Source organism: Amphiprion ocellaris, chromosome 16 (assembly GCF_022539595.1).
Source record: "Amphiprion ocellaris isolate individual 3 ecotype Okinawa chromosome 16, ASM2253959v1, whole genome shotgun sequence".
NCBI classification, from domain to species: domain Eukaryota; kingdom Metazoa; phylum Chordata; class Actinopteri; family Pomacentridae; genus Amphiprion; species Amphiprion ocellaris.
The window spans coordinates 21,865,803-22,096,742 of record NC_072781.1 but is presented as its reverse complement, the minus strand read 5'-3'; the positions used below and the strand labels follow the sequence as shown (position 1 = coordinate 22,096,742).

At 39.0% G+C, this 230,940-nt stretch overlaps 6 protein-coding genes across 7 annotated transcripts; 3 read left to right on the top strand and 3 right to left on the bottom strand.

The window, feature by feature from the left end:
- Positions 1 to 1,038: 1,038 nt before the first annotated feature.
- On the bottom strand, positions 1,039 to 43,960 carry slc18a2 (solute carrier family 18 member 2). The gene is made up of 15 exons (XM_023296594.3): positions 43,636 to 43,960; positions 40,506 to 40,842; positions 34,833 to 34,891; positions 34,656 to 34,739; positions 33,384 to 33,476; positions 32,618 to 32,707; positions 32,411 to 32,454; positions 30,288 to 30,348; positions 27,737 to 27,832; positions 23,377 to 23,455; positions 15,654 to 15,705; positions 14,939 to 15,002; positions 14,732 to 14,851; positions 10,630 to 10,763; positions 1,039 to 7,927 (listed from the first exon to the last, which is right to left on the bottom strand). Exons 1-15 carry the CDS (start codon positions 43,766 to 43,768, stop codon positions 7,820 to 7,822), a joined length of 1,554 nt encoding a protein of 517 aa, XP_023152362.2. The 5' UTR covers positions 43,769 to 43,960; the 3' UTR covers positions 1,039 to 7,819.
- Positions 43,961 to 53,469: 9,509 nt separating this feature from the next.
- On the bottom strand, positions 53,470 to 62,340 carry kcnk18 (potassium channel, subfamily K, member 18). The gene is made up of 3 exons (XM_023296371.3): positions 61,968 to 62,340; positions 59,996 to 60,139; positions 53,470 to 54,710 (listed from the first exon to the last, which is right to left on the bottom strand). Exons 1-3 carry the CDS (start codon positions 62,188 to 62,190, stop codon positions 53,875 to 53,877), a joined length of 1,203 nt encoding a protein of 400 aa, XP_023152139.2. The 5' UTR covers positions 62,191 to 62,340; the 3' UTR covers positions 53,470 to 53,874.
- Positions 62,341 to 81,077: 18,737 nt separating this feature from the next.
- vax1 (ventral anterior homeobox 1) lies at positions 81,078 to 90,833 on the top strand. The gene is made up of 3 exons (XM_023296754.3): positions 81,078 to 82,424; positions 84,006 to 84,193; positions 87,777 to 90,833. The coding sequence occupies exons 1-3, from the start codon at positions 82,211 to 82,213 to the stop codon at positions 88,317 to 88,319; spliced, it is 945 nt and encodes a 314-aa protein (XP_023152522.1). The 5' UTR covers positions 81,078 to 82,210; the 3' UTR covers positions 88,320 to 90,833.
- A 13,685-nt stretch (positions 90,834 to 104,518) lies between these two features.
- Positions 104,519 to 149,665, top strand: atp6v1ba (ATPase, H+ transporting, lysosomal, V1 subunit B, member a). Its single transcript, XM_023296167.3, has 14 exons — positions 104,519 to 104,728; positions 121,131 to 121,186; positions 121,816 to 121,914; positions 123,242 to 123,335; positions 123,970 to 124,047; positions 125,971 to 126,110; positions 134,405 to 134,506; positions 135,986 to 136,083; positions 136,329 to 136,452; positions 141,216 to 141,366; positions 141,996 to 142,078; positions 144,374 to 144,478; positions 144,622 to 144,751; positions 148,424 to 149,665. Exons 1-14 carry the CDS (start codon positions 104,620 to 104,622, stop codon positions 148,564 to 148,566), a joined length of 1,512 nt encoding a protein of 503 aa, XP_023151935.1. The 5' UTR covers positions 104,519 to 104,619; the 3' UTR covers positions 148,567 to 149,665.
- Positions 149,666 to 151,251: 1,586 nt separating this feature from the next.
- On the top strand, positions 151,252 to 194,661 carry shtn1 (shootin 1). The gene is made up of 16 exons (XM_023296438.3): positions 151,252 to 151,405; positions 153,884 to 153,936; positions 155,358 to 155,418; positions 163,607 to 163,701; positions 168,810 to 168,978; positions 171,827 to 171,924; positions 172,246 to 172,327; positions 172,493 to 172,587; positions 172,703 to 172,849; positions 177,525 to 177,678; positions 177,944 to 178,064; positions 178,444 to 178,526; positions 190,177 to 190,280; positions 193,160 to 193,210; positions 193,575 to 193,695; positions 194,477 to 194,661. The coding sequence occupies exons 1-16, from the start codon at positions 151,351 to 151,353 to the stop codon at positions 194,506 to 194,508; spliced, it is 1,521 nt and encodes a 506-aa protein (XP_023152206.2). The 5' UTR covers positions 151,252 to 151,350; the 3' UTR covers positions 194,509 to 194,661.
- Positions 194,662 to 196,796: 2,135 nt separating this feature from the next.
- On the bottom strand, positions 196,797 to 217,298 carry eno4 (enolase 4). Of its 2 annotated transcripts, none has more exons than XM_023296670.3 (13): positions 217,051 to 217,298; positions 214,957 to 215,085; positions 212,111 to 212,295; positions 210,428 to 210,582; positions 208,286 to 208,455; positions 208,078 to 208,206; positions 207,769 to 207,837; positions 206,914 to 207,078; positions 206,619 to 206,744; positions 205,174 to 205,348; positions 201,534 to 201,595; positions 200,064 to 200,181; positions 196,797 to 199,473 (listed from the first exon to the last, which is right to left on the bottom strand). In XM_023296670.3, the coding sequence occupies exons 1-13, from the start codon at positions 217,216 to 217,218 to the stop codon at positions 199,376 to 199,378; spliced, it is 1,749 nt and encodes a 582-aa protein (XP_023152438.2). In that variant the 5' UTR covers positions 217,219 to 217,298; the 3' UTR covers positions 196,797 to 199,375. The 2 variants fall into 2 exon arrangements, with proteins under 2 accessions (XP_023152438.2, XP_054874688.1); XM_055018713.1 differs by having other exon boundaries at positions 210,428 to 210,579.
- Between the last annotated feature and the right edge of the window lie 13,642 nt (positions 217,299 to 230,940).

The following is a 230,940-nucleotide window of genomic DNA, read 5'->3' as shown; positions in this document are numbered from 1 at the left end:
TCAGCAGCAGCGGGCCCCCATTCCTAAATCCTAGCCGCCGCTAATTCTAATTTATTGTTTTTTTTGTTATTGTCGCAAATACACCACCGCCACGTCTCCACCTTCACAGCAGAGTTTTGCACTGTGTCGGTTACTTGCAAGTAGTAAGGTAAACTACAGATAACTATCTGTCTCAGTATCTACTCTTTGATACGTCGGGCTATACGACATTGATGTCGCCAGAGCGCTGCCTTGAATGTGACGTCACATCAAGCACCTGGGCACCAGGTCAGAGAGTCAGAAGAGTGATGTCTTGGAAAATAGGGCAGCAACTTACTGGAGAAAGTTATTAGCTTAAGATAACTCATAATAGATTTTACAAGTTAAACAGACATTCACAAAATATTGATGTCCAGCTAACGTTACGTAACATATCAGTAGCTTCAGTTAATTGGGCCCGGTGCCAACTCAGTGTCGCTAACGTGAGTAAACTAATTGATAGCATTAAGCTAATATGTACACTCCATGATGTAACTGCTGACTGTGTTTTCAGATGAGCTTGTTCAATTTTTTAAAATTTTTTACATTCAGCCTTTAAAAAGCCATTTTCAACTGGACATTCAATAAATAGGTTGTACAGGTAAAATCTGCAGTCAAGTGTCATTTGTTTATGCATCACGGCTCCCCAGAGAGCCTAACACCACTACTGAAGAAAATCCTAGAGGAAACATTGTAACTGCATTTCTCAAAACAATTCGTACAAATAGCAAAACACCATGGATTACATGCAAAAGCCAGTCTCTTGTTCAAAATCCTTAGTTCATCTCTCAAAAGTAAATATCTGTGTCAATGAACATGTCAGTGTCATCAGAATGAAAAGTCCTTGTGTCATTGTGTATGGATACAGTCAAATTGCTTAGTCATGTTGTCATTATAACAGTGTACTCTGGAGTTCTGATGTAAACTGGCTAAAGTTTTGATGACAATTATTGTAAATTGTAAGTTACACCGTAGTGTATGTGAGGGATTGATTGCCAGAGACTGGACAAGATTCAAATACACTTTTACTGTTTGTATTGTAATTTGTTGACAGACCACGTCATTGTGATACAGAAAACAGCGCTGCATGGCACAAAGAAAAAAACAACAAAAAACAAAGTAGAAATGGGAACATAGGACAATCTCAGTAGGGAAAACTGTGCGTGCAGTGCTGTAGGAATTACAGTGCAGTCTTCCTGTCTGTTGGGCCACAAATTTGTGATTTTCTGTTGAGCGATTTCAGAAAACCCTAACCCTTCATACATTTCCCTTTGTTAGAGAAAGTCAAGATTCACCTGAAAGAAATTAACAAATTCAGAACAGATTCAGAAAAAAGTCTAATGGAAATGTATAAAAATATCCTTAACATAATATGACATATTATGACAACTTATGTGATGAATTAATGCCTAAATATTGTGGGGGGTGAGACTATTCAACAGAGACCCATTACAAGACATTTTGATCAGCATCACATAAGCAATTGATAATGTAGGAAACAGCAGAGAATTGTATATAATCATTTGCATGGATGTACCAAAGCATTTGCAACATGTTCAAAGAAATGAGAAACTGCTTTTTTGATGTGCACAAGAGACACAATGATGTGAAGATTGAACAAGTCTGTCTATCTATTACAGCCTGTCACGACAATGCTGGCGGGTGGCCTCCACATCTGCTTCCACGCTTGACGATCTTGTGCCACGTGTCCACACATTGCTGGCCTTCTCTTCGATGTCATCACTCCACCTCCGCTTGGGCCTTCCTTTCTTCCTGCTCCCCTCTCTTGGTCTCCATTCCGTTGTTTTCTTGGCCCATCTGTTTTTGTCCATTCTGGCAACATGTCCTGCCCACTGGCCTTTCATGTTTTGCACCATTTCGATGATGTCCTTCACTTGCGTCCTTGAACAAGTAGTTTTGAGAATTTCAATTCTGATCTGAGAAATGTACCAAAGCGACTGAGACAAACTGTAAAAAATACTCAGTGTGAAGGAAAAAGTACTCTTTCCCCTATCTAAGGTATTTCCTTGCAGCTGTTAGCAGACGTCATCCCAAATTATCCACCAACAGGCGGACGCTGCAGGAGGAAGCTTTGCAAGGACTCTCTGCTCTGGTCAAGGTTAGATATCGTCTATTCTGACGTGACTAAGCAGACTAGTTGTCTAGATACTAGTCTGTAATCTAAATCTGACCCCTCTCCCAACTGCAATATATACAATCAGAGAGAATCCTCTTTCCCCGGAAAAGTTTACTCTTGGGTGCTGGAAGGGAGGCTCCTACCGATTGTCAAACCTCGGATTCAGGAGGAGCAAGGGAGTCATGGGAGTTCGACTTGCCAGTGCACGTGTTTTGTGGATCTGGAGAAGGCCTACGACTATGTCCCCCGAGGGGCTCTGTGGGAGGCACTGGGGGAGTATGAGGCACCAGGCTCGCTGATACAAGCCATTCCATTCGGTTCGTGTACAACCAAAGTAAGAACTGTGTCTACATACTCGGCACAAAGTCAAACACGTTTCCAGTGGGTGTTGGACTCCACCAGAGCTGTCCCTTGTCTCCGATCCTGTTTGTGGTGTTCATGGACAGGATCTCAAGGCGCAGTTCGGGTGAGGAGGGTGTCTGGTTTGGGGACCTCAGGATCATATATCTACTTTTTGCAGATGATGCGGTTCTGTAGGCTTCCTCACATCATGACCTTCAGCACGCACGACAGTCATGAGCTCTGGGTAGTGACCGAAAGAACAAGATCGCGGATACAAGCGGCTGATATGAGCTTCCTCCACAGGGTGGCTGGGCTCAGCCTTAGAGATAGGGTGAGAAGCTCAGACATCCGGAGGGAGCTCGGAGTAGAACCGCTGGTCCTTTGTGTCAGAAGGAGCCAGTTGAGTTGCTTTGGCCATCTGATTCTGATGCCTTCAAGGAGACTTCCTCTGGAGGTTTTCCGAACATGTCCGCCTGGGAGGAGACCCCGGGGCAGACCCAGAACTCGCTGGAGGGATTATATATCTTGTCTGGCCTGGGAAAGCCTCGGGATCCCCCAGGAAGAGCTGGAAAGCGTCACTGGAGGGAGGGATGTCTGGAATGACTTGCTTCGCCTGCTGCCTCCACGACCCAGCCCCGGATAAGCAGAAGACAATGGATGGATGGATGGATGGACAATCCTCAGAACTGACACTGGCATTGCTTGCATGTACTGCTGCTCTGTCGGCGTCACTTCTCCTGATATCAGTCATCCGTACTCACAACTTAAGTCATCTAAGTCCAGAGTGTGTCTCTCTGTGTCTGCCCTTTTAGTTTGTACTGATGAGAAGTTTTGCAATAACTTAACGCTAAATTGTAAAAAATAAATACATAAATAAAAAATCTAGGGTTTACTGTAAACTTACTGTTTGCTGATTATCTGCAACAGAACTGAAACACACGATGGACCCTTCATGTTTTTATCTGTTTAGTTTTATCAAAGCAGCAGCACATCGAACACATTACTGTAGCTAATGGTGCTTTTAGGTGAGCAGTACAGGAAATGGCAACAACCATTTTAGACACATGCAGAGCCAGAAAATTACACAACTTTGACAAATGTACTATTACACATTTTCCACACAGTTTAATACAGGTGATAATCCAACTAAGCACATAACCTCACTTGTCCACAACTGCTGGTTTTTAATTCAGTTTATGTGCTGGGTAGCCGTTTTCTCTGCAGACTTACACCATTTTTACCACTTTAATGCTTGATAATCCTGTCATAAAGATGCTTGAGGTCTTGATAGCCTATTTTTTTGCCTTCCTTTGACAAGTGCCTAAATTTTCTTCCTCCTTAAATCTGCAGTTACTTTTATCAATAGTTTGGTTTGTAATATTATCCTGTAGCTGATGATCACAAGTTTAATCTCCAGTTTAGGGTTAGGGTAACCCTTTTTCTTCAAAAGGCAATCTTTCAGATTTGTGCTGTGGAAGATAATCCGCTCCGTTCATGGTGACCACCATTGCTTTCTTCTTTAAATTAAGATTGACCTTTTCACAGATACAAGCAAATGATGACAACAGTGTTTGCAAATAGCCAATTAAACTGGAGCGGACCAAAGTGTTCAGACCCATCTGCCATCTGCTTTCACTGCTAAAGGCTCTGAGCATGTTGGGATGTTCAGGCAGACTTCGTAAGTGTGGGACTTTTGAAGAACATTAAACACTACTTTAAAGCTACTGATCCACAAACAACAGCAGCAGTAAAGGATTTGTAAATCTTAGTTAATATTAATTTACAACACAGTACAACTAAAATACAGCAGGTGGCGCTGTGGGTCACCTCCTCTAAATGACCTGTTACCTGTAACTGCAAAGACCAATGCCTCTGTGATGATAATAATCAAGTGCAGCTCTACAGTGTATCAACTAAGACAGTGTGTATATCAGCTGGTTGCCCTCCTTCCTGTCTTATTCAGTCTAATGTTGTGAATGTAGGTGGTTCTGTCCAGGACAGGGTTAGACCACTGCTACCATTGAAAAATATGTACAGTTTTCAAGATATACCTAAAACAGGATCAAAAATAAATAGTAGCTGATTGTAAAGACACCTCAAAACAGAAGAACCAATAGCACTCAGCACCATTTTACTGTCCACTTGAGAGCCAAGTAAGCACATCACTGTCCAGTCATTCAGGAGTGTTTTAGTACTTTTGTACAAAAGCTGCAACAGCGTACACACTTAAGGCATGATGAGCTCTTTTATGCAGAAAAGATGATGATTGATATGCTGACTTTTTAAAAACTTTCCTGTGTCTACCTATCGATGGGTTTAACAGACAACCTGAGAAGATTGTTGTCATTTATTTTCCTAAATCCTGTGTAAAAACTAGACTGAATGATCTCCTCTGGCCTTTACCTCTGAAAAGCAAAAAGCAACAGGTAGTGTGGGCTGTGTTGCATTAATCTATGAGGCCGGGGAAAGAGGGTATCTCCCTGAGTCCTGATCAAGTGAAGGACCAGATTTCAGAAATTGACAATGCCATGAAGAGAGTATAAGCATTCCTTTCAGTGTTATCTGTTGAACTGATTGAACATGTTGGCTGATTAGTTTTGGTCTCAACTTTAATGAAAAATAGAGTATCGGATCAGTGCCGTCTGATAGGAAAGATCTAATGCATAAGATTAAATCATTATTGTACAAATGGTCATGATGTGGTCGTCTTTGAAACAACCCTTGTTCTCATTGATTCAGTGGGACATTTAAAATAACCACATAGAAATTAAATACTGGTTCTTAGTGTTTCATTCGAATCCCAAAAATAGCTTGAAAAGTTTTTCCACTCCTTCAATGAATATTTTTTAAATTTACGCTACCAGTCAAAAGTTTGAACACACCTTCTCATTTAATAGTTTTTATTTATTTGTATTATTTTCTACATTGTAGATTACCACTTTTTGTTTACAGCATAATTCCAAATGTATTCTTTTATAGTTATGTCTTCAGTATTAATCTACAATGTATAAAAATCATTGAATGAGAAGGTATGTCCAAACTTTTGACTGGTGGTGTATATTCCCAGTTTTTGCAAAGAATTTGTGAAAGTAATACTATAGAATATAAACACGGAGAATGCCTTAAAGGAATAGCTCAACGTTTTGGGAGACTTTGATTTGAAGATTGCTAACTCTTCTCAGCCATCATTTGTTAAAAATGTAGAACCAGCTGTTAGTTTATCAGTGAGCTTAACGTATCACATTTGTACAGAGCCAGACTAGCTGTTCAACCACTTCCAGTCTTTATGTTCAGCTACACTAACCAGCTACTCGTATGAGCTTCATATTTTACATATAGATGTGAGAAGAGTATAAATCCTATCTTCTAACATCTGGCAAAACACAAGAATAAGCGTATTTCGCAGAATGCATATTGGTGGGACTGTAAGTGGACTGTGTATATTTAATACTGTAGATACTGACCACGACACAGAAGAAGCCCAGGTGTAAGTATCAATGCTGATGATGTCTCAGGGCAGAAACACAAAGAGCGTCACCAGGAACGACTCCTCCCTCCCCCACCCAGCCGCCACCGGCTACATCCATCCAGCTGTCAATCAAAATGCTGTTGCTTCAAATGCTGTTGCTATTTTGGCTCACAACGCAAATCAGAGGAGAAGCTGCATGTGATCAGCATTCTGAAATAGTAATCGGCAAATTCAGCTTGCACAATTTTAATGCTTCTCATGGGATTTAACATTTAAAGTTATTCTTTTACTATAAGCGTGGCTGGAATTTGGATCTCTTTCCACTGAGTAGTTTACAGAAAATGAATGGAAGTCTGTAGCTTGCATGTCAAATTGAGAAACATCTTTTGTAAAGAGCTCTGTATTTTGTAAAAAAAAAAAAAAAAAAGAAAAAAATAATTTTTTGGGAACATAACAAAATCACATGGGGCTGAACTCTGTTGGTCTTTGTGTGCAGGAACTTTGAACTGTGTTCCACATAAAGATTATGAATATACAGAAAGCTATGCAGTTTTCTGGCCCATCAAAGCCCAGTCAAAACAGCATTTAAAACTGCAGCATTTTGGAGCAAAATCAGTTCATTTCAATGGCAGAAATCAATGGGGACAAATGAAATCAGTATGAAACTCTCACTTCAACTCTAATTTTGGTGAATTTTGACTCAAGTTGGCGTCATTGACCATTAGCAAACTGCTTTAGCATTTCTGAGGAAATGGAGAGTAGAAGAGTCCAACACAGAGGAAGCTATTCTATTAGCTGTGATATTTTATCTACCTGTATAAGGTCCTGCTATTACAAAACAAAAGAGACAAGGTTTGCAGACAGCATCCAAAACATAATGCTGCTTAGACATGGTGTGTTGTGATCTTAAAGCAGCGATACTTACATAAATGATAGAGACCTACAGGGAAGATGGAGGAACTGGGAATGCTTGTGGGGAAGTTTTCAGTTTATTTAGATCTGCTGCTTCCAAAACTATGCTTGATAATACTGACTCCATGCTGTTATAGTAAACTGTGTGTGTGTGTGTGTGTGTGTGTGTAAATACAGATGGATACAATTTGATACTGTTCATAGAAACAGGACATTGTTGTTGTTTTTTTAAAATCTATTTCTCAACAGCAGTATCTATGGGAAATGTTTTATATGGTCTCTCTTTTTGAAGTTGCCAAGATGCAAAAAAACTATATTTTCTATTCATGTTAGGATGACATCATGTATCTATATTCTGCTCTAGAATACTCTTCACTTTCTTCAGCAGCTCAGATATATTGATTTCCCTGTGCAGTTCAGCCACAACTATTGGACTGGGGAAGCCCCTGGTTTGGACCAATGCAAACAGAACGACAAATCTTACTGGATTTTGATAGACATCAGTTTCTAAACATGCCACACAATTACCTATTGTAATACCACCTTGCACTTCAAATTCTGCGAATAATACTCTGGACAGTATCACTGAGATACAGTAGATAACACTTAATGACCAACACATGGATTAAGACACATCTGTATTCAAAACAAACCGGCAAATTGTACTCATTGCTCAGCACTCTCCTACTCTATCTCTCTATTGAATAAGGCTGTTGGCTAAAAAAATATCTCTTACACAATGCACTTGCAACCACAGATCAAGAACAACTTTGGTTTTGCTCCAGAACAACTGCTAAGAGGACACTGAATAGTGAGGACTGAATGCAGGACATTCACATAGAAGTATCTTGGCTGTTTTGCTGTTTTCTTCTGTGCTCCTTCTTTTTTTTCTACAACAAAATAGATCCTCTGAAGGTTTAACCTGCATGGCTGGTGTCCTGTTAATCATAATCATCATACTCTGGATCCATGTTTTCACCCTGGTAGTACGTCCCCTGTGTGGAGTAGGATCTTGTCTTCATTGAACAGTTGGTGTCCATCAAAATTGCCTGAAAAGACATTTGTTGAAAAGGGTTGTTTCTGCTGCAACACGTGTCAAAGAATAAAACAGGACTTTGATTCTCTGTCTCTCAGCAGCTACATGCTATTAACAAAATTAAATTCTGCACATGGGTGGGGACCTGTTTTCAAAATCCGACCCAATGGCACAACAAAGTTCTTTGTCTAATTACATGTCCAAAGAAATGTTTCAGTTTGATGCATAACCCAGAAACATTGAAACTTCTACTGGTAAAAACAAGCAACACCCCATTCTGATTCTACTCTACAGGGTGTCCCTAAAGTCTGGACACATAGGAAATCTCATTGACTATAATTTTTTTTGCCTCCACAGATTATTAATATGGCTATTGTAATAAATATATATTTGATTAATTATTAAATATATATTAAATTCAATATATAAAAAATATATTTATTGAATGTAATGTTGTTAAAAAAAATATAATAAATTCTCTTGAATATATGTATTTTTGACTCTGTATCCAGACTTTAGGGATGCCCTGTTGTCATGCAAATTCAATTTTGGTGTCTCCTGATACTGAGAAATGATCCTAGCCTCTGTTTATTCCAAATTTAAAACTGTGTAACACTCATTGAGAACACTAAGTGTAAATTAACACAATTCTGCAGCTGAAATATCTCATTTCTTATGTAAAGCCATTCATACACCATCTTTGTTTATAAGACTGTAAATATTTTAAATATATTATTATAAGCAGCTCAGAAAGTTGAATCAGTTCTCATTTTCAAAATTTAACTTAAAATATTCAGTATTAGTCTTTTCCTCTTCATTTCAATGTATGATTATTGATACTGGACTATATAAATAAATGGACTCTACTTAAATGCTAATTATGAATGGCACTGTCAGCCTATTACTGCCTTCAGATTAAATACATTTATTGTAATCAGTAGTTACAGATTTCTCTCAAATTGTATTGAAATTTAAAAAAAGATACTTTCATGAGGATTATTATTATTACATATGTAGAAATTGACAAATTGCACACAGGGTTTTTGTATATGTAGAACAACATTAATGTTTTACAGATTCTTCTGTAAGTAGAGAATGATGATATTGCACAGAAAATATTCAAAGTATAAAGGTATGATTTTGCATGGCTTCACTAAATATAATAAAGTTAATGTACATTATAAGACAGCTGATTCTGAGGAGGCCAGGGAGGTGGCGCTGGTATATATTTAATAGTATGATCCACTTACAGTTTTAATTTCTATATTTTTCTCTTGTTTTCTTTCACTCCCATGTTTAGTATGTTTTTATTTTCTCTTTCATCTGTAAAACATTTTGTAAATTTAAGTAAAGACATACTAAGGGTTATTATTATTATAGAAATGTAAGTATCTCATGTAATGTGTTAAATCCGACCAATACCCAGTCCGCTTTATAAAGTCAAAATTGGGACGATCCCATTCTGAAAGATTAGAGCACCTGCAGTGAAAGCAAATTAAAAAGCAGGAAAAAACAAGCAAATAGTAGTGGAGGGAAATAGCACAGGAGGTGAATGGACAGAAGGCAAGTGGGATTAGAGATGCTATGAAGGACAGCAGGTGCTGCATGGAGATGGACAAAGGAACAGGGAGGCAGGACAGGTGGAGCTGCAGGATTACAGTTCACCCACAAGCATGTCCAATGAAATGTCCAAAGAAAAACAAAATCAAAGGTAATCAATGTCAAAATATGACAATTAGGCAATGGTAGTCTATGAGTTCTCTGAATGTGCTATTTATACAGACATAAACTGTTTTACTTTACTTTTGAGATTCCACTGTCATTTCCTCATGAGTTCAATTTATATTTGTGCAGTTGATATGTCAGTTTGCTTTGATTTAGCTGTGTTTCACTACAGAAAGAGAGACAAATGAATTTATCTCAACAATAAGTGCTGGCATCAGTGCAGAAACAGCAACTTTCTTAACACTAGTTATGCTTGTTTGGCCACAGTGCCAAAGGTGCAAAATAAATACTAGCTTAAAACAGCAAACTTAGATTCAATTTTACTGAGATAAGACATTCCCAAATGTTACATAAAAGATTAGACATTCTGGTCAGCCCTTCAATGTCTCATGTTTAATGTCAGTCTGTCACAGGATCTATGTTTACAAATAATATGCTAATAGTTTGTGCACAGCTTTGTCCTGTGAATGAGTACATAATGGGTGGACAGAACTGTAAAGCTTTGCCATGGATATGCTGTTTATCACACACAGTTTGAGTGTGTCACACTATATGGAACTACATGTGAAAGATACAAAAAATAATGTTGGGAGGCTTGGAGGACAGGATTTTTGTCTTGCAGCCTCAAGATCCCTGGTTTGCATCCCTGCCAGGATCTTTCTGCATGGAGTTTGCATGTTTCCAAACTCTAAATTGTCCATAGGTGTGAACGTGAGTGTGATTGTTTGTCTCTATGTGTAGTCCTGTGATAGACTGGTGACCTGTCCAGGGTGTCCCCTGCCTTCACCATAAGTCAGCTGGGATAGACTCCAGCACCCTGTGACCGTAATGAGGATTAAGTGGTGTATAGACGATGGATCAGTGGAGGACAACAATCCAAAAACTACAGCCTTGCAATGTATTTGTTGACCTTGCCTTCCAGGGCTTCCATATTTCTGTGTGTTTATGTAGGATGTGACTGACTGTATTTATGTGTGTTTTGAATCTTACAATTTTCTCTTCTTGTCCTGGTGGATTCCTGAGGAAGAGACAGAGAGGAGCAAAGAAAATATCCACTACTCCAATGATGGTCATCAGCCAGGGAAAGCCGATGCTCTCCGCTACGGAACCTCCGATAGATGGACCTGCATCAGGAGAAGACAGACCACACACTGGTTCAGGTGTCTATTTGGCTGAATGCAGCACTTTGCATTGAACTTCACTGCTGACAAGATGATACATTAATAATAATGGGGTCATATTAGGATAAGATAATGGTGATGAGACAGTAATCAAACAATACTTTGGTAACAATGACAATATAAGTTGGGGTCCAAAATTCTGAGACCACCAATGACCTCCTCTATTTTGCATTTGTTTAGAATTTACTACAAGCAGTTTAATTCCAAATGATCAAATCTGTTTAATATCTAGTGAGAAAAGTAGAATCTATGAAAAATGTCCATGATTGTCAGAATCTCTCAGTAGCTGTTTGTGTCCTGCTTTTTTGAAAGCAGCACTTGAGCTGCATGGATTCCACCAGTTTGTTCAGATCTGATAAATCAGGCTAATGTGCTCATATTCCAAAGAGCTTCTTGTCATGTCAGGAATCTTTGTCTTTCTCAGTCCTCAAGTGCTTCATAAATGTCCAATGGAGGTCATTTGACTGTGGTTGAACATCAGTGACAATCAGCACTCCTTGGTCTCCTTTGGTCTTCAAGTCAAAGCTTTGAAGTTTGGATTCATTATCCTGCTGCAGTATGAATCCTTCTCCACAAAGATGCAAACCAGACAGCAGAGCTTGTCCATGACGAATAGAGACTGAGTCTTCTTAGTCAGGGTGGAGCCAATTTGCTGCAGGTATCCAACTTGTATACGCACATCTGTTGCTGCTACAAGTCTCTAATGGGAATTCATCAATAAACAGGACTTTTTTCACCATTTACTTTGAAATGCTGCCCTATCTTTGTCCATGTCATGCGCTCCACCTCCAGCTCTGCATAGAGGCAGCCTCTCCCTTCCCCATCCTTTGCCTCCTTTCCTTTTTCCCCAGGTGGGTGTGAGCAAGGTGTGTGTGTGGAATGTGAACAGGTGCAGGCTATTGGATAACCACCTGAGTGAGCACACCTGTGGCAGGGAGTGGTCCACCTGCAACTCATCTACCTCTGGCAAAAAAGCCTGACTCAGACCACTGAACAACTCTTGCTAGTTTAACCCGGGCCTCAGTTCTGCTCTGCTTGCATGTTGTTTTGCATTCTAACTGGTTGTCTGTCTCTTGTGCCTCAGTTACAACCTGCTCTGTCTGTATCTGGTCCAATTCTTCAGTCCATCTTCCATGGCCAACCCGATCATCTCTGGAACCCTTCTGGGAAAATACCACCTGGCTCCTGCACCTGCCAAGATGCCATTCTTTCCACGCCACACGTCTCCTCTGTCCATATTCCCTCATCCTCTCTTCTCCGTTTGGCTGTCAGCTAAGTCTGGCTCGCTCTCTCTCAGGGTCATCGTAGGTCTAGTGCTTATGTACCTTATTGAGTGTGATAAGCCCATTCTGTTTATCAGCTGTGTTGGTGTTTGCAATTCACACGTTGTGTGCCTGTTTGATATCAGTCTCGTTAGCTTTCCTAGCTTGGTCGTACCAAGTTCTGATTGGTCCTGCCTCACTTAAATATCACCTGCTTTCGTAAGATTCAGTCTGTCTTGTGTATTTGTAGTGTTTGTCATTTGCTCGTGTAGTTATTCCTCCTGTCCAGTAGTTGCCTCCTTCAGTCGGAGTTAACCCTGTTACGTCAGTTCCCCTGTACTGATATACATTCTGTGTAAGTTATTGTAAATGGATTCCTTATTGTTTTGTAAGCTGGTCTGCTGTGTCTCTGTTGTTCCGTGCTTGAGTCTCTGATCCACTCCATGACAGTCCACCAAAGTGTGTGTTTGTGGTTTAGAGATGCTACTCGTCCTGAGACACTAGACAGCCTTCTGTTGACAGGACTTTAGCTCATTGGTGTCCTGTGTTGTTTATTTAGTGAACTCCGTATCTCTGGTGAAGCCGCCTTCTCTCAGTGAAAAATGCTCAATGTAATGACCTTCAGATGATGTGCTCCCTGTCTGCCTGACCCTGGTGCTTTGAATAAAACTGATCCATTATTTTGAAACGTGTTGCAAAGCTCCATTCGTTGCTCCCTTAAAATTTCAGTCTTGTCATGAGTTGATGATGGCGTGTATCCCATAGGTGTAATTGACTGCTAAACAATGGCAATGCAGAACATACTTCAATGGAAGACTCCAACTCAAGGAAATCTGACCTTTTGTATAAAAAAGTCAACATGGTCAATGCTACTGATTTGACTGCTGACCTAGAGATTGCACAGAATTTGAAATGTTAATTTTAAATGTCATGACTTCTGTTTAATGTTTATAAATCCACCTTTACTTATAAAATGACAGGTTTTTGATGCAGTTGTAGATTTTTAACTACCGTATTTTCCGCACTATAAGGCGCACTTAAAAGCCTTTAATTTTCTCAAAAACTGACGGTGCGCCTTTTAACCCGGTGCGCCTTATGTGTGCACTGAGTTCCACCTAACCCGCTCCACTTGATTGACTGTCGGACCATTTCCCACCGACATAGGGACGTAATACGTACACTACATACGCTGGCAGCGATAAACCAATTACAGAACATTACGTAAAGGTACGTACAGTACCTACGCTTACCTCCGCCACGCCTCCGGTAGGTAGGTATACTGTACTACCGGTATGCTGCAAAACATTTGTTTGGCTAAGGACCCCCGAAAATGGCATCAGCGAAGAGACATGCTTACGAGGCCCAATTCAAGCTACAGGCTATCAGTTACGCGGTTGTAAATGGGAATAGAGCAGCCGTGAGAGAATTCAAAATCAATGAATCTATGGTTCGGAAGTGGAGGAAGCAGGAGAATGAATTGTGCCAAGTTAAGAAGACAAAACAGAGTTTCTGCGACTCCATGCGTGCCCATATCACCGCTACTGTGAAAAACCAAGTGAAGCAAATGAATTCGGAGCTTGCCATCATTCCGGGAGGATTAACAAAAGAACTCCAACCGCTGGACATTGGTGTAAACAGGGCGTTCAAAGTGAAGTTGCGAGCGTCGTGGGAGCGATGGATGAGAGACGGCGAACACACCTTTACTAAGACTGGGAGGCAGCGCCGGGCGAGTTACGCCACCATATGTGAATGGATTGTGGATACCTGGGCTAAGGTATCTGCTTTGACTGTCGTCCGAGCTTTCGCAAAAGCCGGCATCGTTGCTGAACAGCCACCCGGCAACGAGACTGACTCCGACAATGACGAGAGGGAACCCGGCATGTTTGATGGCGAAATTGCCCAGCTGTTCAATTCAGATACAGAAGATGAGGACTTCAATGGATTTATGACAGAAAATTGATCAAAAAATAATGAGTGTATTTTTAAATACGTAATAGAATAAAGTTCAACCAAACTCACTGTTTTGCTTCCGTTACTTTGTTTTAGCATGTGCCTTATAATACGGTGCACCTTATGTATGGCTTAAGTACAGAAATAGACCCCGTAATTGAGACTGCGCCTTATAATCCGGTGCGCCTTATGGTGCGGAAAATACGGTATACTTCTTTTTTTAAAAAAGCAATGGCCAGACATCTATTATGCACATCAACCACATAATTGCTTAGTTTTTACTTCTTAATTAGAAGTAGATATTTAGCCTAACCACCAGCCATCATTAGGCCATTTTGCACTGTAGGAAGATGGAGGTGGTTTCAGGATGACTAAAAGCTTTGTGTGTGCTCCAACCACAAGAACTGCAACTGTGGAATGTCTTTACAGCAGGGTAGACTAACATAACAAACGGCAGTTATTCTGTTTCCTTTGTGCTTATAGGACTGGAGTTCTGTCCATTAACTACTAATTCATATATTTTCTTTGATGCATTCAGTTAATGTAACAGTCAAAGCTGCTGGATCCTGCGCCACAATAGAAAATCTGAAAAAGCAGATTTGCTCTGTCTTTGCTGGTTAACGTCACTTTAGAGGTCTTACAGCATGTAGTTGAACTCTGTAGGATTTCTAAGGTTTTGTGTATTTGGTTCCAGCTTACCTAAAGCGAACCCCATGCAGAAAGCCACATCAGCAATGGCATACACACTTCCATAAACAGACACATGCCGCAGGTCCACCAAGTAACCCATTATTGGCATCATAGAGGAATCCACCATGCCTGTAACACATCATAACCAGTGATGGTCTTCCATGTTAGCATATTGTAAATATTAAGCAGTAAAGGTGGCAAATTTGACAAACTTACCAATAGCAAACCCAACGCCAAAGTTGGGAAGAATCAGACCATAGATGTCTCTGGCAAAAGGGACCTAGAACAAAAAAATACTCATGAATTTTTGTTTTTTTCCTGAGCATTACACAGGAGTATAAACAAGCAGCACTTTTTGTGGTGTGAGATGCTGGTTGCTTTTTGAATTTAGCATGGAAATCACTGGGAAGTTTGTAATGAGATACAGAGCATTAATTCTGAGCTCTGTATGAACAAAAGAAGATCATTTGGACAATTTCTTTTTTAAACTTGGTAACACAAGAAGCAATAATACTGGTTCCAACCCTCCCAATGTTTTGTGTGCATAAATGTTAACCGCTTTTCATGCACTCATTACCTGCCTTTCATGTATTTACTGTTGTATCTGTAGATATTTTGTAAACCTACTGTTATTTTATATAATATATGAATGCATGCATCCAAAGGGAATATTCGGATCTCAAAATTAATATCGAGACCACCGTCGGGACCGAATATTCGGATATTCGGGTCCAGCCCTAATTGGTTACTGACCCTAATGAGGATTAAGGTATATAGATGATGGATGGATGGATACATCCTCTTTAGAATCTAGTGTGTTTTACACAGCAGTGCCTCTGCTCCATTTTAAACTCTATAGTGACCGGATCAGATCACTCATAAGTGACATCTAAATTTACACTAATGATGGAGTTGTCTCCCTTATACTTACACATATTACACTGATTCCAACCACCATCATTCCAATGAGAGCACAAAGCCATCTGTAACAGACAGAAGAAGTGGTCAGTTTTGCTTAATCTAAAACACTTTTACTTTAATCATGTGCAATACTTTCTGCAGAACAGTAAGGATGTGAGTCGGTTTGATGTGGATACATATACAAAAATGTATCTACATAGCGTGAATATTACATTAAATGTTGTATATGCCAATCAGCCACAACATTAAAACCACTCACAGATAAAGTAAAAAACTGTTTTTTTTTCATAAGAGCAACACTGTGATTTGTAGATGCCTCAATCAGAGCATTTCAAACAAAGCAGATCTTCTTGGGTGTTTCCAGTATGTAGGGGTTAGTACTGACCATAAGTTGTCCAAGGAAGTTTATCTGGTGAACCAGTGAGAGGATCATGGGTGCCCAAGTTTCATTGATATTGCGGGCGGAGCAAAGGCTGGCCTGTGAGGTCTGATCCCACAGAAGACCTACTGTATCACCAATTGCTGAAAACCTTAACTCAGCTATGATGGAAGGGTTTTAGAACACACAGTGCATCATCGATTGCTGTATATGGAGCCATATAGCTGCAGACTGGTCAGAGTGTCCATGCTGACCCCTGTCCACTATCAAAAGTCATGGAGCAATGGCAGAAGTCGGCCTGGTTTGATGAGACGCATTTTCTTTTACATCATGTGGATGGACAGATGAGCATGTGTCATTTACCTGGGAAGAGATGACAGCAGGATGCCCTATAGGAAGAAGGCAAGCCAGCAGAGCCAGTATGATGCTCTGGCTAATGTCCTGATGGGAAAGCTTTGGTACTGCAATCCATGTGGAGTACACCCCTTAATATTCTCTGATGTAAGTGCCCTCTTTCAACACCTTAACCCAGCCACCTGTAGACAGTTTTTCCAAGCTTTTGGTTTTGGCATTGGTAATTTCTATGTATAAATGGCCATTTTGTTTTGTGAATGAAAGTGTGAATGAAAGTTCATCTGTCAAAGCATCTTTCACGGAAATGTTAGAACACAGACTTACCAGAAAAGTCAACAATTCTGGGTGAATTCTGCTTAAGCCCCGTGGTTGTACCAGTCTGCCAAATATGACATATTTCAGTCAAGTAGAACTTGTTCCTAAGTAACAAGTAAGCACATTTCTATCATATCTGACAGTCAGTGGTAGTGCTGGGCGATATGACGATACATATCGTGAGAACGATAGAAAAGTGTCTATCATGCCATTTCTCTTCTATCGTTTCTACCCTAATTTTATCAATTATTACAGCAAATATATCATTAAATAGCCTGCGACGATTGTATTAGTGTTTTCTTGTCACTATGCATACTCTAAGTTTATATAAGTGAAAATAAAGAAGAATAAAAAAGATTTTTCACAAAGAAACTCTGTCTTGTGGTTTTTGCGACATGACATGCTTTACGTTCTTTGATTCTCACGCAGGTTTGCGACATGCTTTATGTTACTTAACTCATGAGTGCTGAGCGATGGACGCGCAACAGGTAGGGCTGGCCCGAATAGCAGTTTCTGGGCTCCGGATATTTGGTCCCCTCCTTAACGTCCGGGGGGGAAGGGGTGGAAGTTGACGGAGTTGACGGAGTTGACAGACGGACGGACGGACGGAGGAACGACCTGAATATTCGGTTCGGTCCGTGAGGTCAGAGGCCGTGAGCTAACGGAGGAAAGAGCCGAATTTTCGGCTCGGTTCGTAAAGCCCGACGAGGGGTGGGGGTGGAGGTAGGAGGAGGCGAATATTCAGATCTCAAAATTAATATCCGCATACCACCATGGGGACCGAATATTCGGGTCCAGCCCTAGCAACAGGTTGAAGTTTCATGGAGAAAAGTAAGCAATGAAATTTTTGTCAAACTTTTCAGAGAATAACTGAAAACATACTTTGTTGTGGTATATCGTCATATATATCGTTATCGTGATATAAAATAATCCATATCGTGATATATGATTTTTTCCATATCGCCCAGCACTAGTCAGAGGAATAAATACAACTAGAGTCAGACAGCCAATGTGTGCCATTTTTGAACCTTGTAACTGGTGTCTTTTTTGAAACCAAAATATGGTGACCATATATTAATATCAACATTATATGTTACTTGGGTAATGTGGTCCAATAGACTTAAAATATGTTGCTATATCAACAAACTTACACCACTCAAGTTTAGCTAGTTAAGATTGGCTGGCTAAAATCGGTCACCATAGGCTCTTTTTTTGGTCCATAACAGACACATGTTTGCTCACTAGAAAGGAGGAACCTACTGATTTTCCAGAAATGGTTCAAAATGTCTTAAAGATGCTCTATAGATCGTGTGTGAGGACATTGTTACTACAGCACCATCATCTCAGATCAAAACAAACAGCCTCAAGCAAACAGTGTCAGCCTCACCTCACCCCTCCCTGCGCCTGTCATTTGCTACTAGAAAGGTTATATACAGACCAGCCACAGCCATTAGCACACACTAGAATAGAAAATACACAATTGCAGTAATGAGTTGTGAACATGAATGTCTGTTTGACCCACACAGCAGAGGAAACGCTCAGTGAAACAGAGCGCAGAGGAGAGCAGCAAAACAGCAGTAGAGACTCTCACATTGAACTGAAAAGAAATGAGAGCCCATATATTAGGTAAAGTAGGTATTGACTGAATGCTCTGGACTATAGTTTCATTTTTAAAATGCAGTGTTGAAGATCACTCTCAGTTTCTTTTTAATGCAGCAAAGGCCGACAGTTTCAGAGGGAGGGACTCACACGCACCAACATGGCCGCCAAAACATAGAATAGAGAAGCACGAATTACAAAACACTCAAAAGGAGTGTAATTTAATTCTCTAAGGACGCCATCATATGGCTTTTAGACACAATGCAACATCTGCTGCACTCACCACTTGGTTCAGCGTGTTGTTCAGGCGAGATGCAGAGGACAAAACATAGCAAATGGCTTTCAAAAGTTGTAGCAGAACAACATCACTACATCAATAAAACATTCTGTATGAAAATGATAAATCTTTTTCTCTTTAATTCAGGTGAGAGTTAATAGGTCCGCCCTAATGAAGATGAACACATAGCAGACCCAAGCTATGTTTACACATTTAGCGTGCTTACAGTAAGTTCTCTAACCTTTAAAACACATTTAATTTGTGTGTGCTTGGATAAAAAACCTACTTCCAAGATTTCACTTTCCTTCCGAAGTATTGATACCAACATAAACTTGAGTTATATAATTCAAGAAATTCAGATACATACAATGACTGCGGCTGAAGAGCCATTTTTCTTAGGAAGGTTCCTAATGGAATGAAATGACCTGGAAGTAATTAAGTTGCAGCCATAATAGGAGCTGAGCTAATTTTCTAAATGCTAAGAAAAGAACCATTGAACGTGAGCTGGTGGTTAGAGTTGCATGCCTGTTTAGTCTATATTATTGACACACAATAGCCTATTACAACACGGTTTTTGTGCATAAGCAAACTTCATTCTGTTGCATTATCAGTGCAACATTTGTCAGTGTCAGTGATGACAGAACAATGTCTGTGCTAGATTATCTTAAAAATTTACTTTATAGTACAATTACAAAAAACATGATCAATATTATTTTGATTGTATTACACATAGAATACAATCTAATACTATTAAAAATAATTGTCTTTTTCTATTGTAGTACTTAGCATTACTTCAGAACCTTCATTGCTGTCATTTGTGGTATATCAGTCATTCATGCTTGTGCCAAATATTACAAGCATCTTCAGTACCGTGGCTAAGGAGGAGGACAGCTTTATTCGATGTCTATCTGTCTACAGTTAGTGCTTTTTACACAAATCGGATCTTATCATTTTCTTGTAATGTTCTAATGTATTGATGTTATCTTCAATTGTATTAAAACAGCATAGGGAGTCAAAAAATGTTAAAGAGATGCAGCCAGAGCAAAGCCACATTTTAAACCAAGAGCCTTTCAGTGCAAAAGAGTCAGCTTGAAATGAGAGATGATGAGAAGAAACACAGAGAGAGGAGGAGAATATTATACAAAAGAGAGACACAGAAAGAGATGAGGCAACATTAAACATTATTGAAAAGAGAATCACACAGTCTGACATAGGTATTGCTGCCCTGGTACATTTCTAAAATGAAGATAAGTGGTCCAGTTCTCTGTGAGGGGAGCATAACCTGTGACAGAACAAATATCCTAAAAAAGAATTTCAATGAAACAACTGCATTACAATTTGCAATGAAAGAGAAAGTTCCATTGGCTACTCTCCTGCAGGACATGCTCCTTATTACGCTGTGCGTCTGACTGACAAAAACATTGTTGAAAAGAGTGGAATTCTAAATATTCATGATGTGGCAACAGGACAACACAAACTTTCTGTCCATAACAATTCAGGTAAGGCAAGACTTGCTGACTTGGTGGAGGCAGTATGATGCTGGTTTGCCTTCTTCCCATAGTGCATCCTGCTGCTATGTGTTCCCTAGGTTAGCGACATATGCACCTGGCCATCCATGCGAATTTATCAGACCAGGACACCTTCTTCCATTGCTCTGTGGTCCAGTTCTGATGCTCACGTGTCCATTGTTGGTCTTTCTGTGGTGCACAGGGGTCAGCATGGTCACCCTGACTAGTCTACAGCTAAGCAGCCCCATACGCAACAAACTGTGATGCACTGTGTATTCTGACACCTTTTTTTTTATCAGAACCAGCATTAACTTCTTCAACAATCTAAGCAACAGTAGCTCGTCTGTTTGATCGACCCACAATGGCCAGCCTTCGCACCTCACACACATCAGTGAGCCTTGGCTGCCCATGACCCTGTCGCCGTTCACCACTGTTCCTTCCTTGGACCATTTTTGAGAGATATTGACCACTGCAGACCAGGAACTCCCCACAAGAGCTGCAGTTGTGGAGATACTCTGACTCACTCGTCTAACCATCACAATTTGGCTCTTGTCAAACTCGTTCAAATCCTTACGCCATTTTTCCTGCTTCTAACACATCAACTTTGAGAACAAAATGTTCACTTGCTGCCTAATATGTCCAACCCACTAACAGGTGCCATGATGAAGAGATAATCAGTGTTATTCACTTGACCTGTCAGTGGTCATAATGTTATGCCTGAACGGTGTATAAACAGGGAAAAATGCTCAATCCAATCATCAAATAATTCCCTCAGTTCTTGATGTAAAATGAATTTTAGGGAGGAGGAAATTTGCCATTGGGAAAAAAACCAAAAACAAACTACAAACGTACAGTTCTAAAATACATTTGTTCTGGTTCTGGACTGAAGTTAAAATTTTACTCTGGCTATAGTCCTGCAACCACTGCTAATACTGTGCAAAGACAGTCTGAAGAAGAGTTCCAGGCATTGATGAGCCACCAAATTCTCCAAAGCTCAGTCTGATTGAGCATCTATAGAATCTGCTGTAAAAACACGTTCAATACGTAGATGCTCCATCTAGCAACTTCTAGCACCAGGATCTGCTGCTAAAATCTATGGAGTCCTTGCCTTTGGATGCAGGACCTACACAATAATAGACATGTGGTTTTAATGTTGTGACTAATTGTTGTATAATCAGTACTGAATGTATCCCAATATGACATTTTCTTGGTTAAAAAGACTCCTGTAAACACTTCTTAAACAATATCAAAGAATATGCATTACAATGCCGGACTGTAACTGCTGAAAATGGAACAGTGAAGGTAATACAGTATATTATTATAGGCAATGTGTGCTGTATTTTTACTTTCCACTTTGAACAGTCTATGGCAAGTAACCTTCAACTGGTTTTACCTGTTCTTTAATACCCTGCTCTGCCTTGTGTGTTTGGTTTTTGTTCTGCCCTCAACATATCTGGCTGTCTGTCTGTAAACCTTGTGTATTCTTTCTCTTTTCTCTTTTCTCTCTCTATTCTTCTCTTTTCGTGACCCTGTTGGATTTTCTCTGTCAGTGTTGGGATTTCTTTGTTGTTTGAACTCAGTTTCAGTTGTTCAGTTTTACACCTGGAACCTCCAGACACTTTTTGTTTGTTTCCCTTCTGCTGCTGTCAACTTTTTCAGCAAATCTTCTACAAAAAGTAGCTGTTGTTGTGACTATGCATAGTATCCTCCATTTGGGTCCTCCCTTTTTTTGAATAGCAAAACATAATTGACAAATATAATAGTAATAGTAATAGTTAATCATTGCAAAAACATAATGTCCTTAGCCCTCTAAAAATGCTACAAAATTTCTGTCAAGTGCTGGAATCTTTTATTCAGCTCCACAATGATAATGCCAAAGTGAACAGATTTGGGCTCTGTGGGTAGGAGACACTTATGAGAATTTTAAATCCAATGTGTCTTGTTCAGACCAGAAGGAGATTTGAAAAACTCCCTAAATTGACCATTTAAATTCTGCCTAATTAGAACTAGCAGTTTGAGAGTAAATAAAACCCTGATAACTATGCCTGTGTGGCTCTGATGATTTTGAACCTGTTTTAAAAATCCCCCAACTGCAACTCTGCTACCAAATTTGATGCAACAGAAATGAAGCACAACAACACTGCTTCTCGTTTACTAGCAGGTGCCATCTTCAATGTTCGTGCCACTTGCAAAGATCTTAAAAACATGGCAGCAGACTGTATCTTAATAACAGCCTCGTAGAGGAGAGGTCACGTGTTTTTTTCCCAAAACACGTGAAAAAATCTAACTTTACAATTTCCTACATTTTGAGAATGTTGCTGTTATGTGATTGTGAAAAATAAACGTAGGCGCCTTTACTGCTAAACTGTGGGTTTCTGTTAAGTGGTCAGTTGTAAATAAGAAGACAACAACTCAGAGAGGAGGTAACTGGCAATGATACAGAAATCTTTTTTTTTTTAAAGTTCTTTTTTTGACCTTTTGTAGGCTTTATTTGATAGGCACAGTCGAGGGGTTGACAGGAAAGCAGGGAGGAGACATACAGTAAAAGGCCACGAGCTGGAATCGAACCCGGACCAATGCATACAGGGGTTGCTTGCTCCACCAGCTGAGCTATCTGGGTGCCCAATACAGAAATCTTTAACAAATCCATGGATCCAGACTATGAGTCACGTCACTCCCAAGATCTAATCATTTGGTCTATATGTCATTTCTGACCTTCCCTGAAAATTTCATCCAAATCTGTTAGTCCGTTTTTGAGTAATGTTGCTAACAGACAGACAAACGTACGCCGATCGTCGCAGGACTCTGCCGCATTCCTTGGCGGAGTGAAAATGCTCAAAAACTGCTTGTAGTTCAGAGGAATAAAAAGTGTAAGCATGTAGCAGTCTGAAATGCTGTTTCTGACATCCATTTAATTCATTTATACAGTAAGCAATAGCACTAGCTGTAGTGCTAAACAGTAGCAGCAAAAGACTACTACAGAGAGTAGAGGCAGGAATAATAGTGACTGATGGTAGCAGTAGGGATAGTGGAAGTAGTACCATAATAGATTATGATGGTGAAGTTGGAGGACAAAAATATACCATTTTAAGGGAACACACACACACACACACACACACACACACACACACACACACACACACACACACACACACAAATTATGCATGGCCCAAGGTTTCAACAAAGGCTGCCTCACAAACACACTAAAAACACTGAAAACTCATTTAGAGGAACGGAAAAAGATATCACATCCACAGAGGGAGAGAGAAAGAGAATAGATAAGGGTAATTTCCCTTCCTACCTCCCCATCTTGTGTGCCAACGTGCCGAAGATGTTGGTTCCAATAAGGTAGGAGATGGATGCTGGCAAGAAAGCGACGCCTGGTTCCACAGACAGACAGACAGACACACAGACACACAGAGATATGAGAGACAGAAGGTGTGGGCAGGATTTCCAAGATAAGCAGATCTCTATCAGTGCCTCATCACTGGGCTGCTGTACATCTTCCATTGTCTGTAATGAAGACTTGTGCTTTCCACCTGCCAGCATGTGACACTCTAATATCCTGTTCCCCTCTCATCCTTTTTATCTGACCTAGACTTCATATACAACTGATTACAGCTACAAACTAATATCGCCAGACTGCTGGATGCCTCTCTATAGCATCTATGTGGTATGATGACGTTTTTCCACAATGTTGCTAAGTTTAAAATCTATATATTATGTAGTTAATTTTTTTTTAAAATGTGGTTTAATAACTGATGCTATTTGTTAATGTGCTGAATTACACTACCAGTCAAAAGTTTGGACGCATCTTCTCATTCAGTGCTTTATGCTTTATGTTTATTTGTATTATTTTCTACATTGTAGATTAATACTGAAGACATCAAAACTATAAAAGAATACATATGGATTTATGTTATAAACAAAAATGTTAATCTTCAGTATTAATCTACAATGTAGAAAATAATACAAATAAACATAAAGCATTGAATGAGAAGATGCGTCCAAACTTTTGACTTGTAGTGTAGATCATCTGTATGCAAAATGTTTTTGGCACCCTTAGTAAATTGTAAATTTTGTTGATTTTTTTAAGTGAAAAGAAGTACGGTGGCAAGTGCAAATGTTTTGGCATCTTACTATGTCAAAACCTAGAGACTTTCTTTTGGCAAAAATCACAGACAACACACCACTGTTCCAATATTCACCCATTTTTTTGGATCACTTCAAGTTGTGAAATAATTTTGTCTGCTTTGTATCGATGTGCTTTTGAAGCCAACCTCTTTAAAGTGCGCTTTTTTGACTGCTCGATTTGTACAGAAACGCATTACATTCACAAAAGAACAATGAATTGGCAACATCATCTCGTAAATCTTAAAAACTCAGGCATGTTTTGGAATCTATTCTACAATGAGTATGTATAGCAAATATGTATATTAAGTTACAAACTGTTGTTTTGTGCATACAAACAGAAACAAAATTCTGCATTTGGAGTCCTGTCTCAGAAGCTACTGTCCCATATCAATGAGAATTATCAACGATGATATGACCATTTGATCGTTTGATAAGGTCTGAATCAGGTCACTATGAAAATATACTAAATGTCAAACTTGAGCTGATATGAAGCCTTCGTGTTAATATGTTTATATTTTAGGCACTATTGCATCATTAAACCTCAAGCTGGTTATACTGGAGAAAACTTGTAATTGCAACTTGGATGTTGATGTGAATGCTACTTTACAAGTCAAATCTGTATTAACAATAACTCTGATGTGTTTTTAATATGGCATTAGTCACGTTGTTTTTCAGATTTGAATGACTCTTTTTCATAGAGGCACCTATAGAAAAATTTTTACATTTTAAATATATGTATGTATATGTAAATTATTAGAAATAATCTGAGTCTATTGGTCTGTTTGTCTCAATTCATTATTACAATGAGTAAAATATCTTCACACAGTAAAATAAGCTATACAGATACATCTCAAATAATTAGAATATGATGAGAAAGGTAACTTCTTTCATAATTTAATCCAAAAAGGTGAACTTTCATATCTTCTATATTCATTACGTGTAAAGTGAAATATTTCAAAAAGTATTTTAAAAAATATTTGCTAAGGTCAATCAAAAAAGTAATTCACAATACAGAAATGTCCAACTCCACTCAATACTTGGTCAGGGCACCTTACCTACAAATTACTGCATCAACGCGGTGTGGCATGGAGACCATCAGCCTGTGGCACTGCTGAGGTGTTGTTGAAGCCCAAGTTACTGTGATAGCAGCCTACAGCTCATTTGTGATTTTGGGTCAGATGTTTCTCCTCTTTCTCTTGACAATAAACCATATGGGGTTCAGGTCAAGTGAGTTAGCTGACGATCCATCCATCCATCCATCCATCCATCCATCCATCCATCCATCCATCCATACACCGCTGTATCATCTGTAGGGTCGCGAGGGCTGCTGGAGCCCATCCCAGCTGACTTGGGGTGACGGACAATCTAGACTCACCCATTCCCCTCAGCATGTCTTTGGACTGTGTGAGGAAGCCAGAGCAGCCAGTAAAACCCTCACAGGCACAGGGAGAAATTCCGCACAGACAGGCTGGGAAGCGAAACCCAAGACATTTCACCTGTGAGGCGACAGTGCTATCCACCGCACCACTGTGCTGTCTCACTTGCCAATCCATTACAGTATTATCATGGTCAGCAAACCATTTGGTAGTAGTTTTGTCACTGTGGCCAGGTGCTAAGTCCTGATAGAAATTGACGTCTCCATAAAGCCTGTCAGCAGATGGAAGCATGAAGTTCTCTAAAATCTCCTGGTTAGATGACTTTGTTGACTTTGGACTTAATAAAACACAGTGTACCAATGCCAACATGGCACCATTACACAACGTAAACTTCACACTGGACTTCAAACACCTTGGATTCTGAGCCTCTCCACTCTTCCTCCAGATTCTAGATAATTAAGTTCCAAGTGAAATGCAAAATTGACTTTCAACTAAAAAAAAGAGGACTTTGGACCAGTGATCAATAGTCCAGTTGTTTTTCTCTGTAGCCCAGGTAAGATCTTCTGATGTTTTCTCTGGTTCAGGAGTAGCTTGATACTAGGAATCCAACAGTTGAAGCTTCTTTCTTGAAGACGTCTTTGCTTGGTGGCTCTTGATGCACTGACACCAGCTTCAGTCCTAGTGAAGCTCTACCAAGTTCTTAAATAGACTTTTCTTGACAATCCTCTCCAGACTGAAATCATCCCTGTTGCTTTTGCACCTTTTCCTACTACACTTTTCCCTTCCAGTCAACTTTCCATTAATGTGCTTTGATACAGCACTCTGCCAACAGCCAGTCTTTTTAGACTGGCTGTTGGCTGTAGTCTGTAGACTGTCCTCCTTGTGGAAGGTGTCAATGATCGTCTTCTGGACAACTTTGATGTCAGCAGTCTCTTCCATGATTGTGGTTGCATATAGTGGACTAGATACAACGTGTTTACACTGTTTGAACAGTAGTTTACATAGCTTAATCAAACTTGAAATTAAATATTTTAATATTTGGATACTCTGGATTTCTTATTTTCACAAGCTATAAGCCATAATCATTAAAATGAAAACAAAGCAAAACATATCCCTTTACGTGTGAAGAATATGTGAAAGTTTATCTTTTTGAAATATATCATAAAAAAAATTATAATTATTTGAGATTCTCTTGTACATCAAATAAAATTACTGAAAAAAAAACAACAAAGCTAATTCCTTTTGTGTTTAGAATTTCATGGGTATGGATGGCATCCAAGAAAAAAAACTTTGCTTAAGCCTCAGCACAAAATTTTACCATAAAACTTTGAATGAATTTGTTCGGCTCAGATGGGATCCAGAATATTTGGTGGAAGCCTAGCCAGGGCTACCACAGTGAGTGCATAGTCCTGACAGTAAAGCATGAAGGTGGGTGTGTGATGATACGGGACTTCATGAGTGCAAACTGTGTTGGAGGGATAACATTTTATAGATGAATGCCTTTGGCTATACCAAAATACTGTCTGAAAAGATGACTCCCAGTCTGCAGAAGCTTGATATACCATCGAAAAGCACATCGTCAAAATCACACGAGTTTCGAAAGAAGGAACAAGCATGTAGTGACAAGTATGTCATCTGACTTGAATCCAGTAGAACAGCTCATTTTAAAGACAAAGGTATGCACACAACTCCAAGAAAGGCAGAACATCTCTGTAGAAATGTGTGCAACCCTGGTATCCTCCAAGCTGAGGAGGTCTGAGTGTGTCATCAACAATAAAGGTGGACATATGAAGTATTGAAAAAATGGAAGATTTGAATCTCAGTATTAGGATAAAGTGTACTAACTTTTGTTGCATTGAGTTCCTACTGTGGGGAATGCATTTTTACTATAGTAAATATAAACTTTTAGTTTTTAATTTCTCATAAAAATAAATACCGAACCATTCAATTTAGAAGTAAAGCAGTTACTATAAAGTGAAACAAATCTAAATCATTTAAGTGATTTTGCACAGGGGTGTACTCACTTCTGGTGGATACTGTATCTGTGAAAGTCATGTTTACTTGGCGCTGTGTATGTTTTTTTTCAGGTGCTGTAACAACATATGCTGTCTGTGCAATATGTATTTTCTGTGTATACTAAACAGCGCATACCTAGCTGCCATTTCCTGGCACACATGGTCTCCATCATCCAGATTGGCAGCGTTGGCTCCATCATGGCAATAGCCATGTTTCCAAAACAAATGGCACCTGGGGATGAAGATTGACGATAAGTGGATGCAGCGTCAGTTATGGTCTGTCTTTCTTCTTTATTGCTTATGTGTTATATTTCCAGTACCCAACCACCTACACTTACGAACATATACACACATGCAAACATTGTTACTCTTGTAACAGTAATTGATGCGATGGGAAAAGCTCACTTACATACAGATCGATTCCACAGCCACAAACATTTGCATTACTCATCTTGTGAGAATCATATAGTGGACTTAGCCTCAAAAACACTTCTGAAATTAGAAATTTTAATGTAGTTTTGTTGCAAGTCATTGTTAGTAAAGAGGAGTGTGTCATCTCAATGTAAAAAGCAGCAGGATGTCCCTCCACTATTTTGCACTTTGTTCATAATAACTGCTGCTAACTCCTGGCTGTCACTGCAGAGAATCACCAGCTTATAACAGTGAGGAGCTTTGTTTTTCCCTGTAAGCCTGGGAGCAGTGTTGTAGTACCTGCATGCTCTTCCAAGGTAAATTGGTCCCTGGTAAGATCCCTAGAAAGAGGACTCGTAGGAGAACGGCTGGACTTGAGGACCCAGACAGACTTAGCCAAAAAAAATAAATTAAAAAAATTATGTCCCCACCTAAAAGCAAGGTGGGTCAAGGATTCCTTGTGTTGCCATGAGTGGTAGGTAACAGCAGAGCCTTGGTGTATTTTTAGTTAAAATAGGATTTACAGACATTCATGGCTTTCCTGTTGTTTAGTAGTTTTCAAAAATATACCAACACTGCCATGTCACAAACAGGAAGTGACCATCTGAACAGCTGATCACACTGAATGAAACACAAGTCTTAATTCACTTCTTTTTGAAGAGTGATGTGTTGTTTCCAAACGGTGTGTGCTGTCACAATATTATATCCCATTCCTCCTTTTATACTATTTCTGATCTCATGAACTCCTACACGGAAAGGTCATGTGACTGATGTATTTTTATCAGTGCAATCTATACTTTCATTTGAAAGATGAACTTCTTGCCCAACATTAAGTATTCAGAACCAATAATAAATCTCAAACAAGTCATAATATCTTATTAAGATACTAAGGACAAAAGATTTGAAACAAGGAAAAGGCTCTGACATACAAACTGCCTGGTAAGAAGACATACCTCATCTGACCAAAAACAAGCACACACACGTAGAAAAAAATGTTGGTACACCTCGGTTCATGAAAGAAAAACCCACAATGGTCACAGAAATAATTTGAATCTGACAAAAGTAATAATAAATAAAAATTCTATGAAAATTAACCAATGAAAATCAGACATTGCTTTTGAACTGTGGTTTAACAGAATTATTTAAAAAAATAAACTCATGCTCCACTTGGGATCTCAGTAATTCTGCTGAGGGGCTGACATATACTAGAACAATAACAAGAACCTGGAGGTGTGAGAATAGTACGAAAGCCCTGTCTGATCTCCACCCAATTAGTACAACGTTAAATATCATATCTGAGTAATATATAGTTCTTTAGCATATGTAGGATCGTCAGACCTGCAGCCATGTCTTGAGGTTTGGCTAGCACAGGAAACTCCTTAATCAGCAAACAGGTATCAAGAAGTAAGGAGGACAGCAGCTTCTGTGCCAAGCCAAGCTCTGACAAACACTGTGGAATAATTGGGAATAGGAGCTAGGCCATTTTCAGCAGGGAGCAGAACTGCTAACTTCAACTTGTGATAATCATGGACATAATATCTAGGAAACCGACCCAAGTGCACGGCCACGGTTCCTCTTCTAGAAAACAAATTGTCACTTCAAGTTTGTGTATTTTGGGGTCTTATTCAAAAAGCTAAGATGGAGCATCAGATCATCAAGTGGAACTGGTCAGATTGTGAACATTACACCAGACTGTCATCATGAAGAGGCAACTAATTAAAGAACATAGCTTTTAGTTTAACAGGTAATACTAAGTTCTATCCAGTGCTCATGAACTTCAGGTGGCGACTGAATGGAGAGGATGAGCAGGAAAGCAAATGAAATGAGTTAACCTAAGGGACTGTTTGGGTTCACCTAGGAACAGGGACAGGAGTCTGAGCAGACTGAGATGATGTGGGCATCTGAATAAGGTGCATCCTGTGGTACCTGCAGAAGCATTCTAGACATGTCCAAATGACATGCATGGCAAAGAAAAAAACTACAAACTAACTAACAAAAAAAACCCAAAACTAAAGTGACACACAGCACTGGTCAAGCATTTTTTTTTTTTTTTGATGGATAGATGACCTTCTTTAACATGCAGCGCTCACTTCACAATACAATTTCAATATTCCTGCTCTGTAACCAGCAAATCAATTGCCACCCCTCTGGCTGACAAAAGTCCAAAGACAAGATCTGAGTCTGTTTCTCTCCCTGCTCATTCCCCACCACTATTACTAAAGGCAATATCTCACAGATGCTTCCTCGCATGTAGTGTGCTGGTATTATTTTCTTACCAGCTGCGATTAGAATGTATGGATCCTTCATTAGTGTCAGCAGTGGGGTCCCCTTCTGACTCTGTGAAGGATAAAGACACAATGGCAACAATCAATGTAACATACAAAAAGCTTGTGCTGTAGCTCTCAACTCAAATTTTAACAGGATCTGAAAGGTTTACACTTAACAGTGGAATCTGCTATAGCATACCTCTTTTTGTTTGCAGACACTGACAGTATTACCCAAGATATCAAGATAAGCACCGAGTGAAAAATAACCACAGTTACAGTGTACACTGACTGAATTCACTGGTATACTGATAACATTTGCTACATTATGTAATATGATAAGTAAGATAAATGAGTGCACAAAATCTCTAGTAGGGCTGAACAATTGCTCTATTTCAAATTTAAATCACAATTTGAAAAAATGCAATTAGCAAATTGCAATTTAGGACATACAAGGTTAGGCTAGTAGATAATGAGACAAATACTGTAGTTTTATGTTAAATTATTTAAGCAAACAGAAACTTTTAGTTTGATCCAGGCTGCACACATCAACCATGTCTCATTATTGAATAACCACACATTATACATTTTATAGTACATCTGACAGAGTTTAAACTGTCATGACAATGGATTTGAAAGTTCCTGCCATCCTCTTTGTGTCTCACATCGTAATGCTCTATCACATGTTTTAAATCTATTCCACAGTGAACACTGAACTAAAGCAAGACTTAAAAAAACAGGTTACAATTCAAATTGTATTATCTGTCAGAAAATAATCCAATGAGATATTTTCCCCAAATCGTTCAGCTCCAGTGTACAAAAAACTACCAACAGTACCTATTAAAATGGGATGCCATGGAATCTGGTTGACAGTACTGCCTTTAAAAAACTACGGATAAAATAATAATAATAATAATAATAATAATAATAATAATAATAATAATAATAATAATAATAATAATAATAATAATAATAATAATAATAATAATAATAATAATAATAATAATCAAATGTAAGAAGAACACACTATTTTTGTCAGTGTCCATAAAGAGCTGGCAAGACACTTGGAATAAATATTGTCAAACACATTACACATGAGATTTCCTTCTTAATACAAGCAGAACACTGTATGATCCCAATGCATCTTGCTCATTATTGAAAGTAACTATTGTACCTTGCTGCATGAAACCTCATTAAAATCTCTAAGCAGGTGCCTGGACATTTTCTAAAATACCTGACATGAAGGAAAGTGAAAGGGTGAAAGAATCTACTAATGAACATTATTGCACATACTGTTCTATTGTTGGCTTTGCCTCCATTAGCAGCTCTATTTGGTTTCTCTGTCTACTAATATATTAGTTAATGTTTCTTCCTGAAAAGAAGCAACAGAGTATTATTTTCTCCTTTTCTGAAGGAGTCACTAATTAGTGGTCAAAAACGGTTTCTGAAGAGTTCATTGAAGCATCTGTTAAGCCCTTTTCACTGGCTTCAAGCCAACAGACTTATTCATGTTAACATTACAATTTTTGATTATCAAAGTTCTTACGATAGAATAAATTAAACATAAAAAATAAGGTAGCTGTAAAGATTGTACAGGTTCTGGGAATGAAAGCTACAATCAGAGGAATCTGGGTAATTTAAATTGTGCTATGAGTCAAAAAATAAAACTATGGAAAAATGTGCAAAGGTCAGGACAGTTTTGTTGCTAATTATATATTTTTTCTTACACTAACTTTAAATAATAACCTTCTATTTGACCATTTGACTAATTAGTCTAATATGTCTTGGTAGTTTTTGCTAATTATATCCATCAGCTCCACGGATCAAAGAAAAGTCACTGCTTCAGAACTACTTAGTAATTACAGATTCTGGAGTTCTGTGCAAATATTGTTTCAAGTTTGTAAGTTTAACTTTTACTTAATTTGAGTTGCAGGAGTAAGTGTTGGATTCGGACGGCTATACTACCAAGTGTTTTGTTGCATGCCACTCACCTGTTGCCCACAGTTCCTGTATTTACTATCTAATTAAGAAAAATGCCATGAAAACAGTCTTTAAGATGTTCTGCGGCTCTAAAGGTCATTTTAATGAAGTGAGACAATCTTCAGGAAATGAATCATCGAGGCAGGCATACTCACCTCTGGTTCCACCTTGGTGGGCTGAAGAACAAAGAGTTGTAGAGCTGCAAAGACACAGTGAATCAATTTAATGTAAGCCTTTGGTATCCAAATGAACAGGTATTATGGCAGGATGACATTTTGCAGGATAATGTTAACTGTTATTCTTACCGTTCTTTCTACACTGACTACTTGGTTTAGGTGCAAGAAAAAAAAATGCAACTGTACCTCCGTCAAACACAGCCAGGAAAGCCAAAATAAGGAAAGGAGCCGTCTTCCCAACAAACTCATACATCACGCTGCCAAATGGGGGTCCAACTGTGGAGGACATGCCTGTGGTCAGTGATGGATAAATTGACTTTACAGTCATTGCAGCTACTGCATCCTTTCCTTCATGACAGTTACGTGTATCAGTTCATTTTTGGGAAAAGCTGCCTAACGCAGCTTGTAGACATAAATACACACTGAGCATGTACCTGTGTGATTTGCTTACACTGCTTAAATAAGCTAAAGCATAAATGTGATTATATGCAATGACACAAGAAGGGCATAAACATTACCATTCAAAAGTTTGGGGTCACCCAGACAATTTCATGTTTTCCATGAAAACTTACACTTTTATTCATGTGCTAATAATTGCACAAGGGTTTTCAAATCATCAATTAGCCTTTCAACACCATTAGCTAACACAATTAGAACACAGAATTAGAACACAGGAGTGATGGTTGCTGGAAATGTTCCTCTGTACCCCTATGGAGATATTCCATTATAAATCAGCCATTTCCACATTATTACACATAATTTACCACATTAACAAGGTCTAGACTGTATTTCAAATTAATTTAATGTTATCTTCAATGAAAAAAACTGCTTTTCTTTCAAAAGTACGGATATTTCTAAGTGAACCCAAACTTTGAACGATCATGTATATTTAAATTAGTGTCACTTTTCTAGAATCATCTAAACAAAAGCTGTAATATAAATGTATACATACCTAACACTCCTAATGCCAGACCTCCCAAGGCGATCCCGATGGCGTGACCTCTCTCTTCATCATCTGTGTACACACTAGCAAGCATTCCCATCCCTGAAACAACACAGCTGTATAGATCAGTCAATACAAGCTACAACAACTTTACTAGCACAGCAGTTGCTGATAGTGGGCATCAAAATTACACAACAAATACTCTTTGTTATTGACATTACCTTTATAAACACTGAGTGTAGAGGTAAGATCATGTTAAAATAAATCAACTGTAGACACACTGAAAAACTGTATTAAAATTTATTGTGTGGTACAATGAGTCACATCCATATGCACATACAACCTACACACAAGTGGGAACATGTTAAAATATGTGTTGGACCACAGTCTTTGTTGTTGAAGTCATATTCTGATCAGATAAAGCCTGCAGCAGGATGTTCTATTTGTGGTATCTCAACTGACAACAGCAGTCGCTTTAGCTAATGAGGATGTCTCACAATGTTCCTGAACATCCAGATGTGGCCATTTGAGTTGACTGAGGCTGCATACTGCTACTTCATACTGCTCTGTCAGAACTAAGCAGGAGCAATATATATATCCTACGCATGCAGTTTATCTATTCCAGATGTTTAGAGCTATGGAGAGACATGTGGCCAGTAGGTGACAACCTGCTACAATGAATGACTGACAATGAACAAACTAAGAAAAAGCACTAAATAGACCACTGTAAATAATGGACCTGGTGCACTGCCACCGTTAGATTGCAACATCACTGCAAGACCTCAAAAGACATGGTCAACTGGCAGCCTTGACTGTTTAGTGGTGGTTGGAATGCTGACAATAAGAGCCATAAGAAGAAAAGCAACAACAAATTGTGTGCTGTATAAATATATACTGATAGCTGTTTCTATTATAACTGGATATGCCAACATACAAACTGTTCATATAGATCAGGAATTAGTAAAGCATATTGTAAAGGAACTCAACTTTATTATGTAGGGCCAGAAAGGAGTTCAAACGCAATCTATTTAATTGTACTTTAAAGTGACAAGTTTGATATGGGCATGTACCTGTATTTGACCTTTACTGTTATCATGCAAACAATGACATGCAAACAACAACGTCCTGTATGACAAAACCATAAATGTTTTTGTCGCAGTGAAGAAAGAGATGTGCCTCCCTGCTGGAAAGCATTTCTGTGTCTTCAGAAACACTGAATAGTGAGTAGCAGAATAGACTAATTAGTCATAAACATTAAATTAAAACGGAAAGAGAACGTACCTGCCACAGATGAGCAGGAGGAGCCCACACCTTGAAGCGATCTGGCCAGAAACAGCAGAGCGTAGCTTGATGAGAAGGCGAACACTGTACAACAGAACAACAGAAGTATAGACAAAGAACCAACAGACATGATAAAAACAATCTGAAATTCTGATAATAATATTTGCTGGAACTTACTGATAGTTGATAAGAACATGATACAGAAGCCGATGAATATGGGAAGTTGGTATCCTATTCTAAAGGAAAACAGAGAATAAACGGTAGATATTATATTTGTATAGTAAGCAGTGAGCTCTAAATAACTATTCTGACATCATTTAAATGGAGATTTCAGTCCTTTTTGCTGTTTGTGTCTGTGTTAATTCCTTCTGACAATGGGTGAGGCTTAGCGTGAGCCTTATTCAAAGTCAGTGTGCCGTTGCCAACACACGATTGGGGTGATTGGTCCCTCGACCCATGGGCAAGGCTCCGTAAGAAGCAAGATGGTGCTGCCATGCTGCAGTATGGATACGACTGCTGTCCTCCTCACCCGACCAGCCATACTGCTGCCATCCACATGCTCTAATTAGTGACTAAGTCCTTTGTCTTTAGGGTTTTTGTAAGAGCAGGTAGGGGTTAGACTGCCACTTTTGGTTTAACATTTTCTCCTGTCTGTGGTTAGATATCTTATTGATTGCATTTCCTTTTGATTATTTCCTTTGTTAGGATATATTTCAGTGTTTTTATTTTGTAGAATAGGTCTTTTTGTCTGCTGTTCTTTGGCCTACGTCCACTCTCAGTGTTTGTACAGCCATACATTCGGCTGTAGAGTACCTGTAAATAGTGTAAATAAATAAGAATTGTGCTTCTGAGTTCTTGTGGCTGCTTGGGACCTGGGGAAGATCCATCCATCCATTATCTATACACCACTAAATCCTCATTAGGGTAGCGGGGGTGCTGGAGTCTAACCAAGCTGATCTAGGGCGAAGGCAAGGGACACCCTGGACAGGTCACCAGTCCATAACAGGGCGACATATACAGACAAACAATAAAACCACTTAGAGTTACCAATTAACAGCATGCTTTTGGACTGTGGGAGGAAAACCCACACCTGCACAGGGAGAACATGGAAACTCCTTGCAGAAAGATCCCGGGAAGGCAGGGACATGAACTGGGGATCTTCAAACTGCAAGGGGAAAGCGCTAACCACCAAGCCACTGTGCAGCCCTGGGGAAGATGGCACACCTATATTATGTCTCGGCGACCCCTAGATGGAGCGTCTCGGATCATGAATGAAAGCTGTCATCAATTTGAATACATCATTATTATAGCCACCTAGCATAGATATTAGCAGGAGACATACAATACTGAGATTCGTCCATATCTGTGTATGAAGTGTCAAAACAGCAAATAGCACAACTATGTAATAACATGAAATAATCATTTGAAAGACAACATTGATTTTAAAAAAAGTAACTGAAAAAAAGTGTCTTGAAACACCATGAACATAGAAAATTTGTAGAACATTAGTATTTGCATGACTCATTCATGTGTTAACCAAAACACAGTAGCAGTAGGATAAAAAAAAAGCTTCAGCTGCCATACACGTCAGAGCTGTTGTACTCCCCCGTAGATACCTGATATGCTTGACTTGCCTTGTATTGTCCTCTGTCAGCAGGGAAGGTGACTAAGAACCAGTAATAGGACTGTGTTCTTTTCTTCAGTTACAGTAGATGTAAGTGTGCGCCTGAGACACTAAATGCTGGCTTTGAGGTGAATGCAAGTATTGTTGGAGTAGTCTCCCCTCTCCTTCTCCCTTTCACATGTATTGCACGTTGTTAGGAAAATGCTCAGACTGCTGCTTTTATTTTCAATAGGGTTTTTAGGCATCATAAAAATAAAATAAAATATAAAAAAATGTAACCTTCAAGGTGTCATTTTTAATATTTGGTATGATCATCCTTTGAAACCCTTTTTTGGGCCTTTATTATATAGGACAGTGGAGAGAGACAGGAAACGTGGAGAGAAGAGTGGGGGAAAGACAAGCCATGTAAATGAAAAATGACCATGGGTCAGACTCAAACCCATGGCTGCTGCACTGGGACTATAACCTTTTTAAACTTAACCTGTTCTGCTTGGTACACTTGTGCACTCTGTAGCAAGACACTCAGCAGGAAGGTGTCTTCCTGCTGAGTGTCTTGAAGAACTTGTCACAGCATCTCAAAGAACTTGTTACAGTCCTTCTGTGGACATCGATGTCTACCTATCTATCCCCTCCTCCACCTTCTTATTCTCATCAGGCCATGGCTCGGCTCCCTGCAGCTGAATGGGTAGACACACCTGCAAATCATCTCACTTCATCAACAGCTCCATATAACCCTGGGTTTCCTGCTCTCCAGTACCAGATTAGTTCTGCTACCTCAGTACTGCCACAGTGCCTAAGATGTAGTACTAGCAACTGCTGCTAAATGCTGGCTTTAAAACTTACTCTCTAACTAGTAAAAGTAAATAAATACAATTTTCACGATAATACAAATTCACTATTATTTCTCCCCACACTGTCTTCCTTTACCAGAGTGTCACAGCTTATCACACTCATATATGTTAATGGAAATTCGAGGGACTCATCCACTGTGCAGCTATTCATGCACAAATAGGCAAATGCACACGCACACACATGCAAAGAGGCACAATCAGGAATTCTGCTCTATTTAATTCAGTTGGATTACATCTTGTAGCCTACATGATATTACACCCTCAAAACTGCCTCAACATGAACCATGTGCAGCATTTTACAGTATCTTTCTGCCAAGAACTTAAAAATGGAGCTCATACTGCCCTGTCTCTTCAATTTGTGTTGGATGCTGCCAAGATAAGACTAGAAATGTTGTTTGCTTTGACCTCTCTAGACACAAGGGGGAATTAGAACCACAATTTTGGCCTTGGGCTCAAAGGCTATCTCTCCAGCCTGAGAAGAAGCCGATCATACTGTTGTTCTGCTCTTTGTCATTCTGCTGTATGTAATCATTTCTTCTGGTAAATGTTTTTTTTTTGTCTTTTCTCTTTAACATTTGTCACAACATGTCATAAAATGCATATATCAGGTATCAGATAAGACCAGTGATGTTCCATGCTGTTCTTTAAAGCAGGTTTCTTATACACACAGAACTGAGCTAAACATCAAAGTTGCATACAGTTGTGAACAAAAGTTTACATACAGTTGTAAAGACCATGTATATCATGGCAGTCCTGAGTTACCAATGACTTAATTTTAGCTTAATTCTGATATTTCAGATCTTTGCTGAGCTCCTCCCTCAAACTTTCCCTCTGAAGTCTTTATGGCTGATTCTAATGAGTATATCAAATGGACCCTATTTAAATAGGCTCAGAGGAGTCACCAGCTGTAGTCAAATGTAATTTACTCACAAGACATTAAGAGGTCATGTCACAAAGAATATTTGATTAACACAGCTTTCTACATCACCAGAACTGATCTTTTAGGTTGCTGCATGTATACTTTTGACCCAGCAGATGTTGTCATAATTCCAGAAAATGTATAATAAATCTATTTTTAAAAAATAATTGCATGTTTTTCTAGTGCTTTGGTAAAGCACATGAGAAAGCTCATACATCAGATTCTTTACATGGAAAATGAGACCGGCTATAAATGTCATTATTCCACGGCAAGGATTGACTTTCATATCCATTAGTTATATGTGTTTACAAGCACCATTATTTAAGCTTAGCAATAATTTCACGTCTTAATTACATAAATGTTCACCTCTCTTAAATCTTCTCGAAAACAATCAACAAATGACTGCCAAATATAAAAGCTGCACTGACATCCAAGCTACAAAGTCCAAGGAACTCTGCCTAAAAAACAGTGGTGAGACGTAGATCAGTGCAAGAATATAAGATCATTTCTAAAGCTTTGACTATTCCTAGAAACACAGTGACCTTATAATGGAGGAGGTCTGGAACCACCAGGACTCTTGTTAGAGCCAGGGCCACCCAGACAATTGGAGTAACTGCACAAGAAAGACTTTATTCACAACAATTACCTAAGGCTTATTTTTACAGAGTGAAGAAACTACTAGAAGGATGACATTGACAGCACTTCATCAGTCAGACCTTTACAGTAGGAAGCCACTTGTAGTAAAAATTATAAGACAACTTGCTTGGAGTTGAGGTGCAAGGGGTTGTGCATGGGATTTAAAAGACTCTAAGAGCACAAGGTTAGACTCACTGGTCTGATGAAACAAAACCTGAAGTCTTTTTACACAACTCAGAGCACTACTCTGCAGGGAAGCATGGTGGTGGTAACATCACGCTATAGGGGTATTTCTCAGCAGGGAGACTGGTCAAGCTGGGGAACAGTGAATGAACCCAAATACAAAGAGTTCCTTGAAGAAAATCTGCTCTACAGTGCAGTAACCTGAGACTGTGGCAAAGATTCATCCCACTGGAACAGTGAACCAAACCATACAGCCAAGTAGGGTTGGGCAATATGGTCCAAAAGGTCAGCTGAAGATTTTTTGGGGTAGAATTATGATCCATGATATGAATCACAAATCTAGATTTAGCTGAACTCATGTGATCACACGAGTATTTGTGCATATTTCTGACTGGATAGAAAACCTGTCACTTCAACACAAGATTGAAGGTCCAAACCTGCAGATAGTAACGCTTCTTCTCATACTAAGCAGAATTACTATTGCAGCAACAGTTGTCAGTAGGATAAACTAACCCATCTCATGACAGTCTAACTCCATATTACATTTCCTATTTGTGGGTGAACAATTCAACACTTGGTGAATATTTGGGAGTTAGGAAGAGGTCAAAATGAACCCCTGTAAAGGATGAGAGTGTGATGAATTTTATGAGAGAGGATGAAATGACAGCATCATTCTGAAACACAATGTGGCATAATGATTATCTTATCTTCAATATCTTGTTTCAATAATTGTAGGATGCCAAATTTATTATCTAAAATAGCATTTGACTACCTAGCCCTACTGTGAAGAGACCAAAGGATGGCAGTTCACAAATGCTTCCATCCAGTGTGACAGAACTTGAGAGAAGAATGGAATAAACTGTTCAAATCCTGATGTCCAAAGCATATACAGACTTATTTCAAAAAGATTGGAAGCTGAGACTGCTGCCAAAAGGGCTTCTCCAAATCACTGAACAATGGTTCTGAGTGCTTTTGTAAATGAGAGACTTAAATTTTTCGGTTTTAACAAATTTGCAAAAATTTCTAAAAACTTGACTTCCATCCATTATCTATACACCCCTCATTAGGGTTGTAGGGGGCTGGAGTCTTTCCCAGTTGACTTAGGGTGAAGGCAGGGGATATGCTGGACAGGTCACCAGTCTATCACAGGGCTACACACACAGACAAACAATCACACTCACATTCACACCTGCGGACAGTTTAGAATCACCAATTAACCTCAGCATGTTTTTGGAGTGTGAGAGGAAGCCAGACAACCCAGAGAAAACCCTTGCATGCACAGGGAGAACATGCAAACTCCATGCAGAAAGATCCCAGGCCCAGGCCGGAACTCAAAACAGGGATCTTCTAGCTGCAAGGCAACGGTTCTAACCACCGATCCACTATGCAGGCCAAAATCTGACTTGACTATATCCTAAAAAACATTAACATGCATAACTAGACATGAAAGTTCAATGTGTGGCAGTTCCATGAGGTATCGTCTTTCCTATAGAGTTTCTGTGACATTAAAGTTCAGGCTGCTACTACAAAGACAACAACAAGCTTAGTCAAAGTTGCGTGTGAAGATCCTAAACCAGCTAAATCCATCAGTTGTAAATGCCAGCACAGAGAAACACAAAAAATGGTATTGAACCTACCTGTTAGTGAGTGGCCCTATGAAGGGGTTGGTAAGCAGCTGCACAGTGGCCTTGGAAGCAAACAGCATTCCCACTTTGACATTTTCATTGAGCAGCTTGCTGGTGGACTGAGGACAGTCGGAGGAGTTCTGTGGTTGCTGTGCAGTAGCAGGGGTTGGAGGGACCAGCTCAGTGCTCCTGGCTGTGGTGTTGGAGCCTGACAACCTGACGGTGTTGTCATATAAGGACACAATGCTGTGGAAGGATCCAGGAGCATCCTGCTGTGACAGGGTGTTGTTCCTCAGCGCTACATCTGCTGACTCATCCAGGTTGTACAGGTAGCTGGGAATTATGGGAACTGGTGGGCACACAGGCAGGAGAAGAATGATGCAATGAAATATGACATGACCACTGACTGATGTTCATTGGCATGATGCTAATCCAGATGTCAGTGCAACATATGTCAGCTGAGAATAAGGGTGATTCACAAGCATACCCTGAAGAAAGAAAGAAACCTTCACTAAGTCAAGGTTTCTTTAAACATTTTGTGGTTTGGTGATGCAAGTCTGTCAAACACGAAACAGAAAAATAATTATGCCACATTTCTCACTCTGCCCTCGTAGTATCTACCCATGCAGAAACCTTCAGGTATCTCTTAAACATTTGCCAGTGCTCAGTACAATGGCCCTCCCATTGACAATCACTGATGTCTGTGGATTATCCAAAATAACTTGGTCACTATTTATGGACAGTTTAAATTACATTTTCCAAAGCTTTAATAACCACAAAAGATATCCTGTGTAATTCCTGTGTGAGGCTGCTGAAGCAGTGTCAAAGGTTCAGGCTAAATTTTGTAGTAATGTGAATAACAAAAAGGAGCTCCTTGCATGTGGGATATTTTTATTCCCACTGGAGTAGCCATTAAAAAATGTCTGTTACAGCCGTTATTCAGGCTGCTCAATCACTGCTTCAGCTCAGAACGTCTTGACTGGTCGGACACACTGCTTTCAGGATTTTGGGGCATTTTTTGCCTTTTCAAGTGAGTTTTAAAGAGAGAGCAATGTTGGTGGAAAGAATCCATGCATTAAATGTCTCTGGCCAGACTGAACCAGACAGGCAGGGGTTCATTTTTAGAGCTAAAACAGCTCAAGGTATTCTAATAGATTAATGGAACTTTATTTAGAGAGTCAGGAGGATGACAGAGTAATATAATGCAGCACTTAAAGCAGACAGACAGTTGCCCAAATTTTGTAAAACATATGAACAGATAAATAAATAAATAAATAAATACATAAATACATACATAAATAAGGCTATTTTCTTTTCAAATTTGATGTTCTCTGGTAATAATTAATTAAGGATTATAAACAAACACAACAAAGTAGTGATGCAACATCCTCTAAATTTAATATTGTAGTCTTCTATTGTACTGTAAAATCTATTGATCATCACTATTTTAGATTTTTTTTTTCCTCTGTGCAGTCTGTTGTAAAACACTCTACAGCTACCAGCTCTTTGACATATAGGCCTGGGTGCTTTTTTTATACCGTGTAGTAAAGCTTGAGATTAAATGATGAAACTGCTGGCTTTGACAGAAAAATAAAATCTATAAAAAAATAAATAAATCAACACAGTAAAGAAAAGTAGATACTTCGTTATAATATTTTGTGTTTGGCATCTAATATGGTCCTTTGGATATTGACTTTTTATGATGCCAGATCAAAAGCTAAATCTAATCATATTAAATCTAATTAGTCCATAAGCATGTATGGCATCATTATCCATCTAATGTCCCAATGATGAGTGATCACAATATCTAATTTTCTCTTAATTTTGTTTTAATTTAACAATCGTGTTACTATAAAATTCATAAAATGAGTTTTCAGTGGCTGAGATTTAGAATCTATTATTCCAGGCACTTGCAATAAACTGCAGGTCTGGGCATAGAAAGATGTGTGTTGAATGGTGATCTGTTATATGGATCATATAATATAGCAAAGGCTGATGTCCCGACTGAGTAGCAGGCGTAACATATTTAGATGTAGCATTATTTGTGTGAGGTTGTAAGAAAACAACTGTGAACTGTTGATACTGTACTCAGTTCCTGAATTCTTCTTACAGCTGTTTGAATATACACATCACTAATTATGCAACATGTTTATGAATGGGAAAACTGGTCAATAATTTATGGATTTTTAATATATTAGGGAATTGCAATGTTTTTTAAAACAGTGGAATCTTCTTGAAATGGAACATGATAACAACAGAAGAGCCATCCGCCTAAATTTCTCAAACCATAAAGATAATCTACTGAAATCCCTTAACTTATTACAATCGACTGATTTATTAGCTATCAATTGACTTCCCACAAATTTGAGGGAACCATGAATATCTGATAGCTGACATTTAATGTCAGTTCTTTCAAATGGCCACACCTCAAAATCTCTGGTAACCTCAGGGTGAGATTTCGATGAGGATGTATTCAGAATGAGCTAAATGTGCTGAGAGGGTGTTTAGGTTAATACACATTGCTGTAAGAATGTGGTGATTAATAATAGTTTACACATGAGAATGAGTGAAGGAAAATGTGAGAATACCTATCGATATGAAGCACATTTAACTGAAATCATGTAAAATAACCTATTCTTACTGCCTCAGCTGGACTACGGGCAGGTTTACATACACGTGATAAAAGAAATGATCTGACAGGTGAGAGGAGCAATGTTCTTAGAAGGAATAGGTCATATAGTAGCTTATTAAAGGATTTTTATTTTTTATTTAAACCTCCTTCAAGCATCAGATGGACAGCTGAGCACTGAGGTTAAATCTGCTCTGGTAGTTTTCAGTCACTGAAATACAGAGCAGGTGTCACTGTGTCGGATATTATTACATTTGAAGTCTAAATAAATTCGAAATAAAAAAAAAATCCTCCTCAGTGTTCCACTTGGATGACCTGACAGATGCACCGTATTTTACATGTATGGGCGACAACGTTATAGTGTCAACTGACTACTGACTATGTGCCACACACGGGTTTTAAACATAATAAGTGGGTTTTGGCACACTTTGGATCGACTTGACTACCTGTTGCGCAAAGAGGGAAAGACAGAAAAAAAACTTTACAGGGATTGCATGAGGTGAGCCAACCTACCGACCACCGTCAGCAGCATGTTATCCAGCAGCAGAGCGACGAAAACGATGAAGAGAATCAGCTTCCTCGACTGTCTCTCCTCTCTGAGCCATTTAAGCAAATTAAACTGCCGGAGCGCATCTAATCTTCCCATGGTGTTAGTCCCGAAAAGAGCCACACAACAGAAGAGGTAAGTCCTCCTGGAGAGAGACAAGTGGCAGTGACGAGTCAGTAACTTTGAAAAATCCTGCAAAAATGTTACGAATCAGTTGATAGGTGAGGAATAAAACAGTGCTCGGTGCGTGGGGCAGTGAGCGCTGTGACTGAGAGGGAGTCTCACCTTGGAGGGAGCAGAAGCAGCAGAGCTGGAGGAGGTGGAGAGCTCTTCTACAGGACCCGCTGCTGACGTCATCCACCCTGGATGAGTGGATTCCCGTCAGACCTGTGGTCAGACAGACACCCAGACCCGAGCCCATCCCAGCTTCGTGATCCAGTTTAAACCCAGACCTGAGCCCATCACAACACCACGATCCAATTTAAACCCAGACCTGAGTCCATCATAGCACCACAATCTAGTTTAAACCCAGACCTGAGCCCATCCCAGTTCCATGATTCAGTTTAAACCCAGACCTGAGCCCATCCCAGCACCATGATCCAGTTTAAACCCAGACCTGAGCCTATCCCAACACCACGATCCAGTTTAAACCCAGACCTGAGCCTATCCCTGTACCACGATCCAGTTTAAACCCAGACCTGAGCCCATCCCAGCACCATGATCCAGTTTAAACCCAGACCTGAGCCCATCCCAGTTCCACGATCCAGTTTAAACCCAGACCTGAGCCCATCCCAGCTTCGTGATCCAGTTTAAACCCAGACCTGAGCCCATCCCAGTTCCACGATCCAGTTTAAACCCAGACCTGAGCCTATCCCTGTACCACGATCCAGTTTAAACCCAGACCTGAGCCCATCCCAGCACCATGATCTAGTTTAAACCCAGACCTGAGCCCATCCCAGCACCATGATCTAGTTTAAACCCAGACCTGAGCCCATCCCAGCACCATGATCTAGTTTAAACCCAGACCTGAGCCCATCCCAGCACCATGATCTAGTTTAAACCCAGACCTGAGCCCATCCCAGCACCATGATCTAGTTTAAACCCAGACCTGAGCCTATCCCTGTACCACGATCCAGTTTAAACCCAGACCTGAGTCCATCATAGCACCACAATCTAGTTTAAACCCAGACCTGAGCCCATCATAGCACCACGATCCAGTTTAAACCCAGACCTGAGCCCATCCCAGCACCATGATCCCGTTTAAACCCAAACATGAGTCCATCCCTGTACCATGATCAACCCAGACTTGGTTTCAGGTCAGTTTAAACACAGATCTGAAACCATCTCAACACCACAATCCAATTTAAACCCAGACCTGGGCACATCACAGCAACGCAATCCAGTTTAAACCCAGACCTGAGTCCATCTGTGTACCACGATCCAGTTTAAACCACAGACCTGAACCAATTCCAGCACCACAATCCAATTTAAACCCAGACATGAGCCCATCCCAGCACCACAATCCAGTTTTAGCCCAAACCTGAGCCCATCCCTGTACCACGACCCAGTTTAAACCCAGACCTGAGCCCATCCCTGTACCACGACCCAGTTGAAACCTAAACCTGAGCCCATCCCAGCACAGTAATTCCTGAGAAAGCAAACAGGGCAACAGACAACGCTGACACAAGCTGCAAGTGGGCTACAATGATGACGTAAAGGTCAGTACTGACTGTTGGCTGTACATCCAACCAGGAGCAGAGCCAAGAGGTGGCCCCCACAGATCTAAGTCTGAACCCATACAACTAACAGTAAAGCCTGTTAAGAGCTTATGAGAGAAATTCTGTTTCAACATTTATTCATGCCGTTCTGCCGTTTAGCTATGCAATCATTCACTCATGTAATCTGTTTCCTTATTATTACCTGTGCAATAAGGACCTCCACTGCTCATGTGATGTTGGACATGTTTGGGTTTTTCCCTGATCCTCATGTGCAGGTGTCTTGATGATGCACATGCACAAGTAATGTCTTTATGTGACTGGTGTGTGTAGTAATTGCTCGCCTGTTCTGATCCTCTGAAGACAGGAAACTGCACAAAGTCATGAATTATATATGCATAAGCAATTTAGACCAATGAGAAGAACTCATGTCTGCAACAGAGGACATAGTTTATTGGGTGAAGAACAGCATAAACCTGACGATAAAATGACCGATACATGACTCAGATATGACCAGGGGAAAAGTATTAAGTACATCAGAAGTACATAAAGCTAGTGTTCTTTGGAGAATCAAGAACTGACTGATCGGGCCCACTTGCGCAGGTGCATCCAATGAAAGGACACTCTTCTGTTTGCAAGTATTTGTTCAACTTTGAAAATTTCCTTAACTGAGAGTGAAACATATACTCATAGAACTGGAGCCTGGTAATTGCTATTTTTCTGACAGAACTTTTTTGTAGAACCATTTCTCTTCTTGTTTCCCCTCACAGATGCATTTTAACAGCACAACCACATACAACTAAGTAGTTCTGACCAAACTGAAAATGTTTATACTGTCTCTGTAGCAATTCAACGACTCTGTATTATTTACTGTTGATAGAAAGTATACCGACAATACAAAAATACATCTGTTTAAATATGTAAATAAAACATATCTTCATGTTTTTATTAGTTCACGTGTGTATGATATAGCTGTGGATTTAGTTGAAGTTCTTGTACAGACTCTTAAAGGTCCCAAGTTATAGGCTCTTGCAACTAGTTAGTGCAAGTTTGACAGGTCCATGGTATGTATATTTTAAGTTTCACCTCAAAATATTTCATAAATTAGTCGTTCTACTGTGCCAAGAAGACCTCCGGTTTATCCTTGTTCCAAACGGACTGTTTCAGTGTCTGTAGCTTTAAATCAAATCGAGCCAGCGTTGCCCACACACCTTTCAGGACAACAGACAGGCAATCTGTTCTGTTCAGTGAGTGGCAGAGGAGCCCAGAAGAGGAGGAGCCAACGATTACAACGTTATCCTGGCTTGTTCAAAGACACCCTTTCTGATCTATAAAGGAAAGAAAAGAATCAAGAGGATGGTTTTCTTTCATATTTTGTGGGTCTCTAGACACACTAGGGAGTCAATTATGCTAAAAACCAATTAAAAACGGATCTTTACATAATATTACCCCTTTAAAGACTGTAGGAATAAAATCTACTTTGAAGAGTTCTGGAAACAAGTGGTACACACTGCTGAACAATGTAAGTCTGATCCAGAACCAAAACCAAATGAAAAAAAATAAATGGTGGATGGATGTCCTGAGCAGAACAAGGACATTTTTTTTGGCCTTATTGCATAGGACAGTAGAGACAGAGACCGAGGGTTGAAGACTGCGGGAAGGACATGCAGCAAAGGGCCATGGGCTGGATTCGAACTCATGTCCACTGCATCTGGGACTATAGTCCTTGTTTTTGGGTTGCCCATTCAACCAGTTGAGTTACCAGGACACCCCAGAACAGGGACACCTTTGACATAAGATGTGTATTTGTCTTCTGTAATTTAAACTGTATTGATCTTATGAACATTTCAACAACTGGAAAAACAGAACCTTACCAACTATTCCAGATTTGTAGTTTCAAAAACAAATAAAAGAACAATAAAGGAGACATTGCGACACCACAAATGGTCCTAGCCCAGTCACCTTTCTAAAAATGGTCTGGCTCCACCACTAGATCCAACTAGTCCTGTTTATGCAGCACTTACTTGATTGAGAAGAACCTAAACAGAAACCAGAGATATTCATTCTTGTCTGATCGCCTGTCTGACCTTGGCACTAACAAACGGCTCGAGCTTCATTTTTCTTGCTCCTATGCCGATTTTCACAACCACAGATAACTAGATGATTCACTTTATAATTTTTAAAACTAGGAAAAATATCAAAACCAATGAAGAGCATTTGTGTGTTCTTCAGCTGAAGAGAAAAAGAAGAAATTAAAGCCCAATTTACGGCATCTGATATGAATGAATTCTGTACCGAAGTCTGAAGCCCTTTGTGTCTATTGATGACAGCTACAGCTAAAGCTGCAGTCATGTCTTTGTATGTTTGTTTTTGTTTTTTCGTTAATCATTGTGGCTCTATGAAGGTCATGTAGATAATGTGCTGGCAAGCAATTGTCATCAGACACGGATGTAAAGCTGCACAAACTGCAGATTCAAAATCAATAAAGCAATTGTTGTAATGTACTTGTGGTTTTCCAGTACAAGTCAGGAGTGAGTGCAACTATGACAAGTAAGGTGGGTCAAACCTGCACCAGGGGGTTGGCCTGTAAACTGTGATTTTGGATCAGTTGACTGATCAGGGCTCTCTCCCCATCCAACCCAGTTTTATTGATATAGACATGGAACAGAAAAAGTTGTGTCTATCAATTCCACAATGCACTGTTGTGAATTTTGCGGATACCAAAGAGGCTGTGGCATAACTCAGCAGATGACGATAATGACCCAAAGTGACGATGATTAGTAAGTGTCCAAAATCTCTATTCGACTGACGATCATGAATATGTTAGTGAATGATGAATGAGTGAAACTGGGTGATTTTGGACACAGCTACTGACTCACTGTACGTTTATGCAATAGATGGAGACACTGGTAAGAACCAAGTCATAATCTAATTTGGATTGTTCAATATGAATTTGCTTTTGTATGATAAAACCCAACGTCTTTCTCTCAGGCAGTCATCTCAGTTTATGGTTTGGACCAGTCATGTCATAGCAGGATACAGAAAAATCAGTGATGGGTCAGACAAAGATATCTGAAAACACTGCAACTACGAAGCTGGTGTGTTGCAGTATTGGTTAGAATTTTTGATACCACCGTCGAAATGACGACATTTGCTGGGCAATCAGTGGTATAGCATTGGTATGAATTGCAAGACCACGAAAAAACAGTGAGTCGGAATATACCCCAAAAAGCCAAAATATCATACCCACCCCTGTCTATTATACTGATGATTCTTTCACTATACAACTCCTCTCAGACCTCTACCAGACCTCTAATGATTAGGGTTAAGGTTAACCCTAAGTAAAATCCATAGTTGAGGTCAACTCTACTCTTTGTTCTTAATACTGAGGTAATGAAAGTAGTGAATCAAAAAAGTGCAGTTGGGCACCCCTGTAGCTCAACATGTTGAGCAGGTGACTCATAAACAGGGGCTATAGTCCCAGATGCAGCGGTCATGAGTTTGAATCCAGCTCACAGCCCTTTGTTGCAGGTCCTTCCCCAACTCTTCTCCCCACTCTCCTGTCTCTCCCTCACTGCTGCCCTATCAACAAAGCCAAAAAGTATCTTTAAAAAAATTTAAAAAAGAAAAAAAAAAGCACAGTTGTGGTCTGGAAACTCAAGGAACTAGAACACTACAGTGCATTCATGTTCTTATTTGATAGTTTGCCAAAAAAAACAAACAAACAAAAAAAATCCCATTGCACTGATTAGTGAAACTGTAGTTGTTCCCCTAAGTTTTAAGAGTAAAGGAAACTTGAATTACTTTCTGGACACCAGTAGAGGTGTGTGAGATGACTGAGAAGGTTTTGAATCTGCAAACGAAAAGAGCAACAAAAACTTCCCAAATTTTGGCAGAAATCCTTCCTGTTCAAATAAACCTGATGTGAATTTGAATTTGAAAGCAACACAGATACACTGGTGCTATGATGCCTTTTACTTTTCAACAAAAGATGAAAAGTGGGCCAGTTCTGCAACCTCAGAAGCAGAAAAGTCTGCCAGTGACTCTTGATTGCTTTCGTTTCTGCTGCTCAATTATTTGTGGTTTTATGGTAGCACCATCTGGTGCTCAGTAAAAACTACTGCAGTGCATCTGCTGATTGGTCATGTAATGTAGCAACTGACACTCCAAACCGAGTTGTACACTACTCCACTATCTAGGCCAAAAATGAGACACGATGGTTCTGTGGTAGAGCTGTGTCAGACTGTAACACATTTTATTAAAAGAGTCGACCTACACACGTGGAAAAACTTGTTGGTACCCCTCGGTTCATGAAAGGAAAACCCACAATGGTCACAGAAATAATTGGAATCTGACAAAAATAATAAGAAATAAAAATTCTATGAAAATTAACCAATGAAAATCAGACATTGCTTTTGAACCGTGGTTTGACAGAATTATTTTAAAAAATAAACTCATGAAACAGGCCTGGACAAAAATGATGGTACCCTTAACTTAATATTTTGTTGCACAACCTTTTGAGGCAATCACTGCAATCAAACCATTTCTGTAACTATCAATGAGACTTCTGCACCTCTCAGCAGGTATTCTGGTTCACTCCTCATGAGCAGACTGCTCCAGTTGTCTCAGGTTTGAAGGGTTCCTTCTCCAGACAGCATGTTTCAGCTCCTTCCACAGATGTTCAATAGGATTTAAATCAGGGCTCATAGAAGGCCACTTCAGAATAGTCCAATGTTTTCCTCTTAGCCATTCTTGGCTGTTTTTAGCTGTGTGTTTTGGGTCATTATCCTGTTGCAAGACCCATGACCTGCGACTGAGACCAAGCTTTGTGACACTGGACAGCACATTTCTCTCTAGAATACCTTGATAGTCATGAGATTTCATTGTACCCTGCACAGATTCAAGACACCCTGTGCCAGATACAGCAAAGCAGCCCCAGAACATAACAGAGCCTCCTCCATGTTTCACAGTAGGGACAGTGTTCTTTTCTTCATATGCTTCATTTTTGCATCTGTGAACATAGAGCTGATGTGCCTTGCCAAAAAGTTCCAGTTTTATCTCGTCTGTCCATAGGACATTCTCCCAGAAGCTTTGTGGCTTGTCAACATGCAGTTTGGCAAATTCCAGTCTGCCTTTTTTAGGATTTGTTTTCAACAATGGTGTCCTCCTTGGTCGTCTCCCATGAAGTCCACTTTGGCTCAAACAACAACGGATGGTGAGATCTGACACTGATGTACCTTGACCTTGGAGTTCACCTTTAATGTCTTTAGAGGTTGTTCTGGGCTCTTTTGTTACTATTCATATTATCCGTCTCTTCCATTTGTCATCAATTTTCCTCCTGCAGCCACATCCAGGGAGGTTGGCTACAGTCCCATGGATCTTATATTTCTGAATAATATGTGTAACTGTAGTCACAGGAACATCAAGCTGCTTGGAGATAATCTTATAGCCTTTACCTTTAACATGCTTGTCTATAATTTTCTTTCTAATCTCCTGAGACAACTCTCTCCTTCGCTTCCTCTGGTCCATGTTTAGTGTGGTACACACCATGTCACCAAACAGCACAGTGACTACTGTAACCCTATAAATAGGACGACTGACTGATTACAAGTTTGTAGACACCTGTGATGCTAATTAGAGGACACACCTTGATTGAACATGTCCCTATGATCACATTATTTTCAGTCTTTTCTAGGGGTACCATCATTTTTGTCCAGGCCTCTTTCATGAGTTTATTTTTTTAAATAATTCTGTTAAACCACGGTCCAAAAGCAGTGTCTGATTTTCATTGGTTAATTTTCATAGATTTTTTTATTTATTATTACTTTTGTCAGATTCCAATTATTTCTGTGATCATTGTGGGTTTTTCTTTCATGAACCGAGGGGTACCAACAACTTTGGCCACATGTGTACTTACCTATTTACAAAATGGAGTGAACAGCAAAAAACATTGAAACTGCAATCATGTCCCCTGAAGATTTTTTAAAGAGAATAAGTAAGTATTGATAGCAATCCTTGTAATTTCTGCTTATATTGGACAGTACGTGATTTGTGGCTGTGAATTTTCTGTCTGCAGATGGATGTAGATTTACAGATTGTTTGATTAATATTTTGTATCACTGTTCTGTCATGTCAAGTCAAGAAACAACATAGACAATACTGGTAGCTCTGTTTCCATGTACTGTTTTTCCTGTTTTACTTACTCCATAATTCAGTGTAATTTTTCAGTAACGTCTGAATTAAACAACCAAAAGACTGTTTTTCTAAACAGTACATTTAGATTAAGATTTTAGTTATTCATTATTAATGCAAAAAAGGTCCAGAAAAGATGACTGCAAGCCTCAGTAGGGCCTTCCACAATGGTAATGCTAATTCGGAGTAGAGATACAAAGCCAAGATCAATGCTTTATCAGTAGTTAAAAAAAAAAAAGAAATAGGCTGATTGTGCTTGTGTATTTATTTCTGGCTAACTTCTATAGTAAGTAAAAACCATAAAAGGATTCTACATCAAAGCTGTGTTCCACTGAGGCAGTTTTGTCAGTGTCAATGATGCACAATGGCAGAGCTCTAATTAAGATTAGATAATTTATTAGAAAATGTATTTAGTTTTTCTAAGAGTGACACTAATCCTCTCCAACATATGAGTTATTTGTTCATCAATTTAAATATTTAGCCACTAACAAAATAAATCAATCACAGAAAGACAGTAATGTGCATATTAGGGTTGTGGGGGCTGGAGTTTATCCCAGCTGACTTAGAGTGAAGGCTGGGGGCATCCTGGACAGGTGACCAGTCTATCACAGAGCTACACATAGAGACAAACAATCACACTCACATTCACACCTACGGATAATTTCGAGTTACCTATTAACCTCAGCGTGTTTTGGACTGTGAGAAGAAGCTGGAGTACCCGGAGAAAACCCACGTATGCACAGAAAGAACATGCAAATTTGGATTTTGATATGCCACTGTCAATTTACCAGCTTCTCGTACTTATGAATAATATATCAGTCAGATCTAATTGTTGTATGCCACTTTTCATTGGCATATAGAGTTTTTCATGTTGACATGCCACTGCTGATTATGATAAACCCATACTGACTTAGAAATGGTTTATCATTACAATTTCTCTGGCAGATACCAGAGTCCGCCAGCAAACCAGTGTTGTGCTAGAATGGGTTTCCTTCAGTGCCATATGACAAATCTTAGGGCCAGTTTACATGACAACAGTTTTAGGATGTAATGCAAAGGTTTTGTTGCATTGTGGCCTCCCATTTACACAGAAACGGCATTTTAGACAACCTAAAACAGAAACTTTTGAATAAGACCTCCAGTGCAAATTCCACACAGAAAGATCCCAGGTCCAGGCCAGGATACTTCTTGCTGAGGTGAAGGTGCTAACAACCCAGCCACTGTGTAGCCCACAAGTTAAAAGTATTAAAACAAAGTCAGTTCTGGACAGTTGGTATTTTTAAATACAAACAAATGCGAATGATGTGAATCTGACCTGTCCAGGATGTTCTCTGCCATCACCCTAAGTCAGCTGGGAAAGACTCCAGCCCCCTGCGACCCTAATGAGGATTAAGTGGTATATAGCTAATGGATGGACGGATGATGTGAATCTCATGGTCTGCAGTGATCCACTATACACCAGGTTGAGCAGAGCAGCAGGAGCAGAGTGTTTCCTTGTGCTTGACAGTGTCCTTACATTCAGAACTCCTGCTGACTGTACGGATTTACAAACCTCTAGCTGTACTTTAGCATAAGAAATTATTACTACATTACAGACACACGAACCCCAACTCTACTGTCAAGTAGATTGTAAACTACAATTTCTTAATACAAGAATAAAAAGTTTTTGCAAAAAGTAATCATATTTTTGGAGTCAAGACAAATGTATTAAAACTTTAAAAATTTAAAAGTGCAGCAACAAAAATGCAAACTAAAACTAGTTTGTTGTCTATGAATCCAAATATTTATGTTTATCTGTATGTCTATATTAGTATTGAATTTGTACAATTTGCTGAGGACATGGGTGTGAATGAAATGGTGCTGTAAAGTGCTGTTTAAAAAAATAAACAGTAGTGAATTTAAGACATTTTATTAGATTTTTCAGACAGAATGAAAAGTCCAGAGGTCTGATTAATAGCCAAACACAACACTACCGGATACCTCTGCAGTGTTTTTAGGCCGTAAAAATACTACAGTACCACATAGTATTAAAATACAACTAAATGTTTTTCTTTGGCATGACACTTTATGTAGCTATGCAGAATCTGAATTTCTTTTTGACAGAAATCATTTTGAGAATCACCTTCCGTCAGAGGAAAGAAGCGTTTGTCACATGCACACTTTTTATTTTGCTCATGCTTCTAACCAAAGTGGCAGCACAAGGAGTGCTCTGCACAAGCTCCCACTGTGGCCTGTTTCAAAACAAGGACTGTAAACTTGAGTAACTCCTGGACATGAGACAGAGAATCTCTTGACGACTTAGTTGGTCATTTCATTTCTAAAAGTCTCCACATTTCCCCTGCTGATTATCTTGATGCACTGGCGGTAACAGCTCACAATTCGAGTTTGGCTCAGCTTGAAAGCCATGGACATGATGGCCATGCCAACAATGATGAACAGTGAGGTGAGCATGAAGTACTTGGGGTGATTGGGTACAATGTCGCCAAAACCGATGGTCGTGAGCGTGATGAAGCAGAAGTAGTACGGGTCAAAGTCTGTAAATTCGGTTTCCCACAGGGGCAGAATCAAACCGCCAAAACAAATGTAGGTGAACACGATGAAAAGGATCAGTACAAATGGAACATCCAGCATTTCCATCCCGTCCCCTAATCCTGTGAAGTCCCATATGGCATATCCTCGGGGTGGTGGTGGCAGCCCATCTAGCTCTGGGCAGGAGATGGTCCTGAGCAGTGGACCCGTTCTCAGTAATTTCTCTCTGATGAGAATCTTCTCGAAGATCTCTTTGTTGTTTTGGAGTTGGATGGATTTGTGCCGCACATCCACCTGACTGTGCATCACCTGCCGAATGTCAAGAGGTTCATGGATCACTACATCGTGGTTGAATACAAAGGTGCCGTCGTCCAGGGCCCGGTGACTTGACTTCACGGCCCTCTCTTGATCCTTCCAGGGAGACCAGCTATGGCAGCGAAAATTTTTGATAAGGGTGTGAATGCGAACATAGGCTCTGGACATCATCACAGCGAGGAAGTCTCCCACATCAAGAATGACCAGAAGCATGAGAGGGATGCCCACCATGGCGTACAAGACACACACTACCTTACCAGGCAGGGTAACCGGATAGATCTCCCCATATCCTGCAACAAAAAAGGGGAAAACAGACACTTTAGGACTGTGAATCGGGAGTATCTGTAGGATTGGCTAAGCTCTGATTTATGCAGGGATGAGGTGCTGTATTTGTAATTGCACCAACCACATAAAGGTTTTTGTAACAGACTTGTAAATACGATATTGATTTAATGGTTATTAAACAGTTGCATTTTAAGTATGGCATTAAGTATCATTCTACTAAAACACAATTTTTATAATGCCGGTTAACCTGTAATTTCATTTGGTCTCTTTGGGGCAACAGAAAAAAAGTTGACAACGTTGATGTGGAATCATCTTTTAAACTTATAGCAAGTAAAGTGGAAACTAAGTCCCAAATCATGGGCCAGAGTCTAAGACTCCACCATGTTCAAATGTTTACGCTATGCAAACGCTTCCTTAAAGATCTTCAAAGAGTCACCAGGAGAAGTCAGCATTCAAGGGCAGCAGGATTTATTGTCGACAGAAAATTCAGGAATCGTTCTTAGTAGTGATTAGCACCCCAAGAAAAACCAGACATACTGAGCTGTGCATCGTCTTTTAGGCTGTGAGAGTTGGTCATTTTTCGATGCCTATAGGGTGTATTTTTGGAGAGATAGTTCTGACACCATGATACTTTTCTAAAACGATTGGTCAGATCTTGACATCAGGTTATCATATTTCACCATTATATCACACCCTACAGAGGACATTTGCATTAGGTTATCATTAGGTCATGTTTTACAGAGAACATGCCCAGACATGTTCGGTCTGCTCATTTTCTAAAAAGCACATGATTTGTTTTCACACCAAAAATACATGTTTTACTTCATTCATTCGGAGAGATGTCTCTGATGACTATAAACATTCAATTTTACTTCTGTTTTTGTTGTCTAGAAACTACACAGAAAAATATCTGTCTTCTGCTTCATGACCCGCAGCAGCTGGTCTCTCTTCTATTTTCTTTAATCATCGAATTCCTTTTTAAAATACTGCTACTGTATATGTCTTTCCCTAAACTGCCAACATGGGGATTGTGGACAGATGAATGGAGTTCCCAACAGACAATGCAAAAACAACAGACAATGTGCCACTAACAACTTCTAATAAGCTTTTTGCAATTATGTAAAAGGCAATCTCCTTTCAAAGTGCCTTCCCTTCTAAGTGGTATGTACTTCCTGTTGGAGGCTGAGCCATTAGTCATTAGCTGGAAACTCTTTACCAGTAATCATGTATCTAAAAGTAACAGACATAGCAATGTATCTTCACATGGTTCTTAGGCACTAAATCAGGTCCAGAAAAAAGCATAGTCCACATGGAAGTAAATGGTTTCACCCTATATAATATAAAAACCAAAGGAGAAATACAGCATAAATTGAGAAAAAAAGTTTCTACTTAATTTTTTTTCTAATATTACCTCCTTTGGACAAGCAAAAATGCACGAGCATTTACACTTTCACATCAGGAAACTAATTTTTCAGAGATATAATAAAGTTTAAATTTCTGGATTATTAAAAAGACCAAAAATGTGTATTGGAAGGCCCAACTGACGTTGAATTGGTCAAAATATAAATGTGTTTAACAGACTGAATGGATTTTTTTCTCATTCAATATATTTTGATATTTCTTTTGGCCTCCATCAACCCTGTTAGCTCTGATGGAGGTCAGAGGTAGAACAACATGGAAACAGCCTCCTGCTCCTGCTCATTACTGCTGTTTCATGGTCAGCTGACATTCATTTTCAGAAATATTTCCATGTATTCAAACGAATCAAGGGGAAGAACAGGCAGTGGTTTATATGAGTCACAGATGTGAAAGTAAACACAGTTTAATGTTAGTTAAGATGTGTCCCCATTGCATGATTTGTGAAATGTTTCTCATTGTCTACACAAGCTGTTATGGAGTTCTTGAATCAGCTCCCAGATGCCTGGCCTGATTACAGTAAGTGCATACATGCAGTGGGTTTTTGACTAATTTTAGAAAGTTCTAATAAAGTTCAATAGATGAGACCTTCCAAACTGTATCAACAAAATAAACTGTGAACAGGCTTTGGCCACATTGGGACTGACATGCAGAGGCCACAGCCTTGTCAGTCCTCAGATGTTCTAAACAGCTGAATGCATCATGCGTAGATGTAAACAGATCGCTGAGGTTGCTGCTGCTTTTGGGCAAGTGAAGGTCAATTCTCTTTTCGCACATAATGAAAATATTAAAATCAAGTGAAGATCGTCAGTTTTGATTTTAGACCTGCACTAATAAATTCTCACTATACACTACCGTTCAAAAGTTTGATGTCATCCAGGCGATTTCATGTTTTCCATGAAAACTCACACTTTTATTCATGTGAAAACATAACTGCACAAGGGTTTTCTTATCATCAATTAGCCCTTCAACACGATTAACTAACACAATGTAGCATTAGAACACAGGAGTGATGGTTGCTGGAAATGTTCCTCTGTACCCCTATGGAGATATTCCATTAAAAATCAATGGTTTCCAGCTAGAATAGTCATTTACCACTTTAACAATGTCTAGACTGCATTTCTGATTAATTAAATTTTTCAATGCTTTTCTTTCAAAAATAAGGACAATTCTAAGTGACCCCAAACTTTTAAATGGTAGTGTATGCAACAACTTTTACAATAAAAACAAACGTGTGTTGTACCATACTGTAATATGTGTGTATTCAGATCCTTTACTGAAGTAAAATTACCAACACAGTAATGTCAAAATGATTAAAAGAAAAAGTTCTGTACTCAAAATAATTCTTTAGTAAAAGTGCATAGGTTTCAGCAGCAAAATGTCATTGAAGTATTGCATTAAAATTTCTGGTTTCTAGAGTAGGAAATACTATATATACAAAGTTTCAATGGCTGTCATGTGTAGAATATTATTACGGGCAAGACCAGATCTTCTGAGATGTATACATTGTATTGATGGCTGGAACTAAGTTTCAATAATATCTAGCACACATTTTAACTGCCTGGAAATGTCAATACTCGGAGCTGACACAGTCATTAGCACCAAAGTGCCTCAAACCACAAGTGATAAGGGGAAAAAAAAGCCTTCTATGCTTTTCTGTGCTGCATGTTTGAGTGAAGTTTTGGGCATCTGGTCACTAACTCTAAACTGTCACACTAGCAGTTTAGCTAAGTTCATAATTTGCAAACATGTTTTCTGAAGGACAAATCAAAAAAATACAGACATGACTGATATTCATGTTAAAAAATTATGTCCAGGACATAACATAAACCCTGAAGATCCCTCTAGCACACTGCCAAACTCCTCCTCTAGCTGTACCACAGATAAATACACAGCTGGAATGTTAAGAAATACAGGTTATTATTTTAAAGACATCATGAGGATCCACATAATAGTAAGATGAAGTCATGTATAGTACCACTCAATAGTCTGGACACATGACACACTGAAGAATTTTTTCCTCCAGATTTCCTCTTTTTTACACAGCAGAAAATTAGTGAAGACATCTGTCTATGAAAAGCACATATGGAATTATGTAGTGCAAAAAAGTGCAAGCAAACCAAAGTATGTTTAATTTTCTGAAATTCTTCACAGTTGTCTCAGTACAATCAGTTAAAGCACAAAAAGGAAGACATTGAAAATTGGCTCAATAATTCTTGTTCTTCCTTTGATTCTGCCTCTTGACATTAGGTGGATGGGGTATAGAAAGACTGACACCAACAGAGAAACTGGTACCCTGGACAGGTCCTCAGTCCATCACATGGACAGAACCTTGCATGGTCACAGCTTCAACAATTTAGAATCATTAACCTCAATGTAAGGTGGGAGGAAGCTGGAGCACCAGGTGAGAATCCACACAGGCACAATGAGAGCATGCAAATTTGGATTTTGATTGGCCAATGCCAGTTTACCAGCTTCTTGTATTTATAAATAGTATATCAGTCACATGTAATTGTTGTATGCCACTATTGATTGCCATATAGAGTTTTTCATGCTGACATGCCACTGCTGTATATGATAAGCTCATATTGATTTAGAAATGGATTATCACTACAATTTCACTGGCAGATACCAGAGTCCGCCAGCAAACCAATGTTGTGCCAGAATAGGTTTCCTTCAGTGCCATATGACAAATCTTAGGGCCAGTTTACACGACAACGTATAAAACTGAAAGGTTTTGTTGCGCTTGTGCTGCTCAGTCTACTGAATTTATTAACAATCCTTCAGCAAAATGTGCATTTGTTGCACTATTACTACAATCAGCAAAGACACATTTAATAAGCCCACTTTTACCTCGGCAGCTGTACTTCTTCTGGTCTGTGGAGGAACAGGTAGTGGTCACGTGCGGTGTGTCTCCACAAAGTTACATCGCTGTAGACCGGCCTGGCATGCACACTACAGCGCTTTCAGTCTTTACAGCGTTCCAATGCAAACGCAGACTTTTTTCAATCCATTCTCTTGTAAATCCAACAAGCCAAAGGAAATACTTTTGCATTTTTGTGTGAAACGTCACGTAAACAGGGCCTTAAAGATATATGCCACTTTGACTAGTTCAGTCAGCCTAAATAGATGCTACAAAAAAATAATAATAAAGAACCAAGTTGTAAAAGGACCTGTAAACACCACAGCTTTTGCAAATTTGGTAGTTGTTGTGTCTATAAGTAAGAAACCAAACCCTAAGAATCATAAAAGTGTGTCAGGATAAAAGAGGTTACTAATCATAAGCCAATAGGAGGTGTAAGATGAGCTGTGCTACAATAGCAGAAGATGCAGAGGGAATTCGAAAAACGAGGCAAAATGCCTTTAGAAAGCTTGGAATGATTCCAAACTCACTGCAACAATTAAACAAGAGATTTCAAAGAAGAAAAAAAAGTGACCTTGATAAGTATATCCCCTGATTTGAATCCAACTGAACATCTTTGGAGTTTTTAAAGTAAATCATACCGAAATAAATTCCTCTTGAAAAGAGCAGCTTAAAAGAATTATATTTGAAGAATGGTGAACATCTCCCCACAGTTTTTGCCAGATTAGTACCGACCATGCTCAGGATCATTCAATATCTCATCAAAAATATACGCAGTCGTATAAAAATAAAAAGAAGGGACACTCAGTAATAAAGTGTGTTGCTGTTTTTGTTATAATTTGTAAATACGGAGTTTAAAATCAGTTTTTCAGGTTTACTGTCATCTTCTTCCTCTATTCCTCTTGGGCTTTGGCTAAAAACTAATAGAATCACACTGAAAGTACAGAATTTGTAAGCAGTTAGCATTTTAGTGATACAGACCAGGGCTTCATTAGACACCCTCTGACTTACCAACCGTTGTGAAGACAGTGCAGCAGAAGAACATGGAGCCAAAAAAGCTCCACCTGTCGGGTCTCTGGAACCATATGGACTTAAACTCCAGCATCTTGGTGTACACTTTATCCACTATACACTCATGTGTGCAGGAGTCATTATCTGAGAGTAACAGAAAATATTGTATAAGCAGAGTAAATAGAGAGTAAAGCAAATTATTCAAGATTCAAGACTTTAATTTATCACAAACACATTTATATACAGTATCATGTGCAATGAAATGCATTGAGAACCTGTTTCAGACGGAGATTGGGGTCACCCACACAATTCCATGTTTTCCATGAAAACTCACACTTTTTTTCATGTTCTAATATAATTGCACAAGGGTTTTTTAATCATCAATTAGCCTTTTGACACGATTAACTAACACAATGTAGCATTAGAAGACAGGAGTGATGGTTGCTGGAAATGTTCCTCTGTACCCCTATGGAGATATTCCATTAAAAATCACCCATTTCCAGCTAGAATTAAGTCATTGTCATTGTGTTTCCACATAGCAAAATTTTGATTGGTCACTCCCAGCTAGAGATAAAAGTTTTTTAAAACAAAGGCAAACTATATATATATATATATATATATATATATATATATATATATATATATATATATATATATATATATATATATATATATATATATATATATATATATAAATAAAAAAGAAATCCTCAGAAGATACAAATATGTAAACAGTAAATAGCTTGTATAAATAGATAGTCATTTACCACATTAACAATGTCTAGACTGTATTTCTGATTATTTTAATGTTATCTTGTTATCTCGGTGTTATCTATCTATGTTATTGAAAAAAAAGATTTTCTTGCAAAAGTAAGGACATTTCTAAGTGACCCCAAATTTTTGAATGGTGTATGCAACAACTTTCACAATAAACAAAAAAATGTGTTGTACTGTACTGTAATATGTGTTTATTCAGATCCTTTGTCGAAGTAAAATTACCAATACAGTAATGTCAAAATGATTAAAAGAAATAATCCTACATTCAAAATACATGGCTGAGACTAAGCTTCAGTAATATCTAACACACACTTTAAATGCCTGAAAATGTCAATACCCGGAGCTGACGCAGTCATTAGCACCAAAGTGCCTCAAACCACAAGCGACAAGAAAAAAAAAGCCTTTTATGCTTTTCTGCGCTGCATGTTTGAGTGAAGTTTTGACCATCTGTATGTGTGTATATATATATATATATATATATATATATATATATATATATAGGTTCATATTGAAGATTAATGCTTTTTTGTTTAAAACATTCCATATGTTTTCTTTTATAGTTTTGATGTCTCAAGTATTAATCTACAATGTAAAAGATAATTTAATAAAAACCACTGGATGAAAAGGAGTGTCCAAACTTTTGACTGGTAGTGTGTATAGGTGTGTGTGTGTGTATGTGTGTGTGTGTGTGTGTGTGTGTGTACTTCTCAAAAAATGTAAGGAAACACTCCATTCTTAAGTTATTTTTTTCTCAATAAATTGCACAGTGTATATCAATGACTGGGCAGTGGAAAACAGAAACAATTAACCCACTGAGGGGGGATTAACAATCACTTAAACTTCCTAACAAGACAGATTCATATCCCAGAAGTTTAGTTAAACTGATGTTATCTTGTGATAATTAAGTGTCACGCAAATTTTTTTATAGATAGATAGATAGATAGATAGATAGATAGATAGATAGATAGATAGATAGATAGGTAGATAGATAGATAGATAGATAGATAGATAGATAGATAGATAGATAGATAGATAGATAGATAGATAGTTAGATAGATAGATAGATAGATAGATAGATAGATAGATAGATAGACAGATAGATAGATTAAAGAGCAATCGTTGAAAGTTCCTAACTGTCCACATACTTCATATGAAAGTTTCACTGCCATATTAGAAAGTACCACAAGCGACTTACTGGTTTGGTTGTGGACGGTGAGGACCACCTCACCCAGAAACTCTCGGTACTCCTGCTGGGTGCTCGAGGCGCTCCCTCCTTCTATGTACTTGAAGATGAGCGCACCCAGCGCTGCGTATGCAACCAGGGACAGGCACAGCAAAAGGTGAGGAAAGAGCCTCCAGAACCGCGCCGCGCATTTCCTGGACTCGTTTACAGCATTAATTCCTTTCTTCACCGACATCTTCTCCGTGTAGCAGCGCAGGTCCTTCAGTCTCTGTGTGTGGGCCAGCAGAGCTTAGTGCTCCAACAGTGTCTGCTGCTGAAGCAGAATGGACACTACATCATCCATCAGCCAGGTCCCCGGGGAGATCACAGGCTGTCCAGACTGCTCCCATCAGGAGGGAGCAGCAGAAACACTCCACCACAAGTCAATCATCTGGCCAAGATTGATGGCAGTCAGCTAGAAAGTGTGAGCAACTCCACACCGTGCCTTTTTATATTGATTTTACAGTATCAACAGCCAGTAGGTCAAGAAGCACTTGACAGAATGCAAACAATAAATGAAAGTAGTAGCATTTTACTGTTGTAGTTGGCAGGGCCAGTTTTAACTAGTTTTTATGTAGTTAAAAAGTTTAGCCTAGTTGAGGCTCCCATCAAAAAGTGACAAGTTACATCTGACAAGTCAGAAAGTGATTAAAAACAAAGAGAAGAATTTAAAAAAAAAAATGTTCTAGTAACAGATATTAGAACAGATTATCATAAAGGACTGGATTATTTGACCTGTTCAAAAATAGCAAAAGGCTATTAAATGTTGGGGAAGGTGGGGGGAAACTTATAGATATGTGACAATAGGCCCTAACAACATCGCTTTTTGTACGAGATTACGAGATTGTACGAGATTTAGTCAATGTTTGAGAAATCTTGCTCTCTTTAATGTAAAATGTTAACCTGATAAGAAACTGCAGCTATAAATAAGTGCATTGGAGAAAAAGTGTACTATTTTCCTCTGATCTGCATTAGAAATATAAAGCACAAGGGCTTCAGAGCTGTTCTTACGTACAGTGTTTTGGTCAATTAATTCTGCACCACTCCTGCCAGACAAAGTCATCCAGACTGCTAAAGCAATTATGCCCATGAAATGTCTAAAAACAAATGGTCCTTGTCCTCGATCCTGCAGCAGAGGCAACAGGTGCTGCCGGGTTTCTATATTTAGTGAACTATGTGAGGGCCAACTGTATGTCACAGTCAGAGAACAACTGTGGCTTGTTTCTGTAAATACATTAAGGCTACCAAAGATGACAAGCTACTTTTAACTTGTAAGTGACTACAGGTAAAGTTACTCATTTGATTGTTAAATGAATCACAATAAACTCATCAAATATTTATTCAGGAGGAGGACTGATGTGCATTAAAGGCTGTTTGTCAGTTAGCTGGGTTTTGTGGTTTGACTACATTCTAACAGTCAGGATGTGAGCGCTGTAATGTAGAGGGAGGAAGTAGGGCACTGATACACTGACCTAAGAACCACAGGGTTTGATCTAATGCATCGGTATGAGCCGCAGCAGCTTTGGTGCCACAGACACAGCTGGACTAACATGCTTGCTCTGCAACCTATAAGCACTCACTAAATCATTGAAAACCCAAAGCACAGCTGTGGGATGATTGTTTGTTTAATGTATTTGCTGATAAAAGTATTACATGAGAAAAGTGATCACCAGACTTCCTCCTGCAGTGAGCATTACAACCATGACCTCTACAAATGATGCTCATACACAGCTGCAATGTGGAGGTTTTTATTTGTGTCACTGACTGCAAGCCTAGCTTCCTATTGCAGATATAAATGACTGACCTAAATTAAAATTTCAGATCATATTCATAGGCCAATTAGTTTTTCAACGAAGTGCCACATTTATGAGCTGCCTTAGGAGGTTTTCGGGGCGGATGCTGGGTGTACAAAACATTGAACTCTCACGCTAGAAACCAGAGTTCACATCCAGAGTCCTGTCTGTGTCTTAGACAACGTTTGCATTTAAGGTTATGGTCAAGACAAGATGGCGGTTTTGGTTAAATGTTGAAAATGCATTGTGTTGGAAGTTAGGGTGGATTTTTTGTATCCAGATTAAAGAAAGATCCTGGTCTACTTGGATATTTTATAGCAGAACAGAATCTTTATTGAACCTAAACAAAGTGCCGGAACATAAGCTTGCACATGCTGTACTCACTACTTAAGATACTTGAATTTCCCTTGGGAATAATAAAGTATCATCTATCTATCTATCTATCTATCTATCTGTCTGTCTGTCTGTCTGTCTGTCTGTCTGTCTGTCTATCTATCTATCTATCTATCTGTCTGTCTGTCTGTCTGTCTGTCTGTCTGTCTGTCTGTCTGTCTGTCTATCTATCTATCTATCTATCTATCTATCTATCTATCTATCTATCTATCTACTGCACTGCAAAACTTTGCATTTTATTGTTCTTAATTTTTATCAAAAACAAATATTATTATTATTATTATTATGTTATAGAATACATTTAAGGTACATTCAGTTTCAATGTATTATCTGCTTACCAAATACAACAATTACCTCATTATGTTCATAGAAAATGTAATCTGGCTGCAGTTCAGTTTTCTGTGAAAATGTATTTGCTGTTGTATTTTAGCTGTATGGAAAAAAAAATTTCTAGCAGACAAGGTTGAGCATTAACATCTCTGCAAAACTTCATGGCAATTAAGCAAATTTGTTGAGATATGTATATTACTCCATATCAAAAATGTCAACTTGACTGTTACCCCAAAAGTTCCAAAACAGAGAACCAAGTCATTTAGACAAGTTTGCTTGACTCAACACTTTATTCACAACAGTGGTGTAGACTCAGTTTGGAAAGTGATAGCCAAGTGCTTTACATGCATTTCACATGGTTGTACATGTCCTGAGCAGTGGACCTCTGTTTGTTGGTGTTGTTTTTTTTTTTTTGTTTTTTTTTTAATTTCCCTGCTCTCTTGCACATTTCCTGCTTCTCTTTTCACTGTCCTTGTCCAAATAAAGGCATAGATGCCTGAAAATAAGTCTCCATAAACAAAGGTGAACAGAGTGAGCTCATTAACATGACTGCAGGAGTTGAGCACTGCATGCATTTCTGTTGGAGTTCATGATTGTTTTGGACAGTAATAATGTAAAGGCACAGGCTGCAATATAATTACTACTAGGTATTATATACAATTTGTTAAAATCAGATTTAGTTGAAGCCAGTATTATTTTCCAGTAGTTTTTAAATCCATTATTGTCATTTCTAATGATGCTACAGGCTTGCTTTGAAATTTAAAATTGTTGGTAAAGATTTTTGTGTATTTTAGCTGCAGAATTATCAGTTTAATGTAATAATGACCATAATTGGCATAAGATAGAGACACTACAGCACCGGGGAGGTCCGGGGAATGTTGGCTTCTCTCTGTAAAATGCACCACTTGAACAACTCTTACGTCTGCTCAGCATCAGTGGAATAAACATTTGGCTGGCATTCTGGTTAAAATAAACACCCATCAGAAAGTAACGGTGTTCTGGCCTCTGCTCATCACATTATTTAACACAATACCAAAGCAAGTAGTCAGAAAGGAGAAGCACAGTAATGGTGTCTGGACCCAGAGTCGATGTTTTAGTCAAAGCTTTTAAAGGCAAGTTTAGTCAGCTGTGTTTGTCTTAATGTGGCTTATTTTGAGGTAAACTTAGAGACCTTACTTAGGCCTGCTAATTCACTGTGGCCTGGGTTTATATTTGAGGCTAATTCTGGAAGAGCATTGTTGTATGACAGGTCAACGTGACAAATGTGGACCAGAGTAACAGCCTGGTGTTCTAATAGTACACGACACAGTACAGCGTGAGGAAAGGAGTGTTTGAATAACCAAAATCTTAATGAAAACTCAGGTAGAAATGTTTTGGTGAGTGGGGCAATTTTTAAAGCCTGCAGTCAAGTGAAGCCAATCGAACAATTTGTAGTTGTGTCTTTACAGCTGAGCTCCAGCTGCTAAGGGTGTAGGCTAAGCTGTAACTGATGTACACCTACTCCAAAAAGTAACCTCACATCTCCAGTCTGTGTGGCAGCTGTATATACAGTTAGCATGCAGCTAGGGGCTAGAAGAGCTGAAGATGGTCAGCTTTACACCAAGTTTCTGATGCTCCCTGAAAGTGTGGAAACTGAAGACAAAATTAAGCAGATTCAGGTTCAGGAATCTCCTTTTCAGTAATACACATCCAACACAGCCACTGCAAAAATTCTGTGTTTTCACTACACATTTACACTGTAAAGGACTTTGTTACAGTAGTAAATGTAAAGGTAACTCGTTGCTTCCACCAGTGAAAAACTGTCATATTCTAACCAAAGTGTGTACAGTGAATCATCTTCACAGGTGTTGTCTGTAGGGGCTGTTAGAAGGCCTTAATGAGGCAGTCTAAAAAAATATAACACAGCTTCAATTGTGTGTTTTTGTATTAGACTGGTGTTAGATGGTAAAAAAAGGAAGATGGTTGTGATTAATTGCCATGAAGTTAGTGCTTTTCAATTTAAGGAATTTCAGCCAATATAGTGCTTTATTGATGTAAAGCAGTAAAGCAATTTTATACCACACAATCACTTTATACTACTTTTTACAAACATTGACTTTACATTGGATTTACATGTAATAAAATGATACACTGAGTGCACTAGTTTTCTCAAGCTTAGTTCACAAAGAAAGTTTCTAGGAAAAAATTAAATCATGCTACAATGTAATTCAATCCCATTTGGAAACAGAGGGCGTTTATAGTGTATAAAGCTTCATGTCATATCCTGATACCATTAACACAATCTAATTTCTATATTAGTGCAGTTCCTCTCCTTCAGTTCATGATAATGTCCTCTGTCTTCTTTCACTTAAGCCTGGGTTTGACTGGGGACGGGTGCCAGATACTCACATTTGCAGCAAGTCAGAGCTGTAAACTTTGTTGGCGATATCTATCACAGTGTCCCTTTTATACTCAGTAGCTTGTATGGCTGACAGATTACAAAATCTGCTTTAAAGGAATGTAGTAGTCTGACATTTTAATAAACGTTCTTTGCTATTATATTCATTTCTGCAAATCCAGTGTAGAGATAAACATTTGTTGTCCTATGTAAATGCTACTGAAGTGAAATGAAACAAGGTCATCACTATGATGGTCCACAGAGCTCAGAGTACTGCACCTACAGAGAACACATGCAGATAGACAAAACACAAGCACATTTAGAAAACATCTTTCAAAGACAGAAAGCACAACCAAACACAGAAATTAGCTGCAAGTATTGGAAACACGACCAAATACTGAAGGGCATGGCAAACAGCAGGGACTAAAGGTACAAACCATCAACCCAACATGGGTCTTTTTGCATGTCAATTCATATCTTTCAATCAAACTTTATTTATTTTATATAGCACTTTTCATACAATTAAAATGCAACACAAAGTGCTTTACAACATTTAAAAACATTAAAAACAAAAAAACCCATCCCTCCCTCCCTCCATATATACACACAACTACACATGCATGCCCACACATACACACACACATGCACACACACTTCTCCCCACATTGTCTGCCATCGCTGCACCACAGCTTTCTGATGAATGCCCATAAAAATATTTAAAGGAGAGATGACTCATCAGATGTCTTCCTATGTGATAAACTACAACAAAATTTTAAAAAACATGATATTTGTACAGGGTTGCACAGTGGCGTAGTGGTTAGCACTTTTGCCTTGTAGCTAGAAGATACCCGGATCATGTCCCAGCCTTCCTGGGATCTTTCTGCATGGAGTTTGCATGTTCTCCCTGTGCATGTGTGGGTTTTCTCTGGGTACTCCGGCTTCCTCCCACAGTCCAAAAACATGCTGAGGTTAATTGGTAACTCTAAATTGTCCGTAGGTGTGAATGTAAGTGTGATTGTTTGTCTCTATGTGTAACACTGTGATAGACTGGTGACCTGTCCAGGGTGTCCCCTGCCTTCACCCTAAGTCAGCTGGGATAGACTCCAGCTCCCCATGACCCTAATAAGGATTAAGCGGTTTATAGATAATGGATGGATGACATTAATGGGCTGGAAATACATAGCTGGACAACTGCCAAAACCAGCCATATTTGCAACCCTATAGCTCTGTCATACTTGACAATAGAAACGTCATTCAAAGTGAAAGTGGGTCAGAAGGATTTGAATATCATTCGTCTAGATCTGTGTTTTGATATCGTTGATGTAATTTTTTACGCAATCACAGTCTAAGTTTCATGAATTTTTGTAAAGTTCAGAATTTTTAGTCAGTTAGAGGCCAAATGTAGAGTGGGAGACATCACATGTGATGCTGAAAACAGTTCAGTTAACAATCTTTACTTACATGAACAATTTATTTATAAAATGTAGGCATTTCTGTCCTCTTTCACCCAGTGTGAGCTTCATTGCTGTAGAATATATGCTTTTTCATAAATCACGGCCAAACCTCTCACAGACTCATGACATCTGAGCCCCAAAATTGTGTGTGAAAATCAGAAACGGTGAGTCTCTCCAACTTGCCACCAAATCTATAAAACACAGTATGTAAATAAAAATATATCAGCATGTTCAAAACAAGATTGTGCTTCACATGGTGGAATAATTTTTTTTCTGTGCAACTTATAGTTTTGAGCTGTGACCGTTTGGTTGAGGGTCTGATCCTGTCTGCTTGTCACTCTGCACCCAAACTCTGTGTCTTCTCCCCCCTCCTCCACTGAAAAGGTGGGAATTACCACAGCAGTATCCGACAGGTGACTGGCTTATTGTTGCTGAACTAACAAAGAAGGACTACAAACATGGCTGCCTCCATCAACCTGTCCTTCTCAATCCGCACAGCCAGCAGGCAGATGGGTCCCCCCACATAAAGAGCCGGGTTCTGCTTGAGGTTTTTTTCCCTGTTAAAAGGGTGTTTTCCTTGCCACTGTCGCCTTTTGGCTTGCTCTGGGGGTCAGGCATATGGGTTCTGTAAAGCGTCTCGAGACGATTTGACTGTAATTGGTGCTATATAAATAAAATTGAATTGAATTGAATTGAATCAGCAATGTACAATGTTACAGTGGCTCTTTCAGCATGCTGGACATACACTATATTGCCAAAAGTATTTGCTCACCCATCCAAATAATCAGAATCAGGTGCTCCAATCACTTCCATGGCCACAGGTGTATAAAATCAAGCACCTAGGCATGCAGACTGCTTTTACAAACATTTGTGAAAGAATGGGTCGCTCTCAGGAGCTCAGTGAATTCCAGTGTGGAACTGTGATAGGATGCCACCTGTGCAACAAATCCAGTCCTGACATTTCCTCGCTCCTAAATATTTCACAGTCAACTGTCAGCTGTATTATAAGAAAGTGGAAGTGTGTGGGAACGACAGCAACTCAGCCACCAAGTGGTAGATCACGTAAACTGATGGAGTGGGGTCAGCGGATGCTGAGGCGCATAGTGCCAAGAGGTCACCAACTTTCTGCAGAGTCAATCGCTGCAGACCTTCAAACTTCATGTGGCCTTCAGATTAGCTCAAGAACAGTGCTTCAGCAGAGAGCTTCATGGAATGGGTTTCCATGGCCGAGCAGCTGCATCCAAGCCATACATCACCAATATTTATTTTTTCTACTACCTGGGTACATTTCAATCTGACATATCAGATTAGACAAAACTTTAGCTACATGCAGTAATTGCTTTGCAACTTGTCAATATCTAATGCAGAGAAGGATGTCTTACTTATTCTTATTGGAATCCATTATACAGTATCAGTGTATATGCTGACACTGCGTCTGACATCTTACCACAAACAAGAATGCCTTGGGTAAAATATTCACATGGGGGCTGCTAACTACAAAAAGACACATAATCATTTTGAAGGAGATCAGACATAAAAATGTTTGTTAGTATTTTGCAAGTAAATTTTTGACAGATTTGGTTCAGAATGTGGATTAATGAACTGCTGACAAGTATTTCTAATAACATAACAGGTCATCTGTGCTGCAAACTGTATTTTTACTGGTGTCTATAACACAGAGTTGTGCACATGGTTATGTTCAATTATTTTTATTGAATTTGTTGGTGAACAAAAGAGTGAAAAACATAAAAATAATTATACCACAGTCCACTCTCAGGCCACCAGGAGTCATACATACACGTCCGTTCAAAAGTTTGGGGTCACACAGGCAATTTTGTGTTTTCCATGAAAACTCACACTTTTATTCATGTGCTAACATAACTGCACAAGGGTTTTCTAATCATCAGTTAGCCTTTCAACACCATTAGCTAACACAATGTAGCATTAGAACACAGGAGTGATGGTTGCTGGAAATGTTCCTCTGTATCTCTATGTAGATATTTCATTAGAAATCAGTGGTTTCCAGCTAGAATAATCATTTACCACTTTAACAATGTCTAGACTGCATTTCTGATTAATTATTATTAATGTTATCTTCATTGAAAAAAACTGCTTTTCTTTCAAAAATAAGGAAATTTTTAAGGGACTCCAAACTTTTGATCTGTCGTGTACATGCAAGTAAAAATAATAAGAATCATTACACCACAGTCCACTCTATGGCCACCAGGAGTCATACATACATGCATGTAGATCCAATTCCCTGATGATCCAATTCTCTGGCTTAAAGCTCTCAAATCACTGACTTAATATATTTTTCATGTTCTGACTCTTTGGCTTACCAGGGCTGTATTACCTCCACAGGCCACATGGGGGCCCCAGAGACCTAACAGTCACATCTAAAGGAGTTCTGAGACCTGATAAAAACTGTCCAGTGATTTGAGTCTGCAGTGTCCAACAACCTCCTGTCCAATAGCCCCTGGCACCGGAGCCCAGCCTTCATATGCAAATGTGTGACTGGCATGTATTCCAGCTTCATAATTCATAGTGGTGAATTAGCCTTTTGATTATGGACCAGAACAATAGCAAATCAGAATATGATTGCATGTAAATCAAACTAGATGTATGCTCATCCGCCGTTGATAGGGCAAATTAAATGGAGCAGGAAGCAGAGGTTCAACCCTGCAAGCAAACTACCAGATTCTGTTTAGATGAGCGAATGCTCCAACATGTGTGATGTGTTCAGGGAGTCCGATTCTGTTTGACAGTTTTCCCTGCCTGGTTGACACATTGGAGGTATGTCATCTGACAAAGATTTCACATCCTTACCACTGATTCTCAAGGCTTTAAATGTGTTTGTGTCTGTTTTCTGATCAGAAATATTCAGTCAAATCATTGTGAAATAAAAAGATGCAGTATCTCTCTACATAGAATTACATGCACAGTCAAGACATACAGAAAGTACAAGTGTACAGTTATGTAAATGAATACAATGGCAAAAGATTTGTAACCATTATGACAGGATTTTTGTGGGTGGACATTTGTCCTGGACTGATCCCTATCAACGGTGAAATGCTGACTATAAACCAGTTTGTGAAATATCTGTTGTACTGACGTCACCATCGAGATGTCATTTAAACAACACAAAAGTGCACTGATTAAAAAAAAAAACAAAAAACAAGTTCTTTAGGGGGATATTATGGGAAAGTGATAGTTATTAACACAACATGTACATCCCTACAAACTCAAACCCTGCCTACCCACTAAGTTAAATGTCACATAATTTCCAGTGTTCCTCCATATTGCCAGAATAAAGAATAATGACATGAGTAATGCTATCACATAACAGATTGGTCTAAAAAGGCAGGAAATTGGCAGAAATGCTATGTTTTTATGGGCTATTCTTTCTTGCTAGCAGCCGTATACTGCACAAACAATTAAGGAACCTATCCTGCAACGAACATAACTTAGTGTCAATCGGTAGATAATTTTTTCATTAATGGACAAATTTTGCCAAAAAAAATAAAAAAATTCCAACAGAAGGATGAAGCTGTTTAATGTTGTCCAGTTAATCCTCACTTTTGAAAAGCTAATACTAAAAACTGACTGATCGATGATTACATTGTTGCCGATTATTATTATTTTACATGTATGAATTAACTGGTTAATCTGCAAGTTGTTTAAGCTGTTGTTTCTACAAAGTGGACTTCATCATCAGGTTACACTTACATTGTATGGACATACTGAATATGCTGAATATTTAAACTAAAGCTACTGATGCACTCTGATTTAGTGAAAAGGGAAAAGTCACCTTAAAGTAAAATATAGAATTCTTCTGCATTCTTTCATTGTTTTGCTCTCTGTTAAGAGCACACAGCTATTTACATTTCTAAAATTTGTGCAAAGCGCAGGTAAAGACAAATCCACAGTGGAATATAAAGCTGTCTTTTACTGTTATATATTGTAATTAAACAAAGCTAATATTATGAATGTGGGTGATGCATCACTGTGAATTGTGCTATATACGGTAGATACTGTATGTGTGACTGATGACAAATTAGCATTTTCTCCCCACGAACACTGCAACTACTGCTGGTAAAAGACATCTTTCATTAGTTTTATCTTCTTAGTTACTCAGTTAGTTAAAAAGGAGATTAAAACCTTTTGACAAAAAACTCTTTCATTCAGTCGACCTCTGAATAACAAATAAGTTTATTTTCTAAAGTTGCAAAGCAACAAAAAAAAAAGCTGGAATTTCATCATTTGCAGCACAACTGTCAGGCAAAATACTAGTCACATAGGAATTCACACACACTTTAGAGTGTTAATTAGGGATTCTAAAATATTTACTAGGTAGAGGAGCTTTTAGATCAGGAGATAGTTATTTAGATCAAAGAACGACCACCTTCATTAAGATAAAGGGCATGAGTTACCATCTAAACTTTTGGGATCATGCCTAAGTGCATAGTCTTAATAAGAAATATGTGTCAAGAGGTACTTAGACATTATACACACAATGCTTTATCATTTCTGCAGAAACACTTTTAAAAAAAAAAAAAAAAAACATTGAAAGTAAATTTTGCACCAAGGACAGTTTTTATACGGCAGAAGTGAAATGAAATGGATGTTTTGATTAGATGAGACATTAGCAGACTGAATAACTTTCTTTTGTTTGGGATGCATAAGAGAAGACTTTTGCTGTTAGATAAATGATGCGCTGGTATAAAGGAACATAAACATGGTATATTTTTTAGAGCTGCTGTCAAAGTCATTTACAACCGCTGACTGTGACTACCTCCACCTTTTCTTCAAGTATGATTCCTTTTCATCTCTCCGTAAGACTGTTATTTCTCTTTGAAGCGAGCAACCTGACATAAAGATAGTTCTTAAAAGTCCCGCCGACTGATGAAAGCCATCTTGCAAAACACTTGTCAAAGAAGATGCAAAGACAAAGCCGAATAAGATGAAGGGCCAAATGCTTCTCATACCTCATTTATTCTTCTGGGTGTTCATTGTCGGCTGTATGTGACTGCTCTGTTTTGTTCAGGGACAACATGCTTCAGTATACCTTTATTGATTATCCTGCTTTGGTGTTTAATGTTTGCAGGGAACTGATTGAATGTAACTAAGACCAACTGTATGATCATGTCGTTCAGCACTTGTGTATCTCCTGAACTCTTTTAATTGATGTGCAGCCTTTCATATGTGCAGAGACGCTGCAGCATCATTATTTTTATAAAAGATAAATGAATCTCTTCAGCTTGCCCACAATTTCTGCACCTAAAAGTAAAAAGTGCCCTTCCAGGCACGGGTGAGCTAGTATGGGCTTTAATTTGTTTGCCTGTGGCTTTGTTTAAATTACATGATCACTGGGCTGCTATCATTCACCGTGTCTTCCCCGTCTGTCCTCTTCCTTTAGATTTGCTGTGCAGCTGTGTTTGCTCAAGTCATACAGCGCCTCCTCATTAACTGACTGGCAGTATGCAGAAGATGTTTCTGGAAGCATATCACAGGCTTTCAACAAAAGCAGACACACACCTTGGTTTCATGGGACAGCAGAGGGCTCTAAAAAACATCGCAGCTGTGAATACAACAGCCATATGTCTCCATTCCTGCTCTGCGTCCTCTAGGAGACTTCTGTCTTTGCTTGTATCCCTCTCTGCACTTCATCTATCGTCTCCTTCCTCCTCTCGCAGCATCTCGTCTCCCTCTGTGTGAACAATGCCCTTTGGAGCTTTGATTCTTTTATGCTTTTAGCCTTGTGTTCGAGAAATCATGTTTCTATACAATTAATCATTTTCACTGTTATGTTTAGATGCGATGTAATTACTGGCTCGATTATATGCACAGACAAGTTTTTTTTTAAATTTTTTTTAATGAATGAAGTGCTGTATTTATGAAGTGCACCAGTGTCTGCAGAAGGTGTTTGGGTTGATGGTGCACATGTCCAATTTGTTGTTAACTTTACGCAACAAAAGCACAAAGTTGTAAAAAGATTGTAGTTTGAATTGAATGTAAATAAAAACTTTGCGTCTCTTGTTGGTGTGGATGTTTTTTTTTGTATTGCACCAAACCACCACCTTTTTCAGACATTAATCACTAAACCCTTCGATGCATAAGTGGGTCAAAAATGACCCGGTGACGTCATTTTCTTGCAATATCTTCATAATGAAATGTTTTTGTCATTTCATTTTCCAGCTACTATCTTTTATACTTCTACCTTTTATACTTTTGAACGAAATTACAATATTTGTATTACTACCCCAAGCTCTTTATCACTGATAATATCATACAAGAGGGACGGAGAGTAGCAACAGACAGAGGAAAAGAGTGGTAAAAATGTCAACAAAATGGAAGTTGACATTCTTCTATTGCTGTTCTGTGTAATATTCTTCTTTTTTAATTATCAAAATGTTCATTTCTGTTATAAAGTGAAAAATGAACATGTTTAAAACATGAAATCATTCTTGTCTGGACAAAAATATTATACAATCAATAATACAAATTGTTATTCTTAACCAAAATGACCAAAATGATATAAAAACACACTAATTAATGTATGGGTCATTTTTGACCCACTTATGTCAGATTGTAGGGTACAATTACTCATGCATCTAAGGGTTAAGTGTGGCCAGTACCTAATCAAAACTATTAAAAACATGCTTAATGGTGATGATGTCAGTTCAGGAATTTATTTAGGAAGATATTGTAATGCAAGATTTTTTGTTTGTTTGTTTTGGTTGGAAAAAAAAACACATTTTAATTAGAATACGTGCAACTTGCTAGAGAAGCTAATAAGCTGCATTCCTATCCAACCTGGATATGTCGTCTTTAAAATGGCTTTGCTGGTGCATGTCTTCCTGGTAGAAAGGAGGGTTTGACAGTAAGGTGGTACCTGGAAGTTTCTCAGTGCCTTCTCTGGTATTCTTTATGCATTGTTTACCCTCTACGTAATAATGTCATTATTTTCTCCATAGCATAATTCTGCTCTTTATAATCTGTCTGTTCTGTGCACGTGACTTTTGTTGCATGTCTGCTCATCCTGGTAGTGGGATGTTGCTTTAAGTTTTTTCAAGTTGCTGAAATTTTCCTTATCTAAATAAAACATAGGGTTGATTGAATTGGCAAATTATTCCTTTGAGTAAAATGTTTGTGTGAAATAAACTGAACTAGAAGTAAACTTTGACTCATATAATCATGGAGGGTCCTCCACGCTCAGTCAGTAACGACAGATGATGTCCTCAAAACATATTTTTATTGATATGATTTGCTTTTTTTTAAATTTAAGAGCTGATCATTTAGAATTGTATTTTATGTTAATTTACTGACATTCCGGAGACGACCTAAAATCACAGCAGGAAATCTAATGTTATTAAGTCCTGTTGTAAACGTAGCAAATTTGTACTACAGGCAATACATAGATAGTTAGAGATAGTAGTGGTTTGTGGTCTCATGTAACATCAATGGTTTCACTAACTATATACTGATTCACAGCAACATTACGTTGGTTTAAGAGTTACATGCCTCTTCATTGTACTCCACAAATGTGAATTAACCTGTTGGGGAAAATAGTGGGCAAGAATGTCTTTTGTTTAGTACTTGATTAAAACTTGACTGACCAGCTGTTTGTGGAGCCCTTTTAAAAATTAAACCATTTAGTTGTGATTCATTAAAGTAGGAACCAGTGAGCATGGGGTTATTTTAATCAGTTATAATGTATGTGTAATGAGAGAAAACCTGGAAGTCTTGCTGGGTTTGGTTTTTTCATTGAATTGTTCACAATTTCCAAGGGAAAAAAAGAAAATATCCTTTAACTATAAAGACTCAGGGCCTTTTATTTAAACAGAAATAGGTACAGATATCTTTGTAGAATTGTAACGCTCTTCTCCTTTGAGCTTGACATGAGGACAAAGGGAGAAATCATCAGAGACACAGGAAGAGATGGAGAGTGAGGGTCAAATACCAACACGTAGCTCCTCATTTCTAACATACTGGTTGCTGTTCGACAACTGTATGCTGTTTAATCACTACAGCTCCCAGCAGGAATAATCTGTCATGTTTCTTTATCACCAAGTACAGTTAAGATGAGGTTAAACCGAGAGCAGCACAGCTTCATAGTCAAACCTGCAGTGTTTCCAAACACTCCCAAAAGATTTGCCCTGATAAAAAAAAGAAAAAAGAAAAATCCATCTGTGTTCTTACAAATGATGGGCTGAGTGTTGAGACAGGGGAAAAAAAAACATGATTTATGTTCAAAGCTTTTATGATGCTTTCCATTGTTCCCCTCATGCTTTAGTCTCGATTCACACTATGACTGCCAATGGGGACGAAACTGTTGCAGAGATACAAAGGAACTGCTCAAATTACACCTGTGACAATTACTACAGCAAGGCCCGCTGTCTGCAGGACAAAAGAGTGTTATCTAAAACTACTCACAGAGAATGTACAGAAAAAAAAATCAATTACTGCTTAGGCTTTGTTGCAGGTTTTAGACTGTCTGGTATGTCAACAGCAGATTAGTACAACAGCACTGAGATGTCTTCTGCCCTTAAAATGACTAAATTACATGTACACCATAAATACAAATGACCTCTGAGCTATACATAAGTCACTTTTGTATCTCCATTCAAGATTTGAACCTGGAGAACACCTCCAGGGATGCGAGTGAGTTTCAGGAAGCTGACAGTGATGTTGCTTGCTGCCTCTTAAAACCGAGGAACCTTGTAAACCTAGCTGTTACACATGAATAATAAACCAGTTCAATAAGTGCAAATTAATTCACAGAGTTGTATGGGTAAAGGAGTCAATCATCTGATGGACTGCCTATTTAAAGAATGTGCCTGATGAGAATAAATGAGTGAAAACAATATAATTAGCTTCCTTTCATATCAGATATCTTCAGATGTCCATATAAGATGCTTGAGCCAGTCTAGTTACATCTTGTCAGATAGTCCATCAACCAAAACAGCTGGCCACAACAGTTTTGATAAACATTACTAAATGACAGGAAATAGTGCCTTTGTTTGGGACTATTTTCAACTGTGGAAGGATTCACTGTTAAATCAGTTCACTGTTGAATTCAGTCTTTTTTATGGAATTTACTGACTATATGAAATTATAAGAACACTGGCTTTGTCCTGCTGGCCCATGTACATTTAAGCATTTGTATTTTTACTTTTCAACATATTCAAAAAGTGCAAAATGCACCACAGCACTGGAACAACCTGGCTGTGCCTCATCTGCTGCACATTAGCTGAGAAGATTATCTGGAAGACCTCAGTGCCCATTAACAATGGAGTTGTCAGTGGCCTGAGAACATACAGTTCCAACAGCACAAACCAACACACACAACAGTTATTACCAATTATTAGCTCAGTTGTCAAAACTACTAGTTTAAATCTAATGTGTAAATTTCAACAGGTCAGTTCAAACTTAATTGGTAGCAAAGTTTGCTTTCACAACACCATCAGTAACCACAAGCACTCAGTATTTATAAGGCACCAAGGATTCTGACTCAAAGGAGGAAAAAAAGCAGGATAAAAATTCCACACTTGCAGTGAGAACAGCGCTCAACAGTTTTTGAGCTCAGCTGCCAGTGTAGCCCTCCACTATAGATGGAAACAAGCTCTTTATTTAGAGGGTTCAAGAACAGCTTGCTCTCTTACTGTGGAACATAATCACCACATTTGTAAACGTAAAGCAGGGCTTTGAATGTAACCATTCATCTTGAGTTACCATGTTGTCGTTCAGACATCAAGGCTCTCCAAGGCCTGCACTCTCCACAGCAACCTACCTTCTATTAGAGAACCTAAAAGGCTTTGCCACAAAGTGCCAAGTAGCCCTGGGTCCTAATAACAGGACCACTAAAAGCCAACTTATAGCAATTACAGTAGGCACTAATAGAGCGATAGGCAGAAGGCTGTTTCTCCTGTTTGCTTTACTGTGTTAACTGACTATGTGTACCACGATCATCATCGAAAAGGCACTATAAACATGTCGGCATCTCACAGGCCCTGTAACAAAAGTAACCATTTCCTCCTTATAAATTACTTGAAATTTCACACCCTAATTCTGTTTGGCCGGCTTAAGCAGTTTAGGGTTAGATTTGATTTCCTGGGATACTTCTTTCTTCCAACCAGACATTCAACACATTCAGACAACACCTTTAATTTCCGCTGTTGAAATCATGAAAGCTGGTCAAAAGGGGGTCACATTACACACAATAAATTGCACAGCATTTTAAAGATTGCTAAAGACGCCTGTTCTGTTAAAATAGTGATTCTCATAGTAGAGATAATGCTGGTGACTCACTGCTGGTCTGCAGTTACTGTGGTGACTCTCGTGTGTGTGTGTGTGTGTGTGTGTGTGTGTGTGTGTGTGTGTGTGTGTGTGTGTGTGTGTGTGTGTGTGTGTGTGTGTGTGTGTGTGTGTGTGTGTGTGTGTGTGTGTGTGTGTGTGTGTGTGTCTATATTAAAATCCTGTGAGTTCATCTTTGGCATTTGGAGGGTTCTGTTTAAATAGCTAATTTGAATATCAATTAATTTAAAGTTATTTCTGGAACTCCTCAAGGCTCTTTGTTGGGTCCCTTTTTGCAGATTTCCAGAATATTTTATTGTTTTAGCAGACTCAACCCCTTATAGGTCAGACACAACATCTCTCATTCAATCACCTGTTCAAAGATGCCAAACTACTCTTTAGCTTCATCGCTGCTATCTAGCTCTCAGACTGGAACTAGTACAGCTGAATACATATGCATCTTTTCTCTTCCTTTTTTAAAAAAAATTCACTTTTAAAGATATTCAAAATGTTTTAGAACAACAACTTTATGCAAACAATTCTTACTTTTTTTTGCCAATGCATATCAGCACCCATCCATTACTGCATATTTTTCTACATATATCAGTGTCTTTAAAGTCTTCGATTACATACAACATAAAATAACTTTATGAATTCTGAATCACTGGGCATTTCCTCTGACTATGTATTACATTAACCCCGGTTGAACAATGACTGATGAAATCTTAAAATAGACTAAGTGTAGATATAAATAAGATTATTAGTACTTGTTCTTGAGTCAAACCTCCAAATTACATTGTTGCAAGCCATACAGTGGAGGAGTTCTGAATAAGGAAATGTAGTGTAAAATCATGACATATTAGTGTGCTAATATTTGCTTTGGAGCACACACAAACATTACTTACTTTTATCCCTATTATTCTTTTTGTTGTTGTTATTATGTACCTGCTATATGCTCCTGGCCAACTGTAGCTTCCTGACTGCATGCCTGTGTTTCAGATTTTGCTCTTCCTGTCTGTCTTGTCTTACCGCCTACATCTGCCTGACACAAAACCCAGTATATCATCAGCCATTACATCAACCTGAGTTATGTTTTCCAAAATCAATGTTTCTACAGTTTTTCTAAAGACGGCTATTTTAAGTAAGCACAATAGACAAGGTCACGCAAACCAAATGTAGCAGCTTGACACTATGAAGCTTTCATATTTAGTTTGTCTAATGACATCACTGGCAAACACTTAACAGCACACCTCCCTTAAGGCTTTTCAACATAATGGCTGTTTATTTCGTCAACAAACACAATGCTTTTCTGTTTTTCTGTTTATAATTTCAAGCAGTATTAAAATTAGAAAGTGGTCTCTACAGCACCAAAAAGGTTTCTGCAGGGATGTTAGGCTAATGAATCATTTTCTGCTGCTATATATTGTTATTAGTCTTTAGATTTCTCTTGATCTACTCTTATCTACAAATAAAACAATAAGTAATCTTTCTCAGTGAGACATTAGGGAAGCCTGAAATAGAAATTTGGAGTTTTTTTCTGGTGTTTATACAGTTGACATTTTCTTTGCACTGCAGTGCCTGTGCTGCTGCGCATCATTTACGTGGCTAATATAATTACAAATGTGCTCTTTAATTTTTCGGATCTGCCCATTGAAATTTCATGAATAGTTTGGTTTAAATCACTTGAAACACAGTGTTGGTAATTTACTGGCTGAAAATGTGTGTGTTGTAAAAGACAATACCTGCCTATAGACAGTAATCTCGCAGTAGTCTTTGTACACTAAATATGTGATATTTTTGGGAATGTAGAAACTGAACACATTAGTCTTTTCTCCTCCACCACCATTGTATGCAGCTGAGAGGCCAAGACGATGCATCCTTAATCTATTTCCCAGGCTGCAGCTCTGCACCACAGCTTGCGAAGCCCAGGTCCCTTTTGGTCGCTCCCTTTTTAGCCCCCTTTTTACCTTTCTCAAACAATGGATCCTGCCCCACTCCAAGGTGCAGCCTCCCAAACACTGAGTGAATAAAGTTAGTCCAACATGCGGCCCTTAAACCCACCCCGAGACTGCTGCCGGGCAGCCACACTCACAGAATTGTTTGTTAATAGTCCAATTAGATAATTGCCATCTTTCACTCCTTTTCCTCTCTGTTTCCCATAAAGGCATGAATGGCACTCAGGGAGGGGGGCAGCATGAAGAGGGCTTCTGGCCAGCTAAGGTGACAAGAAGGGCCAGAGAATGTTCCTTGCATTAGGCCACTGGTTTGAATTGAATCATTGTGGCCTAATCAATGGTCTTATTGGATTACTGGCCACTGCTGTGTTCAGAGATATTGTTGCACTGACAATGAAAATAGCTAAGAGTTGGTGGTTAGGTGGGTGGGTAGTGGGCTGGAGGGCGAGCAGTGGAGAGAGGCAGGGGCCATTCCAGGGGTATGCATGTGTGAGAGAGAGTGTAGGCAGCCTAAGCACTAATGACAAGTTTTGTTCCCCTTTTTTGTCTTTTTCAAACACGCAGGTTAAGACTATGAGAGCTGAAGATGGCTTCTGGGGTGCAATCATTTGAATACTGAAGGATGTGGCGTTAGCGGCCAGGACCTTGCTGGGTGGCTCTGCGTAGCTCTCTTTTTGAACACCGGACGACACAGGAAACTTTAACACAATTCCCGTTAAAGAAGAGCAATGCTCAAACTGGCTGGGTCGTCATTGCCTCCATAAATTTTTGTTCGTTGTGGATTTGTTCATTATCCCTTTCACCGATCTCTTTCCCTCTCTCTCTCTCCCTCTTTGGCTCTCTCCCAGTGTCTCTTGCCTACAATAGCATAGCGGCGAGATCTGCACATTGCAGAATTCCGTTGATTGACGAGAAAGCCAAAGGGAAAAACGGGATCAAAGTTCACTGACATGCTGGGACAATCAGGTATGCTTTGAGAAGTCGTGGAGAAAAATGTCTGGCTACGTTCTGCAGAGAGAAGAATGAACCTCCCAGGAACTTTTTTCGGGTCTGGAAGAGTCGTACCTCTGTGATTGTGAGCGTTCAGGAAGGCTTGGTTGCGAGACAAGACCAATCATTTGTCTTGATTCCCTGGGCTGAGAGCAGGCAAATCGAGGGGGTCGGGACGAGCAAACCCCTCTATCAAGACCTGATCTATTTCCCCAAACAATTTAGTGTATTCATGAGGTTACGCAAATGTGGAGGCAGGAAAATTACCGTAATCAATTGAAACAGCGAGTGCGCATCCATGGCTCTGATTATTTGAAGATCATCTATCAGCCTGATGTGTATGTAACGAGGAAAGGGGGGCACTGAATTACTGTTGAGTTTCACTGAGAAGTCCATGATCATTGGGCAAGGGAGTTTGGTCAGTGATAATAGGGCTCCTTGGTCGGGCAACGGAAGTATTTCACCAAACATTAGATAGCTGACTCTGTACTGCTGAAAGGTGCTGTTTTGAAACTAAAACCCACACTGTCCAGCTGATCCCGTGCGCTGCGTTCTCCGTAATCTCCTTTTTTTCACTTGACAAAGGAAAAAAGAGGCAGACAAGCCGCAGGTCTAAGAGGATAAACTGAGCATGGAGGTCAGGTACAACCAAGAGACGGAAGGGATGGTGATGAAGAATGGACTTAAGGAGGGGAAGGATGGCAAAGACTCCCAGGGCAGCTTGTCCAAAAGCTTCCTCAAGGAGCAGCAGGACTCCTTTTCCCCCTCTGGGACCGTGGACAACTGCGAGAAGAACAGGGGGAGCGTGGGGGACCCGGACTACTGCCGGAGAATACTAGTCCGAGGTAAGGCTTGTGATGTGTGTGTGTGTGTGTGGTTTTTTGTTTTTTGTTTTTTTTTAAAAGAACTGTGTCTTACTTCAGAGCTCACATAAAAACACAATGAGACAATGAGAATGTATCTCCAACAAGAAAATGAAAAAATTAATGAGGTTGTTGATACACAGAATACATACACAGAAAGTTAACACTCCTCTGACTGTTTTTCATTAGGATTTTACTCAACTTTCAAATTAACAGCAAAATATGTCTTTATATTTTTAAAAATCAGACATGATGGCGTGTTTTCTGTTGTATTTAAGTTTTAAAATTACAGTAACTTAAAAAATAAAAGAGAGCTGAAGTATCTGTGATGAAAAAAGCTAATTGTTAATAAAAAGAATGTGACTTCCTGTCAAATGGACTCATCACAATTACTTACATAGCATTGAAATTAAATTATTCATACATTTTTAATATTGATTGTCAAAATGAACAATTTACTCACACTATCTTGACTAAATGTAAATGTGTGCAAGGTCCTGCCTGAAGGCTTTATACTGCATATACTGTACCGTACCTCAGGGTGATAAATGTGAAAATTATTATTTATTATATATATAAAAAAAGGGAGCTAGCAGCTTGTATGTGTAGATTTTTAACGTCAACAAATCAGACGTGAAATTATGAGGATGAGAGTCATTTGCTTGGAGAGAAACTTATATCATTTCCTTCATGTAGTGTTGGCCCTACACTGAGAGTGTATGAAAACAAACTATAAATATAACTGCACTGAAAACACAGAATTAGTTACACAGAATCTAACGAGCCAATTCAGCCTAAAAAGTTTTCTCTTTAAAATGTTTTTTATTTTTAGTTTTAGACAATAATCCTCAAGTATTTTTTCTAAACAATTAACTTATTGAATGAATGAATAAATAAATTAATTAATTAACTGTGTTCTTGCAATAGTGCTACGACATTTATAATACATTATAGAATACATTCTAATAAATAATAATGCAGCATAAGCAGATATAATGTTCAGTGTAATAGTAACTGTAAAAACAATGCTGTTACTCATTAAGCTGAGATTAGTTTTAATACTTAAACTGAATTTTAATACCAACAGACATTGTTGTAATTTGCTCCTTGTGGTGGACTGAATGGAAATGGAATCTCAGCATATTTCATTCACTTTTATTTAATGTCTTGATATAATATTCCCTTAGTAAGTGTACGCATGTGAACATCTGTGAATTCATATCAAGGAATGCAATTGCAGAATTTAATGATGATATTTTTTACTTTTTACTCATTTAAAATATAAGGTATTGTGAGCTCATAAATGTAGTTGATCATTTTACTTCACTTTATTAACTTCTAAGCACATCGTGTGACATCTAAATTTAGCACATTATTATTGCTACTTTCATTATTATTATTATTAGTAGTAGTAGTAATCACAATAATAGTAATAATAATAACAATAATAATAATAATAGTAATAATATTGAGAAGAAGAAAACCGTCTAGGACTATTTGCTGCTTCTATGTGTTGTGACTATTTGCCTCAGTGTTGTTCATTCAAAGTGCTCCTTGTTACAGATGCTAAAGGCTCCATCCGAGAGATCATTCTGCCGAAAGGCTTGGATTTGGACCGGCCCAAGCGAACACGCACCTCCTTCACCGCAGAGCAGCTCTACCGGTTAGAGATGGAGTTTCAGAGGTGCCAGTATGTGGTTGGAAGGGAAAGGACAGAACTGGCCCGTCAGCTCAATCTGTCTGAAACTCAGGTATGCATGCATCCTCCCTGTGAGCTGGGATTTTCTTTGTACAAAAGACATTATGGATCATTTTGTTTTTAATTCCAATGGCAACCCTGAGTGAAGTTTAAATAATTTCTTTGTCTGTTTTTTTTTTTTTTGACACCAGATAATGATGATATGATCTATCAGGATCACTGGCTTAATCATCAAATTAATTTCATTCCATTTGTATGCACATAAAGAGTTTACCCAGCAGCTGTCTATTTTAAAGGTGCAATAACTTTCTGTCCATGTCATTTAAAGAAACATACATAATCACATGCATAATTATAGTTTGAATCAAAGATGGAAATATGAACTTTGTTTATCTCAACTAATTATTGCTAAGAAATTAAATCCTGTTTTAAATTATTTTAAAAAAACAAACGTCAGTTATTAATTAAAATCTCAAGCTTACAGGCTGTTATTCAGTGTTTTGAGTGTGGGTGCTGCAGTGATTCTTGGATTTCATTTAAATTCCTAAAATATATTTAGTTGTATTGTTGCATACGTTTAAAGTAAATGTAATCCTTTTTAGTAAATGTAAGGTAACGATTCAGGCTATGTGCTTTGTGTTTGACGGTACTATTTGATATTAAAGCTGCCGTTAGAAAAAGCGCAAACTTCCTCCTCTTGTTATATGTACGGGGTCAGCAGTGGGTCACGCAGTGTCTGCCGTGGGTGAACTGTGTTAGCACTGTGTGTCTGACACCAGATTCCACAGCAAGTCACCCGGTCACTCTGTGTGACTTGGACTCCAGGGAACCCCAGCTGTCCGCTTCAAAACGTCAGTGTATTTTCAGCTCTTGTTTCATTTATGTTTTATTTTTAAAGCTGTGCAAAATGGCTAATGGCACCATCAGTGCCATCGGCTTGGTCTTTGGTGTTAATGTGTTGTGGCTGAAGGAGCCTGACCTTGAGAGCAGGTCTGCAAGATGTTAACAGTATTTCACAAAATGACACCACACTGCTCCTTTAACTAACAGCCATGGAGATTTAAATCTGCTTTTTGCATTTATTTTTTACATTTAATTTTTTTTAGCATTTGAACAACACAACTGCTGATATTTTCAACATACTTTTTAAACAATTTAAGAGCTTACACACACAGACACACACACAGACACACACACACATACGTGTGTGTGTGTATATATATATATATATATATATATATATATATATATATATATATATATATATATATATATATATATATATACATGTACACATACACACACACACACACACACACACATCGAGAAACTTTTGCTCCTTATTTAGGCAGGACAAAGCTTGAATTTTCTTCCACTGTCTGCCTCTTGTCCTGCTGAAATGCTTTTTAATGACAACATGGTGAAATTAACATTTTGTTCTGGCACTCAGAGGTTGTTACATTAAGGAGTGACAGCCATTTGCTGTGTGCACATCTAATCATCTTTGTTTGAGCTACCAGCTTCACCTTGTTGCATACTTTGCACTGAGAATGTCACTTCTAAAATGAACAAGATGTTCCTTCTAAGCGGGCTTTACGTCGCAAACATAAAATATTAGCTGGAGTGGCAGGGCTTCTTCTCTTAATGTGAGATGGTTGTTAACAGCATGTCAAGAGTCAAACTACTTACTGAAATGAAGGGAACAAATATTCAAATGTGATTGGTCTAGCAGCAGGACTGAGCTGAACGCTTGCTGCTGATTGGTACGTATATATTTTATTCCATATAAAGACAGCCAGCTTTGTTTATTGGAGACTTACAGGTACAGGATATATGTTTCTAAAGCCTGTATTTGACATTTATTCAAGTTATCTGACCATGTGAAACTGAACTGTGGATATGTCAAAAATAATTAAATGCATTTGTTGAGGCTGATGAACAATTAATGACTGAATGTTTTAAAGTACAAGGCTGATGTCATGTGTATTCTTTTTCCAGTCGTGAGGTATTGGCATACAGTTAGTGGTTTTCTTTCTCTTTTGATAATTCATATTCTGCTGGATACATCATATTATCGCAATATTTGAAGAGTGAGAAACAGATGCAACGTATCTGAGACAAAGAGAAATGCTTCACTAACACCTATAATTAAACTAAAGTAGAAATTTTGGAATAATTTACTTTTTTATTGATGTCTGAGAAGTAAATACGGCAGCATTTCTTAGGTTTCTGATAAGCTAAAATCCCAAAATTGAGGATTTCTTAATCTGTCTGACATTCTTTGTATTCGGGAGGTTAAACCCTAATTTCAGCCATAGGTAATAGTGGCCATTTTCTTTTTGGAGGAGTGAGAATTAAAATTTACAGCTCAAATCAAACCTGATGTAGATGTGTTTTGCAGGGTTTCCGTGCCTTTGAACTATGTCCAGTTTTCTTAAAACATCGACTGCAAAATGACCAAAATGAGGGCTGCAGTGTATGTGTACATATTACTTTCATGATTAGTCATGTCATTAGGATTTCACAATTTAACTGTTTAGTTGTTTAGTCTGAAAAATGTTGCTAAGTACCAAAAAAATGCAAAACCTTTCAGAATCCCCAGCTGTCAAGGTGACATACTGATTATTTATACATACATATTGGTTGTTTTCTCCAGCTGAGAAGTTAAACAGATTAAAACTGCAAATATTCAGAGAGCCTGATGATTCAATTCAACAATCATGTCATTACCAAAACTCATTTTCTGAATCTTGTATAATAATAATAATAATAATAATAATAATAATAATAATAATAATAATAATAATAATAATAATAATAATAATAATAATAATAATAATAATAATAATAAAATATCATACCACAAGTATGCAACACAACTGATATAACCAACAAGCAATAGAATTATTTAAATTTTTCTTACTAATACTGATGTGGGAGGTTTTACACTTTGCAGCTTATGGACTATTTGGATCTCTATCAGTGCATGAAATTTTCTCAGTGTGCAACGCTGATGAAGTTAAGAGGTTTTGATTGAATTAACTTTTTGCCTGTTAAGACAGTGGTCCATCTTCCCCATGTCTGAATGAAATCACTACATCTTTTGATCACTCAGTCGACAGTTATTTGTACGTGTGTGTGTGTGTGTGTGTGTGTGTGTGTGTGTGTGTGTGTGTGTGCGTGTGTGTGTGTGCATATATAGCTACTATGCATTAGTGAGTATCTGAAGGTGCATGCTATGATGGGTTAGGGAGGACAGGCACTTTACCACACTGTGTTTGCCAACAAAGCATTGGGTAAAAGCAATCATCCTAATCTGTGAAGACACATTGTTGTATCATTCACGGTGCAATTATCTCCAAGCAGTGAGATTATCAGATTATTGCTGTACTACGATCAGGCCTTCCTACTGCAAGTACCAGGAAATGTGAATTATTGCAGAGCAGATTTCTTTCTGTAATACAAGTACGCTCTATTTATTTGTTTCCAATCTGTGACATTAAGGCAACATATAACAATATATCATAATATATAATAATCGAGTCACAATTTTCTAATATGTATATATATATATATATATATATATAAAGAATTTGCATTTTTCTAAAGGATCTCTCTCCTGTGTTTCGGTCTAGGTTAAAGTCTGGTTCCAGAACCGGCGTACTAAGCAGAAGAAAGACCAAGGGAAGGACTCTGAGCTGCGTTCGGTGGTTTCAGAAACAGCAGCGACATGCAGTGTCCTCAGACTGCTGGAGCAGGGGCGGCTGCTGACGCCCCCAGGCCTACCAGGCCTCCTGCCCCACTGTGGCAGCGGCACTCTGGGCTCTGCCCTGCGTCCACCCTCCATGACACTGGCCAGCAACAGCAGCAGTAGCAGCAGCAGCAGCGGTGGCAGCACCGGCACAGCGGGTGGCAGCCCTACACTACCTGCCGTCACCAGCTCAGGGACAGTGGCAGGCCTGCAGAGCTCACCGGCGGCTCATAGCCTCTTCAGCTTCCCCATGCCCTCCTTACTCAGTGGGGTCGCCACCCGCATTTCCTCCAACCCTCTCTCCATGGCTGGCTCGCTGGCTGGCAACTTGCAGGAACTTTCTGCACGTTACCTGAGCTCCTCTGCCTTTGAGCCTTACTCGCGGACCAATGGCAAAGAATCAGTAGACAAGAAAATTCTGGAATGATATTTTGTCTTTACGTAAATGAGTTTCTGTTTTCTCGGGACACATTTAGGTTGTTTTCTTGGCTGTTACTCTCTTTGTTTGGTTTTGCTTAGTCTCTTTCATCTGTCTGTGTCATGTTCTGTAGCAGTTCATGTATTCCAGTTGCACATCTGGCGGCTTGTACAAGGCAGAAAATAAAGACCTACACAAGCTCATCGAAGAAGGACAGGGTGGCAGTGGAAAGATTTTGCACAAAATGTTCATACAGGACTTTATAAAAGAGAATTAGAAAGAAAAATGCTGATGAGAGTCTGAGACGTCTTTCAGGCTCTCTACAAACAAATATTTAGTCGTATTAATCCAAGATAAGTATATATACAGGCGCCCCGGGGAATACAGCGCTACATACCAGAAAAGCTCCACCACTGCAGAGGAAGTGGTACATAGTGTATAGCTGGATGTCTAGGACTGGTGACAGGAATTGTAAAGTGATGGTACCTTTCTGAAATGTGTTTTATTATTTGACTGTGTTGGGTAGATTCATGTCACTGCAGTGAATAGATGTAAAGAAAGACGGTGAGATGTCAAACACCAGAGCAGCAGTCTGAGAGATCCAATCAGAAAATTAGAGAATTTAAAATTTAAGATGCAGTGTTATGAATGAACGAGCAAGGCCAATTTCTCAACGTAGAATTGGGGGAGGGGAAAAAGTGCCTCTGTTAGAAGGTCATTGCAAGGCCAGTGTCAGCACGAAAGCTTATGCAGATGTCTCACAAAAACGAACAAGCTTACAAAAAGATCTTTTGTAAAAGCATTTGTATTCAGTTAGGACCAAACCAAAACATAACCCAGAGAAGGTGTTGTCATACAGTATGATAGTTGAATTGTTCTGTGTTGTTTTTGCTATGGTTTGGTGAAGATTTTAACATTTTACAACAAGAGTCTTCACTTTGTGACATTTTTTGTCTTCAAGATGCAGTACCTGATGTTTTTTTTTCTTTTTTTGCTGTTGTCTTTTTTCTTTTTGTCTGTGATTTAAATACCACTGTGAGTTCTCAGAGTTTTGGTGTACGGTTTCTATTCTGTGCAGGAGCTAAGGGCAGACATGCGTTTGCAGAGAGGGAAAAAGGCTTTTCAGCATTAGTAAGCTGCTTGCTTTGTTGAACATACAAGGTAACAGCTTTTTCAAAAATTAAGACAATATAATACCCTTTCCTGCGCAAATTTTTCAAAAATCCACAGCCTTCATAAAGGATTTAGGCAGACTGATGCATGTGACGACTGAACGGAATTATTGTAGTATAAAAGTACTGGAAATGAGAAATGTACCTTAAAATTGTTATTTTATTGTAAATTATTCACTTCTGTAATTAATAGATTATTAGTATATCTGGAAAATAATGAATGAATGAATGAATGAATGAATGAATGAATGTATTAGTGGGGCTGAAGAATCAATCAAAAGCTCTTTGGTGCTGTTGTTGTGAAATATCTTGAAATTTGTGACACGTGTGGTACAAATGTGCATATATATTATGTATATGGCTACAGACAAAGACAAGTGTGTTTTTCATTTTTCTTTCATACATGTTGCTATGAATCAAGTTATGATAAATTCCATGACTGTTATACTTCTTATACACCAGCCTGATGTGTATGCTCTTCATGCGACTTGTTGACGTCATTTATGTTCATCCTTTGACTTGAGTGAAGCTATACGTCGACCTTGTGATTTAAAGTTGCACTAGCAGCATTACAAACTGGACTAAGAGGGGTCAGAAAGCAAGCAGTGGAATGCCAGGAGTCATGGCATTGTAAACAATGGGAAGGTTAAAATAGACTTTATTAGGATAACAAGTAATTAAGTTTATTATTAATTATTTTCTCACTTTTTGGCCTATAAAAAATTTGTTCAAAAATGTGAGGAATAAAACAAAATGCCTGTCCCCAACAGTCCACAATGCAAATTAACCAAATTTATGAAGACCTAAACCCAAAGAAAAGACAAAAATCCTCACATTGGAGAAGATGAAGACCGAGACATTTCTGCTAAAAATAAATAAATAAATAAAATCCTAAATGATTAATGGATTAATGGATAGCTGATCAGGTTTTCACTTCAGCAAAGATTAGTTTTAGTTCTACATTTTGTATTTGCAAAATATCAATCATATCATTATCTAGACAACAGAATAGTGGAGTTTTTAATCAAAATATTCATTTGCTCACTGGTTTGTTATTACTGTAAGCTCACAACAATAAGATTTAGAATTAGCAGCAAGCAATTTTTCTTCTTTTTGCCCTGTGTTTTGTTTTCCAGGCATCCTTCACTCTCTGTCTAATGGGTGGAGGCTGTTCTAGTCTGACGGAAGACCAGCAGGCACCACTCAGGGATGAAAAGTATCTTCCTCCAACAGAGTTTTGGATTTTAAAAAAATCCTGCTATCATTTTAATAAGTTAATACTCTCCCGAGACTTAATTAGTCAGTTATCTGTGAATAAGTTCATTAAATAAATAAAAATAAAATAAATAAATCAATAAGATTTTAAGCCAACTTTAACTGCCATAAAAACATAACACTTCACATAAAAACTTTCAGCAGCATCTCCCTGTCTTAATCATTAGTGTCCATCTGCTAAAGAAGACTGAGAGATGTGGTTGAACGCTCTCTGGAAAAGTTACTAAGTGGAAGATTTGGTTTTTAACATTTCCCCGTACACTAACTGGGACGGAGCAGCGAGACTGTAACAGGGCTGTTTCCACTGCATGGGCGCTGAATGAGACCACAGTGTGGTGGTCGGGCTCTCTTCAGTTCTAAAAAGACAAGAGTCCATTTGTTTGAAATACACACAAGGTATAAGCTGACTAAAAAGAATACATGGGAAACAAATGTAGAGTATCTGACAGGTACCATCAACGGTATACCAACGTAAAAGGTGGTAAGTGTTTCCATGCATTTGCCTAAATACTGAACTTGATACAACATTTGGATATCTGTGCTTGAGTTCTCCCAAGTAATTTTACACTTCACTTTTACACCACATTTCAGTAACCAATATTGTTTTTGTTATCCCTTATATTTAAGTGATAGCTACACGTGAATTACAGTTTAATATTCTACACATATGATCACCCTATAAGACACACCATCATTAATTAATAAAATGCCCTACAGTGTTTGAAGTCATTCAAATAGACTTGACATTTGCTACAGAGAAGATGCTACCACAGGTTTTCGTTTGTTTACAATATTCTGCCCTGAGATTAGTCTGGCGACTTGTGGCGGAGTAATCGCTGTAGAAATTCAGGGGCTGTCCAATAACAGAGAAAACTAAGGCTCTTTTGTGAGCACAGCCAAAGAAACCAGTCCTCCCCACTGTGTCTTGGGAATCTCCCCAGAGGGAAAAAAAGGTCACATTTACGCCTCCTAACCCCTCTCCACCCCCGCCCCCCCCCATTCTCTCCCTTCACCCTCAGTCCAATTAGAAGAAGGTCGGGGAGGTTTTTCTAAGTGGGGAGTTTTCGAGGGGGTTGAGTGAGTGTGTATGCACACGCAGCGCTGTCATTGCTGCAGACCACCAACACATTTTCTCCCATCACATGGTCCTGTCTTTCAGCACAGGTCTTAGGAGGTGAAAGAAAGGGTACATCCTGTCCTGTGTTTAGTATCTGTTTTTTTGGCCTTGGTCTTTCAATGCCATACAGTTGATCTGAGGATTAACATGCTAACAAGTGTTACTAAAGACTCGACTAAAGACACTCTTCCAGCACACTGATCCAGCAACTTTGAGCTCCGCAGTGCAACAAAGCTATAAGATTCCCCTCTAGGTGTCCGAGGCCTGTAAAAAGAAAAAAAAACAAAACAAAAAAATGGCACAATTAAGTTACTCTGCTTCTTCACAGAATAATTAATCCCATTAAGCAATCAAAGGAGTGAGGGGAGCAGTCATCCCCAAAAGCAGGGGTTCCACTCGGGTATTCTCTTAAATATTTTGCATAAAGCCATGAAATCTGTGTAACTGCCACATGTGTTGACATACTACAGTGTTTGATTGGAACTGCACCATCCTTGCTGGCATGTTGTCAGTGTGTAGCATGCAGCTTTGAATTCTGAGATATTTTCCTATCACTTTAACATTTCACCAATGCCATAGTGACTACACATAAGGAGAAAAAGCTCTGGTAATACTATTTGACTAGAGCTTGCAAGTGCACACAAGAATGAGTATAAAAAATTTGTAGAATTATACAGCCCTTCTGTATTCTTTTAGTTACTCATGGAGTACACCCGTTTTAACGCTGCACAATTTTCATATCCAAAATGGATTAAATGACTGTGAGATAGAAAAAGGAGGTGCCTTTAATGATGAGGCCATGGAGCATTACAGTGTCCACCTCCCTGCCATCCTAATCAATCATGGACCACTTTAGCCTCTTTCAGCTCGTTGTTTTGATTAACATTCTCCAGCTTTGCTGTTTTGGTTCTCATAGCTCATCAACCTGCTTTCAAGCATCAGTAGACAGTTATTTTCAGCATGAAGGCTCTGAAAAAGCCACTGCACACTAACTGACAGACACTTTAAACAACCAGCTGGTGAACATGGCTGGACAGAAATGTTACAAATACTAGCTAATACTGCTTCATGCGTACTAATTCGAGATGGACCTGGATGCAGACCATGTTGCTCAGATGCTCATTCTGGGAAACACTTGAAAATAGCAGTGCAGCATGCAGTTGCCATTAGCCTGAGTATTACCACAATTAATCATCTGTGACGTAGGACCTGCTGGCTGAATGTCTGGGACACCAACTCATAATGTAGGCTGTTTGTTACTAGATTACAAAGAATAATCATTTCCAGCAACTGCTTTTCAGAATGCCATCAAAATCTCACAAATAAGCTAGGTCCAGAGAAGAGGTCCCTGTGGCCAGAAAGAACTAACTTGGATGACACTTTCAATTACAGTCATTTTTGTAGGCTTAAATTTCTGGTGTCAGTTCCAACCTAAACATAAAAGAGTTCTATTTACTTACGACAGGATTTTGACAGCATAAAAATGCATGCTCAGGGTACCTGGTGACATTACAACCCCAATTACTGCCCAAAGAGGTGACAGAGACACACTTTATTCACCCAACATGGGCACTTCTTGGTTATATTAGATAGTAGATATTATATTAAAGATTATTGGCAAAAATATACAAAGTAATATATGCAGGGAATACCCAGGACTGGTAAAAAGATGACTGTTGGTTATTATAGCTGTCCTTGAGTAACTAGATGATGAAATAATTGAAATAGATCACCTAAAGCACAAGGCCTCTTCATTCAAACTGACAGAAGGTTTATGGAGCTTTTGATAACATTGACTAAGCTTTTTGTTGACGCAATAAATCTCTCCCTAACCCTTGGATTAAGTTTATCTGCAGATTCAGTTGACTTGTGCAAAGTTCTGAAACTCACAGAGATGAATCCTACCTTAAAGACTTCTGGAAAGATGTATAACATATTGCTGAACGATGCATCGTTGAGACAGATTCTAGACCAAAAAAGAGAGAATAGCACAAAGACTAAAAGGGCATAGTGTAATGTCGCAACTAGGTGAGCATCATGAACTGTACAAGGACGTGTTTCTTGCTAGTATATTCTATTCTGTCCGATATAGTATGCAGATTGAACTTAAAAGGCAGTTCTCAAACCAAAACTGAAACAATGAAGGGCATTGAAGTCTTAAATCCAAGAAGTGCTACCTTTTGGGAAGAGAAGACACTGTTGCAATGCTTTCCTTTGCTTCTATTTATCAATGCAACATTGAAGACCTCAGGCACGAGTTATACCAGATGAAAAGAATTCTTGAGAGGAAAATGCAAGCGGGTTTCCCGAAGCCCTCTGTGTAAGTGGACCTCAAAAAGTTTCTGGAACCTTTGAATTAGTTCATGATCTCTTCAGATTACCAGTCTTACTAGTGGGTACTGCTGCATGTGAGCAAAGCTTTTTGTGCATTTAGACTAACAAAAAAAAATTTTAAGATCAACAATGGACAATGACAGGTTAAAGAACCGGCATTTTATGTGTGGAGTCTTGGTGATCATTATTCCTGCATGGATGATTTTGGGAATCATTCTGCTATAAACCTTAATAACCATAAATTATGATATATAAAATATACATAAAATACATAGTAAGCATATCTATGTACAGCACTTTTAGAACAACTGTGTTTGTTTCAGGGGATGGAAACTGTCTTCAAAACAGCCTCATTTTAGTCAAGGGATTTCATTTCCTTTGTGTCATTGCATTTTCAGTATATCTCTGACCATAAATTATGCTGCATACATGGCATACATTACTGTTACATTTTCTTGAGGAGGACATGTATTGCTTTTAAAACAGCCTTATTTCGCAAAAGGAAATTTATTTTCAATGTTGTATTTTCTTTGACCAGTTTGTACATAATGATTGGACTACATTTTTGTAAATTCTCAAGAAAAGTGATGTTGATAGTCTGTTTCATCACAAAAAAGTATATATTTTAAAAGGAAGACAGCCTACTGAGAAAACTTACAGTACCAACTAACTGAACAGTCTACAACAAATGGACAAATTCAGCTGTTTTCTAATTGCAAAAGAGTTTAGCAGTCGGGTTCTTACTTCAGCCCCCGTTACTTTACTTTAGCTACTTCACTTCAAGAATACAAGATTCTTTCAGTAACACAACTTAAACATTCAGCTATATTAATGGTTCAAACATTATACAAAAAGGAAATTTGCTTTGGCCTGTCAGCTCATGGTCTGAATATCTATCTACATGCACTCACCAGCCACTTCTTTAGGTACACCTGTTCAATTGCTTGTTAACACAAATAGCGAATCAGCCAATCACATGGCCGCAACTCCATGCATTTAGGCATGTAGATGTGGTCTAGACAACTGGCTGAAGTTCAAACCGAGCATCAGAATGGGGAAGAAATGGGATTTAAGTGACTTTGAATGTGGCATGGTGCTATGCCTGCAGCCTCTGACTAAAGGTAGTGGCAGCGCTCTCCCTTCTCCCTCCTTTCCCTTTCCTCCTTAGGTGGGCATGCGACTTTGGAGGCGGCAGGTGCAGATGATCTAATCAGCTGTGCACGAGCAGGTGATCAAGTCAACTGCCTCTTCACCCATAAAAGCAGACGCCACTCACCACTTAATGCCAGACTGTTGAATAAACTACATCTGGACTCCTGTCGTGCCTTCACCTGGATTCACCTGCTCCAAACCTCTGCCATCTGTTGCCACGTCTGTGTTCTGGAACTGCCATCAGCCCCATCTAAGCACCATCGGATCTCCACCTAGTCAATCCGGTTCTGACCGCTGCACCGCCGCCTTGACCTGCTGCCACGCCGACAACACACACCGCCTTCCCCCTCTGCCACGACTTTCCATACCCCCTTCTCCAAATCCAAACCCAGCTAAGTTCCCATTAGGCTCTGAGCAAGACCACTAGTAGCTTTAGCATTTTGTATTTTGTATTGTTACCCTCTCGTGCAGTTATCTGCTTTAGTCTGTTAGCTTCCCTGCCTAGGTGTTATCTATCGTCAGTTAGTCATTCTTGTGTCTATTCTGTGTAACTCTAGTGTCAATATTCCGCCAGCCCTCCAGAGGGCTCTCATTCCTCTACCTGCCTTCAGTGGCTTCTAGTAGTGACATTACGTCACTTCTGTTCGTAGTCATTCAGCGATTGTTGTAGTTTTCTTGTTTTGTACAATAAAAGCCTTTTTACTCTATCCTGTGTCGTGTTTCTTACCCTGAGCTTGAGCCTCATAGAGGATTCATAATACATGGTTGTTGGCGCCAGACAGGCTGGTCTGAGTATTTTAGAAACTGATCTACTGGGATTTTCACATACAACCATCTCTAGGATTTACAGAGAACTGTCCAAAAAAAGAGAAAATATCCAGTGAGCAGCAGTTGTGTGGACTAAAATGCCGTCTTCATGTGAGAGGTCAGGGGAGAATGGGCAGACTGGTTGGAAATGATAGAAAGGCAACAGTAACAAATATCCACTCGTTACAACCAAGGAATGTAGAATACCATCTCTAAACGTACAAGAACCTTGACGAAGATGGGCTACAGCAGCAGAAGACCACACCAGGTGCCACTCTTGTCAGCTAAGAACAGAGTCTCCATTTCAGCTGCAACATTCAAATGGTCAGAATTCGGCGTGAACAACATGAAAGCATAGGTCCATCCTGCCTTGTATCAACCCTTCAGGCTGCTGGTGGTGGTGTAATGGTTTGGGAGATATTTTCTTGGCACACTTTGGGCCCCTTAGTACCGACTGAGCATTGTTTAAACACCACAGCCTGCCTGAGTATTGTTGCTAACCATGTCCATCCTTTTATGAGCACAGTGTATCCATCTTCTAATGGCTATTTCCAGCAGGATAATGCAGCATGTCACAAAGTTCAAACTATCTCAAGCTGGTTTCTTGAACATGACATTGAGTTCACTGTACTCCAATGGCCTCCACAGTCAGAAGATCTCAATCCAATAGAACATCTTTGGGATGTGGTGGAACGGGAGATTTGCATCATGGATGTGCAGCCGACAAATCTGCAGCAACTGCATGATGCTGTCATGTTAAAATGGACCAAAATATCTGAGGAATGTCTCCAACATCTTGTTCAAAGTATGCCATGAAGAATTAAAGGTAGTTCTGAAGGCAAAAGGGGGTACTTTTACAGCAAGGTGGACCTAATAAAGGGGACAGTAAGTGTATATTAATACTAGTGCCTCATTACACATCTCTCACCTGTTCCTTCCCTGTTTTTTCTTAAACATACTGTAAGTCAGTGCCTTTGTGTGTGTTCTGTTGTATTCATGGTGCCTAGCCAACATAATCAGACATTTGTGACTCATAGTACAAGGTGTATGGTCATGTCTATCTTATTATATGCATCACAACCTATTAGTTCAAGGTTTTCTGACATCAACACAACACCATCTTACTATAATGAATGACAGCTTTGCAGAGACCCCTGCATGGTTAGAAAACAAAACAATCCATTGGAAAGACTCTTTCTTATTAGGAAAAGGCCCTTGAACTCTTTGTAAGTGAAAACCCCTTTAATTCTGCAAGTCACAAAGGCAGCTCGAGATTTCAATCATGTTCCTTTTAGCAAGTAAGAAAACAAACATGAAGGAAGCACTGATATAAAGAATATCAAATTTCAAGTACAAATCTCATTTTCCTGCAGTTAAGTCTGCTGCACGAGTATTTTCACGAACTTTGTTATCTTCGAACTTTGAACAGTCAGTGGACAAATCAACCAGTTGAATCATTTAAATTTGGACTTATCTGAAAAGGAAAGCACTTTGGTTCAATTTCTCTTGTACTGTATAAATAAATGTGACTTGACTTTACCTGACTTTGCTAGTGTGTTGGTATGAAGCATCAACATCAAGACTAATTTATAAAACAAAGGACAAGAGATGATTTTAGTATTGTTATTTTTAACCCTCTCATAATGCACCAACCTACAGGACAAATTACTTCAAATGTAGTCAACGAATTCTGAATAAATTAAAACAATGCTATCAACATTTGATAGTATATAAGACTTTATCGGCAGACAAAAAAAATATTAGGAAATTCTGCAGAACCCCTGATTGCTAGTCACCTCATGGGTAAAAATTTCACTGCAAGCTAAAAGCTGCACACATTCGAGCGTTTATCACTTAATGGAGTCGATCTGGCTAACATTGACAAATGATAGACACGTGTTCCAAGTTCAACACTGACGCTTGTTTGGGTTATTTTGCTTCCCAACCACTCTGTCTACTGACATATTCCTCTGCAAACAAACTTCTCATTTACAACTTGAAAAAAAAAAAACATTTCAATTTGAAGCAAGCATTTTCTCATTGAGAAGTAGGTGTGAAATTCAATTTTGAACAATTCACAAAGTTAATGAAAGAAGATAGGATGGAGGCATAAAGTAGCAACAGGACTTTCACCTGGGACACCAGGGTCAGCGTTTCATGTTGGACCATTTTTCCACATAGCTCTGTGCATGTTTACGAGTCAACTGAAAGTTCATTCATTTGTATGAGAGTGAATTATATCTTGTTTCCACACAGCTTTGTTTGGCACCTGCAATTCCCTATAAAATATGAACTATGTCTCCTGGTGTTCATGCATGTATTTCTTAATGCCTGAAGGGAAACTTCACTGCAGTCATGGGTGAAACATGACTTTGTCAGTTTTTGGCCTTCTTGTTTTATAAAATATATGTATATGAAGCATTATCATGACAAAAGCAGGACCAATGATGTATGTTGAGAAATAAATGAGGACACTGGCCTTCTACACCGTGTCCCAAAAATTCATTCTCCCTAGAAAACAAAGCTCAAAGACTGAATATGCAATATTGTGGAGGTTGAAGAACAGGAGACGAAAATTGCAGGAGTCTCAGCTATTTTATTCAGCTCCACTTTATTTACTCTGCGTCAACAACACAGCAGTACACAACTTCCTACCGCCCAGACTCGGAGGAAAAAAACCCGTTTTTGTCCCTTCAAAATTAAACTGTCTTTTGTGTGTGAGACCCATATATAATGTGCATCACACAAAAAAAAAAAAGATTTTCCCCTAAACTTAATTACTGTTTTTCCACCCTTGTCAGCAACAACTGCAGTTAAATGTTTGCAGTAATCTGTGGTCAGTCTTTCACATCACTGTGGAAGAATTTTGGCCCATTCTTCTCTGCAAAATAGTTTTAATTCAGCCACATTAGATGGTTTTTGAGCATGAACTTCCTTGTTAAGGTTTAACTCTTCAACCTTAATTTGTTCTTTCTGAGCTACTCAGAAGTGAATGTTTTTGTGTACTTTGGGTCATTGCCATGCTGCATAAACCGTGTGTATTGAGCTTCAGGTCATGAACTGATGGTGGATATTCTCCAGGAGGATTTTCTGATAGAGAGCAGAATTTATGACTCCATCATTTATGACAAGTTGTCCAGGTCCAGGGGAAGCAAAGCAGCTCCAAACCATCACACTACCACCACCATGTTTCACTGTTGGTATCATGTTCTTCTTGAGGAATGCAGTGTTAGCTTTACACTAGATGTACCAGGACCCAAGTCCATTAATGCCATTTTCAATATTGTGAAATCATGTAGACTGACCTTAACTGAGGCCAGTGAGGTCTGCAGATCTTTTGATGTTCATCTGGGTTTTTTGCGACCTCCTGGATTAGATATTGAGGCGCTCTTGGAGAAATGTTGGTGGGCTGGCCACTCCTGGGAAGGTTCACCACTGTTCCATATTTTCTCCATTTGTGAATAATGTCTGTCACTGTGGTTCTCTGCAGTCCCAGAGCCTTAGCAATGGCTTTGAAACCCTTTCCAGACTGGTAAATGTCAATGACTTTGTTTTTCATCTATTCTTTAATCTCTTTCGAATGTGACATCATATGCTGCTTTTGAGACCCTTTAGCTACGTCACAATGCCAGACAAGTTCTGTTTAAATGATGCGTAGTTTCTCCAAGTCTGGCAGTAATCATACATAGGTGTGGCTGGTGAGACTGAACCCAACTGCCAAATGAATTTGGTCATTTGGCAGATTGGTAGCTATCATTTTTTTCACATAGGCCACGGTGGGGCTGGACAGCATTTGTCCCTTAAAAAAATAAATCATCATCTAAAAACTGCATTTGGTGTTTACTTGTGTTTCTTTGTCTTAAATAAAAATTAGTTTGGTGATCTGAAACATTTACATGTGACAAATATGCAAAAATAGAAGATTTCTGTAAGGGCGCTGTATATTAAACTGCCAATGAAGAAAATGTATCTTGTTCAGAGGTAGATTTAGCTGCTTAAGCTGTTGCATTATAGTACTGGTTCTTTACTGCAACTGATTTACGAGCTAAATCCATATAAAATCCACAGAGAATTTGAAGTTGCAACTACATCACTTAGACAAACTATAAAACATTCTGACTATGAGGAGGAATGAATTCCATGAATAATGTTGGAGGTCAACCAACTAAATCTTGCTATAGGATGTTCCTTAAAAACATATTTGCGATATCCCTCAGTGTTTTAGCTTTCTATCAGTACAGAATCCCAGGCAGTGAACAGTATTTTTGTGAATGAATCATCTTCTGAAATAGTTGTACCTTTGCAGTGGAGAGTACAGGTAGGTGTGCTAATGCTAATGCTAACTGGGCAGGACATCACCTTTTACTGGAGAGACTTTGTCTGTAGTATCACCACAGAACAGGATGATGGACATTACATACATGTAAACAGCACCTTAACCACTAACCTTGTGATAGAAAATGTTTAGCACACATATAAATTAGAAAAAAAAGGACTATGACTAGAATAAAAGCAAAAATGCTATTGCTACATTTTGTCCATCGCAAAGAGACCCCCTAAAAAAATGAAAACTAAAGTTAAATCAAAATCAGGTGCAACAAGGAACACTGGAACTTATCAAGACTTTTCACAAAAAAAAACGCATCTGAATCTGAACACTACACAGCAGTAACAAAAAACTGAAAGGAGCTAAGAATCTCTGTGGAGCTGGGTGATATTTATTGGTGTGCTTGTCCCTACGAACAATCTTTTCACATCATTTACAATCACTTCACTCAGATGTACTGTACTGAATTTAACATCAAGATACAACAGGGTGCTGTGTGAGCACTTTAACAACAACAGCAGCAGCAGACATGCTAAATGAATGCATGAATATTATGACAACTATTTGCCTAGATGGGTGGATCTGAGTAGTTTTAGGGAAATCATAACCCTCTGAACTCATCATGAAAGACTCGGGGAAAAAAAACAGGTATTTCTAAAATGAGGGCACTGCTCCTGTAGGCAGAAGCCCTTCACTTGCATTAATTTGCTATTTTTTGCATGCGGCCTGAAACGTTTGGATGAGCTCTCTAGGGGCTGCCGTCAGCCTCACCATGGCAGTGCTTACCACTTCAATCTGTAGTGCTTTTCTACTGTCAGAGAGCTGTGCGTGTCTGTACGTGATGTGCGGCTGCCAGTGTGTTGGTTGTGCAGGGGCCATGGTTCAAAATCATCTTCAAACAGTCGCTTACAAGCTATTGTGCAGGACATGCTGCGTCAAATAAGAATGGATCAGAGCTTCAAAAGCGAGAAAACAGCAAAGCAGGGAAAAATGTGTGCAATCATGTCATTTTACCTGTCACTCAACAACACACACAGCAGGACATTGTGTTGTTGAACATATATGTGGGAGAGAGAGGGAAAAATCCAGGGAGAGAACATATACATTAGATATATTTGGTCTTCAAGCTGCAAATCCATAATAATTTTGTCAGATTTTAAATATCTTATGAAGGATTTGTCATTACACAAGAAGGAGTTTGTGAGGGTGAGGTGAGATTATGGCATGGGAGAGTCTCTCAGTGCCAGAGTCACACTTATCAAAAATATAATGACTATAGGAAAATGCAACAGGAAAGCTATGAAAAATAACCAAGTACAGTTTTATGCAAGCAATTACTCCTGCGACAGATGGTAAAACAAGATGAGCCTTACCTTTTAATTCACAAATTTAAGAGAGAAAAAAAAAAGTAAAACTCTATGAAAGTGTATTTGGTGACCCCCCTTTGCCACACATGACTGCTTACAAACCCATTTTGCATCTTGATGAATTTTCAGCCACTTCAAGTTCTGAGGTACTTTTTCTGTGTCATATGCACACGACATTTGCGCTTTTCACTGTTGCTCAGGTCAGGGGCCTGTGAGGATCACTCCTAAAGCCACCTTTCATTCTGAAGTATGAGTTATGTGTTGAATCCTGCTTTTAAGGCCAGTCTCCTTTCAATTCCTTAACTGAGTGCATGACATTTGACTCCAAAATGATATTTAGTGGAATCAAATCCCTTCTCTATCTGTGCACTTCTCCCTTGCCACTGACTGCTACACAAAACCACAGCAGAATATTTATACCCCAATGCAAAACAACTGGCTGCTGTTCTTTTTGAAAAACATACCTTTACTTATTGCGGCCAAAGAACTTTATGTGTTCACATCCCCTGTTTCCAAATCCCATTTTTCTTTATTTAGATGTTGCTTCGCAGACTTTAGATGCTGATTTTTGTCGGGTGACTGTAGTAAAGTTTCCTTCTGCCGGCTCTTTCCTGTACACCCTGTTTGTACATCAAAGCAAGAAAGGGGAGAGAGGCTTCTTTTTTTTTAACATATTTTTTATTAAGCAAATTCAAGACTTACAGTGCAATTGGATACAGTCAACATTTTTTGTTTTTCTCCCCCACAAAAACATTCCCCAAAAAAAGCCCCAGTATAACTTCTCTCTAAAAACAACCCACCCAGACCAACAAACTGACCTCTTAATTTCAAGACAAAAATTGAGTTTAAAAGTAGACAACTCTCAAAAATAAATTACAATAATTGAATAAATAAATAAGCAAGAAAAATAAATAACAGTACATTTGAGAGTAGTTTAAATAATAATAATGATCTTCCAAAAACAAATAAATAAATTAATAATTTAAAAAATAAATAAATACATAAAAACAGCAGGAATTAATGTTTTTATGTGTATAGTGCACAAGTACAAAGGAAAGACAATATGGCATGCTCACCAAACCGGAAGTCTCGCCATTATGAGAGAGGCTTCTTTACTGCTTTAACAGGTAAAACCTTTGAGGGATATTATTTTTCACCACCTGACTCTATGTAAATTGCATTAAAATGTTCAAAATAAACCCCCAAAAAGTGTGAACCTGTATGGGTAATATGGCAAAAAGAGATTAAAAGTGTAAGCCACGACAAGCAAAAGGTTCGATCTATGCTTCACAGGACTGCTCTGTGATAAAACTTTAATTTGTTGAAAAAAAAAAACAAGAACTATCTAAAAGAAGCTTCTGTATTCCCTTTGCACATAGAATAGGAGTCCAAATATGCTGCCATTTAAGAACTGTTCTTAATGCCCCTTAGCTAACATGAGCAAGAAGTACCTCTATAAAATACGGGACAATTCAATGGAACTCATAGTTTCTGACTTCTGAATTGTGGATGATGGATTTGGAAGTAATGTTTGATAAATGCATTTTCAGTCAGGAATTCAGGCATCTTATCGTTCTAATTTATGATGCTGAAGTGTAATGTTATGTGTTGTAGATGTTTTGCACATTTACAGTATGGGACAGTCCATTTAAAATCATCAGATTTTTAGGACAATTTCTGCTCAACTATCTCTGATTTGCCTGAAACATTTATAACACACAATATGGATATGTATAAAGATATCTGGGAACTTTTAGGGTGACACATCAAATACTTTCCAAGATAATTTTAATGTGTGTTCAAAGATACCCTTTGAACACACATTAAAAGTGGTCAGGTAATAATGATAATAATAATTTTATTTATATAGCACCCTTAACAACAGCGTTCACAAGGTGCTTTGTCAGTCAAAACATGCAAACACAGGCAATCAAACAAGATAAAAGGAGACAAGGCAGAGCAGTTAATTAAAAAAAATAGTAAAAATGATAACTTAGCTAGATTAGCATGGATATCAAACAAAGGAACTAGGCAGTTTAAAAATTAAAGAATAAGATTAAAGGGTTAAAGTTCAAAATTAAAAATCAAAAAAATAGAGAATTAAAGAATTAGAGATGACATCACACCAAAGAACTGGGCAGCTAAAATTAAAATATAAAAAGAGAGAACATCTAAAATAAGCAGGAATCTACATGATCTCTTGTTAATGTGTGCTCAATAGGTGGTATTTTCACGGCAGCTTCAATTTATCAGGTACTGCAGAGTTTAAATCAGTGGCAGGAAAGTGCTTGGTAAATCAGTCTAAAACGTTAGATACCACTTTAAATATCCTTACATATAAAAAAAAATCAAGCAAATCAGAGAAAAGCAGAAGGCCCCTGATGACTTGAGATGGAATGACTGATTTGAAAGTACCAATAGACCTTTTCCATTTCATTTGAAAGTGAACAGCTGTGCTTTTGCTACTATGACAAGTATTTACTGTGAAGAAGCCATTGCAGCTGTCAAATGATCAAATAGCTGTTTTTTTCTTGGTGTTTATGTGCACTATTTGTAGTTATGTTGTCAGTTTAGTTCAACTTTTAAGAAAAGCCCTACTCACCACTGTTTCGCCAATGCACATGCGCACCCCCCGACCAGCTCCATCCGGCTCCTCGGTGTCATATGACCAGCACTCAGCTGTCATTTCTGTTTTTCAGCTGCTGTTAGCAAAGCTACCACCGTTAGCTTTCTCAGGTTTTCTTCACTTCATCCGACAATGGCAACAATGGTGGCAAACAGGGCGATGGATGTCAACGGTTTGGCAGCAGGAGCGAGGACACACACCCAGGCTGTGACCAGGAATTACATCTCTCAACCCAGGCTGAGTACGTTGCTATCATTAGCAAGCAGCTGTAGCTAAATAATGGCTAACAAGGTTGTTGTGTTGCATTCAATGACATATCTATAGTGGGAAATGCAGGAATTGTGCCACATTACATAAATAAACTTAGTCCTTAGGAGAAACAGATACAGTCAAAATATAATTCCTATGGTCCATGTGTTGGAAAATACATCTCAGGACCCTAAGCTTTGACCTGTGGTGGTTGTACTGTACACCGTATTGATACTGAACGCAACATACCCTGCAGTAATGGTATCCAGCGAACGAGCCATGAAGCTCCTTATCGTGATTCACGAACATAAACAAACTAGCTATTATTTGTTATAGGTGATTAATGCGACTCAGTAGTAAAATTTTCACGTACAACCGAAAACAGTATTTATTTTATATGCTGGAATTATTGTGACTGGCTACACTGAAGTAGCTAGCATGCTAGCTGTCGCTAACAGTAGCTACTCCGGCCTAATATTGGTGCTTAGTCAAACATAACCTGAGCTGTATTCGTTGGCTTTATGAAGCATATTATAAACATTGGTGCTATACGAAACAATTGTAGATGCATATCATTTTCACTGTTGTCGTTGTTGCGTTTAAGCTCTGTGGTATTACAGCCTGGCGTAGCTAAATGCTACTAGAGCTGTGGAGTCCAGCTGACGCAGATGCAGCCACACAAATGAATGAGACGCCCTACATATGGTGTCTTTTTGTTTTTTTTTAATTGTATTTAGGTCCTTTTGTGCGTAGTTATTGCAGTAATGTTACCATGCAGGGTTGTATTAATAGCATTTTAGTAATTTGAGGATACTGGAGGACAGACTGGCGACAGATGAATAATCCCTCATGTGACTCGATCACATGAGTGTTGCAGCCTGCGGTGGCGTTCACATGGGTTAACCTGCTGTATCCGGTCTGAAGTAAAGAGTTCTATTTAAATTTATAGCTACAGTTGTTTACAAAACTTTGTACATTTTAGTCATAGAGTACCACAAAATTGGTTCATAGACTGATGAACCTACACTAATTTGCCCGTTGGAGTCTGTCTTTTATTGTAGTAGTATGTATCACACTGACAAGACCAATGTTTTTAAAAAATCAGTTACAAGTTTTCTTGTAATTGCCAAAAGTTGCCATATTTTAGTAGATACAGGAGCATTGTTCAAAACACCATGTTGCAGTATTTATTTGTCTGGCTTGTCTGTGGATAACAAAAATAATTTGGCTGTTGTGTAATGCTGAGGGTTCAAAAATTAGACATTTTAAAGACAATAACACAACAATCTTAAAATTTGTAATCAAATAGTTTTTTTTAGATTTTGATATATATGTTGATGTGAGATTAAGGGGTAAAAGTTGATACAGCCAGATGATTTATTTTTATTTTTTGCAAATATTTAGTTACAACTAACTGATTACTTTCATTATTAGCACATTACGATGTGACTGGAAATGCCTCTTGCCAGTGCTGATTAGATTATTAGAATCAACACAGAAGGTTTCCCAGATGTTGCTGTTGTTTGGCACTGTGCCGTGTGAGCCTGATGTTGCCTTTACTTTTACTTTGATTGTGCTGCGAACAAGGCCTGAACCATGAAGCCAGCAAGGTGATGTTTTTTCCTTTGTGCAAGTGTCAGAGTGGCAAGCATGGACTAAAAGCCTCTCAGCAAACTGGAAGAAAATGACTTAATGGAGCTTGGGCCATCTGAGAGCTAAAAAGAGGGGATGTAACATGTGATAAAGCCCTTGTCCAAAAAACATCTAACCATTCTGCTTCTGAAATTTTCTAATTTGGTTGTAGCAGAGTAGCTTGCCTTTTTTTTTATCTCATCAAACACATTACCAAAAAGCAACTGTCCATTCTAATGATGAGGCTGCAATTTAGATCCAAATGATAATCTCACGTAACTGTCAGGAAACTTTTGATGTGCTTCTTAAATATTGCAGGTGCTGCATTTAGAAAATGGCTTGCACCCTTCTGCTGGCTAGAGGAATTTTCTTTCTTTTTTTCTTTTTGCTTTAATAATGTTTAATATACTGCTTCATAGGCGAGAAGCATTCACATGACCAGAGTCTCTATATGGAGTTTTTTTTTACTTTAGTGCAAAACCGTATAATTTAGTTGTATGTATACTATCTAATTTAATTTAGATTGCATTAAATTGCATTCTTGCCTGTTTTTCAAATGTTTGAGTTTTGAAGTTATTTTCACCTGTCAGAGAGAAGAAGAGGATGAGAAACTTGCACAACCATAAGATGACAGCAAGACACGTGTTTTAATGTGTTTTAAAATGCCATTTGAAAATTTTCATGATTTATGCCCTGATAAACATTTTAGCACGATTACGGTAAAACTTCTCCATGCGTAGTGCCGTGCTTTGAAAGGCATATCACACGACCAATTACTTAAATTGGACATTCCAGTGCTTGTGTAGACACAAAGCAGGTAGTGCTTACTTTAGAACACATTCTAAAAGAGGAACAGCAATGACCAGAAGTAAGACCAGAGTTTTCCTTGACTGCATAAAGGCTGTTAAAACAGAGAACAAGGTCATGTTGAATTAACCACTGGTGCTCAAGACATATTTCTTAGTTTTCTTCTGGAAAGTGGTCTCAAGTTAGGAGTGTGACAAATCAAGGGGACACATGTGACTGTTCATACCCAGTCAGAAAAGACACATAGGTCTCTGCATCAATGTTTCCAAAAGATCCTGTTCATGCCAGTCTGAAATAAAATGCAACCCTGGAGTTTTCAATGTAAAAGTCTTCGTTTTAGGGTCCTGAAATGCTAGAGTACTGTGAATGCTAGCCGTAAACACAGCAGAAGTTAAGCATTTGAAAATGAAAACAAATTAGGGTGGACGTTTTCTCAGAGTCAACTAAAATGAAACTGTATGTTATAAAATACTAAGATCTTTTTATAGTTACTTCCATCCATCCATTATCTATACACCACTGTATCCTCTGTAGGGTTGCAGGCAGGCTGGAGTCTATCCCAGCTGACTGAGGGTGAAGGCAGGGTTCACCCTGGACAGGTTACCAGTCTATCACAGGGACAGACAGACAGACAGACAGACAGACACTCAATTTCACACGTCCGGAAAATTTAGAGTTACCAATTAACCTCACAATGTCTTTGGACAGTGGGAGGAAGCCAGAGCACCTGGTGAGAACCCTAGCAGGCACAGGGAGAACATGAAAACTCTACTGGGTAGCAAATCCAGGACCTTTTAGCCGTGACGCAACAATGTTAACTACTGAAGCATAAGAAGAATTTTTCTTTAGTTTTACCTTTCTTCACAAGGCAATGATTGGAAAAACACTATCTGTGAATGATGACAAATTTAGGAGGGTCACTCTCAGTTTGCACTGAACTTTTAGCAGATCAGAGTGAAACAGCCCTGTTCCTGCCTTAGCTGCGGTTTCCTCTTTTGTCGCCTGTTCTGATTCATTTAAAGGACTGGAACTTCCTCAGTGACAGACGACCTAAATCATTTTCCAGTGTACGAAGGGAGCAGGGAATGGAGGAAGCATGTTTAGCAGAATGGCAAGCACCCATTGTCACTGATTATAACATACATTTCCACAGCACTAATTCTAGAAGAAAACAAAGATATAGGCTTTCCAGTACAACAACAGTCTCCTCACTCTGCTGCTATTAGTTTCTCTTCAAAAATATGAAAGCTTAAGAATGGCGAAGTAGAAGCTTCTGAAAATAATTTGAGTGAGGCGAGTATGACTGTTGCTGTTTTTATGATGAATCACTACTGTGGACATGTGCATTGTGCTAAATTTCTGAACCTGACAAGTAAATATTGAAGAAATTGGTGTTAATCGGGGACCAAGCTAGGCAGATTCAGTGTTTCTCTAACCGAACTGGCTTTAGATAAAGGATTGGTTTGCTTGGCTGTTGGACAATTTAATGTAAACTTTAGGGTTGTTCAGTTTAAAGGCTGTACAGAATAAGTCTTTCTAGTCTTTCTCCATTTTAGTCATCACAGATATCTAAATGACAAAACTATTGAAATTCTAACTGCACAAGAGCATCTTGGGCCTTGGTATGTGCAGTGCCTAAAAAAGCATTCACCCCCTTAGGAAGTTTTCCCCTTTTATTGCTTTTCAACATCGAATCGTGATCTACATAATTTAGCTTTCTTGACAACAGTTTGCAAAAATGACTTCTTCATGTCAAAATGAAAACAGATTTCTACAAAGTAATTCCACTGATGTGTACCTCTCTCTCCCATTTCAGCCACTGAAACTTCGAACTCCTTCAGAGGAGTCATATGTGTCTTGGTGGCCTCCCTCACTCGTCTCTTTCTTCCATGGTCGCTCAGTTTTTAAGGACAGTCTGCTCTAGGCAGATTTAACCATTTGCCACATTGCCATACTCCAAGGGATTTTCAGTGACTTGGAAATTCTCTCATGTCCATCCCCTGTTTTTCAAAAACTTTTCGTGGAATTGCTTGAAACATTCTTTCGCTCTTCATGATGTAGTTCTAGCCAGGAGTCTAATGATCAGTTAAAGGGAATAACTTCTAATGGGAGTGAATACTTTTTATAGGCACTGTGAGCGGTAAAGTGACCAGTACAGTGCAAACAGAAGAATTGCAGATTCAGGCTGCAGAAAGGCCAATTAAAAGGGAACTCAAAATGTAGTGCCGGTGAACATGTTGCACATGTTGAATAAAACTGGAGTAGTGTATGTGTCCAGCTTTCACGACTAACCCTGCTAACATGCTATAGCTGATGGACAGCGACTTGTGCTGTCAGCATATTGTGGAGGGAGTTTGCACTCAAGATAAAAAACAAAGCAGGCCTCTGACAGTAATTGTTTTTCTCGCAGAGTGTACAAAAATGAGGAAATTTTATACAGAATTTTTCACATACTAAGCTGCAAGATAAATACATGTGTCTTTACAAGGTTGGTCTCGCATGATCTTGTACTTAAAACATGATTTATGTTCGAAAGACTGTTCATGTTTGACTAATGAAGTGCACTATTTAATTGCTGTAGTATCTGAACTGCATCTCAAAGCCCAAGCCAAGACACTCCTGATGATATTCCTGTAGCATAAAATAACCTTTTATTTTATTTTGTTGTAGTGTTACACCCTCATTAAATAGTATGTAGAGTCAGAATGTATCCACTGCCAGACTTCGTTTTATTTATGCTTGTTTAGGAAGGAAGATCTGACAGCTGCATATGACAGATATGCTCAGAATAAGCACTGTCCTTGTTAAGTAAAAGCAAACCCTAAAATTTATTAGGAATGGAGGAAATCACACAGACATTTGTAAGTATAGCTTGATGCCAGGCATCCAACAGTCCATAAGATCACAATGTTGAGATGGTTTTTCACTACCTTATTGACTTGACAGAGCTCTAAGAGAAGCAGCTATTGAAAAGGCACTCTGAGACAGAGCAGGAAAATAAACAAATAAAGAGATTTCTCATCAGACCAAGTCTTTTCTTTTAAGAGGCCTTTGTCTCTCTCATGTCAAATGCGACAAAAGCTATTAGCCCACGAAATGGCTTGTCTTTGTTTTAGTGGTGCATTCTGTCATTTAGTGCTATGAAAAGACATGGAGCAAGGCACTATACTTCTTTGTTAAGATTTAATTATTGGTAATAATGTAGTCACGATAAACAAATGTCTCATCTGTCACTATGAAAGTAATTTCTATAAAATCAATGTTATTTTTGTAACAGTTCTATAATCCACATTCTAATTAGGCTTAAGCAGCTAGCTTGTCAGTAGAAAAAAAGACTCCCGTGGGCGTTTGCCATTCTTTTCATGAAAGAACATTAAAATGTAGGCTAAAGATTTGACACCATTTCTGTCTGTTGCATGAACCAATCCACGTGAACGGCACAGTTGTTTCACTTGACCGTTCCTCATTCAATAGCTGCCATTCTTTGTCTTTAGGTTTGGTGGGTCGTTTTGGAGAAGTATGTATTTTCATAATATAAGAAATTCCACATACAATTGCTTAACTTCCCCCAAACGTTAGAAGTTAACAGTAACATAACATTGTATAAGAGATTTCTATAGTAACAGTGAAGATTAAATCTGCTAAGTGAGCCTGGTGTTTGGAGGGGTCTCTAGAGTGGCACCTGAAATAATTAAAGCACTGTAAAAAGTTTTTTTTTCACAATTTGTTTAAAAATGTAAGCTTTTGTATGTTCTATATTCATTAACTAAAGTGAAATATCTCAAGCCTCTTTTTGTTTTATGTTTTATGACACTGGCTTATAGCTCATTAAAATCAGAAATCCAGTGTCTCACATTATTAGAATATTTCCTAACATCAATCAAAAAAATATTTGCAGTACAGAAACCTCCAACTCATTGAATTGAGTGAAATTATCATTCAGTGGTTCGTTGGGGCTCCTTTTACCACAAATTACTGCATCAGTGTGGTGTGGCATGGAGACAATCAGCCTGTGACACTGCTGAGGTGTTGTTGAAGCCGGGGTGGTTTTGTTAACAGCCTACAGCTCGTGTAGTTTTGAGTCAGATGTTTCTCATCTTCCTGTTGACAATAAACCATATGTGCTTCAGGTCAGGTGAGTTGGCTGGCCAAGGACAGTAATGTCATGATCAGCAAACGTTTGGAAGTAGTTTTGAGACTGTGGGCAGGTGCTAAGTCCTGATGGAAAAAGAAATCAGCATCTCCATAAAACTTGTCAGCAGATGGAAGCATGGAGCACTCTAAAATCTCCTGGTAGATGGTTGCATTGACTATGAACTTGATAAAACACAGTGGACCAGTGCCAGCAGGTGATGCGGTGTTATGTATGTATAGCTTTCTGTGCTGTAGTTGTATAAAGGGTTGTATATACAGTCGTGGCCAAAGGTTTACATAAACTTGTAAAGACAGTTTCTACCAAGAGAGTCTTGAGTTTCCAATGACTCAATGAATAATGGAGTCACCCATGTGTCTTCTTCATAAAAAAAAAAAAAAATGCATTTTGACTATAGTCACTGTCTGTAGTCAATTGTTATTATTCCCAAGAAGTTAGGAGGCTATGTCGAAAAGATTTAACACACCTTTCTACATCAATAAAACTGATCATTCAAGTTGCTGTATGTATATTTTGAACCCAGCAGCTTTTGTCATGTTTTCAGAAGACCTACAATGAATCTATGAAGAACCAAAGTGCATGATTGTTCTTTTTTTGCAACAAAGATGCATGGGTTTCAGTGATTTCATTACAGAAAAATCAGAAACTCATTGGAAACTCAAGTCTGGAATGATATACATGGCCTTTACAAGTGTGCATAAACTTTTGTTCATGACTGTATATACAACCTAAAACTACAGCAAAGAAGGCTATACGTAATAAACCTTATACTGTTTGGAGCTGTTGTGTTAATCGGCTGCCTCTCTGTATGGACTGCTTTTTTCCTCTACTATACTACCAGCCAGCAAAAAAAGGTCCCACAGTCAAGACGCTCCACTCTATTTACAGACTTGCTCCTGGTTTCCTCCAATCCTCCAGTCAATGCAGTAAGGGTGGGAGTCATTTTTATATGGAATACCTGTGTATCTACTGGGTTAAAAACAAGACAGTCAACATGACTGAAAAGAGGCGTGTCTATCTGCTGACCTGACCTGGATTCAGAATGCTTTTATTTATTGTAAAAGTTTTCTGCCATTTGTTAACAAAACATCCAACTTGGCCTTCATCTGCTGGGTTCATTTTAGTAGCTTGGATTTTTTTTTTCTAATGACAAAGGCTACAAAGCACTGTCTGCAGGTTGGAAAGAAAATGTGTTTTTGTGCTATTGCTTCAGGGTTTTTTTTTTTTTTCAATCCACAAGTAAAATAGGTGGAAAATAAAAGAAATTCTCCTATTGCAAACTCTTGAACAAATAATAATTGGGGTTACTGGTACAGTATTTTAATTTTAGAAAATCTTATATCTGATGTTATTTTTTATTCTGGAGGTTACTGCATTTTCAGTTAAGACATATTTCTGATGATGATAACATATTAGGTATAGAATACAGGGAATACATAGTTCTGATGTTTTGGCAATGTGAATTGACAAGACGTGGCAGTTCTGCTGATTGGCATTCTGGTATTGTACAAAGGAAACAGAATAAGCAAATACTGTTTTTGCTGACAGGGTGAATGGAATGAAAGAATGGAAGGTTTTCCGGATAACGTTTCCTGCTTAAATGGGAAAAAACGTAATAGCTCACAAGTCTGCTACAGTTAAAAGAAGGAAATGAGAGCATTTTAATGATATGTAACGGCTTTGCTTCCTTGTCAGCTTAAATTTTCAAATTTTGCCTTACAGTCCAGAAACTAGCCATCTCTTCAATCCTGAAATGCTAACAGTCCCTACTAGGTCACAGACTGTTTAAAGTAGTTTAAATTGTAGCCCAGCAGATACCACGTTTAGAAATCAGCTTGAAATATTGCAATCTGTAAAGACATTTCTCCATAGCAAATGTGAGGAGGACTTGAGTGCTGTGACAGACATATTTATAATACAGATATATTTCTTTTTGTATGCTTGTCACACTTAAATGTTTTAGATCAAACAAATTTTAATATATGACAAAGATAACCCAAGAAAACACAAAATGCAGTTTTTATATCATGATTTAATTTATTGAAATATAAATGCTGTCCAGTCCCACATTGTAAAAGTAATTGCCCCCTTAGCTGCCAGTCTACCAAATGAACAAATTAATTTGGCCGTTGGGTTCAATCTCACCAGTCACATCCACATTTGATTCCTGCCAGGCTTGTTGAATCTAAACATCACTAAATAGAACCTGTCTGGTATTATGAAATAGCTAAAGGATCTCAAAAAGCAGCACATGCTGCTACATTCTAAAGAGATTCAAGAACATATGATAAACAAAGTCATTGGCATTTATCAATCTGGAGGGTTACAAAGCCATTGCTAAGGTTCTGGGACTCCAGAGAACCACAGTGAGAGACATTATCCACAAATGGAGAAAATGTGGAACAGTGGTGAACCTTCCCAGGAGTGTCCGGCCAACCAACATTTGTCCAAGAGCACCTTGACGTCTAATCCAGGAGGTCACAAAAGAGCCCAGACGTATTTCAAAAGATCTGCAGGCTTCACTGACCTCAGTTAAGGTTCATCTACATGATTCCACAATAAGGAAGACACTGGGAGAAAATGGATCCATGGGAGAGTTGCAAGGTACAAACCACTACTGACCAAAAAGAACATCAAGATTTGTCTGGCATTTGCAAAAAATATGTCTGGATGAGCCCCAACACTTTTGGGATAGTTTCCTGTAGACTGATGAGTCAAAGGTAGAACTTTCTGGAAGACATGGGTCCCATTATATCTGGTGTAAAGCTAATACTGCATTCCTCAAGAAAAACACGATACCAGCAGTGAAACATGGTGGTTGTAGTGTGATGGTTTGGTACTGCTTTGCTTCCACAGGACCTGCAAGACTTGTCACAACAGATGGAGCCATGAACTCTGCTCTCTATCAGACAATCCTCCTGGAGAACATCCTAAACTTCCAACCTATCCAACCTAAAGCTCAACACAAATGGTTTATGCAGCATGACAATGACCCAAAGCACACAAGCAAATCCACCTGAGTGGCTCAAAAAGAACAAAATTAAGGTTTTGGAGTGGCCAAGTCAAACTCTGGACATCTCTCCAACTGAGATGCTGTGGCAAGACCTTAAAAGGACAGTTCATGCTCAAAAACCATCGAAGGATAAAAACCAGTTATTAAGTTTATGGGCAAATACTTTTCACAGGGGTGATACAGGTTTTCAGTAAATCTTTATTAAATCATCATTTAAAAACTGCATTTTGTGTTTTGTGGGTTATCTGTCTGATATTAAATAAATATAAATATTAGTTTCTGGAACATTTAAGTGTGAGAAATAAGCAAAAATAGAAGACATCAGGAAGGGGACGGATACTGTTTCACAACACTGTAAACATTAGTTACTCTGTCAACATGAGTGTGGCATGCGACTGTTATATTATGGTGAACTTGAAAAAGATGCAAAACTATGCTCTATTTTGTAGATTGACCAGAGGTTCTACCTTACTACTTAATTAACCCTTAGCCATTGTTTTGAAGTTTTGTCATCACAGGCTATGTTTTACCAAGTCCTTGGAAGTTCAAAGAGAAGATAAATAAATGAACAAAACCAAGATGTGGTGTGTTTTAGACCGTTTGGCTGAGTATGTTATATGTGTTAGCAAAAGTATGAATTTGATACAAGTGTACTATTAACTTTAACCAGGAACTTGGCCAAAAAGGAACAAATGCTGTGTGAGGATGTTATTTTGTCATGTCGATTTGTTCTATTTTTGGGCCGTGTGCGCATCTGTGTGTGTATTGTGGGTGAGGGCTGTCTGTAGGTTTTAGGCAATTAGCATTCCCATGTCCAGTGGGGCTGTGGGAATCCCTTGAAGTAGAGGCTAAGACATGATTGTGAGGCTGCACATCACAGCCACCACTGCTTTGTAGCGCTCATTTATTGTCAGAATGATGATGCACCCCCATCTCCATCCCAGCTCTGACCACCCCCCACTCTCCCTTCTCCTCCCCTTGAGTTCCCCCTCTTTCAGCTGGGAAATTGAATTGTGTTGGAATGCTCTGTGCCTCTTTTCTCTGGCACTTGAATGGGCTCTTTAGTATTTCACACCAAGGTGTCCTTCAGGGTGCGAGGTCAGGCTACCAAAACAGCTTCTAGTGGCAGATTAGGACCAATTAACATCTTTGTACACAAAGGGCTCTGGCAGCTGAACAGCCTGCAGGGTGACCCACACTGCTATTGCATGCCAAGCCAGGGGACCACTGCACTTGAGCTGAAGTAGCAAAAGAGGGGTGGAGAAAGTTTTCCAAACCTAATGGGAAATGTTGCTACTTCACACCTCATGGACGTATAGCCCATTGAGCAGTCGTTACCTTGTGAAATGAGAGAGCACACCACTTTTTTAAAAAAAAAAATCATCACTGTTATATGTAAGAGGGTACCTTGAACTGTCCTGTCGCTTTTTCTTTCATATAAAGACAGTCTAGTATATAGGGCCAGGGTTAAGCCCTTCATCCCATTGGATCTACTCATTCATAAGTTATACACACTTAACACTTTGTGCCACCAAATGGTTTATACATTTGTTCAAAAGAGTAAATCTTAAAAACACGTAAATTTGAAATAAGTAGCAACTGATGTTGCACTGTATTTGAAATATTTTTCTTGTTTTTTGTGTATTTTTCTAAATATAGACATTAGAAAATAATTAAATGAGATGCTACATGACCAAAATTATGCAGATTTTTTTCTTCTGAATTACAGGTTTTAGACTATGCCTTAAAATTCCGAGGATACAGTGATTGTTCACAACAGTGTGCTTTTAACTTCATCCCAGCAATGTGGGGGAGGCTGTTTCTTGTTTCAAATACACCCTGACTATTAAAAGAATTTTGAAGCCGATATCAATACCAACATTTAATACATCTCATGAAAAAAAAATTAAAACAGATTCCTAGATGTATGTTTTTACCATGCTTTGGAAATTACTGTGGTCAATATAGTATCTATAATACATTGAGCTTGACTGGCTGTACAGAGCCTTGACTTCCAACCTTTCCAACTCTTTGGATGAATGAATGCCAATATCTGGTGTAACAGCTAAGAGTAGAATAGTTGTAATAAATTTCAAATTACAAGAACCCATTCAAATTGTGTAGAGGAAGTTTAGCTGTCAACAGTTTTATATTGTGTAGAAACCCTATAAAGTCCATGATAGGAATCCAATGGTACATGTAATCTAAACCGTTTGGTTCAGTATAAAATTTCATTGGTTCAGTACATTGGATGAGCCAAACAGTTAGTGTCAAAAATCTGTTTATGTTGACATGCTTGCCCTCCTGGAACAAAATTTCTAGAGCACAAGCTCCACCCAGAATATTTTGCAAGTGTATTAGTCATTATCCACCACCAATAGCACGCTAGTAGTGTAAGGCTTGAAAGCTACAGACACTGTGCCAGTTTCATTAAAGATACACTAAATGTAACTCACACTCTGACTTGAGTTTGGGTTCCAATCAGCCTTCCTTCAGCCAGAATCTGTGATTCCTGTTTCTACACTGCATGGGTCATTTGACCGGTACCTTGAGTTTACAGTGACTGTATACACCAACAACATTTTTTTTTTTTAACAGACAGTATGACATATCTGAGTGGCTGAAATATTACAGTAAGAAATACTGCCAATAAGACACCTTCGATATTTTCATTATTTGAAGATAATAATTTAAAAGTTGTAATTTTTGTTGGTCTGTGCAGTACTAAAAGCTCCTTTTTGTGCACCTTTACAGCCCTAATGTAGAGACTCATTATGATAAACATGTTTGTCATAATATTCATGGAATTTGTTGTTTTCCTCAAATTGGTTTCATATTAACTGTTTAACACATAAGTAGCTGTTAAACAGTTACTGTGACACAAGTGCTACTTCCTAGTAGCACTTGAACATTTTGCACATTTTTAAGGAAGAAGTCCAAGAGATGCCTTCACACTTAATCATTGGACAGTTGTAGCCACAAGGTAAATTTTATTTCAATTAAGTGGCAAAAAGTTCCATTTATATCTCTAACTGAACAGGTGAAAATGATTTCATCACAAAATAGCTAAATATTTTCTGTCTTATTTTTGGGTTCTAAACTATTCATCCCTTTAGATGCATTGTATATCTGTATATTTGTGTGTACTGAGCAAAAACAATGTTACTTGACATTTCTTAAAAACACTATCTAGCATTAGGATGCAGTAGACCTATGGATTTCTCAGAGATTCCATTATGTATTGGTTTGCTTGTAGTTTTAATATTGCTGTACTAAGCAGGTGTTCATTTATAGTTAGTTTTTCAGAGTTGGAACTTAAGTGTTTCATTAGTTCAATTTAACCTGCAGGGATTTCTGAAGGCTCTCCTAACACATTTTTCTGATGCAAATGAAATACATTTATATTGGCTGAAAATGAATTCGTAGGGTCACCTATGACTTGACTGCCAAAGTAAAACACAGACAAATGATGATCTGCTCATTAAGTAAAAATTATTGAGATTCAGAGAGTGTGTGTCTGTTTAAGGATACACAAATGAGGCTTTAAAGCATGGCTGTATTTTACACTTACACAAGATAAAAGACTTCACTAATGAGGTCTTTCATCTTCTTACATTAATGGGACCTCACTGGAACGTTCCTACTGTACAAGTGTAAAAATATTTCCTGTACTTAGAAAGTCGTTTTCTTAACAAAGAGGGGTCATTTTGGGCCCAGATCTTACAGCCTCGCTAATAATTTGGCTGATATTAAATAGTTTGCTCAATGAATAATGTTTGATCGCCTAATGTCAATGAAAGTGTTTGTTGATGTTATGGATTTACTGCAAATATGAGAAAACTTTGTCTATTATTTTCGGTATCACCATCAAAAATCCACTGTACCTGTCTGTAACTTCATCTTTAAGTGTTTAAGAATACAGTGGTGAATGTGGAGTTATGTGTGCAGTAAAACATCAACTGTACAAACAACTGACTGGATAATAACTGCCTCTCATCTAGGTTGTCACATGTCACATTACAGTTGTTGCACTCTGTCCAGTAGACGATATTGTGCAGTCCTTGTGCTGCAGCTGGAATGAAGTATGTTAAGGCTATATTAACTTCACAGGATGAGAGTAGCTGCAAAACGAAATTTATTTTTAAAAACAGATTTTGATGAACATCCAGAATTACGTCAACTGTTACATCGTAGTGCATTATTGAACTACGAACTTGCTGCCACTCGGTGACAAATGAGGAAAGCAAAAGTTTTCCATTAACTGCATGCCACCTCTCACCCTGCACAGCAGAACAAGGTCTCGTAGAACAAACGGAAAGATGTGTGTGACAACTTGAGTTATTTACCAGAATGTGGGCACTGAGGCAAGAACTGAGATAAAGGCTGTTTCGAGTAAAGCTCCTTTTATTTTGGAGGAGCAAATGTATTTTTTGTATCTGTGGTGCCCTTGGTTTTTATCATCACACTTGAGCCATCTTTTATCGTGCTCTCTCCACAGTTTCTGCCCCAACCTTCCACCACCACCACCACCACCTCCTCCCATTCCACCCTCAGCACACACACGCCCATCTGGCTAATAGAGGGTGAAATACAAGTGTGTGTGGGAAATGGCTGCAATACTGTAGCGCATTGACAGGTTATTTTGTTGGCCCCTGCCTAATTAGTGGCATAGTGGATGCACCCCGCTAAGCTTTAGTGCTTTATGTTCGTACCAGTCTACTCTAATTTCCCTGCCCCTTTGATATCAGCTCCGAGATTGACGGTTCGCACATAAAGAGGAACACCAGACCATGATAGAAAACCCAGTGGAAACAATGCCGCCACCTTCAGTCCCCCACCCCCACCCCCACCCACCCTCACTCCCCATTTCTTTGCATTTTAGCCCCCAGGTCTGCAGATGTGCAGAGGGAGAGAGTTGTGGCGGGAGGGTTCCTCACAAACTCATTGTAAATATTCTTCCATGTCAGCGCACCAAATGTTATTGCTTCATTAAGAGAAAGGAACTTATTAGGTTCTGCTTCCCTGTTGGTCTGACTCTTTTGATAGTTACTAGTTATCACCTGAGTCATCTATTACAGCTGTCTTTAGTTTTGCTGTTGTTAGTGAACCTCAAGTATCTCTGCTATTCAAAAGAGACTGGACCTCTTCAAAAGCTGTCTGTATTTTGATTGTTGCCCTTAGAGCACAATTTCATTATTGACATTTATGAGTAGCAGCTGAAACCTATCTGTTCAACTCAATGCGTGCTACAGTTTAGTGCACTGCAATAATATGCATGTTATTTGTTTACCCATTATGCCAAGCAGAGGAAGGTCTGTTATGCATTTTTTTTCCTCAAAGGAGGCATCTGGTGGAAAGCAAAAACAAAATAAAGGTTGCTGAAAAATACTGAGTTGTAGTACATGTTTATGTGGTGTATGCAGAGTATCCAGTATGTATGCGTATGACCTTGTGCTTTCAAAAACATCTTTGATGATTGTGCTGTTTGTGCTTTCACTGGTTAATGGGTTTTGTTAGCATTTTCCTCCCAGGTTACACTGCCACATGCTACTGCCACATTACCAGCATCAGGAGATGTTTCTGAGCTAAGTTAAATTGTATTAAGATTTAGCAAACTTGGTGTTTGTTTGACTTGTATTTTTAACATAAGAAATCTGAACATTGAGCACATGAAAAATAAACAGTGCTCTCTGGTGGACACTGCTTCCATGTTATTATAAATATACAGTGTTTTCAGGAATTCTCTACTGCAGTATCTTGTTACTTATAGATTGTAAACCCATGCAGATGTATCTGTGATAACCCACTGTATGGTTCTTTCTGCAGAGCTCCAACTGAGTCTCAACTAGGATCCTTTTAAATTCACATTGAATTCACTTTACAAGGAACCAGACATGTAGATGTAAAAAAGTAAATGTTTTTCTTTAACATTTTGGGTGAAATTTTATGATATTTGTATGTTTCCAGTTGAGTTTTTATATGCTAGCAGCAGATGGGTAGCAGGGACCAATTTGTATATTTGTACAACTGTACAAAATAAGGGAAGCAATGGTGTAGTCACATCTTTCATGAAAAATATGCAACTTTGTTTAACCAAGATGAGATTTTAAGAGTTTAATCATTGTGAGAGAGGACCTTTTTAGACGTTTCGCAACATTTTTGTCAACAAACCTCCAGTGAATTTGGTAAAAGACATTCTCCTTTATGCTATGAAGGTGAGAAAGTGTTGGGCAGAACTGGAGATGCATGTTGATTTTATTAATAATTACAGAAATGCATAGCAGGAGAAGCTTGGAAATGGCAATATGCAATGTTTTTAGTGACATATTTCATGTGTAATTTTTCTCGAGCTCTAGTATGTCCTTTCAGTGCATCATGCTGCAGTTATAATGGTTTATTGTTTGGGAAGGCCACAGGCAATTCTGACTAACCTTCATCAATGATGACCCTTCATTTAGTGTTCTATTATTGCAAGGCTCAGAACTAACCACTTGCCTGTGTAATTGAACACAAGTGAATTTCATGCATTTTTTTTCCCCTGACATTTGCCTGCCTTTGACATTTAGGTCCGGAAGTCCATGAAAGCTGTTTAAATCTCACAGAGAAAGGTCAGCTTGTGATTATTAACAGTATTGGCTGTAGGAAAGTCTACCTATTCCAATGCTGATTGGTGGCTTTCAGCTGCACAAGGAAATGGGATTAATGTCAGCATTACCTCTGTTATTTTTCAGTCCTGTGGCCTGTTAAAATGGCAGAATGAATGAACTATGCATCTCCTCTCTGTTTCAGCCTACTCCACTGTGTCAGGTGTAAATGGACCTCTGGTGATCCTGGATAATGTGAAGGTGAGTCTGAATACAAGTTCTACTTTTACTGAACTGTAAATCAATAAATCAGTTCTCACACTGCTACTTGTGCCAAGGAATTAATTGATTTCAAATTGAAATCACAGTGCATTTAGCAAATCGCAAAGATGGCAGTTTATGATGTACAAGATGTGGCTATTAAATAATAATGAGCATTGTTTATGCTGCCCATAGATTAATATATACTGCTTGGTTGAAGCTTCAGGCTGTGGGTCGACTGACATAAGCTCAGTCTTACTATTTAGTTGTTACAACTCTTTATTTACAGCATGTATGACCCTGTCTATGGTTTTACAAAATCTTGATGTCCTTGTGTGACAGTCATGATTTTGATGGTAATGCACATGTTTAAAATCTATTACACAGTGACTAATGAGCTAAAATTTTACTTAAAAATTATACATTTTCCCCAAATTGTTCAGCCTTAACTGCTATATTTGGCTACTCTGAAATATTTTTAAGGAGGTTGGGATTTCATAGATACCACTCTACAAATTTTTAAAGAAGTGGCTTTAGATGCCATTGTAAGTGGTCACTCTACTTGTATTAGTGATGTAAATGTAGTTTTTGGGCAACTGCGTTTACACCATGTTGAATGTTTGACCTAGTTCCCCCGATATGCTGAGATCGTTCACCTGACCTTGCCGGATGGCACCAAGAGGAGTGGGCAGGTCCTGGAGGTCATCGGAAGCAAGGCAGTCGTCCAGGTGAGAAACAGAATATAGCAGCTGACTCACTGGAACCTATAGGACATATCAGCTGAAAGTCTCATTGCTGTGAACTCTGATGGTCTATTAATAAATATGTATTAATCCACAGCTGAAAATAGTCCCCAATAATTGCCCACTGTGCTCCTGCTTGAGCAATGTTCGCTTAAAAATGATAACTATTTTTGAAATGACTGAACCTTATCACAAAATATCACCATGTGTCTGTGAGCCATTTTGTATGTTATAAGTCATGTCTGCTTTGAGAAATGATTTGTCTGATATTTTCTCCCTCATTCAAAAACTTGACATCTATGAATATGTATAGAATGTATTTCCCTATTTTAAATGCTTTATGTCCATGGTTGAATCAGGTCCATGGTTGGTTTCCAAAGTAGTTATTTTAACTGTTCTTAATGAACAGTGAAACTAAACATCCAGTATAATCACAATAAGTAAAATCTGTTTCAGAGGGCTGGTATTGGATAAACTGACTGCATAGATTTCCTGATTGAAAATGTACCTGTACCATCAGCAGTAAAATAGTATCTCAGTGTTTGAATGTATAGATTCACTGATTGTATTGAGTTCCCTGCTCTCAACAGAGGACGTTCGTCATTACAGGATATTATATAAACAGCTGTTGATGGAAATCACAGTTCATCAAATGTAGCAGAGGCAGAAATACACTGCCTGTCCAAAAAAAAAGTCACCACCTGGATTTAACTAAGCAAATAGGTAAAAACCCTGCATTGGATAATTGCTGCAGTGATGAATATGTTTCAGCTGCAACAACTTGTTTAACCCTAGCTGATGCAATGAGGAGCTTCTCATTTCTTAAACAACCATGTCAGAAGACACATCCTGTGGTCATGAAAAGGATTTTACCTGTTTCAGAAGGGTCAAATTATTGGTCTGCATCAAGCAAAGAAAACAGCTAAGGAAATGTCTGAAACTACTAAAATTGGGTTAAGAACCGTCCAACAAAAAGAATAATGCTGTGACTTTGCAGAAGCTTATTTAAACGGTACCATGGTGAGTGTGTGCCGTTCTCAAAGCTAAACGTGGTCCAAGTAAATATTAGAGTGTGCAATTTTTTATTTATTTTTTTTTGGACGGGCAGTGTATAAACAATGGAGGGGGCTTCACTCACATTTCACATGTCTCAGAGTCACCGTGGATTGATACAGATAGAATGGAGAGCAAGTGACCTGCACCAAACATAGAGATCATGCTTCAACATTTGACAGACCTCCCTATAATCCAAAGAAACTGTTTGGAGAATGCTTTTTATTCTGAACTGCTTGTTGTTTATGTGTTCATTCAGGTGTTTGAGGGAACATCAGGCATTGATGCCAAGAAGACGGCCTGTGAATTTACTGGTGATATCCTGCGTACCCCAGTTTCAGAGGATATGCTGGGTAGGATCAGCATGAATTAATTTAGTTACAACCCCCCAGAGAATAAAGTAAATAATCTTCTGATTCGACTGCCATTCAGGTTTTGTTTACAGCTACACAGTCTCCGTGTCATCTTTGTATTTTTAACAAAAAAACAGAACATTTTAAAGCATGTTGAATTAAAGTGAACTGCATTTTCCTTCACTATGCTAATTTTACTTACGTTTTCAGAGTAAATACTCAGTAAATAGTCAAAGCAAAACAACACTGAATCAAAGCTTTTAATTGAATGTTCTTGAATGTCTCAATCAATGTGATTATCTCAGTACAGCACAAGGTTACATACATTTGAATAGAGGCAGAAAGTAAACCTGCCTTTGTTTTTGAAGTATCATTAATCACGTCCATGAATTTATAATTACTTGTACTTGTTACTTGTAGACTCAACAAGAGCCATCTCAGCCGCACTTACGGTATCTCTGAAGAGTCTGACAGAAAGCAGAATAGATCAGATGTGGTTGGAAGTGTCATCTAATGAATTTCCTTTTATTGATGTTTTTTGAATTCAATTTTCAGATAAATCAAATAGCTGTTATTTATCAAATAGTAGACTTTATTTGTACTTGGCTCTAAAGAGAAAATCTTCCTCTTTCAGGACGTGTGTTCAACGGTTCAGGCAAACCCATCGACCGTGGACCCAGTGTTCTGGCTGAGGACTACTTGGACATCATGGGTACAACCTCGTCAACTGTGCTTTTCCTGTCGTTTATTAGGATATTTTCTATGCCAAATTGATGCCGTTAACCAAAATACAACAGTCAATACTTACAATTGTATTATTTTATTTCTAAACAATAAAATATCGAATTGTGGCTCAGCTCACTCAGCTGTATTTTCAGTTGTTAACCGTTGCAGTATACCAGTTGCATGCAAAGCTTCTATACACCGATCAGCTGCAACATTAAAACCTGATGTTTGTAGATCCCTTCGTGCTGCTAAAACAGCTTTGACCCATCAAGGTCTAGCTTCCATAGACCTCTGAAGGTGTGCTGTGGTATCTGGCACCAAGACATCAGCAGCAGATCCTTGGTGTACCGGAAGCTGTGAGTTGGGGCTTCCGTGGATTGGACTTGTTTATCCAACATATCACACAGATGTTTGATCTTGCTAATATCTAAGGAATTTGAAGTCAAATCATCACATTTGACTTTTAACCCTTTATCATGCTGAAGGAAGCCACTGTCATCAGAGAACAGCACTGCCATGAAGGGGGTACTTACTCTGCAACAGAATTAAGGTGCTACATGTCAAAGTAACATCCACATTATTGCCAGGAGTCTAATTTCTCCAGCAGAGCATCGCACTGGCTCTATCAGCTTTCCCTCTTTCCCCAGTACATCTTGGTGCCAGGGCTGCACAGTGGTGTAGTGGTTAGCACTTTTGCCTTGCAGTGAGAAGATCCCTGGTTCGCGTCCTGGCTTTCCCGGGATTTTTCTGCATGGAGTTTGCATGTTCTCCCTGTGCATGCGTGGGTTTTCTCCGGGTACTCCAGCTTCCTCCCACAGTCCAAAAATATGCTGAGGTTAATTGGTCATTCTAAATTGCCCGTAGGTGTGAATGTGAGAGTGATTGTTTGTCTCTATGTAGCCCTGCGACAGACTGGTGACCTGTCTAGGGTGTCCCCTGCCTTCGCCCTAAGTCAGCTGGGATAGGCTCCAGCCCCCCCCCCGCGACCCTAGTGAGGATTAAGCGGTGTATAGATAATGGATGGATGGATGGATGGATCTTGGTGCCATCTTTTCCCCAAGTAAATGATGAACATGCACCCTCCTTCTACGTGATGTAATCAAAAATGTGATTCATCAGCCAGAACCACCTTCTTACATTGCTGCATGATCCAGTTGTGAGTGACACTCACTGTAAGCACTTTTAATGGTGGACAGGTGCCAGCATGTGGCTGCTCAGCCCCGTACGCAACACGCTTTGTGCTGTAGTAGCTCTTCTGGGAGGGACTGGACCTCACCAGCCAGCTTTCACTCCCCTCACATATACGTGAGCTTTGGGCACCCATGATCTTATTGCCAGTTCAGTGGCTGTTCTTTGTTGGACCATTTTTGGCAGGTACTAACCACTGCCTGCTCGGAACACCTCACAAGAACTGCTGTTTTGGAGATACTAAGACTTAATTTCCTTCACATCACAATTTGGTCACTTAGATTCTTACGCTGCACATTTTTCCTACTTTCAACATATCAACTTGATGTTGTTTTCATGTTGTGGCTGATCAGTTTAATGATGGAGCAGTTATCTCTTTTCAGTCTAACTTGACTGTAGAAGTAAAAGTTTTTTAAAGAGTTTATTTAAAGCTGTTTTGCAGACCACATATATATATTCCAACTTTACTTTCATTATTATATTGATTAAGTTGATATTAAGATTAGTCCATTACATTTCTACTTGTTTTTATAATTGTAGTTTTTGTATTCTTTATTACACCTTTTGCTTACTTTGCAACAAACGTAAGCCTCACAAACAACTGCATCATCATTATTTTATGTGACATTCCCTTTTTTGTGTACTACCTGTGGAATGATCAGTGAATTGTGTCATTTTTTTTAGGGGTCTCTAGCTGAAACAGTTTTTTGGTGTTTTCCAGGTCAGCCTATCAATCCTCAGTGCCGCATCTACCCAGAGGAGATGATCCAGACTGGCATTTCAGCCATCGATGGCATGAACAGTATTGCCAGAGGACAGAAGATCCCGATCTTTTCTGCTGCTGGCCTGCCCCACAACGAGGTGAGATCACCACACCCATTTATTTCATTAGAGACGTCCAAACTAAGGCTGGATAATATGTTGTACTCGTTTTATTCATTTGCATTTTTGGTTTTGCACAATGCGAAAAATGCCTAAATCCCAAAATGGATACTGATGCGCTTCCTCTACTGTCTCTCAAACAACACCAGCGTTAGCAGTTCGAAATTTTTTTCTGGAGGCACAACAGTAACATAAGCTGTCACTGTTTCCTTGGAGACACCTGGAAGTGTGAGCTTTGCCAATCAAAGACACAGCAGCTGACAACAACCAAAAAGACAGAAAAAAGGTAGTCCTTTTACTGCAGTGGAAATGATTCAGTTCTGCAAGACAAATGTTGGATCAACCAGCCATCTTTCCCACCAAAACATGGCAGCACAACAAACCTGCTTAATGAAACTAAAGCAGGAGTGGAATGGGAGCAATGTGCATCTCTTCAGATTCAGGCCCTGTCACAAATCTAAAACCCCTGCTAAATAATAGTTAACGGTAGCTTCCTCACTTTGAAGTGTCACCTCGTGTGACAAGACAGGGCGCTGAGAGACAGAATTTACAGAGGCATTTTACATCGACAAAGACATGATACCCACCCCTGCTCTAAAGTGCTCCTCTTTTGGCATTCTTGCACAACTGCTTTTGGTGGTTTTCTTCAGTGTTTTCAACATATAAAAACTATACACTATTTCCAACTCAATATTTGTTTGGTTATTGGTATTAATGACCATAAACATGAGTTGGTATTTATTTGATTGATGGATACTTAGGTAAGGTGGACTCCATCAATTTTAAGTGTACTTTGTGAAAATCCTAAAGTGTCTCCATAGAAAACTGCATGAAGTCTGATAGACCTGGTACATTGTCTGTAAGTGATGTCACCTCAGTCAGTATCGACTGGGACAGGAGACTACAAGATAGAAAATGTGCCACTAGAAAAAAGTGAACTCTGACCACCAGCCCACTGCTCATCTTTGCTTCAGACTTGACCCTCCAGGCAACATTAACAGCTATAAGAACAACATATTCAAAATACATTATTGCAGCTTTTGGTGGTACTTTGTGTAACTGTAGCCCTTTATCAGACATGGGATATATAACATTGCTGCTTCTGCTGAAGGGACAACATTTTGTCATTCAGACACAGGCCACTTTTACATTATTGTTCCTCATAGCTTCATCCAAACATCCCACACACATCACCACAGTGACAGAGAGAACTATGGAATGCATGCAGTATTTGTCATACACGTGAGATGAGATGGTACACCAAGGGATGTGTGCTACGTAATATTGCAATAACATACAAAAGATTAAATCTAAACTAATAACCTAATATTCGTCCAAACAACAGCCTAGTTATTAATTTTTCCCTGGTGACTAAAAATTCTGTCCATGGGTGATGATAATGTAGTTGCTACTTTATTAACAGCAAAATAGAAATATCATGACAGCTGTGATGGAGCTCAGAACTCCAGTCTGTTTTTAACTGCAGCTGATTAACTGTGACTCTGTGTGTGAGAGTGAAGGCTCACCTCTGTAGCACGAGGAAAAGTACATAATGTGACTTGCCGTTAGATCTTGATCCATCGTCTCTATGACGGGGATAATTTATGATTACAATTCATTAATGAAGTTACCACTGTTGCTCCACATGCATGAATGCCTGCAGCTCTCTCTCTCTCTCTGTGGGGATGTCCACATAGATCTTGTTGCTGTTGGATGCTGCAGGTAATTAAAAAAAACTTAGAGGAAACACTCTTATAAACAGCTGGAAGCAACAAACTAAATTTCTGCTCGTGTTACCGTTTTGAGTTTCATTAATTTGACCTGTTCAGGAACGTGTGTTGATGTCTTTCTGGTCTGTTTTTATGGACATTTCAGTTTGTAATAGATGTGAATTTGTAGAGCAAACTGCATGAGAAAGGAGTTATGTGATTTTGGCACACAAACTGTCAGTCATCAATATCAGTTCTGAAATGTGGAAAGTTTTTCACTAATCACTTCTCACAACTCAAAGTATTGTCTGTGCCTATCCAATCATGGATTGGGATCTAATTTAGACTTGTGCCATGTAATAAGTGATACAGAAATGTTATTAGATAAAATAATTGTGACTTTAACAGAAACATGAGCAGCATGCTCACAGGGACATGAAATGTTCAGCCGTCTGTTTAGTGGAATGGAGAGCATGTCTGAAAGGGCCTTTACAGTGCTTTTGTTATATCGTAGTTATGCATATTTCTTCCTACTGTGTCAAAGCTAGTGGTGTTGCTTGATAATAGCACAGGTACTATGGAGTTAAAGCACAGGAAATGTTTTAGGTTAAACATCAACTTATATTTTTTCTAATTATTCTCTTGAAATGGGAATAAACTCAGCTACTTAGCAATTTCTGGAGGTAAATAAATACATGGTCAGCAATGAACCTCCATCATCCAATTGCAGTACATTTTCATTTAAAAAACGGTTTGTCACATGGCGTGCCCAAATCTTTTAGGCTAATTTAAGGTTTATCTTTGTGGCAGTCTCACAATAGAAATGTTTCACATCGATGAGTCAAGTCATTCATGAGTGTCAGCTGTTTTTCTCATTGTCACATGACAACAGTTTTGCTTCCTTTAAAGGGTTTTTTTTGTGTGTCTCACTGTGGAAACGTATTAGTTATTCTACATAAGTAAATGTTACATATGTCACGAGTGTCCTACATTCCTGAATATCTCTTGATGTATAAAAGCGGTTCTGGCAGAGTCAAGCATCTGACATCAGTTCTCTCTTAACTGCCATGGTTATCATGAACTTGTACTCCTAAATGACACCAATATTAAAAATACACAAAATCCGTCAGTAAGGTGAACCATGAATTCCATCTTTGTATATGGAATTAGTTGTGTGTGTGTATAGGTTGGGTTCTGTAAAGCGTCTTGAGACAATTTGACTGTAATTGGCGCTATATAAATAAAATTGAATTGAATTGCATGACATTTACTGACCTCCCGTTCCAGCTCCAGTGTCTACTCTGTTTGTGACACACAGCTGTGCAGCACAGACAGCATTATAGTAGCTGAATAGAAAATAAACCAACAAGATCAGGTCACACTTAAAGAAGAAGTGTGATCTGTTATTTCCAACTAGATGGAGGTTTTTGTTGCAGTACACTAGTTTAAGTAGGACAGCTTTAGAAACCATCCCAAGGCAAAAAATAATATGAAATAAACAATGGCAACAAAGACTATTCCATTGTATTTGGCAAAACAATATTGATTGATTCAATCTATTCAAGCACTCCAGCACAATTGAGGTTCCTTGAATAACAGGCCGTTGGCTGTTCTTGATGCTCTTCAGCTAAAAAAAAATGGATTTAGAAACCAGCATTGACCCCTGCATTCTTCTCTTCATTGCGACAGTCCCTTCCATGTCAGTGTTCAGGGACAAAATTTGACGCTGCTACTGTCACACAATGGAAAACCATTGTTGGAACTTAACAGCACTGCATATCTTTGTGTGTTTTGGAAGATGTTTTAATAGACACTGAATCTTTATTTTAGGTTGTTACAACAGCCTAAAACATACACTCACACAACACACTTGACTTTGGAACCTCCACCGTCAGTCTTCTCCCAAATGCAAATAGAAATTAAACTTGTCATAGTTGTCTTTGATGGATTTAGGTGGCTTTGTATGAGGGTGGAATTAAAACATGTTGGAGTGATTCCTGTTGCTGTATAAATGCTAAAATACACCTTAAAATCCTAAATGATGATTTCCATTGTAAGTTCTTATGTTAAGTATCCACCAAATTAGTATTAATTAGCTCTACATAAATCTGTCAGACTAAATGAGAAGAAATAAAATCAGTAAGTCATAAAAAAAAGTTGTATGCAAATAACTCAAAGATATCTTGCTCCTGTTTAATTTATGAGCTTAAATTGGCATTTAGATCCCATTTGGCATATTAGCATGGAACTCATTAAAGCTGCAGCACTTTTTAATAATTGGCTTTACACGGCTTTAACGTGAAAATGTCACTCATTGTGCTACTAATTATCAACTCATTCCTCTTTAGCTCTGTTTATCGTTTTTGCCTCATTTAACTCAATACTTTCGACATATGGGTTGCAACTTGACTGTCATGGATCAGCTTAATTTCCAGCAGCAGCACACAGCAGTTTTCCCATGTACACTTAAACCCAAAATTATTTACATTCATGCCAAAGAAAGACTACTCCACCTTTCCGAGAGAGGCACACAAAAGCATTCGCAAAAGCTCACATGGTTTAAGAAGAAAGCTTTTGGGCTTCAGTTCTGTGGTTGGACAAGATGAGAATGGAGTTGTTGGGGAACAGAGACTTGGCTTATGTTTGGAGAAAGAAAGGAGAATTACTGAACCCCAAAATTGTCACAGTCAAGACAGGTTGGAATGTAATATTTTGCAGTTGTTGCACTTCTTATATGTGTAAGAAGTAATTTTTCAAGATACACTACCGTTCAAAAGTTTGGGGTCACTTACAAATGTCCTTTTTTTGAAAGAAAAACATTTTTTTTCAGTCAAGATAACATTAAACTAATCAGAAATACAGTCTAGACACTGTTAATGTGGTAAATGACTATTCTAGCTGGAAACAGCTGATTTTTAATGGAATATCTCCATAGAGGTACAGAGGAACATTTCCAGCAACCATCACTCCTGTGCTCTAATGCTACATTGTGTTAGCTAATTGTGTTGAAAGACGAATTGATGATTAGAAAACCCTTTTGCAATTATGTTAGCACATGAATGAAAGTGTGAGTTTTCATGGAAAACATGAAATTGCCCGGGTGACCCCAAACTTTTGAACTGTAGTGTATGCTCAACAACTTTAAACAAAGTGATAATATGACTACCTTTTTCAGAGTCCTCAATTAGTCAAAAAAATAATTAATGTTTCTAAGTAAATCTGTCATAGCATCAGTTTCTTTAATCTGCTGCCATCTTATGAGCATAAATAGAGCTGTCAGGCAGTCTCATCCCCACTTTGATAATACATGATCAAAAGGTCCAGCTGTAGAACTGACCAAACAAACATGGCATGTGTTGTCCGCCTAATAATTACTCACTTGTCATGCCACCAGGATGGTGCAAAAACTTGGCTTGTTGTTTCATTAAGCACATGTCACAGGTCATGCATGTCATGGTTTCCTCTATGGGCCAGGTGTCTGAAATCAGGGTGCATGGAGAGGTCAGGACGGATCAGCAGAGCAGTTACAACATTATGTGATAGGCGTGAAATTCCTCTTTCATTCCACAAATTCATGGAGTAACACGCAGTGTCTTTAGCCTGCTTTATGTTATATAGTTCTAAGAAACAATGTCTTTATTGCAGATTTATTGAAGACTTGAGAAGCTGGTTTTAAAGGATAAGATCATAGAACCAAAATCAACAGTGAATTTATCCAACTAACAGTTATTGTCTGAGCAAATGGCACATGGACTCCAAACCTGCTGATTTCTAAATTAGAAATTTTAGCCTTAGAATTTAAGGATATTTTTCCTAACCAACTGCACACTGTAGTTTTTAGCAGGCCTTACTCAAACTGTGTCCACAGTCTAATGCAGCTTATTCCTCTGTGCCAAAGAGCTCCATAGTAGTCCACAAACTGTTACAAATGCATCAGTGAGATACACTGGTTCACTGGCTGACATGTTTTGTCATTACGTGCCATTATTTTGACTAAGTCCCATTTTTCTGCCTCAAATACTTGCTAGAGCTGATGTTCTCAACCTTGTGCAGCTGAAGGCTCACTTGCATTTGTTAAAAAATGTCCAAGAATCACCTTCCTAAATAAATGAAAAAAAAAAAAAACTCCAACATGATACAAAAAGGAGTCAAAATAAACTGGGCTCTAAATATGTTATATGTGTTAGGCTCTAACTACCAAAATAAATATTGTGCTCACATTCAGTAAGATGCTGACAAAACCACAGTGGGATGGATGAGGGACTGCAACGCAGAGTAGAGTTCAAAGTTGATCAGTTTGTTCTTTGTCTTTGATTTTGTGATGTTACAACGGAAATCACTGACTCCAATAAACAGGTTTTTAATGAAAAGTAAAAAATATTTGATTGCCTGTTTTGACAGAGGGATATTAATTGGCAGCCAGAATACAGGAAAATCAATTCAAACTCAATAGTTTAAGTAAAATATTATTGCAAATTTAATATTTTTGGGTTTGTTTTGACAGATTTGGACATATATCAGTTTGATTTGCGATATAATTTTGTTTATATTCAGGCTTCAGTTCCACATTGTAATAAATTTAAATCATGATTGAGCATTACCACAAGATGCCATCAAAAGCATGACTGTCGCACAAGGACAGCATGACTTTGTACATCAGTTTAAACCCTGGGTCAGACGAACTGCTAATAGTATAGGTTATAAATTGCAGTCTTTGAGGGTTGCCAATTCAAATTGTGATTTTAGTTTGAAATCAAATAATTGTTCAGGCCAAAGTCCTGTGATCTGAAGCTTCAAAGTACTGAGAGTTCCATCAGTCATTTTCTGTCACAGGGTAAGAGCCATATCTTCTGAAGCAGCATCCGCAAAGAAAGGTACCAAAATCCAAAAAATCATGTTTTTCTTAAAGCCCTTAAATTGCCCAAGTCAAAACACTACTGTTTGTGCTTTGCATTGATATATTAAGCTGATTTTCAGTATATCTCCTATAAAAGGAAGAGAGGTGTGCTGCTTTAGCACAAATGTCCGCACTGCTTTTCTCAGTTCAAAAAAGCAATGAAGCACATACTGTTCAAAGGCACCTGAGTTTACTGTAGTACAAGAACTGCAAATGATCTGCTTCAAGCCTTTCACACACTGAACACCTTCTCTTAGATCTAACAACGCCGCAATGTATTCCTGTCATTACAGGGTTGTCTGCAAATACTTATGTAGTACAATAAAGAATATTCTATTCTATTCTATTCTATTCTATTCTATTCTATTCTATTCTATTCTATTCTATTCTATTCTATTCTATTCTGTTCTAGTATTTCCATTCAGAAGTCATCATCAAGCCATCACACTACATTATCTACTCTTGTTCTAATGAGACATCAGTAGACCTATCGAGCTATACTGTAAAATATGGACTGGCCTTATTTTTCTACATTTAATGTTATCACTCATGTCAACAATTTCTGTGCTCATGGTGTCGTAGAAGAGTGGATTTTGGTTGCAGCTGCCTCCCCTAGTAACTTGGTACATATCCAAAGTGTTGGTAAAATAAGTTTCAGTGATTTTTTTGCTACTAGCTACATTAGCAGCAGCCGTGTAGATAGTTTTAAAAGTTGCTTTTGACTGAATTGTTAATGTACTGACTTCCTGTTGTGCCTAATGCACATGCCTTTTCTTGAAGAAAATGTTCTTTTAGCTTTGCAACACGTACCAGATGCTTTGTGTTCAAGCTGCTCAGGAGCTTTAATGATTTTAGCACCTCATTTGATTGGATTTGAGTACATTCAATTCTGCTCAGCATAACAGCCTGAATCCAAATTTAATGTATTCAGGGTCATATGTCCTCATCTAATGCTTATGCTCCATAATAACTGTTTCAATTGATAGCAGAGTTTTTTAAAAAAAAGGAAAATCTGTAACTGGTTTCTAAAGAGCACGATGAAACTATGTTACACAGTAGTGAGTTGTAATATTGGCGTAATTCAGCCATAAGTGTTGAACCTCAAGCAGATTGTAAGGAACAATAATGATACAGAAAGTCCCATACAAGTTGACAGGATTGATCCCGTAAGTGTATTGTGCATGAAACACTGCAGGTGTGAATCTGTGTTTTTGTGACTGCCATCATTACACTGCAGTTTCAAGGCAGAAAAAAATGTGACCAACATGATAATTGAATGTGGAAGGTGACCTCTACACCACTCTACAGCCATGAATAGACTGTGTTTTTATGATTCAGAAAGACTCATATCAATGGCAGGAGAATGTCAAAGTTAAGCTTGAACACATCGGTATTTAGCATTATTTTGTTACCTTAATAAAAGTTATAGTTGTTCAGTCTTCTCTACCAATTCACATTGGTTATGATCTCTATTAAACCTTTGGGTTTTAGTTACCTAGAACATTAAGTACCAAATTAAACTTAATAAGAAATTTAAGTTGAGTAAATGGGCGCCCTAGTTCTCTCACTAATACAACTCTTAATTATGGAGTAGTTTTTAGAGATTGTCTGTCACCACGGAGAACTCCTGATTATCTTAACTCTGCTCTATGCTTTCATGCTTTCAGATTGCTGCCCAGATCTGTCGCCAGGCTGGCCTGGTGCAGAAATCCAAGGATGTGATGGACTACAGTGCTGAGAACTTTGCCATTGTCTTTGCCGCCATGGGGGTAAGCAGACAAACTGCAGCATGCAGCTTTTCAATCAGCCAGCCCAGCCCCGGTGTCCCCCACCCCCACCCCATCTGTGGCTTTAATCCCCCTCTTAACCCTGATGTGACACCCTGTCCCCTTTCCTCCTGCTCTGCTTTCTGTCCTTTATTCACCAGGTGATTTAACCTTTAAGTCCCTCTTGTTACTTCTGCACCTCTGAGCATATCCCCCAGCGATGTAGACAGGTTACTAATTCAGCAGGCCCTTTAACACTGTCAGCCTCGCAGTATCAAGTTCTCTGTTCCTTAACTGCTCCTCCCATCTTCTGTAATGCCCAATTGTGATGACTTGACCTCCACCACACACACTCAAATAAACATTTGCTTCACTTGCTAAATGTTAATCCTTCCCGCTTCCACTCCTCCAGGTTACATCTTATTGTGGCTAAAAAGCAGTGCTAATAGGGATTTATTAAAGTCACCTTGTGGACATACATTTAAAAAAAAAAAAGAAAGTACATACCATACACTGTAAAAGCAATGAATTAATTAAATTATGAAAAGTTGTAACACAATGCCTTAATGTTTTGTGAAACACTGCAGAACACTCAAGGCCATCAATCAGTCTGTTGGATGGCCAGCATTTAAAAAATCTGTTAATTCTGTACACAAATTTTACAAAATAATTCCAAATATCCCACAGTTTTTCCATTGAAAGGATTTTCTGCTTTACCTCACCCACCTTGGTACATACAACATTTTCTGTAAACAATTTCACAAAAGCTAAAAATCCAGTTGCATGAATGAAATAGATATATCCAGCTAAGCTCTGAGTGCGTAGGATGTGTGCAAAGAAGAACAAATGAGAGTTTTATTGCAGGCAGCAGAATTCTCTACCTTATTATGAAACTGATGAGAAAATGTATTTAGTGATTTACCCATAAGAAGAGGTGGTGAGTGTCATTCATACCCTGGATGGTCATTATTTCAGGCTAAATTTTAAAATCTATCAATGATTCAAGTTGTGAGAGACCAGAAAACACATCTTTCAGCAAAGACAGTGCTCCCTCTGTGCACCACAATCTTTCTTTAAATGTCTAAATTAGGCCACAACCAGTTTATGTAACAGACGCTGACGTCCTAAAGTTGTTACTTTAACACTGGTGTCACCCCATCAGACAACATCAAGATGACTCCCTTTTTTAGCCTACATTTTGTTTTACATTTTTAAAAGTTGATGCCATTAAAAATAACCCAAATAATTTATTAGGAGTTAATGGTTGTTGTGCACTCTCATACGTACAGATCCAGATGTACTCCAAATGCCGACTTTTGTTGCGGTCAAAAATAGCATACTTTTCTTGTTTTCAGAACATCCCTTAATCATCAGTATTAACTCAGCCAGCAGCAGTGTTCCATATATAATGTCTTTACAGGGCTTATGATCAATGAAAATTTAGTCAAAATGGCTGAGGAACTTTTATCTATTGTGTCTTAGGTCAACATGGAAACTGCCCGCTTCTTCAAGTCTGACTTTGAGGAAAATGGCTCCATGGACAACGTCTGCCTTTTCCTGAACCTGGCCAACGACCCCACGTAAGATTCATTCAGAAAAGACCTCAACAAGTGACAACTGCAATTGTGTTTGCTGTTCCAACCTTTTGGATGGTTCTCATAGTTTTTGAGTCAAAATGACATTTAACACAGGCTGTGTATTTTTGCTGATGACTTTAGTGACTAACAACTAGTAAACAGCTAGCATTTGCAGTTATGTTAATACACATCTTCATTTTTTTTGTACAACATAAAATGACTTTTTTTTTCTTTTTCTGACCAATCAGCATTGAGCGTATCATTACTCCCCGCCTGGCACTGACTACAGCAGAGTACCTGGCCTACCAGTGTGAGAAGCATGTGTTGGTCATCCTCACTGACATGAGCTCCTATGCTGAGGCTCTGAGAGAGGTACGACTACCAGCTCATCTGTCTTAGACATGTTTGTTTTACTGTTTCACATTTCACATGCACCATCTTAACATTCCTCATGTTTTTGGCTGGAAAAGGATGAGTTTATAAAGAGCAAGTCCACCTGATGCTGGTTTGTATACTACTGATCCAGTTAACACGAAGCATGTTAGTGTAATGCACTGCCCCATTAGAAAAAGCCATATTTGACACTGAGAAAGCCCATCTTTGCTATGAATAACAATTTGACTTAAGGATGGGTGATTTTAAAAAAAATGGCAATATTTCCCCGTGATACTTCATCAAGAGCAATAAGAAAATTGTTTAGTAGTTTCACATGTATTAGATGCAAACCACCGTGAAAGCACCTAATAAAAACATTCCTTTGGCTGAACAAACCCCAAGTGAGGTCCCTCCCTGGCTCATAACAGCCTATCATATCCCTTGATAATGGAGCTCCTTCGCCCTCTGTCACACTGCCAGTGGCTGCCCTACAGGTCTCACGAGGGCATGGGCCTTTTGTCACCCAGTCTGCACCCACAGACCTCCTCTGCTTGGAGGTGGTGGTTGGGAGAGACTGTTAGTAGTCTTTGAGACAGGCTTGGCAGTTTAAAAACCTCCACAACCCCACGCCTCCCACCACCTCCACCTCAGCAATGCATTCCTGGCAGCTTGCCCCAAGGCCTAATGGACTTGACATCGGGTTGTGTGTGAAGCTGGTGCAGGGTCCCCATCTGGTTATACCTAGTCCAGGTCAGCCGCTCCGAACCTTAACCTCAGTGCAGTGTTGGTGCCCCCATGGCGCCTTAGGATTTTGCCAGCTTTCTTTATTTAATGTGTATCAAGGTGAGAGCATTTCCCATTGTTTTAGATTGTTGAAATAACATTAAGAACATAACCAGTGTACCTTATAAGTAGGCTTAAGTGGTTCAAAGTAAGATGGCTCAAATCCAATTCAACCTTGCTTTCCCTGGTCTTTATTAAAATAGGCCATTAATAATTATCAACTGTTATTGATATCAGCTTAAAATAAACATTTTACGTGATGCATTTTCAGCTATGTTGCTCAGCCCTACTTTCACTACTTGTGCAGTTTTGAGGTTATGGTTCCCAATATCCCAGTACTACTGAATGAACAATGTTCTGCTTAAACTTGAGGTCCAGAAATATTTCTAACAGTTAAACAATGACTACAGGTTGATTTAGTTGAAAAAGCCATCATGCCATCTAAACGCTGCTTCAGTGGCAAGATACAGCTCAAGGAAATCAAATCTTTTGAACATAGGAGGTTCCATGGTCATTGCCAATAATCTTTTCAATTTGACTGATGACCTAGAAGTAAATCAGAATTGCAATATTTTTTCATGTTACTCGCATTTCATGTATTTATAAATGTTTCAAAATCTAAAGGTGTATGACAGATTGTATGTGAGGTTTCAAACTTTTGGCCCCCACTAAATGTTATCTGCCTGACTGTGACTGTTGTGTTATTTTAAAATACTCACAATTAACACGTGATTTTAATAGGCTATAGTACATATTGAGTCCCCTCTGAACACTTAAGCTACAGTACAAGCATCAAACTATGCAGCAGCATGTCAATGTAACACACCAGTGTAAAATGTCTGTGGCATTGGTGCAAAGGTGATAGAGTCAGTAAAGACATGAGCCCTGTGCTGAAAGGGAGGATAATGTGTCCTTCATTCCTCTAGGAAATACCTTAACTTCATTATTGTCTGCTTGGCTTTAAAAGGAAATTGTCACCCCCCCCGCCGCCGCCGCCGCCACTGCCCTCCTTTCTCCTCATGGCGAGGAGCCAGGCCCTCTCCACTCACTCTTTTGTGTCTCTGTAATAATCCTTTTATGTTGTACAGTTTGCTGTCTCAATATGTTGGCCGCACAATGCCGGTTTTTAAATGGTGCATGTGTGTTTTTTCTTCTTGAATTTGCTGTCCATAACCTTGGCACATGTACGGCTGCACCAATAGTCGGCTAAGACTCAGGCAACTTGATGGGTAATTCAGCACATACAAAGAGTCAGGACATTAACATTTAACTTCTGTCCCCATTCACGCACGCGAAGGTTGAATTTTGCATTGAATCTGTTGTTCACAAGTGTGCAGAATGCTTGTCACCCTTTGAATCCAAGGATGCATTTTCTCTCCTGCTTGCTCTGACTTCACTTGACTTTTGGAACAAGGATTTGCTTTTGGTCATTTTTGTAGAGGGTCTGAAAACAGATCGGCAACATTTCCAACCAGCTATTTACCTCCTCTGAAGCATAATGAAGACAGTACCATCACTTGACTCTCCAAAAGTAAAGGTTTTTAAAAGATTTTCTTCTGTCTTTACGAGGAAGTGTACAGCAAAAGGCACAGTTTAATTCAATTTGATTCCATTCATTATATAGTGCTAAATCAACATAAGTCATAGGTCACTTTACAAGACCTTAAAGTATTTAAAAGGGAAATCGAACAATTTCCCCCTGAGCGGCACTTGACAATAGCTGTAAGGAAGAAGTTGCTTTTACCAGGAAGGAACCTCAAACAGAACCAAACTCTGGGTAGATGGCTGTCTGGACCAGTTGGGGTGAAATTAGGTGGCACTTAAGATAGCTTTATTTCTTTGGGTTAAAATTAATCATTTTTCATCCTGGAACTCTTTTAGCACAATGGTCTGTTGGAAAAGATCTAGACTTCAGGGAGATAAAGGTGCACTCATCATTATTTTTCTTAAACAAAAGATAAATGACTGAAATGTGTCACTTGTGGGGCAAACACATAGAGACCTCTTAGATACTGCTGTTCTAGCACACCACCGATAAGCTACAACATTAAAACCACTGACAGGTGAAGTGAATAACATTGATCATATTAGTACTATGTGGTGTTCTGCTGGAAAACCTTGGATTTTGGCATCCTTGTTGATGAAACTTAGACACCCAAATAAACGTTGTCCCAGAGCAAGCACACACCTTCATGCAAATGGAAATCCCAAATGTCACTGGTCTACCCCCACAGAAAAATGTACCCCACCACATCGCAAAAACATCAAACAATCAGGAGCATCTTGGGGAACATGACGATCACCCAAAATGTTGATTTGACCTCCAAACCTCTAAGACCCTATTCTGATCAAGCATCAACAGGATGTAGTGGAGCAAGTTTGATTCCCAGAGGTCCCACTGCACAACCCAGAGTACCCAAAGGATCCACTTTCAACATCCTGGTGCCAGACCCCATAGGACACCCCAAGAGGTCCTCTTGTCCAGGCACAACAGTTCAGTGCATTTTTGACCACATAAGAGGGACCAACACAAAAATAGGCAGGTGGTCATAATGTTATGCCTGATCACTATATATGTAATAGATTGACACTGTGAAAGAATTGGAAGCTGTCCTGTGGCTGACTAAATGTAATTATGCACCAAGTCTACCATACATCATATATTGCTTAAAACGTGAGGCTAAAAAGCTAGCATCCTTGCCAGTTGTTCCATGTAGAAGATAAAAAGTTATTTTATTGCAATTTAGAACCCTAGTTCAGTACATTCATGACAAAGTAACAGTTTTTGTGATTTTAAAACTGCAGGGTTTTACCTTTACAAGAGGAAGGGATTCTAGAATGGGAAACAAGCACTGTTAAATGCACTCAATATTTTTTGTCCTGTATTTCTGATTTTGTCTGACTTGTTTGGCTTGATACAAAATTGGATACCAAGAAACGTCAATGAAATAAATGTCATTTAACACAAACTAAAATAACAGAATAAACATAAAAAGAATACTAAACAACCAATGCCATGACACATACATGCAACGTTTTACAGACTGGTAAAGACAATGGTCTGCTAACTTTATGAGCAGCATCCTAAGTGAGATATTGTAAGCGTTTGTGACAATTATGTATGGGCATTGCTACAACGGATCCAGCTGCCACAATTTGCTGTCTGTAACAATAACATTTTGTGATGTGAACATTATGGCAACATGTTGTTAGTATAAAGTAACAACTGAAACTCTCGCTTCATATCCTGCTTAAAGATCTGGATGTCTGTCTTGGAGCTGGTTGGATAAGTTTGAGGTGTTTCCTTTTTGTCTAAAATACTCTGACATAGAATTTCTTCTATATAAAATATCTTCTTACACAACTCGCGACAAATCACAGCAGACCTGTTGTTGCACCAGCAATGTATCTCCACTAGGCATGGTCCCTACAGTACCTTAGGGACTGCAGATAAACAAGTGTCGTCGTGTTTTCAGAATTTTGGCATCGACTTGGTACCAAAGTGACAGTTCTCATGACACACCACCCCCCATCCCCGACACCCCTTCCCTCTTTGGACTCATTGTATACCAAGTATCACTCCTAATGAAGTCCCACACACACACTGCTTTGTCATGTTGCTAAGCTGTATTGGACATTTGCTGGAAGAATTTAGCAAACTGTCAGTGTTCACTAACACTTCCGTTTAACTCCTCGTTTAGCCTCCTTTTGCAGTTGCTTGTTGTTTGGTTTTTTTTCACCATACTCATTTTGAGAAGCAGCTGTTTTAATAGAGAGTATAAAACTTGGAGGTGATGAAGTCCTCCCTGATGTTTTCAGCTTGTTCTGCAGCTCTCAAGTAACCCAAAGTTTTTAATGCAACTTATTTTTTGTTTTGTTTTTAATGCAAAAATGGAAATTCGTGTTCACAATCTGGTGTCCTGCGGCTCAGTTTTCTTACTGCTGTCATCGTCCACCACCCCACCCCTCACCCTTAGGTCTCTGCTGCACGAGAAGAAGTGCCCGGTCGCCGAGGCTTTCCTGGCTACATGTACACCGATCTGGCCACCATCTACGAACGTGCTGGTCGAGTAGAGGGCAGAAATGGCTCCATCACCCAGATCCCCATTCTCACCATGCCCAACGATGGTGAGAGCAGCTGCACAACACCCAACAGCTTTCTGTGCTTAAGTTTGATGAAATGACGTCGTCACAACTTAAAACCTTGTTGGGGACACTTTTATACTTGTGTATAACTGTTGGATATTGATGTGTTAATATACAAATAATTGTTTGAATTACTGGATTAGGTATCTGAAACATAATGAGGAGACATTATTGATGCCAGCATTACCATAGTGACACGTATGAAGAGCCTACTCCTATCTAGTTGAACAGGAGTCCTCCATCACAGCATTTTTTATTTATTTTATTCATTTATTTGATCAGGGACATCACAGGGAGGTGATTGTGTTGGCTTTTAATAAACACTGCTGGTGTTCCTAAGGGCTCTTGATTTAGAGTAAAGGTCTATAAATGGGAAGTTATCAGACATCCTTTCTGCTTGTGTCCTACGTGTGACATTGTTTTATTGCATAAAAATCAGTGAGTGACTTGAATAGCATTTCCATTCGTATGTCTTTCACTGAATTTAAACTCAAATGAAGTATTATATGTAGGGTTTATGTTACCCATAGTGCACTATGTACATGTAGCAGATACAGCAGATTATTATTTTGAAGATGAACTGTGATAAAATATGTTTTTGCATCTAACAGATATCACCCATCCAATTCCTGATCTGACTGGATACATCACAGAGGGGCAGGTCTACGTTGACAGGCAGCTGCACAACAGACAGGTATTCATGAGTCTTTTTTTTTCACTGCTTGAAAGGTAGACTCTGATTCTGGGGCATTCTTAGCATGTGTCAGAGCACAAATGTGTATTGGACGCACCTGAATAGTATGGATTGGTCCCAGCCACTATGTTTGTTTTCCATTTGCAGAGCCAGGGCTGTTTACAACCACCAGATTTTCTTCTTAGCACACAAACAGAACAGACATCTAGTTAACTGTCAGGACATATTCACTGAATTTGACAAAAAAATATATCCTCCTGAGACCCAGAGAAAGAGAAGTTTTGTAATAAAGATTTTTATTTATTTATTTTTTTTTTACTTTATTAACGTTTTATAACGTGCACTGTAGTGTACAATAGGATGTCACTGATGTTGAATGTGAAACATTAACAAAGTAAATAAGCTGATCATGAAAATAGCTCTTCTGGAATCTTCCATTAAATAAAACATGTATGAACATATTTGTTTTAAAACACACATTAAAACTCCATAGAAACTTCACAATAACAATTGACATTGACTTTGCACCAGCCAAAAGGGTGTGTGGCAGTAGCTGTGATCAAACACAAAAAGGCATGTAACTCCCTGATGGCTTTATGAAATGCCACAGAACTTTAGGGCAAGGTTGGTCATAGGCTGATGAAGACCTGATTAAATGTCTAAACCCACTGGTCAAAGAGGGGCAATAAGCTTGTCCATTCACAATACCACACCTAATTCCCAAATGGCTTCATTGGATGCTTCATCTGATACCAACAATGAGGTGTCTTTATTGATGGTATCTGATGAGCAATTTCATTTTTTTTCTCTCACCCTCTACTCTCTCATCCTCTCCTGTCTCAACCACTGGACTCTCATCTTCTGAAAGGTCTAGGTCTGAATCTGGCTCAATAATGCTCTGGAGAATTCTCTCTGCCTCTGTCAAAGTACTGTCTTCTGAAAATCAAAGTGAAGTAAACATAAGTCCAAAGTCCTGACGTGCACTGCAGTGTACATTCATAAATCAGTTGTTTTTCCTGTGAAAATAACTCAGCTAAGCTCTGAAAATGCCCTCGAATTACTCCTTAGATGTTTACTTACTATAAGCAATCAAAATATAGCATTAAAAAAACTGTTTAAATATGAATATCTTGGTTAATTTTCTTCCTTCTGTAAAATGTGCTCACTTGGATGGCTGCCATTTTGAAAAGACAGACAAAGGGAGTTGGCAGGACATACCCCCACACATCTGACGTCATTTTAGAGCTAAGGTTTTCCCCTTTAAGGAACATCAGGACAGAAAAGTGTGGCACATATAGTATAGGAGAAATTAACAATAAACAAATGTGCACTACAGTGTACAAAAATGAATTGCTAGGGTCTCAGGATATTGAATTACAACAGCAAACAACATTCATCAACCAGGAGCAAATAGCTCACACTAACTCATCCATTTAGACTGCATCATTTTCAGTTTGTGCAAAAAAATCCCTGAGTAGAAAAGATAGTGATGAATGCAAAATGCACCGATATTCAATTTAATCCAGCTTGGTTAGTAAATAACGGCATACACGAAGGGTGTGACGTCAGTGCCCACTGCACTTCAACTGTATTTGAGAAACCAAAAGTAGCAGCAGACGTAAACATCAGAGAGGAGCCATGAGAAAACTGAAACCTTATTCAGTGTTTTCAAAGTAAAACATGAAACAGAAATGCCATTTTTCCCCTCATGCTTTCTGCATTCCATGAATGAAGGTCTATGCGGTTTATAGGTACCTGACTAACAATTAACACATGTCAGTTGTACTGCTCAACAACCTGATTCCTGCAAACTTTTGCACTCATTTTGTGCTCGTTCATACACTTTCACTAAGCACTGTATTAGCAGCACCAGTGTAGTCGAATGCAACCCAATACAGAAAGACAGCTCTGCAGTAAATTCTGCTGTTATAAAGCTTACGCATTTTCAGTTTTTGTCGACAATATTAGAAAGACAATAATTTGACTGTGTATTATTGAACTTATAGTGGGTAGTGTTGGTGTACATTGCTTCTAATGCTTCTCCACCCAATTAACATACATAAGGAAAATGCAACAGTTAATGAAAGAGATTAAATAATGTGAAAGAAGCTTTATTTAATTTAGAATAACTGTTAGTTTATCTCACTACTTCCAAGTAGTTTGTCCAACACTGCTCTTGCTCAAAATGGAGTGTGAAAAGAAACTGCAGGGAAGCCTTAAACAGTTGGCTTTAGATAGATTTTTTTTTTTTTAAACAATACGTGCAATCACACAGTCTTATACTTTGCCTTTCAGATCTACCCACCTATCAATGTGTTGCCCTCACTGTCCCGTCTGATGAAGTCTGCCATTGGCGAGGGGATGACCAGGAAGGACCATGCTGATGTGTCTAACCAGCTGGTAAGAAAATTGTATCCATTACAGCAAAACAATGACATAACTACCCTGACCGTATTGTCTGAGTAAAGGTATATGTCGAGGGAAGTGATGCTTGATGACTTTCTATTATCATTAGTAATGTGAATGTGTCCCCTTGTCTCCAGTATGCTTGTTATGCCATTGGTAAGGATGTCCAGGCCATGAAAGCTGTGGTGGGAGAAGAGGCCCTCACCTCTGATGACCTGCTCTACCTTGAGTTCCTCCAGAAATTTGAGAAAAACTTCATTGCTCAGGGTAAGAAGAACTGAAAAAGAACAAGCCACATGTTATTTTATGTACTGGTTTTAAAGGTTGTATGTCTACATCAGGAATTAAATTCAGATTTGTAATGTGGGAGTCTTTGTGGTTTCATGGTTGCCAAGGGTGCACAAGAGTGTATGCATAAGCAATAGGGAAAGAGAATTTTTTTTAACATTTTAATGCACAAAGAAATCCTGCATTAATATAGTATTTTAAATACAAAAGTCTGAATTTAAATAAGAAGCACTTTCTAGAGGTTAAAGACCCTTTGTTTAGACCAGCTAAGGAGATACAGCACTGAATTTGAATGGGAAAGGTTCACTAATAAAGTGCCATAATACAACAAAATAATCCCAAATAAATAACTTTCAATAACCAGCTAAAAACTGATCACTGTGTACATGACAACATCTTTAAGTGATATAAACTAAATGTTGAAAATTGCTATTTAATGATAATTTATGCAAATATAGCAACTTATTGCTATACTTTGTTGATATCTACATATTGTTTATATTTATTTTTTAGATTTAGTTGTGAGAAGAATCCATACACACAGTAACAACACTACTGCAAATGTCCTGTTGTGACCGAAAAAAGCTGTAGTTTATACAGCTCAGAATTCAACAGTAACAAAACAGCTGTGATGGAGCTCAGAACTCAACCTGAAGGTGGCTGCTGTATAAAAAGGGATTTAAGTGCAGCTTATGAAATGTGACTCTGCGTGTTAGCTTACTTGTTTGATGTGATGTAGTATACGAGTACTCAGTAATATTTGCCATTAAATCCTGATCTGTTATTTATGAATAATTAATGAAGTTACTGCTGTTGTGCTGTGCAGGAATGCCTACATTTTTTCTACTGTGTTAAGACAATTCTGGGTCTTCATCGTTCAAATATTCACTAAAATACATTATCTTTAGGTTAAATAGGTACCATCTAAATGCAACTGCAGCTGTAAAAAGTCACAACTTGCAAGGATCTGATGTTTCACTGGGTTTCTAAGTGTTCCCAGTGCTCATGTTTTTGATGTGAGACACCCTCTTTCAAGCTCTATCTCATGCTCTTCTGCTGCCCAAACAAATCTCACACCAAAAAAGAGGAATTCTTAAAGCCTGTTCATCATGAAAAACAGTCCCTAATTAACCTTCATCTCCTTCATGAAAAAAATCTAAATTAAACCAGTCCTCTCAGCACACTGGACAAAGTCTAAGCATCGGGCATTTTCCACATTTCAGCACCAGCGTTTTGGCCCATTAACATCACAGAGAGCACAAAAAACACAGTTTGCGTGCCTCTAGTTGCCGGAAACACAAACTTCTTTGTGAGTTTTGCCTCACTCACTTTGCCCTACAATTTCACTTCTTTTACAAACTGAAATAGCCATAAAAATCTAACTTCACTGTGATGAAGACTCGCATATAATAAATGTAATTCTGCTTTTCACAAAACATTAACAGGAAGTGAAGGTCAGTCTATTGCTGCCATTTGTTTGTAGGAGTCTTTCCTCTGACATTATTAAATACAAACACTATAAATGAGCTCCGTAGAGGCCGTTGCATGCATTTTTGACCATGGAACAGCAGTAACTTTGATAATTACATGCATTTATAAATGATCCCCAGCATGGAAACAGGATTGATCAGGATCTAATACAGAATATCAGTTTATCAGCTGCAAGTAAAAATTTGCTAGATAGCGGCCGTCCTCAGATTGAGTCTTAAACTCCATCATAGCTGTCATGATATTTTTATGCTACTGTAAAAGTCTGATCTATTCTTTAAGTACAAATATTTTTCTATTGTGTCATCTTTAATTTTCAGTCTCACAGCAGGACATTTGCAGCAGTGGCATTATTGTATGTATGGATAAATCCTAAAATAAATGAGACATGACTTCTCTCGTCATTAAAGTAATTGCAACATTATCATCATACATGGATGAAATTTTCGGTGTTTAGAAAATCATATATAAACTAAACTATTACTTATTTAGACACTTTGCTAAGTTTGCTCTGTTTTGGGCATGTCTGTTTCAGTACAACTTCTTCTAGAATCAAAACTGGGTCCAGAGCAGGAACAAACCAGACCTCAAATCATAGATTAAGAAATTAATTTGGAAATTAAGGTGCTTAAGGATCTTTATTAGGTTTAATTTCACCCACTTAAAATGATTTTTGTGAGACTACTGCAAACTAATATCAGGATATTAGCACCACAGGTTTTAGTCTTCAGCAGCATTTGCAAGCACTGAAGATGCATTTTAGTTGATTTTAATAAACTGCTGTTAAATGTGTATCAGGTATGGGGCTGTTGTTAGGGTGTGATTAGCTTAGTTTATACAGACTGGAAGTGGCAAGTTGCTTTCAGAGTGAAAAAAACACCTATCAGCACTTTTAAAGCTTAGTCATTAACCTGTATCTCTGTAAACTGTGAACATAAACAGAAGTGTAAAACAGCAGTTGCAGGTGTCATGTCAACTTTTAGCCAGAATATGAAGTTCATCCAAATAACTTTAAATTTAAGGTGTTATAGCAGGAAACCTAGTAAGACACCCACCAAGTGTGAATTACAGTAGATGAGCAGTTCTCAAGAAAAGTGAAAGACAGGCAGACACATACACAGATTCCTTCATTTATTAATGAGGTATCTGTTAAGGATATTTTTTGGGACTTGAATCACACACTCCTTCTGTAAGATGGAAGTGTATATATATGATGAAATATGTATTAACTGATCTCCCAAAGCTGCTTCTTTTGCTTCGTTTTTAAATACTTGACAAACTACTTGCTAAAACAGCAATATTAAACAGTGTTTGGTTGGGTGTGTCAGTTATATTACACTAAGCCTGCTATGAACATTTTAAAAAGCGGCAAAGATGCTGCAGAGATTCATTTAACTCTAACTCGACTCATTTACTAAATTTCTTCGTGCCTCGTTCCAAACTTTATTACTCTGCCAACGAACGTGGTGGAGTTATGTGACGATCAGTGTACATTTGTTTGTCTGTTTGTTAGCAATATTATTCACAAATAGACCAACGGATTTGGATGGAATTTTCAGGGAAAGTCAGAAATGACACAAGGAACAAGTGATTAGATTTTGGCAGTGATGCAGCTTATAGTCTGAATCCATTTTGATTTGTTAAAGATTTCTGTATCATTGCAAGATAGCAGCATGGCGTCACTGTAACTATGACAACAAGTGAACACTACATCAGCTGCCTGCTGATGATCACATGATTGCGATCCTGCTACAAATCGACCGCTGCGGACAAATCGGGACTTATCTGTTGGAAGTGATACAAGGAACAATCGATTAAATTGTGGGCGTTTTTCTGAGTCCCATCAATTCCCGTCACGCGCTACATTTTTAGGTCACGTGATTTGGTATCCATAACGTACACATGTACAACTTATGCCTGTGCTCAGCACAAGGTCATTTTGTTTGTGAGTACATCTATATTAAATGATGACATTCTATGGTGCCGTGATTTCTGGCACAAATTTTTTCAAGATTTCAGCTGTCGGAAATGATACGACTTAGCAGCCTTGGTGGAGTACTGTGCTCTCTGAGTGCTTTTCTTGTTTATGGTGTGATGTACAGCAGACAATGTGGAATGTTTGGATGCTAACCAGCACCACTGTTGCCCCACTGTCTTCCTCAGGCCCATACGACAACAGGACAGTATATGAAACCTTGGATATTGGCTGGCAGCTGCTGCGAATCTTCCCCAAGGAGATGCTCAAGAGGATTCCTCAGAGCACACTGGCTGAGTTTTATCCCAGGGAGTCTGCTGCTCGTCACTGAGGCACATTTAGGATGCTCTGATTGTTGCCCACCACCCTCCCATTCCCCCTGTATTCCTTCCTTTCACCTCAACCTACAACCCTTGCACTTGCAGGGGCTTGAAGACCAATGTTATCAAGTCTTCAGCCATCCCAACCCTCTTATCCTCTTTATCCACTGTTATTACCTCCAGTTTGTCTCCTTTCCATGAATCAGCTAAGCTCTACATCACCACCCCACTTCTCCCTTACCCTAAATGAGAACAGGGCAATAATCTCTCATGTAGATGTACTGTAGTGTATTTGTGTCCAGACGTCGTGTATGGAAAGTGTCTGTGATTGTAATATCTACCCTTGATTGCAACAAAGCAAACATATCGTTGAAATTTTAGATCAGTCCTTATTTATTGGGTTGTTTTACTGCTGGATCTCCCACTTTTCTTTCTTCTTCTTTTTTTTTCTTAATAAATACTATGTAGTATCCCCCATTAAAACAAGAGGTTTTCCACTGAAGAAAGATGTATATGAATAGAGGGTTGTCAAGATACCAAATACGCTAAATACAATAGCCCTGCAGTCGGCGCTAGTTAAGTAAAGCTGAGTAGGTTTTCACTTTTATTGAGATTGTCAGAGATATTGACTCTACTTACCTGTCATTTCCTAAACTAACAGACACAAACTTAAAGCTTCATACATGTCGCCATTATGCTATTCGCTGAGGGTTTATTGTCAAATGTTCTCTTATCTTTATCACTGACTTGGTATTGTTTAATAACAGGCTGTATGTTTTTCAGTGATTTCACATTTTCTCATGACAACAGAAAAGCATCCTTGGTAGACACACAAACTTGAGCTACAAGCAGAGATCAGAAGTTTACTGAATGTTTTACCCAATACATTGAATCTATTTTCTCTCATTGAGGCCCTCTTGCCTCCTCTCCCAGCTCACAACACAGTGGACGTTTACATTATTTGTGTTTTGTTGTTTGATTTGTGTTATGAAAAGACAACTATATAAGAGTATATTATACATTCCCATCTGTCTGAAGAAACTAATTGTGTTGCAACCAGAATGGTTTTGTGAGTATGTGTTCATGAATTAATAAATTATATGAAAAAGACCTGCTGTTCTGCTTTTCATTCCAACTTCGTGTTGTCATTGTTGTCCTCCTGACATGATCTAAACACTCTATGAAATTTGGCAGGTTTTATTTATTTTATTTGTTAACAATGCTAATGTTAGCTTTTCCTCAGAAGTAGAAGCTAGATAGTTAGCTAGCTGTTATTGCAGACCAAGAGGACAGACTTACTGATGGGAAACGATAAAGAAAAAACTAAAAAGAATTAGTTTTATCCCAATATATGCACAACAGAGTTGCATGAGGTAGAGTGAGAGATTCAGTCAAGGCTGACAATGTTATGAAAATATGAAAAATAGAAGAGGACAGAGCTTTGGTCTACATTCTTTTGGAAAACTGTTTGATAATGTTAATTCCAGCGTATCATGGAATTCACTGTTTTCTTCTTCTTCTACCAGCTAAAAAAGGTAATACTAACAAGTTGTGGGACACCCGTTGCATGCATAATAATTATTAATATATCATGTTGATTGAAAAACTGGTCCCACCATTACAAGAGACATCAATGGAAAACATAATAACAAAAAAAAGGAGATTTAAACTTTATTTAAACTGTTTTACTTGAGATTCAAATTGGTCATCAGGGGGGTGGGACAAGAGAAAAATGGCATTTTAGGATACACTCCAGGCTTGTTTGGTATTTTAAAAAATATTTTCAAACATTCTTTTCTCCTAGTTTTTTTTTTTTTTTTTTTTTTTGGTTTGGTCTCACGACAAGTGAATTTACATAACAACTGCATGTTTTAGTATTTTGTCCATGGATTATTATAAATTTGATGTGTGGGACTTAAAATGCACTCCAATTCTGGAATGACCCTTATAGGGAATCCTTGGGTTTGTTGGGTTTTCATGCTATTTTTTTTTGTCAGGCCTCCAGTTCTAAATTAGGTTTCTCTTCATAATTAGTGATACTGGTGGGTCATAACAGTGATATTTATTATAGTCAGGTGAATTTGTATGTTGTTCAATTTTTTGTAAGGTTTTAATCTGTAGTATTACGTTTTCTCTGTAAAGTTCACATTATAACACTGTAACCTCAGTGTTTAAACATGTCAGGTTAATTCCTGATGCCAATCTAATTTTTCTGCTGTGTAAATAGATGGTGATGTGTTTATCAGTAACGTTAGCGTACATACACTACCATCCAAACGTTTGGGGTCACCCAGACAATTTCATGTTTTCCGTGAAAACTCACACTTTTATTCATGTGCTAACATAATTGCACAAGGGTTTTCTAATCATCAGTTAGCCTTTTCAACACAATGTAGCATTAGAACACAGGAGTGATGGTTGCTGGAAATGGGTCTCTGTACCCCTATGTAGATGATCCATTAAAAAAAATCAGGCGTTTCCAGCTAGAATAGTCATTTACCACATTAACAATGTCTAGACTGTAGACTGCATTTCTGATTAATGTTATCTTCATTTTAAAAAAGATTTTCTTTGAAAATAAGGACATTTCTAAGTGATTCCAAATTTCTGAACGGTAGTGTAGATGGTGGTGTGTTTATCAGTAACGTTAGATTACACCTGTTGCTGTGCTGAGCTCCATCAGTCCTGCTGCTCACTCTACTGGAAGCTTATCTCGTGCGCGAGCCCGTCTGTCCGGCAGGTGTGTCTCGAGAGAACACTTCCTGTGCTGAACTTCGGAGAAAGATTTTCTCGATATGGCTGCAGAGGAACTGGGAAAAGTTGATGTCATTACACACCTGTCGAACCAAGGTAAGTTTCTTTGCGTCTTCTTTAAACCGGGCGTGTATCTGCTGCCCCTTCAGACAGTATCTCCCTCCGTCCGGGTGTCAATCAAACGTAGCCGGATGGCTGACTGTCAGGTCCGGCTGGGTCACTTGAAGTGTCTCAGGGAAGGACCAGATATGGCTGAGTTGAGAATAACTAAACCAGGTAGAATACAGCTAGTGAGAGTTAACCTCAACTAGCGTTTCAAAGACTTGAGGTTAACTCTCACTCTCTACAGTACACTATCTCCTTGCAGCTAAAGTCTCAAGCCTGTTGTAGTAAATGTCATATAGATGAACAAAAGTTGCTAAATGTTAAATGTCGTGTCTTAGAACCGTCCCTCCTCTTTGACAGGAGGCTGCTGTAATGTCTAACTCATTTTACTGGCATTCTTACCCAACTGCGAGGGCTTTTGTTTTCATGACCAAAGTCCATGTACAGTAAGGAGACTTGGCTGTTAGCCTACTTCTACATTCAATTGTTTATTTGCCCAGTGGCAAAAATGAATCCCTGAACGCCTCTTTCGTGTCCCACTCTGTGCAGGAATCTTAAATGGAATGCAGTAATCTGATCAAACACATTACCTGACTGAAGTGCTTTGTGGCAGCCATTTTACTTTCTTTGCATCACATTTCTTGAACCATGATAACGCAGAAAAGCTGTTGTCTGCCCATGTACTATTTTGATGGTCAAGGATTAAGTTGAACCCAGAGACATTTGTTGAAATCACAGTGGCAATCACAAATTCAAATCCTATTTTTGCTTAACTGACAAATACTTTGGCACAACAACTTGACTTTACTTGATAATATGTGAGAACCTAGGCTAGGTTTCATAAAACCATGTTTGTTGCATGCCTATTGTGTAGAGTTAATCCTGCTGTTTATTAACAGAAGATGGTGGTGATTGGTTTAAAGAAATACAAAGAAGTCAGAGCGTTTTTTCCCCTAGTAGCAGGATGACAGCGTTATGGAGTCATGTATGTATTATTGAACAGGTTTGCTAAGTGAGACTGGAGTCAGAAGATATGATTCTAAATACAGAATTTTGGTGAACAACAGTAAAAATAAAATGTTCCATAAATTGTTCCAGTCAGTTTTGTTCCTCTTCTTGGTCTTCCTAAGTCGTGGTTTCTCTAAAGCAGTTCTCCTCCCAGCAGATGATTTTGACGTGTCCATTGCTTGACCTCTGGAAGCATTAGTGTGGGCTTGAACCTGCGTGATGTTAGTTGTTGATTTTTAAGGCTGCTAACTCTGAACTCTTGGTCTTCCTTTCCTGGAGTGGCCCCCACGAGAACCAATTTCATCACACAATTTGATGGTTTTTGCAACACTTTCGAAGTAACTTTGAATGTGAATTTTTTTTGACACCTTTATGTCTTAAAGTAGTGATGGACCCTCAGCTAAGCCAATTGACATTGACGTTTTTGGTTTTGTACATTTTTTTTGACTGCGTAAATCCATTTGTGCTAAAATACACTGTCGAGATATTGTATAGAAACAGAAGTGGATTAATTTTAAGAGTCATATACACCAACAGATACTGTAATTTCGTATTTGAGGGACATTTTTGTCTTCCTTCTGAATCAAAAAATGTATTAAAATAAAAGTAGAAAATTATTAGCTATAGAAAGTTTAAAAACTGAAAGTACTCACTGTGCAGATACTTTCATTTCGCAAGGTTAAGTGTAATACAACTTGTTCTTTGGCTAGAGGCATTGCAAAATACTGCAAGCCTTTAGATTCAACATTTTTGGAAATAGTCTGGCTAAATATGTTGTATTTTACATATTTAATAGAAGTGTGAAACATGTTGATGTGGTTCAATAGAACTAGTAGTTTTAGACACTGTCATAATTATGCCAATGGCACAACACGTTTTGATTGAAGCCAATCAAATAGAGAGGCTGCTAATTTTTGCCCTGCTTTCAGTTATTTTTACTTAATAATGGTTGGACAGATGAAATGAATATCAATCTTCTCAATTCAGTAATGGTATGCTTTCTAGCAAGCACACTGTGTATCTCAAAATCTGACCATTCCTTTACAGAGCCCTTGATTAAGCTTAAAGGGGCATCCTAATTCTGCTTCCTGTGCCATAAATCCTGAAGGTCAAGTGTCTGGAAATGTCTGCTTTAAATGAATTCTACAGTTTGGTTTATGACAGTTTTACAGTGACCTTTAAATCTGTTGTTAGTATGCATAGAAGGCAGTTCTTCTAACTGCTGTAGTCACACTCAAGACAAATATTCTACCAGTCATAGTGTTACTATATTCATCGTGACCTACTCTAATAGTCCAGTGACACACAAGCATCACTGGATGACAAGTTATCACATGTTGGACAAATTTCCACTTGACTTTTTTTTAACCAGGAAGATTAGGTGCCATGTTCTTCACTCACACTAGCTTTACTGTAATTTACTGATGAAGATGGCTTACTGGCATCCTTTGCTCCCCACAGCCCTAGAGGAGTATGAGGGCCTGCAGAGAAACCACGAGACAGCAGCCATGGAAGTAAGTGTTCAAATCTTTGTAAAACTGGCAGCATGCACAGTTACTCCAGTTCAATCTATCTCTAATATGATGCCATACAGAGTAGTTACATTAGTTACAGTAAATGAAAAAGCAGTAAGTACAATACTGGTAGTAGCAGCAACAGGATCAGCACACTTAGTTACAGTGATAGTGGCCCACTGCTGGCCTACCTGGACAGCAGCAAAAGCAGAAATAGCTCTAACAGTAGTGCTCTTAACCAGGGCACTTCTTTGTGGGCTGTTTCAGAAAGGAACTTTCCAATGGAAAAATAATATTAACAGCCTTATGTTTGTTTTAATGTTGAAAACATCCTCTTTGCATTTACCTGACAAGGACATGTCCAATAGTCAGTGTTGGTTTTGTTTATGTACAACCATGATGATGTTGTTCCAGAGTGAATAAGGTTTATGACTGTTGTCTCTCTGTATATAAAGAATGAACAACTTCGGCACCATTTTCCATGAAATCAAGTACTTCAAGCTGATATCAATCACACTGTACTTTATTACAGATTCAGCTTATTCTATAGCCTGTAGAACAGTAATATTTTTGACTGAATTTCAATTCTGTGCATTTATTTTGCTAAATAGGAAAGAGGTTTTAAATTAAAGAAAGTTTACATTCATCACTGTGAGGTGAAAAATGTTTTGTGTTTGGTGTCAGGGAAGCAAAAGTATGGGTGCTGAAAATTAACACAATATCCTGTTTCTGTTAATCAATAAAGAATCAAAGAACTCAGTATACTATGTGCCACCTTTAGGATATCCTGACAAATAATATTGCTTAACCTTTTCTCATAAAATGACTTCCATCAAATCTGTTGTATTTATTACTGAATAAACTATGAACATGACTGAAGAAAAAATCGTACCAAATAATGATTAATGATGATTACTGGCAACAGAAGAGAAACAATAGCAATACATGTGTGTGTGTGTGTGTGAAGTGGATTATGAGCAGATGCAGAGAGGAAAACATGTGGCTATTAAAGGGTGTTATTAAAAACTCTTCTAATTACACAAGTAAATGGCTTGAAATGCGACCAGAGAAAAGTCTGCAAATGTGTTCTAGGACTGGTTCATTTTTAAATGTAACAACAGGCATATTTTACCACACAGCCTCAAAGTGTCGTCATTATTCTTGTTCATAGTGTCATTTAAGATACATGTTGAAGTGGACTTTTTAAAAAGGTAACATCAAGAGTACTTTGGGGACAGGAATTGTATTTCCTCAATTATATGTATTTAATATTTCAGTACCTTTAACATATTTTATTATATTGAATTGCTTGGTTTTCAGGTTGTCACTAAGTTGTGCAGTTGTATTAGCAGACAAATTAACTGTTGATTCAAACAGCAGTAGTCCTGTGTTAAAGGCACTATCTGTCTCTCTTACATAAGTGCAAGAGACTGAAGAAGGAGAGAGATGAGGCCATGAAGAAACTTGATGAGTTCCAGCAAGGTAAGTTTGTCTCTCCTGGGTCAATATGTGTCCATAGAGTGAGATTCAGTCGGAAATGTTTTCATTCTGAACAAACTTGTAGGAATGTTTGACTGTAAATCGATACAATGCAGCAGAGGCAGTATCGCTTTCAATTTTTCCAAGTGGAAAACTGCAATGCTGCGACAAAAATAATCCCCGCAGCACCAATATAATTATCACTGTGAACTGCCATTGCAAATCATCTGTTAAACATCTCAGTGTACAGTTTGTGGGATAAACGTTAGAGATGGACACCATTTTGTAGTAGTATCAGGTATTCACATCCCCTAAACTCTGATTGAGGACAATATTACATTCACTAATCTGCTTGTCTACCCATAGATGTCTGTAGATGGTTGACGGTCCACATGCTGGCTCATTAGTATTTGTAAAACCGACATTTTCTTACACTGAAATGGTAAATGATTTTGTATGCAGTGGGTTATTTGCTAGTAAGGTGTGCTTTGATTTGCTGACAATCTCCAGATACATTGGACGGTACACTGGTTACCTATGTAAAAGAATGAATTTATTGAATAACATGAGGAAACTCGAGTCATTTGGAAAGCCATAAGGTTGACTGATCGGTTGAGTCGATTAACAATCCAATCCTATGCAAAAGCTTCTAAATTGCTTTTTTTTGGTTTCTGTGTATGCACCGCTCTCCTTAAATCCCACCAAAGATTTTAAGTGGGATTCATATTGTGAGACTCAGCCACTCAAAGACATTCCAGAAACGATTCATGAACCAACCTTTGGTTGACCAGAAAGTATGCTTAGGATTATTTTCTCTCTCTGCTTTCACCACCCCAACCTGTTCAGTCAGATGCCCAGCCACCCTATGCCTATCCTGAGAAAGTTTGTAGATATTTAAAATAAAGAGCCAAATACTAGGCTTTTGTCATAGCTGAACCCTAACAAACATTATTTTAAAAAAAGCATCAAATGAACAGCATTTCACTAGCTAGGATCACACCATTAATTTGAAGCTTCATTGTTTATTGGATGCAAATAAGCGTTGTTTTAGCGTTGACTGAGTTGAACTGATGCGATGTGGGGAAAACCTTAGTCAGGGATCATCAGCGGCTCCCGGGCCGGCGGACCCTCATAAAGCTTCCAGTAAGAATGAAACAAGGAGTGGGTGTCTCAGGAGCCTCAGGGGTTGCCAGCCCCTTGAATAGGTGGTCTAGAACCCCTCACCTGGAAGTTGCATCAATACAGTAGGAGTGGCTGGAGAACATGCTAGGATTTTGGATGTTGTCAGGACTTGCTCAAAGTGTAAGAGGAATCGGGATAAGTTTGCAGCTTGGCTGGTAACGAACTGAGGGTCGGAAAGCGAAGCATCCTCAGATTTTCTGGTTTGTATTTGGTGTACTAGAGATTTGTAAGGGCTTAGGTGTGAATCTAGTTTGAACTGCATGATGGGCATTGGATTACCTGCTTGATTGGTTTGGCTTTGAGTGAATAAACTGGGTGCGCTTTAGAGAAGGAGGAACGTGGATACAATTGTGTGGTAAAATGACAGTGCAGATCAAACTCAACTCGTCGGTCAACGTTGCAATGGACTCTGCGTGTTGCAGAAACAAAAGAAGGCCAACAGAAACATTGGTTCTAGAGTGCTAGAGGTTGGGAAGTAGGACACTGCAATGTATTGATGACTTAGGATAGGTGGACGGATGTCAGTGGAAAATAACCGTAATTAATAAGATATACTGCAGAGGTATCATGGGAATTTTGAGCCCCAGATGGAGGTGTGATATGAGATGAAGCTGGATAATGTAGCTACATTGAATGATGGAAGGAGGAACAGAATCTGTTACAGAGGAAGTGAAGGGAATCAGTGATATCATTGCAGTAGCATGGAAGTGTTCGATCTGGAGGAGGAACCTGTTGGAGACTGACCGACGTGAAAGATGGTGGAAGAAACTGGTATCCCATTGTCAAAGTGTAAGAAGCACACTGTTGACAAGGTATAAAGAGACTAGTTAAACTGGCATCTTGGTGCCAGAATGAGAGCCGAATCTGTTGAATGGGAAGATAGAGATGAGTTGAGAAGGGAGTAATTCCGTTTTGGTCTTCCCTGAGAAGAGCCTTCCTGATTGTAACTGGGATCGGATGAGGGAGTGTTTGATGCAGCTGGAGAACAGAAAGAGGAGTTCTGATTGAAGTTGTCTCTTCAGGATGGGTGACACGGTTAATAGTGTTTCTAGAGCGATCCTCTTGTCACTTGCGCCTCGCTGTGGATTAGTCTTATCAGGGTGCAGGAGATCTGGAGCCAGGCTAAATGTTTCCTCATGGAGGGCTGATGGATGAGTGGTCCATGGTAAGTCTGAGTTTTCTAAAACTTTCAGACTGGCAGTGTGGCTGAGTGATGGCATGTGTTGTTTTGTTTTCGAGAAGCAAGAACGAACAAGGGGGAAGGGCAGAGTGGTATATATAGGCATACGACAGAAAGAATTTATCTCCATTTAAGCACAAAAAACAGTATCTTAAACACAAAAGAGTAAAAACTTGCAAGCATTAGTTGATTAGATTCTTTAAATCGGCCAAGGGAACCATAGAGTCAGCAACAGATACTGTCTGTGTCTCCTTGGAGCCAGAGCCAACACCTATGGCAACCTACTAAGTGCATTTGCTGTGAAGTGAAAAATCAGGGCACAATTGACTCACCATGTGGAGGATGGGAGTTTGTGTCTTTGAGTGAATAAGCATTGCCTGGTCATGCTGAAACCGGCTTCTTGCCCAACTTTTCCCCTCAGAAACAGGGAGAAGTGGCTACCCCTGCCTCTCATACCAGAACCAGAATCAGAACCAGTACAAACAACATCCACTGCAAACAATTGTGGGAGCAGTATTTTAAAAGTCATATGAATTCATCCTGTCCTCTGGAAATCTGTAGGGATTCACAGTGCTGTCCTGTGCATGTAGTCTGTGCCTGTGTATGAGCACAAACACCTCCTGTTGTTGGCTTGCTGGAATAGTGTTGTGTGGATCAGTCCAGGCCACTTTGTTTCATCTATTTACAGAACCAAGGCTGTGTACAAAGCCCGCCCCCCCCTCACACACAGGGGAGCGACAGTCCGGTGGTGGGGGGAAGGTCCATGTCCTCCCTCAAAGAGGACGGCAAGGGTCCATCTCCTCACACCGAGGAGGGCAGGGAATCCACATCCTCGTTCCTGAGGATGGCTGGGGGGAAACAGGCTGCTCTGGTGGCTCAGAGCTGCGGCGTCGTCTCATGGACTGGAGACGAGGCAGTAAGGCAGTATGGTCCCACGTGCACTGCCGTGTGAAGCCGGTCTATATAGCAGCTGATGGATGAGCTTCACATTTCTATTATTAATAATCCCCTAATGAAGGGTAACTAAACTATTAAGATCAGTTTGATAGATAGATAGATAGATAGATAGATAGATAGATAGATAGATAGATAGATAGACAGATAGATAGATAGATAGATAGATAGATAGATAGATAGATTAAACCTTTATTGATCCCGCAACGGGGAAATTCATAGTGCAACAGCAGCAAATAGAAGAACAGTTTGTTCTCTTGCCTTGGATATTAAACTTCATATCAAAATCCAACACACATATACATGAGGTGTAATATAGGGCTGATTTATTAACTGCATTATTTTTCGTTCAGTGTGACACTAAAGGGATTGTATTTTCTTCTAAAATGCCAGGTAAACATTGATACACAAACAAGAATGCAATATATGCTCATAAATACTATACTATACAGTTTTTCATTTTTGTGGACAAACTTCAAATATAATCACATGAGAATAATTAGCAGGGGCTGTGTTTTTCAAGCAAGACTTTGATATCAATGTAATGCAGTGACATATGGAAGGTTAAGAACAGACAGTACAGCTTCTTCAGAAATTGTGACCGATTGCTCATCAATACAATATCATCTCATCTGTGACAACATATGCGCTCATAAGAGACCATGTGTTGTGATACACATATGTTGAATTGACAATGATCATGTTGTAAAAATATGTGAGCATAATAATGCTGTTAAAATAGCACTGTCGCTGATTCGGCTTTTATCGTGAATCTGTTTCCGGACTCTGCAAATACATTTCAAATGCTTTGGCCTGCCATTCAGTTTTCCAAAATGATTTTCTTTACAGGTTGAATGCTTTGCTATGACCACTTTAGTGAAGACAGAATTTGAAATAGGGCACCACATGTCAAAAGATGGAGCAAATAGTTTGTCTTTGTAATGGTGACAGTTGTGTGGATTTTCATCTGAATAAATCTGGCCTGTGCTCGTGTATTCAGTGATTCTCCAGCCAAAACACATATTGTGTTTGACTTACGCTTTAATAGAGGCTGCCTCACTGTGCCAAGCAGCTGCATATTAGGACCTATTACGTGATTTCATAGCTCTTAGAAAATTGCTTCTATTCACAACGAAACGGCTGGGGGTGGGGCAGCAGGGTAGGTGGGGGGAGGTGGGGGAGTGGGAGAACGGGAGAAAAAGCCCCCAACACACAATCATGCCTTTTCAATTGGTGATGGCAAGGTTGATGACAACATGACCATTGTGTTATAATGATAACACCACAAAGGCATCTGCCCCCCTCATCAAGGCTTCACAGCGGCTGCAGATACAATTTAATTCACTGCTCCGTTGGCGGCGCTGATACCATTATGCAGCACGTCGGCACAGGGGTAATCACTGTCTTTCCTGAGAGGAGGATGAAAAAAGACAAGCACAAAAAAGAGGGGAGAAAAAAGATAGAGTGATGATGATGGGGAGGCCGAAACTTACAATTAAGACTGCCAATTCTGACGTGTCAGAGCCCCCTGTAGACTCGCGCTCATACACTTTCAACACTTCCAGCACTGTTTATTTACCATGGCTACCAGTAATTATAATTAACATGTCGTTTAGTTCAAGGCGTCCTTTCGTAGGTTGCTGAATGTGGCCATGGCATTATGGAGATGGGCAGATAGGAATGGAGAAGAGGTTGAAGAAGAAAACTGGCAGCTAAGTGCTACTGAATGACTGATGTGGAGTGTGCCAGAGGAACGTGGATATCGCTCGGGACTGGCGTTCGTCAAGTTCTTAATTAGGTGTCACTGGGGGGAAGGAATTGCCCACAGCAGTGGCACTAATGCTTAATTTCTCCCTTGCCCAACCACAATGTTTAATTAGTTAAGTGGCAGGGCATTCTTTAGGGGCGTTGTTTTTGTACTGAGGTGTGATTGCAGCTTTACACAACATTACAGTTTGTGATTGGAATTTTACCTTTTTTTCCCCCAACTATCAAGCGTATGTTAAACACTAATCTATATTTTACATATCAACAATCAAAAAAATGGCTGTGCGTAATTCACAAGGTTTTGCTCCCAATGAGAATCATCACCAATTATTGAGTTCTTTGCATCTGTGAGAAGCTTTTTGACCTTTGGCTTTCAACTCTTTCAACTTTACTCTCGTCAATCTGATAGTGACTAGCAGCAGCCAGCTATTTAAGGCAGCTGGTACTGTGGAGGAGTGGTGGATAAGACCTACGCTGATTAAGTCATGACTCAAAATGAATGTTATTGATGCTCCATGTCTGCTTGATGTGTAAATAAGCAATTGTTTGATAAAGGCCCTGATATTCTCTAAAACTAATTGGAAAGTAGAAAGCCGTCTATATTGTTCAATTCTGTTTATACAAAACTGGATGTCTGCACAAGCAGATCTGTCCAATATCTGGCTCATTAATTTTATACTTTCGTCATAAATATTGCACACATCTTCACAGCACATCAGCCATAATAACTATTTAAGGTGATGCTAGTAAACATATTGAGCTTGACAGTTTATTTTTCACCTTGAAAAAGCAGATGGTAAAGCAATTTATGTATATTGAACCCCTCTAACACCAGCCTACTTTTTTACTATATTTGCTGGATTTATCCATTTAAGTGTTTGAAGATCAAATAAAAAATCACTGTCTATGTCATTCAATTCTTTACTAGTGTAACCCTGGTGTTGCCCATGAAACAATAGTTAGCAAAAAATTAAGGAAAATATTTCCCTTCACCTAGGGTTAGGTGCAACATCACATGTGAGATTCTTAACAAAAAGCCCAAATCTACTGCATATATATGTATACACTCTACATGTACTCAACTTTAATTCATAGTCTTGTGTTCTACACTTGTTTTCTGCATGTATTCAGCCTATACTAAATACACATTGGCCCTGGCTGATGAAAATAAAAAGGTAGGGAAATTATCTGAATAAAGAATACATTGGGAAAAACATTTAGTTCACTTCCTTTTAAATTCAAATCGTAATGATGTACGTAGGTCATTCACCATTGAGGCTACTGAGATGGCTGACAGAATAGCAAACAGGAATAGACTTCAGTGTCAAGTGTTAGGGCACTCTTATCTCAATTAACTGCACAATGAAATAAAAAGTCACAGGTATGCACCCACTCATTTAGAAATCCTAATCATGTTCTTTGTTTCCTTGATGGCATTTTGATCAGGCTGAATGGCCATGAGTTGACTTTTTAAGTTCACATTGACATGAATGCTGTCATTCAGTAGAATTTTACATGCTGCTTTTCATATTTCATTAACATTGTCACATCAATGAAGGCTACTGACTAGTGGACGTCTTTGTTAAAGAACACAAGTTGTGAGATGAACAAGCATTGCTTTGTGTTGGTGAAATTATTTCACCTTGTTTTTCTTTAATAATGTCTAAGAATATTTGTCCTGACAACCAAGATAGTGTGAATCACTGTAAAGACTGCTGTCAGCAGGGAATGCAACAACAAAATATTTGTTCAAGTGCTGTACTTAAGTCTAATCTTAAGGTATTTATACATTATTTATTGCATGCAATTTCTATTTTGACATCACAATATTTAGCAGGAAGTTAATCTACTATTTGCTACAATACGTCTCTTTTTCACATATAGTTACAGTTAATATATATATATATATATTGAGAATTTAAATTTCTTATAGGTTCATCTACCCTAAAGTGTATAAAGCAGTCACAGCTAGCTTCACATCATTTAACTGTCAGCACTAAAATTACAAAGAATTGCTGTAATAAAATCAATAATTATGGTGCTGACAGTACTTGCATAATCTTACTTCTGTGTAGATGGTTTATGGAGCAACCTGATAGCCTGGCAGTTGGGGCACATATTCCCTGAGCAAGTTCATTTTCCTGACAGTCGGTTCACATGCTGCATGTTATTCCCCTGCTCTCTCCCTTATTTCCTGTCTCTACATTGTCCCTATGGAATGAAGCCAAGAAGTTCAAAAATAAATGTTAATACAAGAAATGTAGAACTTTTATTGGCTGTAAATATTTTCTGTATTGTATTTTTACTCATTTGGTCTTTCTCTGTACACCCGACATTTATTGTCTGTCCGCGTTAAAAGAAGAGTCCCTCCTCTGTCACTCTTCCTTAGTTTTCTTTCCTTTATTCTTTCCTCACAAATGTTTTTTGGCTGTGTTGGATATTTCCTCACCTGAATTGTGCCTAAGGCCTAAGGATATTATGTGTTGAATCTTGTACAGACTGTAAATGTCTTGAAGGCAAACTTGTGATTTGATATGTAAGAACTTACTTTAAAGGGAATGTTATGCTATGAGTTATTGCTATTTTTACTTCTACACTAGCTTTGAACAGCTATTATATATAAAAATTATATTTTCTCATAGCGATATAGCAAATATCATCTAGTCAAACATTTTCAATCAATGAATGGATCTCCAAATGACACTGTATTGAATTTGTATCTCCTACAATATCCATTCATGCTAATTGTTAAAGTGGGGGAAACGTGGTTTTAGTTAAGTAATGAGAATTAGCTCGACTTCAGTGTGACACAAAAATCTAGTTAAAAAAAAAAAACAGTGAACATAATTGAAGCAACCTTTATTTTTCTTTTCAAAAATATTTGTACTACAATATGTATGAGTGCCAACAATATCATGCCAGCCAGTGTATTTCGTGTCATTACATGCTCTGATCAGTTAGGTTGTCGAATAAAAATGTAATTGGAGCCATATTGTGAGATTGTACACTAAAGATTTCAATATACACTGGATTAGACATTTATTGCTGTACAAAAAGTTGTAAAATGGTTTATCATGTTCTTTGTCTGGTGTTCTTTGTTTTTCCTAGTCTCTGAGATGGTCATTGAAGAGGTCAATTCTATTCAGGAAAACCTGCAGATCGAGAGGATTTGTAGAGAGAGTGCAGAATCCCTGGCTTCCAAGGTACAGTGTATGTTTGGACAAATGCTGTCTACAATATGGTTTAAAAACATTAACCTACCAGACTATAATATCAACAGGTTACTGACATTGACAAGTATCCTCAGATTCAATTTGATTTTAAATCTAATAAACAGGGTTACAACCAACAGAATGGTGTCATTAAATTGAAACAAAGGAGAAATAATGTTGTAAGAATTGCAGGGTTTTTTGATTGAAAACGAACTTGGCTGTATACATACTATACTATTCATTGAGCCATGATGATCTGTTTATTGTATTTCCATAACTATCACCTCAACCTATTTTTTTATGTTTCAGTCAAAAGCACTCTATGGTCCTTCAGCACTGTTGCTGTCCCCATGTCTTAGTATCTAAAATTGCACTGGATTCTTCTGATTCAGAGAACACTTTTTTAGAGTCCTTGCTAAAAATGTGAGTTGTGATTGAGAGCGGGGGAGCCTAGCACATAGTAATTTTGCAGCCCACTGGTGCTGAGCTTATCACTGTAATCATTTCTCATTCAATTTCTGGACAAAAGCCCTCACAGTCCACCTGGTTGGACCAGATTTTGGGCAGTAGGGGACTGAGGGAGAATTATGGTGAAGGTCGACTTTAAGGCCCCTTTTTTTTTTTTTTTTTTTTTTTAACCGTTTTTCGTCCTTCAGTCCCCCTTTGTCCTTTGACTTGTTTTCCATCTTCATCTTCCATGGCTGACAAGTGAGATTTTTACTGGCCCAAATGACCATAACATAGTGAGGTTAGTTAAAAAATTTGACCTTCGGTATACTTGGTGCTTACATGCTATTTTCTGTTACTCTTTGATGCAAGTCGTTTTATATTTTGTAAAGGTTAAAGGCTTTTAACTACTACTGTTATTATTACAAGATTCAACATAATCATATATTACATATATTATAAATGTTGCTGTTGACTGGAGAAATATACTTTCATTTTTGAAGTATAATTTACAGCAGTGGCAGCTGGAGCAAAAAAAAAAAAAAAAATCTATCACATAAGGTCGGAAAAAAAATAAATACTAGTACTGAGAGCTGCACGACGTGGAAGATCTGAAGCCACCAAACCACACAGCTCACCATAGTGCCAAAAGTCGCCTGAGTGTCAAAAGTCAAAGAAACTGTAGGAACTCACTAGCTGTTTGGTTAGGGTGCATATTGGCAGAAATGCCATCAAACAGTTAGTCCCCAATTTGATTCCCAGTCAGCTAGACATTTGCTGCATGTTTTTCTCCCACTTTCAAATTCTTTATAACCCCAAAGTCAAAATATTGAAAGTCCTACACACACTCATTTTGCTGACCCCCTGTATATATGTGTTCGCCCACAAATTTCCCTAAGAAAAGTTGAGTAAATTTTGAAATAAATGCTGACAGGACTATGAGCCACGTCAGTGCAGGCAATCAAATTTTCTATCTTTATTATTTCTTCTTAATTTCGTGAGCAAGGCTCAATAGCACCTGTGCTTCCAGTATTTCTACTACATTATCTGAAGCACATATTTATACCATTTAGATCTGATTACACTAATTTTTATCTTTCTAAATATTTTATATAAGCTGGACAAAAACAGGCAACAAGAATATTGTTTTTAGTTAACTTGGGATTGTCTCTGGTTAGGATTAAGGACAAATTAGGGTCTGAGTTAAAATAACATTGGTCCCTTTATCGTGATTAGAATAATAAACACATGAGTAAAGTTATAAAACAGTCTTGGGTAAGAGAACTTATGACTGTTGGTGTGAATTAGGAAACAAACAGTGGCCAACTGTGTTCTTCTCTGTACGGCTATCGAAATGTGCTTTTGTGCCCATTTTTTTCAAAATAATTTCAAAGATGAAGATAAACGTAGACCATATTGTCAGATGAAAAACAGGAGACTTACAGAGCCCACCAAATATGCTGCAGTATTGTGTGTAGTACTTTGTCACTGTACTCTATGGATGAAAATTTGTTAGCTTGGAATTTCAGGGTTTCTACAAAGTGACTTCTTAGCAACCAATGATAAAGAATCAGATGTGATGAATTGTCATTGCCTTGAAACGTGGGAGATTATTTTGTGTCACATTTCTCTTCCTACTGACCGAGTACTAGAATTGTCTTCAGAAAAGACATAATGTATCAGTGTATGTCCACTGAAGAGGGGCGCTAAGAGGCAGCAATAAACTAGCCCATTCCTGGCCTGACAGCTGAAATGAATTTATTTGTTCTTAAGAATATACTGGCTAAAAGCTTGCTTCATGGCAGTCTAAGTGACTACTCTCTTTCAAGCTTTATTTGATGCCTTTGGTCACTGCTTCTTTCCTCCTCTTCTTCCTTGATATATAACAGTGTGTATAACTAGACACTCCCTGTGCCTGCCTAATATAGCACAGTGCATGAGCACTCACTGTGGGGGGCAGACAGACACATGGTCCTTGATTAGCCATATCCCGAATACAATATATACATGCATCAGCTATTCATTTACTTAAGTTAAAAGCAGCACATTTCTTCACCATTAATCCATAAGTACTGCGAATAGAATATAGTTGGAATTGTCTTTTTGAATAGTGTTGTTCTTTCTGCAGCATTTTCGGCAATACTGTAAAGTCACAATTCATACACTGGGAAAGTGTAAACATCAGTTTATTACTCATTTACATTTAAATCAAACCAAGAATACACAAGAAAGCGTTCCTAGAAGAGGACAGACAAATTGAACTCTGTTAATTTCTTTGTACCCAATGATGGTAATTTTGCACACCAAAAATTCCCAAGGCCACTATAAAAGAAACTAAAGTTTAGAGCAATTCCTTAACTCGTCAACATTTTGAATTAAAAAGCATCTGGAGGGCGTTAGCAATTTAAAACCAGTCAGATGAGAATGTGGCTTTGATGCTTAATATTTTTGTGTTGATGTGTGATCAAGGTAAAATGAAGGGCTGTGACTTTGTAATGGTGACCTCCAGAGAGCGCTAGCCTGATGCTATGTCAGCCTTGATTCGTCTGAGTATGTAATTTCATATGTACATCTCTCACCAATTGTAGATTATTATCAAAAGAATGTGATTCCATGTTATGTATTGTTGATTGCATTTCAGAAAAAAAGATGCCGTTTGAAGGGTGTCATCAAAAGATAGAATTGCTGTAATCTGCTCCCACCAGGATGCCATTAATAAATGTTTCTTTTATGGCTTGCTTTTTCTATTTCCCTTTCCTTTTTCTGCTCCACAGGCACTTTTCTCCAGTCAGATGACATCAAGAAGTATGCATAATTGGCATCCATCTCCTTCCCATAGTCTTCATTCATGTTTTACTTAGTAATGGTCTCCTTAATTGATACATATGGCCATCTTGATGATTGAACTTTTAGAAATGGAATGTCTATTGTGGCAGTTTAGTATATGCCTCGTGTGGAGCAGATCATTTGCAAAGAATTTCAGAGAAAAACACCACAAAGAATACGTGTTAGAAGTGATAATCATGCAGAAAAATATGATGCAGAGAAATGCAAATACATGTCACATCGAAAAACTGTGATTACTGCTAAAGAACAGATATTCCTTTTCTTCAGGCTTGTACCAGTCTAATGATCACTGTTTTTTCGCACCTTATCATTCCTTTTGCGTATGTCCTGCCATTATGACTGATTGCGGGGACAAAGAAAAGAGAAAATCAGAACAAACATCTCATCTGCCCTGTCTGTCGCTCTCCTATTTTATTTCTTTGCCTGATTTTCAGTAACTTAATACGAAGCGCACCTGTGACTTTATGTAGATTTGGAAAATGAAAGTGTGGTAGCTTGTGCTGAATGTAACATAAGTTGTGCTGTTTCTGCACCATGTAATTTCATATTGTGATACAGTGAGAGCATTTATTCTTTTCAGTGTGGTCATCATTACTGTGCCGTTGAGTGCAAATTATGTGGGATTTTTTTTATTTAAAAGAGTATAAGTTCTAAAAAGTTTTGTGTTACTGTATGTTTGCAGCCTACTTGCTACCGTACCATGTCTAACAGAATTCACAGAGATGTTGCAAAACAGCTTTAGTGATTAATTGTGCAAATTAGTCAAACCATCTAGATTTTAAATGTATCTTTGTAATTTTAAGATTCAATATGTAAAGACAAAATACAGTAATGAATGGCAGACAAAGAATAGTACATTCAAATGTAAATCTTTATTTACTTGTGTGATTTCTTTTGCCTAAATCTATTAATACAGGCTTTGAAAGAAACTGTCACCATAATCACCATACTGACTACTTGGACCTCTCCCTCAGTGTGGCTGCTTTTCTAATAACTGAGTATCTGCATTACTAGAAAGTGGAAGCAAAGAATGTAGAAGACATTCAATTACAGTTAGTTGGTTACAATCAGAGTCACAATAGTCAGTTGGACAGAAGTCTAATATTCACATACTCTGTAAAATAGTTAGTGGTGGCCCACTCCAAGCCTTTATGGGCAGGTGGCATCTCACTCTGACTCTGATTCTGTTGGAGGCTTCTTGCTGCTAAAATTCTGCTTTTTCTCCCCACTGTCAGAAAATATAGGTACATCTCAAATAATTAGGCTATTGGGGGGAAAAAAAGCTTTTTTTAAAAATTATTTAATTTAAAAAAGATAAACTTTCATATATTCTGTAATTATTACATGTGGAATGAAATATTTCAAGCCAATTATGTTTTAATTTAGATGAATATGACTTATAGCTCATGAAACTGAAATATCCAAAGACTCATTTTGGAATATAAGAGCACCTGTCAAATATTAGTCAGATTTGCCTTAACTAATAATAATTATCTTTTTAGTATATTTCTATTGATGATGCTGGACATTAACGTGACGTACAATTGAGAAAAAAAGGATAGAAATGTTAAATTCTTTGTGGATGCACTTTCTTTGAATACCACTGAATCATAACAACAGACTTGGAAAAATCTACTGGATGGCTGAAGGTGCAAAAGATGAACCACTGAGAAAAAAAAATGAAATAGCACCTTTAGATAGTTTGAGTGGTGTTGAGCTTTTTCTCCATAGCATTGTTGACTATTCTCTCCATTAAGATGCCTGCATATGTCCTCTGTGTTTCTCTGTTTGCCCCCTTACTGTAGCTGAACCGTGAGAACCGCTCTCTGAAGAGGAAGAGCATGTTGTTGTTGTCTCACCTCAGCCCAGAAACCATCACAGAGATCAACCTTGAGGATGAAGAGGAGGAGAGTGGGGACTTTCATGCAGCTGTCAATGTCTGCGTCTCCTCCGAGTGCCACAATACCATCTCAGGTACACAATGTCTAAATACTCTAGTTGTAATGTACTGTAGGTCACAACTTTCCTTATACATTGTGCTTATGCTGTATTTACAGCTCTAGCTATGTGGACGCAGCATTTATTCGTTAATTCATCCTCAACCAAGCAGCAATGACAAAAGATCCTCATAATTTACATGTCAGAGTAAATTTACTGGTGAGGAATGTCACTTAGCTAGTGAAAGCAGACTTTGCTATGTTTATGCACTGAATTAAATTTTTCGGAGAAAATGCACAATTCTAACAGAAATCCAGGGTTACAGCATGAATGCATGGAGAGCGACATGGACTTTTACCATGCCGCTACAGTAAAGTCTATTGATGCTATGGGAGGTGAATGACCCAATGTTTTTGCAACTTGAGCTACTGTGTACTGGGGAATCTGCAAAAATGCAGAAGACGTACATTAACAATATAGTCACAATCATTTCATTCTAAAATGCAGTGTATGCATATGCAAACACTGTATTTAAATAATGTATGTTAAATGTAAATTAAATAATGTAATAGTAAGGGTAATACTAGACATCTAAAACGCTTGAACTTGAGAAAGGATTGTTATTACAAATATAGAAAAGCCAACATTAATTGCAAGCATATGACGTCTACCTAACTTTTTGAAAGTGCAGTCCCTTAGTCTGTATTACTGAGGCCTTGGTCAATAGTTCTTTTAATCCAAGATTATATATGCTCAATTACCCATTCACATTTAGATATTCAAAGACTATACAAACATATGTGGAGGAGCAAATAGGAAAATGACTCATTTTTAAAAGTGCTAAGCTGTTCATTGCATATGCATGAAGCAGGTAGCTACTAAGTCCAAATATTCAGTTTCAAACTGTCTGAAGCACCGTACTGTCCTAGTGAATTGTTTTCCTTCCCATCCAGCTGCCTCTGGGAAATGTCATGGTCAGTTCCTTTAGTCAATCAGTAATTATACCTTGGGTGATAATGGATTCATACTCCATGAAGCTTTTCCCATCATGTTGTACAAGGTTGTTGGCATTAAAAGGGAGAGATAATCATGTTATTTGCAAATGATATACTCTGATGTAGAAAAGGACTGAATACAGAAATAAGTTGACTTCCTCAAAGATTGTGGGCTTATTATGTTGAAATTTCATAATTGCATGTTAATAGACAGCTAGTCAAAGCACTTCCTGTCAGGGAACACATGGGATAGTTTGGCTGTAGAGTACTTTTTTTTCTTAACAATATGTAGATTTCAGCTAAATATGATCCAAGAGCATTTGTTGTAGATTCTGAGCTAAGCACACGGGTAAGGTCCTGCCACTCTCAAACTGTTCATCTGTTCCCACATTTTTTATAGCATTTTCACTTAATGGAAATTTTATTCAACAGAATCCTTGTCCTACTTAACAAAGGGCATTCCATCCCTCCTCAAAAACAGTTTTAGGTCTCAGTGACCTGTTTCTGCTTAAATACCCTCCTAAATGTCTCAGCCTGGTCCTGCTGTGAGCTGCTTTGTATTAACAAATTTAATCTCCCTGTAATGTAAAAGATTTTGGAACAGAAGCGTTTCTCAGATTTCCTGAGCACAGAAATTCCTAAATTTTATGCAGCGGACTGTGACTGACTGACATTATTCCTTTTAACAATACCGTGTGCTGATGCTGCTGTTGTTTTTTTTCTTTCACAGTATATTCATTCTCTAAAAATCTAGCTTTCCAAACACATATCACTAAGAAATAAAACAATGTGCAGTACATTATATTATTGTGGGTTCTCAGTGTTTTACAGCTGTCTTGTAAAAGACTGCTGTAAATGCATATATGAAATATTCAATACAATACTGTACTATTACTGTACTATTTCATTCTCATTTCTCATCCCTGTACATATTGTAAATATTATTACTACTATTTTATTATTATTTTATTACTATTACTACGTTCATTGCTACATAAGCTGCTGTAACAATGTGAATTTCCCCTGGTGTGGGGAGAAATAAAGGACCATCTATCTATCTGTCTATCTATCTATCTATCTATCTATCTACCTATCTATCTATCTATCTATCTGTCTATCTATCTATCTATCTATCTATCTATCTATCTATCTATCTATCTATCTATCTATCTATCTATCTATATCTATCTATCTATCTATCTATCTATCTATCTATCTAGGTTAAAACATAATCTTCAGTTACAGTGATATTCTGTAACCTGATACAGCAGCAAATGCAGGCTGGTGGCTGACAAAGGCCTGGTATAAAAAAAATAACGCTGAGGAGGGGAAATTACCTGTAGCATATTTCAACAGCTCACATGGTAAATTTGGTATATTGTTTGTTTTGACAGTACTCACTTTATCATTACAGCAGTTAGGACATACTCACCACTCTGCTGCTACCAGCTGTTTGTCTTTTTTCATCCATTACTTCTGAATGTTGTGAAGGAATTATCAACCAAGCTCAGCATGAAAACAGGATGTCTTGAATTTCCTTTGTCTCAAAAATTAAACAGTTCATCTCAAGGGGTTTATCTTAATATATACAATTGAACACATCCATCTGAGTAAAAAGGGAAAATGTGGAATATATTCCATGACTCTGCTGTTGTACTAATATACAAATAATGCCACCCACTATCTGACAATTAATGGGAACTATTTCCTTAAATATTATGAGTATAATGTTTTGATTACCAACTCAAGAGACAAAAACTGATCACAAACCGTTGTCCCCCATATTTAGAAAGTTGTCCTGTAGAACTTCACCTTCATGTTGTCCTACAACATAGTGTGTAAGAATTCTGCTTAACTGTGCCTAATTGTTGTTGTTGTTATTGTTTCAGAGCTTCAAAATAAGTTGGACTTGACACTGAAGGGGAAAAATAAAGCAATCAGTGATTATGAGGTAGTAAGAGAACAACTGAGGGAAACCAGGGAGGAAGTAAGTTTAATTTTAATTTTAATTAAAAGAAACTTAAAATCTAGAAACAATGTGTGTGAGGTAATATGGTGCACACTGCAATACAATGAGCAAATTTGAGATTAATGATACGGTATTCACTAATTAAACTATAAAACAACAACAATAACAATAATAATAATAATAATAATAATAATAATTATATTAAAATCCTTGGCTGCCTTGACGTATGTCCGAAGTTGCACCTAAAGTAAAAAGACTGTACATGTTTTTTGTGCTGTACAATAGCTGTATTTCTTTCTCTGCATTGTGTCTTTACTTTATCTCTCCTTACATTTGCAGTTGCTGAAAGAAAAACATGATAACACAGTTTTAATTGCTGAGACACTGCAACAAAAGAAACTCCTGGGAAGATATAACAGAGGTTAGACGGATTATATTTTGTATAGAAATGTGGTCTTCATTTCAGGAAAATGATTATTATTCATCTAGTGAGTAAAAAGAGGATAATCACAATTATTGATTATAGTGCATGTGGCATTTCTCCAATAAAAGTCATAAATCTCTTAACATGAAAATCTTTGTCCAGTGTCTCAGTTTGCTGTGGAAGAATACAATGCTTTACAGGACACCTTGAACCTGGAGCGAGACCTGAGGACAGAGGCAGAGAACTATGCCAGAACAGTGGGTCTTTTACAGTAGCCCTACATATTCCGCTTTTATGTTTTGTCAATTGAAACAACGTGTCCTGACTCCCCTCCATACGATGAAATATTAATTTTCCTTGTGGCCCTTTCAGATGGTGGTGGAGCAAAAGAAGTTGAAGAGACAGAGTCAGATCCTGATGCAGAGCTCCTCGCTAAGTGAAGCTCTGCAGGATGCCCTGATCCAGGTTGCCAGACTGACAGAGGATCTGGAGACACAGAGGCTGGAGCACCAGAACGAGGTCCGTGTGCACAAATTCAACACATACTTACAGATTTGGCATCTATTGTAAAATTTTCAAGCGTGTGGACAGCAAGTCTCACTATGAGTTGTCTATGTGTATTTTCTCATAAATATCTAAGCACTTGTAAATTGGAGACGTTTCTACTTCGTATATTTTCAGACGAAGTACTTACAAAGAGAAAAATCCCAACCCATATTTTGAAGCAGTGGCAGGACCAAATGATTTTATTTACCAGTACCACACGTACATATATTGGGAGCTTAAGGGATGTTAGTGCTTGACTGAAATTTAGGCCTATTATCCAAAAATAAGCCTCTAATAGTCTTTTTGAAATAATACAGGTTATACATTTTCTGTTCAAACAGTCTAATAATTTCTAGTATGATAACAACTCAATACTAACAATAATAGTAGTGTAGTTTACAATGAGCATAAATGGTTTCTCTAGTTGTCAAAATAACAGATATGTATAAGAAAGCAGAATTGAAAACAGGCCAGGCTGTAGGCCGTGGTGGCCATGGTCATATTACTTAGCCCCACCATGATTTCAGCCATCTCTGGATGATCTGATGCAGTTTTTGAATCATGTTTGAGAATTAAAACAAAACAAAGAATTGCCTGACAAAAGTATTCTTATTAGTAGAAGTTAGGTATAAATATTGTATTAAGTTTAAAAGTAGTAAGTCTCACTGTGGGTGTTGGAAGACATCTTGGTTGCAGAAACCCATTACCTAGTATGTTATTTGACACACACTATGAACAGATTATAGTGGCAGTCAACCAAAATCACTTACACTGTCATTCATTAAAATTTAGCTCAATAGAAACAGAAAAAATAAAACATATGTAAATCATCCATGTGATTTGCAGCTGTGTATTGCCTTTCATTCATATGCATCAAAACAAGATTTTTTTTTTAGCTGGTTAATTACATAGGGTGCCTGGTGAATTATAATGGGCCTTGACAGTAAAACCAAGAGGCCATGACCTGCCAGATTAATGATTTGAAACAGCAGAAGAGCCTCCAGCTCCCTCCCACTTCCTCTGGCACTGATGGAAAACAATTAGAGTTGAGAGGGATCACTGATCTCTCCTGGTGCTAGGGTGGAGGTGAGCCATACCTTTTATTTGATGAACAATTAGAACACTGGTTAAGGAACTGTGGCTGGGGAGTAGATGATTGGATGTCAACTGGCAGCTGCCCAGTGCTATTTATTAGAAATTATCACCACAGGAGCTGTAGCCACCACAACCAGCGCTAATGCTGCAGATCAGCTCTTCCTCAGCTGTACAACCGAAATATTTATTTTATGGAATACATATAGTATAATATATTCATATTCATATACGAGTGTGTGTGTTTGTGTGTGTGTGTGTGTGTGTGTGTGTGTGTGTGTGTGTGTGTGTGTGTGTGTGTGTGTGTGTGTGTGTGTGTGTGTGTGTGTGTGTGTGTGTGTGTGTGTGTGTGTGTGTGTGTGTGTGTGTGTGTGTGTGTGTGTGTGTGTGTGTGTGTGTGTGTGTGTGTGTAGCTAGATTTTCAGCATTTCTTCTCCATCACAATGGACTTGAAACAATCAAGATGTGCTTTAAGTTCAGACTTTCAGCTTTAATTTGAGGGTATTTACATCCAAATCAGGTGAACAGTTTAGGAATTACAACACATTTTATATGTGCCCTTCATGTTTTTAAGAGACCAAAGGTAACTGGACAAACTAACATAATCAGAAATCGAATTGTCCCTTTGAATATTTAGTTGCAAGTCCTTTGCAGTCCAAATCATCCTGAGGTCTGGAACCCACACACATCACCAGACGGTGGCCTCTACTGCTGCTGTCTTCAGTTTGTGCTTCTTCTTGGGACATTTTCCCTTCAGTTTTGTCTTTAGCAAGTGAAATGAATGCTCAATTGGGTTCAGGTCAAGTGATTGACTAGGCCATTGCAGAACATTCCACTTATTTGCATTAAAAAGCTCTTTTGTTGCTTTCGCAGTATGCTTTGGGTCATTATCCATCTGTACCGTGAAATGCTGTCCAATGATTTCTGAAGCATTTGGCAGAATTTTGCCCAAAATACTTCAGAATTCATCTTACTGCTTTTGTCAGCAGTCACATCATCAATAAATATAAGAGAACCCGTTCCATTGGCAGCGATACATGCCCACACATTACACTACCACCACCATGCTTCACTGATGCGGTGATATGCTTTGGATCTTGAGCAGTTCCTTCCCTTCTTCAGACTCTTCTCTTCCCCTCTTCTCTGAATGACTTTCGACCAGTGGCCTTAACCTCAATGGTGATGAAACAACTAGAAAAACTAGTCAACAAAGAGCTACTCTCACAACCTGAGTGCCTGTTAGACCCTCTTCATTTTGCTTATAGAGCTAAAAGGGGTGTCCAAGATGCTACTGCTACCTTACTTAACCTCATATATAAGCACTTAGAAGGTAGTAGGAATCATGCCAGGCTGCTTTTTGTTTATTTCTTGTCAGCTTTCAGCACAATCCAGCCCCACATTTTGGTAGAGAAGCTTGTTAATGTCTTTGGTGTTGATGCATGTCTTGTGGGTTGGATCCTTGATTTTCTTACAAATAGATTACAACAAGTCAGGGTCAACGGAACATTGTCCAGCCTACTGACCTCCTCCACCGGATCACCTCAAGGCTGTGTTTTATCTGCCCTTTTATATATTTTCTACACAAACGATTGTGTCAGCCACCATGATGACAGATTCATCATCAAGTATGCTGATGACTCGGTAATCGTCAGCCTGCTTGGTGGTGATGAAGTCGGACATGGGCAGGTTCTTGATGATTTTATACTTTGGTGCAAAGGAGCGTTCCTTCAGATCAGTGTTTCTAAAACAAAGGAGATCTGCATGGCGAGCCAGGGGAACTGGTACCTCATTATAAGTATCTGGGTACTGTAATTGACAGCAAACTCAAGTTTGATTCAAGGTTCAAAAAGGTCAATGACTATTCTGTCTGAGAAAGCTTGCCAAGTTTCAGGTTGATAGGACCCTGATGAAGCTCTCCTACTGTTCTTTCATCCAGTCGATCATCATTTCTATAATATGCTGGTATGGTAACCTTGGCATTCAAGGATAAGAACTCCCTCAGGAGGATAGTAAAAGTAGCCTCTAAAATAGCTGGGGTGTGTTTTAACAGTCTTGATGACATTTTTTATACACAAATTAAAAGAAAAGTAAATTCTATTCTTATGGATGCTACTCATCCTCTTAACCAGGAGCATAAGTTGCTCCCCTCTGGCCTTCGTCTGGCAGTACCCCAGGCCACAAAAAACAGGTACAAGTTTTTCTTTGTGCTTACCTCTATCCGAGTTATAAACGCCGAGAAGAGGAGGTAATAAACTGAGTTTTTTGTTGTTGTTGTTGTTTTTTCTGCTGTACTGCGACGTATTTTGTCCTGTTTTTACTTGACTTTATTCTGGCTTTGTTAAGAAGTTCAGGGTGGCTCAAGTGCAGGAAATGAACAGACGGTCTTCGAATGCAACACAGATTTTATTTTCAAAGGTTTTAGGACTACAAGCGGAACTAGGACTTCAACAGGAAACGGAAATAGGGAGCAAAAGGCTCTGGATCTTACAGCAGCACTTCAGGGCCGGGAGGCACTGTAACAAGACTAAATAATACTCTAACTCGCGGTAGGTAACACCTAGGCGAGAAAGGTCAATCTCAGGAATACTAAAACAAGACACGAGGCTATTTCTACGAGGATAGTGAGAGGTAACTACAAAAGAAGTCTTCTCAAAATACGGTGCTTCTTTAACGAGAGCTATAGCTATGACTGGACTACAGACTCACGAATTATACTAGGAATGCTTAGAACTGGTTCACAGCGGTGGCAGCCAGGGTTTGGAGCAGCGTGCTTTGGGCCAAATGGTGGATGACATGAAGCAGTAACAGGTGAGTGGGGAAGGACGCCAGAAGGAGGGAGTCAGCTCAGGTGAGTGTTTCCTCTTCTCTGAGGTGATAACCAGGGTCCAGTGTTTATGGCAGAACAGCAGGAACAGGTGGGTCCGGAAGAGCTGTGTCACGATCCGGCACTGAGAGCTGGGTGGCGTCTGGTTATATTGCAGACTGGGTGAAGCTTGATTGGTTGCACTCCACCTGTTCATGAGCTGGCTAATTGTGGCAGATAGGGAACACCTGTTTCTTCTTCTGCGCTGCTGGGTTGCCCTAAAAGGAAAGAGAATGGAGAGGGGAGGGGGAGAGCACTAACTAGTCCTGGCCGGCTGCTGCCGATTGTTTGCACTGAACTTTAATTGACTACATGAATGACCAAGATTGCTGTTAGTGTCCATGTCAATCTTACGTTTCGTGTGATATTTATTGTCTTCATTTATTTTATTATGTTTTTTTATTGAATTTTTACTGTTTTTACCGCGTTTTTACTGTTTTATGTGGTTTTTACTTTTTTTATTTGTTTGTTTTTATTGTTTGCTTATTGGAATGCTTGTGTAAACTGCTGCAAAACAGCACCCTTCAAGGGACAAATAATAAAGTTGAGTTGATCATTCTGAGACTTTTTAATATACAATGATGCCTAAACTTAACAACGCACGACATACCCTGATGTACAGATCCTACATAGCATTAACAAGACCCTTTAATATTGTGTAACAATGAGTATATCCTGTTCTTGGTCCTCCAGATAAAGCAGATGGAAGACAGGTTAAGGAGCTGTGAGGCTCAAAAGGAGATAATGGCATTGAAGCGCAAACTAGAGCTCCTGGAGGAGGAGAGGAAGGAGTGCAGCAGCAAATGCTCAAAGGCCGAAGTCGAGGTCAAGGATCTGCGGTTTACAGGTGACGGAGAATTTGGAATTGTAAGGATGGGATGCACTGTGGGCATCATACACTATTGAGGCCTGCACAGTACTACTGTAGATGTATCATCGTGTATGTAGGCTACAACAATTCCAATCAGCCCCATTTAACATATGTCCATGGCATTTCCTTTATTTTTTGTCAGTCTAGAAAACCATTTGTTGTTGATTATAGTAGTTACTTTTGTCTGTCCTCGGTGCTGTTGTGGTGTGTGTACTGTATCTGGATGTGTTTGTTTTGCCAGTTGAAGAGCTCCAGAAGAAGCTTCAGGTCGCTACCAACCCACCCCCAGCTCCAACACCTCCACCACCACCACCACCACCTCTACCTCCTCCAGCCCCAACCACTGCTTCCAATCCACTCAGGTTTGATCTCACAGTTTGATTTCATCTTTATCAGTTTGGAAAATCCTTTTCAGTTTGATGCATTTTTGATGCATCATTCTCACATTAAAATGACGTAGACTCAGTAAATGTGTCCAGTGAATAATCGGCCCGACTAATTAACCTGCAAATCACAGAATGCCATTCATGAAGCATCCACTGTATGAATAAGGATTTGTATAATGTGTGTATTTAATACCAGTCGTCAAGGTGATTTTATGTGAAGTAAGCAGCTTACAGCATAGGATGCATGGAAACATCCCCGTTTTGAGAATCTATGTAACCAAGTTGGAAAGAATTAACTGTCACTACTGCAGTACACTCAACTGATCGCAAAATTCAATTTTGTTTTCCCCTACAGCTCACTGTTGTCACTGATTCGAAAGAGAAGAGACATCAGTGCTGACATCCCACTGGTCAACCAGGACTCTCCCAAGACACCAGGTACACGTCAAACAAACACAAAATGTGCATTTTATGTACTGTTGCTCCACCCCACATGTTTTATGATTAAACCTATTAGTTACAAGAGAAATATTAACATAAGAAATATGTTAAACTATTACTTCTTACAATAAGTAATGCAATCTTTGTTACAGGTCTTTTTTTGAAAAAATAATCCACCAGTAATAATACATACACAGTTAGAAACACGGTTATAACAAAGTAAAAACAACAGTAACAATAGCAACTTTACATTGATGTAAATGTTCAATTTCTGCATTCTGCATTTTTTTGGCCTTCAATTGCTTCAACCTATATTTAAATAATTTCTCATATATCAGGGCAAGCAGCACAACCTTTCTGCAGCTTTCCAAGTATATATGATTTTTACATGAACCATCTTGAACAATTGTCTGCGTCTCTGAGTTAAACTTGCTATTCTGGCTAACTGGACAGGTATTTTGCCTGCTGATTCCTGACCTAATCATCCTGCTGAACAGTACTCTGAGATGTCCCACTACTGTGGGATCTTTTACCTAGGCCTAAATAAACAGCACAATAGTAATGTTTTCTCCCAGTTATCATTGTAATTCAGCTAGAGTGGGTCTAAGATAGGTAGATACTATGGGACACCCATGTTGTAATCCCTCACATGGAGTTGACATGTATTGCAGATATATCCTTCTTTCCTTTCAGACTTTTGTAAAGTTTTCGTACTCCCTCAGATTCTCCTTCATAAGGGAGCAACTCATTTCATTGTCAGATTTTTCACCAGTCAGCATTCACATTGCAGTTTCTTGAGAAATTATCTTCTCTGGTTGTAGTTAGCTAGTTAGCTAATCTGTTCTATACATACACAAATTTGGAATGTGATGGTGATATTGACCAAGTAATAGAAGAGAACATGAAGTCTAAGAAGAAAGAAGAAAGGACAGAAGAACTCAGAAAACAGAGAGCAAATATGACTTCTCCAAAAAAAAGCTTGCTTTGAAACTCTCCAGTTTGACCCAGTGTGCTAAAAACAGAAAAAGAACTGTCCCGTTCTTCTGTCTGGGGAGAAAAATGTAAAAAGTGGCCAAATTATGGGGTTACACTGACGTCACAGCATCACAAATAAAGATCAAATATTTGCTCCACCAAGGAACGCGGCAGAGTTATGTGACAATCTGCGTACGTTTGTCCATCTGTTTGTCTGTTAGCAATATTACTCAAAAACAGACTAAACAGATTTGGATGAAATTTTCAGGGAAGGTTAGCAATGACACAAGGACCAAGTGATTAGATTTTGGCAGTGATGTGGCTTATAGTCTGGATCCACGGATTTGTTGAAGATTTCTGTATCATTGCAAGATAGCGGCACGGAGTCACTGTAACTATGACAACAAGTGAACACTACATCAGCTGCCTGCTGACAATCACGATTGTGATCCGACTACAAATCCACCACTGCAGACTTACTGGAATTAATCTTTGGAAATGATACATATTTAGGTCACGTAATTCGGTATCCGTACATAATGTACACATGCATAACACACACCTGTGCTCAGCACAAGGCCATTTTGTTTGTGGGTACATCTATATTAAATGACGACATTCTATGGTGCTGTAATTTCTGTCACAAATTTTTTCACGATTTCAGCCGTCGGAAATGACACAACGAATGAACAGCCTTGGCGGAGTACTGCGCTCTCTGAGTGCAAATATAAGAATCTTCAGGATGTGAAGTAACAGACTATTACTGATACTGTGTGTGTGTGTGTGTGTGTGTGTGTGTGTGTGTGTGTGTGTGTGTGTGTGTGTGTGTGTGTGTGTGTGTGTGTGTGTGTGTGTGTAAAAGTGGTGTTAGATATTTTTCATATTTGGAATATTATTATAGAACGATTGGATCTAATTGCTATCGTTCGAATTTAAATTATTTTCTGTAGCATGCAAATATTCAGTTTCATCCATCCATTGTCTTTTTGGCCTTTCCTAGATAGGTTTGTTGAGTGGCAGACAGGAAATTGGGGAGAAGAATGGAGGGTAGACCTGCAGCAAAGGTCCATGAGCTGGAATCAAACCCAGGCAGCTGCATCAGGGACTATGGCCCCTATTTGTGGGTGGCCCGCCAGGCACCCTCATCTGTTATCTTTACACTGCTTAATCCTCAGAAGAGTTGTGCGGCGGCTGGAGTCTGTCCGAGCCAACTCAGGCCGAAGGCAAGAGATATCCTGGATAGGTAGCCAGTCTATCACAGGGCCCTCAGTTTCATTCAGATGTTTAATTCTATTCTGTTCCAAATTATTATTTTTTTTGTGATGACAGTAAAGGAAATGTTGCATTAATATCTATCCATCCATCTATTATCTAAAACTACTTTATACTGTCGAGTGTTGCAGGGAGGCTGGAGTCTATCCCAGCTGGTTTTGGGTGTGAGGCAGGTTCACCACTGACAGGTAGCCAGTCTATTGCAGACATTAATGTCTATATTCTGTAATTCATAGTCTCTCAAAATTCAGTGTATCTTTTCTTTCTTTATGTAATGCAAGGTTCATTTTGTATGTTAGTCTCTTCATGGCTGCTTTGTTTCATTCAGTAGATGGAGGAGAACTGGTCTTGAATCCTAATTTTTCCTTTCAGATTTTATTTTGACCTTTTACATTTATAATCAAAGTCACTTGTGTGAAACACGAACATTATAGCAAACAGTGCATGAGAAATTCTAGCTCAAAATCTCCACCATTGGCCTATTAGGTCAAGATGTTAAATTCTTTAATTTGTGCAAACCAAAGGGAGGCCTTGACTTGTTGAAGCACGTAGGACATCCATGTTGACTGCACAGGCTATGCTGTGTCCTCATTTTGTTAAACAGTTTTTGAACATGTCCGGCCTGAATTGGGCACTATGCAGAGGGTATTTGTTGGAATTACATACAAGGCTGAATAGGTGCTACCCAAGGATCGTCTACTCTGACACCTGAATAATAGTCTCTTTGTGAGTGTTGGAGAAAAATATTTTACTGTTACTTTCACACAAAATAGTTTTTGTGTGTCATTTTAAAAACATCTCAGTAACTATTGTTCCCTTGTGTATGCCATTGAATGTTTTATGTTAGAAAATTAAATATTCACGTCTTTGCGATTGGGTGGCATTATTGCAGAATTAGATTTTTTTTTTTTGTCATCTTTGTGAATTTCTTGCAAAGCTTTTGGATGAAGATTTGCTGAATAGAGACTCACAACTCAATTTAGAATAATTTTGGTAACCTCTCACTGCAAAGGCTCTCTGAACTCTACAAGTTTATTTGAGCCATGCAAAATTAGTGGCCATCCAAGCAATTACGGACTCTTCCTTGTGATGACAGTAAAGGAAATGTTGCATTAATATCTATCCATCCATCTATTATCTAAAACTACTTTATACTGTCGAGTGTTGCAGGGAGGCTGGAGTCTATCCCAGCTGGTTTTGGGTGTGAGGCAGGTTCACCACTGACAGGTAGCCAGTCTATTGCAGACATTAATGTCTATATTCTGTAATTCATAGTCTCTCAAAATTCAGTGTATCTTTTCTTTCTTTATGTAATGCAAGGTTCATTTTGTATGTTAGTCTCTTCATGGCTGCTTTGTTTCATTCAGTAGATGGAGGAGAACTGGTCTTGAATCCTAATTTTTCCTTTCAGATTTTATTTTGACCTTTTACATTTATAATCAAAGTCACTTGTGTGAAACACGAACATTATAGCAAACAGTGCATGAGAAATTCTAGCTCAAAATCTCCACCATTGGCCTATTAGGTCAAGATGTTAAATTCTTTAATTTGTGCAAACCAAAGGGAGGCCTTGACTTGTTGAAGCACGTAGGACATCCATGTTGACTGCACAGGCTATGCTGTGTCCTCATTTTGTTAAACAGTTTTTGAACATGTCCGGCCTGAATTGGGCACTATGCAGAGGGTATTTGTTGGAATTACATACAAGGCTGAATAGGTGCTACCCAAGGATCGTCTACTCTGACACCTGAATAATAGTCTCTTTGTGAGTGTTGGAGAAAAATATTTTACTGTTACTTTCACACAAAATAGTTTTTGTGTGTCATTTTAAAAACATCTCAGTAACTATTGTTCCCTTGTGTATGCCATTGAATGTTTTATGTTAGAAAATTAAATATTCACGTCTTTGCGATTGGGTGGCATTATTGCAGAATTAGATTTTTTTTTTTTGTCATCTTTGTGAATTTCTTGCAAAGCTTTTGGATGAAGATTTGCTGAATAGAGACTCACAACTCAATTTAGAATAATTTTGGTAACCTCTCACTGCAAAGGCTCTCTGAACTCTACAAGTTTAATTTGAGCCATGCAAAATTAGTGGCCATCCAAGCAATTACGGACTCTTCCACAATGTTACCTTTTTCAGCTCCGTGGCGCATACCGTGGTACGCGGCACTACTGTGTTGACTCGTTTACGCCGGTAACAAGCCGCCCGGACTGCCGTCGAACAGACTGTACGAGAGGCGATTCATTTAGCGAACCAGAACCATTTTATTTTTGCTACCCACAGACACTGTGACAGGTACATCAATCTCAGTATATCGCGCGGGGCATACCCCATAATGCATTTCTCTTTCCTCCTACATTTCCCCCTAACCATTGCTCTTAAAGCAGCAGGCTCAGGCCGGTAACACTACCCCCACTCTGGATGATAATTAAAACATTAATATCACTCCAGCATAAAACACATTCCCATAAGAAACTCAGGTTGACCCATTCAGGATAATGTTACCTATATTAGCTCATCCCACCCACAAAGATCCAAAATAATCCATGGTGAAGTGGAAGAAATTCAAGATAAAGGCAACGTCCATATGTAGTCCATAAACACAAAAACCTGCATGTCTCACATACTCCTTGGCATGTTATGTAAAATGTTCATAGTAAAAACACAGAAGCTGGAAAAGAAGCAAGGTTAGTGCATCACAACTCATAACACATGGGGCATTTCTTAAGACCGGCTCATCTGAGCAATAACTATGGCTTAGGTACTCTATAAATCGAAAAGTCGAACAGCATCTCTTACTGTACCCAAAATATACACCTATCACGCTAGCAGGTGACACAAAACCAACCAAGTAACTCATAAGCTACTACCAATTAACATTGCTTAGTAACGGTCAACAATATCAGGCTAAACAGGCCTAAACTTTACTAGTAACACTACCAAGTGTCAAAATGCCATATCAAAACAGCAAAGAACAGTTTAATTACCAAAAATTTTTTTTTTTTTTTTCTATTTATGCTCAATGCTGCACCCAGTTCCCAAACCTGTCAGGTGCCCTGCGAACCCTCCGAGGTCTCTGCTGAGGGGTGGAGGTTGCTGCAGGATGGTGAACTGGCCCACCAGTGGAATGTTCATTGTCAGTCTCGTTCAGTTCATGGTGTGCACGAGAATCAGGGAGCTGGCAATCAGCTCGTGAGGCTGAAGGTGGGGGGTCGGTGCTCCTTGCTGGTCCTGCAGTACGGTCCTCTGTGTCGGATGGGGTGTCCCACAGGTTGAGGGGACCGATGTCCGTGTCAGATGCACCGTCTTCGGCTGCAGCAGCTGGTGACTCCGCAGGAGCTGATGCGTCGGATTCCCTGAAGACCCAGTTGTTATCCAGTGGTGTTCTGGAGTGGTAAGGCTTGAGCCGGTCATGATGAACGATTTTGGCTTTTGACCTTGGGCTACTTTTGATCCGGTAGACCAAGTCATCTAACTGATCCACAACAAAGTAAGGACCCTCATAGGAAGGCAGGAATTTCTTTACTTTGTTCTTCACTCTCCTGGTGCCTTTGATAAGATGCCAGACAGCTGCACCAATATGATACTGGATCTGGCAGATGTTTTTGTTGTACTGTCTCTTAGCACGCTCCACCGATTTTCCTAGAGCTTCACGTGCCAGTTGGTGTGCGAGCTCCAGCCGCTCCCTTAGCTGTAGGACATAGTCAGGAGGAGTGTTGGCGGGCTCACTATTTGGTGGCAGACCTGTGACAAGGTCAACTGGTTCGGTTATTTCTCTCCCGAAAAGCATCATGTTCGGTGTGAGGTCCGTGGAGCTGTGCTTGGTTGCGCGATATGCCATGACTGCATAAGGAATCATTAGATCCCAGTCCCAGTGGCATCTTTCTGCGGTGGTGGCCAGGGTTTTCTGTAGGGTGGCATTAAAGCGTTCCACTTGGCCATCAGACTGTGGATGGAAAGGAGTTGTCCGTGTTTTTCCGATCCCAAGCAGTTCACACATCCCTTGGAAAACAGTTGATTCGAAGTTGGTGCCCTGGTCGCTGTGGAGGGAGTACGGGGCTCCATACCTGCACACCCACTCAGAGGCAATCTTTTCTGCAACTGTTGCTGCTTGAATGTCAGGTACTGGATAGGCTTCCACCCACTTACTAAAATAGTCTTGCACAACCAATATGTAGCGGTTGTGTCTCTCAGTCTCATTTAGAGGTCCCATCAGGTCTACTGCAATTCTTTCCATGGGTGCACCAACTCTAACTGTGCCCATAGCAGCCCGCAGGGTTTTCTTTGGACGGGCCTTTGCTGCGCAGCTAGTGCAGGTTCGGCACCACAGCATGACATCTTCTCTCATGTTGTACCAAAAGTACCTCGCCTTAAGGCGTGCTAGAGTCCTCTCTGTTCCGAAGTGCCCACCCACAGGGCCGTCGTGCATCTGCTCCATCACAGGTTTGCGGAACGTATGGGGCAGCAGGATCTGTGAGTGTCGTACCTTCCCTTCAGTGCAGTAGAATTTCCTCAATAACGCTCCATCTTTTTGATACAGTCTTTTCCATTGAGCCCAGTAGGCTTTGGTGGCGGGACTGTAGGCTGCAATCTCAACCCAGGGCGGCCTTGTGCTCCCGTTTTCCATCCAAGCCAACACTGGTGCTATGTCAGGGTCAGTCTTTTGGGCTGAACTGAGCTGGCTTAAGGTCCAGCCACTAAACAGTTCGGTATGGGCTGCCTCGCTCACCCGGTAAATGCTTGGGAGAGCTTCAGGATTGCCGCAGCTGCCAACAACATCCTTTACCCCCACTATGGGTGGCTCCAGCTCCGCAAACGCGACTTCTACACAGCCATCAGGCTCCACTACCCCCACTGGCGGTTGTCCTGCAGGAACCAAAGCGGTAACCGCCCCCTCTGTGACAGTGGTCAGGTCACATTGCACGCTTTTATGTTGACTCTGTGTACCCTCAAGGTGCGGGTCTGGTACCGTGCAGGGGCATGAACTCCGGCAGGGCCTCCTAGAGAGTGCGTCCGCATTCTGGTGATCCTTCCCTGGCCGATGAACCACCTTGAAGTCGTACTCCGCCAGTTTTTCCAACCAGCGGGCGAGCTGTCCCTCGGGTTCTTTCAATCTCGTGAGCCAGCGCAGGCTGCTGTGATCTGTGCGAACAGTAAATGTTCTGCCAAGTAGATACTGCCTGAAGTGGGAGGTGAATTCCACCACTGCCAATAACTCACGCCTGGTCGTACAGTAGTTCTGTTCCGTAGCTGACAGCCTCCTGCTCCCGTAGGCCAAAACCCGCTCTTCATCCCCCTGGATTTGAGACAAGACAGCCCCGATGCCAGAGTCACTTGCGTCTGTGTCAAGGAGCAACTCTCCTTCATCGAGTGGGTAGCCCAGGACAGGAGCTGCAGTAAGCCGCCTCTTTAACTCAGCGAACGCCCCCTGGCATTCGGCTGTCCAGCCAAAACGTGCATGCTTCTTAGTTAGCTCATGGAGTGGTTTGGCTACGGTGGCAAAATCCGCCACAAAGCGCCGATAATAAGATGCCAGGCCTACGAACTGCCGCACTTCTGTGATGTTTTGAGGCACGGGCCAGTCTTTGACCTTCTGGACCTTTTGAGGGTCAGTGGCCACGCCTTTTGCAGAAACGATGTGTCCAAGATAGGCCACCTCCTCCTGGAACAGACAACACTTTGAAGGTTTTAATTTCAGGTTAGCCTCACGCAACCTGGCAAACACCTGGCCAAGCCGCTCCAACATTTGTGTGCTATCCCGCCCCAGAACGATGATGTCATCGAGATACACCAGGCACGTCTCCCACTGCAGCCCCACCAACACGCGGTCCATAAGTCTCTGGAATGTGGCCGGTGCATTACACAGTCCAAAGGGCATTACGTTCCACTCAAAGAGGCCTTTACGAGTGCAGAACGCAGCAGCCTTGCGTGCCCTGGGTGTCATCTCCACCTGCCAGTACCCTGATGTCAAGTCGAGTGTGCTGAAGTACTTGGCAGTGGACAGCGTATCCAGTGTATCTTGGATACGTGGCAGTGGGTAAGCATCTTTAATAGTCCGTTCGTTTAAAGGTCTGTAGTCAACACACAGTCTGGGTGTGTGGTCCTTTTTTTTTACCATTACGATTGGGGCCGCCCATCCGCTGTTGCTGGGACGTGCCAGGCCAGCCTCAAGGCTCTGCTCCACCTGCTGGTCAGCCGCAACCTGCTTTTCCTTGGCCATCCTGCGGGGTGGATGTTTCACAGGGGGCCCAGGGGTGGTCAAGATGTCGTGCTGCACGACGTTGGTGCGGCCGAGATCAGTGGGGCTGGTGGAGAAGACGTCGCCGTGGGACCGCAGAAGGTGGGCTAGCTTGCGGCTGTCAACGTCCGACAGACGGGAACAGCTCTCAATATACAGGGCCTGTAGGTGACTGGGTACAAAAGCAGAGACAGGGTTAATGGGTTCTGACACTGTAGGAGTTTTTGCAGCGAGAGGCTCCACCCTCTCTAACACTTGTGCTGGCTGGAGGACTCCTGCCACCGCCCCTCTCTTCAGGGTGACAGGGGTGGTACCAGGGTTGAAGACTCTGATAGGGATGCTGGTGGGTCCTCGAGGCTGCACTACAGCGTGAGCCACTAACACACAATGCCTCTCAATGAAGTTCCTGGCAGGGCTTAACATCATGTCCCCCTCAACAGCGGAGTGATGGCGTGAGGCACCAGGAACAACATACTCACGCCCTGGCTCCAACACTGTTGTGCGTGCGACTCGGACAAGGCGTGTCTCGGCTGGGGGGCAGGAGCCGAGGTGAACCTTTTCACTGAAGAGGGTTACCTCTCTGCGGCCATAGTCCAGGCGAGCCTGTGCCTGTGTTAGAAATGGCTGACCCAGGATGACTTCGGTGGTTGCAGTAGTGTCAGCTACAATAAAGTTCACTTGGGTAACTCTGCTCCCAATGTGCACGGGTAGGACAACTTCTCCCAATACGTCTAAACTATCGGGCCCAATACCGTGCAGGACCTGTGTGGTGGATGGCTGAATGGGGAAGTTATTATTTGCAGGGATGGAGTTGTAATGATGTAGGGGCAAGACATTTCTTCGTGCACCAGAGTCCAACAAAGCACAAATTTCAACTCCATCTACCTTCACCATGATGCACATTTCCTCCTCCTGGCCCTTAGCACCGGCGACCATGGTGCTCCTGTTGGGCACTGGTAGTAGGTTGGTGTTGGGTGGCCGGGGTGGCCGGCGAGGGGAAGGGCAAGTCTTTTTAAAATGTCCAACACCAGAGCAGTTGTGGCAAATGACTTCTTCAGTGTTTTTCATTTTCTTCCTGTTTTTGTTCAGCTGCCATTGCTGATAAGGTTTCACTGTTTGGTTTGCGTTAGCTTCTATGAGTTCACACACTGGTGCGTAAGTGGGCTCACGCACTGTAGCTGTTCGGCCCCCTTGAGTCATGTAACTGCGGCCCCCTGGACGCATTAGCTGTGTTACGGCCCTGGCAGCTCTTTTTGTGGCCTCATACCTGTGTGCAATCTCATAAGCTTTGGCCAGTGTGCGGGGTTGCTCCTCCAGCAGCTTTCGAACCATCTCAGCATCTGCCAGAGCATTGGTGAAGATCTCCACGCTGATGCAGTCCTGCTCAATCTCACTGCGGTCAGCGTAGACGATGGAGACTTTCTCATAGATGTCGTCTCGGAGCATGTGTAGAGCCTCACTTGGTTTCCTGACTCTCTGCCTCAGCTCTATTCCGATGGCAGCAGCATGTTCTGAGCACGGCCCATAAGCACTCTCTATCTCCTCCACGATGCGCTGGTAGCTCCAGCGAGGGGACTTGGGATTCTTGTGCACTATGGCGCCTGCTGCACCCATCAGACTGTATCTTAACTGAACGGCTTTAGTCTTTTCAGTCCAGCGGTTAGCTTCGGCACAGCTTTCAAACTGGTATATAAAGTCTTTCCATGAACCTGATCCATCAAACTTGCCTGGTCGCAGCGTTGGAATTCTTTCCTTCTCTCCACATTGCTCATCATCGCTGCTGTCTGCGGAGTTACTGTAAATCACCGTGCATGAGGGGCAATGGTGAGGTGGAGGGCTGGTACGTTTCACATCACGCTGTTCATTCTCGCACAGGCCAAAATCTGTAATATGTGGCAGTGTTCGGTTTTGGGGTGTTGTGGTGTTTAGAGCTGGTGTAGCTGTAGCACAGCATGCTTGGGCGGGCTGCAGTGCATATGGGGTAAAGTCGGGCACAGTCTGCTGAAAGAGCTGGGCTGATACTGGGGCAGCTGGAGTGCATTTACAGTTCGTTGGAGTGAACGGGGCTATTAGCTTAGCGAAGTCCCTGTCAGCGTCCTGAGCTGCCATGTATGGGGTCGAGGTGACATATTTTGCACATTTCGGCTGCTCATGGGCCACAAACTCACCACCGCTCATTATTTCTGGTGTGATGAAGGGATTGTTGCTTGTAGTAGCCGTTGGGCTGCACCTCCGGTCCACCCCGTGACATGGGGCCGCGGCGTTGCTAGCCGTGGCTGCGACCGTTAGCTCCATGCTAGCCAGGAAAGGGTTAGTAGGGTGATAAGCGTGTCCCTCTTGCCGACGATATCCGTCCATATCGCCGTTTAAAGTCTCTGTTAAATCCGTGAGGAATGGGTTGGTGTTCATGATGTCTTTCGTCACCTTTATGTCTCTCTTAGGTACGTAGTCTCGCTCACTTTCTCTCGACCACCGCCGTCTTCTCGACTAGCCGATCCCGGACGAGCCCCCAGTGTTACCTTTTTCAGCTCCGTGGCGCATACCGTGGTACGCGGCACTACTGTGTTGACTCGTTTACGCCGGTAACAAGCCGCCCGGACTGCCGTCGAACAGACTGTACGAGAGGCGATTCATTTAGCGAACCAGAACCATTTTATTTTTGCTACCCACAGACACTGTGACAGGTACATCAATCTCAGTATATCGCGCGGGGCATACCCCATAATGCATTTCTCTTTCCTCCTACATTTCCCCCTAACCATTGCTCTTAAAGCAGCAGGCTCAGGCCGGTAACAACAAGTACAACCAAATCCACCTATGAAGTACCCCGTCATACAATGCAGATCACTATTTATGGTATAATCATTCTTTCATATAATTATTTCTTCAAAAAAAAACTTCACAGATTACTGCTAGGGGTTTGCCATTGTCAAGCTTTTATATCCAAATTTGCTTTATTTCAATTGCAGAGCTAATGATGTCTGTGAATTACACGGTGGTACAGCACTGCACCTCTCAAATAATTAAACACTATTATTTTGGGTAGTGTTTCATATTTAGTGTCAGTAAAGCAACTAAAGACAACATGTCTGTTGAAAAAAACAACTGAAGTTGTAGACTTGCTTATCTCTTGCTTATTGTGTGTCTGCCACTGCTAGAAGTGGATGTCAGGCAACAGGCAGTGGATGAAATGATGCAAAGGATCAAGAAAGGCATCCAACTTCGACCTGTCAGCCAGCCACGTCAGATACCCAGGAGACAGGTAACTTCACTTCTCACAATCTTTTTAAATGGTGTTCTACCCTGACATGATCCATGATCTGCTGTGTTTTTGATTTCTGATGCCAGTTCATGAAAGCTTTTAACCTGTAGTCTCATGGCAGTAAACTATCAGTAAAAGTTAATAACATTGCAGCGTTATGTTGTACTATTTGTTCCGGTACACTCTACTGTAGGCTCTATGTGGCTGTAATGATGCACTAGATACTGCAACTACTCTCCACTGTGAATTTTCATAAAACTCAGACTTAAACAAATTTGAAGTAATATGTAATTTCTTTAAACTATTTTCAATACAATCTACTTTGAGAAACATGAACTAGATTTTATCCAAACTGTACAATTTTTATTCTAATATAAATATATTTTTATATTTAGAATGCACTTATGTGGAGCACCTCAAAAATCCCCATAATACTCTCGCTAATCTAAGAGAAAAAAATCACAAACTTACTGTTTAAATTCAGTGAGCAGACAGAATATCTGTTACTATGTTAAATCTACTAAAAATGGTGATAAAGTTAAATGTAAATAAAATTGCAAGGCAGATAAAAGAAATGTATTGGAAATGCATTAAGGTGTTGTGAACTATGTGAAGCTCAGTATTCTCTATATTAAGTCAGTGCATCATTTTGCATATATCCTCAGTCACTATGGAGAGATGATAGAATTTAGTATTAAGATGGAGTTGGCGGAGGAAAGGCAGGTGCTTCAGTCACTACTCAGTCTTTGACAATTACACAGAGAAGGATATTATAGTAATATATAGTCATGCTGTACACTCATTTCAAATATGCATCCAAATTTCTGTGATGTGTAAACCACAGGCACTGGTCTACAGACGTGGAGAAACGTGACAGGATCAGAAAAGCCATTCTTCAATATGTTGTAGACTGAGAGAGAGAGTGAAGGTCGGAATGCTTGACCCCTACAGAGAGGTGATGGGTGACTCTGTTATGCTGTGGGTGGCATTTTGCTGCCTCTGCCCTTTAGATAGAAGGGTCATTGCAAATCATTACAAAGTTCTTCTGAGTGATCACCTTTATCCTGTGATGAAACATTTCTGTCCTGATGGAATGATCCCTTCAAGCATGACAATACTCCCAGCCATTTGGCATGATGGTTCACTGAATGACTGGTTGAGTAGGATAATTATGTAAATGATATGTTCTGGTGTTTACATCACCAGATCTCAACACAGTCGAACACCAATTGGAGATTTTGGACTGACATGTCCGACAGCATTCTCCAGTAACTTATCCAGTAATTATCGAAATACCTAATGAGGGAATGTCTTTTGGAAGACTGGTGGTCCATCTCTCCAGTAGACTACCACAGACTTGGAGAGCTGATGCCAAGCTGCATTGAAGCTGTTCTAGCAGGTCATGTTGGTGTCATACCTTAGCTTTTTCAGTTGTTTCTTCAATTTGTCGCCTGTTGGTACCTCTTGCTGCATTTCATAAAATATGATTGACATAAGCAATAATAAACTTCAAATTTGAGCGTATTTTATTTACAACAGAATCGGCACTGCCTTAATAAGCTACTTAATGAAGAGAGACAATAAGACAGAGACTATGTTGCCAGCTTGAAGTAAATATTGGTTTGTTAGACTAGTAGATTTCAGTGGTGAATTGAAAGTTGAGAGCAGATCTTCTGTCAAAGTGTGATGAGGTTCATGATATTCTGAACCTTATAATAGCTGGACATGGGACCATTTACACTACCGTTCAAAAGTTTGGGGTCAATTAGAAAGGTCCTTATTTTTTTAAAGAAAAGCAGTTTTTTTTCAATGAAGATAACATTAAATGAGTCAGAGATGCAGTCTAGATATTATTAATGTGGTAAATGACTATTCTAGCTGGAAACAGCTGATTTTTAATGGAATATCTCCATAGGGGTACAGAGGAACATTTCCAGCAACCATCACTCCTGTGTTTTAATGCTACATTGTGTTAGCTAATGGTGTTGAAAGGCTAATTGATGATTAGAAAAACATTGTGCAATTATGTTAGCACATGAATAAAAATGTGAGTTTTCATGGAAAACATGAAATTGCCTGGGTGACCCCAAACTTTTGAACAGTAGTGTATATTTCTTGTCCACAACTACTGGTCTTTTTACTGACGCTGCAGATTTTCATGTTGCCAACTGTAAATCCTTTGTGTCTGGTCTCTGACAGTAACATTTTGCTAGTTAGACAAACAAAAAAGAATGCCACCAACAGAGATACAAAAAAGTCCAGAGCAAGCTGCAGAGTTGTGAATGCTAAACACTGAAGACAGACAAAAGACATGAAAATGTGAAACTGGAGCACCATGAGTGAATGGGATGGATGGATAATGGATGTGTGTGACTTTGAGAGAAAATGTGTTTTCAATTTTGATGAAATCACTAAACCAAACCACCGGCTGCAGACATCTAGTGTTCTGAGGCCCGAGTGAGCTTTTTGTACATTGTTGAGGTTATATTGTTCAGGGCTCTTAAATCCATCAGTGTGTGGGATTATCTAAGAGCTTATTGTTTTGATAAAACATGACATATGGCCAAGACATTTTTAGTCTGCTTGTTCCTTCGACTCAACAACTCTGCCAAATTAGATAGCATTAGGACCTGCTCTACAAAGTAATTATAAATAATGAGGATGGGAAAATTGACGTGACTCAAAATGATTGTGCGTTGACACATTTGCGTCTTGCAGAAAGCATACATCCTCGTGCTCAAATGCAGTGTCTTGTCTTTATGGTAAGAGGTGCAGTTTACCCTGTAAGTGCTGAATGAGAAAAAAAAAATAAGTATAATGTGTCAGACTGCTGTTTATTTACCAAACCCATCTTTCGCCTCCTATTTTCCTCTTACCAGATGGAGAGGCTGCCCTCTAATTCTGCCATTCAGGAACTTAAAGGAATCATGGTAATGGGACTTTTAAACAATCAAATGTTCTCACCAGCCGTATTTTCCCAGTTTAACTTTCCACATCAGAATAGACTTTGTTTTCTACGACTGTACGAAGATGTGTTCACAATATTACGATATGATAAAATTCAACAAAAGTTAGAAAAATATTGAAATATTTTGCCTTGTAGAGAGTGTTACTGCAACCTTTAGAGAGGTTGATATTCTTTTCCTGTTGTACTGTTAAATATGCATCTGCTCCAGTTAAGTTACAACACAGTTTTGAAATTCTTAGAGTTTCTTAACAATTTACTCCTTTTGAGCTGTGATGTCTTTTTTTCATGACTAAGCCATCTGTATATGTTTTTGTTGAACTGTCTAGGAGAATTTCAATAGAACCTCCCCCAAACCAAAGGCAGCTTCTCCATCAGCAAACCGCGATGAGGAGCTGCAGAGGATCCTGCTGCAACGGCGGGATGCACTGGAGTCCCACCACAATGCTGGTAAGTTCCATCTCCTTCATTTTAAACTTGCTGTGGGCTGTAATGCATCTACCAGGTCTTTTTGGTGACACGTTAGACGTGATCATTGTTGCTTATTCACGCTATCAGTGCTTTCTTTGCTTTTGTGTTGAATTCATTGTAGGACTGTCTCATTAGCTTAATGAGAGACGTCCAGTACAGAATGTTAATCACTCTGAACAGTATTTTTTTTTTTTTTTTTTTTTTTATTGGATTTTTTTTTTTTTTTTTTTTAAGCAAAATTGTGAACATAAGTTAGGGGTGTATCATAGGGTCAATTAAATGTTTGCCCTTTGTTCTCAGGTAGTGTAAATGTAATTTTGTAGATTTTGATGATAGATTCTGTAGTGAAAAAAAAGCAGTTCAAACTATTTACCTCAAAATCTAATTCTTATTCTTCATTACATAGATTTGTATGTGTCCCTCTGGCCCCTGCTGCAATTTCATCAATTTCAACATGGTACCAGCAACATGTCTAAAAATCCTGTGACTTTTTTCAGTCAGACACTACATATGTCCTAGGGGTTAAATGTCATCATTTAAAATATGACGGAGAAGTTGATCTTGACCACTTTTTGATTCTATGACCATTATATGCCTTGTATTTTTGCCCTTTTTCAAGTACAGTCACAATATAATGTGACATCATTAAGTCACTGTGACCTCACTGACAAAATCCCAGCAAAGTCACTGTTACTTGCTGTAGTCTGAGTGAGAAGTGACAACGCTGAATGTTTCATTAAGTGTTTGTCTCCCTGTGCAGGTCTCCATCCCTTCCTCTCCCCTGCAGTGTGATGGGTGCCACCAGACGGAGCTCAGCCCTCACAACTGTCTGCATACGTAGTAGACTGGGTGTGGGTAACAGATAAACGTGATTGAAAATTAATGTCTACCATTTCAGTTTATTGTATGTATACACAATTCATTTAAAAGAACAATTTGACTATATTATGAGGAGTCGGTCATTCTGTCAGTGGATTTCCTCATCAGAATGAAGACAAATCAGCAGTTCTTGTGGTTGTAAATCAAGCCAGAGATTACGCATCCTGTGGACTAAGATCACAGGTTTGTTAGACATTTACATTGAGACCGTTTAATTTCAGTGAAATGAAAGATGGGCGTCCTATTCAGGGTTCATTCAGGTCTTTTTCTACAAGCTCAGGTTATTGTTTGGACTGTGAAGAAATAGCAGAGGGGGTTTTGCAGCCTTGAGCTTTTGCCAAAGCAAAGTATGTCTCTGAATTGTTCTGTCTCAACCAGTGTTAACCTTGTAGCCTCCCAGTGAGCAATTACAGACCACTGTGGTATATTTTGTTTCCACTGTTCCCCTCACTCACTCACCCACTAACTCACTCACAATCATCTTAGGCTGCTATTTTTTTTTCCTGGCCTCTTTTCCACTGCATCCCCCTGCAGTGTGTTTACCTATTGTGCTTCAGGGATTTACATTGGTCTGTGGTCATATCCCTCCAAGGATATGGGATAAATCAAGCAACTTCTAAATTATTTGCTCTGGTAGCCCAAAACAGACCTGCTTAAAAAGAATATGATATTGTACGTATGTTGATACGCACACACATATACTGTATGTATCAGCAAGACTTATTTGCCACTTATTTAGCAGGCCAGTCAGTGGCTGTCAAGTATTGCAAAAAGTCAGAATTGTAAACGCTTCACAATTTTGTAAGTGTTTAAGTGTCTTCGGGTGGATTTTCCCTTGAAGCCTCAGTCAGGGGTGGGTGTAAGTCATGGAGCAGAGGATCAGCCTGCGCTCTTTGAAAATCACAATGACTGTGCTGCCGATTTAACCACAATGGTGGGCAGCTCTCATGTTGTTTTGTTTTCCCCGACACCTGCTTGCATTTCCCAGACACTTCCCTGAGTGAGGGAGTGAAACATGAGAGTTGTGAACTGTGGCCGATGTCCATCACCTATTGTGCGCTGCTGTTAATTAAAGCTTTAGGCTTCATTTAGCACTGAGGTGCAATTTCCAGCTCCCATTCGCCCCCCCTCACACCGTGGAGGAAATGTCATTGTGTTTCAAAGTCTCTTCTCTAACCAGATTCACCAGCAACACGCTTCAAAGAGTCCCCTCCATCTTCCACACATTCATTCATTCATTCCCCACTCCACTGAAGCAAATGTCAGAGGAAGTCACACTCTAATTTTATTTAACAGCAGATTTAGTCTCAACAGTGGACCTCGTAGAACCAGGAAATTGTCTGTAAGTAGATTGTATAAACTAATCATTTGTGTATAGAGAGCACATTTGTATTTGCCTGCTCTTCATTTGCTCATGACTAAAGTAGTATGAGGATGTGTGGATTATCTTGGATAACATCTTGGAGGTTAGAGTATGAGTGAGCAGTTGACTTGCTTGAGTGGAATAAAATGAAAAAAGAAGAGAAGGCCTTTGTATTGATTTATGCGTCTGCCTCCTCATATCCTCCATGTCTAATGAGGTTCTTCTAGCCGAGGCCATCCTGGCATAGCTCAGTATTATGCCAACGTGCAATATAGTGTTTGATTCAGAGGGGGAGTGACGCAAGTGTCCTTTGGATTTGCTGCAACGCTCTTCCTTTCCTCAGCAGAAACAAAGTCAATGACTGGCTCGATTCCTTGCTGATGTTGATTGACGGATGATACACACATCTCCGATTAAGGCAAAACATGCAATTACACGAGCCATGCTGCGTCCTTTTCTTCCCTCGGCCTCTTGTCCGCAGTCACAGTCCCTTCTCCGTGCTCCGTCTCTTCCCTCGTCATCAGGCCGATACAATATAATGTTTTGTTGTTTTTGTATTTTCGTCCCTTCAGGGACCAGCAATTACAGGGGTCCTTTTAGTGTGTCTAGGAAACACTTAATTTGACCTATTTTGTTAGTCATTTCATTTATTTTCCCAAACACAGTAATTGCCTGCCAGGGAGCCACTGTTGAGACTCTGCTGTGTGTCCAGCCTCAGTTTGTGTCTGCACGTGTCATTGATTAGAGGTTGTCTTCACTAGCTGACATTTACAGCAACACTGAGTGTGAGCTGCCAAGAAGCCAAACAGAATGCAACTGGAAGAGTTAACAACTGCAGGACATTTGTCATTTCATTTATTTGCCGGGCATTAAAACACACATTAAATTTGGAGCTGCTGTAACTTATAAGTCATCTAAAAAATAAAAGGAACATATAAACTATAATGAGTTTAGTTGAATTGTTGTTCAAAAGAAAAACTAAATAAATGTTTAACAACGCACCTGAAAAGTACCCGCAGTGGGGCCACATGTAACAGACAAACTGTTTGGGCCCTTCTGAACCCACTATTCAATCACGTTTCATTATGTTAGCTGCAGAAAAATATTAAAAATGATCTTAAAACTGGTTGTTATTACTCCACCATAAGTCCAGGACCATAAGATGGAAAATTTGTGATTAATTCCGTTACGCAGTAAAAATATTATGGGCTGTTGGAGTCTGTGGGGAGTCAGTTGCCCATTTTCCCTAGTTGTTAATCCATTCTTGTTTTCTGTTTTGACTGAATTAATCCTCCTGTAAGTGTAATTCGGTCTACATTTTCATTTGCAACCTTAAAAAGTTCAACAGGACAGTTGCAGTGTGAGCAGGGTCTGTTGTCTGTTTCACAGCAAAGAGCTTTGAATTAGGGAAAACTCGCTTGACAGGCCCACAGATGCAGCTGTACGTCTGCTACACAAAGCACTCGTGAAGCGCCTCCACTTCCCCGCCTGTATACAGGCAGCCTTTTTTTTTTCAGTGCTACAGGACAGGGAGATGCTGCTGCCGGCCTCTCTTTTCCTGTTGTTCCACACTGACAGAATCACTTCCTCCACAAACTGAGGAGCTACAAGAGGGGTCAGCAAAGGTGCTGACCAGTTATGAAGGGGCCTTTTCCTCACGCATTCCGCACAGACAGGAGACAGGCTTTGTTGGACAACACTGTCACAGCTGTGTGTGGGTGGGTGTGTTCGCTGGCATTTATCCTCCCACGGCTTCTTACAGCCCTTTCATAGCCTGTTTTATTAAAGCACAGCTTCCACTGGCCAAATGAGCACAATGACTTAAAAACGATTTGAATTCTGTCACACTCTAATATGCTAATATAATGTTTGAATTGTTCCCCAAATTATTTCTACCTGTGCTAAATTTTGATTTATAGAGAAGATTTATTTCACCTTCTTTGATTTTATTTGATTTCTTCTGGCTCAAAATCACATAACCAAGTGACAAAAAAAGGAAGATATTGTGTCAGAAATGTTAAATAAATTAACAAAAATATACAGACCACTTGAAATTGTGTCAGATTTTTGTGAATATGCAACATGCTGGTCTTGCTCATTTCTAGCATTCTGTTAGAACAGCTGATGTAGTAGTTGTCGAGTCATTTCCTAGTCAAATTCAATCTGCTGTTAGGATCCATCACTGACAAAGACGCTATGGCTGCACACAAGACGAGGAAAGACACTAAAGTACAAGAGTCCAGGTCTGAATCCCATCAAGAACCAACAACTTCATGGACATGGAGAGCCTCACAACGACTAGCAGAACCAAATCCCAGTGGAGACATGCAGGAAGACTGTTAGCAATTATAGGAACTGTTTGATTGATGTGGTGGAAAATAAAGGCTTCGTCATGGATTGCTGAGAAAGTATGAATCATTTTGAACATTACATTTTTAGTAGGATTGTCTTTTGTCACTTGTTTATGTGGTTTCCGGCAAGAAGAAACCCATTGTTCAAAGGCAGAATCATTATAAATCCGGGGATAATTTCAGGCTTAGGTGCAGCATTTCCACAATGGTCTAATGTCTTCCAGTTCTTCTTGAAAATGATGAATGAGTGTGATGGGTGTCTTTTAGAGCTAATATATTTTTGTATTCAATGGAATTTTTTACTGCCTCGTATTCTAGATGAGTCCAGTCAAGTCGGGGTCAGAACAGCAAATTGGTGTTGTAAGATAATAGTGCTTGCTCCTCTGTGAAATACATGACAGAACAGCGAAGTAGAAAACACATTTCTGATGAAGTGTGAGAAAGGGTCCAGTGTTGGCATGGCTTTGTCTTCAGGTGGAAATCACTAACCTAGATGTAGTTTCAGAGGATTTTCTCAGTGATTACAAAGAAGGCCAAGGGCAGACCCGTCAGTACGATGTGAATTAAATGTGAAAAAATAAGTATACTCGATAATTTGACGATACACATTTGAACCTGTTAGAAACTGAATGTCTTTTTTTTGACTGAAATGTGTAAATAAGATACAAACGGTATTCATATATTGTTGTCACATAGAACACTGACCTCCACCAGTGCATCTCGTCTGTTCACCACATAGTGATTGTTGAAGGCTTGTGAGTGCTGCTGTGTTGAGAGAATTTTGTGCAGATGATTGAATGTGACCTGAAAGCAGACCTGTGTTTGTAGAAGGAGGCAGAGCACCTGCTAATATGGCTTCTATATACCTGAAGTGGCGACAAGATGTTTGGGGTGGTTTAAAAACTGCTTTACTGAAGGTCATGTCTGGCCACTTAGCCTCTCTCTGAAAAGCTTGAGATTGATTTTTTTTTTTTTTTTTTTACCACAGTTATAAAATAAAACAGAATGGTAACACTAGATTAATCTGATGTGGTAGCACTGACACACATTTGAAGGCTTGTTCAAATCAGACAAGCTGCGAGCTGTGTTCCTTCAGACTGTTTTCTCTGTTCTGCTCCTGTGTTTTTCCATGAAGCAGTGGAGGGGGGTGCTTCTCTTTAGAGACTGTGGATGAGACAAATTTAAAAAAAAAAAAAAAAAGTGAATGCACGAAAGCTGGACATTTGCAATAACTGAAATGAAATCACGTTCATGCTGTTGCAGCTAAAGCATGCTGAGCCTTTCAGTCCACCTCAGGCCACTCTGGGCTTCAGCATGCAGTATCAACACAAACATTAAACACAGATAAACATGCTGAATAAATCTGGCTGATGGCAGCTGATTGCACACAGACGTGTACTCATCTCTCATTAACCCTCTGGTGTCCCTATCTGCTTTTTTTTTGGGAATGATGGATGGGGAAGTATTTGTCCTTGTGTGCAATTAGGTGGCCAATTAACAGATCCAAGGTAGGGGTTTTTTTATTCTTCCCCTCACACACACAAATACACATTTGTATAATTCCTCACACAGTTTCTTTTCACATCCAGCACTGAGAGAGAGATGTGTTCTTGAGCTCAGGCATTACTACCTCTCTCTATCTCTCTCTATCTCTCTCTCTCTCTGTCTGGCTTTGTCTGGCCTCCATTTTCTTCATCCAGCTTTTTAAAAAAGAGACAAGGGAGTAGTATTTAAAAAAAAAAAAAAAAACCTACCCAGGATTCCCTGTTGGGCCAGTTCTTCTTCTATAGAAATCAGCCGGTTGTATTTAAGCATCCTCTGAGCACCGCTCAGACCTCCCAGTATGACATAGTCCAGGCCTAGACCTACAGCCTGAGGAAGAAGAAGAAGAAGAGCAGCAGCACACTGAAACACAACTTGGTGATGAGGAGAGGCGGAGACATGGACACTGTCTCCACGGTTACGCTGATGAGTTTACTGCTGGATTTAGTCAGTTGGTGAAACTGACAACAGGTAGGAGGAACACACTGTATCCAATCAGAGTTGTTTAAGGAGACCGGCAGTTTGAAGGGGTGGAGGATGTGTATGTGTGTCACGTGGAAATAAACACAGCAAAAATTTGTAGGCTGGATTACAAGGTTCTTCAATTATTGGGCTCCCTGGTTTGATTGGTATACAGGAGTGATTACGTTCATGAATTATTAATTAGTCCAGGGGTGTCATACACATTTTAGTTCAGGGGCCACATTCATTCATTCTCATCTCAAAGGGCCGTACCATTAAAATCATTACATAAGAACCTATAAATAACCAAGAAAACATGCTAAACAAAACGAGAAACAAAGCGACAAAAACATGAGACAAAAACTGACAAAAGTGAGAAACAAAATGACCCAAAAATAGACAAACAATGCAAGCGAGACAAAAAAAACACAAAATGACAAAAACGCTACACAAAAGAACAAATAAAGCAAAACACAGTGACAAAAACAAGACAAAAAACAAGCGAGACAAAAGAAACACAAAACTACAAAAACGAAAAAATGACAAAAGCATGAGATGAACAACAAAAGTCAGACAAAGAAGACAATAAACAACAAAAACAAGACAAAACATCCCAAAAATGAGACACAAAACGACAAACGAGCAATCTAGTATTTTATGATTAAAACAACTTGTCATGGTCTCGAAACTATTTTCAATTTATAGTTTTACAAATTTACAAATTGCAGTTAATGTCTTCTCTGCAAATTTTACAATTTGAGGGCCGGATTGATTCCTCTGGAGGGCCAGTTTTGGCCCGTCGGCCGAATGTTTGACACCCCTGAATTAATCTGTTCATTTCTCTGATATACATAATTTATATCCATATTACTTGTGAATCAACACGGATATTAAGAGTAATAAAATAGAACACTGTTTTGGTTTACTTATGATATAAATAAGAACTATCTATTCATATTTAGATCGTGTTAATTTATTTTTTGCTAATTGCTGCATTGAGTGTTCTGACTTTGTTGTGATGAAAGCACACAATTACAAATGAATCTTTTGACAGTATCACTACACCACCTAAAACAAATTTTAGATGGTTTGTGACTCTCAGTCCACACAAGACATCCTTATACAGATAAGTGCTGCTTTGGAATGAGGCCAGTAAACAGAAGGATGTAGTAAAAAGATGATCTAAAAACACAGAATAAAAGAGAAGGAATAAGACTTACGATATCGGACAAAGAGTCATCATTGCAGGGCTCACTGCTCGTTGTTCCCATCAGCACTGAACCTGCAGATCAACGAGTGAAGACACACACAGTTTGATCACAATCCACCATAGAACCAGTATTTTACAGGCTCATAAAGCAGGTCTTAATAATTTATTGAGACAGCATCTGTTCAGGCACTTCAGTAAGCATCAGCTGCTTCCTTATCAGCTGTTCACCAGCAGTTGACTACTTCATGCAGGTTTACTACACACTTCACCTCTGCTGAAACCTTCATGTCAACGCTGTGAGCTGCTGCAGTGCCCTCCACCACCCACCTCCTCCTTATGTGCTGCATCTTGATCTTTTAGGATTAAATGTTCATGTGTGTGTTTACTAGAGGGTCATTAGTTCTTGCAACGAAATCCTTATTGCTGGTTGGTGTTTTTGATCAGAGCATAGTTTTTTTTAATAAATCTAGCTATACAGCAAGTTGTTATGCTGTAGTCGGTGCCATATCAGATGATTCTCTGACCTGTGTAGGGAAGAAAGAAAAGAGTAATGTGAACACGACAACCCACACTTCAAAATGTCATGAGTTTGGCTGGGTTGTGAGCAAATACAAGAACGGAAACAAAGTATTTAACAATTTTCTTGTACTTGAAAGATGGGGCTAGACGGTGAATAATCTGAGTTCTGTGGGGGTTTTTTGTACAGTATAGAACAGAACTGAATACGCCTCTGGGTATTATCACCTAATGTCGACGATTCTGTGTCATTTTACTGTGATCACTGATACACAAATTAGAAAACCTGTGATCACTAAAACTGTGAAGGAAAAATTACTCTTTTTCCTTCCTGAGGTATTTCCTTTGAGCTGTTAGCTGATATTATCCCAAATTATCTTCCGACAGGCAGATGGTGTAGGATATGCCAGGACTCTCTGCTCTGGCCAAGGTTAGATAGTGTCTATTCTGATGTGACTAAGCAGACTAGTTGTCCCCATAGTGGTCTGTAATCTAAATCCGACCCTTCTCCCAACTACAATATCTCCCCAAAGATCAGAGAGAATACTGAGAACTGAAGCTGGCATTGCTTGCATGTACTGCTGCTCTGTCGGTGTCACTTCTCCTGATATCAGTAAACTTTATTTGCAGCCTATGTCATCTGAGTCTCTGGTGTGTCTCTCTGTGTCTGCCTCCTCATGCACTCTCAAACCTCACTGAACTTCCACAAAAAAAAACTAAATTCAGTACATCTGTGATTTCATGAACATGATTACATAATGAGCTGTGAACACCAGAACTCTCCCAGTTTTGAACCAACAGGCCATGTCTATCTGCCTGTCTGCATCATGGCTCCATATGGAAAAGAATTCCCAGAGGAACTCAATCTGATTGTAAGACTTTACAAAGACTGGAAGATCGATTAGCAACTAAATATCAATGGAAACACAGTAACAGCTGTAGTCAGAAAGTATAAAACAAGATATAGTGCCATGAATCAGATAGTGGACTATTTTCACAATCCAGCTCTGAAAAATGACAGGCAGTTGCTTGAGACTTTCCACCATGAATGCATGTGGAGTCTGCAGAAGATTAGCAGAAGAGGAATATTCCAACTTGATAAAGATCCAAACTGTTAGGTTTTATTATTTCTATTATTTTCATTAAACATACTGCTGTTTTTTAAAAAAAATTGTAACGATGGATAAGGTCATTAGACAATGAAATAGCTATTTTTGAAAGGAGTCTATGAAGAAGATAGCTTTGTTCTTTAGAGACTTGTGATTGAAACCTTCTACAACGTATTTCCCAGGCTGCTCTGACATGGTGTTAAAACAACTTGTTACATGTGGTTACAGTTACAGTACCATGGTAGGTTTGAAAAGCAAACTGCCTCCTTTAACTTCTAATGTCACTACGGATAGTGATGTGATGGATAGTGATGGGCAGTGGTGGCACAACGGTTAAGTCTCTGGACTACTGATCAGAGGTTCAAAGCCCAATGAGGCCACTGTTGGGCCCTTGAGCAAGGCCCTTAACCCTTCCTGCTCCAGGGGGTGCTGTACTGTGGCTGACCCGTCGCTCTGATTCCCCCAGTTGGGGAGATATGCGAAAATCAGAATTTCCCCTCGTGGGATTAATAAGGGATAATAAAATAAAATAAAAAATAAAAGGATATCTGCAATGTCATTTTTCAATGCCAAACCTGTAGTTCAAGATATCTGTATTACATTTTAAAAAGCAGAATTTCACTTCAAGGTACAAAATCTAACACATTATTCTGACTAAAGGACATTATAGATATGTTGAATTGAGGGGGATTAATGATATTTTGTACAAGAATTATGACTAGTCAGACTTAAACTATAGGTTTTTGAAACTGAAATTACCCTCACAGAAAAATCACGTGTACATTCACATGTATAGATAGACAGGCCCATGTGTGAAATTTAATGATTGCAAACATGTTAAAATCACAAATATAATATTGCATGGGAAACGTGTTTTTGGAACACTTACATGTGTGAAACCTATGTGTATTCTTATGTAAAACCCACTGGGGCTTGAATCCTGAACTTGTGATGAGTTACACAGAGTGTTGAGCCACTGGACCAACACTTTCCATGGCTCATGCAGAAGGAAAGACGCCAGTCACAACCGCAGCCGCAGGAGAGAGGTGAATGCAAGCCTCCCCCCTCTTCAGTTAAATTTCCCTGTTCTACCTTTGAACTGTTGCACCTGGAGAAATGCTTTACACATTACTGCAGTTAAATATACTACCGTTCAAAGGTTTGGGGTCACTGACAATTTCATGTTTTCCATGAAAACTCACACTTTTATTCATGTGCTAACATAATTGCACAAGGGTTTTCTAATCATCAGTTAGCCTTTCAACACCATTAGCTAACAAAATGTAGCATTAGAACACAGGAGTGATGGTTGCTGGAAATGTTCCTCTGTACCCCTATGCAGATATTCCATTAAAAATCAGCTAGAATAGACATTTACCAAATTAATAATGTCCAGACTGTATTTCTGATTCATTTAATGTTATATTCAAAAGCTGCTTTTATTTCGAAAATAAGGACGTTTCTAAGTGTCAGTAGTGCATGTCATATTTGTGACACAGTACCACATTATACAACATGTGTTTTACATATTATATTCCATACTGACATGTTTTCCACATGTGGTCTATATGGCACCACGTGTTTCACATGTTCCCCACTGTGTTTCAACATGCGGTGACATGAAATTCATGCACTTTTTCTGTCAGGGTATAACTAGGCAGAATACAGCTCCAGATACCTGCACTTCACATTGTGGTTATCTGCAGCTGAATTGCAGATTTCTGGAATTAGAAACCCCATGCACATGAACAGTGAAAGTGACTGAAGGAATGATACTGTGGATGTTTGCTAAACATATCCAGTCCAGCTGTTAAAAGTTCAAATGGTTTGCCTTACACACTTGTTATTTCCTGACACCACCACCTGCTCCTGATTGTGGTTTACGATTCAAATATGCTTAATTTCTTTTCTTTTTCGTTATCTTTTTTGTTCTCTTCTTTTTAAACACACAGGGTTTGGACAGGAATTGTGACTACTAGCTTTTCCCACCAGCATTGATTCTAGATCTTCTTTTCTTCACGTTACCTTTGTGCTTTGATGCGATACAGATCAAGTCACTGACTGTTGTCTCATTGACATGTTTTAAGATAAGACCTCTGACTCCCGGAAGGGGTGGGGCCTGTGACTTGTAGGTGATGTCAGAGATCAACAAACATGAGTGTCCAGTCACTTTACTCAGCTTCTCCCACTGGTCTGTGTCCTGACAGAGCACAAATACACATACAGGAAACAAGGATATTCATCAAAGCGAAGATAATACTGTTCAAATGGTCATTCATAAGCATATACACAAATTAACATCAGAGATACATACAGTAAATCATGAAAAAATGTGTATAATATAAAGCGTTAATGTTTGTTAACTGTCTATTTCTGATAGAACATGACCTGTGACAGACGATCCTAGAACTGTCAGAAGGAGGATTTGTACGCCTGTATCTGTAACCATGGCAGCAGATGCTTTTAAGCTAGCCTGTTACATGTTGACTTTCTGGTTGCAAGTGAGTTTTCTCAGGTTCAGCAGTTATTACAACCTCATGAGGACTGGAAATAGTCCCCAACAAATGCACTACTACTCATATTTGACTCTGTTGCAGTGACCAACTGTTTCAGCAAATTACTGAGAATTTTTAAAAATGAAAGTGAACTTATGAGCTACTTTTAAACTCAAGGTTTACATCTTCAGTAGAAACCACAGGGCCCACATGCAGGATGGAAATCAAAAAGCATTGAGAAATGGATTAACACATTGATGGGTGAGGAAACCGAAGAGTAAACATAGGACAAAGGCACTATATAAATAATCCTGTCTACGTACGTAAGTTTAGAAATATTGATAAATGAACAAGAAAAGCCCTCAGAGAGCACAATACTCCACCAAGGCTGCTCAGACGGCTGAAATCCCCAAAAAATTGTGACAGAAATCATGGCAACATAGAATGTGGCCATTTAACATAGATGTACCCACAAACAAAATGACCTTGTGCTGAGCACAGGTGTGTGTTATGCATGTTTACGTTATGTATGGACACCAAATCGCGTGACCTAAATATGTAGCGGGTGGCAGGAAATGATGGGACTCTGAAACATACCCACAATTTATTCAATTATTCCTTGTATCTTTGCTGACGGATAAGTCCCAGTAAGTCAGCAGCAGTCGATTTATAGAAGGACTGCAATCATGTGATCGTCAGGAGGCAGCTGACGTAGTGTTCACTTGTCATAGTTAGAGTGTGCCACTATTTCACACTGATACAGAAATCTTTAACCAATCCATGGATCCAGGCTATAAGCAGTCCTTGTGTCATTTCTGACCTTCACTGAAAGTTTCATCTAAATCTCTTGGTCCTTTTTTGAGTAATGTTGCTAACAGACAGACAAACAGACGGACAAACAGACAGACAAATGTTTGCCGATCGTCACATAACTCCGCCGTTCCTTGGTGGAGTAATAATATGCACTGAACTTACCTCTCTCCTAAATGGATCGATTAAAGCCACCATTGCAGGGTATTTACAGATGAGGGTTTGATACATGTCCACTAACTCATCTGGGCTCTTCAGAACTCCTGTTGCAACCTCATATTTCCCTCTAGTCTGAAAGGTAAAGAAGAAGCAGAAAATAAACCTTCTCCACTGCCTGTTGTTTCTTTGTCCACTGTGGCTATTCCATATATGCACGTAAATAGTCTTTAGCTGTGCCCTCAACCAGGACTCTCAACACCTTGTCTAACAGGAAGTGTTTCACCATCTTTTGTCAACTTACATAATCCATTAGTTCAGGAGCAGCACAGTTCACTGCTAAATGAAAATCTGTTCCCAGGGTAAGTTCAAGATTACGGCAGGCTTCAGTGATCAGGTCCAGAGGCTGCTCGGGCCGCTCATAGCTCACAGTCAGCGCTCCGCTGTCGCATGCAATGGCCTGCAGTGCCTTGGAGCAAACAGAGGGTTCGTCCTGTCAGTCACAGCTAGGTATTGTGCTTTTCCATATCCAACTGTAGTGAAAACATCAACATACACTGATCTGGTCTTTGGATATGTCAGCTGAAAAGTAACTTAGCCAAAGCTAAGCATGAACGACAATCGATAGGTATATATTCATACTATAGGTCTGAATGAGACAGTAGTCATTGCAAGGTTATTAGAAGCCAAGTGTGTTCCTCTCACACTCTGCTAACCTTGGGTCCTGGCACTGAAGGAGATACTACTTTGACACGTACCACCTACCTAAACATTGTTGCAGACCACGTACACTGCTTCATGGCAGCGGTTTTCCACTTGCTGTTCATGTTATGAATGCAAATTCTAAGTGTCACTGCACGATGGAAAGGTATTTCTGTGTATATAACAGAAATGCTGCAGAAAGGGTTGAATGGTAAATAGGGAAAGTACTGAATGCTTCAATAAGCATTTCAACATACCTCCAGGACGGCATGCATTAATTTGAAGAATAGCCATGAAAATCGAATAGAAGTCTTCTTTTATGTATATCTCTTTTAGGAAAGCTCAGTAACAGAAAAGGCTTTGAATTCTGCCTCCACTTTTTACCTTCTCTGCTCTCAGAAAGGTTGTGTGAACTCAATTCCTATTCTTACAGTTAATAAATTGTAATGTCCCTCACCCCAGCTTTTGTTGAAGAGTTCATTATTCTCATCATCTCCTTCTGTAACTCAAGGGTCATTGTGATGATCTGTTGAAGAAGTTCACAGCTCAGTACATTTTAGAGACGCTACAGTGAAAAAGGAAAAATCCAGAAGAACCATGGTGCCACACCAATATTATGCCACATCATAATAACAACAAAAGAAACAAATAATTGCACACCAACTTAAACTGTGAACAAGTCTGTTCCAACTGTCAGCGTTAAGAAGTCAGCGACAAAAGAAAATGTAACCACTGCACAGAGATATGGCTGAACAGTGGTAATTACTTGTTTGACTTGTTGTCCCATTTTGGGGATTAGGATGACTTCCTTCAGTAAATTCAGTTTTCCTGGCGAAGTCTTCCCACAGCTCAGCAATGTTACCAAGGAGACAGGGATGTGAAACTGCGTTGGAACCTGAACAAAAATATTTAAGACGTCATTGCTCACAATGTAGTGTTTGTGTAAATGTGTGTTTGTGCATGTGCGGTCAAACCTCTCGGCCTGTCAGAACTGCTATGTATTTGTAGAGAGGGATGCCCTGGATTTGTGCCCCAGTTTTGACCACAGCCAGAGACAGAGAGCCTATGGCCAAGCTCCCATGTAGAACTGGTTCTGACGGTTCTGCTGGGACAAATGGCTTCTCTGTGATGTTCCTCTTTTTGACTGAAATGTAAACAAAACATTTTAAAGTTCAAAAGTTACAAACTAGAACATTCAAAAGTTACAAACTCAAACCCACAGCAGTGTGACAGTCAGGAATCAGAAGGAGAGGATTTTGGATTTAGGTAACGCCCTTCTAAAGAGGAACTTAAATGAGCAGCAATTTGACCCGCAGTAACTCTTCTGTGGAATCGGACAGCATGCAGCCTGCTGTGTATTTGACTGTGCAGCCGCAGACCGGTCACAATCTCCATGCTGACTCCTGTCCATGGCTGAAAGCACCTACTGTGGGCATGTGAGCATCAGAACTGGGCTATGGAGCAATGAAAGTTGGCCTGGTCTGATGAATCACATTTTCATTTACACCATAATAATAATGGATTAGATTTATATAGCGCTTTTCTATTAAGGCATACTCACACATTCTCACTCTGGTGGTGATAAACTACATTTGTAGCCACAGCTGCCCTGGGGCAGACCGACAGAAGCGTGGCTGCCAATCCGCGACTACGGCCCCTCCGACCACCACCAACATTCATACACCAGTGTGAGTAGCTGCACTGGAGGCAAGGTGGGTAAAGTGTCTTGCCCAAGGACACAACAGCACATGACTAGGACAGAGCGGGAACCGAACCACCAACCCTTCGATCATTGGACGACCCGCTCTACCACCTGAGCCACAGCTGCCCCCCATGGAGACAACCGGGTACATGAGTGTCACTTATCTGGGGAAACGATGGCATAGGGGTGCACTGCAGAGGCAGTGTGATGCTCTGAGCAGTGTTTTATTGAAAAATCTCAGTTCCTGCATTCATTTGTATGTTACTTTGACGTGCACTATAATTCAAAAGTTTGGGGTCACTTAGAAATATCCTTATTTTTGAAAGAAAAGCAGTTTTTTTCAATAAATATAACATTACATGAATCAGAAATACAGTCTAGACATCGTTAATGTGGTAAATGACTATTCTAGCTGGAAACGGCTGATTTTTAATGGAATATCTCCATAGAGGTACAGAGGAACATTTCCAGCAACCATCACTCCTGTGTTCTAATGCTACATTGTGCTAGCTAATGGTGTTGAAAGGCTAACTGATGATTAGAAAACTTTTGTGCAGTTATGTTAGCACATGAATAAAAGTGAGTTTTAAAATTGTCTGGGTGACCTCTAATTTTTGAACGGTAGTGTAGCTCCTACCTAAACATCACTGTAGACCACGTACACCCCTCTATGGCCTCTTTCAGCGGGACAATGCTTCCTGCTACACTGCAAACATTGTTAAAGAATGGTTTGACAGACAGACGCCTTCAAAAGTCTGTGGAGTTCAGAAATTGACAGGTTTGACCTGTTTTGGTGGCACGAAGAGATCTGCATAACATTATGTTGTACCTGATTGGTCTATATAGTTGTATAGAATGTGTGTGGCACATTAGACATTTACATTCTAATCCATCTTCAGTACCATCTGCAACAGATGATTAACAAGCAACTTTATATAAAGTACAGTAAACTGAAATGAACTCTCGATCAGTGTTTGATGTTAGCACTATTTGCTCTTAAAACAGCACAAGCACACTGTGTACTTGCACACAATTTTTAAAATATTTGGTGGATGGTTGTTCGGCATCATGACTTGACATGATCCTTCTGTGGTTACAGCGTGTGTCAGTGACTTCCATCTGTTCACATAATCTCAGACTGGCCATGTCAACTTCATGAAACTGCATGATTTGTTATGTATATAAATACAAATCCTCCATTTTATCAAGAAAACTGTTCAAAGAATTCTTCTTCTATATTTTCTGACAGATCGGTCTGTCAGAAAATACAATACAAATACAGTGACCCTTAGAACTTACATTCACTCTCTTACATCACAAGTCAAATACTGAACCCAGTATTTGGCTAGTGGTGCAAGATGTTATAACTGGGGACACCATCGTATTGGTACCAGTAGACGAGCCACTTCCCTACCTTTTTCAGCACTCTTCTTATCTTTTTCAGCACTCTTCTTATCTTTAGTCTGCATTGGTGTTGGAGAAGGAGCCACCACCTCAGGCTCACTGGGTGAACAACTGTTCTCCCTGTTCCGGGTCTTCTCTTCCAGGTAGCGAGCCATAAAGAAACTGCTACGCATTTACAGAGCACAAAATTAAAATTCAGTGTCATGAAAACAAGACGCTCGAGATAAGGCTGATATTTGAGCGAACCTCTTTGGGCAAAAACCTGTACTTTCATGCTGTTTGTTCCATCTTAATACAACTTGACGTAGTTTACTTGTGCACCCTGTCTTTCATTCAAAGAGATAAATACTCCCCCAATCACTGTGTGCTATGACAAAATAGACTGGTCTCTACCAGCAACAATAAGAGTGCTGCACACCTAATTTTAATTCATTTGAGTTTACTAATGTCTGGTTCCGCATGTCACGTTTCTTCACGTTTACTTCCAATGCTTTGCTTCCATATAACTGAAATAAATTACAAAGGCACCACTGGATGAATTTAAACTTTAAGATTTGGATCTTTTTACAAATATGTGGAGCGTCCTGGTGGCTCAACAGGTTGAACAGGGGCTATAGTCCCCGATGCAGTGGTCATGAGTTAGAATCCAGCTCATGGCCCTTAGCTGTAGGTCCTTCCCCTATTCTTCTCCCCACTTTCCTGTCTCTCTCTCACTGCTGTCCTATCAATAACGGACAAAAAAAAAATACCTTTTAAAAAAAAAAAAGAAATGAGTGGTTGTTTCTGATACTGTTTCTATGTGTTCACGTCTGTCCATCTGTGTTTTGTTGTGAATCTAATCAGGTCTCTATTAAGACGTGTTGACATCAGTGACTAATATTAACTAAGCCTTTCATTTGAAAGCTGTCAACATCATTTAGCTGTCAATTTAATCTCGCTCACTTCTTCTCAACAATGCAGCCTGCATATACACAGCGTATAGTATGTATCTATGCAGTGCAAGATAAGTATGTCACCATCCTCTCCACCCCAAAGCCATTCTGATGCATATAACTCGTTAAGCTTTCTATTGTGTCATAAGACATAATGCAAAAGCAGCCAGTAAGAGGCGCTCAGTGCATCATGATGATATGATAGGCTGTGACAATAGGCAAAACAGAGCAAAGTATTAACCTCTACATGACCCCGCTCCAGGAGGTTAGCACTCAAGTGACCTACATGTGACCCGGTTGGATCTTAATGCACAAAAATGGCGCTACGTATTTATGCATTCTGTTTGTTTGCTTGTATATTTTGCAGGTTATAATGTAGTGGAATCACTTTCCGATTGAGATGAACAGCTGTGAGGTAGAATAACTTAGGTCGTGAATTTTGGAATTTCAACTTTTCTAGTGGGCATTTTGTTGAATTTGGGTGAATGAGAAACATTGTACATTATTATGCTTTGTGAAAACATAGCTAAGCTTGAAAGTGCTTTATAATTGTGGGCCATTTACCACTGATAGCATAAGTGGATAAATATGAAATATACAATGATAATTAATTTTTTAAAAAAGAGGCACCAATATCTCAATTTGATCTGTGGAGTATCTATAGATGGAAAAATCTATGGTCTGTGAACCTTTTTATTTTTGCTTCAGTCTACTTCCAGAGATGTAACCCTTCACATTACCTTGTAAAACACACACAATACCTGAGCATATGGTCAATTTCTGATTGGGCGCAGGGGTTTTGGTCCTTCAGCATGCTGTTCAGGGGTTCATTGATCCACTGGACAGCAGTCATCACATGATCGACCCTCTCCTGACTCTTAGCTTTCCAGTCTAGTGAAGTCTCTGTGGGTGCAAAGTGGCTGGAGACAGCAGCTGAGGACATACTCTGAACAACAAGAGAGGGTAAAAGTTTAACAACAAGCTAGTTACCAACATGTTGTCACAGTTTTTGAGTAACATGGTTGATTGGTGAAAGGTCCCACCATACTCAACATCTTGTGCTCCAGAAGGTAATCCTAACATTACATACATATGTTTTGACTAACAGTGTGTTTGTGCAGAAGCATAACAGATTGATCATTTTATATATACTGTCCCAAAATAAACCTGGAGCTCAGACCATGACAAGTCAAATCATTTAACCATCAACTGCTCTACTAACACAGTTGTGTCTGCGTGCCCTGCAGCCAGCAGTGTGGTTGTAGGGGGAGAGCATGAGTTAATATCTGCTATCTTCAACTAATTACTCCCTATCTACATCATTTCTGCTGAAAATGAATCCTAATTAGAAACAAAATCAGAAAATGGCACCAAATCAAGATGATAGGACATTTGATAGGACATCTAAGCATCATTTGAAGATTTTTGAGATCATTTCTTCATTACTGTTCCATTACAGGAAACTTTAGGACAAGACTTGTAGCAAAGGCTTGGGGCCATCTGCCATATACATGGTCAACATTCAGTGTGCCTTGGACTATTTGGTCTTTGACTAATATGCTGCTTCTTCATGAGCAAAAGTTTACATACACTACATCTACACTAACTTTGAAAAGTTTGGGGTCACCCAGACAATTTCATGTTTTCCATGAAAACTCACATTTTTATTCATGTGCTAACATAACTGCACAAGGGTTTTCTAATCATCAGTTAGCCTTTCAACACCACTAGCTAACACAATGTAGCATTAGAACACAGGAGTGATGGTTGCTGGAAATGTTCCTCTGTACCCCTATGGAGATATTAAAAATCAGACATTTCCAGCTAGAATAATCATTTACCACATTAACAATATCTAGACTGTATTTCTGATTAATTTAATGTTATCTTCATTGAAAAAAAACTGCTTTCTTTCAAAAATAAGGACATTTCTGAGTGACCCCAACTTTTGAATGGTGGTTTCCAATGACTGTTACAGCTCTTAAATTTCTGTGATGGGATGGCATGTGACACATGTGTCTTTGCTACAATTATCAATCATGCATTCTGGTTCTTTCATCTATTTATTATAGGTCCTCGGGGTATGTAAAGCTTTGTTCACAACTGCCATTTTTATGGAGATGATGAAATTTGATGAAATGATCAGATTTACTTGACATTCCATTCTAGTGCCATCATGCTATGACTTCCTTTAGATAAACTAACATAATTTCTTATTCTGGGTTTGGACTCTCTAGTAAGTCAGGTTTCTGTGTCGTCCAACATAAAGTTACATTGTAAAAATTTTGGTGTCACATCTGACAACAACTTAATTTCGACTGTGATGTGATTTTTGTTGTCAAATCCTAAATCCTTAACTGTCTGTCTGTGGCTTTGAGGAGCAGTTCCTGACAATGGCAATGTAGCACTACGAACACTATTCAGCAAAAGCGTTGATGCATGCCTACTGGCCAGGCACGCAAGGTGTGGGCCCTCTGTGACCTCACCATGACCTCGATTTATGGTGTCACATCTCATCTTTGTGGCCTTTGTGATACTGTAAAAAACTGAAATGGCAAGGGTCATGGGACATGGTCTGTTTTCTGATTGCTACCTTCTATTCTTTGTTTTTGCCGCCAGCTGCCTCTTCACATCAGAGCCTCCTGCTTGTCTAAAGAGGCCCCTCACTGTCACTTCAACTTATTTCTTTTTAAATCTTCATATGCTGAATCTTTAGGCTGAATGCATCCACAGAACAAAATATATGCATGCACAATGTGACAAAAATGTGCAATACACAATAATATTGATAGATATTTCAATGATGATATGATTTGCGATAAGAAAACATTAAAGTGTGCATATTAGCCATGCTAACACTACTAACATAGATCCTAAACACTGAATAATCCATCCATCCATCATTATACACCACGTAATCCTCTGTAGGGCTGTAGGGGGGGCTGGAGTCTATCTCAGCTGACTCAGAACGAATACAGGGCACACTGATTAACCACTGAAACTAAATAAAAAAATGAAATAAATTATTTTGAGCAAGCTTTCTTTGAACTAATTGCACATGAATAACCCACACATCCAACAGAACATTAATTTAAATAAGACATTATAACTAAAGGACATTACAGTCTAATTGCCCCTGCAACTCCTTATGAAATACTTCCTTCTAAACTCAGCAAAACATATTTTGAAATGTTCCTCGCTCTTCTCTCCATCCTCAACCTTCACGCTCGCAAACCTCGCAGTTGCCTCCAAACTGACAAGAGTTAATCTGAGGGTAGCTGACAACCAGCTGGGGCTTCATCTGATTGGCCAAATGTTGTGAATGCCGGGTCCATGGATGCAGGGTCACATGTGATAGGTCAAATGTTTACATGCTGAGTGTTAATGTATGCTACATATGAATAAATGATTTTTCAGATTTATCGTAGTCTTTGTGATGTGTTTATTGCGCATGTAAGATATGAGCAATATGAGTCCAGGCTGTAATTGGAAAGCTATAACTGCAACAGTTAAACGATTGAATAATTATATTGGACTACTGCTGATTTTTAAAAGGCAACATGTGTGGCTATAGACAAAAAGGCGGAATGTGACTAATGGATTTTACCTTTTCGTTGTTGCAGACGATACAGAAGACCTTTGCTTCAATGGAAAGTTGTCCGCTTGCATCATAAACCTCCCTTCCCTTCAGTCTGCTGATCCTTGGTGGTGCAGAGAGGTTTTTAAAGTAATCTGCCTGAGGGGACAGTTGATAGTTAGAAATTTTACGGCATTGTGATTTTCTTCTTTGAGCCACAGTGTCATCATTAAAGACTTGTTTCAGAACTCTTTTGTACAGTTATATTCAAGGACAATGTACAAGAAGTATTTTGTTAAACTCCACATCCGCCAAGGACGCTCAAATGCGCAGTACTTAATCCATTTTTCTTCCTTTTTTTACTTATAAAAGCCACTGTCTTTTGTCAGATGACGAAGGATCAGAGATTTCTAATACTGATTAGTGACGTCACCTCGGGACAACCATTCTGCCGAGTTTGCATAAAACATTAATGTTGTGGTAAAATTAGAACTGATGTTTTCCATAGCAGATGGATTGTTGTTTGATAGCACAAAAATTACAGATTGAACAAAAAATATTATAAACCGCTGTATTCCATTTAGGTATATTGTGCATGAACTCTCACTGGCATAGCTATAATAAAGCTATTAACTGAACCGAGCCATTATCCATGCCATTAATTACACCCAGCCAACACATCTATTTTAGAACAGGTCTGTTGGAGTTGGCCTTACATTACACACAAAAACTGCTGCTCAACTCTGTTCAGTTTCTCTGCTTCACTTCCCTCTCCATTACCTTGCTTCCTAACAGGTGATAGTGAGAGAGGAAAAGAAAGGAAAGGGGACACTCCTATTATTTGGTCTTAGACAAGCCTATGCCTATTCTGCAACTGTTTCATAACCAGGTAGCCAGCATGTTGCCAGTGGTGGACAGTTTATGTTCAGTGGCCTGGTGAGACCATTACTCACAGTGAGGGGGAACAGGGAATCGCTGTAGGCCAAGTAGTCATTTTTTTTGGGTCACTCACTCTTACAATATGCTTATACAAGAAAGACTGCCATGTAAAAGTACAAGGGGACTAATATACAGTCTAATGAACTGTTTTGTTAACTGTTGACAAAGTTTGTTGTCAAAAGTGTCCTTGATCTGCTCAGACCATCCACCTAGTTGAGACATCACCTTGTGTCCATCCAGGCTTTAGTTTCTTTTGGCTGCAGGTTCTGGGTCAGTATTACATTGTTCAGCAGTTTGTGCCACTTGTTTCCCCTACAGTAGGTGTAATCCTTCCACAACTAAACCTTAATTATACATGATTTAACTGATAAAAGCATTAACTGATTCTTTATTTACATGTACAAACAGATGTATTTCTATGCTGTCTATGCACTTTACATTGACAATAATACAAAATCTTTGAAAGGCTACAAAATAATTTTCTGGCTGTTTGTGGTTGATTAAAGGGGTTGGCAGCACAGGTAAAGTCCAGCCACCTCTTGGCTCCAGCCCTGCTGCCACCTTTGTTTTGGTTTGGAAAAAAAAAGGCGAAACCTGGAGAAATTATATGAACCAGTTAACACTTTCCACAAAAAAGGAAACAATGATTCAGGAAGCATATTCAGACAAACAAACACTTTCTGAGTTATTTCATGCACCAAATGCTAACTATTTGTCATAGAAACTAAGAGATAATCCAAATGAATGCTAATATGAAGGTACAGAATGGGAAGACAGTTGAGACAGTTGTCCATCTATTAGTAGCAGCCTACCAGGTAACCTACAAGGTAACCTACCAGGTAGCCTATCAGATAGCTACCTACCAGGTAACCTACAAGGTAACCTTCCAGGTAACCTACAAGGTAACTTACCAGGTAACCTACAAGGTAACCTACCAGGTAGCCTATCAGATAAATACCAGGTAACCTACCAGGTAATCTACAAGGTAACCTACCAGGTAGCCTATCAGATAACTACCTACCAGGTAACCTTCCAGGTAGCCTATCAGATAACTACCAGGTAACCTTCCAGGTAGCCTATCAGATAACTACCTACCAGGTAACCTTCCAGGTAGCCTGTCAGATAACTACCTACCAGGTAACCTACAAGGTAACCTTCCAGGTAGCCTATCAGATAACTACCTACCAGGTAACCGTGCAGGTCTTCGGGCTGCTGCAGTAGCAGTTGGCTCAGAGCTCTCTCTATCTCCTGCGGGACTCGGTTCACTCGGTAAAACTCAGCAGCTGCTTTTTTCATTTCGTACAAGTCCTGTTCCTCTTTGGACTGACAGCTGACAGATCCTTGAGAAGACATTGTTCAGTGTCGTCGCCGTCCCTGTAGTCTTGGTGTTGTCTGTTACCGTGGAAACGGCGCATTCAGGTGACAGCGGGAGATCGGGAAATCAGAGTGATGTCGCGCGCCGCGTCCCTCTTTCTTTTCTTCCCGTGAAACTGTCATCTAATAAATTAGAGCTGTAGGAAAAAGCATCGGAAATTAACTCTGCGTCTATCTACGGCGTTCATGTACGGAGCCTGACGGTGGAGCTGTGGAATGTTCCGGGAGCCATCTACTGTTCTGTAAAGCACCGCAAAATAAACGATGAAATCATGTTCATCATGTTTGTCAGGATGATCTGCAACACTACTGTGTACATCAAAATGTAGATGTGAATTCTAGTGAAAGTGTGGACATAAACAGTGTTTAAAGTGTGATATGGCCAACACTTTGGTGTGTAAAATGAGTTCACAAGGTCAAGAACTAGTTGTCTGGTTAATAGCAGTGTATGGAGTATCTAAGGTTATTTCACTGTTACACTGACTCTCATTTAGAAAGATACCAAACCAAAGCTGTGCAGTTTTGTGTGGTAACAATACAGTATGTTTCATGCTCACCATAAACCTGATGAGCCAGTTCATTTTCCAAAGTATGTCTGCTTTTCCTGAAATCCAATTAGCCAGTCTTAATAGTAATCAGTTTGTGATAACAATAGAAATCCACATCAACTAACACAGTAATGTCAGTCTGTCCACACTCAGTGTCCACACCTATTTCAAGGACATTCAAGATTCAAGACCTTTATTTGTCACAAACATAATTATACACAGTATGTTCAGTCTAAATCTCTGTGGATTTTCAGAATGAATTGAGGCCAAGTTATACCAAAACAAGAAATAGTGAAAATGGAAAAACTGTGAGAAACACATCCTCACTTGCCAATGACTGTTTTAAAATGAACAATATTTCAAGAATATTAAAACCCCAAGATGATGCATACTGATCCATTAAGACGGCTTTAACAAATGAGCAACTCTTTTGTGCATAATGTCACCGATTTAGGACTGAGAAAACACCAACATAGCTGCAGACGTGTTCTTCTCACTGAAGCAGAGAGGATGGCAGCCTGCTGCTGTTTGACAATGAAAGAATGCCTTCTGGCATGCTCACATAACACTCAGCAACAATATAAGAATGTTTCTTGTAGGCAGAGTTACTGGGGAAAAAATTCCCTTGAAAAAACATAATGTATGAGAAATATGCATCCAGGTGTATCTGTGATTTATCCATTTATGATTTTAAATGTCTGCCTCAGACGTAAAACCTGAGTCAAGCAGAACTGAACAGATTAAGTGAAGAATTCCAGGGTGAGCGTTTTCTTTTTTGTGTGAGGCTACACATTGTATTATATTGAGTTTCTAAACTGAAATTCTTGTAAAAGCTTGGGGCATGAGGACAGTGTGTTGACCAGTTGTGAAGGAAGCTTTCATTTAGAACAGGAAACACATGGTGAGACAACATGTTTCCTGATTATAAATATATTTAACCCTTAGATGCATGAGTGACTGGACCCTACACTCTTCTATAAGTCGGTCAAAAATGACCCGTATAAGAATCAATGTGCTTTTATTCCATTTTTGTCATTGTTCAATTGTTTAAAAGTCTGTCAATTCTCTATTTTTAATGAAGAATTTGTAAAGAAAAGACAGTTGTCTCAAGTATGCATTCCCTAACAGGAAACCTATTTATGGTGGCTCATTCTTTGCAATCATTTTAAATGAGCAGCTTTATTCACTAACAGCAGCCTGGCTTCCCTAAAAAGTAGCTTCACATTTAACACATTGCGCAACGGCAGTAGAGCCGAGGAACTTGAATTCAAATATCAATATAGCCTATAAGTATTGATGATCAGAGCCCACTAATAGTCCAGGAAGGAGCTCTGACACACAGCACAGCTCAGCCCTCCCCATAGCAACATTATCTGAAGGCCTTAACCCCGAGCTGCACCCAGTGTCAACTTATTACAGCCTGTGAATTGCTCTCACAAACATCCAATCTCACCACTGATACTCACAAGGCCGCAGGATTCCTAACGTCACAAGTATTTGTCAACAAAAATAGAGCAATGAAAGAACATGGTCACAATAGTTGGAGAAAGCTATGTTCAGAAAATCTTCTTTGTCATTCAAGGAGCACAAACTTTATTTTGAGAGGGCAGGCACAAGTATAATAATAATAGTAGTAGTAGTAGTAGTAGTAGTAGTAGTAGTAATAATAATAATAATAATAATAATAATAATAATAATAATAATAATAATAATAATAATAATAATAATAATAATAATAATAATAATAATAATAATAATGGGATTGAAGTAATAAAACTAAAATAGTCCAAAAAAGCCACCAAAAACATGCAAATTACCAGTACAATGCAACATTAGCAATACATTACACAGTTGTATAGAAATGTCCTCTGACCTCTTGCCCTTCATTCACCAAACATTGCTGTGAAAACACACAAGCTGAACCCTTGACCTGTTTGTGACCTCAATCACCCAACGGTGGCCGTTAAATGAACCAACTCCAGACTTTCAGATCCTGCTGCAGAGATAATGGACAATGCTCTTAAACACTGAGGAGGCTCTTATTGTTTCAGCCCGCTTCTGCTTCTCACGCTCATTCACAGTTGTGTTGAGAATAAATGATGTTCAACCCAGGACCCTTTAATCCAGAGGTGTCAAACATACAGCCCGCAGGCCAAAACCGGCCCACCAGAGGGTCCCATCCAGTCCACTTTGCAAAGTGTAAAAAATGACAGAGAAGACATTAACTGCAAACTGTGAATTTGTAAAAGTATAATTTCTAGACCTTGGCAAGTTGTTTTGATCATAAAGTAAAATACTATATTGTTCAGTTCCAGATACTCGTGACTAAATACTTTGTGCCTTTGTAGACACATCTGTAAGTTGTAATGTGTAACTGATAAACTGAGGCATAATGTTGTTGAAACTGAACTTTTTTAAATATTATTTTTCTTCAGAAATTTCAGGTTGTTCATGATATTTAGCACTGCCTTTTTAATGCTCTGTTCTTTTCTTATCTGCTGCCACTTGCACAGTTTTTGTGCATTTTTTTGTAAAGAGTTGTATTTACATCTTTAACTCCACTATTTAGTTGTGTTTTCGTTTTCTTAACTTATTTATCTTGTGTGTTTAAAAGGGAGAAAGTCATCCAGAATGTCATTGTACACTGTGTATAATGACAATAAAGCTTATCTTATCTTGAAAAATTCATTCATAGTGATACACTAAGCCAGCATTTATGTCTTTTTGAGCTAAGCTAAACCCAAGTTATCGATTCAGACAAAAACATCAAATATACTTTTTTTTGTTCCATTGTAAGTTAAGATCATTAAACATCAAGTAAAATTTTTACTAATGTCAACTTTATTCTGTCTCATAGGTTTTAGTCAAAAGTTATAAAAACTCAAAGTTCTTAATTTAAACATTGTGTTATGTCATTTTTAGGAGTCATGTATTTACCATAAAAGCATGTTATATAAGTCAGAATTTGTATTTAAATATTCTGACCTATTTATTTATTTATTTTTCAGAATGCACTTCTTTTGCACTATAACAAAGGCAAACGTTTGGAGTTGTGGTTATGTATAGGTTATTACTGTGATTTTACTGGTCCGGCCCATGAGGTTAAACTGGGTTGAACGTGGCCCCTGAACTAAAATGAGTTTGACACCCCTGCTTTAATCTCTCCATTTTTACTCTAGTTAAAATAAAAAATAAAAAATCTCTATTTACACACTGCGGAGGGCGTGTATTTTTGAAAAGCAGCATATTGGCTTGAATAATGATGAAAAAGCAGGATTTCTTCTGTTTGTTGTTCTTCTCATTTATCCTGTGCTGATGCCTGGTTATTTATCCAGTCGGTCACAGTGAACAGTGGAGCTGCTCAGATCTCCTCCTGCGGCCAGAGGTGAGTCTGAGCTCCGTGAAGACAGAGCAGCTCGGATCTGTTCCCCGCAAATACGGAAGGATCAGTGAGTCAAGAGCTCCTTCATGGAGGCAGAATGAGGTTTACAGATGAACTCTGCAGCTTGGAAACATAAAAGCGCACCTGGCGCTGCCTCTTCCAGCACAACCTGCTGTCTGCTCATGCAGAAGTTGCTCCACATTTTAGACTCCAAACTTATTAACACTGGCGTGTAATTATTTTCTTTATATTTTTATATATATATATATATATATATATATATATATATATATATATATATATATATATATATATATATATATATATATATATATATATATATATATATATATACATATATATATATATATATATATATATATATATATACTACCAGTCAAAAAGTTTGGACACACCTTCTCATTCTGCTCTATTTATTTATATTATTTTCTACATTGTAGATTAATACTCAAGATTAACATTTTTTGTTTGCAACAGATATATATATGTATATATATATATATATATATATATATATATATATATATATAGAGAGAGAGAGAGAGAGAGAGAGAGAGAGAGAGAGAGAGAGAGAGATCATTATTATTAAAATAGTGGAAATATATAACGCACGAATTACTGAGGCGTTGCTTTATTTGCACGCTGCATTTTCTTAATTTTAAATATCCTTCTGTCAGTATTTTTGTTATTATCATTCATTTTTACAATCTGAAATAATTTTCAAGTGACTGAATGTTTTGCGGAACACAGCAACAGTCGGCCTCACAACATAATTAGAGACAAAATACTTGGAGAAAGATGAACGGTGGCCTGCTGGTCGTGGCCCTCTGGTAGGCTACGAACACCGGAATAAATAAATATAACACCGGAATAAATATACAGGCTATATGGAGCCTGGTTCAGGGCCGTGGTGAATCGCTGGCCCCGGGCCGCTCATGAGGCCCCTCCGGCAGCCTCAGGGCGTCTGGTGGCTCCAGGGCGGCCGACGATGAGCGCACGGTCCGCGGCCACACAGCCTCTCTGAGCCGCGGCCCCGGTACCTCCGCTCGGTGTTTCTCCCAACGTGGCCCATATCGGCGTACAGATGACTTCTTGTGGAAATCCAGTCTAAATGTATGTACTTAGAGAAATATAAAATCATTTGAACTTGTGTGTGTTGACAGAGCTGTGTAAACATTTAGTCACCAACTGTTTCACCAAAACACCAACTTAATGGAAACATTCCTATTTCACTCAAAACCTACTGACGGAATTCCGTTAACAATGTACTCAATATTTGCTCTTCAAATTCCATTACAAAATAATTAATCTAATTCAAATTTTTCTCTCTTTTTAAATGTAAATCGGGGTTATTTGGGATGATAAAATTCAGATTTACACTCGTAGGGACAGTAGAAAAGACAAGAATGATGACAGACTTTTTTTTTTAAACTAAAGCTGTTAAATAAATATATTTTAATCTTGTATTTACATGTGTATTACCATTACTGTAGGTGAGGTCAGGTCGCACTCATAGTTACTGCCGCCACCACCTGGATGCAGAGGAGAAGAACTGTCCCTTTGTCATCTGGATCTGGAACTCTTTTCCACACAGAAAACACACTTTATTCCCATGCATCCTTACATATCAGAGGCCTTCCCTACCAGGCCTGCAGAGACAGTTTAAAACAAAATCTTAAGCAACGTATCAAAAGAGAGTAAAACCCATTCAGGCCTGTCAAAAAGAGACACATTTTAAGATGCTAAATCCTAACAAGGTGCAGCTTTCAGCCAATGAAGCCAATCCCCAGCCTCCTCCTGGACACTCTCATCTCACATCTGAGGCAATAATAGGCCCATCATTCCGTTCTCTTTTTTTTTTCCCCTCCAGAGACCAAAGGATGGTAGGCTACAACAGCAGGGTGCCGGGAGGCTTTGAAAAAAAATGCAGCAGCTGCCAAGAAAATGATTAACGTGTGATGACCAGTTTGGTCTGAGTGACACAAACAACATATGAAATTGGGCTGCAAGAGAAGTATCTACAAATAATTTGTCACGAACTCCGGATGTCTTTTTAATGTGCTGGTGAGCATTGTGGGGGTCCGATAGGAGTCCTTGAGGGAGTTACAGGGATTCTCGCAGGGGCTTTGTTGGGTCCTCTAGCAAAGCAGAGAATAGTTTAATTTCACTGTCCTATTCTTTTGTCAGAGGCTTGGAGATTTGTCCAAGTTTCCTGAAAAAAAAAACACTGATTGTAAACTGAAATTCTTGTAAAAGCTTGGGGCATGAGGACAGTGTGTTGACCAGTTGTGAAGGAAGCTTTCATTTAGAACAGGAAACACATGGTGAGACAACACGTTTTCTGATTGTAAATATATTTAACCCTTAGATGCACAAGTGATTGGACCCTACACTCTTCTATAAGTCGGTCAAAACTGAACCGTATAAGAATCAATGTGTTTTTATGCCATTATTGTCATTTGGGTTCAGAATAATCCTTTCTGTTATCGTTTATATTGTATTTTGGTCCATTATATTATATTTTTTGCATGTTTGAAATATGTTTATTTTTTACTTTAAGACAGATTTCGAACATTTTGATAATTGAAAAAGAAGAATATTACACAGAGCAGCAATAGAAGAATGTCAACATCAATTTTGTGGACATTTTTCCATTCTTTTCCTCCAGCTGTTGCTGCTCTTTGTCCCTCTAAGTTTGTGCACTGCATCATCTCTTGTATGATGTTATCAGCGATAAAGAGCTTGGGGTAGTGATTCAAATATTACAATTTCATGAAAGGTATAAAAGGTAACTTAAAAATCCAAATGGAAAGATATCAAAAACATGTTTTTTGAGGAATAGCTGGAAAATGAAACAAAGATATTGCAAGAAAACAACTTCACCGGGTCATTTTTGGCCCATTTATACATCTAAGGGTTAAGAAACAATTAAATTAATATTACAAGGGCTCAGTTCAGCATCCCTCCTGTTGGCCGAGTTAAAAAAATAAACTGACAGATTACACTGACAAATACAAAGCAGGCAAATATAAAATGTGCATTGGTTAAACCAAATTTTGGTGGGTTTTCAGAATATAAAACCAAAGCTGTAAATTAGGGCTACTGACATGTTCACTGTAAAATCTTATATTTAGGAATATGTTGCAGAAAAATTCAGTCATATGAAATAGCTCTCTTGCGTACTATCTACATAAAGACTATACAAGGACTAGTGTTTAAAGGGACATGGCTGCACAATGTTTCCATCCACCTCCTCCTCTGCTGATCACCTGTTGCTATTTCAGTCGAGCCATTCATGGCTCCTAGACGCCTCATCGCACAGCACTGAAAGTAATAGTGTCTGTTTATGTCAACATGCATGACTCATTCAAATGAATTCCCATTTTAATTGCCAGAGCAGTGACGTTAAACAGCTTGCATAGGGTCTCCACAGGTCACGTGAATAAAAGTAGCCTCTGGCCTAATTAGCGCATCTTTTTCTCCAGTCTAAAAGCTGGGGGCGAATGCAGCTCTCCGCATGGTCACCATCTCTAATTGCGACTAATTAAAAACCCCTAGTCATGTTTTCAAACTTTCAAACAGGTGTGGTTTGAATAGGAGCTTTGGTGGGCTTTAAAAGTCTGCTATCTGGAGAAGAATCACTTGTGGTAGTGATACAGAGAGTGGACAGGTTGCCAGAGACTTCCGAGTGTTGCTGCTGATTTGTGTGTGCGTGTTGTCCGCTTTGTGGTTCTGGAGACACAGAATTGTACTGATGAACCTCTGAATTAACCAAGAACACAAAGGCCGTGATTCATATAGATCAAAATAGCCAATATATGCAAAAGTTGCATCTTTTTTCAGATATTTATGCATGATTTTTTTCTAACTTAAATTCTGTTCTTCTTGTCAACCTCGTCAGTCTGATGCTACCACCTACACCCAAAATGTCCCATTTTTTTTTCACGAGCTAAGAATATCAGCCCTGTTTCAGAAGCAGTGCCTTTAGCTATTCCAGTTGGTTTTTAAACAGTCATTCAAAATTAAAAGCAGAATTTCAGTTTCTCAGTTTCCTTCACATTATATAAATTTGGAGAAGCGTGTCTCTGAGTGGAGAAATGATCCACAAACAAGAAAAAAACAACGCTGTCAAGATTTTTTAGGGGTTTTTTTTAGACTCTGTAATGCAGCAGGGCAAAACCTTCACATGGTTATAGTCTCACAGCCTGTAGCTGCAGAACCCATTAATAAATAATTTGATGCAGTCAATTCCACATGAATCAATCCAGTGCTGAATATTATGTGGCTACTGCAGATTAACAAATCCCTTAAATGCCAGGGGGAATATTTTTTAGAAATACTTCATAAATTAAAACAAAATTAGCACTGATTTAGGTAAAAATTAAAATTAAAAAAATGCATCATCACAATCATCTACATTTATTAACTGTGCAACTTTTTCACATAGTAACTTTATTTGTGAGGGCTTTCCACAGAGAAGTGCACTTTTGCTTTTTTTTTTTCCATTTGCATGAGCTGCAACAAAATCCCACTAATTATGGTTATTGAAGTTCCCTCAATGCAGGTCTAAATCCATAGCATCCATTGGGGCGATGCTTTAAACTGAGATGCAGGTGGAAAAACTAGAGTCACATAGATTCATATCAAACCTAAAACAACATGTAGATTCTGTTTTCAGGTGATGTGCATGTCCTTGTTTGGACACCTGCCTGTAGGGCAAATGTGGAGCTGCCGTCCGGCGTTTTGAGTCATGCACAGCCCTTTGTTTGAGCCCAAGAAGTGGCCGACCTGTTGGTGAACAGTTTCCCATCGGGCTCAAAAGGAGGACTTGATCAAGACAGTCAGAACTCCTTGTCTCTGAAGTGTGGTTTGTAAAAAATACAAATCTTGTTATGGAAGAGCCAACTGCAAGTGCTCATCTTGCAGTAGTTAGGGCTGTCTTCTTTTACAGTCAATGCCATAGTCATAGTCTTAATCAAAACGTACTTTAAATATGCCTGTGTATCAGAGGAAATATTGTATGTATATTATGACCTGATTTAGGAATATGCCTGCATTCTACCATTGTCTCTGGGTAAAACTTAAAATGAAGGAAAGAGGCCTTACATTAACTATATATACATTGTTGCTGAATTTTAGTGCAATCAGTTTGTTAAGGAAACTTCATGCAGCACAAATACAATGGTACATATGTATATTTTAGTTGCATTTGTTAATCCCTCAGACATGGCTTATTCCACCCAGTAAGTGAATTTTTAGCTTAAATGTGTATCATGAATTTTGAATGATAGAGCACAAATATCTGACAAACAGAACTCATCTTTTACACCCACTGCTGATTTAAGTGGTATTTAATAGCAAAATTTTTAATCATTCTTCAAATTACTCATGTTGTTGAATATTAGTAATATCATGCAGTCCTTGCAAGGAAGACATTGGATATATTTTTTGATATTGTAGAGAGGTAATTCTCAGGGAATAAAGGTAAAAACCTAAAGACTGGACATGAGCCGCAAAAGATCAGCGAGCATTAGTGGAAAAATAGCTTTACAATTTTTGCTCAATTAGTAACTTGAACACCCTAACGAGCAGTTAAATCAGCCTGTCGGGATCTCTTTGTCCAGCCGTAATCTAATACTTCCATGGCAGAAGCCTTCAGGCCTCCAGTCTGCCTCTAGTTTCTACACTTGTACTACACTCTAGTGACGCACACAGAGTACTGCATGTTCATTTCTATCATCCCAGTACTAGTGTTTTTCAAAAAAATTTTAACAGTGGGAAAGTTAAATATTTTCCATTAGTTATTTAAGAAAGGGAAACTGTAATATATTCTAGAGCCATTACATGTGAAGTAAAATATTTCAAGCCTTTTTTTGTTTTACCTTTAATGATTAGAAATTATCACTCATAAAATTCAGAAATCCAGTATCTGAAAACATTTCACTTCAAGTTTGAATAAATTATCATTTGAACAGTATGTGTATCTCTGTTTAGTCCAGTACATGCAATCACAATCATGGGGAAGATTGCTGATATAAAAGTTGTCCAGAAAATGATTCTTAACACCTTCCACAAGGGGGACAGACCACAGACGTCATTTCTGAAACAACTGGCTATTGACAGAGTGCTATATCAAAGCATATTAATGAAAAGTTGACTGGGAGGGAAAAGTGTGGTAGGAAGAGGTGCAAAAGCAGCAGGGATGATTGCAGCCTTGAGAAGATCATCAAGAAAAGTTTATTCGAGACTTGGAAGAGCTTCACAAGGACTGAAGCTGGTGTCAGTGCATCAAGAGCCACCAAGCAAAGACGTCTTCAGGAAAGAAGCTTCAATTGTTGGATTCATAATATCAGGCTACTCCTGAACCAGAGACAACGTCAGAAGATCTTACCTGGCCTAAGGAGAAAAAGAATTGGACTGTTGATCACTGGTCCAAAGTCCATTTGGAACTTAATGATCTAGAGTCTGGAGGAAGAGTTTGAGAGGCTCAGAATCCAAGGTGTTTGAAGTCCAGTGTGAAGTTTACATAGTGTAATGGTGCCATGTCATCTGCTAGTGTTGGTCCACTGTGTTTTATCAAGCCTAAAGTCAGCATAGCCATCTAACCAGGAGATTTTAGAGAACTTCATGCTTCCCTATGCCTGTCAGCAGATGGATGCTGATTTATTTTTCCATATGGACTTAGCTGGCCACAGTGCCAAAACTACTACCATGATACAACTACTACTACCCTGACCATGATATTACTGTGCTTGATTGGTCAGGAAGATTTTTTTTAAATTTAAAAAAAAAAAAAAAAAAAAAAAAAAAAAAAAAAAAAAAAAAAACAGCGTTAGGAAATCTGACAGTGTCAGACCCAAAAATACAGTTTTATTATATTATCATTAAATGTAATATTATTATATAGGTGTGACACAGTGGTGGAATTGTTAGCAGTGTTGCTTCACAGCTAGAAGATCCTGTATTTGAGTTTGCATGTTCTCCCCTTGCCTGTGTGGATTCACCAGGTTCTCCAGCTTCCTCCCACAGTCCAAAAACATGTGCAGGTTAATTGGTAACTCTAAACTATCCGTAGGTGTGAATGTGAGTGTGTTTGTCTGTATATGTAGGCCTGTGATAGACTGCTGACCTGTCGTGGATGTCTCCTGCCTTCACCCTAAATCAGCTGGGATAGACTCCAGCCCTCCAGCAACCCTACAGGGGATTAAGCGATGTCTAGATAATGGAGGGATGGAATATTACAGATGAACTGAGGGCTGCTAGATTTTTAAAAAAAATTTGCCAGTATAATATTTCACTTCATATGTAGTGAATCTAGAATATATTACATTTTTATTTTGTTAAATAACTGGTAGAAAATATTAAACTTTTTCACAAGGCTCTAATTCATTAAGATGCACTATTGCAGCTCATGGAGTGTCTGGAGCACACAACTACAGGGTAAGAAAATTTAAGCTCTTCTTATAAAGCTTTGTAAAAATGTAAGACCGAAACAAAATATAACTTGCACCACACTATTACAGGTGTGTGCAAACAATCAGGAATGGAGCCATGTTTTATTTATCTGAACTAATGTTGTGACAAATATTAAAGGAGATTTTTAAGAATAACCAAAAGTCTACTGTTGTGAACAAAAGTTTACATACACTCGTTAAGACCATTAATATCATGGTACTCGTGAGTTTCCAGTGACTCCTACAACTCCTATAATAAAAAACAATCATGTTCTGGTTTTCATCAGTTCATTATAGGTCTTTTGGAAATATGACAAAATCTGCTGGGTCAAAAATATACATACAGCAACTTGAATTATCCGTTTTGATAACATTGTTAATCAGGTTTTAACTGTTCACGAGTGATAATGATTGACTACAGCTGTTGATTCGTCTGAGCCAATTTAAATCAGACCCATTTCATACGGTCATTGGACAGAGGCAAAAACACTACAGTGGGAAAGTCTAAGAAGCGCAGCAAAGATCTGAAAAAGAAAATTATTGATTAGAGCAAGCGTGGAAAGTGACATTGAGTCTTTTTAAAATCATCTGTACAAACAATTGTTATTGAGTGTAAATTTCATGATACATTTGTGTAAATGCCATGATCAGGACAAAAATGCAAGTTTTCACTTGCTACTTAGGGATGGCCAGGATTCCACCAAGAATCAATAAAAATCTGGTAATAATAATAAATCAGAGTCCACAGTCAAAGGTGTTGTACATGGGCTGAGAGGCTGCCAGGCAAGTCTTGAATTTAGCTGGGTGTTGAAACAAGACAATGAGCCCCAACACACATCAAGAGTGGTAATGAAATAGCTACATCAGGCCACAATGAAGGTTTTAGACTGGTCTCCCCCGAAGTTCGAACTGTGTCAGAAAGCAAAAAAATTTAAATTCGTTCAACTGTACCAACCCTGTCAAGAGGACAGCTCAAAGATGTAACTTGTCAAAGGCTACCAAATTACCCTGAGGTGTAAACTGCCAAAATGCATTTCAGCAAATCATAGCACTGCTGTCCATATATTTTTGACCCTGCAGATTTTGCCAGATTTCCAGAAGACTTATAATAAAAATCTATGAAATAAATTAAATACATGATTGTTTTTTGTGACAAAGACACGTTTCAATGATTCCATCATAGGAAAATTCAGAGTTGTAGGAGTCATTGGAAACTGCCAAGACTGCCATGATGGTATCAATACTGATACACTCAGTTTGGGAGTCAAATTTTATAGGAGTCACATATAATACTGAGTGTTTGTCTATATTTAGGTCGATTGTCAGTTAAAAGAATCTGCAATTAAGTTTTTTACATACAACAAATACTATGATATTATGCTTCTAAGTGTATTTAGTAAATGCAGTAAAAGCAAATAAGTCCATATAAGTCAATTTGTAGCTTATATTAGTTCAGGCTGTGAGATTTGCATACATATGCGTGTACGTGTGTGTGTGTGTGTGTGTGTGTGTGTGCGCGCGCGTGCGCATGCACGCACGTGCATTGGTAGTTGTTCACCAACGGTTACAAATTTCTTTATTTTTACCAGAAATTCTTGGATATGCTCTGATATTTTGTGACAAATTTAATAGGATATTAAATTTTAAGACAAACTTACAATTAAGTTTCCACTCAAAACTGAATCTGTATTCTTCAAACTGCATTACAAAAAAAAAAATCTAGATTCAAAGACAAACTTCAACAAAAAAACAAGTATAATGCTGTAATTAAAAACTCCTCATGAAGCACTGTCTTTAGTCCTTGTGAATGAAAATGAAAGTTGTATCAGTATGCCCAACTCATACAAATGAGCAAAAGGAAACAAACTCACTTACCCTTTGCGGTATCAATCTTGCGGACAGTTTGAGTTTTGTGTGCTGGGTTTTGAGATATCTCTCTCTGAAACTTTGATCAAGCCCCTATTTTCCTACTCAAAACATTATAAAATTGCACATTTTAATTAGTTGTTAAAATTTTGCCTGTACCCCATCGCCAAACACAAAGTTTTCACAGGGACAATGTCTTTAGTGGAGAGTAACGGCAATAACAACCTCTACCTTCTCTATTTTCTAATGAACACTCAAATGAAGGAAGGTTTCTTTCATCTATCCACGACAAGATACAGGTCAGTGTGTTTCTATTTGTGCACCAGGCAACAGTGGGGAAGACCTAATTTTGACTACTAGATGAGGTGAGATGCTGATCAACATGATGGAAAGCTTTTCGTCCTTCACATTGCACAAAATAAACAAACAA

Excerpts from the sequence above, each read along its gene's own strand:
- slc18a2 (XM_023296594.3), bottom strand. The coding sequence starts at position 43,768 with ATGGGAAGATTAGATGCGCTCCGGCAGTTTAATTTGCTTAAATGGCTC. Across the intron at positions 23,456-27,736 it reads TGCCAGGAAATGGCAGCTAG|GCGTCGCTTTCTTGCCAGCA; the intron begins GTATGCGCTGTT and ends CTGTGGAACCAG. Across the intron at positions 10,764-14,731 it reads CTGCATGGGGTTCGCTTTAG|GTCCATCTATCGGAGGTTCC; the intron begins GTAAGCTGGAAC and ends CTCCTGATGCAG.
- kcnk18 (XM_023296371.3), bottom strand. The coding sequence starts at position 62,190 with ATGTCGGTGAAGAAAGGAATTAATGCTGTAAACGAGTCCAGGAAATGC. Across the intron at positions 60,140-61,967 it reads CACCGTCCACAACCAAACCA|ATAATGACTCCTGCACACAT; the intron begins GTAAGTCGCTTG and ends TGTTACTCTCAG. Across the intron at positions 54,711-59,995 it reads CACTGTCTTCACAACGGTTG|GATATGGGGAGATCTATCCG; the intron begins GTAAGTCAGAGG and ends TTTTTGTTGCAG.
- vax1 (XM_023296754.3), top strand. The coding sequence starts at position 82,211 with ATGGAGGTCAGGTACAACCAAGAGACGGAAGGGATGGTGATGAAGAAT. Across the intron at positions 82,425-84,005 it reads CCGGAGAATACTAGTCCGAG|ATGCTAAAGGCTCCATCCGA; the intron begins GTAAGGCTTGTG and ends TCCTTGTTACAG. Across the intron at positions 84,194-87,776 it reads TCAATCTGTCTGAAACTCAG|GTTAAAGTCTGGTTCCAGAA; the intron begins GTATGCATGCAT and ends GTTTCGGTCTAG.
- atp6v1ba (XM_023296167.3), top strand. The coding sequence starts at position 104,620 with ATGGCAACAATGGTGGCAAACAGGGCGATGGATGTCAACGGTTTGGCA. Across the intron at positions 136,084-136,328 it reads AACCTGGCCAACGACCCCAC|CATTGAGCGTATCATTACTC; the intron begins GTAAGATTCATT and ends CTGACCAATCAG. Across the intron at positions 142,079-144,373 it reads GGCAGCTGCACAACAGACAG|ATCTACCCACCTATCAATGT; the intron begins GTATTCATGAGT and ends TTTGCCTTTCAG.
- shtn1 (XM_023296438.3), top strand. The coding sequence starts at position 151,351 with ATGGCTGCAGAGGAACTGGGAAAAGTTGATGTCATTACACACCTGTCG. Across the intron at positions 177,679-177,943 it reads CAAGGATCTGCGGTTTACAG|TTGAAGAGCTCCAGAAGAAG; the intron begins GTGACGGAGAAT and ends TTGTTTTGCCAG. Across the intron at positions 193,211-193,574 it reads AGGAACTTAAAGGAATCATG|GAGAATTTCAATAGAACCTC; the intron begins GTAATGGGACTT and ends TGAACTGTCTAG.
- eno4 (XM_023296670.3), bottom strand. The coding sequence starts at position 217,218 with ATGTCTTCTCAAGGATCTGTCAGCTGTCAGTCCAAAGAGGAACAGGAC. Across the intron at positions 210,583-212,110 it reads GAAATTGACCATATGCTCAG|CAGTTTCTTTATGGCTCGCT; the intron begins GTATTGTGTGTG and ends GTAAATGCGTAG. Across the intron at positions 205,349-206,618 it reads TCGATCCATTTAGGAGAGAG|GACACAGACCAGTGGGAGAA; the intron begins GTAAGTTCAGTG and ends GTGCTCTGTCAG.